The 286369-nt window shown below is 49.5% G+C and overlaps 2 protein-coding genes, 2 long non-coding RNA genes, 1 other non-coding gene and 1 pseudogene across 8 annotated transcripts; 2 read left to right on the top strand and 4 right to left on the bottom strand.

Moving 5' to 3' along the window:
* Positions 1 to 10808: 10808 nt before the first annotated feature.
* LOC118532472 (cytochrome c oxidase subunit NDUFA4 pseudogene) lies at positions 10809 to 11043 on the bottom strand (annotated as a pseudogene).
* A 48955-nt stretch (positions 11044 to 59998) lies between these two features.
* Positions 59999 to 185228, top strand: CORO2B (coronin 2B). 2 transcript variants are annotated; one of them, XM_078079162.1, is made up of 13 exons: positions 59999 to 60325; positions 99432 to 99500; positions 124469 to 124669; positions 163761 to 163877; positions 171320 to 171469; positions 172142 to 172306; positions 174129 to 174245; positions 174382 to 174486; positions 175010 to 175106; positions 178723 to 178835; positions 179192 to 179282; positions 179494 to 179633; positions 183253 to 185228. In XM_078079162.1, the coding sequence occupies exons 3-13, from the start codon at positions 124469 to 124471 to the stop codon at positions 183382 to 183384; spliced, it is 1428 nt and encodes a 475-aa protein (XP_077935288.1). In that variant the 5' UTR covers positions 59999 to 60325; positions 99432 to 99500; the 3' UTR covers positions 183385 to 185228. The 2 variants fall into 2 exon arrangements, with proteins under 2 accessions (XP_077935288.1, XP_077935289.1); XM_078079163.1 differs by lacking the exon at positions 99432 to 99500 and having other exon boundaries at positions 60010 to 60325.
* A 36056-nt stretch (positions 185229 to 221284) lies between these two features.
* Positions 221285 to 258340, bottom strand: ANP32A (acidic nuclear phosphoprotein 32 family member A). 3 transcript variants are annotated; one of them, XM_036122758.2, is made up of 7 exons: positions 258209 to 258340; positions 228483 to 228632; positions 228188 to 228310; positions 226083 to 226281; positions 224796 to 224893; positions 222801 to 222864; positions 221285 to 222532 (listed from the first exon to the last, which is right to left on the bottom strand). In XM_036122758.2, the coding sequence occupies exons 1-7, from the start codon at positions 258260 to 258262 to the stop codon at positions 222471 to 222473; spliced, it is 750 nt and encodes a 249-aa protein (XP_035978651.1). In that variant the 5' UTR covers positions 258263 to 258340; the 3' UTR covers positions 221285 to 222470. The 3 variants fall into 3 exon arrangements, with proteins under 3 accessions (XP_035978651.1, XP_035978653.1, XP_077935287.1); XM_036122760.2 differs by lacking the exon at positions 258209 to 258340 and adding an exon at positions 246425 to 246442; XM_078079161.1 differs by lacking the exons at positions 221285 to 222532; positions 222801 to 222864; positions 224796 to 224893; ... (1 more) ...; positions 228188 to 228310; positions 258209 to 258340 and adding an exon at positions 254833 to 255715.
* Positions 255693 to 259162, top strand: LOC118554894 (uncharacterized). Its single transcript, XR_004926705.2, has 2 exons — positions 255693 to 255828; positions 258285 to 259162. It is a non-coding gene; the product is annotated as an uncharacterized LOC118554894 (long non-coding RNA).
* Positions 259163 to 266930: 7768 nt separating this feature from the next.
* Positions 266931 to 277784, bottom strand: LOC118554891 (uncharacterized). The gene is made up of 3 exons (XR_004926704.2): positions 277443 to 277784; positions 276130 to 276235; positions 266931 to 271259 (listed from the first exon to the last, which is right to left on the bottom strand). It is a non-coding gene; the product is annotated as an uncharacterized LOC118554891 (long non-coding RNA).
* Positions 277785 to 279699: 1915 nt separating this feature from the next.
* On the bottom strand, positions 279700 to 279806 carry LOC118554897 (U6 spliceosomal RNA). The gene has a single exon (XR_004926707.1). It is a non-coding gene; the product is annotated as a U6 spliceosomal RNA (small nuclear RNA).
* Between the last annotated feature and the right edge of the window lie 6563 nt (positions 279807 to 286369).

Below are 286369 nucleotides of genomic sequence, written 5' to 3'. Positions count from 1 at the left end.
TTCTCCCATTTCCAGCTCTCGGTTGCCAGGGTGAGGTTCCAGCTTCGCGGGATGAATCCGAAATCTAGGCGGGGGTCAGAGCCTCGCAGACTCAGGGCAGTCTCAAGCACTCGAGAGCCCTGTGCCTGAAATCCCACCCTTAGGGCTCCTCCCTGGCAGTGATTGTAGGCTCCGTCTCAGGCAAAGTGCAAATCCTCTTTAGCCAACATTTGGAAAGTGCAAGCTGCCATGACTGCCATGACCTAGGGACAAGCTCCTCTCCTCCCCTGTCCCTCTCCTCTCTGTCCTCTTTTGCACCCCCTCTGCTTCTCCCTCTCCAGGCCCCACTCCCTCCCCTCTGTCTTTCCCATCCCACCCTCTTTCCGGCTCCCTCCCAATTTCCTTGTCTCCTCTCTCCCATGGAGGGGATGGGATGGGGGCGAGGTGGGGGCTCTCCTCTCTTCTTCCCAGGAAGCAGCCTCTAGACCCTCTCTTCCCTGCAGTCTTGCTGCTGGAGTCGGAATCATCGGCGCATGCCCTTCAGCTGCAGCTGGAGAAACACACTACGGACTGGTCTCCACCCTAGGGCTTCTCAGGGGCTCCCTGGTAACCCCGTGATGACCTCTCCTGCTCCTTTCAGATGGAGCCAGGGGAGGCGGAGGTGGGGGCCGGCTGGAGGGAAAAACAGGTCTTCTCTTTATGGCTGTAAACACTGAGAGGTCAAGGGGCCTTAAAAGACATGAAGTAAGCCAGATGGGCTTTGTCCCTCGGACCCTGGGTCTTCAGACCCTTACTTCAGCGCCCTGGAATGACCTCCAGTCTAGGAGGAGGAACTTGGGCCAGGCCTGGGCTCTCTAGTCACTTATTCCAGACAGCATGCCCCAGCTGTCCAGCTCCAGACCCAAACCTGCATATATAGGGGCAAAGACAGAGCATGCAGGGTCTCGGGGAGCCACTCCCACTTGGGGATGCCCACAGCTTGGCATCACACACGTGTGCATGAGGGATGCCGCTGCGTGGTGGCACCCACCACCGCCCCACCCCCGGGGCAGAAGGATCCTGCAGAGGACTCCTCGGGAGCAACCAGGTACCAGTAACCTGCGGAGAATGTGGCCAGGACAGACAAGGCCCAAGGAGATCTGACTTCAGAAAGGTGTACAAACACATAAGAAGCAATATCCACAAGCATGTGCGATTGGAGTCTCAGGAGAAAAATTAGGAAATGGGGCAAAAGCCATATTGGAAAAGACAATGGCCAAGAATTTTCCAAAACTGTCAGGCAGGTTAATTCTCCATTGTTAACTCTATATGGATAATTCTATTCTATTTCACCTTTGTCCAGATTTATTGAGACATAATTGACATAGGACACAGTGTAAGTTTCAGGTGTACACCGTGCTGATTTGACACAATGTATTGCAAAACGGTTACCGCTCGAGTGTCAGCTATAATGACCATTGCTTTTCTGTGATGAGAACATTTACGATCTACTTTCAAGTGTATAATACAGGATTATTATCTATAGTCACCATGCTATACCTTCCATCCCCAGAACTTATCCATCTTATAACTGGAAGTTTGTAACCTAGACCAACATCTCCCCTTTTCCCCCACCCCTCAAGCCCCTGGTAACCACCATTCTAGATTCTAGTCTCTGTTTCTGTGAATTCCATTTTTTTGCATTCCACAAATAAGTGATATCTTACAGTATTTGTCTTTCTCTGACTTATTGAACTTAGCATAATGCTGTCAAATTTCATCCTTGTTGTTGCAAACAACAGGATGTCCTTTCTATTGGCTGGAGAATATTCTAATGTGTGTGTGTGTGTGTGTGCGTGTGTGGACATCACATCTTTACCCATTCATCCACTGATGGACAGTTTCCTTGTCTTGGCTATCATGAATAATATTAATTCTATTTTAAATCCAAAAGACCTAGACATTCTGGTTTTAGAAGCTCTACTCTTACCTACTCTGCTTATGACCTGTATAAATGCAGTGTGAATATTTTGTCATCCCTTATATTGGCAATTTGTACCCTCTCCTTTTGTTCTAGATTAGTCTTTCTAGAGGCTTATCAATTTCATTAGTCTTGCAAAGAACCAACTTTTGGCTTTCTTGATTTTCTTTAGTATCTATGTTCTATTTCATGAAATATCTGCTCTTATATCTACTATTTCCTTCCTACTATTTTCCTTGGGTATACTTTGCTATTTTTCTAACTATTTGAGGTGGATACTTACATAACTGATTTTCAGCCTTTTTTTCGCTTATGAATTTAAGGTTATACATTTCTCTCTAAGCATAGCTTCAGCTGTATCTTTAGGTGAATATTAGATAAATTGATTGGAGCCTTTTTTCTTTTCTGATACAGGCATTTAAGGTTATAAATTTTCCTCTGAGCACAGCTTTAGCTTCATAAGTTTTGATATGTCGCATTTGCCATATCATTCAGTTCTAATTTCTCTTGTGGTTTTTTTTGATCTGTATGAAGCAGCGTTAATTTTCAAACATCCAGGAATTTTCTAGTTATCTTTGTCTTACTGATTTTTAGATTGAGTACATTGTGGTTAAAGAACCTATTTTTGAATCATTCCTACCATTTGAAATTTGTTGAGATTTGCTTATGGGTTAGTACATGGTCAATGTTGATAAATGTTTCATGCATGCTTGAAATGAATCTGTTTCCCACTGATATGAAGTGCAGGTCGCGCATATGCCAATTAGGTGAATTTTGTCAACCGTGTTGCTCTGATTTCTCTCCTTACACATTTTTGTTGCTTGTTTCATCAGTTACTGAAAGAGATATATTAGAGTCTCTCCTTATACTTGTGATTTTGCCTCTTTCTCCTGTTAACCTTGTTTATTTTTACTTTATATTTATTTTTATGGACATTAGTCAGTTCAAGTTAATGTCTGACAACCCTAACATCTAGGTGCTTGTGGGCTTGTCTTCCCTGTCTGTTTTTCTTGTCTGTTTTTTGTTTCCTCTTGGTCCTAACTTGGTACACCTAGTTTTTCTGATTGAATGCTAGAGGGCTTACATGAAAATGTGTGGAGGCTTTGGATGGCATCATCTCCTTCTGTAGGGGATTCACCCTAGCCTCTGGCAAGCAGTGAGAATAGGGGCTGGCTGTCTGCCTCAATTCAGTCAAGGACTGAACAGACCTGAGGCCTGGTTTCAGGCTTTTTAAGACTTGGTCTTCCTCTGGATGGCCTTTCCTCCCAGACCATAACCCTCCTGTGGTCCCAGCTGAGAACCTAGGGTCATTCTTGTGTCCTTTATCTTTGGCAAATCCTAAATTTAAATTTTGCTTGACTTCTTACCCTGCATAGCTAAGAATTGGCAAATATCTCAAGGATAAAAATGCCAACTGCCAGGATCACTCTTCTGTGTCTCCACTGTCTCTTGGATCTTGACCCCTTGAGTCCTGGCTGTCTTGGAAGCCCAGAACGGTGCTTTGTGTTTCTCTGCTCTGTGAGATAATCCAAAGCTCTGCTGGCTTCTCTGCCTCCTCGTGGGTGACCTTGGCCAGGCCTTTGGCCTCTCACCCTACACCACATGTCCCAAGGGGAAAAGTGAGGACCAGATGTCCCTATCTTTCAAGGAGCTTTCTTTTTTTCTCCAAAATCGTTGCCCCTTGAACTGTGGCTACCTTGGGAGTCCTACAACTCTACCAAGAAATTTAAATAAATATTTTATCCAGCTTTCTCAGTCAATCTCAATGAAAACTTTCTCTTTTTTTAAAGATTTTATTTATTTATTTATTTATTTATTTATTTATTTGTCAGAGAGAGATAGAGAGAGAGAAAGAGAGCACAAGGAGGGGGAGTAGCAAGCAAAGGGAGAAGCAGGCTCCCCGCGGAGCAAGGATCCTGATGCGGGGCTCCATCCCAGGACCCTGGGATCATTCCCTGAGCCGAAGGCAGACGCTTAACTGACTGAGGCACCCAGGCGTCCCTCAGTGAAAACTTTCATTTGATATAGGCTTCTCCATCATAGCCCAGAGCAGAATTATACCTTATTATTCTTTAAAATCTCACTTTAATGATTTTTGAGTCAATCAAAACTATTTCCCCCCAGCCCATTTTTGCTGTTCTATGAGGACATACTCAAATAAGGCATATATACTTTCATATGCTTTTCACTGAGTCGCCTTAGGCTTATCTCCCCAATCATATTCTTTTTTTTTCCCCCCAATCATATTCTAATAAATGAACTTTACAACTTTATTGCATGTGGAGTTTATAAACTGGCATCCTCAGCATGATCTCTTTGAACTTCAGCTTAATCCGGTCGAGTACATAGGGATACAATTTCCCATTTTGAAAATCATGATGCCGTAGCTCACAAGATTCATTTAGCAGAGAAGTTAAGGAGCATTCTTGAACGAAGGCTACTGAGTAAGTGGAGAAACTCTAACTAAATCTTAGTTATTTTAGCTCCAAGTGCAGCCACCATTCATGCTTCTTTTTTTATTGTGGGCTCCCTGAAGCCAGAACCTTCTTCTGCATGTTCCATCAGGCTCACCAAGGGTCGGAGTACACCCTTGTACTCTGAGCAACAGATGCTCTAGGGATGCTTGCTGAAGTGATTTATATTGTGTTGCAGCAGCTGATCAGAAGGGGAGGCTCCCAGCCTGACACTGGTTCTAACTATTGCATCAGATTTTTATTTAAAAGGAACTGAGAATAATAAATTAATTTCTGGTGCCAAAAAAAACCCACAGGAATTTATGAGAAATACAACAAACTCACTAACATTCCTACTCAGTATTTTTTCTTCTCTGTCTTATATTTAGGCACATCTGGGGATAACTAAATCAGATAAATCTGCCCCTCTCAGGCAGGCAGCTTAACCCAGCAAAAACCCCCACTAAACCACCCCGAATAAAGCAAACTGACATCATTTAACCATTAATGGGGCCTGTTATGGTCTAAAATGACAGGCATAGAAATTGAAGCCATTTCTGAAACAAGTCATTCAGAATTCCAGGGGTGGAGAGAATACAACCTTTAGTTTCAACATAAATTCTGAAGCATTTTGAAAAGAAAAGAAGAGCTGTCCATGGCACATTGCCGAACAAGTCAGGAAATATAACAGATGTCTTCAAGCAGATAACCGGTCAGCTTGTCCAAATGTGGGAAAAGATCGTGTCCCCTCAGTCTGGGTCATGGGATTCAACCAGGCTTTATGAGTTACCAAGTGGAGACTAACTCAACTCTTGACAGAAGCTTTTATAGGGCTTGGGGAAAATATTCTTCATTTGTTAAAAAGTAGAAATGCCATTTCTGTTATTTGCTCACTCAATGAACATCTCTAAGCTCCTGTCTCAGATTCAGCCTAATTTACATCTGTCCCCAGCGCAGAAACTGCAATCCACGAAAGAGGTCAAAATTGTCAGCACTGTTTTGAGAAAGGGCTGCTGGGCAGAGAGTCAAGCTCGGTTTGCTGGATTTTTGAAAATGTTTTAATCAATTTTATTGAGGAATTATTTATATGTATGTGCCTACATGCACACATGTGTGTCTATGTGTCTATACACTAAAATGAACCTATTTAAAGTATGTAGCACCAAGAGTTTCAACAAATGTATACATTCAGGTAAACAACATCAAAATCAAAACGAAGACCTTTCCTCACCCCCCCAAAAGTGTGCTTGTGCTCTCCCAGTCCATCAGAGCGATTGACAACCAGCCCTAGGCAACCACTGATCAGCTTTTTGTCACTATAGCCAAGATCTGTCGTTTCTAGAGTTTCTAGCATTTCAAATGAACCGAATTCTGAGTATGTGCTCTTTTATAGCTGACTTCTTTCACACAGCATAATTATGTTGAGATCCATCCATCTGGTTGTATGTGATTCCTTTTTATTGCTGATTAATAGTCCATAATATGCATGAACTACAATTTATTTATCCACTCACTAGTTTATGGACATTTTGGTTATTTTTAGTTTGGGGCTCTTATTAAGTGGCTAATAAACATTTATGGGTGAGTTTTTCATGGACTCATGTCTTCATATCTCTTGGGAAATGCCTAGAAGTAGAATTGCTGGGTCATATGCTAAATGCATGCTCAACTTTATAAAAACTGCCAAAATTTTCTGAAGAAGCTATACCATTTACATCAGCCCCACTATTCCCAAGCTCCACATCCTTCCAATTCCTGAAATTGTCAGGTTTTTTGTATTAACCACTGTGATGGCTGTGTAGTTATAACTCATGGTGGTTTTTAATTTTCCCGTCCCTGATGACAAAGGATGTCAGGCATCTTTCTCGTGCTTATTGGCTACTTCTACATCGCCTTTTATAAAATGTCTCTCCCAATCCATTGAGCATTTTTAGTTGAATTTTCTGTTATTGTTGCATCCTGATAGTTCTTCATATATTCAGGATATAAGTCCTTTGTCAGATACATGATAGCGAAAGTGAATATTTTCTCCCAGCCTGTGGCTTGTCTTTTTATTTAAGATGTTTTTCAAAGAGCAGAAATGTTTAGTTTTGATAAAGACTGTTATGAACCGAACTCTATTTCCCCTAAAATTCACAGGTGGAAGCCCTAAGCACCAAGCGAAGCCCCACACCCCCATATTTGGAGATAAGGCCTTTAAGATGGTATTCGAGGTTAAATGAGGTCAGGAGACTGAGGCTCTATTTTGATAGAACTCGTCTCTTAGAAAGAGAGAAAGAGACACCAGGGATGCAGGTGCACAAAGAAAAGGCGACCAACCTGCTGGCACCTTGATCTTGGACTTCCAGCTTCCAGAACCCTGAGAAAATACATTTCTGTTCCTTCAGCGCCCCCAGCCTGCAGGGGAAGCCCTCGCCGACTAATACACGAACCGAGGGATCCATTTTTTCTGTCGTGATTTGTGCTTTTTATTTTCTAGCTAAGAAATCTTAGCCTACGCCAAAGCTGCAAAAATTGTCTCCTAGTTTATTTCCTGTAAGTTTTACAATTTTACCTTGAGGTCTCTTACCTATTTTGAGTTCATTTTTATGTGTGGTGCTCAGTAGGGATTGAGGTTCATTTATCATCCCCACCCCTTGTGGACATCTAGTTACTCCAGGGCCATGTGTTAGTGGCTGCCCTTCCCTTGATTGGAATATGCCAAAAATCAATGGAGTGTGTATCTGAGTTATTTACACTCTTTATTCTGTTCCACTGATCTGTGACTATTTTGGTGCCAGCACCACAATTCTCTTGGGTTTTAGAGTAAGCACTGAAATCAGGTAATCTGAGTCCTCCAACTTTTTTTTTCAAACTTGTGTCCTCTAGCCTAAGTCTTTTGTATATTTCGCATACATTCCATACATTTCATGTATATTCCATATCCATTCTAGAATAAGTTTGTCAATTTTTTAAAAAGAAGGGGGGGGGCCTGCTGGGATTTCATTGGGGTTGCTTTGAATCTATTGGTCAATATGGGGTGGATTAATATTTTTACAGTATTCCAATCCACAAACCGAATATAGTTCTCTGCTTATTTGCGTTGTCTTTGATTTCTCTCAGTGATTATTTGTAGTTTTTAGAATACAGGTCTTGCATATATTTTGTTACATTTATCCCTAAGTATTTCCCATTATTTGATAATACTATAAATGTTATTTTGTTAAATTGCGTTCTCTAGTTGTCATTGCTAGGGAAAGATAGTTGATTTTTGCATAATGGCCTTGCATCCCCTCACCTTGCTAAAGTCACTCAGTAGTTCTAGCAGCCTTTCTTAAAAAGATTCCTTAGGATTTTCTATGTACACAATCCTGCTGTCTATGAATGAAGAGGTTTAACTCCTTCCTTTCTAATTCAGGTGATCTTTGTTTCTGTCTCTTGAATTATTGCACCAGGTAGGATCTCTAGGACAATGTTGAATAGAGGTGGTAAAAGCAGACATTTGTCTTATTTCTCACATTATAAGGAAAGCACACAGACTTTTATCATTAACTGATCCTCTTGATCAAAATAGAAAGTTCCTTTCTATTCCTAGTTTATTGAGAATTTTTATCACAAATTACTGTTGAATTTTCTCAAATACTTTCTCTGCATTTATTGAGATGGTTATACAATTTTTATTCTTCATTCTATTACAGTGGTGAATTACATTGATTGATTTTTTTTTTAAGATTTTATTTATTTGACAGAGAGAGATAGTGAGAGCAGGAACACAAGCAGGGAGAGTGGGAGAGGGAGAAGCAAGCTTCCCGCTGAGCAGGGAGCCCGACGCGGGGCTCGATCCCAGGACCCCGGGATCATGACCTGAGCCGAAGGCAGGCGCTTAACGACTGAGCCACCCAGGAGCCCCACACTGATTGATTTTAATGTTAAAATATTTCAGTTAATGATTGCATTCCTGAGATAAACTCTACTTTTGCCTTGTGTATTATCCCTTAAGATATCACTAGTTCTACTTTTTAAAGATTTATTTGGATTTATTTAAGGATTAATAATTTATTTTTGTAAGTTCCATTTTCTTTATCTTTTGTAAGGATTTTTGAGTTGTATGTTCATGAGAGATACTGGTCTGTATTTTTTTTTTAAAACAATGTCTTTATGTAGTTCTAGTATCAGGATATGATGATCTCATAAAGAGTTGGGACATGTTCTCTCTTCCTTTTTCTGAAAGAAGTCATTTAAAATTGGTATTATCTCTTTCTTAAATGTTTGCTGGAATTCACTAGTGAAGCCATCTGGATCTGGAATATTTTGTTTTGTTTTGGGAGGAAGCTTTTAAACTATTAATCCAATTTTTTAAATGAATTATGTGTTGTGCTTGAGTTTCCAATTTCAGTTTCAATTCCAACATTACTCAGATTTTAACAAAAACTATATGCAGAAGCCGAACTAAGAAACCCCCAAGTGACTTAATTAAACATTATATATTCAAACAATTATTTCTTTTAAAAGATAAATGGCAAAAGCAAACTTAAAAGGTGTAATGGGATAGACTATCTGAATCCCTGAATCAGTCTTTTTCTCTCCCTAAATCAAGATCAGGTGTCCTTTGATCTCTGACATTCCAGTGTCTCTTGGAGAGACACGGACAGCCAAGCACATGGGTTGCTCAAGGCAAGTGGCTTGATGATGGTGTGACCAACTGGCATCTTATTCCCCGGCTCTCCCCGGTCAGGAGTTACAGTATTTTTCATCAGCATGCTTCCATAATTAGTGTCTTGGTAAGCATAACTCTATTTGCTGCTTTTTGCTCTATTTGTGCCTGTCAATTTAGAAAGGAAATAGCCAAATCCTCATGTTCTTTCACATGATACCAGTCATATTAGTCAAAGCAGGCCATCATAGGTAACACAAATAGCTCTAAGGATGAGAGATATCGCTCACAAAGCTCAAGACACATTCATAACACATATCAGGCTATTGTGAGTTTTTTTTTTTCTTGAGTAAGTTGTGTCTTTAAGCAATTGGTCATTTCATCCAATTTGTTGATTTTATTGGCATGAAGTTGTTCATCACACTCCCTTACTATGCTGTTATTTATTGTCTCTAGAGTCTGTGGTTAGCTCTTCTCTTTCATTCATTATGTTAGTAATTTGTCTCTCTCTCTCTCTCTCATTCTCTGATGAATCTTGCCCCAAGTTTTTCAATGTATTGGTCTTTTTGGAAAACTGCTTTTGGTTTTGTTGAAGCTCTCGATTATTTGTCCGTTTTCTATTTCTGCTCCTTATTATTTCTTTCCATTTACTTTGGGTGTCATTTGCTCTTCTTTTCCTAGTTTTTTTTTTTTTTTTTTTCAGAATGAAACTAGAAATGTTGATTAAATACCTTTGTAAAATAAACATTTAAAGACAAAAATTTTTCATCGAGCAGTATCCCACAAATCTTATGGTGAGTTTTCATAATCACCTATTAAGGTATCTTCATAAATATCTCGTGATATACTTTTTGAATCAAGGCTTTTGAATCAAGAAGTGTGTTGTTTGGGGTGCCTTGGTGGATCAGTCGGTTGAGCATCTGACTCTTGATTTCAACTCAGGTCATGATCTCAGGTTGTGAGATAGAATCACACATAGGGCTCTGTGCTCAGCAGGGAGTCTGCTTGAGATTCTCTCCCTCACCCCCTCCCTCTGCTCCTCCCCCAGCTTGCTCACTCTTTCTCTCTCTCTCTCTAAAATAAATAAATAAATAAATCTTTAAAAAAAAAAAAGAAGTGTGTTGCTTAATTTCTACATATTTGGGGGTTTTAGATATCTTTCTGTTACTGATTTTTGGTTTAATTCCATTTTGTTGGGATTAAACAAACTTTGTTTTCAGTCCTTCAGATATACTGAGATTTGTTTTTATGGCATCTTGATACATATTCTATTTGCACTTTAAAAAATTGTGCATACTATCGTTAAATTGATGCTCAATAAATGTCAGTTAGGGTCAAATTGGCTTAAAGGTTGTTCAGGTGTTTTTTATCTTTACTGATTTTTTGATTTTTGTTCTATCAGTAATTGAGAGAAACATATTGAAATCTCCAACAATTGTGGATCCATCTATTTATCTTTGCAGTTCTATGAATTTTGCTTCACGCACTTTGAAATTATCTTAGTAAAAGTATACACATTTAGGATTTTGTGTCTCTTGATGAATTGTGTTTTATTATAATTAAATATTCATTTTTATCTCTGATTGTATTTCTTTGCCCAATACCACTTTTTCTTTTCTTTTTTAAGTTTCAGATATTTATTAATCAGTGTAAAATAAACCCCAACACAATACACCATCATGATTTCATGCATTTAGAGGGGAAATATTTCCTGCATAAGTGGAAAACTGTGCAGATGTCTTCTGGGAGACCTTCATTCTAAGCAGTGTTATAGTGAAACATTTCACTTAGAAGTCTGGATTTTCTTCAGTTTGCTGTAATCTACACTCACTGAGCAGAACTTGTATTGATCATTGGGACCCAGTTTGTTCCAGGGTTCTAGGTTATTCTTCCTGGCCCAACTGACATCGGGATTGAACAATGCCAGGCACAAGACATACAGGGCTGCTTCAATAACACAGGAAGATGCAGATCAGACTCGGATGCTTCTTGGCCTGACCCAGGATCTGGTGTAACATCGCTGTGGCAGAGGCCTCCCGTCCAGAAGGAGAAAATATCAAATCTGCCAGGCCCAGCACTAAGTAGTCCTACACTAACGATGAACGGATGTCCAAAGTCACCCAGCTACTTTTTCTGATAATAATACAGTCACACATGTCTTCTTATCATTATTCTTTTCATGGTGTATCTGATTCCATCCTTTTACTTGCAAACTATCTGTGCCTTTATGTTTAAAGTGGGTTCCTTGTAGACAGCATATAGTTGGATCTGCCTTTTTAGTCTATCTGATAGAATCTGATTTTTAAATTGGGGTGTTTAGACCATTTATATTTAATGTAATTTTTGGTATGAATTTTCCAACTTGTTTCTTGTTTCCGATTTGTCCCATCTGTTCTTTGCTCCTTTTTCCTTCTTTCCCTGCCTTCCTTTGGGTTAATTAAGTTTCCTTTTCATTCCATTCAATCTCCACTATTGACTAATTAGGTACACTTCTTTATTTTTTTTTAGTGGTTTCTCCACAGCTTACAATAGATATCTTTAGCTCATTACAGTTCCCCTTTAAGTAAAATTATATCCTTTCATGTGCAGTTTTTGACCTTTACAACACTATACATTCATTTCTGCCTCCTATCCTTCATAGTATTATCATCATACATTTATTCAATTATCTTTTAAAGAACTTAAAAAATGAGAACTAAAACCATTTACTAACATATTTATACTATTTTTGACACTCTTTGCTTCTTTGAGTAGATCCAAGTTTACAGCTGATATCATTTTTTTCTTCCTGAAGAATTTCCTTTAATCTTGTTGTGTGGTTCTGCCAGTAATGAAATCTATCAGCTTTTGTTACCAGGAAAAGTTTGTTTTCATTTTTAAAGAATATTTTCTCTGACTATAGAATTCTATATTGACAGAGTGTCCTTTTTTCCTTTCAGCACCTCAAAGGTGTCTTTTCTTGTTTTCTGGTTTGCACAGCTTGTGACAAAAAGTCTGTGGTACTGTTATCTTTCATCCTCTGACATAGAGTGCCTTTTTCCTTTAGACACTTTTAATAGTTTCATTATTGGTTTTCAACAATTTGATCATGATGTGCCTTTGTCTTTTATTTTTGTTCTGCTTGGGATTTACTGAGGTTCTTTGGTCTATGAGTTTACATTTTTCATCAAATATGGAAAAGTGTTGCCAATAGTACTTTAAATATTTTTCTGTCCTTTTTCTCTCCTCTGGGACTTTAGCAACATATGCATTATATTGTTTATGCTGTCTATTTATTGTTCAGCTTTTAAAAAATTTTCTGTGCTTGAGTTTAGACAGTTTCTATTGCTATGTCTTTAAATTCACTGATGCTTTAAGTTTCTTCTAATCTACTCTTAACCAGTGTTAAGGTTAAGTGACTTTTTCATTTCACATATTGTATTTTTGCCTCTAAAAATTCTATGTAGTTCTCTTCTCAAGGATTTTTGTATCTTCTATTTTACATCATTATATTAATATTTTTCTTTAGGACCTTGTACATACAGAGCATATTTTTTTAAGTTTATTTATTTATTTTTTTAGTAATCTCTACATCCAATCTGGGGCTTGAACTCATGACTGCAAGACCAAGAGTCATACACGCATGCTACTGACTGAGCCAGCCAGGCACCTCTTGAGCATATTTATAATAGCCTTTTTAAAGAACTTGTTTGCTAATTCTGTCATTTCTGTTTCTGCTTCAACTGATTTTTCTCCTCATTTTGAGTCACATTATCCTGTTTCTTGGTGTGTCTAGCAATTTTTAGTTAAATTTTTATTTCACTGTAAATATTACGCTGTCAACTATTTTGTTGTCTTCCAGTAGAGAGTGTTGGAATTTTTATATCAGGAGATTAAATTGCCAAGGATTAGCTTACCTCTTTCAAGGTTTGTTTAAACCTTTGTTAGGGCAGGTCTGGAACTGAATGCCCCGGATGATCAATACGAAATTTCCACTCTGTCTGGTTATAGACTAAACATCTCCTCACCTGTATGAACCTTGGGAACTGTGCAACTGACAAATCTTTGCCTGAAGTCATGGTGTTTCAGTCTTCACATGCGGGACTTATAATTCAACAAGCATTCCAGGGGACCCCTGTGCAATTTGGGGGATTTCTTCTTCTGCATAGATCCTTCTCTCCAGAGCTCTAGCTATCCTTCCAACTACTTTGGCGTCCCTGGACATTGAGCTCCATCTCCTCAACTCGGTGAGGCCTCTGTGCTCTGCTTGAAATTTCTTCTGTGTATCACAGTCCAGAATGTGCCTCTAGACACAAATCCATAGAGATCACTGGGCTCATCTTATTTGTTTCCCTTCTCTCAGGGATCATACTCCCAGGTAGCATGTTAACCAATGTCTGAAAGCAGTTGTTTAATATATTCTGATCACTTTCCTAGTTTGTTATGGTGGGAAAGTAAATCCGAACTCTGCTACTCTAGCATGGTCAGAAATGGAAATCCTCTGTGCTGAATTTTAATTCAGAAACTCTCAGCCGGGCTGGGGAAAGCAGAGGTGGGTTAACAGGTTTGCAGATTAAACAGACATATAATATGTATGCAAAACATATTGGTGCAGTATGATGAAATAGACAGAAAAACCTGACCAAGAGGGACCTGGGATAGACTCGCCAACAGAGTAGGTAGACTGGAGCTGGAACCAGTGGGGCTGGATCATCTGGTGCCCACCGATTAGTGATAACTGCCCCTCCCGGTGATAAGAGGAGGGAATCAAACCTGGGATGGGCCTTCCCTGGGCAGGGGCCATAAAAGGATGCAGTCAAGGAGATGAGTAGCCACAGCTCCCCAAGCACCGTCTCAAAGACTAGTGTCTTTTCAACATTTTCAAAGGTTACATTTGACATGACAGTCACTAAAATAGTAATAAAAATTTGTTAATGTAAGCAATATGAAATACTCCATTGAAATATCTGTGCCTCAGATATGAGAGCCTGGAGAAAGTAATCAAAGAGTAGGGACCTTTCTACAGCCATTGGTAGGTCCCAACAAGGCCCAGTCTGGCCCTAATCTCCCCACTCCTTAAGCTTCCTACCATGAACTCTATGTCCAAGGCAGGCAGAGTTCCTCACGGTTCCCCATGCACATGGGTGCCCTTTCCCCCAAGAACCTGTGCATCTGGTGGGTCCTCTAGATGGGAAGGCTTCCCACCACTTCTGCCAGTTCCACCCCATCTAGCTGACTTCTTCTTTCTCGTCCTTATAGATCCAGCCCACCATGTCCATCTCCATGAAATCTTTTCCCTTCACCTCTCTGTGCATGAGTGTGGGCTCCTTCACTTATATTTGATCTTTGTTCACCTCTTCCTCCTATTAAAGTGGAACTTCTTAAAGACAAAGATTTTGCCTTATACATTTTTATAGTATTTTATCTCTAGACCAAGGAACATGGTAGAAGTTCAGCAAATGATGCTAAATGATACACTCACTTCCACCTTAGGAATTTATCTGCCAAATGGACCAGAATACTAATGTCAGCCAATCCAAGCATCCCTTTTTCTCCACTCACTGCTGATTAAAGACTGCTAATTTACCCTGTGAAAACTCACTGATGGCTACAGCCCCTTTGCCAATACATCTGTTCTTTCTGTGTGTACCAGCACAGCGAGTCTGGTGTCATGGTTCTTAGTCATGTGGGCATGCAGTCAAGGCTTCACCCTGGTCACCTTATATAGATTTATGCTTCCTCAAGTCTTCTTGATTCCTCACTTTCTACCCACTCCCAGGAAGGATCATTTCTATATATGGCTCCTTTTATCATCTTCCTGTTGAAATTTAATAGTTTTGATCTCAGGGACTGGGTGCTGTTTTACTGGGCTCTGCCCTAAAGCTGGAGGCATCTCCCTATACCCCTGGAACCAACAACCAGCCCTACAATTTTGAATCCATTTCATAGTTGTGTGACTTTAGATGAGTTACTTCACTGAGTTTGATCATCTACAAAATGAGGATATTGATGATAATTAATGATGTTAGTCATAGTGATAATTCAATCACAGGTTGCTGGGACGATGAAATGAAATCAAATATGTCAAGAACTAGTATGATGCACATAGTAGGCATTCAGTAAATATTGTTGTTCTTATTATTATTAGCGCTTCATACACAGATGATGCCACCTCTCACTCCAGCCCTCCTGCCTCTCACAAATATATAAATACTTCTAGGATCTGTTATGGGTTATGCAACGGTGGGAGGAGACTAGCAAGAAGAAGAGTGTCTGCCACTCGCATCAGAGGGGGTGATGTTATTTAAATGCTAACTTGAGAGCAGACACAATTTCAAAAGCCAGTTCAGGGGAGACTTAGGAAGCAGAGACCCAGAATGTCATCTACAAGCATTGTGTGGGATTCCAGAACACAAAGAACCCTGTATGATTCTGGAAATTTGGTCTGAGAATTGTATGGGTTTATGGAACATCAGATTCTAGGAATGCTATGTGACTCTAGATCAAATGGCTTAAAAGAACTTTGGTTGATTCTGAAGCATTAACCTGAAAGAATGTTATATGATTTACAATTTTTGGTTATGATAATGTTATGCCATTTCATAACCTTGTGTGAAACATGACCTGCAATAAACTTACATGATTCTGAAAATTTCGTTTATTAAAACATTATGTAATTCTCAAAACTTGGCCTGAAAGAATTAGTATGCTTGATTCCAGAATCCTGGCTGTGACAAGATTACTGTAATAATACAGTGTTATTGCTGAAACTTGCTATACAAGAATATGTGATTTGGAAGCTTGGTCTATAAGAAATTAAGTGTAAATCTGGAATCTTGGTCTCCATGTACCTTAGTTTATAGGACTCTTGCATGCCTCTAAAAGCTTGTTTTGTAGGAATCTCAGATAATTCTGAATGCTCGATCAAGAGAATTTCATGTGATTTGGAAGGTTGGTTTCTTGGATTTTGTTTCTGAATCCTGGTTTGTAAGAATTTTAGGTGAATCTGGAATTTTAGCCTGAGCGAATTTTATCTAATTCTAGAATCTCGGCTAATGAAAATTTTACGTGATTCAGAATCCTGGCATATAATAGCACAGCAGGTCAACACTTTCGCCAGTAAGAATGTGGTACAAGTAATCTGGCCCATAGTAACACAGTTTCTCGTTTCAGAAACTTCATCTTTATGAAGTGTGATTATGGAAGCTTGGTATATCAAAGATCGCTAGTTGTCCCTTAATACTGGTTTTTCCTTTCTTCCTTGGTTACAAGTCACCCGACTTTTAGCTGGGGACATGGCCACCTGAAATAAAAATTAAACTTCTCATCCTCTCTTGCAGGTTTATGTTGTCCTTGTAACCAAACTCTGGTCAATGACAGGTGAACAGAAGAAGCATACATACTTTCTAGGAAAGGAGCCTGAGCTCCTGACACTGGGGAGTACTATCCCAACCCTACAAAACATGAAAGAGAATTCAACTGCCTCACTTAAGCAAGCTGAATTCACTATTTTAATTCAAAGAACAATAGATGATTCTAAAGACTCGTTTTCCGTCATTCTGGCACCATGGCCTACAAATTTTCTGTGATTCAATACGTTGGTGTGCTGAATTATCTGTCGCCAACCAAACACACTGCCACCCTTTTGAAGAGGAGAAGCCAAGAACGTTTCCCAGAATTCCCTTCAGAGTGGTTCTGGATTAGTTTGCCTAGGAGAGGCCTTCATGTGAGATTTAGAAGGGAGAAGAAGAGAGACCCTTAGTCTCCAAAGACAGTGATAGGCAACATCATGGGCAGACTCTGGCTGCAACACCTTAGAACAGAAGTTAACAAACTATAGCCCACAGGCGAAGCTAACATATTGCATGTTTTTTGTTGATAAAGTTTTATTGAAACACGGTTATGTTTACCTTTGTCTATGTTCGCTTTCACACTACAACAGCAAAGCTGAGTAGTTGCTATAGGGACTATATGTAGCCTACAAAGACTTAAATACTCACTACCTGACCCAGCACAGAAAAAGCTTGCCCATTCCTTCTGTAGAATACATGGTCAGGGTTCCGTAACTTCAATTTAATAAGTATGTACCAAGTATCAGATGTCTGCCATGGGGGAAGGGGAGAGTCTTGTTCATAGGGTGGGTACCATTTAATGGGGCAAGCTAAAGTATATCCAGGTAAGAGGGTCTCAAACTTGCTTATGCCATCTTCAGATGTTCAGAGAAATATATAATTTTATTTTTCTTTCCCAATAATTGATCTGATCTCCTTCTAGTCACTATCCATTGGGTAACAGAGGCAAGAAAAGTTACAATTGAATCTACCCCAGTAATTTTAAAGTGCATAAAATAATTTAGTCTTTTTAAAGCAATGCTTGGTTTCCTTAGGTAAAAACATACAGGGTGTGGCAGCTGGGAGAAAGATGGGTCTTTGGATTCTTGCAGTGTCCCCTAAATGCTAAGTCCAGCTGCAGAGGGGCAGGTCTTGAGAGCTCCTTGGGCTGGTGACCGTGGGGAGGTCCTGGGGGTGTGCCTGGCATCTGCTGCTGGAGTCCGTGGTTGCTATAACTCACAGATTGCACTCCCCCTTCCTCTGCATGGCCAGATCACCCCAACTGATTTGGCCCCACTTCGGTTCTGGCTGTTATTTTGATTGAAGTCTGGTCTTCAAGTTCACTCTAAGCAAATAGATACTTCCCTAGAGAAAAGTAGCTCACAATGCTGTGAATACAACAATAACAAAAAGTCAGCTTCATTGTCATCTCCCAACCTCCTTAGACCCAGTGGGAGAAAAAAGAGGATTCCTGGACCCATCGGGACTTCTTGCACTCTGGGCAAGGCACTGGGACCCCTGAGGAGGGAACCAGGTGTTATTACATCAGCCTGCAAGTTCTCACAGACCTGAGTCTCACTTTGTCCCGTCAGAGAAGGACACATAGTCGGGGGTCCTTATTTCTGTTAGGCGAGCTCACTAAGGTCCTGAGGCATTGATGGTCAAGAAAACTATTAATTTTTTAAATTATTATATCACAGAATGGCAATCACACCCTTTTTTAATACATATTTTATTTATTTATCTATCTATTTAATTATTTATTTATTTGAGAGAGAGAGAGAGAGCACATGCATAAGCAGGGGGAGGAGCAGAGGGAGGGGGGAGAGAGAATCATTAGCAGGCTCCACGCCCAGCACGGAGCCCCATGTGGGGCTTGATCTCGCGACCCTGAGATCCTGACCTGAGCCGAAATCAAGAGTCGACACTAAACCAACTGCGATACCCAGGCGCCCCATGGCAATCCCACTCTTCTGTTTCAGTTTTTGTGCCTGAATTCAAGCATTTGCATTACATTTGAATTTCATTATGCTACTTAACATCCGTAGGCTGCTCCAGCATAAGGGATAGTTCAGGGACCAAGAGCAAATGTAGTCACAGAGCAACAGAATCAGGCAAGGCAGGAGCCCAAGCTGCAGGAGAGCGCACTGAACCAGAAAGGAAAGCCCGGTGCTCCCGCAATGTCTCTGGCTCCCTCTACTGGCAAAGCTTAGCCTTGTGCTGGCTGGCAAAGAAAAAAAGTATTTAAAGGGCTCGGCTCCATTTTTGCAGAGTTGGCAGTGAAGGATGAATTTAGAACTGAGAGTCAATAAATTGATAACTGGCACATATGGGCCTATATCTATCTGTAATTCCCTTCTAGAAAAAGGGAGAAATGTTTGTAATATGGATTTATTTTAAAATAACAACGATCAACATAATGCATTTTAAGAAAATAACTATATTTTCCAAACAAAATTAGTGAAAAGAGTGGCATTATTTGAAATTTTTGGAACACTCTTTGACATTTGACTTAATGAAAGACAGCTAGACTCTTGTATCTGCTTCTGCAGTCAATTTATTTTGATATGTTTTTTGGTTGAAGTAGCTGAAGAAAATCTGCTTCTACCACACACACACACACACGCTATGGTAACTATGTAAGTGATAGATACGTTAGATTGTGGTGATCTTTCCACAATGAATATGTATATCAAAACATCCAGGGGTGCCTGGGTGGCTCAGTGGGTTAAACATCTGCCTTTGGCTCAGGTCATGATCTCAGGGTCCTGGGATCGAGCCCCGCATCGGGCTCCCTGCTCAGTGGGGAGCCTGCTTCTCCCTCTGCCCCTTCCCCCTCCTTGTGCGCACTCTCTCTCTCTGGGTCAAATGAATAAATAAAATCTTTTTTAAAAAATTTAAAAAATAAAAAAACAACAAAAAACATCCAGTTGTGCACCTTAAATATATACAATTTTTATATGTCAGTGATATTTCAATAAAGCTGTTTTTAAAAGCTTTTTTTTTTTTTAAAGAAAATCTGGCTTCACATAAAAGTGTAGCTGGAAAAGGGAGGAGTATTTTAAGTTTTTAAGATGACTGTGAATATTCTGCTTTACCAGTGCAGCAAAGCTCAGCAAGTGGTAGCTTCTTAAAGGATAGTTACAATGAAGGGCACCTGGTTGGCTCAGTCAGTAGAGCGTGAGAATTCAGGGTCATGAGTTTGAGCCCCACATTGCGTCTAGAGCTTGCTTAAAAAAAAAAAAAATCAGCCTAGTTGCAGTGAGGAATCTGAAATCATATCAGTGAACTTTTCATACTCTGTTTCATTAAAATCTACTTGTCAACCTTGCACTTTAAATGCATCTTTTGCTTGTGCCTGGTCTTAAAACATCAAGCACCAAGCATTTGGAAAATATCGGTTCATTGAGTTATTTAGATCTTCCAAATGTTGATACATTTCATTATACAATATAAAAAAATAACATTCCTTAATATTATGACCAATCCCACTGTATTGGGAAGCTGTCAATCTCACAGTGGCAAATACAAATTTTCCAAAATTCTGATTTGCGCTTGAAAGCTTGAATTTTATAATTGGCAACAATTAATGTCAATTTCTTTTCCTTGAGGTGGTGGACTTATTTCATTCATTTTCAAGATTGTGTCTGCCAAATACACAAGTCTGGGTAACTATACTTTATCTGTCTTTCAAGTAAAAATGGTGTTGCATGAAAAAGCGTCTAAGTTCGGCTCACAATTCAATCAATCACACGAGTCCTTGTCCTCTAGATAACCCTCATGCTTTTGTATGCAGCAGAAGTGTTCTATGCATTTTTCCCATTTTGTCACACAGAACCAGAATATTAAAAAGGCATGTCCTCAAGGTTCAATATTTAATCAAATGAATAATTTTTACTGCTTCATCAAGGACATTCTTAAACCCAACTGACTTCTTTGTTTTCCAGTGCAAGTGTGGGGGGCGAAAACCAACACCGATGACCGCGAGCACTGCCCGGTGCTATTACACCAGTTTATGCTAAAACACCAGTAGTGTTACCCACCTTTGCTTTTGCTCCATCTGTGCAAGTTCCAACCCAGTAAAAGGAAAATAATGTCTTCGTATTATTATGAGAACAGTTTTTGACTTTGTAGAGCCCCTGAGAGTTCTCAGGAACCTCCACGGTGGCCGACACCTTGAAAATCATGGATCTATTTAAACATTTGATAACTAAGTATCATCATGTACTTTTAGGGCCCTAATTTTCATTTGAATTGAGAGTCCTGTTGGCACCACGTAGTACTATTTTATTTTCAAGGACTCCGAGGCTAGGAAGAGACATAGCATAAAGGCGACAGGTTTATACCAAGTGATGGCAGGCTGCGTGAACAAAGGGTTTCGAGTAGTTTGGATAGAGGGGAAAAGTGGCAGAAGAGTTGGATCATTACACAAAATCATAATATGCCAAACCCAGAGGAATCTATATCTCTGTAGTCAGTACCATAGTCATAGTGCCAGTGGTGATTTTATTTTATCAAAATAACACCTTTTAGAGCTAACGATCCCCGACTACTGAAGCAAGACCCTGCTGAGTGCTTTGCCCAGTGCCCTGTGTATTACGGGATTGTTCGGTCTGGCTGGAGAACAGGCATTCTTCCTGGCCCTGGGGGAGTTCCGCTGTTTCCTCTAATCCTACCAGGTGGCTCTTCCCTGGTCCCCATGTCGTTTCCTCCATGCATGGGCTTCTCAGTGCTCTGTGAAGACTTAACGGACCCTCTGTGGATCTCTGGAGTTCTTCCTCTCTGTGGCTTTCTTATCTGTCATCTGCGCCCTGTGAATTCTGCCTGCCTTGGGCTCCCTAAATTCAATTCTGTCTTCTCTACTCAGGGAGTCTGCTGGGATCTGTCTGTGTTTCTTCAGCCTGCACTGTGGTCTGGAAACTCTCTCGGGGCAGCAAGATGAGGCAATCTCAAGACTTGTCTCATTTGTTTCTTGGGGCTTGGGGATCATTGTTCTGTGTTGCTTGAGGTCCGGTGTCTTGAAATCCACTGGTTCATATTTTTAGTTTCATGTGGGCTGGTAAATCCAGTCCCTTAACCCTTCTTGGCTGGAATTGGAAGACCCCAAGTGTTCCACATCTCACCTTCCCGTCAACACCCATGTATTAACCTGACCCATCCTTAACCATGTAATTTCTGAGCTCATCACTTTTGCAGCCAACACTAAGAAGATCACACTATTAACGTTCTGTCTTCAAACTTCTTTCCCTAGACTACATTCCAAGGGACCACAGGTAATAGTTTTACCAAATGCTTCTCCACTGCCAGGATAGCCAGCCTCCAACATCAGTTTTTTCACTGCTCGCCACTGACCCTCTAAGAGAATGCCACATCTTGAATGCAAGCGGGTGCAGCCAACTCTGGAAAACAGTATGGAGGCTCCTCAAAAAGTTGAAAATAGAGCTACCCTACGACCCAGCAATTGCACTACTGGGTATTTACCCCAAAGATACAAATGTAGGGATCCGAAGGGGTACGTGCACCCCGATATTTATAACAGCAATGTCCACAATAGCCAAACTGTGGAAAGAGCCAAGATGTCCATCGACAGATGAATGGATAAAGAAGATGTGGTATATACATACAATGGAATATTATGCAGCCATCAAAAGGAATGAGATCTTGCCATTTGCAATGACATGGATGGAACTGGAGGGTGTTATGCTGAGCGAAATAAGTCAATCAGAGAAAGACATGTATCATATGATCTCACTGATATGAGGAATTCTTAATCTCAGGAAATAAACTGAGGGTTGCTGGAGTGGGGAGTGGGGTGGGAGGGATGGGGTGGCTGGGTGATAGACGTTGGGGAGGATATGTGCTATGGTGAGTGCTGTGAATTGTGCAAGACTGTTGAATCACAGATCTGTACCTCTGAAACAAATAATACATTATATGTTGAAAAAAAGAAGAAGATAGGAAGGGTAAAATGAAGGGGGGGAAATCGGAGGAGGAGACGAACCATGAGAGACTATGGACTCTGAGAAACAAACTGAGGGTTCTAGAGGGGAGGGGGATGGGGGCATGCATTAGCCTGGTGATGGGTATTAAAGAGGGCACGTTCTGCATGGAGCACTGGGTGTTATGCACAAACAATGAATCATGGAACACTACATCAAAAACTAATGATGTAATGTATGGTGATTAACATAACATAAAAAAAAGAAAAGAACGCCACATCTTTTCATTTTGTGTTGGTTTCAATACCAATGCACTTCCAAGTACAAATGTCTGTGTCAGTCGGAATGGGCTAGTCTGCACTGTGCTAGCAACTGCCCCCAAATGAACAAGAGTTTACTTCTGGCTCACACTACACGTCCAGGGGGGGCCAGAAGGGAAGGGCCTTCCTCAGGGTCATCACTCAGCAACCCGGCCCATCTATCTCAACACCTGCTCTCACGGTTGCCAAGCAGGAAGAACACCTGGCCGAAATTGTGCCCTCGCTCGTAAAGACTTCCAGAAGCGTCCTAGTCACTCTGTTCACATTTCGTAGGCCAGGGCAAGATATGTGGCTTCCCTTAACTTCCAAAGAGAACAGAGACGTGCAATCCTGCCTACCATATGCCATGAAGGAAGGAAATGGGACTACCGTTGACCGATCCTAATGCCTGCTCATGAATTGCGTCTGCTCCCTCTTCGATAATCAGTGGTCAGTATGTGATGTGTTAAGTAACGCTTCACCCCCTGGCGTATTTAACAAGAAAGAGCTTGTCACAGACTTCTGTTGGGTTGTCAGAATTTATTGTAGAACGAGGGAAACGCCTAACTTCCAAGGAAGTGCAAATCCAGAAAGCAGCCCGTTGGACTGGGAGGTAACTCAGGCAGCTTCCAGCGGGGGGAGAGGCTTTGTGACCCAGAAACGGCCACAAGCATGGTGGCGCTGGGCTTAGGTCCTGCGGAGGCACTTCCAACACTGGCTCTGCTGCCTTGACCTATGTGACCTTGAACAAGTCCTGTCCCCTCTGGAGCCCTCAGCTTTCTCCCCTCTAAAAGGAGGATAATGTGAGTGGAAATTTCTAGAACAGTGGCTGGCTTGTTCCCTTCCCGCTGGCTGGGAAACGTCTCTGTCCTGGACCGGAGCCTGGGGCTGATTCACAGGCCCTATCAGCATCATTCTCAGCCTGGGCCAGGTCAACGAGCTGTTTATCTTGGGGTCTAAGACCATCCCTGACATCGCAGAGACACAGAGACTGAAAGCACCCAAGGGCTGGTGCTGGTGGATCCCCACCCACCTTTCCACCCCAGGGGCTTGTGGGAGTGACTAAAATGCAACCAGAAGGTCAGCAAGGCCAATCTCCCAGAGGTGGAGTCCATGGTTCCCATGGAGACTTTCCGCCCTGCTTCCAAGGAGCCTTCCCTTGTACTGAGTCTTGACTCTCTGCCTTCTTTCCAGCCCCGGTGCCGGTCTCTGAGCTCAGGAAGTCCATCCCTCCTCCCCGGGACAACTGCAGGCTCTCCCCTCAATCCTGCCCGGGCCTCTCCCCAGCCCTCCGCAGCCATCCTGCTTGTACTTCCAACCCGGGGTTGCCAGGTCCGCCTTTGCGGTCTCCTGCCCAGGGGCTCCAGCGGCCGTCCAGGTGAGGGGACGAAGCGTCACTGCAACTCTGGACCCCGTCAGCCTGCTGGACGAGTCAGCTGCTCTCCCCCTGGAGTATGCTCCCCATCCCTTTCTCTGACTGTCTGCGGGCTCCCCAGACCCCACCCCACTGACCACGCCAGCCCGGCCAGGCGCTTGCAGCCCCCGCTGTAGGCAGCCAACTGTGGAGGGAAGCGGTTAAGAGCAGAGGTGGGGTCCACACCCTGGCTCTACCCCTCCTGAGCAAGTGGCTGGACCACTCTGTGGCTCAGTTTCCCCATCTGTAGAGGATAGGTAATGATGGTACCCTCCTCAGAGGATTATTGCGAAATAACGTGTAACAATGTGCAGTGTGTGCATGTGTCGCTTGTGAGCCACGCACTAGTCATCATTTAATCCATCGATTGACCCATCTCCTTGGCACTCATGCACTGAACCCCTCATGTTTGCCAGGCTCTGAGCTCATTGCTGGGGACACACAGATGCCCAGGACTCAGGCCATGCCCCTCGAGGAGCCGTCTTTCAAGTAGGGGAGGGAACCAGGTAGATAAATTACTAGACACGGCGTGATGTTCGTGTGCAGAACTGTGTCCAGGCTTTGGGAACAGAGAGCATCAGATCTGGGCTCTCCAGCTAGACATGGCGGAGGGCACCACACCCCAACTGGACCCTAACCGCTTAGAGGATGGGGATGACATGGGAGACATCTTCGGGCTCCCTCTGGTGCCTGGCACAGGCCCCCGGCGCCTCAGGCATTGCACAATATTCGTGAAGGTGATGAAGCTCAGACAGCTGGAATCATCTACCAGCTCTGTAGCCCTCCGGTGACTCATTTTCTGCCTCTGTGAGGTGGTGGTAATCATAGTCCCACCTTCGTGGGGTGGTGTGAGGATCGAAGGAGTCCTGATAAATCGAAGTTACGATGCCTAGCACATAAGGGGTATTCAGTCAGGGAGGAAGGCACAAAGAAGTGAAAACCTTGCCTCGAAGCCTTCACGGGTTCCCCCCAACTTTTCAATCTGGGGGGTCAATTCACTTGTTTCCGCTTTTTCATTGTTTTGATATGGAAAAGCGTTTGCAGCTGAAAGTGTTAGGTCTCAGGTTTGCCCGACTCCCAAGTTTGTGGCCTTCCTACCCTCCCCACCTGAGCCCCTGGCACACATTAGGTGGTAAATTCAGTCCTTTGAATTGAATTGTGACTACAATCTGAACAGGATAGGAGTGCATGCTGGTGTGGGGATGGCTACTCTCTGCATTTTAAAGTTCTTGAGATGGGGCGCCTGGGTGGCTCAGTCGGTTCAGCGTCTGACTCTTGATTTCAGCTCAGGTCATGATCTCGGGGTCCTGGGATTGAGCCCCGCATCCAGATCCCTGCTCAGCTGGGACTCTGTCTCCCTCTCCCTCTGCCCCTCCCCCTGCTCATGCTTTCTCTCTCCCTTTCATAAATAAATAAATCTCTAAAAAAATAATAAAATAAAATAAAATAAATAAAGTTCTTGAAATAGAGGATGGGGTTTCCCACTGGCCTTTCCCACCATCCCCAAAGTTCCCTGAGATGAAGACTTAGTGCTCCCGACCAGGCTCGTGCCCTCCTCCCTTTGGAGCCTGCTGGAACAGGGCAAGGAGGTGGTGATACTGGGGGAGGGGAACAGAGCCACAGCCAGGACCGCATTTGAAAGAGCCAGAGAGGCTTCCCCGTCCTTAGGCCCTGGCCAAAACATTCGTTTCTCAGGAGAGAAACATCCCCTGGTCCAGTTCAGTAGGGTAAAGAGCCAGGGTAAATGAGGTCTGTCTGGGAGGCTGTGGACATCCCATGGGGGTGGCAGGAGCTGAGGTCACCTCCCAAGCTTGGTTCCAGACGTCCCCGGGCCCAGCCCTAAGGCCGTGGTTAGGAGAGTGCTGCCTGGCTATTCCGGGGCCCAGAAAGGCTGCCAGGGTCAGTGGCCACCCGGAGACTTGGCATCTCCTCCAACAAGGTCTCACTTCCTCAGCACAGGGTCTCCCACACCCCTGACCTCAGCCCACGCGCTCTCCCCTTTTCTGCCAACTCATGTCACTCATTTTCCAGTGCACAATGCCAACAGCGAATTGTGCGTGCCGCCCTCCATTTCCCCGGGTAGAACATGGACTTGAGGCTCTTTTCTGAATACAGAGCCATTCTCTTGTTGATTGTTCCTTATTTTCCAGTCCTCTCCCCTCTCCGTGTTTCCTGCCAGGAGGTTGGCTGCACAAGAAACTGTGGCGTTCATCTTGCAGATGAAGAAACCCATCTCAGAGACATTGAGCCTTTTGCTCCAAGACCTCCCAGGACTTGGCTTTGAGATTCTGCCATCCAATTGCGATTTTCCCCATTTCCTCCTTTGTCTGATACCCTGCACCACGGAAGGAGTTTGCGTAGATCGCATCCTGGCTCAGCTCCCCCAAGGACTTCCCGGGTTTCCGGGGACCTGTCAAGATGAGAACAAACAATCGGCCATCCCCAGCCCAGATCCTCTGGCTGCTCTGTGGTGGTTTCCCAAGCTGGGTTTTGCTAATTCTAGAGCCTGGGGTATCTAGATGGGCCACCAGGATCTGTTACTGGCGCCCCCCTCCTCCCCAACCACCGCCCGGCCTGCCTTCACTGCCTGGGGTGTGCATTTTCTTTCTCCCCTGCAGACTGCCTGCTTCTGATCCTGGTACTTAATAGCTATTGAATGAACGACTGAATGAGTGAACAAATGGATGTTGCCTTGTTTTGTCCTTGATCTAGACTTGTTCCTGCCCCTCTCCACTGACCTTGGCTTTGACCTCAGCTACTGTATGTCCTCTGTCCACTCCATCACCCAGTCCTTTATGCCAGGGCAAAAAAAAGCTACAAATATGAGCTAATATCTCCAGCAACCACTCAGGATACCTTCTTCCTCTCTTGTTGGATCGCATCTTCTTTATCTGATGGATTTGAAAAAGAAATTGATTTATAACCTGCCTCATTCCAAAAAAGACTCAAATCACTTTATAAGTTTAAATACAATACAAAATGAAGTAAATTACAAAACAGATGCCAAACTTACAGCAAAGGGAAAGTGATGGTTTAAAAAAAAAGAAGAAAAAGATAAAGTTAAAAATGAGATATGGTTGAACTAGATTTTTTGTTGCTTTTTTTTTAGTTTAAATAAATTGAATTTTAAAAATATCAAATTGTCTCCATGTAACTTCCTAGGACAAAGCCTAAGCACATCTACAGTCGTACAAAAATATCCAGCACCCAACAAGGTAAAATTCACAATATCTGGCATTCAATAAAAAATTACCAGGCATACAAAGAAGCAGGAAAATATGACCCATAATGAGAAGAAAGATCAGTCAATAGAAACAGATCCAGAAATGATAAGGGTGATAAACTTAGCAGACAAGGACAGTAGAACAGTTATTATATATGTATTTCACATGTTCAAGATGGCAAAGAAAAAATCAAGTATGTTAAGTAGAGACATGGAAGATACAAAAAGGGACAAACCAAACTTCTTTTCTTAAAAAGATTTTATTTGTTTATTTATTTATTTATTGAGAGAGAGAAACAGAGGGAGAGGGAGAGAGAGAATCCCAAGCAGACTCCACGCTCAGCGGGGAGCCTGAAGCGGAGCTTGATCTCACAACACTGAGATCATGACCTGAGCCGAAATCAAAGAGTCAGCCGCTTAACCTACTGAGCCAGCCAGGAGCCCCAGGGACAAACCAAACTTCTGTCTAAGATGAAAAATATACTCAATGGGATTAACAGCAGACTAGATACTGCAGAAGAAAAGGACTTGTGAATTTAAAAGCATAATAATAGAAACTGAATGAACGGAGAATAAAAGGAAAAAAAATGAACAGAGCCTCAGTGATCTGTGAGGTGGCCCCAGCAGCCTTCTGTACATATAACTGGAGTCCCTGAAAGACTCCTCCCATAGACATATGTCCCGTGCATAATATCGATTATTGTTTTTAATCTCCAGAGCCGTATCCTACTGAACATTTCATTCAGTCACCTGTTGTTTTCAGCTTAACCATATGTGTTTGAGATCAGTCCATGTTCATAACATAAATCTGATTTTTTTCACTTCTGTACATTATTCCATAGGATAAGTATACTACATTTTATTTATCTATTCTTCTGTTAATGGACATGTAAAGTAGCCAATGTTTTTTCTATTGAAATCAAAGCTGCAAAGAACATATTTGTGGTGGCGTGTTGGTAAATGTTTAACCATCAGCTCTCAAAAAAAAAAAAGAACCCTGCTTTGTAGTGTTTGTTAATTTCCACATTGTAAATACTCTGGCCGCCACCGAATATTCAGGCTACTGACATGATGTCACCAAATGCAGAGTTGGGGAGAATTGGACATCCTGGGGTCCTGTGAGCTGGTACGAGTTGACTCCTGCACACCACTGCATACACACCTCCCTGTGCGTATATGTGAACGTTTCTCTGGCGATATATCTCAAAATGAAGCTGCGGTGGGCACTCTCAAATTTACCCCTGACTGCCCAATTGCTGTCCAAAGTGGCCTTCCTAACTGATACCTTTTCCAGCAGCCAGTGAGAGTATTCATGTCTCCCCATCGTCCCCAGGACTCAGTACATTCAGACTTGAATTTCTGCCACTGTGATGAATGAGAAACGTTTCAACCAGTGAGCCTGAACACCTTTTCATGTGTTTATTGATGACTTGGATGTCCTCATCTGCAAAATGCCTCTCGTATTTACTTAGCCCATTTTTATCTTGGATTATTTACCCTTTTCTTAATGATTGCCAAGAGTTCTTCCTATAGCATATCCTAATCCCTTGTTTATTATATGAATAGCAAATACTTTTAGTCTGACTTACTAATCTTTTTTTTATTGGTTTATGCTTTTTGTAGTTTGTTAAAGAAATTCCTCTCCTTCAAATCATAAAGACATTCTCCTCTATGCTTCCTTTTTACAAATCGTTTTTTTTTTTTTGTCCTGTTACATGAGCAATACAAATTCTTTGCAGAAAAATTAGAAAATACATAAAATCCAGGAGAAGAAAAATCACTTACAATCCTGCTACCCAGAAATAAGCACTTTCAGTATGTTGGTCTGGGATATATATATACACCAGACATATATATAGCTCTGTCCCTGGAAGTGGGTCTGTGATGTCACCCTACCGAGGGCACCTTGCTCTGTGCAGTGTGCAGCCCCCTGAGAGTTTGGTTGCACTTTTTAATCTGTCAATCTTCCTTTCTAGCATTTTTTAAATCTGGACTGCCCATGCTTGGTTTTTGGTCTTTTTTAATAGGTTTGTTGATAGGTTAGCAGGTTGTTTTAATGCGTCTGCTTTTGTGGCACCAAAACCTCCTGCTGTCTTGGGCAAGGACTTCCAGTTCCTCCCCTTCTGTTCCCATTCTGGCCCTTGGCCAGCCTCCAGCTGAGCCAGCTGGGGCCTTATTGGGGTGCGGGTGGGGTTTCAGGGCAAAGGGGTCCCTGGGAAGAGGGAATTCGAAAAGCCCTGAGCTGGAAATTGGGCCACTACTGTGGAACTTCTGGTGACAAGCAAGTCACTTAGCCTCTCTCAGTCTTGCTCAGCTCCTTGATCACTGCTTCCTGGGGGGGGGGGGCGCAGACTACACTTGTTAGGTTTTCCGCACCTGAGAGCAGGTAGAGTCGGCCAGGAGATGGATAGGAGAGCTGCCAGGCCCCAGGTGTGCTTGGAGCTGGGAGTTCTCCATGAAGAACACTGCTTGCCTGATGTAGATTTGAAGCTGTTTCTTTCTTGCCAGCATGCAAATGCAGAGTCGCTCAGACAAGCCCCAAATAAGCTTGGAGGAGCCCCGTAGGATGGAATGCTCCTTCTTATTGATTTACGTTCCTTCCCAACTTGTCACTGACTTGCCCGGTGGTTTGGCAAGTCACTCAGCCTGGGCCTAGGACCCCTTCTGGAAACTCCCCTTCGGGGGAGGTAGGTAGTGATGTGAGGGGCTATAGAACCAGACGGCAGCAGTGAATTTCATCCCCGCCCCCGACCAACTTACGCAACTTATTTAACCTTTCTGAAGCTCAGTTTCATAATCCATAAAATTGGAACCTGATAGCACCTATCTTGAATAATTTATTGATGCGGGCAAAGTAAGGCTCAACAGGTACATTTTAATATAAAGACAGAGTTCTAGGATTCCAGGGTCGCCTGAGAAGGGATGGGCGTCATACCCAGAATGGCCAGCAGGTGGTGCTGTCTCAGAGCAAATCTCCCAGCGGCTGGTGGAAAGGTTTCCTCCAGCAGGCGGGGAGGGGGGGGGGGTCCCTTTGCAGCCAGAGTACCCTGAGATTGAAGGGGTTCTGGAGAGTCCAGCTCCCTCATTTTCCAGAGGCGGGCTCTGAGGCTAAAGAGGGCATGCCGCTGTAGTCATGACAACCAGAGCTCCACCCCAGGGCCCATGCCCCAGAGGGAGCCGCCTTATTTTCCCCACACCTCCAGTCTCCCTGCCACCAGCAGGCCACCCCCGCGCCATCCCCGCCCCACCCCTGCAGAGGTGTGGCAGGACCTGCTGGAGAGGTTGGGATGACCGGCTTCCCCAAGCCTTGTTGGATGTGTGTCTGGGTGGGGAAGTGGTGCCTGAGGAGGACGCAGGCTGCCCACCCCTTGGATGACCCTGCACAGAGTTCCGCACTCAGCCTTTCTCAAGGGTCATTGGCCAATGGTGGGTGGGGAGGGGTGCAGTTGGGAGAAACTAAGGCATGACCTGAAAGAGGCAGCTCAAAGGGCACAGAGCCGGGATGCCCTCTGCCCTCCAGGGACCCATTCCATGTGAGTGCCTGATCCTCAGCCCAAGCAACCAAGTACCTCACTCTCAGGGTTTGGGAGCTGAGAGACCCGGCAAATGACCCCCAGGGGCTTCCTGGCAGGCTCAAGGCACAACCTGGCACTAAAGGTGGCTCATCTCCCTTTGGAGACCCTTAGCCTCAGGTCCCCACATGGGCTGTGCACACAGCCTGCTATCCCCGGCTCTTATTTCCAGCTCTAGGAGCAGAGTGAGCAGAGATAGGCCCTCCCCCAGCTCTGCCTCCCTAGTCTCTTTTTCTCCTCAATGGTAGCCCCCACTCCACCCCCCAACAGACCTGGGCCTTGACCAGCCACTTCACTCCCTCTGAGGGTCCTGCGTCATTTCCAGGCAGCCCAGACCCCAGAGCCCCTGAGAGGGATGCTGAGGGGCTGAGCCCCTGGAGCCAGGGACGCAGGGCCCTCACAGGGGGAATGGAGGCCTGGGCCACTTCCATTTCTTCAGACCATGGTCTGTTTGAAAAATGAAGAGTGGCGATGAGAGTTACAAAGACGGCAGCTTATTTTAAATACTTACGATTCCAGATTAACAGTTTCCACTTATAAAACATGACAGTGACTATAACTTCTCTGGTATGACATCTAAAGTCTAGATTTGGGGCCCTTTGTGAATGTAAGGCCCAGAGCCAAGTGGCTCTCCTTCCTTCTCCCTACCATAGACCAAGACCGGCTGCTGTGGACTTGGGCGGATCAGGGGAGGGGACAGCGGTGCAGAGACCTGGCTGGAATATGGGGCCTGGGGTCTGCTCCGTCTTTGCCCCTGAGGTTCTGGAATCATAGAATGTCAGGCCCACAAAGAGCCTTGGGGATCTACTGGCTTAAACCTTCCTCTTAAAGGTGGAGAAACAGAACCAAGGAGAAGTCCTTTGCTCAAAACACTCAGCAAGTGAGAGGCAGATCTAGGCCATGACACCAGGTCTCCTGACTCCCAGGCTGGTGTTCTCCTTGCTTCGTTTTAATAAAAATGGAAACAGAAAAACACCCAGAAAAGACTGAGGCTGAAATGCCCCCTGTTCCCCTCTCCTCCCCTAGGCAGACTCAGCCCACCTTTCTCCCGATGCCAAATCCACGACCCCGAGCACACCAATCACAAAACCAGCCCCTTTCCTTTCCTACCCTTGGGATTTGGCCACAGAGGGAATCTGGTTCCATCTCAACACTGGAGCAATCTAGAAAGGGCACAAAGCTCCCAAGGGGGCAGAAATGGCCATAAGAGGGATGAGGGAGGTGGGCCTCGTTGCTGGGCAACCAGCTTCATCTGTTGCCTCGGTGACAGCCCCATCAGAGGGAGGCTGCGTGCGAGTGTGGGCCTGTGAGTCTCCAGCCTTCTCAACACCAGCTGGCTGGAACCACGTCCTCCCCCATGGCAGACTGCCTCCTGTACATATTCGAGCCCCCCCCAACATGAATAAGACCTTGTCCTGCCTCATTTCCTGCCTGCTCCCCACTGCTCATCACAGTCTCCTGCTTCAGCCATCCCAAACTGGCAGCCTCACCAATTACCACAACATCCTTGATCTTGCTTCCAGACCTTAGCTCAAGCACTTCTCCCAACCTAGTGGCTCGCTGGGCCGCTGCCTCGTGGGGGTAGTGGGGGCTGGGGAAGAGGGATGCTTGCAGAGGCTGCCTGAGGCTGGGCCCCCTGCTGTCGGCCTTTGGGTGACTGAAGAAGCCAGACAGGTAGCCGTTCATACACTTAACAAACATCCAGTGAGCGCTGCCTGCAGGCCAGGCACTGTGCCAGGCCCGGGGACCCAGGGGCTCATCGGACAGCCCAGCCCCTGCAGCTCAGCCTCGCAAGGGAGACAGACAAGGAAACAGAGTTATACAGGCCAGTGGGCCTATAAAGAGGAGATCTCGGGGAACTGTGTTGGCACAAAGGAAGGCCTCTCATCCACAGCTGCGGGAGAGGGGGGTGTGGTAGGCTGAATCAGCCCCCCCCAAAGACGTCCATGTTCTAAATCCCAGAACCTGCGAATGTTCCCTGATGTTGCAGATGTTTACGGATGTGGTTGAATTAAGAATCGTGCGATGGGGAGATTATCCTGGATTATCTGGGTGGCCCCAATGTAATCACGATAGTCCTTAGGGGAGGGAGGCAGGAGCGTCAGAGAGGCTGGAGTGATTGGAAGCAGGGCCAGGAAGCAAGGACTGCAGGCGGTCTCAGAAGCCAAAGAAGGCAAAGATCAGATTCACCGCTGAGTCCTCGGGAAGGAATGTAGCCTGCCGACACCTTGATTTTAGTCCCTGAGACTCATGTTGGACTTCTGACCTCCAGAGCTAGAAGAGAGTAAGGACTGGGAGCAAGTGGGTGGACTCCTGAGCACAATCTCATCTGGGCTCTGCTGAGCACTTCACGCAAAGCCAAGCCCTCGGGAGGCCTGGAGATGCCTACCTGGAGGCCTGGGACTCCCACCTGGAGACGCTGCGGCTGCCAGAGCCTGAACAGACCTTGCCTCCTCCCTCAGGCAGCCCTCCAGCCCAGGCCTCTTCCTCCTCAAAGACCTAGCAGAATCATATCAGTTCTAAGACCCTACGACTGCCATTGCTTGGGCTGGGGCATTTGGCTCGGTTCCTGGCCTTTCGCCCCCTTCATTCCAAATTCCCTGATAAACCACAGACAGAGTCAGCCCTGGTCTCAGCGGGGCGTGAGCTGTGGCATTGTTGAGGTCCCCCGCTGTCAACGAGAGTTGGGGGCTACCGTATCCCCTTCATACCCTGCGTGACCTCGTCTTGGGTGAGGGCTTATGAAGCCTCCATCCGCAAATGACTAGGAAACAGATGGAAACAGTCGCTCACCTTTATGAGAAATCCAAGAAATGGCTACTCAACTGGAGAACATTCTCAGAGCGCCCGGTGGCCAGGTTGGTGGAGTCACTGGGGGAGTGACGTGGTGTGTCTGGAGAGCGACCTTGGAAGCTGGAGCTTGAAAAATGCTCGTTTGCTTTTACTCAGTAATTTCCCTTCTGGGAATGGGGCCTAAGGAAATAAGCAGAAACGTGGGGGAAAAGATTTATGTACAGAGCTGTATCTCATGGCCGTGTTGTCATGGGGGAAATGAAAACAATCTAATGAACAACAGGGCGATGGTTATGGAATTCAGGGTCCCTGGTAGGAAGATTATGAGGCCTTAAAAAGAGATGTTTGGGGGAAAAAAAACCTTAATGATGTGGGAAAATATGCGTAATATAAAATACTTATATCATGCACAACTGTCTTAATGGTATAAACAACTCCACCAAGAAAATTGCAAAGAAAGAAATTTGAAAGCAACGTGCTGAAGTGAAAACTTGATTAGCTATGAATCTGGTACTTTGGGGGTTTTGTTTTGTTTTGTTTTTGTGATTTTTTTTCTTGCTTCTCTATGATTTTCTGCATTTTCTACATTTTCTACAATAAATAGATACTACTTCCACAAAAAGAAAAAAATAATAGGGGCACCTGGGTGGCTCAGTTGGTTAAGTGTCCGACTCTTTTTTTTTTTTTTAAGATTTTATTTATTTATTCATTTGTCAGAGAGAGAGAGAGAGAGCACAAGTAAGGGGAGTGGCAGGCAGAGGGAGAAGGAGAAGCGGGCTCGATCCCAGGCCCCCTGGATCATGACCTGAGCGGAAGGCAACCACTTAACCTACTGGGCCACCCAGGCGTCCCAAGCATCCGACTCTTGATTTCGGCTCAGGTCATGATCTCAGGGTGGTGAGATCAAGCTCTCCGTCAAGCTCTGTGCTCCGTGTAGAGCCTGCTTGAGCTTCTCTCTCCTTCTCCCTGTGCCCCTCCCCCTGCTCGCACTCTTTGTCTAAATAAATAAGTAAAATCTTTTTTAAAAAATGGTAAAAAGAAAATAATAATAATAAAAAACCGAAAAGTCTATTGGAAATCAGGAGCTGGTCTGCTTCCAAAGCCCGGGGCTCCCCTAGAACAGATCAGAGTCTAGCCCTCACCCCACTGCCCCCCCGAGACTCAAAAGGCAGTGAGCCACTTGGGTGCTCCTGGCTCTGACCCGAAGTCACCTGGTGCCCCAAAAGAAGAGAGCAGAGGCCTCATTCTCCTCGTCTGTGGAGTATGGGGCTCCAACCCTGCCCACTCCCCATGTGCCCGATGCAGCCCCCAGTGCTTTGCCTGCCCCCTTTGGCTCAACCTTCTCATCCACCCTGTGCAAAGGGTGTTCTCACACTGGAGATCAGGAACCTGGGGCTCAGACAGGCTGAGGAAGCTGACAGGGAAATTGCTCCAAGTCCCACAGCCGGGCAGGGTGGCGCCATGGTTCAACGCCAAATACCCCAGCTTTGGGGCCAAAGTCAGACGAGGCCACCCTGACAGCTAGTACCTGGCAGAGCTGGGATGGGACCCCAGGCCTGTCTGATACCCGCGGGGTACACAGGGGGGTGAAAGGAGTGGATCGGACAGCATGGTGCTTTCCACCCCTAGGTGCACATTCGAGTCACCTGGGCAGATGCTGGGGCACCTGGGTGACTCAGTCGGTTAAGCGTCTGCCTTCAGCTCAAGTCATGATCCCGGGGTCCTGGTTTCGAGCCCCACATCCGCTTAGCACCCGGCTCCTTGCTCAGCAGGGAATCTGCTTCTCCCTCTCCCTCTGCCCCTCCCCCCTGCTTGTTTTACTCACTCTGCTCTCTCTCTCTCTCAAATAAATAAATAAATAATCTTAAAAAAAAAAATACAAATGCTGATGGGGCACCTGGCTGGCTCGGGAGGTAGAGCACGAGGGTTGTGCGTTCAACCCCATGTTGTGGATAGAGTTTACTTTAAAAAATTAATTGAAATCATTTTTAAATAATAAAGAAGGCTTCTGCTTTTCCGAGGCCTTCCTCCTGGGCCTGGGGCCCAGCCCACCGCACGCCCCACCCTGCTCCACAGTGGGCCCCCGGGGCGTGGTCCTCCCAGGCTGTCCCCCACTGATGCCCCAACAAGCCTTGCTCCTCACTTCCGGCTCCCTATCCCGGGCCAGCTGCTTGACCCCTAAGCCCCTGAGTCCACGGCATGCGAAGCTGGGTCCTCTGACCAGCCCTGCCTCCCCCTGGGCTGCTGAGAGGGTCAGAGTGCATGACACCCAGTGACATGGCCTCCACGCTGGGTGACTTCAGACACCCAGGAGTATTAACTCCTTGGGCCCAGGTGGCCAGGAAGTCAGGGCCGGTGGGGGTTGGGCCCTCCCATCTGGAACCACACCAGGTGGCTTTCCACAAACAGCTTTTTCCCCTCCCCCCAAAACTGGAGCAGGTTCTAGGCCAGGCCCCCTTTTTGCAAATGAGCAAACAGAGGGACTGGGTGAACAAACAAGCTGCCTGCTCGAGGTGACCCAACCCACTTCTGTCAGAACTCACAGCCCTACCTCCCCAGTCAGTGCTCCCCCAACTGTGGGCCCGGGGGGGTGGGGGTGCTGGCCTGCAGAGAGGGCGGGCGGTGGCAGCCCGGGGCGCCGGGACTCACCCACCTCTTACCCGGGTTGCCCTCCCATGTTTGAGCTCAGGAATCTGTGTGCATTATGTCGGGAGAGGGGCTCAGGATCACCGGTCGTGGTGGTAGGTTCTTGTTTTACATCTTGATGAAATTTGTATGATATTCCATCGTCACGGATGAGAAGAGAAGGACTTTGCTCCGAGCTGATGGGTTCCCCAACTCTGTGAAGTCAAGCAGGGGGGGACATGGCCCCTTCCTCTCTCCAATGCTCTTCTGATGATGCGTGGCAGAGCCTGGAAGGAGGGGAGCAGGGGCTGGGTTCCCTCATGAGAATCTGTGCTGAAGGCCAGGGGTCAAGGCCCATCCATCATGTCAGTCTCAAGGTCACAGACCGTCATCTGGCCCTCCCTCCATGACCCGGGCGTGTTAGTACTGGAAGGGGTAAAGGCTGGCACGGAGAAGGGCAGGTTCCGAAGAGGGAAGAAGAGAAGGCCCACCTCCCCCTGTGCCCCTGGGAGCTCCTGGCTGGGGCCCCTAGGGATGAGAGGAGGTTCAGGGGCCAAAAAGGAGAAAAGTTCTGAAGAAGGGAAACCCACTCGTTTTTACCATCTTCCCACAATGCCTACTGATAATAGGGATGCATGGCAGGAAGAAAGATGGGGTGATAAGAGCTGAGACCCCCAGGGAAAGAGCAGAGCTCTTGCCTCCTGAGTGCCCCAGGGAACCAGGCTGGCAGGGCTCACCCAGGCTTGCGGTCGGCGGTGGGGGGTCATCACTGGGAGGCACATCTCCCCTTTCCCAGACTAAGCGCTGCATCCCCTCCCCCCCCAACCCCCGCCACGCCCTTCCACACTCAGTCAGCTGTCACCTTTTGTGATGTAAGTATGAGTATAGAAGGGTGTTGGCCTCACATCTAGAAGGCCACCCTGCTCACAGAGTCCACAAATGGAAGGTTTAGAAAGCCCAGACCTACATGGCTCAGGCCAGAGATGTTGAGGTCAAACGGACCCCCGAGTGCCACCCCCAAGAGCCAAAGTGCTTTGTGTGTGGAGCACGGCGAGTTGCTCTTTGTTGCCATAAGATCGTGTTCATTTTGCAGAGAGCTCATCCCACCAGGTTGGGGAGAAGTCCATTTGGTTATTATTAGGGGTCTTATCCTTCACCCAGAATTGCACCAGAACGGGCTGCCCACTTGCCCACCGTCCAAGCCCACGTGATCCTTGGCTCGAGCCACCTCACAGAGTCCTGACCGCTTCCTGGAGCCCACTTGTGGGACCCGTGGGCCTCTTCCCCGCCTCTCCGGATCAGTCCCCTACAGACCTCTCTCAGGGACTCTTGGCATCCAAGTCAGGTGTCCAGCTTTTGGAAGCTCTTGGAAACAAACAAATGGCTCTTGTTGGCTGTGAATGTCCCCGGGAAAGGGAAACACAAAACCTAGCTCCCTCATGGAAAGGAGACGACAGGGACACGGGCCTCCACACAGGACCTGTCCCACATACTGCTCACCAGGGCTCTGAAGGGGACACACAGAGAATTACAATATGGAGTTCGATCCTCAATGGAAGCCTGGGAGGGCTGCAGATGAGGAAGCTGAGCCTCAGGGCGGATCCATCTAAGGTCGTACATCTGGAAAATGGCAGGGCAGGGAGGGAAACCCAGACCTGGGCTTTGCACGCCCAGCTTTTCGGAAATAAGGCAACCTCACACCCATAATAGCATCTTCTCCGAGGGCTTACTAGAAGCCAGCCACTGGTCTAAGCGCTTCACATGTGACCCTGGGAGGTAGACACCATTGTTTTCATGATCACTTGGGAGCACAGAGAGGTTAAGTGAATGTCCAAGGTCACAGAGCTAGTGGGTGGCAAAGCTGAGACTTGACCCTGGGCCGTCTGCCCTCCGAGTCTGCCCTGCTAACCAGGCCCGGGGTGCAGGGAACGATGGCTGAGACAGGTGCCTGGCATCACACTTACCCACCTCCCAGGCAATGTCTTTCCTCTGCTCAGTTAGACTGAGCTTGCTTCTGGAAGGCCCCAAAGACACACTTCGAGCGGTGGGCAGTTGGGCACTGTGATAGGCCTTTGGTCCTCCCCACTGGGAGGAAGGGGGTCCTGGCAGCTTGTCCCGGGAAGGCAGGGCAGCCTGACAGGTCCTTGCGGGCACCTCCCAGATGCGGATGGCAGGGAGGGGAGGGGAGGCACAGGGCCTGCGGGAGCAGGCACCAGTGAGTGCCCTGGGGCTGTCAAGAGCCTAGGGGAGGGCAGGAGGGGAGAAGCTGACAGGTGAGGCTGGCTCCTGACCCGCTTTGGGGATCCACCCAGGGGGCTGGCGGTGGGGGGGACACCCCATGCATAATGCATCTCTCTGCTAAGCCCAGCCTCTCTGGAAGCTGGCTCCTTCTGCCAGGGGTTCTGCTGGAGCGCCAGATGGCTGGGAAGGTGGGGGTGAGGAGGGGAAAGCAACCGTTTCCCCTGGACTCCAGACAGGATGTGGTCTGCAAGAAAAAAGGAGGAGGAGGCTATGGGGCCCCCAGCCCCCCTGCTAGCTCCTTGCTGGGGGCTGCAGGAGAGGCAGGTGCGAGGAGCTGGACAGATCTCTGGGCAAATCCCAGCCCTGCTTTGACTTGCTGTGTGACATTGGGCCAGTTTACTCCCTTCTCTGAGTCTCAAGTCCCTCAGCTCCAGGTCCTGTGGGGAATAAAACGAGATAAGGATGAGGAAGTGGCCCAGGCGGGCCACGGAGTGAGCGTGTTTATCTTTCGCTGCCGTATCACCTTCATCTCAGGAAATATTTCCTGAGCACGTTCCGTGCCGGACACTCTCAGGCGCGCTAGGAAGAAGGGGTGGGTAGGCAGATGTGTGTGACACATGGCCCTGCTTTACCAGAAGAGCAGAACACCTGGGGGGCAAGGAACATTATGATTCAGTGGCATCCCTGCTGGTTCAGAGTGGCAGGGTGTTTTATTCATGCTCTAATGTAGAAATTATCCTGTGCTTTGTTTTGCCAGGAGCAGTTGCCTAAGAAAAAATAATAACTGGGCAAATTTTCCCTGCCCACCGGCAGGGGGAGCAACAGCCTTTGGGGAAGTCTGGGGCTCCCTGGCCCAGGGCAGGGGCTGGGAACTGAAGGCCTTCAATGAACTTCCACCCGTGCGTTCATCTCAGAGGTTGGGCCCATCTTTCTCAGGGTGTGGTCAGAAGAGCCCCTGAATCTGAATGACTCCGAGCACGTACTGCAGCGGATTCCTGGGCCCTGCTGGTCCTCTGCTGCGGCAGCATCTCTGGTGACCGGGCCCAGGAGTCTGCGTTGTAGCAAGCTGCCCACACGACTCGGGGCAAGCGGAGGTCTGAGAAATCCTGCTCGGCCACCGGCAGGACAGGCTGGGGGCACAAAGTGCAGGATTGTGTGGTGGGCGTGGAAGGCTGGAGTGGGAAGCAGGGGAGGTCAGAGGCCAGGCCACACAGGACCCCTGAGGAGCCAGGGTCTCGGAGGGACGGCCTCGGTGAGCCCTGGGGGACAAGCCACGAGCAGGGAGGCCTTGCAGCCCTGGGGGTGGTGGGGGTGGTGGGGGTGGGAGGGTCCCTGCAGTGGGACAACGCTGGGAGGATGTCTCTGCTCCCTGCCCCCTGCAGCCCCGCTCTCCGCCGGTGTCCGCAGGGACGTGGGGGCAGCACCAAACAGGGCCCTCATGCCCTGCAGTTGTTCTCGGAGCATAACTTGAAACTAAGACCGTTCCCATCTCGTGTTAAACAGAGACCAAGAAAAAAATGACTCAGTGACTTGCTCCAGGAATGGTAAGACTGTGAACTAATGGAAGTGTCTACTAGGAACCAGGTCCAGACTCCCCTCAAGGCCCTGCGGTCCCCATTGCCCCCCAGCGCAAAACTCTGCCCACTTTCCTCAGTCCCAGCCAGTTCCCTGCTGGCTGCAAGCAAGCTCGGGCCCTAAAATCCTATCAGTACTCTTCCCCCATCTCCCCAGTTGGGACGCTGCTGAGAGCCTGTCAGGTGGACTCTCCCTTTCTGCAAGAGGTCTGAGAAACGTAGCTTCACGTCATCAGCGGATGTCTGGTGTCTTTGGGGGAAGTCCGTGGTCAGCTTCTGGCCAAAAACTGTGGTTGGTGCCTGTGATGTAAAAAGAAATAGATATGACCTTTGTCCCCTGACTCTGGCACAGAGCCCTTAAGACCCTTGGAATTTCCCAAGTGTTAGGAGTGTCATTCATTAGGAGTCCCTTCTGAGCACACCTGAATGTAGGCTAATGGGGTGACTCAGGATGGGGCCCCTAGATTGCCTCAGGATGGGGCTGGCCACCAGAAAGCCTGAGTGATTAAACAGTGGGAACATTCAGACCCAGACACTGACCTCCTGGAAATGGGAAGGGGGCGTGGTGGTCACAGATTAAGCTCTATAGAGATTGTCAAACAGCAGGAGTGGATGAGCTTCCGGGTTGGTGACCACAGGGAGATTCAAGGAGGGGGCGTGCTTGGAGGGCATGGAAGCTCCAAGCCCATTCCCCCACACCTTGCCCAATGCATCTCTTCCACTTGGCTATTCCTGAGTTTTATCCCTTATAATAAACTGGTAAATGTAAGTCAACGCTTCTCTGAGTTCTGTGAACCACTTTAGCAAATCGATCACACCCAAGGAGGGGGTCGTGGGAACCTCTGATCCATAGCCAGTGGGTCGGAAGCCCAGGGGACAACGTGGGACTTGGGACTGGAGAGGCGGGTAATCTTGTAGGACTGAGCCCTTACCCTGTGGGATCTGACGCTATCTCCAGATACAGGGTGTCAGAATTGAGTTAAATCTGTGGGACACCTGGTCAGTGTCCATGGACAATTGCAGAACTGTTTGGTGGTACGAGAAAAAAAATATACACTGGAGGTCAGTGTGGCTTAGGAGAATAAAGACCCATCCCGCTTCTTACACTCTGAAAGCACGGATTGAACCTTGCCTCCTGAGTAGTGGCCTGACTACGTCGGCGGAATGCTGAGCCTCCGGAAGCAACCAGTCCTGCTGACACCTTGACTTTAGCCCAGGGAGGCTAATTTTGGACTTCTGACTTGCTGCAAGAGAACACCCAGGTGTTGTGAAGCCATGAGGCTTGGGGTAATGTGTTACTGCCACAATGAAGGACTGTTACACCTGCCATATGGGATAAAGGCTCTGAGATGGGCCATGGGTGCTGGGCGCTCAGTCCACCCGCGCCTGGGCTGGGGGGTGGGGACTTCTGCAGTTCTCAGGTGCTCGGTGACAGTTGGGGGAGGGTGTGAGGCCACAGGGCAGAGGGCCTCAGAAGCCGGGGTGCCACTGTAGCCTTGTTTCAGGAAGATCGCTCTGGCTGCAGAGAGGTGGATATAGACCATGGGGACCTCTGGGGGGCAGTCACCGTGGTTCGGGGAGCAGGACTGAAGGACAGTGTAAGGAAGGATGCATGTGGGGCGCCTGGGTGGCTCAGTTGATAAAGTGTCTGCTTTCAGCTCAGGTCATGATCCCGGGGTCCTGGGATCGAGCCCCACGTCAGGCTCCATGCTCAGCAGGGAGCTTGCTTGTGCTCTCTCTCTCTCTCTCAAATAAATAAATAAAATCTTAAAAAAAAAAAAAAAAGAAAAGATGCATGTGTGGGATAGGCTACCAAAGGAGGAAGAGGGCACCGTTGACAGAACCCAAGCCAGCGCCCATAAAAAGAGGGGAAGGGACAAGATGGGGGCAAGGGGGTAGAGGAAACAGGTTTGGTGGTGGCAAGATGTTGTCAGCCCCGGGGCCTTTTCTGTCTTTAATCCTTTCCCTCTCTGGGCCTCAGTTTCCCCGTTGGTAAAGTGATCCCTCACGGTGTCACAGCAGTCAGTGAACCTGAGGCCGCAGGGAGACCATTGCGGGCTTCCCACCTGTCTCCCCTCCGGGAGGTGTAGTTCCCGAGGGTGTCCACCAGAGGGCGGGGCGGCCCACAGCCTTCTTTACTCCTGGGCTTCAAGACCGCCCCGTGTTTCCACATGCGTGTGCGTGCACGACTGTGGCTCTCGGCCTCTGTGTCACTTTGGGTCCTATGGTAGGAGTTAGGGGTGCAGGAGGTTTGTCAAGGCTTACCCTTGGGGCAGACAGGGAAGGAAGAAGCGGGATTGGCCGGGAGGGCGGCAGCCTCACAAAGCCCCCGCCAGCCCCCACCCAGCAGGGACCCCCCAGGGCCCAGACTGTCAGTCTGAGGGGTCCTCCGCGGTCGCACAGGCGGGCCCCTGAAACTCGCTGTGCTCACACTGGCTGAGGGCTGCTTGGCGAGATAGGCCTTGTCTTAGCTAATGGAAGGTTCTGGAGGCTGCCACGGGGCCGCACCCCTGGAGGGGGGGTCTGCAAGTTCTTTCTTGCAGGGGGACAGGGACTGCTGCAGCCTCCCCTCTCTCACAGCACGGTGCTCCACAAACAGCCCGCTCCCCCCGTCAGCCCTTGCCAGTCGGTCCCCTCCGGCTGCCCACGGGAGGCCCTCCCTTTCGCGGACGGCGTTCAGGGCCTTGCGGCCAGTCTGCCGGGCCTTCGGACTCACGCACTCGGGGTGAGGGCAGAGCCAGGACAAGCTGAGGCGCCCGCCCAGAGGAACCAGAGCCGAGGCCCCCTCACCGTGTTGTGAGGTCTGCACAGATCAGCACCCACCCTTCGGGTTTCATACAGCACAATCAGGCTAATCTTCCCCACCAGCCCCCAGGGAGAGGATCCAAAACGGGAGTGCAGGAGGGGCCGCACGTTCCCCCAAGGGCATGGCACACAAAGGGCTCAAGAGCCCCGATGGCTTGAAGGGGCTTGTGCGCTCCGCACACACACTCCCGCACAGCTCCACCTCTCGGTGCTGGTGGGGTCCCAGGAAAGGGAGCGCTGAAAGGGGTTTTTCCGGAATCCGTGAGGCCTGAGGGTGCCCAGGGAGGTAAGGTTGTGGAGGAGGACTGGGCCGCAGATACTCTGCTGGGCTGTCTCCTCCCCTTGCCTCTCAGGCGCCATGATGCCCATCTGCCATTATGGAGTCCTCCGCCGGTGCCGGCAGCTCCCCTCTCTTGGGTCCAGATGGTCATCCCGTGCCTTCCTCCCCCACTCTCCCCACTGCCCTCGTCCCCCAGCCCCACTCAGAGCCCAGGCCTGGGCAAAAGCCAGCACTGCTTCCCAGCACCTTCTCCTTCCCAGGTGGAGGGTCCTTGGTTGCCATGGAGACCAGGCCTGCCCACCCTCCCTCAGCCTTCCCTGCGGGGAGGGAGAAAACGGCTGGGGTGGGGGAGCGGAAGTTGGACAGATATCCAGATAGAGATAGCAGGAGAAAATCCACCCCCTACACACACACACACACACACACGCGCGCGCGCACACACACACACACACACACACACACACGAGAGCCTGAGAAAGGACAAGCGGAGTATATGAGGTTTGTTGTGACTGATCCATTATTAGGTACAGGGTGGACAGAGTGTAAACACGTATGCAAATGTGTGCAGGGCCAGTGTCTGTGTGAGCCCAAGGCGTTTCGGGGGGCCTGAGCAGGCGAGAACATGTTTCTGTGGGGGTGTGCTGGGCGGTCCTGTGTGTATAGTGCATGGGAAGGTGTATCTAGTACCCGAGTGCCGGTGAGCACGTACATGAGAGGTGGTGAGTGTGAGCACATGTCTAGGAGGATGCATGCGTTGTGGGGGTTGTGAGTGCCCTGGTCTCCCACATGTCTTGTCCCCCAAAAGCAGGCTGGCTGGGACTCCCCTGATCCTACCCACTGGGTGAAAAGGTGGACTTTGGGTGCTGGGCACTGGGTGGACGATGAAGTATGGCTGGGGGAAGCTTGGAAGAACCAAGAAGGAGCAGGGACCGCGGTGCCAAGGCCTGATTAGCCCCCCCTTGCCTTCACGGGAAGATCGAGCTGCCTCCCCACTTCCTCATCTCCCTCCGATTGTAAGCCCCCTGGGGCAAGGATTGTGTTCCCTCCTTGAAGTGGATGCCTGTCCAAGCTAGGTCCTGATTTTTCCCCTTAAATCAGAAGTTTCCAGAGTGTAGGGCTGTGTCTTTATATTCTTATTTGAATAAGGTTCTCAGATAAAATACAGAATACTCAGTTAAATTTGAATTTCAGATAAAGAGTGAATAATTTTTTTAGTATAAATGCATCCCAAAGAGTACATGGAATATACTTATACTAAAAGAATTACTCATTGTGTCTCGAAATTCAAATTTAACTGGATGTCCTATATTTTTATTTGCTAAATCTGGCAACCCTATATTGGAAGCCCCCCAAAGACACAAATAGGTTGGAATGAAAGGATGGAAAAAGATATTCTATGCAAAGAGAGACCAAAATAGAGCAGAGCGGCTATACATACTAATATCAGACAAAAGAGATTTTAACTCAAAAATTGTTACCAGAGACAAGGATATTGTATATTCATAAAAGGGTCAATCCAACGAGAAGACATAAGGATATAAACAAATGTGTGTTTAACAACAGAGTCCCAAAATACATGAAGCTAACATTGACAGAATTGAAAAGAGAAATACACAGTTCTACCATAATAATAGAAGATTTTAATACCCCACTTTCAATAATGCATAGAACAACTAGGAAAAAGTTCAATAAGGAAATAAAGGACTCGAACAGAGTTATAAACCAAGTAGACCTGAAAGGCATATACAGAACATTCCGTCCAACAACAGCAGAATACACATTCTTCTCCAGTGCACATGGAAGTTTATCTAGGATAGACGCTATGGTAGGTCACAAAACAAGTCTCAATGAATCTTGGAAATTTGAATCATCCAAACTATCTTTTGCAACCACAATAGGATGAAACTGGACACCAACAAAGAAGGAAAGCTGGAAAATTCACAAGTATGTGGAATTAAACAACACAGTCTTAAGTAACCAACGGGTCAGAGAAGAAATCACAAGGGAAATGAGAAAATTAGAAAATATTTTGATACAATAAAAACAAAAACACAACGTACCAGAACTTCTAAGATTCAGGGAAAGCAGTGCTGGGAGGGAAATTTGTAGCTGTAAATGCCTACATTATAAAAGGAGAAAATTCTCAAGTCAGTAGCATAACTTTACACCTTAAGAAACCACAGAAAAGAGAGGTGCTTGGCCGGCTCGTTGATGGAGCGTGTGACTCTTGATTTCAGGGTTGTGAGTTCCCCCACATTGGGCGTAGAGCTTACTTAAAAATAAATTCTTAAAAAAAAAAAAAAGAAATTAGTAAAAAGAGCAATCAGAACCCAAACCAAGCAGAAGGAAGGGCATAATAACAATTAGAACAGAGATAAACAAAATAGAGAATAGAAAAGTAGAGAAAGCCAATGAAACCAAACGTTGTTTCTTTGGGAAGTTTACAAAATTGACATAACATTAGCTAGACTGACTAAGGAAAGAGATAAGACTCAAGTAACTAAGGTTAGAAATGAAACTGGAGGCATTACTACCAACTCTACAGAAATTTTAAAAGGTTATGAGAATATGAACAACTAACTGAATGCCGAAAAACTGGATGACCTGGATGAAATGAACAAATTCTTAGAAAGACGCAAACTACCAAACTTGACTCTGGCAGAAAATGAAAATCTGAACAGAACTATAAGAAGTAAAGATATTGAGTCAATAATGAAAAATCTCCCAACGAAGCAAAGCCTAGAACCGGATGGCCTCCCGGGTGAATTCTACCAACCATTTAAAGAAAAATCAACGCCCATCTTTCCTAAATTCTTCCAAAAAAACAGAAGAGGAGGGAACACTTCTCAGTCATTCTGGGAGGCCAGCATTACCCTCATACCAAACCCAGACGAAGCTGTTACAAGACAGCTACGGGCCAATATTCCTTGAGAACATTAGATGGTCTAAGCTCTAAATAACTGCTGTATTTAGTGTGTGTGTGTGTGTGTGTGTGTGTGTGTGTGTGTGTGTGTATGTGTGTAGGGGGGTGTATTGTAAATTAGTGTTTCTTACTTACTTACCCTTTAATAAACCGTGTTTTCAACATGTGAGCCAATTCAGAGAACTTACAATCATACAGTGGGCCTCAACACACCTAAACTAAGCTTCTACATGGGATTGTTTGGAGAACACTTTAATTACAGCCAGTTCTTTCAAGCCTTTGGGCATTGTTTATGTCTCCGTAGATTCAAAATCATCAGTGACTACAGAATCACTCTAAAAATGAAGAAACAGAACATGAGTCAGTCAGTTACTGTCATATTCTAAAGCAATGGGTCAAAATCATGTCAACAGTCTCTTTCAGCCCTTTTCTCTGACTTTTGGAGAAGAAAAACTTTAGGTTTTACCAAATAGAGTGATAATTTTCTGGCGAAGATATTTTACTAGAAATTACTGTTAATTGGTGGGAACACTTGAGAACCACTGTAATCAATACTAAAGAAACAAAGATATAAACGCATCGCAATTTCTAGATTTTCCGTGAAATCATCTCGACCAAATTTATCCTTATATTTCAGACTTTTCTTATTTCTGTATCTGTTGCTCCATGTGGAGGAAAGTTTTCAAGGTTAAAATTAATAATTGTTCTTTCATGAATTAGGAGCAAAGTTGGATGGGCAAGTATGGCTTTAGTGTCATGAATTGAATGTGATTTGGGAAGATTAATTTGGATGTATTTACATATTTGCAGAAGCTGTAATGTGGTTATTTGCTACCTTAACAGACTAATAAAGAGATAAAAGTTGTTCTCTATTTTTAAAAACATGTTAATGTAACTAAAAAGTATTAAACATTGCTATTTTCATTTTTATGTACTTTTATTTTTAAATTTTTTATTGACATGAATATATATAAAGTTCATATATTATGAATTTATAAAGTTTGTGTATTATTATGCACAATTGTGTATTATATTTTGATTATTTCTTTCATTGCAAGTAAGTAAAAAATACTTACAATACACCCTCGTCCCCCCCCCATACACACACACATAAAACATTTTCACTGTCTGCATTTCTTTTCCAGCCATTTTGATTATTTCTTTCATTGCAAGATCATAGCTACACGTAAGTTCGTTGTATAGGGGAAGGGATGGCCCCCACTCCAGGTGTCAGATGCACTAGAAAGGGTCCTTGCCCGGGAGCGTATTTGTCTATGGCCCTGAGACCAGGCCTGCCTGATACTCCATGCCCGCCTCACCCCTTTCTGGAACCTTCCTGCCCAACAAGGAATAATACCTGCTGGGGCACCCAGCCTTAGCTGATGGTTCCACAACATCCCTCTCACCCCTCCCCGCCGGGCCTGGCGGCTTCCTCTGCCATGTGGTTCTAGGCCCCGAGCCAGCAGGGAAGCAGACCAGGGTGAGAGCAGAAGGGAGCCTCACGGTGTTAATTGGTGCTAACGAATTCCCCGCAGCCCTGTCTTTCCTCCACCACTGTGGGGAGGCAGCGGAACCCACCGCTAGCTTTGCACTTTGCATCCTGAAGTCAAGCAGCCCCTCCCCCTTGCCCTAGGTGCCCTGCACACGTGAGAAGGAGTAGGAGGAAAGAGATGTTAATATTAAAAATAGTCTGTGCCTTCTCTGTGCCGGGATCCTTCCGAAGCACTTTTCATGTATGTTACTCCCTTAACCTTCATGACAAGGCAGATATTAATCAGGAGTCCCAATATACAGCTGATAAGCAAATGTATTGAGTCCTTACTCTGTCCAGTCCCGGTCCCAGGCCAGGTACAGACTTTGCCCCGGTAGATGGCTGCTGTCAGTCATTATCCCCATTTGATAGAGGAAGAAACTGGGGCCCAGAGAGGCTAAGTAATTCAACCAAGGCCACACAGCCAGCAAGTAGCAGAGACAGGATTTGGACTCAGATGGGGCTGATTCTCAAGTCTTACGTTCCTGATCCACAACAAAACATCCTCTCTGAGGGGCTCCCACTGAAAATCCTGTCTCCACCCTGTGGATAGGAGAGGTACCTGTAGGGGCACCGGTCCCTCCCCTCCAGCCTTGGGTCACGCCTGCAGGGAGTCAGCACACTGCAGGACTGGCTTCTGGCCCCAGATGCCCGGCTTCCCTGGGCAACCGCCTGCCCCTTCCCTGCATGGTGACCCACCCCTGCTCCATGGGCCTCCTCCGTGTTTAAAGGGCAAATGAGGCCCCACTGCTCCTGGCTTTCCTTTCCTGGCCTGGCGTGTGGGGACAGAAGTCACGTGGGGAAGAAGCCCGTACCGCCAGGGGGTCCTGGGGCGAATACAGCGGGAGCCAAGGCTCTGGAGGCCCAGGTTTGGCCTCTCTTGGCTCTTGATTCGGTGGGTCCCAAAAGGAAGGACACAGCACAGTGCATCACACACACACACACACACACACACACACTCACTTGCTCATGCATGCCTGACTCAACTGACCTTGCCACAGCTCAGGGACCTGAGGGGGTTGGTGCCAAATGTCCAATGAAAAACTCGGACCGGCTGATCCGCACACTCCTCCTTGGGTCTGACAGTTTCCGCTCTTTGACATCTATGTTTCAATTTTCTCACCTTCACGTGGGCATAAAATCAGTAGCTATTCCACAGAGTTATTGTAAGAAATCACAGAAACATGCTTAAGGAGGGTCCTGGCTCACAGTAAGGCTGTGAGCCATCACTTGTCATTATGAAGCCAGTCCCCAGTGATCAGGCAGTGGGGCCAACCCCTGGGGCGCCCTCCAGGGTCAGCCTGGAAGGCATGGGGGTAAAACGAGAGGTTGAATACAAGCATTGGGCCTTCCAGAACCTTCTTGGCCACTGACCGGCCGGGTGACCCAGGGCACGTTGCCCGTTCCCCACCCCACCTGCTGCTCCCCTTCCTACCCTAATCCCATGCTTCTGTTTCTCATCTATGAAATCAGGATGGTTGTAGGGATTAAATGAAATCATGTGTATAGAGTGCTTAACACAGGGCCTAGACATAAATGGTGCCTATTATCATCATTATCCCTACTCATTCTCTGAAGGGTTGTCATGGGGATGGGAACAAAGAACAAGTCTTTTTCTCTTGGTTTATAATGAAGGATACTGGGACCCAAAAAGTCAAAATGACCGACCTGAACTCCACGGCTGATTTCTGGCGCAGCTGGGATTTAAAAACACATCTACCAATCTTTCATACCAATAAGCCAACTTGCTGTCTACAAACTGTCTCCGTGGGCACAAGCTTGTTTATCCTAGCTTGAGACCTGGGTCATTTTGCTTCTGTTTTTTAAAAATAGATTTTTATGTTTTAGGGCAGTTTTAGGTTCAAAGCAAAATAGAGCAGAAAATACAGAATTCTCACATACCCCTCCCCCCCAGACATAGCCTCTGTCTCTATCAAGATCCCGCACACACCGAGTGGGACATTTGTTACAGATCCACAAACCTGCATTGACACGTCATTGTCACCCAAAGTCCATAGGTCACACCAGGGTTCCTGCTTGGTGTCGTCCAGTCTACGGGTTTTGACAAATGTGTGATGTCCTGTGTCCACCATTTACAGGAGCATACAGAATGGTTTCGCTGCTCTAAAATCCTCTGGGTTCTACCTATTCATCCCTTCTCCCCCTTACCCCCTGGCAAGCACTGATCCCGTTACTGTCTCCATAGTTCTGCCTTTTCCAGAAGGTCCCATAGTTGGAACCATACAGTACGTAGCCTTTTCAGATCAGTTTCTTTCACTCAGCAATATGCATTTAAGCTTCCTCCGTGTCTTTTCATAGCCTCAAAGCTCATGTCTTTTTAGTGCTGATACTAGTCCATTGTTTATCCGTCTATCTGCTGAAGGTCATGGTTGCTTCCAAGTTTGGGCAGTTATGAATAAGGCTGCTTACTGCTATAAACACCGTGTGTAGGTTTTGTGTAGATGTAAGGGTTTTTTAAATATTTTATTTATTTATTTGATAGAGAGCACGAGGGGTGGGGGCGGGGGGAGAGGGGCAGAGGGAGAGGGAGAAGCAGGGTCCCTGCTGAGCAGGGAGACCGATGTGGGACTCGATCCCAGGACGCTGGGATCATAACCTGAGCTGAAAACAGATGCTTAACCAACTGAGCCACCCAGGTGCCCAGTGTAGATGTCAGTTTTCCACTCTTTGGGGTAAACGCTAAGGAGTACAACTGCTGGATGGTATGGTACGAGTAAGTTTAGTTCTGTAAGAACCAGCCAAACTGTCTTCCAAAGTGACTGTGCATCTTGTGTTCCCACCAGCAATGAACGTGAGGCCCCGTCGTGCCACATCCTCACCAGTGTTTGCTGTTGTCAGTGTTTGGGAGCTTTGCCCCATTTTGCAGGCGGGAGGACTGAGGTGCAGAGAGGTAAAGGCTTCGCCCCGGCGGTGACAGATCGTCCTCCCACTCCACCTTCGCCCTGTGCACCCAGCTCTCACAGCGTGTAGGCTATGGAGTCATTTTCCAGCGGGCCCAGTGCCCTTCCCAGCAGGGAGGAGCTTCTCTGGCTGAGTCCCCTGAGCAAGCATCCCTGCAGAGGTGATTCTGGCGCAAAGGGCAAACCCGCGGGGTGGCTGTTCTCTTCCCCTCTGTGGATGGCTGGCTGGTGCTGTCGGAAGGGCCGTCTTGCTTATAGTTGGACAAGAGTCTGTATCCCAGTTCTGCCGCTCGCTAGCTGTGCAGCTGCGTCCAAGTCACCTACCCTCCAAGACTTAGTTTTCCCACCTGAAAAATGAGGGCCACTCCCTGGGGTTGTTGGCAGGATCAGAGAGGACTCTGCATATGTAAAGTGCCTGCAGGTAACACGGCGATTACTCAGACCTTAGACCATCTATATTCATAAGGGATATTGTTCTAGAGTCTTCTTTTCTTGTGATGTCTTTGTCTGGATTTGGTGTCAGGGTAATTCTGGCCTCATAGAATGAGTTAGGGGCTATTGAGGGTCTTGATCATGAAATCATACGACGTTGGAAGGAACTTCTGGGTGGTGACTCATAAGCCTGTGTCCTCACACTGAGAAGAGACCAGGAGCTAAGATAATCGGGAACAAGCCAAGCGCCCGCAAATGTACACTGGTCTGAGAGCCTGGGAACCCCAAGTATGAAAGTAGGGGTGCTTCCGTGCTCTCCTTTTGTTCTTCCCTGGGGTTCAGTGGAGACTGAGGAAGAAGCCGTGCCTGTCCCAGCAAAGCAGCAGGGAGCATAAGGAAGGATCCATGTCCAAAAATGCAGAGATCCATGTGGTGCAGCAGAAAGAGCCCCGGGGTGGAGCCGGGCTGACCCAGGGGTGACTCTTGTCTCCATCACTGCCTCTTAGATCGACCTTGGGCTCCAACTCACTGAACCTCCATTTCTTCATCTGCAAAATGCACATAAATCCCCTCTAGGACTGTGGTAAAGACAGATTGAGACAATGGGCCTTAAGCAACCCAGCACAAGGAAGGCTCCTGGGACTGGGCACCTTTGGATTCTTGATCTTGTGCTCCCCATGTCTGATGATGGCAGAAAACATGAATCTTCCCGCCTCCAGGAGTCCCCTGGCAGGATTCTGTCCTTTTGGAAGGAAGTCTGGAGGAAGAGGAAGAAGTAATAGATGGTGCACCTGGCTGTGGGCGTCTACAAGGCATGCCCCAGGGGGCGCCTGGGTGGCTCAGTCCACCGAGTGTCCGACTGTGGGTTTCAGCTCGGGTTGTAATCTCGGGGTTGTGAGATCGAGCCCCGTGTCGGGCTCTGCGCTGGGCATGCAGCCTGCTTGGAATTCTCTCTCTCCCTCTCCCTCTGCCCCTCCCCCCACATCCCTCTCTCAAATAAATAAATAAATAAAATCCATGCCCACGCTTGTGTGGCTCAGTCAGTTAAGTGTCTGACTTTGGCTCAGGTCATGATCTCAGGGTCCTGGGATCGAGCCCCACGCTGGGCTCTGTGTTCAGCCAGGAGCCTGCTTCTCCCTCTCTCTCTGCTCCTCCTCCCGCTTGTGCTCTCTTTCTCGAATAAATAAAATCATTAAAAAAAAAAAAGGGAAGAAGAAGAAGAAGCCATGCCCCAGGCTGTGGAAGAGTTTGGGGATAGAGATCTGATGGCAAACATCTCTCTAAAGAACTGCCCAAGAACGCGGGCACTGGCTTCTCTGTCGGCTCCTGGAGGATCGCTCCACCCCAGCGCAGGATCCTTCGCTCCCTCCATCCAGCCCCGTGGGCCGCCACACCAGGGTCTGCAGCCTCACCCCGCCCTCTGCCTGGGCTTCTCATGCCCAGACACCCGCTGGACTCCCGTCCCGCTCTCCTTGGGGCTCTGCCCAAGTGTTGCTGAATTCCTTAGGTCTCCCCCCAACCCCACTCCTTACTCCTTACCTTGCATCACACCCTTCACCCCCTGCCATGTATTTACCTGGCCATTTGCTCATTGTCTGTATCCCTCGCCCCACACCCACAGAACAAAAGCTTATGGGGGGCAAGGACCTTGGCTTTGGTCCCACCCCCATCCTCAGCCCCCGGCACAGCAGATGGCATGGAGTAGGTTCCTGCTAAATATTGCCAAATGAATTATCAAATTAATACTGCTTTCCTGATGGGAGAAGCAGTCATGGAATGGAGACAGCCCTGAGGGGGAGGTAAGATTTGGGGGAAAGGAGCCTGGGCCACACGGAACCCAGGGTGCAGACACCAGGCCCCCTCCATAAGAGGTGCTCCCAGAGCTGACCGTGGGGGTGGCCTCTTCCACAAACACACAGGGCTACTGTAAGCGACGAGGCTCAGGTCCCCTGACCCACAGCCCAGCATCCTCCCCTCTAACCAAGTCACCTTCACTGGTCTCTTTGAAAGCTCCCTGCTCAGTGGGAAGTCTGCTTGTCCCTCTGCCTCTGCCTTCCCGCTACTCTGCTCTCTCTCTCTCAAATAAATAAATAAATAAAATCTTAAAAAAAAAAAAAAGAAAACATGGGTCTTGGATTCTACAAAGAATCTTCATATGCCTTGATTGAACAATAAACAAGTTAGTTTCCTTTCTCTACATATTATTATAAATCTTCATTGATAAATCACAACACCCCATATGGGCCAAGAATTTTGTAGTACATTTTAAAATCAAATTGTTTATATAGACATGCCCCCCCCTACATACACACACACAAATTTCCACAAGGCCCTGCACACACTAAGAGCAGCCCTAATGAGGGGGAGATAAGCCTTATTCTTGTGAACCAGAGTCAGAGCATCTTGCAGCAGGCAGAGACCTTAGTAACCATCTGGTCCAAAGCCTGCTCTTTGCAGATGATGGGGGGACTGAAATGCAACAGTGACACCCCGGGGTATTTAACAGTGACAAGCTGGTGAGTGCTAGGGGCTCCGTGGAGGGAGAGGACAGAGTGTCTGGGTGACCGGGGGGATCCTCAGAATGCAAGGACTTTCTGCTGAGCCAGCCTGGAGGAGAATGGCACGGAGCATTCCTGGGGTGGCAGTGGGGGATCCAGGCACCGAGGGGCAGAGGGAGCAGGACCTGGGAAGCAGGGCACTTTCAGGGACTGGTGGGGCTGAAGGGCACCTGGGAAGGGCAGTGGGGTTGTAAGTGTATCTCTGAGACCTTTCTCCAAGTCTCTGAGGCCCCACCCCTGCCCTCCAACTTGAGAAGCTTCTCTCCCACGAGGCAATCAGGATATCGGCCATTCCCACTCCTGGGGGTGTTCAGGATCGGCCTCGGAGAGCCGGCGGGGGCGAACCCTTGGCAGTAGCTGGAGCCACTGAGTCTGCACATGATTTCAGGCTAAAGCACGAACATCCAGAGCCATGGCCCCTCTCTAGAGCTGCTGCAGACCCACTCCCCTCACCCTGCCATGCCTGTAATCTCCTCGTCTTTGGTGGAACGATCTTAAAAGCCTCCAGCTACGATTTTGAAGCCCAGGCTAAAGTTCAGCGCGGCTGAGAGACGGGAGGGGAAGCAGCCCCTTCCTCCTGGTTCTGTGTGGTTTGTAAAGCACCCATACCCACTGAGAAGTCAGCCGCTGGGCCACAGGGTGCTCACCGTACTCTGTGCTGACCATCAGTGCTTCTCAGAATCCCACGAGGACTTACTTAAACACACCGCTGGACCCACCTCCAGAGTTCCTGCGCCGGTAAACCAGGTGTGGGGCCCAAGAAGCTGCGTTTAGAGCAAGCCCCCAGGTGGAGCTGCCGCTGCTCTGGGACCCATGCTTTGAGAACCACTGATGGAGGTGTTACTGAAGTTGAGATGTAAAAGGAGCTCCGGGCTGGGAATCTGGTTCCCGGGTCCCTGGTGGCGGGATACCAGGGACCGCTCGCGCCCTCTCTTGGTCGTTGGCGGCATGGCAGGCTTTTCTTCCCCTCCTTTTTTTTGTCTTTCAAATATTTTTCATCGTTAATACATGTGTGTCAATTGATAGCACTAGAGTCGATGGGTTTCTGTCATCTCATTCTATAAAGGGGTAAACCATGGCCTGGCTAGGCTATGGGGCTTTGGGAAACCACATGCTCACGGATGGTAAAGCTTGAGCTCTGTAGAACTCAGATCTCCTGATTCCCTTCCCTCTACCCTGGACGAGTCCGAATCCACAAGCTCGTTGGGCAGATACACGGCCCGCAGTGCTCTCTCACTGAGAGTGGTATTACCTCCACGTTGGAGAAGAGGAGACGGGTACAAGGGTACAAGGAGGTCAAACACCTGACCTGATCACACAGACAGTGTGGGAGAGCCAGGATTTGAGCCCACGCATTATGGCTCCAGAGCACCACACTGAAGCCTTGCACTCTACAAGAGAGGCCAGGGTTTCCGGAGCAGCACTGTCTCTGGGCTGCACCTGCGGTGTCTGCCGTCTTCCCTGCCTGTGGCTGAAAGTGCCTGTTTGCTTCCATGGCCCCAGAGAGAGCTGGGAGAGCAGACAAGGGTGGGGGGAACTGACCCCCAGCTTCCCTCACTGAGCCCCATTCTGCAGCTCCTCCTCTGTCATCCATTTCCGTACATCCCACAAATACACAGCACGCATACGGGCACACACCCCATACCCACTCACACACCCCCATACCCACTCACACAAGCTCACAGAGTCAGAGTGGGTCACAGATGAAGAGCCTGTGGCCCAGGTGAGGGCATCCCCAGCCAAGGACGCAGATGTGTCTCCTTTCAGGAGGCTCAGCGATCATCACCCCTCTGATATGGGGTGAAGGATGACACTCCAGAACAGGGCCCCCCTCCCAAAGTCAGCATTATGTGTGTTGTATAGGGGCCACGGAGAAAGGGGGTGAGGGACCAGGAGAGAGAGAGTGGGTGAGAGAGGGAACGAGGCAGGGACAGGAACACAGAGACAAAATCAGACACAGAGAGATGAGGGGACAGGTGGGTGGAGCTGGAGGAGAGACAGGAGGAAGAGAGAGAGCTTGAACGTCCAGCAGAGGGGAGGAGAGAGGACAGGCCCTACCCAGGCATGAAGAGTAGTAGAAGGAGTGGGGAGGTGGAGGGCAGAGTAGGAAAAACAGGAATGAGGGGTGTCTGTAGGTGAAGAGGTGTGGGTAGGACACAGACATGCAGATTCGAAGCATGGGGAGGTGGGGGCAACAGAGACGGGGGAGGAGAGAACCCGGGAACTGAGGCATGTAGTCAGGGAGAGAGATCGAGAAAACAATGAAAAAGAGACTGGAAGGGAGAAATGGAAACCATGAGAATTGTATAGAGGGAAGGGGACGAAGCAATGTGCTAAGATTGCTGTGTGCTGGAATCGCCAAGAAAAGAAGCAGTTCTTGTCTTCAAGCAGCTTGTCCTACAGCAGGTTGCCAAAAACACAAACAGGAAATGACAAAACAATACACAAGCACAGAAGGAAACTCAGGGAGTATGGAAAGTAGTACAGAGGCCGGGCGGCTAAGCCATCCTGGTCATAGTCCAGGCAGGCTTCCTGGAGGAGGCGACATCTGAGGAAAAAATGAGGAAGACTCTGATAGGTACTGAGGGGAAGAGATGGGTAAGAGTATGACGAGACAGGAAGCCTGAAGATTAAAGGGGCTAGGGCAGGTCTTGGAGGACCCTGTTTGGGCTTCATCCTGAAGACATCGGGGAGCCCCTGATAAGTTTCAAGGAGGCAGATCTGTGTGTGTTTGCTCAGGAGTGCACAAGCTGCTGGGTAGAGAATGGATGGGTGGGCACAAGATAGGAGGCAGGAGGACCAGTTGGGGTGACCCAAGCAAAAGAAAATGCTGCATGAAGGCAGTAATAGTGGAGACAGTGATGAGGGGAAGGATTTGAGGAGCAGTGAGGTGTGCAGGGCCTGCCGACTGAGTACCTGGGGGCAGGTGGAGCGTGTGTGTGTCCTGGGATGGCATGAATGAGGAGCACCTCCCTCCTCTGGGGCTCCATGGCTTTGGCAACTTCCCTCTGCTCCCTGCTACAGGGCAGCACCCACCCATGGTCTCGGATGTGTCCCCACGTCGGTGGGCGAGGACCAAGTCCTTTCCACTCGGTACAGTGGCACCCAGCATGGTGCCTGGGCGAATGAACACACTAAGCAGGGCAGCGCCTGAAGTTGAGAGACCCGACGCCTCACTCAGGGGTGCTGGGACTGGAGCCAAGGGGTCACTAAGGCTGAAGCTAAAGGTGTTGTCTCATTGGCTTGGTTGAACAGTTACCAAACATCTATGTGTCAGCTACTCCTTGTGATTAAAAAGAGAGAACACATGGTCATAGCCCATCCGAAGAGACAGGACAAGTCTATTTTAGTTATGATCATGATCATACAGTTCGAATCAGGTCCCCGTGGAGGTGGTGTCAGGAGGGCCACATAGAGGAGGTGCCATTTGAGCTGGGCTTTGAAGGACGAATAGGAGTTTGTTGTGCAGAGAAAGAGGGGTAGAGGCATCCAAGGCCAAGGAGGGAGCATAATCTAAGCATCGAGGTGTGAAAGTGTCTAGGGCAGGCCAGAGCTGCTACTGCACATTCTCATTTCCTCCACGATTTGTAGCACCTTCCCTCAGTTTCCCTCGGCTTGCCTCCCCAAGAGCTCAGACTTGAGCTGACAGCATTCCTCCTCAAGGAAGTGTGTGTGGGGGGTGACTTTCCACTTTCTGACCCCGGGCGTTCTCCAACCTGAAGCGATCCCCTCCATGGCAGCCTTCGACCAGTGAAGAAAAGGAACCTGTCCATAAATGCCCGCTGACTGACTGACTCCTGGCAAGCAATGCAGGACACATCCCAGAGGTCCCTGGGGAAACGGGGCCCCCTGGCCCCCAGCAGTGACCTCGAGAACACACAATATAAAACCAATCTTATATTGGTGTTTCCTCCTTCCCAGACTCACTACCCACCCCCGCCCCACCATCCCACTCCTACTTCCTGGGATCACCTTCCAATTAAACCACCTGCATCCAGCTCCTTTTCTCAGGCTCTGCTTTGGGGAGAACGCAAAGTAAGACGGGCCGCGTTGCTGGAACCCAGGGCAGGAGTATCTTCTATGGGCCAGACCTTGGTTTGACAAGGGGATGCAGAGTTCTTTGAGACGGTCCTCCCTCTCCCAGACCTCCATCCTGATGGGGAGATGAGACGAGAGGGGTGAGCCACCAGCAAGTGAGTGAAAGTTTTCTGTCTGCCTTCGGAGCGTGTAACGTGGGTTGTGGGCAGCAGATTGATGTTCCTAATTACATTTGGCTCAAGCTGATATTAAGTATTTGTCTCACTCCCAGAGCCCACAATGCCCGCGGATGGTGGGGAAGGTGCCAAGAGGCATGCTGGCTAGCTGAGGCTAACAATCTGGGATTTTAAATATCCATGAGAGATAAAAGTGGACGAGTCACAGCCATGGGGGAAGGGTGACTGGTGTTCTTGAGTTGTCCTTCAGTGTCTTCCAAGAAGGGCTGGAGGGGCCCCGGAAAGGTCTTGAGGTCCATCCTCCTGTCTTGAAGGCTGATCTTACCCAAGACAAATCCAGACAGGGAATTTGACCCACCTCTGATGCAGGACTGAGGGGAAATGCTTTTGTGGGTCTCATTTAAATTTCTTCTGTTGCACCTCAAAGGTTTATTTTGCTTGATTCATTGTTAATGGCATTAAATCTTCACTGAGCACCTACTGTTTGCCCAGGGGTACACAACAAGAGAAGTCATGCCCTTGTGCTCAGGATACTTGTCAGCTCACCGTCTGGACTGACGGGAAGCTCATGAAAACAACACCAGGCACGCAGACCCAAATGCAACAGGGGGAGCATGGGGGCTGGAGTCGGGTGCACCAAGGAGGTAGGGCTGGGAGACGTGGGGCGTGTTTGGATTAGTGCATAAAAATGAGGAGGGCATTCCTGGCACAGGAGCAATGTGGTCAAAGGCGTGAGGTCCAACCTGGGAACAGGAAGGGTGTGCACAGAGAGATGCAGCAACATGGGCTCCCCAAGAGAATTAGTAAGTCATTCGAACATGTGGAAGCGGGACTAGTGGCTGTCCCTCTACCTTCCAGGACAAGTGTGAAGCTCACATAAGGCAGCAGGTGTGAGTGCCCCCTGGGATCTGCAGAGCCAAGGCACGATGCTGTGAATGCTATGCTCCATTCAAAAAGACTTCTGTTCAAGTCCTGGCTCTGTCACTGTGTGATCTTGGGCAGGTCCCTTCCCCTCTCTGAGTGTGCTCACTCATCAGCAAAATGAAGATGGTAATTCCTTCCTCATACTCTTGCATGTAGGGTTACAGGGAAAAAATTAAAATAAAAATAGCAGACTGATCCCCGGAGCGCTCTGCAGATGCTGATTACTCTACTATTGTAGTCTACTCAGTGAGCTCCTTGAAGGCAGGTATCTGATCCCCCCTCTTCCTCCAGCACCTTCCACAGAGCAGGCGCCCAGACACCACCCGGTCCACTTGGTCTAGTTAATTGCTTTGTATAGTCGCGCGGGAGCAGGAAGCCAGCACTTCCGGGCTTGCAGGCGGGCGGTGGGGCGCGAAGATCTTTCCGCCTCCGTCTCCACTGACCCCTCCTCTTCTGAGTCTCAGCGGTTCAGTAACTGCCGAAACCGGTTCTGCTCAGGTGCTCGGGAAGGAGGAGACCTGCCGGGTCACCTTCAGGTGGTGATCCCTCAAGTCCGTCAGCAGCTCCAGGATATGGTGTGACCCGGGTCAGGATCAGTGCACCACACAGGTCGCACCTATGTTCCTGCAGAGCAGCGCGGCACCCAAGCGTAGTGTAGACACACCTAGAGCAGGGATCGTCCAATCTCGAGAAGACAGCTTTTATAACAAGGGGTTCCGTAGAGAGCTTGTGGCGACGTGGAAAGAGCGGGCGCCAGGACGACCGCCTGGAGCCAAGGATGGCTGTGTGCCCTTGTCTAAGTCACTTCCCACTCTGGTCCTCAGTTTCCTTCTCTGTGAAATTGGTTACAATGCCCGCTGGGCTAGCCAATCGCTGTGGGAATTAGATTCAAAGGACTGCTCCAACAGCCCCCTCCCGCGACCCTGTGCCGGGTCCGACGAGGCAGGGCCTGCGGCCGCCACGCCCCTCTCCGCGGCCGCGCGGCACTCTAGGCCCGGGACGGACGTCGCCAACCTCCAGGGGGCGAGCCCGGCGGGCTTCTCGGCCCACGCGGCGTCTCGGCCGTCTAGCGTGACTTCAGCAGCGTCCCCGGGCCAACGGGGGCCCCCCGAGGGCCGGAGTGGCCGCGCGCGCCCGCAGCCAGCAGGTGCCAGGTCCCGGCCTCGCCCGGACGCGTGGCGTCCGCGGGCGCGAAGGGGTTAAGGCCGCGGGCCCGGGCGCCTGGCCGGGGCTCCGGGAGCGGCGGTGTCCGGCGGCGGGCTAGCGAGCCCCAGGCGCAGGGCAGGGCAGCGGGCGGGCGTGCGCTTCCTCCTCCTCCTCCTCCTCCCTCCGCCTCCTCCTTTGTAGCGAGTTCCCGGCCCCTCTTCCTCCCCCCGCCCCCCAGCCTGGGCCCTCTCCCCCTCTCCCTTTCTTCCTGCCTCGCCTTCCTGCGGCGAAGGAGGCTCATCTATTATAAATGCACATTCGGGGCTGACATCAGCGGCGAGCTGCGGGCGAGCGCCGACGAGCGGTCCCTGCGCGCTGCCCGCCCGGAGCGCGGCCCCAGGCTCAGCAGAGCCGCCTGCGGGGCGCGGGGAGCGGGGAGCGCGCCCAGAGCTGCCCGCGCCGCGCCCGACCGCTTCCCGCCAACGCTGGGGCCCGCGGTGGACCCCGGCCGCCGCCCCCGCACGCCGCGCCCGCGCCCCCGCACCGCCCCGGAGTTTCTGCATGACTGTCACAAAGGTAAGCGCCGCTCGCCCGCCGCGCCCGGGACCCGCCGGCGCCTGCAGCCCCCGGCCTCGGCTGCGGGGGGCGCGGGGGTGTGGGCATGGGGAGGGGGCACTGGTGCCGGGAAGGTGCGGCGCGCGCCTCCTCTGCTCCCCCGGGTCCCTCCAGTCGCTCCGGCCCCCAGGGACTGCGGAGGGAAGGGGGAGGATGCCGCTTTGGCAGCCGCGGTGGTTTGGACACCATCCCTCCCGCACCGGCCCGCCCCGCGACTGCATTTTTAACCCTTGTTTAGGATGCTGCATTTTTAACCCCTGGGGAGCAGTGTTGGGCAGCTGCGTGGTGTCTCCCATTGGAGCGCGGCGCGGGGAGCGTCGCTGGCAGGACAGTGGGTGTGGGAATGGGCTTGTCGCCCTGGGGAGGCCGTCCGAGGGGCAAGTCCACCCCACCTGCCGGCCTCTGTCGCCCATCCCCTGAACTCTGGCCCCACTCCGGAGCTACTCAGTGGACAAGGCACTCCTCCAGCCTGAGGAGTTGCTACCAGGGATAGGACAGGTTCCCTGGTGACTCGCTTGAAGATGCGGGGAGGGAATGTGATAGGGAAGGGAGAGATGCGCATTCTGGCAGTCCCCATATTGGAAGAGAGTTCTTGGACTCTGGTCCAGGGGCCCAGGTTTATTGGAGAGACTTTGGGGCCCTCCCGGTTATGGAAAGCAGGCCAAGGTAGTTGCGGGAAGTGTCCAGGATTAGGAGATCAGAGGAGACCTGAGTTCACTCCCCAGCCCTACCCCAAACCCCACGGATGACCTTGGTTGGGCCCTTCTGCTTTGGGCCTCAGTTTCCTCTTGTGGAATATGAGGATGATACTGTGGATCCTGGGGATGGTGACAAACAGTTGAAGAACCAGTAAGAAGATCAAAGGTGTGAACCCACACTTTTCAGAAGGCTCTGTGAGGGTAAGGAGCTCACAGCCCGGCCTTGGCCTTAGGTTCGGCAGTCCGTGCACCCAAGGCCAGATTCCAGCAGCTGCCCACCTGGCTCTCAGAATTGGGGAGCTGGAGGCCAGCGTGGAGAGGGCAGCTTACTTGGGGTCAGAGCAGTGGACCAGATGGAGGGTCAGCTGTGGGGGTGATGGGAGGGGTGCTTCTGGCTCCTTCTGATAAGCCAGGGGCTACCAGTGCCCCCAGGAGATCTGCCTGCCATAAGACAGCTTGTCTGTTCAGGGTCTTTGGGCTCAGTGCCAAAATTGGGACTTAGAACCATTGTGGGGAAATGTGCCTGGGGGCTGAGAGTCTGCCTCAGTTTTGACTACTCCTGGCAGGGCTGCTGTGGCCCACAGTGGGTAGGATGCTTCGTGTTTTGAAATGATGCAAATGCTGTTTGGCTGGGAAGGATTATTATCATTAAGGTTATTAATGTCAAAGACACAAGCAGGCCGAGGCAGAAGAGTAATGGATGGGCCTGGATGAGAGCTAAAGCATATGAGATTTGTAATAATAGCACTGAGATTTGACTCAGTGCCTCCCCTGCGTCTCTTTATGTACATGAGCTCAGGCAGGCTTCCTTCCCAGGAGGCCTGCAAGAAAGATGTGTTCAGCCCCCTTAAAAGAGGAAGAAGCCAAGGTTCAGAGAGGTAAAGGGACTTGCTTAAGGTCACACAGCAAGGAAGTAGCAGAGCTGGGGTTTACCCTCAGATCTGTCTCAAGCTATGGCCTGTGATCTTTGCCTTCTTCTGCACTGTTGAGTACAGGGAGATTGGGTTATTCCCACAAAAGGCGGTCGCTACTTGGAGGCTCAGGCCCTGGGGTGGAGAGTCTAAAAAGGTGGGTACTTGTTGGCTAAACTCATTGACAAGCCTAGCCTCTTAGTATCTAGTGATTATTCGCTAATGCCCTCCCCTTTCCCCCATCCCCCACCAAACCCTCCTGGATGTCCCTCCTGCCCTCACCACCGTGGCATCAGTTTAAGCCAGCTCAGAGGATTAAATAAAATCCCCACCTTAATCCTAGCTTCTCTCCCCTTGCCAGCCCTTCACAGACCAGCAGTGTTCACATGGGGAGGCCTAGAAGAACAAAAGAAATGCAGGAGAGGGCCTGGGGACCCTCCTGCTGCCTGAAAACCAGCTGGAGGAGGCTTCTCCATGAGTTCTAGAAGAACCACACTGCTCTGGGAGTCTGAAGGCCTGGCCTCTGGTCCTTAGTCAGCCATGATGACCTCGGGCTAGTTACTTCCGTATCTACGCCTCTGTTTTCCCATCTGTGAGGTGCAGTAATTGGTTTCTTGGGTGTCTTGGGTCCCTTGCATTGGGCCTTGGCACAGCTTCTGCAAGGAAGTTGGCTCTGATGGAGACTGGGGGAGATCTCTGTTCTGGGGGGGGCCAGGGGTTAGTCTAGTTATAAGACAGATATGAAGAGGAACCCTGAAGAGGGTCTGGGAGGTGGGGTCACTGCTTACCAACTGGAGTGACAGACAGGGGAGGACTGGGTTAGAGCGTGAGACCCCAGCCCTGGCTGCTCCTTCTCAAGGCAAAGGTCACCCCCTTCTGGCGAGCCCCAGCTGCCTGCCCCTTGGAGTCCTCTGGGCCAGGGGTAGGTGTGGATTGCGGAGGAGATCTCTTTAGCTTAGAGGGCCTGGAAAGTGTAGAAGAGGAAACCGATGACAAGCTGCTAGATCTTCAGTAGCACTTCCTGAGAAGAGATGGGCCTCCAGTTTCCATTTACCATCCACCCTCTCACACGTACCCCAGCCCCCTTCCTTGTGAGGTGCAACTGTTAATGTTGCACCTAAAGCCCGGGCAGTTTGGAGGGACCCCTGCCCCAAATAGCACTAAAGATAAAGAGCTGCGCAGGTCTCTGGAGTGTGACCTTCCAGCCTGATGGCATGATTCCTGGTTATGACGTTTTAAACTCTTGTTTTATCGTGTGTAATTTCATAAGCTGTCTTAGTTTCTTTATGTAACGATGAGGAGAAGGAAGAAAAAAAGAAGGGATGCAGCTTCCCAGACCATAAACATCCTCAGGAGGTTAAGGCCCCACCTCCTCCCAGTTCAGTCCAGTATCCGTCCAGAGGGCAGGTGAGGGCTGAGGGAGCCAAGGCTGCTTTCCTAGTAACAGGAAGATTTTATTCTTTGAGCTCTCTGTCTGCTCTCTGTACGTCTCCTATCTCTATGCCATTTCAGTCATATGCCAGCCTAACAGCGCTTCTCTGGTTCTCAATATGTTTCTAAACTGCCATCAGTTGGAAAAACAGAACAAAATACATTAGAGTTGTGTGTAGAGTACAAGTCAATAGGCTATAAGAAAAGTCCACCAGCTATATAACGTAGGACTTTGCAACTCCTTTTGCTGCTTTGAGGTCCTTGGGAGTGATTTCCTGGCTTTTGTCCGGAGGTGACCAGAGGTGGGGCTTGTAGGTAAGGAAGGCGATGGCTTACAGTGACCGGGCTTCCTTGTTCCCGGGTGTGGCTTGTTACCTGAGATGTCAGGGCACTCAGCGCTTTCCTTGTTCCCACGGCCAGCGCCGGGGCTCAGCAGTCCAAGAACAGAGTACCCCGAGCAGCTGTAATGCCTGCTAAACCTCAGAAGGTCTTAGGAGAAGGAGTGTGGGCCAAGAGAATCCTCTAGATGCCAGCATCCCCCTGTGAACAGCCAGGTCCAGGTTCACAAGTGACATCATCGCTCATGCCCTGGTCCCTCATTCTGCAAGTCAACCTTTTCCCTCCTGCCCCTGTCCCAGCAGAGCCCAGCTCACGGATGGGAGCCCCTGGCTCCTGCTGAATGTGATGGGACGGAGGACAGTGTTGCCCTGTCCAGGGAGTTACTAGCAGGCCTTCGTTTGGCCAGGTCATGTGTCTCTAGGGCCCCTGAAGAGCGGCCTCAGAGAATAGGATGTTTGAGTCAAACCGTCCAAATCTCTCCCCTGACAAATAAGGGAACGGAGACCCAGGGAATGAATCCTAAGTTGCCTGAAGTCACTCAGCAAGTTTGACTGGAGGAGCCAGAACCTGGGTGCTCCTAACTCCTGGTCGGTGCTCCTTCCACCTGACTGCCCTGCGAGGGGGGCCTCAGGGAGGGACAGGGCTTTGGGCCCCACTCCCGGGACCCCATGCACCACCCCAGCCTGGACCGCTCGGGTCGGAGTCTCCCTCTGCCAGGGCAGCCTCTTCTCTAGTTGCAAATCTGGGGTCACGGTAGAGGGGAGCCCTTGCAACACCCAGGGTCGGGACAGGGAGGAAGGGGTACGAAGACCTTCTGCCTCCAGCTCCCAGACCAGGGTCTAGCCCGCCAGGGAGATGCCTGGACTCCCAGACATTCCACTTCCCAGCACCTCTTTCCTGTCTGGCTCTTACTGGGAGGAGAGAGGAGACAGCAGGCCTGTGACAGAGCCAGTTCGAGGGCGGAGATGTTCCCCGTTCCCCACAGAGACCCAGCTCCCAGAAACCTGGGGGGAGGGCTTCTGCCTTCCTGCCCCGGGCGCCCATCGTACCTCCTCCCTCCCCTCAGTTCTTCTTCCAGATATCTGGCATTCTCACGCAGAAGGTATGTGGCCAGCTAGCATTCACTCGTTCGCAGGGCCAGCACCCTCCGAGCTCCTAGTCTGGGCCAGGCCGTGTGTTAGGCATTAGGGTCACAGAACACCGAAGCCACGGCCCCTGCTGTCCAGGACCTCTGAGGAGATGGATGTGGAAGGAGTGGCCCGAAGCCCTGAGCTAGGAGTCTCAAGGTCCGGTGGGCACAAGCCAGGACAGGTCTGTCTCCTGCAGACTGTAAGTGCTCAAAACCTCAGCGTTTCTCCTTCCTTCCATGCTGTCTCTCCCTCCAGAGCTCTGATGAGTTAACTTTCTTCCCACCCGTGCCCCGATACCCTGTGTTCTCTGGCCCCGGGGCCATTGCTACCTTAGCCCTTGTGACAGCACGCAGAGGCATCTGGGAAGGATGGTGAGGCGCCCCGGGGCCCCCAGCAGCCCCACAGCGAGCCGGCCCTGTGGAATCGGCACAGACTTGAGCTCGGCGGGTTTGGGAGTGTGGACACTGGCTAGACCAACGGCCTGGCAGCGTCCGTCCCTGGCAGCTCAGAGATGGGGTGAGTTTTTCCATTTCTCTCCCAGCTTGGCCAGCCTGGAGCAGACATGGCCTCAGCCACTGCTGGCTCCTGGCACCCGGGGCAGATTCTGATTTGGATATGCTAGCCACAGAATTTGTCTGGTGTCCAGGAGATGAGAGAATGTGCAAATTCCCTCTGTGCCCTGCCCCCCCCTCCCCTTCCCTCTTCTCCTGATCAGCTTGTTCTGTTCCATTCCTTTGCCTGCCTGTGGCCGCTGCAGGCCCGGGCCCGGGGCGGCCTGTAGCCTGGGAAGCTTGGAGAGGCTGGTACGGAACAGGGCCTGCCAGGCAAGGACAGATGCAAATCCAGTGGCTTCCACACGAAAAGAAGCTGTTGAGAATGAGGCGCTCCTTTGTGGGCCTGGAGTGTGGGACCAGCTGCCGAGGAGGAGCCAGGCGGTGGGTTAGGGACAATGGAGGAGGAGCTACGGCCCGCCCTTACTTGCCCACCCCCGCCCCTCCCCCAAGAGGCCCCTAGAGGGACCTCCTAATTGGTTTCTGGCTGGCACCCTCCTTCCAATTAATTAACACAGCCAGGGGAGGCACCCAGCTCTGCTCAGGACAGTCCCTTTTACAGAAAACAAACACGAATCCCTTGGAGGGTCCCATGGTGAGGAGAGATCCCCCTATTTACTGATGAATAAACAGAGTCTCTGAGTGAAAATATGGCCACACCCTAATCCCAGAGCTAATATGGGTCAGAGCTGGGATGCACACCCAGACCTTCTGACTTGGAGCCAGAACCTTCCCAATCCAATCGCTAATGGTCCACATCCGGGGAAGATTAATCACCATCCTCTTAAGAATGACAGTCATGAAGCAGGCATTGGGCACACACGATGGCATTGACTCTGTGAGCCTGATTCTGTTAGCACACAGTCCCATCTTCCAGAGGCTCAGTGAGGGTAAGTGACCCGCTCTGGGTCGCAGCTTTAGTGGATGGGGGAGTGGGTGGGGATCCGTCCCCGCGCCGTCAGACTCCAGAGCGCACGGTCGTCTCATTTCCAGGACTCTATTCTGACCACCTGCCCCCGGCAAGGCAGAGGGCTCTTGTCTGTGGGTCTGGGGCCCAGGCGCCAAGGTGTGCTTGACAAATGCTGCTTGCCTTGAGGGTGACACCCGTGGCCGTGTTCTGCTTGGGCTTCTGGTGGCCTTTGCTGGAGCTGGGAGCCACGTAAATAATTTGGGAAAAAATGTGAGCTGAGTGAGTGAGGAGAAGGGCACCCTGCACGTGGTGTCTGAGCTCAGCCAGGCCTCTGAGGCAGGGTGGCCAGCCCAGGGGGCGAACAAGTGTCACACCTTCTCCGTTTCCACGAAGCTAGCTTTGTGTAGGGAACACGGGTCTGTGGTCCAGGCCTGCAGCCCTCGCCCTCTTGAATGTGCAAATTCCCTCTCTGCCCAGGGTGGGTGGCCCCCTCGAGATGGCCCCTGATTACGAGGGGGGTGCTGGTGGCTAAGAATGCCAGCTTTAGAGCCAGACAGATGGCACTGTATCATTTACTTGCTGTTTGTTCTCGGGCAAGTTGCCTAACCTCTCTGAACATCTGTTTCCCCATCCATTAATTGGGATTGATAATAGTAGCACTTAAAAGGATTATTATAAAGATTAAATGAGCTGATTCGTGTGAAGCACTTACCACATGCCTGAGTGTTCGCCATTCACGTCGGGAAGACAGAAAATTAAACAAATGCTTACAATGAGTGTCCTGGGGTTCATGAAATGAGAAGTACGGGGGAACTCTGGGAATAACAGCAGAGAGCCTGACCTAGTCAGAGGGGTGGGGAGGTGACTTTTAAGCTGATTCGAGAAGGATGAGTAGGAGGTAGCAGGTGAAAGGAGAGGAGCTGAGGAGAGGGTAAGAGGTGGAGGGAACAGCACAGGAAGATGCCCGGAGTCAGAAACCGTTCATCAGGAATGCTTCCTGCACCCGGCGTCTGAGAGCTCAGCACGTGTATAAGCTCGTTTTATGCTCCGACGGACTTTATGGTGCTCTCCCCACTTCAGGAATGAGGAAGCGGGCACAGAGAGGCCAAGTAAGCTGCAAAAAGTTGCCCAGCGAGGCAGATTAGAGGCTGGTCCAGACCCAGGCTTCCTGACTCTGGCACTCTCCTCCTCCTCCTCTCTGCAGCTTCCTGATCAGGGGAGGATGGCTTTTCTGTGGGCCATTCTTAGACTTGACCTGGGCAAGATGAGTATGGAGGTGCCATGTTCCGTTGTCCAGCCCCTGCTGCCCCTCACAGAGCCTCCCAGGGCTGTATTTGGAGGGCAGGGCCCCTCCTGGCTTGCAGGCAGCTCCGGGGAGGGGTCATTTATTTTTCCAAAAGGAAATTTTGCTCTGGCAGGGAAATTTCCACCTTATATTTTTACCGGGCCCAATTATAACCATTTTTAGTCTTTAAATCTTTCTGATTATCTGGATTGGGCTGCGGTCTTTAAAGTAAAACTGTAGGACGTCTGGGTGGCTCAGTGGGTTAAGCGTCTGCCTTTGGCTCAGGTCGTGATCTCAGGGCCCTGGGATGGAGCCCAAGTTGGGGGCTCCCTGCTCAGTGGGGAGCCTGCTTCTCCCTCTCCCTCTGTTGCTCTCCCTGCTTGTGCTCTCTTTCTGTCAAATGAATAAAATCTTTAAAATAAAATAAAACTATAGGGATATATAGAGTGAACTTGCCCCCGTGTGAGACCGAGGAGACCGTGGAGGCTCCAGTTGCGCAGACAAGGGGATGTGGGGAGGCTCTCCCTGGGTGGGTGCTCACACTCATTCCTGGGAAGAAGCCCCACGCTCAGGGTTCGACTCCAGAGCTGTCTGAGGTCATGTGATCCAGCCCCCTGCCTCCGTGGCACCCCACAATTTCTAGGAACTCAAGAATGACTCCTAATCTGAATTTAGATCCATTTAATAAATACTAGTTTGTTAGGAGGCCGATCCTAGCCTTTCACCAGGCGTTAGGTCCCTGCTTTCAGGAAGCTGACCGTGAAATGAACAGTACCAACAGAAGGAGCCGACCTTTCTAGAGTGCTTCTATACCAGGCTCACAGAAAGTGTTTCGTACGTATTTCCTAACTCAGTCTTCATGTACCCTTACTGCTCCCCTTCCACTAGGTGCAGAAACAGAGGCCCAGAGAGGGAAGGGAGGTCACTTACCAAGGTCACAAAGCTGGTGAGTGGCTGAGCCTGCCTTCCAGGCCTTTCTTGCCACTCAGTCGGGCTGATAGGAATGACCCTGAGACCTGTGGCCAGAGCAGGGGATCTGGAGACAAAAAGACTCAGGCTTTGCTCTTGCCTCTGCTCCGCCCTGTGTGACCTTGGGCTAGTCCCTCGATGTCTCTGAGCCTCTGTTTTCTCATCTGTGAAAAGGGAGTTAGCGCTCTGCCTCACTAGGGCCCTGGGATCTCTAGTGAGGTTCTCTGTAGATGTCACACGGGGGCGGGGGGAGGGTGCCGTTTAGTGTCTGTAATTCACACCCCTCCCGCCCCCTCCTACCACCAGTGTCCCGCGGCCTTGGGAGTTAGACAGTCCATCCAGCAGCTAACCCCCTTCTCCCCTGCTGTGGTCCCGACCGCAGCACTGTTTCACACCGTGTCGGCAGAAGACACCAGCTCATCTCTCCCAAACACCCTTTATCTGTTTGTACTCTGTCAGCCCAGTTTGGGGCAGATGAAAAGTTGCTTTTCCCTCTTCCTGTTCTATTTCGGCTGTTTTAATATGCTTGGGACAAATAATCTGGCTATAAGAATTGGGTGTCCTGCTTTCGTTTGAAAAGTGAGACACATAAAGCCTCTAAACCTTGATGTGTATCATCCTGCATCCCCGCAGGCCCGAGCTCCCTGTGGGAGGTGGGGGGGCAGTTGGTCTCAAAGCATAGTCTTGCCCAAGTCTCTGGGCAGAGAGACCCAACCCCTACCGGCAAATGACCTTGGCCTTTCCTCCAGATACATCCTGGTGCCCCTGAAGCTCAGACCCACTTTTCCTTGGAGTTTATGGAAAGGAATATCCTCTGCTAGCTTGAGGGATTTGCAGCAGACCGTTTAAACACCTGAGCATGACTTCAGAACTAACGGGCATGATGATCTGGGATCTGGGGGAGTTTCCAGGACATGAACAGCTGATGGAAAAGGAAGGTGTTGGGGGGAGGGGACAAGAGGATTTAATTCCTGCAGTTTTGGTGTAGCTTCATGAGGAAAATGCTATTCACAGCTGCCCTGCTGACCTCCTGGTGAGAGATCCCTTTGCAGGAATGCCTGGGGGAAATTCGGGATTCTGAGAAGTTTGGAATTCTGGGAAAGGGGATTTCTGTGTACCTGAGGGTCCATCTGATAACTTTTTATTATCACAAATGTGTCCTCCAAAGACCCCAGGGCTGCTTTCCTGCCATCCTCATTATAGCGTGTGAGAACAAACTCAGGTTGTTACGGACTGAGGTTATTTCAGGGTCCGAATTGTCCTGTTAAATTGGCCTTTTAGGGTTCGGATCCAGGTTAATTCCCCCGTTCTCAGAGCTCCCGTCCTGCCCAGCCTCCGCTACACCAGCCGCAGGTAAAGGCCCAACGAGTTATGTAGCTATGGGGATTGACCTTGCCTCCTTGACTTGACTGTGAGCTCGCTGAGGCCAGGGATGATGTCTGATTTTGGGGGTGTCTTTCACAGTACTCGTCAAAGGCGTGGTGTAGACTTTGGGGTACCTGGTGTGAAATACAAGGTTGGGTGGGATTTTGAGGAAGCTGAAGCTATTCCCTATATGTTGCTGCTGCCTGGGCTAAATCCTTACTCCTGTACATCGTGGACCCCTAGAGCTGGAAGGAACTCTGAAGAGATGTAATGGGATCCCCTGTTTTGCAAAGGAGAAAATCAAGGCCCCAGAAGGTTTACTGAAGGGGGCGCAAGCAGCCGAGCAGGAAGTGGGGCTCCCTCTGGTTGATGGCAGGTTCAGGCTGGGTGAATTTCAGTTCAGTGGGTTTTTCTCGGCTTCCGGTAGAAATCAGGCCAAGGACTGATTCAGAAGTTGGTGGTGGGGGAAAGTTCTAGAAAGGAACCTTGAAGAGCTTTGCCTAGCTGGCAGGGAGCACCCGAACGGAGAGGCTCAGCTCCCCAGGTAACCAGCCAGGAGCACCCCGCCTAGTCGTGGCCGTGGCCGTGGTCATGGCAGAGGCAGGAGGAATGCGTTCTGAGGCTCCTTCTGCTTGGCCACGGGGCTGTGATCCCCGAGATCTGGCCGCCAGGTACCCAGTGTACCAGGCTGTCACCCTGGCCGCTGCAGAGGCCCACGACCCCCACTCTCCCTCCTGGAAGCCAGCCCTCCTGGCACGCTGGGCTGCAGCCAATCTCTCCCTCCTTTGTTTCTCTGAAACCATTAGAAGGGCCTCTGGGTTGGGAGCCTGGGTTGCTAAGAGCTTTCCTCTGGCCAGACCTTATCACGGCTTGAGAAGTCTCCCAGCAAAGTTTTCCCTGGAACTCTGGCTTGGAGGGAGGGAGGGAGGGAGGGAGAGTGGGTGGAGGGAGGGAAGAGAGGGGGCCCAGGAGCGGCAAACAAAGCCACCCCTCTGCGGGCCCCTGGGGAACCAGTGGGCCTTTGCTTTCAAAGAGCAACAGGAATGATGCTCTCCCCCGAGCCTGCCCCCCATACCAAGTGTGTCACATCTGGGATGGGCCCCACGACTCGAGCATTACCCCACTTCACGGAGGGGGAGAGCCAGCCCCAGAGAGGGCGGCACTCGCCCTGGGTGCCACAGTGGGGGAGGGTGGACCCCCAACCTGCCCCAGTGTGTCTGACTTGCTCCACCCCGTGGGCCCCTGGCCGGACAATGGGGGCCGATTGTGCTGTGTGATTGCTTTTTTAAGATCACCCTCCCAGCACCATGCCCAGGATTCAGTTCCTCTGGGCCTTGGATGAATTCCCCCAGGAGGGGTAATACCTTACTTAAGTAGCTGTCACGGACTGGACCCGGCCTGCCATAGCAAGACCGGAGAATAATGAGACTCTACTCGGGAGAGGTTCCTGAGGAGGAAAGTGAGGCAGGAGGTGGGGGGGCCAGGGAGCCGGATTTGCCAGGGGAACGGGAGTCGTGCGGATGGCCGTGGTTCTGTGTACCTCTCCACCCTGGCTGCCTTGCTCTCCTGACCACTGACCACCCCCCTCCCCTCGCCCCTAAATCAAATGAGGCCCTAGATAAGTTCGAGCGCTTGTGTGCTAGGCCCGAAGCACAGGCGCCAGGCATGCAGGGATGCACTCAGGCCGTCCTCTTGTCAGGGGGACCCCCGTCCAGTGGGGGGAGACAGGCTGCCCGGCAGGACACGCGCTGCAGGGATGTGGCAAAGGAGGGGCTGGTGAGCAGCGGTGTGGGAGGGCAGGGATGCGTGCACCGAGCTCTGAAGCCATGGGGACAGACTGGGGAGGCCAGGCAAGGTGTCCAGAGGAAGAAATCGTAGCTCAGTCTCCAAGGACGAGTAGGCAGAGACACCTGAAGAGGAGGGAAGGGCATTCCGGGGAGAGGGGGAGGCATGAACAAAGTCATAGAAGGGGGACACGGGTTTGGCTTATTCTAGGAGAGGCAAGAGTTGGGTGTGGCTGGGTGGAAAGGGTAGGGTAAGGAGTGGTGAAACAAAGCTGGAGGGGCAGGGGGAGCAAGGGGGGGCTTGGTGGAGGCGCGAGGTGCCCGGGCAGGGTTGTAACAGGAGTGACATGATCCGACTTGCCCTTTAGGTGGTCTGCTCTGACCCAACCCCAGAGGCAGAGAGTGAGTGGACAGTCCCAAAACCTGGGTCCCAGCCAGGTGGGGGCAAGGGGTTTCGGGCCCCCAGCCCGGATCCCCTGCAGGTATCTCTCTATGCCTGGGAGTGAGCACTTCCCGTGCCCCTCTCCCCCTCCCAAGGAGATACCCCTGGCGGGACCACTCCATGGTACTGGCCTTTCCCATCTGCTGCCTGGGGCTACCAGGAAGGTTGGCTCTGGGAGTTGAGAAAACAGAAGGAGGGGGCAGAGGGCCATAACTCTCCTGCTGGGAAGACGAGAGAAGACCATTGCAGCTCCTGCCCAAACCCCAGCTCGGATGCTGTGTGACCTTGGGTCAGTCACTTCCCCCCACTCTGGTTGGGACTCAGTTTCCTAGCTATCTAGGGTAACATCACCTGGTCCAAGGCTGGGTGCAGGAGGGAGCTTACGGATGTACTTACTCCCTGTAGCTGCCCAGCCCCAGGCCCTGCCCCATCTTCCTCCCTCTGAGCCACGTCCTCTAGTGCATGCACACACACGCACACACACACTCCAGACTGCCAAAGTCGTGAACAGCTAACAAACTTGGGCATTGATGGGACACCTGGGTGGCTCAATCGGTTAAGCATCTGTCTACGACTCAAATCATGATCCCAGAGTCCTGGGATCGAGCTCCGCATCGGGCTCCCTGCTCAGCGGGGAGTCTGCTTCTCCCTCTCCCTCTGCTGCTTCCCCGGCTTGCGTTCTCTCCCTCACTCTCTCTCTCTCTCTCTCAAACAAATAAATAAAATCTTAAAAAACAAACAAACGTGGGGGTTGAGGATCAGAGTTTAAGTCCTGGCTCTGCCACAGCTTTGCCCTGTGACTTTGAGCAAGTCGCTGAGCCGTTCCGAAACTTTGTGCTTCTTCCCTGCCATTTGGTGTAAACCTCAGCCCTTCCCGCACCAGGGAATTCTATGAGTTGGCCTTCTCCACGTTGCTTCCATGTACCCACCTGTGCTGACTCTGCCTCCCTCAGCCCGAGAGCTCTTCCTTGATGAAAATTCTATCCACTTTTTACTGGTGACCGGGGGTGGGGTGGGGTGTAGTATTTATTAACTGGGACAGGGCGCAAGAGAACCTTCTGGAGTGATGGTCGTCAGGTGAATGTATGCATGGGTAGAAATTCTTCAAGCTGAACACTTAAGATTTGTGCACTATGGGCACGTTGGATATATTCTAATATATGAATATTTTATTTTCTTAGACGAAATAATTATTGACTTATTATATTTACTTGTTAATAATCCAAAATTAATATTTAATATATTTGCATTTGATTTGTAAAGCAAGTGGAAAAAAGATCCTTCCCGGCTCTCTGGCTCAAGCTTCATTCCTCTCCATCCGCTCATAGATTCATTGCCTCTACAGATGTTTGTGCTCCGGGCAGCCCAGGCGTGCAGAGGTGCGTGTCCTGCATGGGAGCTCAAGGGTGCAGAACCTTCAGTGGCCCCACATTGTCAGGAGCGGTGGTTCTCCACGCTGGCTGCACGTCCCCTGGGGACATTTAAATGCTTGCCCCCAGGGCCGGCTTTGCAGAATTGTGACCTGTGCGACGCTTGGTTTAATGTTCTGCTGATACTGTCTTGAAACTCTTTATGCTTTTTGATCAAGTCGCTGGTCCTTTCTGCACCCCCCACCCTTTGCCCAGAACAATAGAATCAAAATCGCTGGGAGGTAGGGCGCAGGCATGAAGATGTCTTTAAAGCTGAATTTCCTTCCAGAGTAATATCCAGAGGCAGCCCTCATCCTCAGACACCTGGCTCTCTAGACGCTTGTAACTGACTTGGGACGCTAAGACCTCACACGTGAGGGTGTCCCAGGAGCAGTTTCCAGGTGGCAGCAATCCACGAGGAAGCTCGGGGAGGCGAGGGGGATCGTTGCGGCGGGGTGGGATGGTCAAGGAAGGCTTCAAGGAGGAGGTGGCTCACTCGCCATCCTGCAAATGGGAGAGGAGAAAAGGCAAAGGCAGGTAGCAAGAAGGAAAGGGAAGGACTCATCTAGGGGAAGGGAGCAAGCAGGCTCACTGCGGTGTGACTTGAGTGGAGGGAGGTGTAGTTGGGAAGCTGTGGGGCGGGATTGGGAAGCATGGGAAATGACAGTCTGAGAAGTCAGAATCCTGTCGGCAATGGGGAGCCGCTGAATGTTCTCTGCCCAAGAATAATGTGCTCCATGAACAACTGAAGGAATAAACAAAAGGAGGGTGTGGGGGAGCCCTAGGGGGGCTGGCCCGCTAAATTGTGGAGGTGGCCAGCCAGAGCTCTGGTCCACCTGTTCTTGGAGGCTCTGTACCCCTGCCCCATGGATGGTGCCTGTCTGAGCAGGAACCTCGTGTCCCCTGCGCTGTGATCCGGGCAGCAGCGACTGAAGCGTCCCCAAGAATAACAGATGCTGAGCAGACTATGTTCTCCCATTTCTAGGGACAGCAAGTGGTAGGTGGGTGGGGGGGGGCACTTCTGGTGAAAAACGGCGCTGTGCTCTCCCGCTCCCACCAGGTTCCCCAACCCAGGTGGGTACCCTGTGCAGGAAGGTGGCTGTCCCTGCCATCCTGTATTTCCCATGGCCCCTGGGGGACACTGCAGGGGTGTGTGGGGGGGTGAGGGTCCTTCCTGAGTCAGAGGAGCCCCCATTTCTGAGTGGCCTGCAGCAGAGCAAATACAGATCTGTTTGTTTCTCAGCCTCCTGAAATATTTACGCAGGAAGATGAGAAAGGGGTTCTGTTTATTGAATGTATCCTCCAGGGAAGAAGCCACAGGGAACGGGCTGCTTCCCGTGTCTCAGAGCCAATGAGCAGAGAAGGAATTTCTTTGGGTTTGAAGCCAGACAGAGCCTGTGTGCTTGCAGAAGGAAGGAGCTGGGGGGATTTCTGGAGGGGACAGAAAGCCCTCTCAACCTCCTGCCTCCGGTCCCAGGAAAGCCGTTCAGCACATGCTTTCCTGGTGACTCCAAATAATAACAACTGAAATCTCAGCCTAGTTTCTATCCTGGGCTCTGCCTCTACCATGCTGTGTGACCTTGGGCAAGTTGCTTAACCTCTCTGGGTCTTTGTTTCCAGCTCTGAAAAGAGAGAGGTATCAATCCAGTTCTGTCTGTCTCTTGTCAGTGTTTGGAGAGTCAGATGAGCTGTGGAATGGGTAGGAAGGAATGGAGGGAGCATTTTACCCTGCAAAAGTCCCAGCTATGCAGTGTTCAAGGCCAGAGAACGGACAGGAGGCAGGACTGATCAGCCAGCCCGGCCGGCAGCCTCAGCTGTGGCCTGTGGGATCAGGCCAGAGGGAATGCTCCCAGGACCAAGGCCCACCCTGGGACCCCTTCCCTCCTTCCTCCTCCAGCTGAGTCCCGCGGCATGTGTCCCTGAGAACTCTGGCAGGATTTCCTCCCAGGAAGGGGACACGGCTGTCCGGTTTCTATCCCCTGGGAGTTTCAGGCACCAAGGAGCAAGGCTGCACTTCTCCCTGACAATGGGACTGGCCTTGTCTTCAGCCATGAAAGTCTGCATGCAGCTCTGCACCTCGGGCTTCGTGGCAGGCCCCAGGTCATCTGCTGTCCTCACTCCAGAGACCAGGAGCCCTGTCCCCACTTTGGCCCCTGGGGCAGGGCTTCAGAGGCTTCTCCCAGGGCCGGGGTTCTGTTCCCAGCTTCATTACTGGCTTGTTGTTCCTGTGTCCCATGGGGGGCCTTATAAGAGGTCATAGTCCATAACAGCGTTAGGATTAGAACATTCTGAATCCGAACACACAGGACCATCCAGTAAGCACCGGCTGCGTGCCAGGTGACAGCACACAGCAACACCAGGGAACGAAAGAGAAAAGGGCCCTGCCCTCAGGGGACTGGCCCTGGAGGCTCTGGAGACAGGACAGAAAAGAAATATATAAATATTAGGATGTCAGGGGGTGGTAAACGCTAATAAGAAAAGTGCTTTGGGCCCAGGGGCAGAGCAGTGGGCGGAGCTCTTGTAAATAGGGTGGCTCTGAAAAGGGGATGTGGGGGCCCAGAGAGGAAGGAGGGGAGGGATGGAGCCACGTCAATCTGGGAAGACCTTTCTGGCTGAGAGCAGCAAGCTCAAGGCTCCGAGGAGAAGGCCGCCTATCACTGAAGGCACAGCCAGAGGCCCTCGTCCGGGGCAGTGTGAGGGGCGAGGGTCAGAAAGGAGGCTGAGGCTGGGTCTGGGTCACACTGAGTCCTCCTCCCTCCCACAGGCTGGCACATGCTTCCTGCTCGCTAATGTTTGTTGACTGACTGCTTGAGAATGACCGCTCAGGGGAGGCAGGAGAGGAGGCGGGCAAGGCTGGAGGTCGAGAGCCCAGCAGCCTCGTTGAGCTGTTGAGGGTCTGAGCCAGGGCAGAGGCAGGGGCACGGGGACGAGGACTCCCCAGGCTTGGTGACCGGGTGGGAGGAGAGGCAGATGTCCGCCAGCTATTCCCGCAGCTGCTTGGAGGAGAGCAGGCTCCACACTTCATGGGGCATGACCACAGGGGGCTCCCACTCCCCCTGCCACGACGGGTCCCCTGAGCCAGCCCAGCCCCTGGTCTGGGGCCCGTGGAGCAAAACCAGAGCCTCACATCCCGCCTGCCCTCTTGAGGATGCTCCAAGCTGGGCTGCGTCCTCCCGCAGGGCCGGCTGGGCTCGCGGACGTCCTCGGGGGCGGCCTCCCCTACCAGCCTCACCTGGCGTCCAACCTCATTAGTATTTTGAGCAGAAGCATATTTATTTTTTCCCGCGGGGAATTGGTGCCCTGCTCATTTCAAATGGAGTAAAACCAAAGAGCAATTAAGAGGCTCAGCCGTCTCGGGTCAAGGAGAAGGGAGGAGCGAAGTGAGGTGGCTGCCTTGTGGGCTGCCGGGCACCTCTGTTCCGGGTTGGCCAGGGTTTGGGTGGCAAGGAGGGAGGTGCTATAGGATTTGAACTCACCAGTAACAAAGTACTAATGATCAGTGTTTACTTGGTGCTGAGCATGTGCCAGGGACTATGCTAACTGCTCTACGTGCATCTCGTAGCCTTCTTTAAACAGCCCGTGAGGCAAGGCGGGTGGCCATGGGGTGCTGTTATGTCCATTTTATGGATGAGAAAACTGAGGCTCAGAGAGTTATGTAGCGTGTTCCAGGTCACACAGCTGGTAAGCTGATGGAGCCAGGGTTCTAACCCATCCCCGATGCACTGGCCCTTTAGCTGCCTGGCCGTTTTGTCCCTCAGAAATAGTGCATTTAACCCACGGCTTCTCCCTGATTTCTGTTTCCCTCCCATCAAGGAAGAAAAAGGACGAAACAAACAAAAAGCTCTGGGTTGTGGCCAACCCTGCCCCTCTCCCAGGGGCCTACAGTTACACCCATTGCTCTGGGTGGGCCTGGGGGCAGCAGACCTGTCGGAGGGCCATCGTGGTGGTCCGGGCAGGAGGCCTGAGCCGGCCAGGTGGTAACGGTGAGGGCCGGAGAGGAGACAGGACATGGGGTGACGATTTGGAGGTGGAGGCGGGTAAGAGGTGGAAGTCAGTGGGGCACTGGGGTTCCTGGGAGGAGCCAGCTCCGGTCAATGGCCATGTCCCAGATCCAGCACCCCCAGCTGGACCAGCTACCTGTTCCACAGACTTGGCCCTGAGAGCATTTCCAGTTTCAGAAACTCAGAGCCCCCAAGGCTGAAGCTCCGGAGGAAGGGGACAGTCAGCTGGAATTGGGGTGTCCTGGCTCCCGGGGAACTGAGCTGGGTTCCTGGCCAGAGAGAGGGATGGGGGAGGGGGCTGGGAGGGAGAGAGAGAGAGAACAAACAGGAAGTTTTGCCTTCTCTGCTTCTCTATCTTGCAGGGTCAGTGATTTTGCTAATAGCAACCTCCTGGATAAAACTGATCCAATTTTCTCAGGATAGGAGGCCTGCTTTAAAAAAAAAAAAAAAAAAAAAGCCTGGACTTTAGAGAAGCCAGGTGGAGGCAAGTCCCTGGCAAGCGTCCCTCCCTGGAGCCTACCAGGCCCGGGGGCCTCTCTGCTGTCTCTCCCCAAGTCCTGCAGCAAACCCTCCCCTCTCCCTTCCCCTCTTTATGTGGGGCTCCTTGCTGGGCACCCAGGGGCTCATCTGTCACCTGGTCTGTGCCTAGAGCGCTGGGGGTTTTGTGCAGGAGCCTTGCTAGGAGTAAGCTCCCATTCTGCCTGGAACTTCTGGAAGCTTTGGAAAGGTGACGCTGCTTGAGGGATGCTGGGGGACGGGAGCTAGGGCGGCCCTGCTCTGAGCCTGTCCTGGCTTTAGGCCTAAGCTGGCCTGGGCTGCCCCAGATCAGGGGAGGGGGGAAGGAAGGAAGTCCTACGAGCCTGTACTCCTGGAGTCCGTGGTCCACCTGGGTGGCAGGATTCTTTGGCTTCCCACTGCCCAGGCCGCTCAGCTGGGTGTTCAAAGCCTTCCCTCTCTGACCACGTTGACCTCCTTGGCTCCTGCCCAGACCCTGCCCTCTAGCCACATTGGTGTGCTTGCTGCCCCCAAATTCAACTTGTGCTTTTCTGCTTCCTGTACCCTGAAGGCCTCCTGATCCCCGCTTTCAAGGCCCAGCCAAAATGCCAACACCTCCTCCACGGAGCCTTCTCTGATCTCTCGTCAACTCCAAACTCTGTCCTTCTCCTGTCACGGCTGTGCTGAGAGTGTGATAGTTGAAGATGCCCTTCCCCCGCTGCCAGAGGGCAAGCCCCCCTTGTCCTGAGTGGGAGGGAGCGTGCGATGCCACGGATCCCATGACGCGTTTCTTGTGCCTGGCCCCGGATATGTTTGAGTAGAGATTTTTGAATGACATATTTGAACTTTGCACAGAGAGAAGAATCTATTCTGTGCATGCAGCAAGACTTCAGCCACGTGAGATGCATTTGTTGGCAAATCTATCAAAGGGTGCAGAATAAAGCTTCCCAACCCTGACCCCGGAAGGGCCTGGGACAGATAGAGGGAGCTTATTCTTCTTTTTTCTCCCATCCCCCCCTCCACACACACACTGCTAGCAGCTTGTGCTGCCCTTGATGAATTCTAAAGGGTGGAAGTGCTCCCCAGGGCCTCCCAGACCTCCCGCCCAAGAGAGGCGGTGGCCTGGTGACCTCCTAACAGCAGCGTGCTCTCCCAGGGGCTCTGCCGTCCCCTGGGAGGCTGCCATATGCTTTCCGGACATCCGGGTCTCATTATGCTCCGACTCAAAAATTCATCTTGTCTAATTGTGCTCGAGGCCTGAGTGAATTCAGGAACTCTTACCCAGGCTCTGTGGGCCAGGAGTTTCCATGGCAACAAGGGATGCGTTCTAATGAGCTGCGTCCTTGGAGACTGGCTAGGGGGTCTCCGCCTGTCCCTCCATGTAGACTGCTGCTGTCCCTGCTGCTTGGCGGAGGCCCCCTCCACCCGGGACCCAGGGCTTGGGGGAGGGGATGGAGGCAACCTCTGCAGACCCCTGGGATGGAATCCACAATCCCCTGCCCGAGCCACTGGGGGCGCAGGGATAAAAGACACTCAGATGATTTCAATCTCAGCCTCATTGCAGGTCAGGGGGGTTTTCCTTCCTCCACAAATAAACACCCCTTCATCTAACACACACACGTATGTACCCCAAATTCCATTGCTTTGAATGCCGTCTGTTTTGCAAACTTTCTAAAATGTGGAAGTTGCACTCCTTGAAGGCCCGGCTCAAAGGCCGCCTCCTCCAGGAAGCCTTCCTGGAAGCTGTCTCCCAGCCCCCTTTGCCACCGTGCTTGGTCTGTGCCTCATGCATGTTTTTTAGCACAGTTGCCCAGGAATGGACTTGGCCCAGTATACACCAGGTTCACTTCATACCAGGTGACAAGCTCCTCCAACTCAGGCCACCCCCTGCCTTCCGCTCCGGAGCTTCAGATGTGGCGCCCCCAGGGGGCTCAGACGGAGAAGGGGGTCTTTGCTACAGCCTCTCTCTGCCCTCAGTCCCACCCTAAGGCCCACGCCTGGGAGCTTCTCTGCTGACGTAGCCCCCAGGGCCTTTGGAGACCCTCCTGTCTCCCATGACTATAGTGACGGCCAGGGGACAGCCCCCTGCCTTTCCCACCTGAGGAAGAAGGGATGCCCGGGCCTTCTGGGAAAGAGTGGGAGCGAAAAGGAGACTAGAAGAAATGAAGATGGCGAGCAGGGGACAGCCCTGGCCCCACGCCCAGCCTCCTGGCTGCTGGTCCCCCACAAGGGAAGGTTAGTGTGGGAGGAGGGCTGGGGGGCAGAGATGCAAACCCAGCGATTTCTCCACATCCACCGCTCTTGCTTCTCGTCTGTCCTGCTGACTCCCGGTTTCCAGAAGCGACCTGGAGACAGAGGAATGAGAGGAGAGGAGGCCACCCGTCCGCCTTTTAATTAAAAGGGCCAGGACACCTCTCAGCCAGCCTTTCGGGCTGTGACACTCTGTGATGTGTGGGTCTCCCTCGAGGGATGGGGCAGTGGGCAAGTCTCTGGGTGTGTGAATGGCTGACAGATAGTAGAGATTTAGAAATCTATCCCGAAAGCGGAGTCTTCTGCTTGCTCCTCCATACCCACTCCCCTGAAGGCTGAGCTGTCCTGGAGCTCCTGCTGTGTGCCAAGCCCTGGGCCAGGCCCTAGGGATGCAGCGATGGATGAGGAGCTTCCCTGGCCGGCCTCCAGGGCTGCGGGGAGGGTGGTGGGGCCTGCCTGTCCCTGGGCCTTCCTTCAGCCAACATCCCCAGAGCGCTGTCTGTGTGCTGTGCCTTTGGGTGAGTACCGAGGATAAAGCAGTGAACGTGGCAGGGGACAGTCAGGGGCAGTGGGGGGGGGGCGGGCGGTGAGGAGCGCAGGGTCTGACCCTCACAGCCCTGGGTGCGGAACGTAGGCTGAGGGAAGCACGAGGGGCCCAGAGGAGAGCCGCTGACACAGTCGAGGGGGATCGGAAGGCTGGCCCGAGGAAGTGGCTCTGGAGCAGACACCCCAAAGGAGGAGGAGGATTTGGCCCAGTGATCAGTTGGGCATTGGGACCGACCAAGGGAGAGGAAATCAGCACGTGCAAAGGCCCGGAGAAGAGAAACAGAGGCCCCTCGGAACAGGAAGGAACTGAGTGCATCCGGGGCCTAGATGTGCCATGCTGGGGGCCCAGGCCAAGGAGGACCCCCATAATCCAATTCGCGAGGACCACAGACTTGATCCTGAGGGCAGAGGAGGGGAATGACACTGGATTTAGGCTTCAAAGGGCCACTCTGGCATATATTCCTTTATGATTAAAAAATAAAAAAGATCCCCAGTTTTTCACATCAGGTCACTCTCTGTGCTGTGAGGGGAAACCAGCGAGAGGCAAGGAGGGTATCGCAGCGATGGGATCTGTGGCCCACGTTAGGCTCTGACGGCGGACGCACGCACGCTCCAGCTGGATGTTTCCATACAGACATTTCAGGCCACTCGAGAGATGAGCATAAGGGCTCTCACCGCCCTTTAGAATATGTGCCTTGAACTCCTGTCCGTCCTGTCTGTCCCAAGTTAAGCAGGCTCCAGCTGTCCTCTCCATGGTTCCCAGGGCTCTTACTGCCCTGGTGGGTGGGGGTCCTGTGGTTTGCCTGCTCTGGGGTGTCTCCTCCTTTTATTGCCCCTTGTGGGGGAAGGATGGTAACTTTGGTTTTTACAGCTCTCCACTTCAGTGAAGGGAGGTTCAGGGAGATAAGCAATGCCCACCTTCTTCCTCTCCAAGAACACAAAGAAGCAATTCCTTTCTGTTTTCTAGGAGAAATATTTCATGGAAGCAGACCTGTTTCTTGTACGAATCTTGCACACACATAGTTATTTCTCTTGTTGGGACGTGTGTAATTTTATTTGGGGGAGGGGGCACAGAGTTTTGCAATCCCTTGCTTAGAAACACCTGCCCCATTGGATTAACACCCGTTTCCCTTGAGCAGGAGGGCACTAGAGAGCCCCCTGCCCAGGGTGGGTTTGGGATGGAAGGTGACAGATGGCAGGTGGCCCGGGCTTAGGGACAGAGGAGGCACGTCAGCCGCTTTAGGATGCAGAATTGTCGCTCCCTCCTGTGCATTGGTGCACCATCAAAGTCCCAGGGCCAACGAGTGCCCGGCTTCTAGCAGGTGATGCGTTACTAAACTAGCTGCCTGGTGGCTCAGGGGCTGACCAAAGGAATGAATGAGCTGAATGAATGAATGAATGGGAGGATAGCACAGAGTGGTGAATGTTGGCCTGGAGCCTCCAGATAATCATAATCCAGTTATAGAAAAGCATGCTTGTGGAGGATGCTAATGTGAGGCAGGATTGGATGAGCCACGGGGACAGTGCAGGGTCACCCAGATGTCAGCAGTCTACATCTCCCAGAGCAGAGCCAGGTGCACATAGTGTATTGAAGTGATTATCCCCGCCCCCCCATTCATATGTGGAAACCCTAACCCCCAATGTGACTGTATTTGGAGATGGGACCTTTAAGGAGATGATTAAGGTTGAAGCAGGTGAGAAGTATGGGGCCCTAATCCTGTAGGACTGACGTCCTCCTAAGAGAAGGAAGGAGTATGCGGCGCACAGAGGAAAAGCCGCATTCCCTGCCAAGAAGAGCGGTCTCACCAGAAACCAACCCTGCTGGCACCTTGACCTCGGACTCCAGCGTCCAGAACCAGCCGGCCTGTGGCACTCCGTTAGGGCAGCGCTAGCAGATGAGCACGCATGGGGACGCGGGAACTCAGCTGGGAGGTCAAGGTGGACAGAGCATAGGGGGAGGAATTCAGAAGGGCCGCTGGTCTCCTGCGGAGGCTCACATGAGAACATGTGCACCCTGGACATTCAGGACAAGGGGCAGGCTGTGAGGTCAGACTGCTGGGGTCCAAATCCTGGCCCCTCCCACCCTCCAGCTGTGAGATCCAGGACAGGTTTTTAACCCTCAGTTTCCCCATCTGTGAATGGGGATAGTAACAGTAGTCACTATGGTTAACCCCTTGTACAAGTAGCATTGTGAGCATTGAGTTTTTTTATGTACTAAAGCAGTTAGCACAGAGCCTGGTGCATAGTAAGTCCCCTGCAAACATAGCTGCCCCCTTCATCCTTACTGTGTCTGCTTGTCAGGGATGTCACTTGGGTGTCCCCTCATGTCACACGGATTCCAGGAGATCCAGCCATTGTTCAGAATGTATGGGACCTACCTGGGAGCAGTTTTCAGGACCAGCTTCTAAGGTCAGGAAATCATTTGGAGCTTCATGGCCAGCCACCCCCTACCTCCCCCCTCAAACCCTCTTTCCCACCTTGAAAGGACCAAGCTTGTGTCCGAATGACTCTGATTGTGGCTAAGGAGAGGACCCTATTAATGAGGGGCAAAGTTATGCCCTCACTGAGGCTATCCCTAGCCAGTCCTAAGTGGGATTTCATTCCAGGAATTTAAAAAGTGATTTTTTTTTGTTGTTTCTTTAAAAAAGTGGTGATTTGCTCTCAACGATGTGGTTAGAATATGTGCTGTCCTTCCCAGGGGGCTACTTCCAGAAGGTCAGCACTCTCTGTGTGTATAAGCCTTGACTTAAAACCACCATTTCACTTCTCTGTAAATTCAGGGAGTTCCTTGTGCTAGCATTCCGACAGTCAGAGGTCCTGAGAACCTACACAAAAGTGGGATTGTGGGTGCTTTTGTTCTATTTGGTTATATGTCTCTGTTTGCCTTTCTATACTGTATATTTTTTAATTTATTTTAAGATTATATTTACGAGAGAGTGAGAGCACAAGCAGGGTGGAGGGGTAGAGGGAGAAGCAGATTCCCCGCCAAGCAGGGAGCCCGATGTGGGGCTCCATCCCAGGACCCCGGGATCATGACCTGAGCCGAAGGCAGACGCCTAACCAACTGAGCCACCCAGGCGCCCTGTACTGTATATTTATTATTTTGATAGTTCGGAGAAAATTAAGCAAGCTTTTAAGAAATCTTCTAAAAAAGAGACAAACTCCAAACTTCCAGCTGCCCTGGGTTGTCCTAGGTCCTGTGGCAGTGTCTTCCAATGCTGTAGAAGCCATTATCAAAGACATGAAAGTAAAGGGGTACCAGCTTTTTGAAAAGCAGTTTGGCAACATGCATCACAAGCCATAAAAATGTCCATATCCTGTGACCTAGTAATCCCACTTCTGGGAATCTGTCCAAAAGAAATAATCCAAAGGCGGGGAAAGGTTCTATGCATCAAAATGCTCATCATGGCTTTATTTATAACAACAAAAGATTGGAAACAAAATAAAGACTTCACAATATGAGACTGGCTAAGTAAATTAGGCAGCATTTATTCAACAGAACATTTTGCAGCCGTTAAAAATTATAATACCAAAATGATATGGCAATGTGGAAAAATGTTCATGCGAAGTGAAAAGGGAAGGATGTAGAGTTTTTCCGCACACCATGATCATCGCTGCGTAACACCAAAGAGAGCGAGAGTGGACAGGACCTAGAGGTGGGCTGGGGGAGAAGGGGGGCGGGGGACTCAGAGATGCTCTGAGGTTTGTGGGCTGATCCGCTGGGTGGATGGAAGTCATGGTGGGAGCAGAGGAGCGGATAGAGGTGGGGAGAAGATCCATAGTTTGTCCCCATGTGTTGGGTTGAGCATGCCTGGGAGAATCCGAATGGATGGGTCAAAAGCTCAGGAATGAGGCCCAGGCCTGGGATAGAAATTGCAGAGCCATCAGCTTGTAGATGATATGAAATCCCCAAGTGTGGATGACCTGAGGCAGGGCAGTGGGTCTCACCCAGGACACTGTGAGCGTCAGCCGAGGTCCCTCCTGGCAAGTGAATCAGAATCTCTGGTTCTGGAATCCCAGCAGCGTTTGTTCAGAGCTCCCAGGTAATCCAGTGGAGGGGGGGCAGCTGGGTCAAGGTGAAAGAGGAGTGGCTGGGTTTGAACCTTGCTGAGACTCAGGACAGGAAAAGCCCCCAGAGGTGCCTGAGAAGGTGGGGCCAAGGGAAGGTCAAGGAGGGGGAATGGTCATTTGTGCCAACTGCCACCCAGAGGGCTAAATGTGGAGGCCCTGGCCTCTGGATTTAGCTGTGTGGATGAGGCCCTTCCGGCACTGGGGTTCCTGATTCTAGAAGCGCATCGATGGCCCTGCAGTGCCCAGCACAGGGCTTAACATGCAGGCGGCAGGCTTAGACGTCCGCCCTGTTGAACTGAATAGAAGAGTTGTTGGTCTGTCACTTTCCTTAAAGTAAACATTTTCCATACCCCAAATTCTGGCACACAGTCTGCAAGATTTTTGAGCTGCTTCTGGGTGGAAGAGGCCATGTAGAAAATGCAGTTTGGCTATAGAAACATTGAAATGCTGGGGATGTTTTGCTAGCTCATGGGTACAGCAGGGCAGAATATTTGAAACTGGGACAGACAGAAAAATCTGGAGCATAACTTAAGGCGGAGTTACATACCCCACTATCTCTGGTTAGCCTCTCCCAGAAAGAGGGTGGTTTCTTGAGCGGAGAGGTGGGCATGGGAGACATTTTTGGCACCCCCCCGAGCTGCTGGCTCACAGCAGACACTTTTTAGGTGTTCAGTACATCCTTCATTAACTGTGCACGATTCAGAGCCCTGGAAAGGGTGTCCCAAACTGGAGGGCACTACAAAAAGGAGCCTTTTCCCATGTTCTGAATGTCTCCTGGCTTTCTCTCTGGCTCACCAGGGTAAAGATAGGTATCAGGGTGGGTTTTTTTGAGTCAATGGAAGAGTTAGCAAGGAGTCTCATGGACTCTGTGGGTCAGGCTTTCAGAGAAAATAGCTTGGATCTGTTCCACAATGTCTAGGGTCCCAGGATAGTGCAAATGACGAGGGGTGACTTGAACATCTCAGGCGCTGGAATCATCTGGAAGTTTCTTCACTCTCATGTCTGGCCCACACACCAGGCCAGTAGGAATGGGCTTCCATCTCTCTCCTGGCGGGGTCTGTGTTTAAGGGGGCCCTGGCTGTGTGAGCTCTGGGACAGGGGATCCGTTTGTGGCCCATATGGAGCATCTAGTAGGTGGTAACAAGGGTCTGAACCAGAGGAGGGTCAATGGAGAGGAAAAGTCAATGTGGGGTCAGGGAGTATCCAAGTCTCCAGCTTCTCTTTGCTGCTGGCCTCCAGCTCCTTCCCGTGCTGGCCCTTGGCTTCCTCACTACCGTTCCTTACCCAGAGCGTCCTGTGTGACTTCACCAAAGGCCTAAGAGCTACTGATGGAAGGCAGCTTCCCAGGCTGCCCAGGGGTGAGCTGGGGTCAGCCGGTGAGGACATGGGACTGAGAGCTGCTTTTCACTGTACACGGTGTGGATGGGCCTTCTGGGCCTCATCCCCTGGCTGTGATGGCAGACAGGATGGAATGGGGTGGGGAAGTGTGAAGAGGTCCCATTCAGTACACTGGCTTGACCTGGAATCTGCATGAATCATCCACATTGGGCCCCTAGCCCATCCCCAAGGGACCCCATAATTGTGCAACCAGCTTCTCCCCTCCACCCCCCAGTTTTCTTAGTGGAAACCCTGCCAGAGACTCAGGCACTGAAAGAAAACGGATGGGGTGATTATTTCATTTGTTATTCAAAACTAACGAGGTGAATATTTATTGAGCCCCTCCTACAAGGTGAACATTGGAGATCTGTCAGAAAGGGACTTTGTCTTCAGGGAGCCAGCAGCCCTCAGTAAATGTGAATGGGTGCGGCCCAGAAGAGGAGCCAGGGCCCCGCAGGAAAGCATGGGGTCTCCAGTGCCTGGTTTATGAAGCAAGCAGTGAGCCACTCCCTGACCCCATGGGGGATGGGCTGGTGGCAGGCTTAGGTCCTGGGTGCACCCCTTCACTGCCTCCCTAGATTTGACATCCAAGACCCCTCGATGCCTGGCCCCACCCATCTTCCCGGGCTGGTCTCCTGCCCTGATCTCCAGACCCCCTGTTCCAGCAACAACAGGCTCCCTGCTCTTTCCCAAAAGGCCCATGAACTTTACCCTCTGTCCACTCATGCTTTTGTGCTCTTTCCTCTACCCACAATGTCAAGGCTGCCCCTCCCTCCCTTGCCCCTGGTTCTGCACTCCGAATCTGGAATCTGAGTTAAGCTTCGGGCGGATTCCCATGCTAGCTTTTCCTCGACTCCTTCCCCATCTTTCTGTCGGAATCAATCAGGCATTGTCCTGCTTCCTGCCCAGCATTGCGGTTAGCTGTCTAACTCAGGCACTTACTGGAATTTGAGTTTGTTGAAGGCAAAAGTAGTGCTTTTCTTCTTAGAGGGAAGATGAGACATAGTGGGTTAACTGGGGTTAGGCTCTCAACTCAACTACTTACAATTCTGTGACCTTGGGCGGATGACCTAATAGGTCTGAGCCTTGGTTTTGCTGTCTGTAGAATAGGGAAAATAATACCTGCCTCCTAGGATTGTCACTAATGATCAGGGCAGCTCAGTGTCTGACAAGTATTGTATGTTCTGTGAGTGTGTAACCACCCTCCACCCCCGCCCCATTCTGCTTTGCAGTCCTATGGTCCTAATGCTGTGCCTCACACAGATAATATGTCCAGTGACTGATAAATAAAATGAGTGGCTCGAGCCCAGAAATGAACCCAAAGCATATACAATCAGCTAATTTTTGATAAGGACGCCAAGAATGTATACAATGGGAAAGATAGTCTCTTCAGCGGTGTTGGGAAAACTGGATATCCACATGCCAAACAATGCAATTGGACCCTTATCTTAAAGCACACATAAAAATCAACTCAAGGGGCGCCTGGCTGGCTCAGTCGTTGGGCGTCTGCCTTCGGCTCAGGTCATGATCCCGGGGTCCTGGGATCGAGCCCCACATCGGGCTCCCTGCTCAATGGGGAGCCTGCTTCTCCCTCTCCCACTCCCCCTGCTTGTGTTCCCTCTCTCTCGCTGTGTCTCTGTCAAAATACATAAATAAATAAAACAGCCCCGCGTTTAAAAAAAAAACAACTCAAAATGAATTAAAGACTTAAATGTAAGACATGAAACTGTAAACATTCTGGAAAAAAAACATAGGGAAAAAGCTCCTTTACATTGGCCTTGACAATGATTTTTTGGATAAGACACCAACGCTCAGGCAACCAAAGCAAAAATAAACAAGTGAGACTACATCAAACTAAAAAGTTATGCACAGCAAAGGAAACCATATACAAAATGAAAAGACAGCCTATGGATTGGGAGGAAATATTTTCCAACCATATATCTGATAAGAGGTTAATATCCAAAATATATAAGGAACTCACACAACTCAATGGCAAAAAGACAAACAACCTCATTTTTAAAAGCGAACAAAGAATTTGAATAGACATTTTCCCCAAGAACAGCATACAAAGGGCCAACAGACATGAAAAGGTGTTTACTATCACTCATCATCAGAGAAATGCAAATCAGAACCGTACCTGTTCGGATGGCTAGTGTTAAATAATAGAAGATAACAAGTATTGACTTGGATGTAGAGAAGAGGAAACCCTCAGGCACTATTGGTGGGAATGTAAATGGGTGCAGCCACTATGAAAAAAAAAGTGTGGAAGTGCCTGAAAAAACTAAAAATAGAAATCCCATATGATCCAGCAATTCCTCCTCTGGATACCCAGCCAAAGGAAATGAAGTCAGTACCTTGAATAGATATCTGCAACCCCTATGTTCACAGCATTATATACGGTAGCCAACATACGGAAGCAACCTAAGTGTCCACCGAGGTGAACGGATACAGAAATTGTGATATGTGTGTGATATGTGTGTGTACATGTGGAATGGAGAGTGACTCAGCCTTATAGAAGGAGATCCTGCCATTTGTGACGATGTGGATGAACCTGAAGGGCATTACTCGAGGTGAAATGAGCCAGGCACAGGAAGAAAAAAAAATGCATGATCACACTTACATGTAGAGTCTAAAAGAACCAAATTCACAAAAGCAGAGAGCAGAATAGTGGTTACCAGGGCTGGGGAGGGGGGAGGAAAGGGGGGGATGTTGGTCAAAGGGTACAAAGTGACAGTTCTGTAGGATGAATAAGTCTAAAGACAGTATGGTGAGTATAGTTAATCATATTGTATCGAATACTGGAAATTTGCTAAGAGAGTAGATTTCGGGTGCTCTCATACACACGCACACACACACACACACACACAAGGTAATAGTAGAAAGATGGAAATGTTAATTAGCTTGGCTATAGTGATCACTTCACTACATATATGTATATCAAATCATGTTATACACCTTAAAAAGATACAATTATTATTTAAAAATAAAATAATTTTTTTAAAGATTTTATTTATTTGACAGAGAAAGACAGTGAGAGAGGGAACACAAGCGGGGGGAGTGGGAGAGGGAGAAACAGGCTCCCTGCCGAGCAGGGAGCCTGATGCGGGGCTCGATAGTAGGACCCTGAGATCATGACCTGAGCGGAAGGCAGACGCTTAACGACTGAGCCACCCAGGTGCCCCCAAAATAAAATAATTTTTTAACTGAGCTAGTTGATTGAGTTGCATCTGTTTTGGAACCATAAGATGTTCAAATCAGACTTGGTTTATGCCCTCTGTTTCATATTTCCTGAAATTGCCACTGGAGAGCATATGATGCACTGAAGGTCACTTGAAAGCGTCATGATGCGAATCTCAGTCTTCTGGTCCTAGTCCAAGGCTCTGACCAGTCCTGACATGTTGGTTCGTCCCTTGGGGCCACTGGGCATGGGCACAACCAGGAGACATTCTGACACGGAAGTAGATCCTTTGTGACAATCCTGCATCTTCACACTCCTCTGCTCTCCCCACCCCACCCTTTTGTCCTACTCATCCAAATACCTGTAGGAGGTTTGGCACAGCATGCAAAGATGGCAGGGACCTGGCATTTCCCTGGTTGTGCAAGGTTGCGGGCATTAGCTCTAGTTTGCTGAGTCCCCTGGAGAAGTTTGTCTCCCATCCCTTTCTTGTGCCCTTTATTTTGGTCTCACATCCCTTCTGCATTTTCCCTCATGTCCCCTCCTCTCATACATACCCCCTACTTTCCCATTCCTCCCCACCCCCTCCCCCCTCCCCACAAGCACCTGTGCCTTTAAGTTCTGTTGATAGAAACCTGGTCTCGGGCTAGATCCTATGTCCATCTTCTATACCTGAGGGTATGTCGCTCCCAGGGTCCCATCTGTCAAGGAACTGATGTTTTCATTTTCCTTATTCAAGTGGCTTATCACCTTGCAGAGTACGATACTCTACTCCCCAGTAGAAGAATTCCAGCTTCTGTGAGGCAGGTTTGGGAGGCCAACATGGCATCAGGCTAGTCCAGAATGTTCACATCTAGAAACAGAGCGTCAGAGTGAAAATGGACCTTAGAAGAACCATCCTGTCCCTTGACTGCAACTCCGAGATGCCAGCCAACACCCAGACATGTCGGGTAGCACCTTTCATTCAACACCCTAGAAGGGGCCAAGGAAGGGACCCAAGACGGAGAACAAAAAAAGCACTTTGCACAAAGCTTTATTTGTGTTAGCAAAAAATTGGGAAACATTCCATGTACATTCCATGAACATTTCATGTAAAACAACTAAGCTAAACTAACTGCCGTTCTTCAACACGAGGATATGCGCCCAGCTGCTGAGCATGACTCGTGGGAATGGCTCTCTATATAGACGTGTTCCGTTGTATTCATTTTTATATTTATTTTTTAAATTACAATATCTGTCTTAGATTATAAAAGCAATACATGCTCATTCTGGAAATTTGGACAATCAGAACACTGTAAAAATGGAAATAAAATATCACCCTTTGTCCTACCCTCTCAAGATACTACCCTTTGCATTTTAATACTTCTTTTATTTAGATTGTCTTTTTCCTATGAGTGTATATGAGTATATCCTACCCTGTGCGTTTACTATTATAACATTATATCAGGAGAATTTCTCCGTGGTATTATTTACACCATATTTCATTGATTATAATATTTTACATTTTGTGATCCCTGAAATTGCAATGTATTTTTAATTGATAGCATGTTATAGTTAATTACTTCATTTTTTTTTTCTCTGAGGAACATAAAGTAATGGTCAGTCCTAGAAGTGGTTGAACTGGATTTGATGAAATACGGTATATGCTTTGAAAGCATGGTTTTTATGCTTACATAACAGTCTATGCTATAAATGTGAACATACTTGATTTTTTAAAGATTTTTTTATTTATTCATTTGAGAGAGAGTGCATGAGCAAGGGGGAGGGTCAGAGGGAGAGGGAGGAGCAGACTCCCCGCTGAGCAGGGAGCCCAATGTGGGGCTCCATCCCAAGACCCTGGGACCATGACCTGAGCCAAAGGCAGATGCTTAACCAACTGAGCCACCCAGGTGCCCCAACATACTTGATTTTATCAGCCTTTTATTATTGGACATTTAGGTGTGTCCAACTTTCTACTTTTAAGAAACATCCACTATGTGAAATGTGTCAACATTGCTCATTGTTTATTGGGGTGGATTCTTAAGAATAGATACAAGGAGGGGCGCCTGGATGGCTCAGTCATTAAGCATCTGCCTTTGGCTCAGGTCATGATCCCAGGGTCCTGGGATCGAGCCCCGCATCGGGCTCCCTGCTCAGCGGGAAGCCTGCTTCTCCCTCTCCCACTCCCCCTGCTTGTGTTCCCTCTCTCGCTGTGTCTCTCTCTGTCGAATAAATAAATAAAATCTTTAAAAAAAAAAAAAGAGTAGATACAAGGAGACAAAATGAATGAAGGTTTTAAAGGCTCTCAATGCCTTTTCCATGTAGATGTTGACAAGGACCAAAAGTGAATATTGAGGGATGAAGATGGGCATTGCATTTAGCGAGTTCTCTATGCAGTTCTTTGTGTGTAGACATCAAAATGATAATCATAAGGACAAATCAGCAGTGAGTGACTCCATTTATTTATGGGGGGCGGTGTGCAGAGAAGAGGGAGAGAGAATGGGAGAGAATAGGAGACTGAGAAATGCCCAGCACTGCAGGGGAGCCCTCAAATACTGGAATGGATGATGTAGGAGTGAGTGCTCTGGTCTGAGGTCTGGGGTGGGTTGGGAGAGCTGTTGGGGTGAAGGGAGGTCATTTAGTCAGATTTTGCATACTCCTAAGTTCCTGGGAGCTGGGCTGTTCCTCCAGTTGGTACAACATCTAGAAAGTGCATTGAACAGGGTGGGGCCAGGAGACCTGGGTTCCAACCTTGGGCTGCTGGTAACTTGCTCTCTAGCTGACCTTGAACACATGACCTGCCGCCCCCCCCGTACCTCAGTTTCCCCCTCTGTAAATGAGGGAGTGGGATTGGATGATCTTTGGGAAACCTCCAGTGTGCAGATCTATAGTTTGGGCGTGCCCAACATGAGGGGAGACACAGATGGCAGTGGCTGGTTTCTAACACCTCAGCCCTCCCCACCCCTAGAACAAGTTTCTTGGCATCCCTTACCCAGGCAGAACGTTAGAGCCATAAACCTGGGACTGCACAGGGACTTGGTATGGCCAGGCTTAGCACGACGTTGGACTCCCCTCCCTCCCTGCACCAAAACTGATGACTCCTCAGAGAAACCCACTGTCTTCTCCCCTTGCCTGGAAGTTCCAGGAGAGGCCGTGGGAGTGATGGAAGCCTTTAGTCCTGGCTGGTGTGCCTTATCTTCACTGGCCTCTCTGAGTCACAAGTCAGACCCTCCTCTCCTCCCCGGGGTCATGAAAGAGTGAGAAATGGGAGTTAGAAACAGGATTTTGGTTAGCGTTGCTCTTTAACGACCCAAAGTGGCATAAACAAAATTGAAGTTTATTTTTCTCTCACATCGCATCTAGATAGAAGTATCTGGGCTGTTGAGGCAGCTTTCCTTTTCAAAGTGGTTAGGAGCCCAGGTTCCTTCTCTCTTTTAGCTGTCATCTAAGGTGGCTTAAAGATGGCTCTCCCCATGTTTTTACCTAGGGGAAGGGGGAAGAGGAGGACTCCCCCTTCCTTTACAGGACAGGACCTGGAGTTGCCACATGGTACTACTGCTCACATCCTATTGGCCAGAACTTCATCACATGATTACATGCTTAGCTGCAAAGGTGGCTGGGAAATGTAGTCTTTTTCCCTGCTAAAAATTGAGACTCTATTACTATACGAAAAGGACAGAATCGGAGGTGTGGGGGGTGGCCGTGTTGATGAGCAATTTCTGCAAAAAACAAAAACAAAAAAAACAGAACAAAACAAAACACCCAGATTTAAAGCCCAGAGCTTCAGGGCTCCAAATACCTGCATGATGGCGGCAGCAGCTTATTACAATGGCTTACCAAATTGAGATTTATCAAAATAGATTGAACCTGGCTCTTCCCCTTCTCAACCCCCACATGCCTTCCCTCCTTTCTCTCTATGCAGCAAATCTTGGAGGACTAGTCCACTGGTGAGGGTCAAGGCTGTCCCTGAAGGGTTGGGAACATATTCGGAATTGTCAGCTTTTCCTTGGATTCTTAAGAGCCAGTGATGCCCAATTCCACAGATTTTTATTTTAATGTGCAACCAAATATTCTCCTATTTAAACAAGGGTGATCAAACCGTGGTATTTGTAAACCCAGGTTATTACATTTGGAGAGTTTCCTGGGGCCTTGAAATCAGTGTTCTACCAAGAGTGGTGCCTTTGCAAGTCTTTGCCAAAGCTCCTACTGTGTGCACCTGTGCAGCTAGCTGGAACTCCCAGAATTCTCAGTAAGGTCAGTGAGCTTCAGTGTCCTCTTTGAGCTGGCTCCAATGTCCAATTACTGCTTTCACTGCATTTTGATGATGAATGGCTGTGAGTTTATCTCCATGGCTATTGGTTTAATTTGCAGTGGGTTTAGTCAACCGCCAGTGAGTGGTACTTATTTGCATACTTGAAACCTAGAATTTTTCATTGACCACTGCGTCTTAAAATGTCATCTGTGGACCACCTACATTGGAATCGCTTAGGTACATGTTAAAATGCAGATTCCTGGGCTCTCACCCAGACCTCCTGAATCAGAATCTCTGGGAGCAGGCCCCAGAATGAACATCTCTATGCCAGGGAGAACCTCTGAACACATTTTTAACGCGTTTGCCTGGTGGTTCAACAACGAATCTCACGGACCCTTGTTGCTAAAGCATCTGTACGTGTTATTGTGCAATTCTGCTTATCTGAGTTGGGCTGTGTGTAGATTTATCAACTTAAATACTCTGCAAGAGAAAGGGTGCTGTTTTATCACATAAAAGTGTGCATAGCTTCTTTTAAGTACGTCATAGTTGATTCATAATGTCCCTCTCTTAGTCTCTCTTATCCCCACGTTGCTCTTCCACTGATAATGTGGGCATGGGTACGTGAGGGGCCTCTGTGCCAGGAAAAATCAGAAACCATTGCCCAAGACCCCAAGGAGCACACTAGACCCTGATGGGTGGTAACACCTGATGGAGAAACTCTTTTAAAAGAAGGAACATGAGGACCAAGACAAGGAGGGGTCCTAGATGACTCTTCATAGGTCACAAGGGAGAAGCAGCTAAGCCTGTGAGTCAGGGATGTGGCTGGAGGCTGCACTTGGAAGGCGGTTGGGAGGATTTCAGGACTCCCGGCTCAGTCTGGGGACTGCTTCCTCTCCACCCTTGCACTGTGTGTTGGGGAGGGACCGATTCCAGGGCCCCAGCAGGCCCTTTATCCACTGCCCTCAGCTCTGACTGGAGCATTGTGTCCTGGCTGTGTCCCTCACAGCCTCTTAGTGACGCGCCTGTTGTCCAAGATGGGCCCGCGGCTGGTCCGGGCCTTTGCCCATGTATTATGCATCAACAGCTCAGACAAAGCTCCTGTGTGTGGGAGCCCGATAGCGTGGGGGCTTGGCCCCCCACAGAGTTCTGTTTACCAGGCACTGGGTGTCCAGAGGGTGGGATGGTGGCGGGTGCTGTGGACAGGAGGTGGGATTTGCAGTCTCTGCAAATGGCTGATGAGAGGAGAGAGGTGGATGGCAATACGGGCCTTCCTGGCTGAAACAGGAGGGATGGCCTACTTCAAGTTCAGGGCAGCCAGGGAAACAGTCCCTCCACCTCCCAGGGCTCCCAGGCCTGCTCTGAATACACTGTTGGGTCATTAACAGAGGCTGTCTGGCTAACCCAGGCCCCAGCAAGCCAATAATTTCCTGGAGCACCTGTGGGGTGGCCTGAGGGCCTCAGGGACGAAGGAGACATGACTAGTGCCAACCTTCCTAATCCGAATGGATAGAGAATCAGTCATTTCCCCTGGGCGGGGAGCCTCTTGAGGAGTGCAGGCAGGTTTTGATCCTCTCTGTACCATCAAACTTGGGGGCCCGGTGCATGGCAACCACACAGTAGATGTTTGTGGAATGAGAAAGGGTTTTTGAGCCTTCGTGGTGGACCCAAAGGCTCAGGCTCAGGCTCAAAGGAGAAGCAGAAAGAAGATACATAGCCCTCCCTCTTATGCTTACCACCTGATGGAAGACATAAACTTCACGTAGATGAGGAGGGAGATGAGACTGGCATTTTATTTATTTCTTTTTAAAGATTTGTTAATTTATTTGAGAGGGCGGGACAGGGCAGAGGGAGAGAGAGTCTTAAGCAGACTCCACACTGAACCCAGAGCATGACCCTGAGATCAAGAGCTGAGCTGAAACCGAGAGGCAGACGCTTCACCGACTGCACCACCCAGGCGCCCCAAGAGACTGGCATTTTAGAGCCCCCACTGAGGGCCAGACCTGCGGGGGGGGTTAACACGCAGGGTTCACTCCCTCCGTCAGCAGCCCTGTCCAAAGAGACCTTTCCTCCATTCTGTGCTGGAGGAACCCCTTATCCACTGCGCACAACCCTGACTGGAACGCATGGCGTTATGCCGCAGACTGGTTCAGCTTAGCTTGGTTAAGCACCGTCCCCTGGCTGAGACAGCCCAAGGGCGACGCCATGGCGTGTGCTTTGGTAGTGAGCGGTGTAATGAGGGGCGTACCTGGGTTGCTGTGGGGTCCATGACTAATCAGAATTATCTCAGAAGCCTTTTCAAAATAATACGCATGCCTCTTCTCTACCACCCAGATGCTGATGTACATTTATAAGGGGGAGGAGGGCTACGAATCTTGGGCGGGATGTATGGAGCTCGAAAAAGCTTCCCCGTTGTCCTAGTTCCTTCCCAGACAGGTATGTAGCCTTATTTCTAGTCTTATTTATAGATTTGAGAATTTTACTGTGACTCCAACAAAAGAACAAGGCTTTGCTCAAGGTCACCCAACCCCCAAGGGGGGGGAGCTCGCTGCCTGGTCTGCCGGCCTCTCTGCTGTGCCTCGCTCCCTTAGAAGCAGGTGGCTGCCCTCAATCCAGACTCAAACCCCCAGTTGGAAGCTGTGGGCAACTGGGTGAGTGTCCCAGGCCGTGGCTGGGAGGATTCCGACTAGCTGTGCTCAGGGCCGTGGCAGCACACGGGCCTGGACACGCGCAGGGAATCCCATGCTGCAGCCCTCTGTGGGGTTCCCACCCAGGGCCTGAGTCTGGGGCTCGTCTCCCGAGCACCGGCGGTGGGGTCGTGGAAAGATTAGTGTGCTGAGGTGCCCCGGTTCTGGAACCAAACACGCAGCCGGACTCGTTCCAAAGGCACGGAGCCGGGAAGGCTTTCAGAATGGGGGTTCTGAAAGGAGGATGTGGGAAAGGCCAGCGTGAGGGGAGAGCGCTGTGTGTGTGCATGTGAGTGTGTGTGTGTGTGTATGTGTGTTCATTCCCAGCAAATTCTGTGATCCCGGGTGACAGGTGACTGGCCCATCTTGTTGATGGACAAAGGACTGAAGAGAGAAAAAAATAGGATCGAATCCTTGAAGGATTTGAGTGTTGGGCTGGGGAGTGTGGACGTTATTCTCCTAGTGGAGGGGTGTTGAAAGTGTTAGAGCAAAAGACATGGTCAGAGGTGTTTTTGTTTTTACTTGGAAGAAATCTTGGAGGATGAAATAAAGGGTTTCAGGGAGAGGGGAAGGCAAGGGAGGAACGTATGCACACACTTACTTACCTTCCCGCTCCCTCCTCCCAACAGCCCCAGGGCGTGGAGAGCTGTAACCATGGTTACCAGATGAGGCTCCAGGGCTCTGAGGGGTTAAGAAAAAGGCCCAGGAATTGTTGGGACTGAGTCACAGCTGGCCTGTGCTTTCCCACGACATCAGCTCCCTCCCGCTCTGCAAAGCAGGACAGGTCTCTGTCCCAGCACACGTGGCCCTGGGGAACTGGCATCAGAAATGGGTAGGACCCTGGAGGCAGAGGGGGAGGAGAGGCAGGTGGGCCACTGTGACCTCTTGTGTCTGGAGGTCCCAGAGCTGGGCCCGGCACCACTTCTCAGTCTTGAAAGGGACTTTCGTGCCTTTCCAGGCACTCTTCTGTCTAATGCACTATTTGTCCTGTCTTCTCTCTTGGTCTGAAAATCAAGAGACTTGGTTCTAGTCCCAATTCTGCCACTTGCCTGCTGGGTGACCTTGAGTAAGTCACTTGCCCTCACTGGGCCTCCACGTTCCCATCTCTGAAATGAAGAGCAGGGTGCGCGCATGTCTGTGAGTCCGTGTGCAGGTGCGTGAGCATGTCTTCGTGTATATGGGTGTCAGTGTGGGCCTGCGTGTTCGTTCTCAGCCGACCAGATGGACTCGAGGCCTCTCTTTACTGTGTTCCCTCCCCATGGGGTGGACGATGCTGACATCATCACTCCCACCGTCTGGAAGATGAAAGTGGAGTCTTGGGAGAGGGTCCTCAGTAAGTGGGGACTAAGCCGTATCGTTCTTTTCCACCCACACCCGACAGCCTCAATTCTGAAATCCATCCTGGGTGGCCACCATCCTGCTGGGTGGGTCCTGTGGCTGAACCCGGGGGTTTATAGTTGAATCTCGGGCACCCGGGATGCCCTGGTAAATGAGCTATTCTGAATTACTGGATTTTTAGTTCACTTCAATAATGTTTACTGAAAAACAAAAACAAAAATAATAATGTTTATTGAGTATCTACTCTGTGCCAGGCTCTGTGCTAAGTACTGGGGACACAGAAGGGAACCTGACCTAGTCCCTGCCCTCCAGGAACCCACAGTTAGTTCTGTAGCATTCAGATATTTTTTTGGCTATGACTCCTAGACGGAAAATCACTTTATGTTGTGACCACGAGCACGCACACGCACACGCAAATATATATTATATATACAAAACCAAATCACAAGGCAGGCCATGCACTCTGATATTTTTTAGTCTTTTCTACTCTGTCTCATTTTTTTTTTTTTCCAGTGCTGGTAGCATCCTACCACTCTGATTTCATAACCTGCTGGTAGGAGGTGACCCTCCAGTCTGAGAAACATGGGTTGAGTGTTGCGTATAGTGTGTATATGGAATTGCATATAAATTATGTGCTGTGGGAAAAGAGAACAAGGAATGCGTTCTTGTGATTGGGACAATCAGGGAAGGCCCCCAGTTCGAATGGCACTTGAGCGGATGAATGATAGGATTTCAGTCTACTGAGCCAGGGGAGCCAGACCGAAGCCAGTCAACAGAACAAGAGCCAGCAAGACCAAAGCAACAGCACGAGCACAGACGGGGAGACAGGAGTGCACCGGGGTGGAGGGCAGAATGCACAGTGATGCACCTGGCAAGCGCTTTGCCTGGCTTACCACACTCAGTTCCCATAATAATTCTAGGAGACAAGAACTCTTTACACCTTCATGTCGTGGATGAGGAAACTGAGGCTCAGAGAAGTTATAGAACTTGCAGAGGACCACATAGCTACTAAGCGGTAGAGCCCAGATCTGAACTCAGGCAGTTCCATGGAGATCTAAATATGAAGTTCCTAGAGATGTGACCCTAAAGATATTTGGGGGCCACTTCATGGGGATGCTTGAATACAAGCCTGAGAATGTTTAATTTCATTCTGGAGGTGAGAGAAAAAAGGTTACACATTTCTCAAAAGGGAAAATGACAAGATCGCAGCTTTATTTGGGGGAAGGTCATCAGCATAGGAGATGGGCTCAAAGAAAGACAGGGACACCTGTCAGGAGATGGGAGCAGCATCTTTCTGCTCAGGTCAGTGGCCCCAGAGACCATTATATCATATTTATCTCAATGCAGTTAAGGACATGGCTCATATATCATATGAAAGTAGAATAAATCATGTTTCCCTTTTTATCTTGGCTATTAGGAAGCTCAGATTTCCAATCCATGGTACTTTTCCATGGAGCATTCAAGGGCTCCAGTGAGCCTTTTATGTACTCATTTTGCCTTGCCTTAATTCTCCTACCCTCACTTTCCTTTAAACTGGATTTCATCACTACTTGATTTTTCACTCCACTATAATGTGGGCATTTTGGTATGCCTCCGAGCAGGCTTTAAATGAAATACAAGGGAAACACACTGAAGCAACTGGAGAGCATTTTTTTTTTTTTTTTTTTTTTTGCAGGCAAGACTGGAAGCTCCTGGAGAGTAGGGATTGGCTTACCATCTCCTGGATCCCAGGGCTGGGTGCCAGGTGAGTGCATCATGTTGATGTACACTCTGAGCTATCAGAGCTGAGAAGGGCCCGAAGGCGCCCTACTCCTTCTGTTTCTCAAAGAACTGACATGAACCACCAGTGATGTACAAGATGTTTTCCCTGGGGCCTGGAGGAATATGGTTTGGTTTAATTGTCACATATTTATTTAATTTAGTAGAAAAAAATGTAGCTAACACATTGAACCAGTTCTGTCATGGATAAAATTCCTTAGAATGAGTCTCAGGCAGATATTTAAATTTTAGAAAGGGTCAATTTAAACAATATTCTTTAAAAAAATTTTTTTTTTATTTTTAAGTAATCTCTACACCCAACATGGGGCTTGAACACACAACCCCGAGATCAAGACTGAGCTACCCAGGTGTGCCCTTACTTATTCCTTTTCCAGTCCTACAGGGCAGACAGAGCAGGAGTTATTGTTTCTCCCATTTTGTGGATGGACAAACTGAGCCCCAGAGCGGGGACGGGCCTGCCATCACTCAGCCAGCTATGGAGGGACCAGGGTTAGAACAGTTCCAGGCCTTCCCACTGTGCGTCAGGCAGGGTCGGGTGGGGAGCCAGTTTCTGTGTTGAAATCCCCCAAACAATGGTAGAAGGTCGGCTGGGTGAAATCAAGCAGTCCGATGGCCTGTCTCCACTCAGGAGCAGCCTGAGCCGGACATCGCTGCCGGGTCCCCCGCTGCCCCACCTCTGCTCCTCTTCCGGGAAGGGACTGCTTTCCGAAGGAGCGCAGATGTTCCCGCCTGCGTACCGATGGGCTTGGTGCTCCGCTCCATGTGGACGGATGACATCAGCCGTGAACGGACTCAGCTCTGGCCGCCGCGCACCTGCGAGAGCCCCATGTGGGACCCTCCTGGCCATGAGTAATGAGACCACAGCATTTATTGGGCATCTTTTTCATGCCAGGCCCTGTTCGTACAGTTGGACGCTCACATTGAATGAGACACTGCCCTGGGCCCTGGGGACTCACGGTCTAGTGAGGGAGGCAGACACACACACAACTAGGCAGAGAACAATGCAGAAAGTGCTAGAACGGAGGAATGGACCCAGTATTAGGGAGGGAGGGACTGGCTCTGCCTCGCAGGGATCAGAGAGGTTTCAAGGAGCAGGAGACATCCGAACTGAACTGGAATAGGGTTTGCCAGGAGAAGAGGAGAAGGAGAAGAGAAGGCATTCCTGACGAGGGGCCAGCCCGAGCAAAGGCCCAGAGGTGACCGGAAAGGGTCCTGTTTGACTGGGATCCCAGCTGAGTGAGGCCGCCGTGGAGATAAGCTACAAAGGTGGGTTGGAACCAGGAGCCCGCTGCTGGCCAGTGTCCCACACTCGAGTGGACCTGGAGCCCAGCACGAGTGCAGTTGAGGGGAGAATGTGCCAAGGTCAGGGTGACGGCTGGGCTGGAAGCAGCCTTTCGAGGACTTGTTGGGCTCACTTTGGTTTGGTTGTTGGTTTGTGTTAGGGACGCAGTGTGGCTCACGAGGCCGGGATTTGGAGACCAGAAAGAACTAGGTTCAAAGCCCAGCTTCGCTCCTGCCAACCATGTGACCTTGAACAAGTCGTTTTACCTTCTGAGCCTTGGTTTTCCATCTTTAAAATGGGGATAGAGAGCCCTTCCTCTTAGGAGAATTCAATGAGACCGAGAGGAGGACTTAGCCCAAAGCCTGGTTTGTAGTGAGCGCTCAGTATGTTAAGTACTACTGTTGTCGGTGATGATGGTGGCAACTGCTCAGCGGGTGGCTGTGTGTGTAAGGTGGACTCGAGTGTGTGCAAGTGTGGACTTGAATGTGTTTTTGAGAACATCCGTCTGGGTGGAGCATATGACCACAGCGTGAGGAGGCAAGGGCTGGTTTTACACGCACTTGAGTGTGAGTCGACTAGACAACCTTTGGCTGAGGGCTGCTGGGGGCTGGAAGGATGGGATGAGTGAGCCTGTCATTCGCTCTGAATTGGAAAGGACACTTGAGGTGTCATCCAGTTCAACCTGAACCTGATGTGGGAGCCTCATCTCTGACACCTGTGCCAAAGGACCTTCCAATTTCATTAATTGCCTCCAGTGATGGGGAACTCACCACTTGCAAATAATCCATTCTGTCGTTGGACATCTCTGGCTACTCATTAGAAATAAAACTGTCACCCCTATAGAGTGCCTGTGGAGTCACAAGATACATCCCCATCCCTTCTTCTCTCCTTCGTTCCCTCCTTCCTTCCTTTTTTCATAGATATTTGCTGAGCCCCTATTATTTCCAGGCACTATTCTCAATCCTGGGAGGGCATCAGGGGATCAAAGCAAACACAGGCTCTATCCTCATGAAATTTGCAGTTTTGTTTACCTTATCTCACAACATCCCTGGGAGGTAGACATGGTGGGATTAGAACTGTACCCATTTAACAGACTGGGAAACTGAGGATGGTGGTAACGATGGTGACAGCAAAGATTTATAGAGGTCTGGAATGTGTCAGGTGCTTTACATACTGTATGATCTCTAATCTTCACATCAGCCATACGGGGTAGGCACTATTAATATCATCCTCATTTTATATCTGAGGAAACAGGCTCAAAGAAACTGAGGCTGGAAGCTCCCTGCCCCGGGGTCACACAGCAAGGAAGTGGCCCACCCCTACTGCCTGTGGGATTAAGGCCCTGACACTTGCCAGAGCAGCAGAGCTGAGGCCCCAACTGAAGCAGCTGGACTGAGACCCCGGGCCCTTTGCACACCATTGGAGGGTCATTCGGGGACCCTGGCAGTGTCCGGCGTGTGCAAGCTGACATGAGTGAGCTCCCCACCCATAGCCGTGTTCGCTCTTCCTCCTCAGCCCTGTCCTGCTTCATGCCAAGAGGACAGAAGCGGGTGAGGTTAGCCTCTCCCAGCAGTGATGTGCACTGAGGCTGTCCCTGACGATGTCCAGGAGTCATCGAGGTGGGGGACGCCAAGGGTAGCCTGCAGATTCCTTTGCTCCCGAAATCCCATTGGGCTTCTCCATCCTGGGCTCCAGGAGCCTGGAGCGCAGATTTCAGCAGCCCTCTGCAGCTGGGCACGGGCAGCGCAAATGGGCTTCTCAGTGGCTGGATGGAGAGGAAACCCTCCCTCTGTGCCCACCCCCTCCTCAGCTCGGCCTCCAGTGAGAAGGAGAATTCTAAGCCCTAGTGGAGGGGTGGTGGAAAGCAGGAGAGATGGACCCAAGGACCAGGTCTCAGGTCCTGCCCCTGTCCCATCCTGGCAGGTGACCTCACCTCGCTCTCTGACTCTCTTATCTCATCCGATAAATGGGGATTAAGGAAGCCAGCTGCCTTGTTTAGACGAGGTAATCCATATCCTGGTGCCCTACCAAGGTTAGACAGAAGCAGCAATGAACGCAACCACCAACACGAATAGTAATGGCCCCGCACGGATCATCAGAATCTTCGAAAGGTGCCATTCACAGGCTTTTCCCCAGCCCGAACTCGTATTAGGAACCACTGTCTCCAGAGCCCAGAGCCAATATACCGCATGTCTCAAATATTAGTGTTACATTGGAATCACCCGAGGGGCTTTTTAAACATCAGCCTGGCAGGTTCCTGGGTCTGCCCCTGGAATTCTAGTTCAGTGGATGTGGGGTGGAGCTGGGGGTCTCTGGTTCTCCTCCAGCATTAGTGGCTGAAGGCCACACCTGCCCAGAGCGGGGGACACCACAGGACAGGTGGCAGGGTGCCCGGGGATGCTTCCTCTGTGCTACATGAACCAAGGCTGCCTGCGCTGGGTGTCCAGAGCATGCCACCGTGTGGGGAAAGGGACCCCGGTCTCCTCAGTGCACTGCATAGGACTTAGGAGTCCCTGAACTTGAAGCGTTTTCGTTGTTTCTTGTATGCAACTTTCTGTGTTGAGGACCAGGACAAACATTTCTTCGAGTAATTTGTTTTAAAAGTCCGGTTTATTGAGGTATGATATTATAATATATACTATTGAGGCAATAAAAATCATTCGTCACCGAGTACAGTTCCATGTGTTTTAACAATGACGCAACTGTGTAGCCGCTGTTAGTTATGCTCTAGAACATTTCCATCACCCCCTCCCCGAAATTCCCTCCAGCTGCTTTGTAGTCAACCTCTCTTCCCACTTGCCACCGCTCTGTGGTCTATCTTTATCGTTTTGTCTTTTCCAGAATATCGTATAAATGCAGAGTTTGTGTCTGGCATGCCCGGTTCAGCATACCGTATTTGAGATTCGTCCATGGCATGTGCGGGCATCAGTCGTTTGTCCCTTCTTATGGCCCGAGTAGGATTCCATTGTATGGAGGGATGCACCACGGTTCACCTTCCTGGGGTAACTTCATTGTCCCCAGCTTTCGTCCAGAAGTGCGATCTAGCAAGAAATGCGATGTGTGGGGTTCCCATGCAGGTCTTTCTGCTCTGGCTGCTTCAAAAGTCAGAGTAGACTCATTCTTCAGCAGTGTTTTTTAAATTAGCTACTACATGCCTCTACCAGGGCACATGGTTCGAGTGTGTACAGGAGTTTTAAGAACCATAATGAGGAAGGGAAGACACCACTTCCCTTCTGAAGGAGCAGCGGTGGGAATGTGGACCCAGAGTGGGCCAGATCTTCTGGTTTCTGGTTTTTCCAGAAAAGGAAGGAGTCTGGATTTTTATTTGCAGTGTCCTGATTTTTTTAAATGTTGGCAAGTAATTCAGAACGATTTTAATCACTGTGCTGGTCCTTAAGCCCCACATCTGCAGGCCAGATTGAGTCTGTGGGTCTCTGTCTCATGGGCTGGGGCTTTTGGTGTGCTAAGTGCTAAGGATGCAAAGAGAAAGGATTCTTGCCCCCGAGTTGATCACACACCAATGGGAGAAACCGGGCTTGTAGAGCAGTGATTACCCACTGGGGTAAGGGTCCCAGGAGCCATGTAAAAAGATATTTTGAGAAGACAGTATTGTACCTCGTACCCAGCACTGTCCCGAAAGGCTCCCCAGGTGAGGTGACTTTGAGGTGAGCCTTGATGAAGGAGTAGGAGTTTGCCCATAGCAGGGACGTGTCATTCGGAAGGATTAACCTGGGCAAGGACTGTGGGCACGGAAGAGGCTGCCCTCCCTCCCTGAGAGAATGGTGGGTCAGCAGGTGTGAGTGAGCCCTTTGGGCACAGAGGTGGATTTACTATAAATTTCCTTCATGGATTTGACCCTGAAATGCTGGTTTTTCAAATCAGGAAGTCAGCATGACCCAGATTGTTTTGCTCTTACAACATATTCCACCAAAGACCTAACTGTCCATCGTACTGGAAGTCTTGCCATGTCCTTCGGTGGACACGTTGTGGTGCTATGTCCAGCAGCTCGCCCCTTTGCCTGGGAGGCCCGGGGCTCTGGGGCTTTCTGGCCCTTTCTATCAGATGTACTTGGAGGACCAAAGCCAGCTCCCAGGGGAGACTGAAGACCAAATTGCACAAACATGTAAATAGCTGAAAGACGGCACCAGTGGCCAGGGAGTTGGAACGATGTCATTAAGCCTTAAGGTTGGAAACACCGCGGGGAGGGGTGAAGGGGGTGTTCAGTGTCCTGGAGGAAGTGAAAAAACCTCAAGATGAGTCCAGACTCACATTCTAAAGCCTTTAGACTGGTGGCTTGTCCTTCTCACTGAGCAGGGCTTTTAAAAATGCAGATGCCCAGGCCCTGGGACCAGCCGCCTGGGTTAACTCCCAGTCTCACCACTAACTGCAGGAGCTTTGCTCAGGGCTGCAGAAGGAAGAGGGGCCCCGGGCATGCGGCAGCCCCCCTCCGGGTGAGGCAGAGCCGCCATCATGGGGGGAAGGGGTGGCAGTGTCCCCCTTCGCCCCCACACCCAGCTGGGTCCGCATGTGGCTCGCCTTCCACCAGCTCTGGCATCTCAGAGGTTGTTCTGCAATGGGGAGGTCACAGAAAAGAGAGGTCCGAGCGGGCCGGAGCTGTGTCCCATTCACTCACTTACTCACTCAGCAAGTGTCTGCTAAGCCTCCACCGTAAGGCCCCACAGGGGATGCCACCATTACAGCTCTGGTCCTTGTGCTCCAGAAGCCTCCAGTCTGAGACATTGGCCTCACCGTGCTGTGACTCTCACACAAGGTTGGCATAACATGGGCGGGGCGGCACTAGAAATATAAAGTGTTTTGACAGCCCAGGGAAGGAAGGCGTTGATCTGCCTGGGAGATCTAGGAAGGCTTCCTGGAGGAAGCAGCCTAGGGGATTCTATTAGACAACTCAGTTATTATTTGCTGAGTTGAACCTTGCGGGGGCAGCCTGTTCCCTTCATCTGCTTGCCTAGCCCTGTTTACTTCCAGCCTCTCTGTATTGGAGCCAACTTGATTTGCTATGTGTCCTCAAGTTCCAGGGGGCTCTGTGCTGGGGGGCTTTATTCACCCTCCCCTTGATACCCGCCATCTTCTCTCCTGGCCCCTAAACTGGAAACCCAGCAGGAGACCTTGTACAAAGAGTGCCAAGGCTCCTGCCCACCGCCACCAAAATGCGCTGCAGGGAGGGAAAAAGGGCGAGAAGGGGTAGCTTGATTTCGGTGGGTGCTTTGTACATTTGAGTAATACCAATCATAAATGTTCAACAATAACAATACACTAACATAATGACCAACACTGAGTGCCTTCTCTGTGCGCAGCACGTTGGGTGCATTATGTCGTTTAATTCCCACACTAGCCACCAAGAAGTGCTATGGCCTGCTTGTTGAGCAATACACCCAGTGGAGCTGGAAGGTTTGGGTTCAAATCTCTCCTCCACCTCTTCTATATGGGACCCTGGGCAAGTTACTGAACCTCTGTGCCTCAGTTTCTTCCCCTGTAATTAGGGGAATATAATAGCACCTAGTATAGCTCTGAATCGCTACGAGGATTAAGTTAATGTTGGCAAAATGCTCAGAATAGTACCTGACACGTAGCAAGTACAATGCTGTGTCAGATACATTACACATGCATTATATGGCTTCATCCAGGTTAAAACAAAATCGGGAACAGCTGAGTCTCACTTAATCCCCACATCAAGCCACCTCCTGTGGTTTGAGGAAGCACCACTAATAGCCCTGATTGGTCTGACAACTTGTGACAGTAGCCAGTTAGTGGTAGAGAAAGACCTTCAACCCGGGCGGGATGAGAACACGGGAGGGTAGGACCCCCCTTGTCTCCCGGGATAGCTGTGTGGTTCACATCCAGACGGGGCAGGGAGGAATGAATTGGAATTGGGGGTGATAGAGGTGCAATGGCATTAATTAGCGTGAGCAGAGAAGAGCCCAGGGACTGAGACCTACCGGAAGGTGCTGGGTGAACCACGGGATTGTGCTGGGGAGTACTAAGTAGGTCTTGGTGTTTTGTGAAGTTGTTGCCCCCTGAGCTGGTCTGCCCCACATTGGAAGTTCTGGAGTAGTCAATGTCTGAGAATAGCATTTAGGTCAGAAACACAGGAGGGTAATTAGAAAGGCTCCATGAATGGCTGCCATGTACAGTTGTGCAGGTTGTGCCCTGCACAAGGGCACCTGGCGGAGAAGCAAGTCCAGCTCACGTTTCACTCACCAAGCTGTGGGCTCTGATCTGGGTCTACATCTGCCTAAAGGAAGGGGCACCATTTTTTATTTTCACAGAAGTGCCCTACAGACATGGGGTGGTCTTGACTCCAGGGGAGGGGGGATTAGAGAGACTTTATCTGTAGAGATGAGTCTGCAGAGGTCAGATGTTGCCAGTGGGCTGGCACCTGGGGAATCATGGCTTTGGTTTCCATAGTGACCTGGAGGCCCTGAAGCAAAGAACGCAGCCTGGGATCTTGTCGATGGAAGACTGAGCAACTTCTGGGGCTTCCTAATGTGCTCACAAAGTGGATGGGGACCAGCAGAAGTGTCCGTGACAGGAGCAGCCCCTGTGGGGATCAGATCAGGAAGGTTTGGATGGGGCTGAAGAAGATGCTAACCCTGTGGAGTCAGGGAGGTTAGGCTCTTGAGCCAGCAGTGTGTGTGTGTGTGTGTGTGTGTGTGTGTGTGTGTGTGTGTGTGACTACCGTGAGGGAAAGGAGAAAGGGTACCTCAAAAAGCACGACTCCCGACGGACAGTGGGAGGGTATCCTGCCCAAGGCACTGCCGCCCTTTTGGAGGTGCCCGGTGCCCACGTTTTGTCACCCGCTTTGCTGCCATGTTGGAAGGGGGGAGGAAGGGTGCTGGTGTGTGTTTGCTCATCGCCCACCAGGCCCGGGCCAGATGTTTTACACACATGACCTCATTTTCCCCTCCACGCCTCTTCCTCCTCCTTTCTGTAGCAATGACAGCTTTCAGTAGAATAAAAAAAGGGGGGGTGGGGGGATCTCCTTTCAAGTCTCCACAGCGTTGCTGGGCCCGGGATGTGCTGTGTGGGGTTACTGTGTAGCAATAGGCACTATGAATCTGATTCTCGCTCCCCGCTGACCCCCCGGATCCATGTGACTTTTCCAGCAAGCACACAGGAAGAAGAGGCAGCTGCCTCAGCCCACCCCAAGGAGCTCTGCTGGGAGAGGAGAGAAAACCTGGGAGGGCAAGGGAGGGGGTCCTGGTTTTCTTCGTCCTCTGGCAGAGGCCTGGGCTGGGTAGTGTCTGGGCCTCCTCGCCATCTCTCGGGTTTTGACTGTGGGGGTGACACAGAGACCTCACAGAGACCTGCCATGGGCAGTGTCCAAAGACTCAGACATCCATTACCCCCTGCCCTTTCTTCTATCAGCTGCGATGCTTTGGGCTACAAGTAGCAAAAAAAGGTCAACCAAGAAAGACTCAAGCTGTAGGCATGTTTCTGTTTTATCGAACAAGAGGTCTCTGGGAAGGAGGACTACGGGCCAAGTGGGGGCTGCATCCAGGAAGTGCTCCAGGTGCTCAGGGAGGGTGAGTCCCCGGGGACAAGGTGGTCAGGGACCCACTGGGGCCAATTCACTATCGTCTTGGAGCCAGCACCCCACACTGGAGAAAGTCTTGACATGCCCGCACGAGGAGAGCCCCTTCTCTTGAACTGCCAAAGATGATTGGTGTCCCTCCGCATTGCTGCAGTGGGTTCTCTGTTGGTTCTAGAAGCGGACCCTGTTATCGTTACTAATAGGAGGCAAGAGAGTGAGCGGCAGGCAGGCCTCGCAGGCTCCCAGGGGCAGCCACATGACCAGGCATCGGAAGCCAGGAATGACGTTTCAGATCTGCAAGTGCCCAGGATCCCGGGGGTTATCTTGTCTGCTCAAGCCTGGCCTCGGGGATACTGATGAGATCTCTCTTACTCTGCCTCTTGCCTCTGCAGCCTCTTCCTCTTTGTGAAAGGACTGGCAGCACCCTCCCCCACACGAACCCGCGCTCTGTAACCCCAGGGGGCGCTATTCACAAAGTCAAGTGTGCAGTGCACGGCCTTCCCGGCCTTACCTGGCGGCCCCGACACTTGGACGCGCAGAGAAGATAGAGATTCTTTATTTTCTCCAAAGCTGATGTGCTCTCATTCAGAAGCCCCACTTCACAGAGTCACGGTGATAAAACACATTCAGCCCAGTCCAGCGGAGTCAGTTTGATTCAGTCATTTAAATAGTCTTGTGAGGTAAAGGCTCAGCCCCTTCGGGGTTATTTGGCTTCTGCTTGAATGATTCCAAAGGGCTTATCTTTCAGAGCTCCTCCTCCTCTGGCTCTTTTTCAAAATGACATCTGTGGATATAGATGGCTGAGGCTTATGTGACCTCGGGTGTCAGGGGAAGGGGGCCTCTGGTTCTGTGCTGGTCCTTACACGTGTCCTGGCTGATGTCCACTAAGGTGTGGCTGGTCTGCCCTATCCCAGAGCATTCTTTGGGCACCTACCACTGAACTCTGCAACTGACAGACTCATGGTCCATTTCCTCTTGGCCCTAATGACAGGGTCCGTTCCCAGCTGGGCCTTTGTCTCATATCCATCTTGCCCCTGGCCTCTGATGCAGTTGGCTTGCCCCTCACAATAGCAACTTCTTGGTGGCATGTGGCTCTTAGACCTTCCCTGTCCTCCCTCAGAGGTGTACTTGCTGGGTTCTCTCCACCAGCCAGGAGCTGAAGGGAGCTCAGGCTTGTCCACCCAGCCCCCTCTGTTTGGCCATTCCCCTTGGCCATCTTAATCCTGGGAGGCCACATCTTGTTTGAATAGTGATCTCCTTCCAGAATCCTTTTTTTCTTTTGTAAAGTAGGCTCCATGCCCAGCGTGGAGCCCAGTGTGGGGCTAGAACTCATGACCATGTGATCAAGACCTGAGCTGAGATCAAGAGTCGGACACTCAACTGACTGAGCCACCCAGATGCCCCTCTTTCCAGAATCCTAACCAAGAAGTTGGAGGGAAACCTCTCCATCTACCAAGCACATTGCCCCTGAGATTTTGACCCGAGGTATGGAAAATCAGGACACACACCTGAACATGAACTTCAGTTCTGATTTCCCTTCACATTCTCCATCTCCATCTGCGAGGAGTGGGCTTTCCCTTTCCTGTGGTGTCTCACCAGAGTCAGCCAAGGGAGACTCTTCATTTGCTAACAGGGGAAGATGGGAGTCCAGAAAAGCCTCTTAGGTCTGGCTCTTAAGACTGTCGTGTAGCTGCAAAATCCTATTTTGGATGTCAGAACCTGCATTTTTTTTTATTCCTGCTTTAACCATCCTAAGCCTTTCTGGATAAATGGATGCCGACAAGAGGAAGGAGAAGGTCACAGTTAGCCAATGCAAAGGAGTAAAAGATGCTTACATATCTAAAAAGTAAAATTGACCCTCTTTATGCTTCTCTGTGTCAAGATGCCTGGGTGGCTCAGTCGTTAAGCGTCTGCCTTCAGCTCAGGTCATGATCCCAAGATCCTGGGATTGAGCCCCGCATTGAGCCTGCTTCTCCCTCTGCCTCTGCCTCTCTCTCGGTCTCTCATGAATAAATAAATAAAATCTTTATGCTTCTCCATGTCCTCTTCTCCATCCCCCTTCTCTGGGCTTGTGGCTCCTTCCTCTGCCACCAACTGCTGGCTCCCCGTAGCTCACATGTAAACCCTCCAAGGAAGGAGCTGAGTGGTTGAACTAATCACCACTGAGTGTGGGTCTCCCCTACTGCGCAGAGCTCTGAAGCTAGGCTAGAGGCCCCTGTGGGACACAACACGGCCGCCTCGATGAGGCCGCGTCCCTCGAGAGTTTGGGCAGCAGTGGCTGTCATAAGGGAATCGTTGGCCAAAGATCCAAGAAGATTCCCCTGTCTTTGCCAGGTCTTAAATTAATTAGTAGGTTCTTTTTATAAGGCAATGAGTGAGTGAAAGGTAGAGAACATCATGAGACAGTCATCAGTCAGATGGTTTTTTAAACAAAAACCTTTTTATTTTCTCAGTGACATTAAGTTACATCAAAAAGTTTCCACTCTAGTTTCTAGACCTCCAGCTGATGAAGTTTTTCCAGTGTCTTGGAGGAAATGGCGACTCCTACCACACACACACACACCCCCCACACACTCGCACACACACATCCCTAGGGGGGATAGTGGAGGGCGAGCAACAGAAAGAGTTTATCTCCAAATCAGCTGTGTGCATGTGGCCTGGTGTCTGCTTCTCTGTGGGCAAGCTGATGGCCCACCTTGTCCGTGCCCAAGATGATTACATGAAGGTCTTCAGCTTTCGGGGTGCCTGAGTGGCTCCCTTGGTTAAGCATCACACTTCAGCTCAGGTCAGGATCTCAGCGATCTTGGGATCGAGCCCCACGTCAGGCTCTGTGCTCAGCGGGGAGTCCGCTTCTCCCTCTCCCTCTGCCCCATCCCCTGCTCGTGCTCGTGCAAGCATGCTCTCTCTCTCTCCCCCAAATGAATTAAATCTTCAAAAAAATAAAAAGGTCTTCAGCTTTCCCATTCTCACTTGGGACACTGAGAGATGGGTCGGCCTCCTCTGTTCTCTAATGGACTCTACTATGTAGCATGCAGACCGTCCTCCTTGTCTGTGGCCGCCCCGGATTGCAATCTAGGCAAATTATCTCTCGGGAAGGAGGAGGCCCAGGCCCGGTGACCACATTACCCCCCCCCCCAACCTGCAACAGTTAATCAGCCTGTCTTTGCACTGCCAGGTGACAGGGAGCCAAGGTCTTGTTCTGTGAGGTAGGTGGTCCTAGGACCCCTGGCCACAGGGACCAACATGTGGAAGGGCTCCTTGGCAGGCCCCGAGGAAAGCTCGTGGGACTCTGCCCCACAAGTGGCTCTGAATGCCCCCTTCCCGGCAAGCACACCTGACACATTGTTTCAGGAGTTTTCCGTGACAGGAGCAGCATCGGCCATGCGAGGTCTGACCACACATGTCTGAGCCCTGAAGTGCGCTGGCTTGGGGACGCCTGGGTGGCGGATCCCGCCACGGGGAAGGAGCCCTGCGATGAGGGGCTGGACCAGGCGCCCTGCACGTGGGATCCCCAATCATCCTAAGCATCAGGCAGGGCATTTTACAGGTGAAGAGCCTGGAGGGTCTCCCCAGCCCAGCCTTTAGCCTCAACTTCCAAACAACCTTTAAAAAAAAAAAAGTTGCTCAGCCTTACCTAGCAAGAGACCAGAGGGCCACGGAGGAGGGTGTGAGAAGTCGAGATTGTGGGGAAAAGAGAATCAGGCTGAGAACCAGAAGTCTTGGGTGGAATGCCACCAGCCCTTATTAAGCACTTACTGCATGCTCGGCCTTGCAGCTCCGCAGTCTAGGAATGCAGAGTAAAGCCCTCGAGGAACAGTTAGGCCAGCTCTTTGATTGACTCGCCCTACCGCAGGATAGCTGTCAAGGGCAAATGAGATCACCTCAAGTACTTTTTAAGGAACAAATGGATTTATATAATAACTTTCGTATAGTAGTTCACACAACGCTCCCCACATGTCACTATTTCACGGGGACCTCACAACTATCCTAGGGAGAAGGTATGAATTCTATCCATTTCACAGATGCAGAAACTGAGACTCAGCAAAGCAAAGGGATTTATGAGAGGTCACAGAACTAGGGCTTCAAAGGGCACAGTGCTTTCTACACCACAGCTCAAGGACTTACGTCCCCCCAGATCACCTGACAGCTTGTTAGAAATGCAGAGTCTTGCCCCCACCCCCCACCCTGGACTTCTTGAATCAGACCCTCTGGAGGTGGGGCCCAGTGGTCTGTGCTTTAGCAAGCCCTCACTCAGGTTTGGGAAGCGCTGAACTAAAGCACTGTTTCTCAACTTTGACATCTCTGCAGATCACCTGGGATCTTGCAAAACTGGATTCTGCTTCAGCCCTGAGTGGGGCCTGGGATTCCGCATTTCTGCTCAGCCCCCAGAGAGTGCCAGGGCTGTTGGCCCACGGATAGTACACTGAGGAGCAGGAACCACCTGGGGAGCTCGGTTCAAATGCAGATTCCCTGGTCCACTCCCAGAGAGCGTGATCCTACAAGCCGGAATTTCCACAGATACCTCCGGTGACTCTGAGACAGGTGGCCTGGGGCTCACCTTCTGAGGATCCCTTCTCTGGAGTTCAGGCTTGCAGACATCCACCCCAGCCTCATTTTCAAAGGTTTGCCTCCTCCACGCCCCATCTCCACTGGCCTTGAACCACCCATCTGATCCCCTGCCAAACTGTGGGTTAAGGGGTGTGAGTGGGAGGCCATCCGTGAGCCAGTGGGGCCCTCAGTTCCTCAAAATAGGTCAGAAGTCTGGCACAGACGAGGCTCAGTGGCTGCAAATAGAAACCATCTGTTGGGCCTGTGCTTTGAGCTCCCCTGCTCTCCTCCCTCACTGGGCAGAGGAATATAGAACTCAGAACCCCAGTGGTGGGTGGGCGCTTCTCTGAGCAGGGCCTGCCCACCCCAGACCCTCCCACTGGGCCTGCCTGTTGAGGAAACAAGCAACCCCGTGTTGCACACAACCCTATCCTCTCACCCCGCCTCACCCCCCACCAACAGGAGTCTTGCAGATGTGCATCACATAACCTTGCTGTGTGACCTTGGACAAATCACTTTCCCTTTCTGGGCCTTCGTCTATAAAATGAGAGGCTGGATTTTCATGGACCCAAGGGTGCTTTTCTGCTCTGACAGCCTATGGAAAAAGCCTTTCAATGTCAGCACCTACATGTAGGAGAAGTCGGGCCCCTAGAGAAGCAGACATTTCCTTCTCCTGGCTTTCTGCCCAGGTCGGATCTTACAAGTTGGCTGTTGATCCTGCAGATTTCCAGAAGGGGATGGGCAAGGTTTGTGATCTGGGAGTGCCAAGGGGGCTTTTGGAGGCTTTGAGGGGAAGTGATGTGGTCCCTCTTCCTTATTCCTGTCATCCCTTCACTCGTTCATGCATTTACTAAACATGTAGCAATACTGTATTCAGCCTAATGATAAGCCCTGGACAAATGAGGGAGAATGAGACCTAGTCCCTGCCCTCCATCCCATCCAGCGTGATTGGGGAGCAAAGATGTAATGTAGAGCCCAGGTGTCAGACCTGAGTTCAGACCCAGCGCCTCCATTTATGTGGCCTTAGAAGCCCAGGTGCATCTGTCCTTGAGAATTATTATTGTATCTTTTCCTAGGGTTATTATCAGGATTACAGGATGTAATGAACATAAAATACTTGGCTCACAGCAAGCACTTAAACATTGGCTATTGTTATGGTGTGCTGAGCCAGGAAAAGGAGAGCACAGGACAGAGCCTGGGGTCTTCGGGAAAGACTTCCCCACTCGGCAGCCATCTTGAGGGAGGTGGGAAACTCTCCTGAAAAGCTCGGAGCAGTGCAGGCCAGCAGCCTTCTCCTCACGTGTCCAGTCCTGCTCAGCAGAACAGGAAAGACTGCAGGGATTCAGGGCAGAAGCCTGCTCCAGGAATAGACTTCATGTCTGGCTGGACTTGCATTGGGTGATGGGCAGTGGGCAGCATCCTTGGGAGCTGGAGCTGGATCCTCCCATCTGCAGGCTGTTGAGAAGGTGCCATCCCAACCACGTTCGTTCCCACTTTGATCTGCTCTGAGAGCATAAGGGAGACAGGACAGAGCTGGGAGGGATCCCTTTTCATGGCCGAGAAAGGCTTGCACAAGAGGCTCTGGGAATCCATGGGGGCGCTGGCCTGGAACCCAGGCATTCCACGTTTGCTGGGGGTGGAGAAAAAGTCATTGGGGTGACTCCGGATCATGGTCTTCTTTAATCCCCCTGCGTCCTGGCTGGGAACTACTGGGTATGGAGGTTCAGTTTGATTAGTCTCTGCTAGGATGTGAGTTTGGGGGGCTAATCAATGTTCTACCAGTGCTGTCCAATAGAATTTTTTGCAGGGATGAAAACACTCTGTAATCTGTACTGTTCAATATGGTAGCCCCTAACCACATATGGCTAGTGAGCACTCAAAATGTGGTTAGTCTAACTGAGGAACTGAATTTTTAATTGGATTTTATTTTAATTAATCAGTCACATGTAGCTAGCTAGCTACCACATGGGACGGTGTCGCTTGGCCTACTCCTAGGTAGAGGGGCTAGAGCAGATATCCTCAAAAGCTGCCGTCCACGGATCCGCGCCTTCGTAACACGCCCCTCAGATGATTCCCGTGTGCAGTCAGGGTAGGGAAGCACAGGACCAGGGATCTGAGAGACACTGTACTGAGGGAAGTGGTTAACATCCCATAGCGTACGGAGTCTCGCACCATCTGTCCATCGGTCTGTCTGCCTTGCGGCCTCTACCTCTTTTTCCGTCATCTGATTTCCACTGCTGTTTAATCCCGGACCAGCTACACATCCAGTGATGCTACAGTCATGGTGAGAGCATTTACACCACGGAAACTGGTAAATACTACCAACCAGGGCACCCCCTTCCTCAGCGAGCTGGCTGGTAACCATTTACCAGCACACCCCTGCCCTAGACCAACTGGCAGGTACATTCTTTGAGTCTTTGCCATGTACCGAGCATAGTTTTAGGCATTGCTGATGCCGCAGTGAGCAGGGAAGACAGAAATGCCTGCCCTCCTGGAGCTGACATCCTACCGGAGAAGGGCACAACCAGATGTGTCAGATGCGTCGTGTGGTTGATAATGACACGTGCCTGGGGAGGGTCTCACTGAGAGATCGCCTCTGAGAAAAGACCTGCAGGAAGTGAGCAAAGCATTGCAAGGAGGGGGAGCAGCATCCTCCTGAGCAGGTCACGTCACAGACAAAAGGAACAGGGTCTCACACGGGTTCGGGGCCTCATGCCAGGTTGGTGTCGAGCCAGAGTACAAACATGGGTCACCTGACCACGGCCGTGCTGTGGAGCTGTGAGCTCCGGCCTAACGGTGGAGCAGGGTCCGTGAGCCAGCTTCCTGCCTCCCGGGTCCTTGCTGACACTGGGTGTGCCGTGGGGAGCGGAGGATTCCGGGGCAGGCCCTACGGAACTCTCTGGAAGCCCAAACCCAGCAAATCCAGCAGTCAGAGTGCGGGTCAGAGAGAACACAAGCGGTCCAGCATCTCTGTGCTGGTAGTTGCTCAAATGGCCACAGCATCTTCTCAGGAGTCCTGAAAGCCAGTGAGAACTTGGTGTCCTGGGCTAGACCACAAAATGGCGGAGCTGTGTGGTGAGCCATTTGGCCCAAACACCTCCTGTGGCAGAAGGAGGGATTGGTAGAAGGTCCCCAGCAAGTGAGGGGTTGCGCCAGCTGGAATGCAGGTTTCTGGCATTTTCCTCATACCAGAAGTTCTCAAATTGGGCTCCACAGGGGCCCAGGGTTCCACAGTGTGGTCGCAGACCACTGCATGAAGGTGCTCCCAGGTTCCTTCTCGAGTTGAACACAAGCATCTCCACCTTTACCTGTGTGCACTTTGGAGGTCTGAGTGATGCTCTGTTGAGAGAAAGGGTAGCCCCGCTGAAAGGAAAGACCGTAGCCCTCAATCTCACAGAGAAGGAAACGGTCAGTACGACCGCCCGGCCTGGTGCGCTTCTCAGGACCCCGAGCAACAGTCACTTCTGCTCCCTCCAGTCTGGGAACATGCGCTGGGTCCCTCCCGTGTGTCCAGCCCTGGGCTCAGAGACGGAGGAGGGCCGGTGACCAGCTGTCGCTCAGGGACCCCGATCCTTGTGGTCAAATGAGAGGAGAATAGTGATACTAGACCTGCCCCTTGTTATAGTCGCGTGCCATTTGCAAAGCACGTCCCCCTGTGCTCTCCTGTCCCATCCTCACAGAGATTCGGGACAGGGGTGCGGTTGACGCCCACATTGCACCGAGGAGGACTCTGAGCCGGGGGAAGGAGGGTGGCTTGACCCACGTCATGCGGCTAGTGATCCCCACAACATGGAAGAGGTCAGCCTTCCTCTGGCAGCTCGTGGACAGAAAGTGGCTCTCCCACGGATCCCGATGGGCTGCCACAGGGCTCCTGGGCTCCCTGGCTGACAGCCCTCCCCCGGGGATGTAGCCACGAGCTTCCCCCCTCACCTGAGTAAGAGACAAGGGAAAAAAAAAAAAAAAACTGCCCTGGTACATTTTTGTGTTCCAGTTAAAGGACTGAATTTTAGTCATCATCATCTAGAAAATGCACCCGCTGGCCACAATAAATCATTTTTAGGATCGGAGGACAGGATACAATTTGCTTCCACGTGGAGTGTACATAGTGATTATCTCAAAGGAGAAAAAAGACAGTCTCCATTTCTTAAGAGGCTATAAGGGCCATTCAGCTGCGAAATGAATGCTTCTTCCTTCCCGGCCCTCCCCCCTCAGAGGGAGACCAGCATGGCGCTGGGCCCAGGGAAGGGCCGCCAGGGAGCCGGCCCAGCAGCTGTGCACATCTGGAGGCCAGAGCCTCTCCCTCCCTCCTCCTGACCCTCAGCCCAGCCCAGCCCCCTCCTGCTCCTGGCAGATCCTGGCCTCCCCAAGTAAACACTTAACTGAGGTCAGAGCCTCTCCCAGCAGGCCAAGGGGAGAGGTTGGAACTAGTGTTTGGCACGTGCCCAGCCTGTGCCTGAGACCTGGCGGGGTACTTTGGATTTGGTCACTTCACTGCATCCGGTGAGCCGGGTGACATTATTTGTGTTTTATGGGTAGATAAACTAATGCCCAGAGAGGTTGAGTAACTAGTCTAAAGTCACACAGCTAACAAATTACAAGACAGTGACCTCTGGATTCTTTCTGACTCCCAAACGCTGCCTACTCGATAGTTTCTTGACACTTCTGTAACGTGCCCTGTGTTATATGGAGCCGGCGTGAAGGGATACAAGTTGAGGGAGAGGCCAAAGGGAGAGAAGATGTGTATTATCTTGGAAAGAACAGTAGACTAAGTCAAAAGGTCTTGGCTGGTCTTGGCTCTGGCACGTTCATAGCTTGGGACTTCGGGCTAGTCTCGTAACACCTCTGAGCCTCGAAGTCATCACATCTGCGCCATATTTGCAATGAGGTTATAGTATCCGCCCAGCTCTGCGCATTGGTCAGCTGGGGTGGAGGGAGGTGAACGAGGTGCTGTCTAGACTGGGTCATGGCTATGACATGGGTGGGCTTCTTGGGGCCGTTCTGCAGGCACTGGTCCCCTTGCAGATACTGTGCCGTCCGCAGCAAGGAGAGCTGTACTGAATTCAGGGGCCTTGGCCTCCCGGCGACAAGGGGCCCAGGGCACATGCGGGCTGCATGACTGCTAGGACAAACACTGCAAGGAAGGGCATGGACCCAGAAGCTCTAGTGGGGGAGGGTAAGGACCAGACCCTCATCCTATGGGCAGGAGTGGGACATCAGCTTGAGAAGGCAACTCGAAACTTCAGGAAGCTGAAGTCACAGCCCTGGGGTGAGGTTCCTGAGGGAGACTCCAGCCTGTCCCATCCGGGGAGCTGGGCAGCTGCGCCTGACCTCGGCTCGCGCCCTGCCACCATACTGAGAGTTTATTCAACCGGCGTCACTGTGAGGGTCCTGCTAGACAGGAGTCCAGGACCAGGCCTGGGGTGGGGTGCACAGAAGGGGTTGGATGATCAGGTAACCCCTAAGCTAGTAACAGGAGAGAGAAAACACACACCTAAAGCTTAGAATAAGTAGCACTAATCAGCCCTTGGGACACCCTAGGGGGAGATGGCAGTTGCCATGAGAGTGGTTGTCATTCAGGGTCACCACCGCCCAGCTGCCACGGTATCAGGCTCCCTGCCCTGGCCAGGGTGACAGAACTAGGACCCTCGCTGGGCACTCTGGCCCCCACGCCCCTTTCTATGACAACACAATGCCTTTCATAGAGGAGCTCTGTGATCTCATCTTGGGGCCAGAAGATGGGCTGGTCCCATCCATTATTCCACGCCACCCTGATCAGAGGTCATCTACCAGAATCTCGAACCCCTCCAGGGATGAGAAGCTCATTACCTCTCAAGGCAGCTTCCTTTACCACCTCAAGCAGCAGTAACCATTAAGAAAGTCCTCCCTTGTAGGGAGCTAAATGTGTCTCAGTCTGTGCTGATTGTTCCTGAAAGGTTCAGAGAGAGAGAGAGAGAGTATGTGTCCCGCCCTCACTAGAATTAGCTGGGACAACCCACCAGGATCAAGGCTGTGCTTGGGGCACGGGGTAAAAGGCAAAGGGCCAGGTTCTAGGTCATCTCTTGGCTGCCACACTGACTTCGCTTTGAAGTCTGGGCATCCGCTGCATCCCGGCCTCGGCATGGCCTCCTCCTCTGGCAGAGGGCGGAGTGCTTTCTGTTCCCTGCCCCCACACGCAGCCAGCTGATCTCAGAGTGAAGTCAGCCCCTTGGGAACTGCGGGTGGAAAGGTCAGCCCTCTGGGCCTGCGGTCGCCCTGCTTGGGTCCACAGTGCGTGTTGGTGCCTGATCCGGCCTCCCAGGCCTTCCAGCCTTCTGTCCACCGCCCTCCAGACCCTCAGTGCACCCAGCCCATCCCTCCCTGCCACCAGTCGGACCAGGTGCATGTGACTCGTTCTCTCTGCCTTCTCCTCTCCATCCTCGCCCCCACCAAAGCCGAGCGATGAATAACAGGGTCCTCTTTCACCTGAATCGAATAAAAAGCTTTACACCTGACTCCTGAAGTTTACAGGGAATACGGGAATGACTTTGAAGGTGTCACAAAGCAACACGAGACAGGTCGCTGGGACGTTTTATTACACAGCTGACTTGGTGTCTTCAAAAAGTCAATACCACAAAAAAGAAAAAAAGAAAGAAAGAAAACAACAACAAAAAAACCCCAAAAAAAGGTGATGGGAATGTTCTAGATTGAAAGGAGGCAAAAGAGAGATCACCACCAAATGAAACCCATGGGACTAACCCGTGGCTCCCCGTCCTGGTTGTTCACGATATGGAATAGCTGTAAAAGGCATTTTGGAGCATTTTGTGTATGGATTGGGTCTTCGATGGGATTGAGGAATTGTTAATTTTCTTAGACGTGATAATAGTAATGTAGGAAATTGTCCTCCTTTGTAGGAAATGCATGCAGGTGTAGTAGGAGACAAGAGTCATGTGTGCAACCTCCTTTCAAATGATTCCACAAAAGAAAAAAGAGACAGGCATGCACATGTGCGCGTGCGCGTGCGCTCAAACACGCGGAGAGAAAAAGAAACGTGGCAAAATGTTAATGACGATTAACCTAGGTGCTGGGTGGTTATTTTACCATTCCCCCAACTATTTTTATGTATTCAAATCTTTCATAATAAAAGGTTTGAGAAAACCTGATCTGGGCTGCAGAGTCAGAAAGACCAGGTTCAAGTCGCCCCTGTGCTCGCCAACTATCTGAAGTTGGGCTGGGTGTTTCCCACACTGTACAAGGACAGCCGGAGCTCCCCACGGGGATTGTGTGCAGCCCCGTGCTCTCTGGGTGCCTGGTACAGGCGGACGGCCCCCACCCCCATGAAGCCCACCCTGATCCCCCGCTTCCCTGACCTCCCATCCCCATAGCACTTCTGTTCCGCAGTCTGTTTGCCACCAAGCGACTGTCCGACCACCATGAACGTGTCAGGTACGGGCTTTATCTTCTCCGTATTTGAAAGCACAATATGTGCCCGTGCTCTCCTGGGCCCCCTCAATGGCCTGGGCCCACGGGAACAGCGGTGGCATCGTGAATGGGACTTGCCCCTACGTTATCTCATTTTGATTCCTCAAACAACCACATAAAATCAGAAATTATGGATCTCATTTTAGAAATGGAGCACCTGATGCTCAGAGAGGCAAAGCGTCTTTTCCAAGGTTAGCAGGAGTCCGAGTGGGGAGTGGAAACCCGGGGTCCAGCACTCTGCCGTGCACTTGCTGTGGGCCCGTGCGGGGTGGGGCTGCAGGCCCAGTGATGAGGACCACGATCGGCAAGGGCCCTTCCGAAGGCCCAGCTAAGAGATCCAGCCCCAGCCTACCCACCAGTGGGAAGACACCAGCAGCGAGCTTGCTGAGAACAAAGCCCTTGGAAAAACTCTCCTCCTAGGAAGCGGGCTGGCATCGTCGAGGGCCTGCTGGGGCCCAAGCTCAGGATGTAGGCTCACTGGAAGAACAGGCCTGCTGAGTGCAGGCCCCACGCCCCAGGGCTGGGCTCAGGCCCCCCAGGATGCTGGGCTGTGAGGGGCACCAATGGGTTATGTTCAAGGAGAATACAGGTGCGCCTACTAGGAGCCTTGACCACAAATGCTTCTTTGTGTACCTACGCTCTGGGGAATGGGGCAGTGGGGAGATGGGGTGGGGGGAAGAAAGGGCAAAGAGGGGGGACAATGCAGGAAGGGTGGGGGGAGAGAGTAGGGAAAGAGTGGAGGAGAGATGGAGGAGGAAGAGGTGAAGTCAGATGGGAAGATTGATCCAGGTATATCCAGCGCCAGTGGGCTCCACCCAGGGAAATATGGGTGTTGTAGGGAGGGTTCCGGAGAGCCTGTCAGGTCAGCTGGTCTCAATGTTACCGGAGCTCTGGAACTAGGCATTTCTCCGGAGGCCCGTGTGGATCCCCCCACCCATGGCAGACCCAGGCTAGAAGCCCTGAGGACCTGGGCACAGGCCCCACCCCTGAACCTGCAGGCCTCTGGGGGATTCAGAATAAGCAGGGAGTAGAGATTGGGGGGCTGCACAAAGCCCAGCCCTTCCTCTCCTGCCTCATATTCCGCTCTGTTAAGTGAGCATCCAGAGGGGTGCCAGGCCTGTGCTATGCATGTCACGGCATCTTGGCATTGACTCCTCCACACTCTTGGAGGTAGTGGGGATTATTAGCCTCCTTTATGTAAGAGCAGATGGAGGTAGCTCAGAGAGGTTAAGTGGTTTGCCCAAGTCACACAGCTAGGCAGCAGCAAGGATGGCCCTGCATCTGCGGCCACATGGCTCCCAGTCTGGTTCTTGTTACCCTTCCCCTCACAGCACCCATGAGACCCTACAGTGAAGCCTGCACTGGGGAGGAGTGTAGTGCTGGGCCATTATCGACAGGCCTGGCTCAGCCCATCCCAGTGCCAGGCCAGGGGCTGTGCTTGCAGTGGAAAGAGAAACTGTCGTCCGGCTCACCGGATGTGGGCTAGGAAGTGGCTCCCCGAGCCTTGTGTGCTGGGGGAGGCTGAACCACACCAGCTGTCTCCCCCTGGGTCGGGGGGCTCCCTTTGGAGAGGGGCTGGACCTGTCAGGGGCTGGGTGCCCAGCAGGTCTCCCCATGGCATCTGGGACTCATGTGGGCTGCCCAGGAAGAGCAGAGACCAGTCTGCAGTCCAGCTCAGAGGTCCTGGGGTCACCACCTGCCGTCATGGAGCTGAGACTGTCTTCCTGGGAAGAGAGAGACGGGAACACAGTGGAGACTAGTCCCTGAGGGAGAGGTGCTGGCTGTCCAGGGGCTCTGAGGAGTCTGGGGCTGTGGAGTCGAGTTGAGTTGGGCCCTCAAGGCTAAGGGTGGGCTGGGCAGGGAAGAGGCGTAAAGGCTTTCCGGGCTGGGAATGCACCAACAAAGAATAGGAGGTAGAATTTCTCTTTCTTTCTCTTTCGTGGGAACTGTGGAATCTAGAATGTTGTACCTGGAAGGAACAGAGCAATTCCTAACACTCCCATATCAGATTGAATTTTTGCCAGGTCTATACTATATTTTTCATACTGTATTTTTTGTATTTGATTATTTTTTAATTTAGCCTTATTAGCAGTAATATCTATGAAATCATGGATTTGGCATGCAAGTTTTATTATTTCTAATGCAAATTAAAATAAACACCTAACTACTAAAATTAAACACTTCATCTCTGTGCCGTGTAAGGGGATCGCGAGTGAGCACGTGGGACCCCACCCTGGGCATCGCTGATGTAATCCTGATGTGGAGTTGATGCCCTGAATGTGCACGGGGCTCACGTGAGGTCATGCAGCCAGCAGTGCTGACCGGGCTCCCGTCCATGTCCAGCAGGACTTTGTCCTGAATAGTCCTGGCAGACCTGGGCGGGGACCAGAGCAGGCAGATTGGAGTGGGTGGCGGTGTGGGCCGAGGCGGGGAGGGAGGGAGGAGTGGCGAGCAGGGAAAGCAGGGAGAAGTCCCCTGGCAGGGTGCACAGTGACCCCGGGCAGTGGAGAAGGTGGGGGTGGGGGACCCCCGGGGGGCTGGTGGGAAGAGGATTTGTCTGCAGGTGAGAAATCCCCCCCCCCACTCCAAGAACCTCCTTATTGGATCTGAACTCCTTCCTTCAATGAAGAGAACTTTGCAGCTGGGCTTCTGGCTTTATTTAAATCAAATGCAAAGTTTTGTTTTCAAATTCTCAGAGTTGGTGTCTTGATTCCGTAGTGGTGCTTCCTTTTGTTTTTCCTTCCCGTGGAAATTTCCTGTAGGGAAATCACCCCTGCCTCGTTCTGTCCCGAGATGCAGTAGGAGACAACAGGAGAGTTGGCAGGAAGGGGAAGGCATTGGTCATGGCAAAGTTGGGCCAGCAGCATATTCATTTGCAAAGTGCTGTTGAGCTCTAGCTGTATGCTAGGCCCTGGCTGGGTCCTGGCGGGTGGCCTGTCGCACTTGGAGACACGTCTACCCGGACAACACCTACTCGGGTTCCGTCTGTGAAGGTGACCATTTGTAGGGCTTCCCTTTAGGAGGCGCCATCCTGTAGCAAAGCTGGACTCCATCGTGGGCTGCCCACGCGGTCCTCCAGTCCCCCTCGTGCACATCTCTGTTCTCGGCTGCATGGCATGGGACACGCATGCAGTAGGGGCCAACTGGTTGCTTGGTTGGAACCTGTGTTATCGATGGCGGGTAGAGAGGGGGTTGGGCTCTCAAACTTCAATGCACTTCTGTTTCACTGGGCATTTCCTGCAGGTGGGAGAAAAGCAGAATTAAAATGTTAGTTTCTGGCCCCACCCCCCAGATACTGGGTTCAGTAGATCTGGACCGGGACCCAGGGATCAGCATTTGTCACAAACAACATGCAAGGCTCGGATGATGTTGACACAGGTGATCCTTAGACCACACACTGAGAAACCTTGCTCCAAAGGGTATTCTGACACAGGAAAGAGTCTCAGATTTCCAGCAGGAGACCTGTGTTCAGGGCTCTACTTATGAGCTGTGTGGCCTTGGACAAGTGACTTAACCTCTCTGTGCCTGATGATGATGATGATGATGATGATATATAGGACTAAGAGATTTCTGAGGGTGCATTTGTGGATTAGAAGCTCTAGAGAGAATCAGAGGAGGGATGATAATGGATGGTTGTTTGTCTCTGCACAGAAAGGGGGACATCCCCCCATCCTCACCAACAGCAGTGTTCTTTGTCTTTGTGGCCTCCCAGCCTCCTCTGTCTGTACCTCCCATACTGAACTGAGCACAGTCTTTGATATGCAGGAGGCTTCCCATACGTGTTGTTGGGGGGGTGGTCTGCTCTGTCACATGCCATGTCCCTAGCAAGTGAAAGGACCTTCCATGTTTTCTGGAAGTGCGATGGGAGTGTGCACCAAAGGCAGGAAATGTATGAGTGCCCTCATGCCAGTCTTCACTCTTGTAGGACTTTATTAAGAGAGTTAAGTCCTCTAGCACAGGGCCGGGCCCACAGAGGGCTTGGCATTCTTGGAGGCTTCCTCCCCTCTCTCCACTTCCTTCCCCCCAGTGCCCAGCCCAGGCCCTTCCGGAAGCAGTGACCTGCCTGACCCTTGTCTCTCCTGGTCCCTCACAGATGTCCTGGCGTCCACAGTACCGCAGCTCCAAGTTCCGGAACGTCTACGGGAAGGTGGCCAACCGGGAGCACTGCTTCGATGGTATCCCCATCACGAAAAATGTGCACGATAACCACTTCTGTGCTGTCAACGCCCGCTTCCTGGCCATTGTCACCGAGAGCGCGGGAGGTGGCTCCTTCCTGGTCATCCCCCTGGAGCAGGTAGGACCCGCACCTCCCTAGCCCCGGCAGCTGTCCAGAGCAGGGAGAAGCCCTCCTTGGTCACTGTTGGGATTATAGCCTCCGTTTCTCTCTGTGCCCCCCCCACCCTTTTACTGTCTCATCATGTGTCCGGTGGCTGTGCCCTCCCCAGTGTTTTCCTGAGATTCTCCAGAACAAGCGCAGGCCAGGATCCAACAGACCTGAGATCTGTTCCCAAAACTTCCCCAAAGATTGCAGTTGGACAAGTCACTTCCCTTCAGATACATGGGGCTCCCATTAACACTCGGGATTGGAACATCTGATCTCCAGGTGATCTCCAAGACCGGGTCCCGCTCCGCAATTCTGTGTCCTGGGTTGTCCTTTTTGGTGCGGAGCTGGAAGGGATGAGGACCCAGCCATAGGCACACGGGGCATCTGCAGAAATTACACACTCATTAAAAAAACATAACGAGTTCCCCACTGAGAGGCTGGAAATAATTTACCTTCCCTCTCATCCCCACTTCCTAGATAAAGGTTTTCCCCCTCCTGTGGCTGCCTTTGTGAATATAGCAAATTAAATCTGCAAAGCCTAGATCATGAAATTTTGAAGCTCTGCATTCAGGCAGAGTCCCTGGAGGCCCGTGGGAGGTCACGCGCCTCAGGGAAAGTGCTCGCTGTCAGTCTCGCTTGTTTATGGCTGAGCTCTCCCTTCCCAGCCTGACTCATCTCCACTCCCACCCTCCGTCAAACCGCTCAGGGGAGGAGGAGGTACATGCGGAAGGAAGCCTTAGTTCTCGAAATCTACCGTCAGCTGGTGGTGGAGGATGGATTTTTCCAGTCTCTCCTACCCACAGTGGGAGAACACAGATTTGAGAAAGCCTTAGGCCATAGCCTCCCTCCCACCAAAGGGGGCACAGCCGCAGTGACACCAAGAAGTCTGAGGACAGAGCCCGATGGACAGAGAGGTCTGAGGAGCCATGGCCTTGGTGGCAGGAGATCTGGGTTCTAGTTGGCTCTGCCACTTGCCAGCCATCTGATCTTAGGCGTGTCACTTACCCTCTCTGCACCTTATCTTCCTGTAATAGTAAAACGAGGATGCTGAATCCTCCGTCTGCATGCGTGATATTGGTATGGAGTGGGATGGTAGACATGGAAGCTCCTCGTGAACCACATAGCATGTTAAAGATGTTTGGGTATTTTCCTGGGAAAATCTATTAGCTCTGCTCATGGCCTTGGCCTATAAATGCCCACAGCAGCTCTAACACATTCGGAAGGATTCTGAAATGTAGCTTGTCTCCCCTCTCAAACCAGATGGGCTCAGATACCTATCTACCTTGGGGACCAGCTAAGCCCCAGCCACAGCAGGTCCCCACCCACGTGTGGGTTGGTCCATACAGGGGCTCAAGTCCATTGCTGCCCTGTGATACTCCACTGTGTGGCTTACAAAGGTCAATAGCCAGTACCTCACGCTGTAACGATTAATTCCAGATGTGTTACAGGTCTAAACATTAAAAGAAAAGAGAAAGAAGAAAAAAGGAGAGAAGAAAAGAAAAAGAAAAGCTACAAGTATATTATAGGAAAAGAGAGTATTTTTTAAATCATGCAATGAGGAAAGGCTTTCTAAACAAGACAAGAATCCCAGGACCATAAAGGAAATGATTAATAGATTAGAACAAATTTTTTAAAAAGGTAAAATTTCTATACTACAGTAAGACAAGTAAGGAAACTTAAAAGCAAACCCCATAACTGATACAGACAAAAAGATCCATGTCCAAAATAGATAAGCGTTCCAGAAAAATCAATAAGCAAAAGAACCCTGTAAAAAAAAAAAAACAACAACAGGCAAAGGATATGAATAAGCAGTTCACAAAAGATGAAAATATGTGTTTTAACCTACTAAAATAGGAAAAGATTTAAAAGAGTATCTTTGGTATCGCTGAGTGTGTGAGAGAGCAGGTGCCCAAATACATTCTTGGTGTATTTGGTGTATTTACATCAAATTTACAGGTAACCTGGCACTATTAACATGTAAATGCACATGTCCCCTGGCTTAGCAATTCCACTTCTAGAAATCTATCCAACAGAAATATTCTCAAGTATACCCAAAATGTTTGTAACATTTTTTAGTACTCCATTTTTTTTTTTTTTTTTACAATTTATTTTCTACAGAGATAAAGTTTCTCTCTCAAATTGCTTAAAAGTTTTGAAACTCTTCTCAGTTTCTGTAATGGTATCAAAGAGTTTTATATTATCAGTGGCACTAGTCTAGAATATGATCAGATTTTGTAAACATTTCAGGGACAGCAGGGAAAAAGGTACTCTACAGAGTGTGAGACTCTGCATAGAGATAAACAGTGTATTTGAACACATGCATATATGGCCAATGTGTACGGAGCTTTTCAACTTTATTTGTTCACATTTTGTGATACATTGTGTTTAATTTGAGTGCTAGGGACCGGGGTGATAGCTCACTCTAGCAGTTGGTTTCTGTTGTTTTCTCTGAATCCAATAGATTTTCACTTTACATAAGTGCGTGATGGTTCGTGCAGCACTTTTATAATAATGCAAATTGGAAGCAACCTGCAGGTCTATCAATAAGGAAATGTGTGAAAGAATTAGGGGACGTCCACATAAAGGGATGCTAAGCAGTCATCAAAATTGATGATGTAGAACAGTTGTTCCCAAGTGCTCAGCTCAGAATCATTTTACACGTTTTAAAAGTATTGAGGATGCCAAAGAGCTTTTACTTAGATGGGTTCTATATCAATATTTGGCATAATCAAAATTTAAAAAAAGGATTTTAAAAAATATCTATTTGTTAATTCATTTAAAATAACATCAGGGGCGCCTGGGTGGCTCAGTCGGTTGAGCATCCCACTCCTGACTTTGGCTCCGGTCATGATCTTGGGGTTGTGGGATCTGGCCCCACTTTGGGCTCCGCACTTAGCACCGAGCCTGCTTGAGATTCTCTCCCTCTCCCCGTGCCCCTCCCACCTCACACATGTGTGCAAGCGCTCTCTCTGTCTCTCTCAAATAAATAAATAAATAAAATCTTTAAAAAAAATAACTTTAACGAACCCATTTCATGTTCTCCCAAAAAACATTTTTATGAAAAATAACTATTTTCCAAAACACAAAAAATTAATGAGAAGAAAGGCATTGTTTTACCCTTTTGCAAATCTCTTTAAGTTAGTCTGGCTTAATAGGAGATTGGCATGTTATATATGTATATATAAGAAGACTTGCGTGTTTACTTTTGCATTCAGCCTTTTTTAATACCATGCACGCAGCCTCTGGAAACTCCACTCTACGCTCCTAAGAGAATGGCAGTGAAAAGGCAAATAACGTCCTAGTATTATTAGGAATATTGTTTCAGCCCAACAGAATCCCTGAAAGTCTTGGGAACCCCCAGGGACCCCCAAACACACTTTGAGAACCACTGATGCAGGGGAATATTTCATGAGAGAAAATTTTATGACATACTGTTAAGGTAAAAAGGTAAAATATAATAAAATATAATTAATCCCATTAGAAAATTTCTACGTGGGGCGCCTGGGTGGCTCAGTCGGTTAAGTGTCAGACTCTTGGTTTCAGCTCAGGTCATGAGCTCGGAGTCATGAGGTCGAGCCCTGTGTTGGGCTCCATGCTCAGCTGGGAGTCCGCCTAAGATTCTTTTCCTCTGCCCCTCCCCTGCTCGCATGTGCTCTCTCTCCCCTGCCCCCCCCTCAAATAAATAAATAAATCTTTTAAAAAGAAAATTTCTATCTATCATCCAGAAAAGACTGGGCGAACATACACCTAAGGATAATAATGGTTATTTCCGAGTATTGGGATCATGAAGTTTCTTTCATTTTCTTCTTTTTCCATAGCTATAGCTTCTTAATTTTTTTTAGGTGAACACTTAATGTTTTGTATTTCAGAAAAAAAAACAGTAAAAGCAATTTGTTGACGTAAAGAGGGAGCCCCTGAGGTTTGAGAGGCTATAGAGAGGAGCTCAGTTCAGCCCTCCATTATGTTTGTTGCAAATGTTTTCTCCCAGAGTTACACACGCTTAAGAGCTTGCTGGTGAAAAGGCTAACAAGACAGTGAGGGCAAGGGGTGGCAGTGGGGTGGGTGGGTGAGGCAACTCTTTGATCCGGGGGATTCACTTAGTTTGGGTGTCTGAGACCATGTGGAGCAAGGTTCCACACCCAAAGAGTGGCTCCTTAGGAATCGGGGCAGAGGCCTGCCACGTCCTGCCCACGGTGGCCACGTCGAGCCAACAGGCATAGCCCAGCTGGCCTGGGGACAGGGCTTACCAACCATAAAAGTAATGCCAAATTCAGAACCCGCTTATTATCGGTCAGCAGTAGAGATGAGCTGTTCCACGTTGGCCAGTTTTCTAGGAAGAAGGTTCTATTATTTTAGCGCCAGGTTCTTTTCCCTCAGTTTGATAGAAATCTCTCTACAAAGAGCTTCCTGTGTTTTTCAATACAAACACCGAAAAGATTTTGGCCCTTTCTTAGCGGACCCTAATCATTGCTTTGAGCGTTCATTATGAGCTGTGGACTCCTGGGGATGCACTTTTGTCCCTACACCAAATGACTCCAGGCGATTTTCCCCGAGCCAACCGGAAGCCACAGAACATTGTCTGCTGTTGTTGTTCCTTTCTGAATTTTTCCGTCTGCTATCAGGTGTCCTTCCCATTTCCCTTCTTGCTTCTCTGAGAGGTTCGGGCCAAATGAGAATAGCACTACCCGGGACCCCCCAGATCCCTGCCCTGAGACTGAGCCTTCGGAGGGAGGCTCCAGCTGTCCCTTTGTTCAGGTTCCCTCGAAGCCGGCTTTGCCTAAGATGCCAACATTTGTGATGGAAAAGTTTTCCCCGGGCTGGGAGGCACGTCCACAGAGACTCCAAACGACAGCCGTGCGGATGTTTTGCCTTTGCACAGTGCTCAAATCCAACAAAATCTGACACTCGGTCCTCCTGGGTGGTGGGTTGAGCCATCCGCATTTCACAGGTGGGGAAACCAAGGCTGGGGAGACTGGCCTCCCGTGGGTCAGCGCGGGAGCCGGACCTGAGGCCAGCTTCCTGCTTTCCAAAGGTGCGGCTCTTTGCAGAGCCCCCGACGCTGGGGAACAGAAACGCTCCGGCTGGCTGGCTGGTCTTGAAGAAGTGCACTTGTCTTCCCCGGGGCTCTCGTTCGGGCTGCTCTTGGGAAGGCCGGGGCCTGTTGTTTCCCTAGTTAACATTCAGCCGCTAGCTCTCTCCTCTCTGGAGTGGAATGTTAAGCCGCAGATGGGGGAGCAATCAGCACCCTGATTGCCTGGCACAGCTGGAGGGGCCTTATGAATATTCCAGAGACCAGGCACTGTGCCCAGCAGCCTGATTAACCACTTGGGCCTCCCCAGGTGCACCGCCCCTTTCCTGCCGCACTCCACCCGGGCTGCCTGCCGCCTCCAGATCCGGGCCGCGGGAAGGCCAGAGCTGGGAGCAGAGCCTTGCCCGCCGAAGCTTTAGGCAGCTACCCGGTAGGCCCACTGGCACCTGGTAGAAGAAGAATGAGACCTGGCCTGGACATCAGGAGTCGGGCTTGTCCCCGTGGCCCAGCGGTTCTCAGTCCCGGCTGTGCACTAGAATCAGCAGGACGGATTTTGGGAGTCTAACGTACCTGCTGCTTTTGAATCTCACCTCAAGTCCCAGGATGAAGATATAGTTATTGTCCCCATTTTACAGATGAGGAAACAGAGGCTTGGAGAAGTCAAGTGACTCCTTTGAGATTGCACAGCCCACAAGTGGCAGAATTTAAACCCAGGGCTCTCCCAGCAACGGGCCTGTCCACCTTCCAGAGGATTAGGCAGAGGATGACTGGAGATGTGCCTTTTATCGTTACTGCTGTTGTTTGAAGGTCTCCAAGGACTTCCTTGGACATTAATTCAACCAGTACTTTATGAGCTCCTCTGATATGCCAACACCATTTGTCCGTCCCTGCTGGAAGCCAGGAGAACGGGTATTTCCTAGACTCTGTGGGAAGCTTCTGCTCTGAAGGCCTGAAGCAACAATTTCAGTTGGCAGGAAGAGATGGAGAGAGGTGTCTTGGAGCAGAAGCCAGACAAGATGGCGTCCTCCCCTCAGTCAGCGGACTGAGTCATGGACTGAGCACCCAGCCCCGTACCGGGCACTGGGGACCCAAGTTACATCCGGCCTGGTCTCTGAGAGGCTCAGAGGACACCCATTGGTGGGCCAGGCAGGTGGGAGTTTCCTGAGAGGGTCCTGCCTACATATGTCTTGCTCACAGAACCAACCCCATGGTTGCATGCAGGAAGCTTTTGAACGTGCCCATCTTAACGGCTCCCTGCCAGCCATTCAAAATGTTGGGCATTATTACATTCTCCAGGAACGGGGACCCTGGTTAATTTATGTTCGGATTTAGCTGCCTATTGTGCAAAATAACCTGATTCTGGGATTGGGATGTTACACTTAGTCTCCAGGGGGGAGTCACTTCTAACCCTTGTGCAAGCTGAGTCTTAGTGACCTGGTGGCAGAACATTTCTCCCTTCGACTTGGGTCTGGGGTGCTGTATTCTCGTTCCCCCAACCTAATCAGTGTGTCCTCTCTTGCTTTTTGTCCTGTCTTCGGTGTTCAAGGGTAGGAGGCCTAACGGCGGCTGGGCAGGTGTTCCCCATCACCCCAGCCCTGCAGGGGTGGGTGGTACAAGCGAGCTTGAACAGGAATGGGAGCAAAACTCCGCAAGGCATCTCAGCGAGGAGAGCAGAGCCCTGGAGCAGGACAGCAGCACAGGACAGGGGCTAAGAGATCAGGCTCTAGAAGCCGACAGACCTTGCTTGAATCTCTGCCTTGCCACTTAGTTGCTGTGTGACCTCGGGTGAGTCACTTAACCTTCCTATGCCTTAGTCTTCCCTTCTGCAAAATGATAGGGTTGGGCCACACGCTCTCTCTGGTTCAGTTTAGCTCTGGTGGTCCCTTCCCCTCCCACACCGTTTTGTTCAAATACGTCCTCACGAGTGTGCTGGTAGGCCCTGCGCAGAATACAAGAATGGCTCCTTCTCATCCCTCAAGGCCCAACTCAAACGAGGCCAGCTCCATGAAGCTTTCCCCATCCCAACACCCGCCCAGAGACAGTCTGTGACTGCCGCTATTAGGCTACTTCCTAAATGCTTCATTATGTCCTACGCTGTTGGTGTACCCACCCAGCTACCCACCCACCCACCCACCCATTCGACAGATGTTTATTGAGCACCTACTATACTTCAGTCCCAGTTCCAAGACCAGGGATACAGCGGTAAACTCGACCAAGTGCAAACAAGACCAAAGCTTCAGGAGTTTGTGCTTCAGTGAGTTGCTTTGATTGGCCTGAGAGCCCTGAGGGTGGGGAACGTGTCTGCCTTGTACAAGGCCTGTACACAGTAGGCGCTCAGCAAGTCCTGTGCGGATCCCAGCTGACCTGAGGCCAGGTCCCGAGGCTCCCATGCCCCATCTCTCTGCTTGTCCTGGGAGCCCCTCTCCTGCAGGCCCTAGGGACAGTGCGGTGCCCTGCGGGGGGCTTCCCAGCCTCAAGAGGGGGCTGCACCCTCCCCCCTAAAGCCCTTAGAACAGTATTGCCGGCCCAGCTGCTCTTACTCTGGAATCGACCCCAGAAGTTGGCAGACCCATTAGCTCCATGACTCACAGTATGTTTGAGGCCTGATCATAAAAGAAGGACCAGAAATGAGTGCCTAGCTCAGTGCTGAAGACTGTAGTAAAAATCAGACTTTCTGCTCCCCTGAAGCCTTTGCTTCCATTCCAGATTTCTGGAACACTCCCTCTCCCTATCACTGCCTGCCTCAGCACTGAGTTCCTCAATCCTGCTGGCTCCCATGGAAAAGCCCCAAATCTCCATCCCTGCTCCCCTCTGCAGACAGGTCTCCCCCTCTCTGGGGGGAATTCAAAGAGTCTTTTCCAAATCCATTTTTCAGATCTTTCCTCAATCGTTCTTTGTTCTTCAAGCTGCCTTCCGCTTGGTGCAATTTGCATCTCAAAGCCTGTGACAGCCTGAATGTACAGTAAGTGACTTTGGGAAAAGGGGGGGAGAATTGTGCTCTGAGAGAGAAGTCACAACTTCGTTCCATTTGTCTGAGGGCCGAGATTGACAGCCTTGCTTTGTGTTTTTCCCTTTTTTGGAAGAATGACTGCTTATTTTTGAGAAAAGTGAAGGCATGCTCTTAAGCAGACATGGAAGTGTTGCTCCCTTATTTTAGTTCACGGTTATGGGATGGGACCCTCTGGATTTGAGGTACAGGGGTCAGGGGAGGCAGCCTGACTGGTAAATATCCTGAGAGGTCAAATAATCCATCCCTCTGCCTTGGGTCAGGGCCGCTGTGGAGCTGTCTCCCTGGCTTCATTCTGAGCACAGCCAGTGAGGCTGTGAACTTGGGCCATGGGCCTAACCCACTCCCCCCACCCCACCCCACCCCACCCCACCCCACCCCACCCCACCCCGAGGCACCAGCCTGGACGCCAGACCAATTTGCCAGATAGCTGGATCTGCTCTCTGTGTTCCTTCTCAGGCCTGGAGCCTCCCACGTCTTTAGAAATCCTAACTCCATCCCTTGGCTGTGACCCCCCGGGGCACATACACTCACCGTGCCTCGCTTTCTCCATTTGTGAAATAAGATTCTCGTTGCTCAGGGGGCCGCAATGGTTAAACAAGCACTCAGCCCATTGCCGGGCACACAGTGTGTGTTCAGGAAGCAGGGGCTTGGTGGGGACAAGGGCTTTTGCCCACTCCTTCCTCTTCCTTGGTCCACCCAGGCCCAGAAATAGCCCGTGGGCTCCCCAGCCTGCAGCCAGCAAGGAGGAGGCTTGTCTCTGGCCTTCTTAGAACTGTCTCGCTTGCTACAATCACTGAGCACTGTAGAGGGGAAGGCACTCACAGCCCCGTCATTTGTGCCCCAAAGGGCCTGGGGATGGCGATGCAGGGGCACACGGATGGGACTGATGGGAATGCCTGCGGGAGGGGGAATTTGGGGGGGAGTCTGGGCACATTTTGGTGGCTGATCGTGCACCTCTTAGCCTGCTGCTTACCTGGAGTCCCCCTGTCTGCCAGGGTTAAACGAGATAAGGCATGGAAAGGTTTACTGTGGTGTCTCGTATACGGCAGGGGCTCAATAAACAGCTCTCATAACTGCTATAATCCCCTTCTATCATAACTTGCAGTTCTATCAGAACTGCTATCCTACGCTTCACATCACGGGGAGAAGAGGTGCTGGGGATCGGGATCGGGACAGGGGCTCTCTGGAGTCTAGCCGGCTCGGATCCGAGCACAGGACCGCTGGGTGGGTGCGAGTTTGAGATTCTGTGCTCTGAGCCTGCCTGAGGCCTCGCAGTCCCCATAGCCCTTCCCCCCCCCGCCCACCTCCCCAGTGCCCCAGTTCCAGCCTTGAGTTGACACGATGCCAGAGTCGGAGGACCCTCCAGTGATCACATGGTCTCAGCACCAAGTTGTACCCCTGAGAAATCCTGGCCCCAAAGAGAAGCATCTTACCAAGGCTGCAGGGAGCCCCCAGATGCCCTTGGGGCCCTTTCCCAGGGGTCCTTGCCAGAGTCTCATATCAGACCTACCGAGGAATTGGTGGCCACAGTGGCTTCCCTTCATCAAGGGAATTTGCCTCTGGTTAAGGTTAGGGCGAGATTTAAGGAGACCAAAGCCTTGAGACCCAAAGGAATGTGTGGCTGGTAGGAGGATTTCAGCCCGGAGATCGGTTTACCCAGGACAGCCGTCCCCAAGCCCTGGAGAGGAACATGCCTGTTCTCTGAGGTCTGGGGCAGTGAGGGCACAGCTCCTGGAGCTCCCTCCTCCAGTGTCCATGGACTCCCGACACTTCAGGGAGCAAAAGTGATAAAGGGCCGGGGTAGGGAATGGAACTAAGGTGGCCTGGCTTGAAACAGGGCATCTCCCCAGGGGGCCAATGGGACCCTGAGGCCTTGGCCAAGACCCCTCCTAACTGGTCCTTCTCATGGCAGCTTCTGGAACAATGAGTGTGTTTTTGCCTTGCCTGAGAAACTCCAAGCCCGATTTAGTTTTCGGCTAAGGGAAGGGAAGTTTTCTTTTTAGGGTGGCCTTCCTAAAGTCCCTGCCCCCAGCTCCATCCCAAGGCTCTTAAAGGGCCAGGTCACCTTAAGGTGCAGGGATAGGTCACAGCACTCAGACTCTTAAAACGCAAGATAGGGATACCTGGGTGGCTCAGTCGGTTAAGTGTCTGCCTTCAGCTCAGGTCATGATCTCAGGGTGCTGGGATCAAGTCCCTTGTCGGGCTTCCTGATCAGTGGGGAGCCTGCTTCTCCCTCTCCCTCTGTCCCTCCTCCCGCTCATTCTCTCTCTCTCTCTTTCTCTCTCAAATAAATAAAATCTTAAAAAAAAAAACAAAAACCCAAAACACCAAGAGATGGCTTTGTGGCATCAGCATCACATGGTGCTAGCCCATCCTCCCCCCTTTCTATTCCACTCAGCCAAGACCTTGATTTCAGTTGCTAGGCAACCCATGCCTAAGTTTCCAAGTGGGTCATCTGAACACGGGAGGGGGCAGGTAGGGACGACCGTGCTTGGAACCCTGCGTTTTATAGATGGAGACACTGAGGCCCAGAGAGGGCTAGGGACTTGGTCAAGGCTGCACAGCTAGTTGGTGCCCTATGTGTCAGAGGATCAGCTCGGGCCGCAAAACCTTCAGAATCTCATTTCCCCACGCACCTCCCCCCCAACCAAGAGAAGCAACCAGGCAGCAGCAACACCTTGGGGACTTTCTGTGAGAAGCTTCCATCTACCCGGACAGGGAGGCAGATGCCCAGTGATGAGGCAGGAAGGCTCTGGCATCTTGTGCCTGGATTCCAATCCCGGCTCCACCATTCACTAGCCATGTGCTTTGAGCTAATACCTAATATTCTGTGCCTCAGTTTCCTCAGCTGCAAAATGGAAGAAATGCTAAGTCTCAACCCCAAGGCCATTGTGAGGATTCAGTGAGGTGTCACATAAAGCTTGAAAGGGCACCTGGTACAGGGCATGCCCATGGACTCCCCACCCGGGGCACCAGCCCCCAACCCTCCAGCTTACTCCTTTGTCTCCGGTGACTTCAGCCCCAATCTTTGTTTTCTGATGTAACAGATATGGCACAAAATTTGTCAAACTTTGGTTTTTAACACTGGTACATTTTGTCCAAATAAAAAAGTTCTTCATTTTTTTTTTTTTAAGATTTATTTATTTATTTGAGAGAGAGAGAGTGGGAGGAGGGGCAGAGGGAGAGGGAGAGAAGCAGACTCCTCTCTGAGTGCAGAGCCCGATGCGGGGCTCGATCTCACAACCCATGAGATCATGACCTGAGCTGAAACCAAGAGCTGGATACTTAACCGACGGAGCCACCCAAGCACCCCAAGTAAAGCAGGTTCTTAACTGTTAAGGGGGGGCAATCTGGATAAGCCCATGGACCCCTTCAGAGAATAACAATTTTAATCACACAAAATAAGATAAACAGGATTAGAAAAGAAACCAATTATGTTGAAATATAGTTACCAAAATGTATACAGAATTGTGATATAGTATTATCTGTGCTTTTATATTAACGCATTAAGTAACATGATCAAAGTGGAGGGCCTAGTGAGTATGGTAATTTCAAAACAGTGCTGAGTATAAACCTTATTTCTGGGCAGCAATAACAAAATAATGTGATCTGAAAATATCTGTGATTATTGATGAAAAAGTCCCAGGTTCGGCTAATCTTACTGGGTTTGTTGCCTACATTTATAAACAAAAGAAATATTAAATTTCAGTCAGAAGCTAGTGAAATTTCTCTCCTATCCAAGCTCACAGACCTAAAAAGTCTGTAGACCCAGATAAAGACCCCTGAAATAAAGTCACAAGTAGACGATCAGTGTATAAAATCAGGATGAGTAGAACTGCTCTGCGGGAAGCTTGGTCTGGAGGACCAATGGAATCTGCCTGAGCACCCCTCCCCGCTAAATCCTACGCTTTGCTGGCAGTGAGGAAACCTGACTTCCCTGCCTGGTTCTATGTGGGCTTGGACAAGTCCCTTTGCCTTCCTGGGCCTCAGTTTCCCCGTCTGTAAAAGGAGACATTGGACCCGTCGTCCTCTAAGATCTTGTCCAGCTCCGACGTCCTGGGAGTCATGCTTCTCCCCTCCCCCCCACTGGGCCCCCCAGAGACAAAGGCCTCAGAAGTGTGGGTCTGCAGGAGCCCTGGACCAGAGAGAGGGAACAGCTGGGGCCAGGCTGGCCAGCTCCCAATTGTTCAAGGCAGGAGGAGGAGGAGATGCATGGTGCTCTCCAAAGCGACAGCTGGGTGAGCCTGGCTGGGGGCCTCGTCCTCGCCTACCATCTGTGCCTCCTTCCTGCAGTCCGCCAGCGGGGCGGGGGGGTGGGGGGGTGTGCGGATGGGGCCCGAGGCCAGGCAGCAACCTGGGTGAGAGGGGGAGGGGCTGCCTGAGAAAGAGCCAGGGAAGAGCACGGTGGCTTACTGTTGGGTGCTTAACTCTTTCCACCCTCCCTTTTTCCACCCTGGTCTTAGAGTTCTGGAGAGGGGAAGATACGCAGCCCTGGGTCCAGTTAGATTACTTCATGGCTGTGTGACCTCTGACAAGTTCCTTGACCTCTCTGAGCTGCACTCTCCTCCTTTGTCCGACAGACATCATTCCTAAAACTGCCCCTTGGGATCTGAATGAGGTTTAAGTGAAATGGGATAGGTGAAGTGCCCCGAAACAGCGCCGACAGAGATAGGACTGTGGGCTCAGTGCTGGAGACCATCCCGAGAGGGCTTGCAGCCCCTGGGAGCTATAGCAATAGCTCCTTCACACCTTCACTCTGGCTCCTTCCCCCTCCGGACTGCCCTTACTCACCAGTATCTGCAGACAGAAAGTCTTACCCATTTAGAATAACATCTATCTGTACATAAGTACTTATTTTCAGTTAGTAAAACCTTCACATAGTTTAAACTTCAAAAACAATCAAAGGACATACAGTGAAGAGTCTGCCTCTCACACCTAGCTTCCAGTTTTCTTTCTTTCTTTTTTTTTAAGATTTATTTATTTATTTGAGAGAGGGTGTGTGTGCACTGGAGCAGGGAGGGGACGGAGAGAGAATGTCACGCAGACTCCCTGCTGAGTGACTGGAGCCTGACAACGCGACGCTCGATCCCATGACCCTGAGATCATGACCTAGAACCAAGATCAAGAGTCAGATGAGTAACCGACTGAGCCACCCAGGCACCCCCTAGCTTCCAGTTTTTGGTGTTTTTACCGGGAGGCAACTAGTGTAACAGTTCCTCGGGTGTCTTTCCTGAATAAATGCCCAGAAATTGAATTGATGGTTCAAGAGGTTTGTGATTTCTCCCAAGAAACACACACACACACACACACATACAGACGCACACGCACACACAAGCACGAGAATTTCTTCCTGACATTGTAGTAGGCAGAGGTTGCTTAACAGGGCACAGAAAGCAATAATTATAAAAACCACTGACCATCTGGACTTTATCAAAATTAAAAACTTTTGCTCATCAAAAGATACCATTAAGAAAGCGAAAAGGGGGCTCCTGGGTGGCTCAGACGGTTAAGCATCTGCCTTCGGCTCAGGTCGTGGTCCCAGGGTCCTGGGATCAAGCCCCGCATCGGACTCCCTGCTCAGCGGGAAGCCTGCTTCTCCCTCTCCCACTCCCCCCGCTTGTGTTCCCTCTCTCGCTGTGTCTCTCTCTGTCAAATAAATAAATAAAATCTTAAAAAAAAAAGAAAAAGAAAGTATGTTTCTAAGAAAGCGAAAAGGCAGACCACAGACATGGGGGCAATATGTTCAGTGCATATTCCTGGCAGAGGACCGGTGTCCATAGTATATGATGGGTGAAAATAAAGAGGCAAGCCTTAGATGAGCATTGTGTAAAAGTGGATATCCAAAAAGCCGATCAGCCTACGGAGAGGTGCTACTTTCTCGGGGTAGTTTTGATTTAGCATTTTTATTAAGACTGAGGCTGAAAATCTCTTTACGTGTTTAGACCTATTTGCACTTCATGGGGTCATTACTCACTAGGAAAATGCAAATTAAAATAGGCGTTAGTACCATACACTCACTAGAACGGTCAAAATTTAAAAGACTCACAACTTCAAGTGTTGATGAGGATGCGGAGCCACTGGAACTGTCCTGCTTTGCTGGTGGGAATGTAAAATGTTACAGCCACTTTAGAAAACTGTTCTGAGTCTCTAATACAGTGAAACAAATGTCTACCCAAGCAATCCCACTCATAGATTTAAACCCAAGAAAAATGACTATGTATATCCACAAGAAAAGATTCGTAAAAGAACATTCTTAGTGGGGTGCCTGGGTGGCTCAGTCGTTAAGCGTCTGCCTTCGGCTCAGGTCATGGTCCCAGGGTCCTGGGATTGAGCCCCGCATCGGGCTCCCTGCTCAGCAGGAAGCCTGCTTCTCCCTCTCCCGCTCCCCCGCTTGTGTTCCCTCTCTCGCTGTGTCTCTCTCTGTCAAATAAATAAATAAAATCTTTAAAAATAATAATAATAATAAATAAAACACATTAAGCCAAAGAAGCCAGACACAAAATCATGCACATTGTATGATTCTGCTTATTGGAAGTTCAAGAACAGGCGAAGTGATGTATGATGATGGAAGTGAGAATAGTGGTTGCATTGTGGGTTGGCATGAAAAACCTTTAGGATGATGGAAATGTTCTAGATCTTGATTGTGGTGGTAGTTGCATGAGTGTATACATATGTAGAAATTTGATGAGTAGTATAGCTAAGATTTCTGTATTTTATTGGGTTTAAATATTCCTTATTTAAAATTTACAAATTAGGAGGAAGGTTATGTGCTTTTGAAATTTCTATAGATATTGACCCAATTGTCTCCCATTGAGACTGTAACAATGTACATTCTCACCAGCAAAGTATAAGTGTGCCTATTTTCTTGCCCCCTTAAAAATGGAGTCTTGGGGATGCCTAGGTGGCTCAGTCATTAAGCGTCTGCCTTCAGCTCAGGTCATGATCCCAGGGTCCTGGGATCCAGCCCCATATCGGGCTCCCTGCTCCGTGGGAAGCCTGCTTCTCCCTCTCCCACTCCCCCTGCTTGTGTTCCCTCTCTCTCTGTGTCTCTCTCTGTCAAATAAATAAATAAAATCTTTAAAAAAAATGGAGTCTTGGCATACTTTTAATTTTTTTGCTAAGATGATGTGTGGGAAACTTTCTCAGAGCGGCTTCAAGTAGCATTTCTATTAAAAATGAAGTTGGAATATCTTCATATGTTTAAAGTCTATCTGCACTTCCGTTTTGTGTGAATTGTCTGTCCATTTCCTTCATCTGTTTTTCTCCAGTCATTGATTCTTTTACTGATTGCGTAAGTTCTTTATATATTAGGGAAATTGGCCCTTTATTTGGGATATGAGTTGCAACTGTACTTTTCAAATGGTGTTTTTTGCAATGCAGATTCCTTCTTTTAAATCTCAAGAAGTCTAATTTACCAGTCTCTCCCTCTGGATCGTGAGCCATGGTTAGAAAAGCCTTCCGTTCTCCGATGTTATGCAGTAGTTTTCTCACTATGCCTCCCAGTACTTTTATAATTTCATTTTTATATTCAAATCTTTGATACATTTAAATTTCCTTTGACATAAAGTATGATGTATAGATTCATCTTACTTGTTTTTCTACATGGCCCTCTAGTTGTCTTAGTACGACTTAGTGAGCCCTCCGTCTTTCAGATCATCTGATTTGAGATGCAGTCTTTGCTACATTCAGCATTTCTGGATGTATTTGGGTTTATTTATGGACCGTCCAATCTTTTCTACTGATCTCTCTATTCATATACTAGTACGACAATGCTGTGTTACTAAGGCTTTATAATGTGTTTTTTGTTTTTTTTTAAAGATTTTATTTATAGCAAGAGCAGGAACACAAGCAGGGGGAGTGGGAGAGGGAGAAGCAGGCTTCCAGCTGAGCAGGGAGCCCGATGTGGGGCTCGATCCCAGGATCCTGGGATCATGACCTGAGCCGAAGGCAGACGCTTAACGACTGAGCCACCCAGGCGCCCTGTAATGTGTTTTAATATCTATACGGCTGGTCATCATTCATCATTTTCTCAAACACTGGCTGCCTCTTCTTGTTTGTTATTTTAGTATTTAATTTTAGAATCTGTTTATATAGATACAAAACGAGACTCTCTTTATTTTATTGGGATTATGTTCAATGCCTAGGAAAAACTAAAGAGAGTAGACAATCCTATGATGTTGAGTTTATGATTGCAGTTGACTTGTTCTGGTCTTTTGTGTCCTTTTGTAGTAAGTTAAAAATTTTCTCCATACAGATCTTATGCATTTCTTGTTATCTGCATTTACTGCTTTGCTGTGGGTATTGTATACAGGGCCCTTTTCCCATTATATCTGTGAATTGGCGACTGTCTATTGGAAAGCCATTGGTTGTCCTATGTTAATTTTTTATCTCACCATGTTACTGAATTCACTAATTGTTGATAGTACTTTTTCAGTGTTTTCTGTTAGGTGTTCTGGGGATACTGTCTTATCATTTGCAAGTTTCACCTCTTTACTTACAATTTTCTGGTATACCTTTTCTTTTCTGATTGCATTAGATAGCACCTCCAGGAAAGTGTTAAGCAATAGTGGTGTCTTTTTTTTTTTTTAAGATTTTATTTATTTATTTATTTGACAGAGACAGACACAGCGAGAAAGGGAACACAAGCAGGGGAAGGGGTAGAGGGAGAAGCAGACGCCCCACTGAGCCGGGAACCCGATGTGGGGCTTGATCCCAGGATCCTGGGATCATGACCTGAGCCGAAGACAGACACTTAATGACTGAGGCACCCAGGCGCTCCCAATAGTGGTGTCTTATTCCTAACTTTGATGACCCTACATCACATGTTTACCCAGTATATACTTGGAGTTGAGAAAGATAGCTTTCTTCCACCAACATTTTGTTATGAAACTTTGCAAACATTCCTTAAAGTTTAACTAGTTTTGCAGAGACCATCACCCAGATTCTACTATCAATAGCATACTCTACTTGCCAACGCTGGGTGCCCTATTTGAGGCAGGGAAGGGGCTTCAGACAGAGAATTCCTTAGAGACATTCTGTGCCACGTCCTGTGCCATCACATGATGCTCAGATGTACAAATACTGAGAATGAGGCCCCAGGCCACTTAGTGCCCTGCCCAAGGTGTCACACGGGCCTTAGAAGTAGAGGGGAGGGCCGCCTGGGTGGCTCATTCGGTTAAGCATCTGACTCTTGGTTCTGGCTCAGGTCATGATCTCAGGACTATGGGATCAAGCCCTGCGTCGTCGGGCTCCACACTCAGCAGGAGTCTGCTTGAGATTCTCTCCCCTCCCTCTACCTCTGCCCCTCCCAGTGCTCTCTCTCTCTCTCTCAAATAAATAAATAAATCTTTAAAAAAAAAAAAGGAAGAAGAAGAAGTAGAGGGGAACCTAGATGTCAGGACATGAAGTGGGTGAGGTGGTGCTCAGGTGAAAGAAGACAAAGGATGACAGCCTCCCTCAACCCTCCCCCCCCGCCGGCATTCTGAGCTTCTCCCCAACCCCCAGCGCTCTGAGCTTCTACAGGACCCGGGAAGCGCAGCAGCATTTCCAAGAGATACCCTCTTTCCTGACAGCTGGTGGGGATTTCCTTTCTTCCGTCCTTTCTCTGTCTCCTGCTCCTGCCTAGCTGACCCTTCCTAGCAGAGCCCCAGACAAAGAAAGGGAAGTGAGCTGAGAAGGGACTTCCCTGGGATGCCTGGGTGGCTCAGTCAATTAAGTGTCTGCCTTCGGCTCAGGTCATGTTCTCAGGGTCCCGGGATCGAGTCCTGCGTCGGGCTCCTTGCTCAGCGGGGAACCTGCTTCTCCCTCTCCTCCCTCTGCTTGTACTCTCTCTCTCCGTCAAATAAATAGAGAAATAAAATCTTTAAAAACAAAAAAAGAGAGAAGGGACTTCCCTCCTTCTCTGAATGACCTCTTCCTGGACAGCTGGAGTGGGCAGCAAGGTGGAGGGCTGGGGCTGGGGAAATGGTAAGGAAGGGGTCGAGGGAGTTTTGTGCTGGCCCAGAGTGGTAGACAGGGGGCTTCTGCATTGTCAATTTTATTGATAATATTGCAGTCCCCTCCTTGAGCTTAAATAAGTAAATAAATAAAAATTTTTATGTATACATTTATGATTTTTGTATGTAATTTATATGTATATAAATATACACATACATATATATACACAGGTGTCTAGTCCGATAGACTTGAGTTCAAATCTTGGACTGGAAGATTTGTCAGGTGAAACTGCCAGAAACTAGCTGTGTGACCTCGGGAGAGTTATGATTCTCGCTCCTCTTCAGGACGGTGAGAGGACCTGCAGTCCTAGGGGAAGGGCTAGTCTGCACCTGCCAGAGGGAGGCCGTTGGCAAATGGGCACTGGGTGTCCCTCTCCCCAGCCTTGCCCCTCCCGACTCTCTCCCACTTGCATGGGGCCGTCTCCCACTCTGAAAGTTCCCCAGGCCTCCCCTCCCTTTCCCGGTGAAGCCCACACCCGTCCTGGCTCCACAGAATCTCGCCCACCCTCCACATCCAACCCCCATCCCACTCCAGAGCTGGTCCTGGTCTTTCCTACCCCGTGCCCTTCTCCCTCCTTCCCACACAGCTTCAGGGTACTACCTAGGGGAAGCTCCCCAGAGCCACCATGCGGCCACCAGACTGCTCACACCCGTGCCTGCCACGTGGCTGACCTCATTCTGTGTTCACACCTGTTGCTGTTATACCCGCTGGGCTCCTCAGGGCCAGGGACAATGCCCCCTCATCCTTCTATTCCCAACACCCAGGGTTCTGCCAGGATACTGGACCAGGATCTTTGGGGACCAGGAAACATTTTGAGGCTCAAGATGGTGACAAGTCTTGGCCAAAGCCCAATGTCTGCTGGACTATGAGCTTTGAATGTAAGGCCCTGGCAGAGGGGCGTGATGAGTGAGGCCCTGGGGACAAGACAGAGGCTTCTGGAAGATCCCAGCTCAGCCCCCTGCAGCCATTCCCCCGCATGAAGGAGCAGCCTGAATGGGTGTCTGGAAGCAGTACCCAGTGACCTTGGCATCATGAAACCGGGTTTGCCCTGGGCTTCTCTGCTCACCCACATGCCCCTTCTCAGCCTCAGTTTGCCCCATCCGTGAGATGGGAGAGCACACTGGAGACTGTGGTAGTGTGGGCGCTGCCTCATGCTGGAGGAACACAGAAAAAGCTAGTCCTGTATGTGTTAGGATGCAGTTGCTGGGAAAGGGGAGAGAATTCAGACCAGTTAGTTCCGTCTCTGTAAAAAGAATTGGAATATGTGGCCATGAAGTCATGGGCTTTGGGGCTTAGAATCCTGACTCAGCTACTTCCTAGCTAAGCTATTAGACCCTAAAGCCTTGGTTTTCTTATTTATAAACTAGAGGTAATAAATCCTATCTGAAAAGGTTGTTATAAGAACAATTTCTTACACCTGTTGAGCCCATCCAGTGGGCCAGGGACTGTTCCATGTCTTAATGGAATGCCCACTGCAACCCTATGAAACAGGGGCTGTCCCGGGCTACAGAGGAGGAAACTGAATCACAGGACAGGTAGGTAACTTACCCAAAGCCACACAACTGGAAAGTGATAGAACCAAAAGAAACCTGGATGATGTGGGTCAAAAGGTCAGCAATCACTGACATATGCTAAGCCTCGGTCAGCAACATGGTCTGGGTCATCTGCCCCACTGAATACCCTGACTTGGCAATCTGCAGCGGGCAGGGAGGAACAGCAGCAAAGGGAGCTACTGGAGGTCAGAGAACCTTCTGGATCACTCAAACAGTACAGACAGATATGCAGACAAGGTTCCTGTTCTCAGGAGCTGTGTGGGCCAGTCGGGGAGACCAACAATAAACAAGGGAACGAAGTAGTCATTAAGATTATTTCAGACAGTGAGTGCTGTGGAAAAAAAAAAAGCCCAGCTCAGTGATGTGATAGAGACTTGGGAGGGCTATATTAGATCAGATGTTTAAGAAAGACCTCTCTGAAAACTTGATGGGAAGGAGCCAGTTATGTAAAGACCACAGGGAAGAATGTCTTTGCAAGAGGGAACAGCATGTGTTAAGGCCTGAGGCAGCAAAGAAGACCAATGTAGGGCATCGTGGGTGAGCAGGAGAGAAGAGATGCAGGAGAGATGGACAGTTAGGCAGGGGCTAGATGACCCAGAACCTGGAGATCATACGAAGGAGTGTGAGTTTTTACCTAGGTGCAGTGGAGGCCATTCAAGCTCAAGGTTGCCTCTTACTTGAGCTAAGCCAAGAAATACACATGATAACACATCCCTTAGAAAACCTGAGACAGGATTTGACCTTGAGAAGCAGGGTATCTTGTCCACATTTGGACCATGGCTCATTTGCTGGCATATTTGCTTATCTGCAAATGGGCCTCTCTCTGGTCAGGGCAAAGTGGGGGTGGCTGTGAAGAGTGTGGTAGATTTGTTTCATGCAGTGAGGGGGATGTGTTCTCTGAAAGAAATTGCAGCACTTTGCATAAAGGCGGGAGTGGGCCAGAGCCAGGAGCACTAACAAGAAACGCAGTCCTGTGGTTGCCCCTACTTTTGGTATACCACTGGGTGGCCCCACTTCCTTTGAGAAAAAAGAGCAAGGTTATCTCTGAGCTAGCTATGATTTGATGCCCCTGGGCCAGAAACAAATATGAACTCACTGGAGAGATCGTTCCAAGGTGGTTGGAGGGGTCAATAAAGAAATCCCTGACAGTTTTCCTGCTAATAAAAAGGTGGTGTTTATTACAGATAACCATTATAGGGAACTGGATAGGGACCAAGAAGGTAAAGTAAAAACGTTTAGAATCATTAGTTTTTGTATTCGTTTTCTACTGTTGCTTAAGAAATTACCCCAAAACTTAGCTGGGGAGATCTGGCTCAGGATCTCTCAGGAGGTTGCTCAGAGGCTTTCAGCTGGGCTGCAGTCATCTGAAGGCTCAACTGGGGCACATAGGTTTCCAAGCTCACTCACATAGCTGTTGGCTGGAGGCCCTAAATCCTTGCCACCCGGGTCCCTCCATAGACTAAATGTCCTCACTCATGGCAGCTGGCTTCCCCTGAGTGGCGATCCAAGAGAGGAAGGGCCCCAGGCAGAGACCACAAGCTTTTACAGCTCTCACCACATCCCATTAGCATCACAGAGCAAAACCCTGGTAAAACTTGGGAGGGGACTACATAAGGTGTGTCTGCCAGGAGGTGGAGATTGCAGGGGGCCACCTTGGAGGCTGCCTCACACACATCTCAGAGTTAAAGTGCTTTACAGTGATAGGTAGTGTTCTGAGGGGGAACGGGGACAGGGCAGGCGGATGATGCTCACTCACAGAATTCTGACTATGCCTGACTTTTTCAGAAGCCCAGGAATGTGTGATGGGGGATCCACAGGGATAGCAAATAGGGAGGGATGAAAGGACCCTACTCCACTTAGTCACTGAGTGCACCTTGGGGAAGACTTAAACGAAAAATAGTAAGATTATCTCCGGGGAAAACAGAACAACTTGGTAATTTGGAGCTGGGGTGTGTGTGTGTGTGTGTGTGTGTTGTGTATACTTTTTGGAAGTCTTCAAGTTGTCTTCTTTGAGTATGTATAATCATCTGACTCTTAAGAGAAGCCGCAAATGGTGCAGTGACTCAGCTTTGGAAGTGAGAAGGAAAGGCACCACTAGAACCAGAAAGAATGCTGGTCCAGAAAGAACAGTGGCCCGGGGAGAGGTGCAAAGGGAATAAGATCGATCAAGGCAACAAACCAGGTTCTGAGGTGGGGACCTGCCACCCATGAACCCGTCCTCCCTGCTCCCCACCGAGTGGCCAGGCATTCTGGGACCACAGGTGGAATGTGAGCTCAGTGACCTGTGGCTTGAGTCAGATGCACTTAGTGGAAGGTGTCGGGGTCGCCTGATTGACGATGAGCTCAGGTAGAGGTGGGTGAGGAGCAGCTAGGAGAACCCAAACTCCAAAGGAAAGGGACTAAGAACAGGCTGTGGTGTGGAGGGTGGTGAAGGAGTACCCGGGAGCCATTGTGAATGCTGGAAACCCAAGCCAAGAAGTTGAGGGTGCGGTGTCCCCTCTCCTGCCCTTCCGCAGTAACCATGAACGGGACGTTATTGGGAAGGTCAGAACTGGAAGGAGCCTTGGGATTTATCAGGGTCCATTCCCTTGTCTTATAGGTAAGGAATAAAGACCCAGAGAAGGAAAGTGTCTTGCCCAAAGTCACACAGCACTGTGGATGGCCAACTCGGACAGAGACTCCAACTCCCAAGAGCTGGCAAATAAAAAAGTGGTTGACTTTGTGTGGCTCCAGAAGCAGAGCTAGGCACTTACGGCAAGACACACAAGGAGGTGAATTTTCATCTCAATATAAAGAAGTATTTTCTAGCGAATTGAGCACAATAGTGAGCTACAGTTGACTGGGAGCATTCGAGTCAGCTGGAATGTGAGTCGGGAACCCCAGCCTTAGGAAGAGCTGGTCTGTGGAATTTCCTCCCACACTCTACCGAGTTCTGGGTGCGGCTGAGAGCAGTGCAGCCACCGCCCTCTGCTGGTGGAATCGCAGTAGCACAGCTTCCCCTGCTTGGCCACTACACTGTCCTCGGCCCCGCAAGGCTTTCCAGATGGGAAGCAACCCTTTGCGATCTGAGAGCTCCCTGCTGGAGCTTCCAGAGACGAAGTGGGGGGTATCCCCTGCACATATGTGCCAGAAGGCAGGAGAGGTAGGCAGAATGCCCCACCGGTGTCTGTAAGCTGGGAATGAACCCCGTGAACCATCCTCAGGTGACCCCTTACTGCCCCCTTCCCACAAGCTAGAGCCTCCAGAACTGACGGCGGGGGCGGGGGGAGGGGGGTACTGGGCACTGAACCTGAGTGTCTGCAGACCTGGGTGTGGCCCTGGGCATAGCCGTTGTTCACGGACTCACAGGGTGACTTGAGCAAGTGCCCTCCCTTCTCTGGGTTTCATACTGATGGTGGGGTGGAGGGGCAGGGACTCTCGCCACCAGAGAGGCTCATCGGTAGGAGCTCTTCTGGGGGACACAGCATGAAGATCACTAAACTCGGGGATGGTCAATGACCTCATCAGCCAAAGTCTGAGGTTAAGAGTTTGCATTGACCCCGGCCACTTCATTCATTCTCATCTCCCCTTCTCCACACTTCCAACCAGTATGCTTAGTTCTTTCCCCTCAGATCTGCCTCAAGGAAAGTTCCCAAAGCGCACTCAGATGAGTTGTCAGTGACCAACAACATCTCCCACCACTATGCACTCCTCAGTAGTATTTATATGTTAAAAGCAGCAAGGTGTAGTACCAAAGGAATGAATCCCTAATGGTGGAGTTTCAGGTATGAGTCAACTTAAGAGTCAGTGATCTTTTTATAAACCGGCAAGATTTTAGAGTTAAGAAAGCTTCCCCCTTCCTTTTGTGCTGGTCAGACCACAGGCTGGAAGTACAGTATTGTTCTCCGCTCTATGAGCCATACTTTAATTGGGAAATAGAGCAGAAGGTAATCTGAAGAAGGCAGCCATGATGGCAGAAATACTTCTGATCCAGCAGGAACTGGACTGTTTGTACCCCCCACCTTCCATGTGCTCTGGATTCCCCTTCCAATGTCTGCCTTCTGCTTCACTGTCATTCCTTTATGAGGCTTTCACAGTACCTGGGGGAAAACAAGCTTGTGTTAATTCTCTTTCTTCAGCCCATCCAGCCTCTGCTTGGGCCTGCAAATCTGTCCCTTCCTCGAGCTGATTTTCCCAGGGAAAGAGTACATTTCTGAGGGCAGGAATAGCACTTTCTAGACACAGGAGAGATGCCTTGGTGTCTGAAAAGAGGTGGGGCTCAGGGGAAGGTGTGAAGTCCGAGGTCCTGCTTTCAGCTCTGCTACTTTTTTGCTTTGTGACCTTGAACAAGTCAATGAAACTTTCTAGGCCTCCGTTCTCTCATCTCTAAAATTAGGAAACTAGTACCTCCCCCAGGGGAGAGGGGAGAACTCAGGTACCATGTTTATAAATGTGTTTGCAAACCATAAAACCAATATCACTAATAGAATAATACACTTAGATCCATCCAGCTCCTGCAAGACAGCTTTGAATCCTGCCTCCCATGTCACCTTAGACAAGTCATTTATAAAAGGGAAATAACAAGTTAACACATACTTAAAGTACTTAGAAAACACAAACTCAGTAGGTGCTCATTAAATGTGAGTTATGACTACATCTCCTGGAAGAGAGAATTCATTCAGTCAACCAATTTTTGCTGAGCACCTACTATGTGCTGGGTACTGTTGGAAGAACTAGGGACCCAACAGGAAACAAAACAGATAAAAATCCTGGCCTTCCTGGGGCCCATGTTCCAGTGCAGGAGACAGACAATAGAGTAGGTTGTTGAGTATAATAGAAGGTAATGCTAGGAAAAAAATTAGAGAAAGGGACAGGAATGGGAGAGGGTGAAGTGGTAGTAACAACTTTCAATGCAGTGGTCAGGTACTCTGATTGGCTCAGCTTTAATTAATGTTCATTCTGATCCAATCAGCTGTGTGTGTGTGTCTGTCTGTCTGTCTGTCTGGGGAGTGGCTAACGTGGCTGCAAGCCTCCCCATCTATGGATAAGGGCCATAATTAGGGAGTCACTGTGAGCTGCACAGACACTCCAAGGGAGGACCCCTGAATTCAAGCAGTACGTTCTTCTCTTCCTGGCCTGCCTTGGCTTTCGACTTCCTAGGGCCAATCTAGCTGAAGGTCTTTTTCTTCAGCTGTCAGGATTAGGGAGACAGAGGTTAAGGGGACCACTTGAATAGCAAGGATAAATGCCCCCTTGTACCCCAGGTGCCGCTGTCCCTTTCTGACTGAGGCTTACTGTGTACGTGACCTCCCCAGGAGAGCTGCTTAGCATGCATGCTGCTGGCTGCTAGCTCATCCTGCAGCCCTGGGTAGGTTAGAGCCCCCTTCCCACCCAGGCTGAGCCAGGCATGGCCTCGGGCTCCGCGGTACAGGGTGTGGGCTCTGGCGGACGAGAAAGCCCCAATTTCTGTGCTGATGGGAGCCCTCTCTTCCTTCTCTCGCCCACAGCCCCCAGAAGGTGGCCTTGGGGGCCAGGGGACAACCAACGGATGGGGTCCCAGGGATTGGCAGGTGGGCAGCCAGGACCGAGCTCAGAGGAGCTGCCCACACTGTGTCCTACGGGGGTCCCCAGACGAGCAGGCACTGCGCTCCCAACCCCCAGCCTTCACGGCTACATCTGTTGCTGTTCAACATAGACCAGGCCTCATGTCCCATTTATTGTTTGAGAATTAGAGTAGCCCCAGGTCACGGGAAAGATAATGGATCTGGCTGGAGGCCCGGTAGCAGGCCTACCAGGGGATGTGCTCCCCGCCCCACCCCCTCTGGCAACCCAGCTCTGCTCCTCGTCGTAAGAGCCAGTCCCTGCCCGGGCCCTATGCGCGGATAAGGGAGGGTATGGATCTTTTGCAAAAGGTTACCTGCTTCGCACTCATACATCCATTCAATAAAAACTTATTGAGAGTGTATCCTATTCTCAGCACTGTGCTAGGTAGCCGTGACCAAAACAGAATGTCATGGAGCTCACATTCAGAGGGTTGGGGGGGGTGGATTTCCTTTCTAGGCGGCCGGTGCCAAGCCCAGGGAGGGTCCCTGTCTGTGTTGGATGAGCAAATGGGTGGAGGTTCAGTTTATAACCACAGTCAGTCAGAGCTGGAAGGGCCCCGATGTCTCAGCTCCGTCCCACAGACACTTCTGAGCACGTGTGCAGGGGCCGTGCTGGGCTGGGTTTGCAGCTTGGGTTAGGCGCCTGCCCCACCCGATGGACTGAAGAGGGGCAGCCCAGAGGCACTGAGCACAGTGGGGGGGGGACGGTGGTCCTGGGTGCAGAACACAGGGGCAGGGTGGGGACACGGACCCCTATTTTGTAGATAATAATGATAAGTGAGGTTTATTGAGTGCGTATTTGGTGCCAGGGCTGTGCGGAGGGGCTTTTACGTTTATTGTCTCCTGAAGGAAACTGAAGTCCCGGGAGGAAGGGACTTGCTCACTCATTGGTGTGCACAGAGCCAGAGCCGGATACTGGCTCCAGGAGCTCGGAGGGCATGCGGTACGTCCCTTCACCCACCACCCAGCCGCCGAGGACCACCCAGCTTCAGCAGATACAGTGAGAGAAGGCTTGAGATGGGGTGGGGGGGGGGGCATCTAAGAAGTGAGTTGCTCACCTTCCATTTAAAGGGGGCTTTCAAGGCCATTGATGTCCCAGGGTCATTGCCTCCGAGGTGGCACAGCCTCTTAGATATCCCTGATGGCCTCTTAGATATCCCTGATGGACCGAGGCCAAGGGGTGAGCCACAGGTCCCCCGCCCTGCCTTCGGGTTCCGCAGCTTCCATGTGGGCAGTGCCAGCCCGGGGCTGAGACTTGGCCATGAAGATGTCAGGCATTGGGTCCCTGCAGAGTCTGCATGCTCTTGATGGATGGTGGGCTCTCTCGGGGGAAAATTCCAAAGAGACGAAGCAGAGGAGTGGCCCAGCTCTGGGGAGTGTGAATAGTGCCCTACAATCCCCTCCCACTGCTAACAAAAGCAGCATCTGGGCAACTGGCAGCATGTGGTTGGGGGATTATTTGATCCTGAATATAGACTGACATTGTGTTTAGGGCCAGAGGGCATAAGAAGCATGTTTTATACTTCGTAGGTTTCCCTGGGTCCCATACTCCGCTGAGAACCCTCCATGATTATCTCATCTAAGATGAAGGTGCTGATGGTGCGCCTGGCTGGCTCAGTTGGTTGAGCATCCAACACTTCATCTCAGGTCTTGATCTCGGGGTCGTGAGTTCAAGCCCTGTGTTGGGCTCCATGCTGAGTGTGGAGCCTATATTAAAAAAAAAAACAAACCAATGAGGGTGCTGATAATCTCTTGGGGAAGACAACCAACATCCATGAAAGAAAGCAAACAATACAAGGTAATGCTAAATTGAGAAGCAGGGCAGCATCGAGGTTAGAGAACCACAGAAGACTATACACCTTGTGAACGGTACCTCCTTTGAGTTGTGCAGTGCACAACCCATGCAACTATACAGGGGATCTGATTTGGCCCAGAGTTTGTAACATTATTCTCACTCAGACAGTTTATAGCACTCAGTAAAAATTTACTGAGATCCTGCCATCGGTCGGGCACAATTGCAGGCATTCAGGTTACAGCAGAGACCAAGATCAAGCACCAGGCCTTGCGTAACTTACATCCTAATTCAGAAGTCACGCAGACTGAGGCTTGAGTCCTGGCCTTGCCACTGTATTAATTAATCTCTCTGAGCTTTGGTTTCCTCATCTGTAAAATGGCCACAATGATGATATGTACTTCGTAAGGTTCTTGTGATAATTAATTGAAATAACACTTGGTTTCAGGTGTGACACTTGGAAGGCCCTCAGGAAATGGCAGCCAACATTATCACCAGTGGTGGTTCATGGGGGGACAGGCTTGTGAAGCTGATGGAAGGGGACAGTCACAAGATGTGGAAGAGTCAAACAAGATGTCTCAGCAGGAACAGGAGTCAAGGTGGCTCCTGAAGGATAGTAGGGCTTACAGAGGGTCCAGAACAGATTCTTCTAAGGATGGGTGTCCTGAGGAATGTGGGGATGGGCAGTGAGGCAGTCATGGGCCAGTGGGGAGTCCTCTGATTTGGGGACCATATTTTCCCCAACCAAGGGTCAGGACACCCATGATCCAGCAAAGAAGTTCTGTGTTTCTTCCAGATGTGAGAAGCAGTCTGAGATAAGGTGTGGTCATCAAAATTCTGGGATTTCAGGAGATTTCTGTGTTTTATTAGAACCTGAGACATAACGTTTAACATAGGGCCTGTCTCTTGACAGATCTGAGAAGTATGACCCCAATAGAGCTGGACAAACTGGTGGGTAAGGTTAGGGGAGGGCAGGTGGATCAGGATGTGGGCCCCCAAAAGCCAAGCAGATAAGCTTGAGGAGGTAGGGACAAGGCAGATGCCTCAGTCAGGATTCCTGGTTACTAACAACGGAGGTCACCCTGGTCCTCGTAAGCAGACAGGGATTGGGGGCCTTCACGGATTCAAGGGGCTGGGGGCGGTGAAGGGCCAGACTTGGAACACAGAGAAGCACTAAGTCAGCCCTGAGGGCCCAGAGCAGGAAGTTAAGTCAGTCGTTGGCCATCCTGGGTGGGAAGTATTGGCCATGTCCAGTCAGGCGTCCCTCCTTGGTCCCCAGAGAACTCTGGGTTGGAGGAGCCCCACTTCAGCTCTTGTGATGCAAGGTGAGGAGCTGCATCCCATCAGTCCCCCAAATCAGGAAAGGAACCTGGATATCCAACTGCCCAAATTCCTACAAATGGTTATACCCATGGAAGGTTCCGGAGGGGCTGTACAATGAGAGTGATAATTATGGAATGCCGACCTCACACTGGGGTTGCAGAGGAACCAAGCACCCAGGAGACCAATTGGAAGGCTGCTGGAGCACCTGGGGGGGTAGGGGGGTGTGGGCACAGTGGGTCTGGAAGGGGCAGATGTGAAGGCATTTGTGGGGATTAACTTACCAGAGGCCTCAGGCGTCCTCTCTGAGTGCTGAGAGCTGCCCCGCATCTCTGGGGCTTGGCGAACAGCTGTCAGGGCTCTAGAGGGTCACGTGGCCCTGGGCAGACATTCAGACGTCCTCTTGCTGATCGCCAAGAAGGAGTGCGGGGCTCAGGCAGGAGGCAGTGAGCCATTAGCAAAGGCTGCTGTAGAGGCAGGAGCCCCGGGGTGACAGGTGTACCACGGGTTTGTTATCTGGGGCCCTCCAGAATGCCCCCACTGTTCTGAAGGAGAGACTGAGGCCCAGAGAGGCGGGAACTTGTCCCAGGCCACCAGCCAGTGAGCAGCAGGGCTGACATAAGTCCAAGGGCGCTGACCCCCAGGCTACTGGCCTTCTAACTGGGATGGAGGTTCAGTGGTGTCCCCCGGACCCTGGGGGGACTGGGCAAAAACAGTAACCCCGAAGGAGCTTCCTTTCAAGCTGCAGGAGACATACGCAGGGGTGTCTCAGTAAGAGCCTCAGGCCAGAGGGGGTCCCTTTCTCTCTCCTTCTGTGGCCCAGGCAGCAAGTGCAAGTGATTTTTATATTCTCGGCAATATCCCTGGAAAACACAAGAAGGCCTGGGGGATGGGGGTCTCTGTTGAGATGGCCCTTGGTGTATCAGGTGTTCAGGCCTCTGGGCCAGAAAGCAGAGGGCTGACCCGGGAGCTGCTCCTGACCTTGACTAGGTTGCCCCTCAGGCCCATCCAGGCCTCCATCCCTCCCCAGGCTGCTCCCATTTGAGGTGGGTTTCCATTAGGGCCCTCTCTGTGGCAGGGCCCCTGGGGAGAGGCACCAACCAGGCTCTGGAAGGTGCACGCAGGATGAGGCCTGTTTGGGGCCAAGAAGTGGGGAGACACAGCAGAGCCTGTGGCCGACCCCACGGTGGCCCAGGCCATGTGTCCCCCAGGCTCCCCACCTGCCGGGAAAGCCAGGCTCTGTGGCAGGGGGGCGGGAGGGAGGGCTTGGTGCTCCCCTTGATCTTGAGAGCGTGTGTGAGCACGCTTTTTCTTTCGATTTTCTGCCTGGACTAGAAATTGCTTTTCTATTCATTGTAAAACAAAATTAAGTCTTTCCCAATTTGCATAGATGCTGTCTTGTATTTTGTATTTTTGTATGTTTTATATTTTTGTCGTGTGTAATTTTTTTTGTATTTTTGCCAATTCTTTCACGGTCCCAACAGGTTACATTTAGGGGTTTCTGCCCACACACCCCTTCTCTATTGTGGGACACTGGGAAGTGATGGGGGGCCTGGGATGCTGGAGAATCTCCTTCCCTCTGCGGTCTCTCCCCACACCCTGTCCCCCAACACACTTAAGGCCTGGGATACCAGGAAACATGTTCCCTGGGCTGGGGGTCCCTCTCCCAGCCCCTCAGCTCCCTGAGTATATATAACATAGTTCTTGCTCTGCAGGAATTGCTGGGCACACCTGGGTCCGCCTGCAGCCCATTCTCCTGCATTAAACCATCAAAGGCTCCCATTGCCATGGGGTAGAGTCCAGATTCCTTCTCAAGACCAGCAACTTCCTCAACTGTGTGTCTAGGCCTTCCTCTGTGGCCTTGTCTCTCTCCACTTACTTCGCTTTCCAGATATACCCGGGCCTTTGCAGGCGCTGGTCTTTCTGTGTCTTAAGCATCTCCTATGCTATCTCTGGCTGTGTATTATCATTCCTTTGGATCTTTGACACCTCCTCTGGGAAGGCCTTCCTAATTTCAGAGTCTCCAGTACTTTCCCTCCTCTGTGCTCCCATAACCTCCCCTTTCCCCACATTTGCCCCACCAAAGCACAGCCCACCAATTGTCTGTTTCCCCCAGTAGAATAGTAGCAACCAAGGGCACAAACCCCCCCCCAGGACATCCCATCAGATTTGTCAGTTTGGAGTTTTCTTATCTTCTTTATGTATTTTAGCATAGGGTTTTATAAAAGGGGCCAGTAATCAGGAAACTGCAGAGACAGGCATGAACTCTGAGGTCCCAGGAAGCCCCCTCCCCAATACACACACACACGCACACACCCTCACTGTCACTCAACATCTTCCTATCCCAGACCCAGGGAGCTTCTTCTCTCTTCTCATGGGGTCTGCAAAAGGATACTGCCTAGGACCGTGGACAAAGGTGGCCCCATCACCTGTTCTTCCTGGAGCCTGGAAGGAGTGAGTGTGTCTCCCAGAGCTGAAATACCCGAAGAAACAGGATTCCTCACAGCTGTTCCCCAAACAACACCTTCTCTCCACCCCCACAACCCTCCCACCCCCGCTGAGCCTTTTCCTACTCCCTCTGCCCATGCACACATACACACATACAAATACACCAGGGATCTTAACTGGAAAAGTCAGCAAACCCTTTTCATCTTGAAAAACACAAAGATGAAAGAATGAGGGGAAAATCACAGCAGGAAGTCGTGGGGTTAGGAGGCTTTCTGAGGTCCCGCCATGTGCTGGTCTCCGTCCGGATGTTTAACTTGAGAGCATTCACAGCCCCTTTCCCACACTCTGCCCTCTGACTCCGCATCAACCCCTGAAGCTCAGCCCCAGATGTAGTTTCTCAAGGTCACAACAGAGATTCCAGAATTATCTCCCAGCATAGGGATGGGAGAGAGCATTTGTCTAGTCTTTGGATGATATTTTCTAGGTGTTAAGGATGGGAAGGGGAGTCCAGGCTAAGGGAACAGCATGAGCAAAGGCCCAGAGGTGGGAAATTGGGTGGCAGTCATTCACCTAGCTTGAGCTCCTGCTACGAGCTGGGCCCTGAACGAGGTCCCAGCCATGCCTTTATCAAGGTCACTGACCTCATGGTGCTCACAGCCTTGTGGCAGGGATGAACCAGGAACAAAATCATCTAGGTAGCAGGAGCATTGGAGGCGGGGGCACGGAGGTGTGTGCAAAGCCATGGTGTGGCATCAGCAGTGGGGTGAGGGATTCTGTCGAAGCAGGACCAAGCTGGACTACAACGGCTCTGATGTCTGAATAAGGAGTTCAGCTTTTCAAATCTAAGCAATAGGGAGCCATTGAATCTTATGGAGCGGGGGAGTTACTGCAGCAGAGGTGGACTCTAGGTGACAGTACGGAAGATGAATCGGGGAAAGAATTGAAGAGGGCGGACACTAGAGGCAAACGGACAAATCGGGGACCCACTTCAGGAAACCCGCAGAACAATCCTGCAAGCTCTAGCATGAGTAAAGCCCTCCATCCAAAATAGATCTCCTCCCAGACTGCCTGAGAGTCTGAAAACCCAGGAGAGTTACCTGGGGGCCAGAAGGCTCTCTAAAGGCTCCTGTCGGTAACCGCATAGATGAACTTCAAGCAGGAACAGACTGACCCGTTATCCCCCAGTGTCCTCCTTAGAAGGCTTTTGTTTATTGGATTAACTGGCCAAAGAGATCAGGGCCCGAACTATGGGACATGAGACCGGTGCATTCTGATCGGGATGGAGGGAGGGAAGGAGCAGAGTCAGAGGCCTGGACACAAATGGCCATGTGGGTCGTGTGTGCACATGTGTATAAATGTCTATGCACGAGCAAGTGTGTTGGGGACTGTCACTGGCAAATCGGGTATACTCTGGGGGGGTTCCCACACTTTGGGTGAGGGGCACACCGAGTTTAGGAGTTTTACCCGCGCTGAGAAGGCCATCGTGGCGCCCAGGGCCCCGAACCTGCACAGACTTGTCCTGGCTATCATTTCAGGTGTGGTGACCAGGAACGACTGTCCTCCTTTGTCCAGTCGCACCTTCCCAGGGCGATGCTCATTGAGTACACGTACGTGGAAGTGCTTTGTGGAGTGTCAAGGGCTGTGAGTTGAGGGCCAGGCTTCCTTCAGGCCCAGGGCCGTGACACAGGGGCCTTGAGGAGAAGGACTACGCTTCCCATTTTATGATGACCCTCTCTCTGTTAGTATCATCTTCCATCTGGAGGAGAGAGAACAGAGAAGACTGCAAGCAGCCGAATGGGGTGGTCTGGGAGGCATGGGACAGCGCAGAGCACGAGCGTGATGACCGGGTGGCCAAAAATGGCTCCCCCCACCAAAGCTCGGAATGCCACCGTTAGAACTCCCAAACTTCGTTGCCCATTGGAATACTTGGGGATCTTGAAAAAATACTGATGTCTGTCTGGCTCCCCGGTCCCAGTCATGGCGATTAAATCAAGAGGGGCGCAACCAGGGCATTGGGATTTTTTTAAAATTCCCAGGTGATTCTAAAATGTAGCCAAGTTTGAGAATCACCAGGGAGAAGGGAGAGACTGTGTGAGGGAACGGGGTTCTCCGAGAGCAAGTTCAAGGGGCTTCACAACAGAGTTGCCAGCCAGCCAGTCCTGAGAAGCTCACGAGAACTTCTGAGGTCCTACTTGTGATCGATGACCACTTTTCTCCCTCATTAGCAAGTGTCTCACCTCCAGTGGGAGACAGGAAGTGGCAGAGCAGAGGGGCCTCCAGCCTCCCAGCTCCTCACCTTCAGCATGGCAGCCCAGGAGCTCAGTCTTCTTATCCCTAAAATGGATTGGTCCTGGAGGGTTAGAAGCATTTCGTGAAGCTTTGTAGGGTTGTTAACAAGATTTAAATAAAATAACGTACATAAATTGCTCAGCACGAGGCTTGGGGGCTTGTGAGCACTTGTCCACTGATCTGTTCTTGCCATCTTTGTCATCGTCATTGTCATCAGGAGTATGGCCATCCCGCGTCTTTCCGATCACTGTCTTGATGTGACTCTGCACATTCTGTCCTGGTACCAGAGGCAAGGGGCTCTGGCTGCAGCCCAGCCTGGCTTCATACGGTTAAAAGGGCAGCCACGAAGAAGCAGGAAAGGTGATAGCCCAGGGTGTAGGAATCTGGGAAGCCCCGAGAGACCAGGGGCCATGTTCAAGGTCACTCGGCCGCTGAGGTGAGTTCCGGCCTGGCAACCCTCCCTCCAGCTCAGAGTCTGTCCTTGCAGCCCTGAGCTGATACCCCAGGTAAGAAATGTTTTGCTTCTGTGTACAAAATTCAGCTTTGCCACAGCGGGAAATTCTAAGAGGCTGAAGCTGCAGTGCGGGTTGTTTTGAAACCCTCTGGTCCTCAGTCAGTTCACTGGGTTCAGATAGAGCCTGGACGGAGGCCCAGGGCACCCGCCGCTCCCCTGGGCCGCCTTTCCCAGGGAGCCTGGCCTTGGCACACTCAGAAACCTGCTTGCAGTCAATTATACAATTTTATTCCATTTCAGGGAGCTTGTTTTCCCCCAAACCATTCGTGGGGTAACAAGGGAGTAGAGAAGCTGTGTGAGCAAACATACTTATGTTCCCCCCCGCAAAGCTCTGAAACCTATACATCTGGTGGACACCAGTCTGCCCCTCACTTCTTTAGGACCTCCTTGACCAGAGCCAGAGAGGAATATCTTTCAGTCAGAGCTGCAGAATGGGTATGTGTGTATTTTTAATAACATCTATCTTTGGGGGCGCCTGGGTGGCTCAGTCATTAGGCGTCTGCCTTCGGCTCAGGTCATGATCCCAGGGTCCTGGGATCGAGTCCCGCATCGGGCTCCTTGCTCAGCGGGAAGCCTGCTTCTCCCTCTCCCACTCCCCCTGCTTGTGTTCCCTCTATTGCTGTCTCTCTGTGTCTGTCAAATAAATAAATTTTTAAAAAAACATCTATCTTTGGGATACAAATTGTAAATGTTCATCGTGGAAGAATTGGAAACCGTGAAAATCCAACTAGCCGGAGATCACCGCTCTTAACGTTTTGACGTATTTTCTCACAGACTATGTGTTTTTTTAATAGATAGGGATCATTTTATGTGCATAGCTTGCTTCTGACTATTTCACTAAACATTAGCTCTTGAGCAATTCTCGAGTCATTAAGTATTCTTTGGAAATACAATTTTCAGTGACCTCATAATATTCTGTAATATGGGTATACCATAATTCATTTTGGCGCTGTCCCCTTGTTGGGCATTTATTATATTGTTCTCTATTATAAATAACACAGCAGTGAATGTCTTCCCGTGCTTCTCTGTGTATCGCCCTGGGATAAGTTCCCCAAGTGGAATTATTGGCCAAAGGCTAAGAACCTTTTAAAAGTCCTTGAGAAACTAGATCAAATGCACTTGCAGGAAGGTCCAGAGAGGCCAGTGTCCCAACCTCTACCAACGTTGCCTTCCGGTAGACAAGGTATTTTTGAGATATGACCGGACCCCCAGCACCGGGCTTCTCCTTGAGAAGGCTCAGGGTATGAAACAGCGGCTCCCCAACATTTGATGTTGAAGGTCTGTCTCACTGAAGGGGGTTTGGATTTATCCTTTGAGGCCTCCAGGCTAAGGCCCACACCAACAGCACGAAGATTTCTGTCGGGATTCTAGGATTCTAGACACCAAGGAACGGGCTTCCCCACCCCACCCCAGGCAGCAGGATCTCTGCCCCAGCTCTGTTGAGGCTGAAGCTGTCTTTGAGGTTCAAGGACCAGATGGCAGGATAGACCCCAGGACCCCTGACACCCTACCACTGGGGCACTGTGAACTGACCGTCTCCGCAGTGATCCTAACCTTATGAAACACTGACAAACCTTGACTCTGCTCCTTGGACACGTTCTACACCTCTGCTCCCTCGGCAGTAAGATGAAGCCGTTATGAGGATGAAGTCTGATTACATTAATGATGGCTGTTAGTGTCGCTGTGCGAATTAGGAGGAGAGTGAGTGAGAGAAGGCGGTGTTGCGTAGAAGTTACGGACCAGATCCGGATTTGGTCTCAAGTCACACCCCCATACAGAAAATGGAATAGAAAACAGAGGTATTTGGGGGTCTGGGGAAAGGATTGTTCATATTTTTTTTTAAATACAGAACAGGCTTCCTTTAGAACATCTGGCACCTGCATTTTATTTCTTTGTTCTTTAATTTTTATGCCTCTCAAAGCAGTAATGGTCCAGAGCTCACACTGCCTAGTGATGCTACAAGGCCTACAGCCTAAGTGATGCGCTGCAGTCTGCTCGTACCGGCTCAGGAGAGCCTGCCGCTACATTCTTAGGACTTCTGCAAGCCGACTGGTACACATTATTAATTATTGGTACACAGTATTAATTATTAAAAATTAGTTATGCAAACTTGCAATTAAATAAATTACATCAAAAACAAAGGTACTAAATGTTAACAATTCGTCACTCCCTAGTTACTTGACTACTCTCTGTGCTCCCCAGGTGACTGGTGTCTATGATATCCATGGTAGAAATCTCACATGACTGTGGACTGTTCTGAGTCTCTTCTGACTCTACTGTTGGTGACAGCAACCTGGTAGATCAAAGTTAGCATGGTGGGAACATTTACATCACTGAAATTGGCAAATGCTCCAAATGGGGCCTTTTTTTCCTGGAAAACCAGTTAAACAGTTACCAGTCCACCACTGCCTGTAACTTTAGTCCCTCCCCCACTTCCCTATAATCCCCAAAGGGAGCTCTGTTCATGGATTTTAGCTGTTTCCTATTGCACTTATCCCCATATTTCTTAATTACATGCTTTCACCGCCATGTCTAGATTTTTAAAATCTTAGACATTGTATGTTGACTTCCTATTATGGAAGATGAGGATCTGGCTCTCTTCCAGCTCAGTCTCCCCTCTTACTACACACACACACACACACTTTCCCTACCTCTGTGCTCCCAGTATGTTTTAGTATAACTCTTGTTTCAATAAATATTCAAGGTTTACATTATTACAGCTATGTAAATATTGTACATATATCATTATCACTATGATTTACATTAGCTTTCTTACACAACCTTTTTCCTGGAGTTAATAATTACATTTTTTTATTTACTTGATTTCTCCATAGAACAGTGGTTTTCAGATGTTTTTTCTTAGTAGTGGAACTTGTCTTTCAAACAAAATGTTATGTGAAACCTTTCCGTATAAAATAGGAAAAACAGAGTTGCCAGGTCGAAAGGGAGTTCTTCCCTTGAGGGCTGCCATGTACAGCTAAGTAGGTTGTGCACTGCACAACTACAGAGGTCATCGTTCACAGAAGCAACAGTGTGATTTAGTCACGACAATCGTAATTCCCCACCCTACTGGGGAATGCATCCATTGTGTAAGGCAAGGTCCGCCTGGGAGTATACATTACATCAGGATCATTCTCGGCTTTAAAAAGACTTATTCCCTTCCCAATGCAGGGCTCTGACCTCACTCCATTCTGAATAGGTTCCAGCGATGTTGCTTAACCTGTCCCTCTAGGCTTCGGGCCAGAAGCTGCTCTTAGCTGATGGCCACCTATTGACTGATTCAGTGCCCCTTTGGATATGCCTGGGCTGGGCTGGGTGCCAAAAGCGTAATGCAGACAGCTTTGCTCAGGGATCACTCAGACGCAGCCTGTGGGATCAAATGTAAGGAATGGTGCCGTTAGAGAGTGTGTGAGCTGTGGGAGCAGACAAGGCAGGGCCTATCTGCCCTTGGAAGTCAGGGCTGGAGGAGAAGCGGTGGCCCAAATGAGCAGTGGGATTCAAAAAGCTCAGCCTTGAGGGTCACCCCTAGGCAGGAACCCCTGATTTGCTTTCAGCTGGGTAAACTCGGGCAAGTGGCTTAAGCTTTCTGGGTCTTAAGTTCCTCAGACCTAAATCACAGGATGTGTGAGAGTAAAAGATCATGTGTAACCCTGACAGATGCCATGGTCACATGTGGCTCAGTCTCTGCTTAGAGTCTCATTTAAAGAAACAGTCAAACAGCCCAAAAGTAATTGAAAAGGTATCCCCGTTCTAATTGCATCCCCCATAGAATGGCAAAGGGGACCCCATTCCTAACTGCTGGTGGTGCCCCCCAGATCTCCTTTGCCTCCATTCTGTAATTTTCCCACAATGCACGGTGTCCGTGAAGCTCCCCTTTGTACACCTCCGATAACTTTTTCCCCCCTCTCTCTTTCGCTGCCTCATTTCTCACCCTCTGTACCATTGCCATTTAATCTTGGATCTGTTTCTTCTCTACCCATCTCGGCCACTGCTGTGTCACAAAAAGTCAGAGGATCTGGAAATGAGCTGCTGGACGTGCGGGCGGAAAGTGGGTGGGGAGAGGTTACAGCAGGACACACTCTGAAATCCCTTTTGCCCCATCATGCTGGTGAAGCATAAGGCACATGAAGCAGAGGCTTTGCAAAAATTGATTCTCTTCTTCATTAGTCCGTTGAGGGACCTAAAGGGGGGTGAGGGATGGCCTGCCTGAGGTGCCTCTGATGACCTACCCACTATCAGCCGATGGGAAGTGACTGGGAAAATCTTCCCTATTTCCTCTGATGCCCCCAAAAACCTAGTATTAAAAAGTCCTGGGGATGGAAACACAGCTTCTGCCTGTAATTTTCCTTCCCTTCATTAAACATGGACTTCCCTTCCCTTCCCCTTCCCCCACATTCTTTGTTTCATCTTTTGTGGGATTCATTCCCTTTGAAGGACATCTTTCAGGTCATGTACCTAGCACAGAGCGTGTGCCAGGCTTGTAAGGAGCTGGATAATCAGAGACAAGAGACAGATTCTGTCCTCAGTTGCTTGCAGACAAATAGAAACAGGCTGCAACTGCACATGATGGTGCCTGTAATAGAAGGAAGCCTAGAATGTTACGAGCACCCAGAGGAGGAGCTCTTCACCCATTGAAGGATCAGGGAAGACTTCCTGGAGGAGGTGTTATTGTCTAATCTGTATGATAATAATACTACTAACATATATTGAGCATTCACTGTAATGATAATCTCCACACGAAGCACTTTGCTAAGCGTTAGCTCATTCAATCTTCACCAAAGGCTAAGAGGCAGATGTTATTCTCCTCATTTCAGGAATGAGGAAACTTAAGCTCATAGAACTTCACTGACTTTCCCACGGCCATGTCGCTAAAAGGTAGCGGAGCTGTAATTCAAACACAGGCCTGTGTGCCTCCATAGACTGTGCTTTGAACCACAGGGCACTGTGTACAGGTGTTTAAGATGCTCACTGAACAAGCATCCACATCTGGGAGCCGCACTGTTCACAGCGTAGGCAGAGTGACACGTATGACAGTGTTCAGGTGGACCCAGAGACTCAGGCCTCTTTGCTGACTCCTGGAGCAGCAGGAAGGAGCCTCCTCCCCTGGAGGGCAGCTGCGGGGCGGGGGTGGGCACTGGGGAGAGTACATACGTTCTTGTGTCTGGAGGTGTGGGCTGCTCACTGGGCTTTGGTTGTTCAGGTGAATAAGACCATCCTAACTTTAAACTTTTTTACTTGAGGAAGGGGTACCTTTTCCTAATTTGCACAAAGGCATCATATGGACCAACAGTGGTCCTGCCTTATCGCTCTGCTTTGTGTCCCCTGCCCCATGACCATTTGGTGTCGGGGAGGACACAGCCACGGAACAATTTGGACCAGCCTGAGGCAGGGATGCAAAGGTGAATGAGACAATGGTAGGTCCTCTGGGACCTTCCAGTCCAGTTTAGAAGCCCAGAATAAAGGCTCTCCTTTCAGGGTCACCCTAGGATCATCAAACTAATCCTCTTCTCTCTCTTTCTCCTTGGCAGACTGGCAGGATTGAACCCAACTACCCCAAGGTCTGTGGTCACCAGGGCAACGTGCTGGACATCAAGTGGAACCCATTCATTGACAACATCATTGCCTCATGCTCAGAGGACACATCGGTGAGCAGGAGGGGTGCTCCCCAACGAGGGCGGACCCCCAGGGGGCTCCTCCCTGCTCTCCCCCTGGAGGCCTCCCTTCCTAAACTCCTCTCTTTCTCCCTTCTTTGCCTTTCTTCTGTCTCCTGTTTCATCCTTCCAGCTAGCCCCAGGATGGGGAGGGAGTTAGGAAAAGGACCAAGAGAGCGAATCCATGGAATATTTGGCGGATCTTGCGCCTTTAGTGTGATGTCGTTTGGAAGTGTTGATTTTGTAGGTGAGAATTAAAACACGAAGTTTAGGTATGTGATTCAGCACTTGTGTGTGGTCTCAAGAGAAGACCGTCCTCCCTGTCCTGGACTGGGCAGGATGCGGCTGGAGCTGGGGGGCTGCAGGGCGCAGGGGTCGGTGCGGCGAGCACAGGGGGGCAGCGGGAGAGACAGCAGGTGGAAGAAATGCCCATCCTGCTCTTCAGGGTGCAGGGAACTCAAGGAGGCGTGCCAGCGACCACAGCCAGCTCCGTCTCTGCCTGCTGAGGTGTTGGGTGCCTGTCACCAGCCATGAGGGAGCAGACACGCTCCAACTCGGGGCTGCTTCATACCGAGTGCCATTGGTCCTCACCGCCACGGCCACCTCCACACTGAGGGCCGGGCAAGGTCCCACACTAGGAAGTACAGGAGGGCTGCCGGCCGCCCAGGCCCCGCTCCCCCTGCTCAGCTACGCCTCATCAGGACACCAACCCACACGCTCCGGGCTGGAAGCCTCTGGCCCTCTCCCCAGGGCAGCGGGCTGGGAAGGAGAGGAGCAGTGAGCAGCTTGGTGAGGGGACGGACAGATAAGCCAGGGCTCTCAGAGTCGCTGGCCGCCCTGGCTCCACCTTTGGTCCAAATCTCTGCCAGACTGAGGGCGAGGGCGGGAGGGTCACTGACTGGGGCGGCCCTGCCCGGTTCTAGCTCAGCACCTTACTTCCGCTGGGGGTGAGTCAGGCACCTGTTGCTCCAGGGGCCCGGCTAATAAACCGGGCGTCCACGCTGTGGCTGCGGGAAAAGCCTCCCACCCCACTAGGCGAGCGGCTCTCTTCAGTTCGCACACACGGACCCCCGCACACCGACCGGGATTGAATCTCCGCCTGCCCGCTTGCCAGCTGGGTGACCAAGGGCAGATGACTTGCCCTCTCTGGGCCTCAGTTTTGCTCCTCCGTGTAACAGCAGTGATGAGACAGGCCTTGGGCAGTTGCTGTGAGGAGGAAAAGGGGTCTGTGCCTAGCACTGTGCCCGCTGGTCTCTGTCCTGCCCCGGAAACACCACCGGCAGAAGGGCAGGGACAGGCCACGCACTGAAGTGCCACGCAGAATGAAGTCACTGCGCCAAGGAGGTGGGACAGAGGGCCCTGCGCTCAGGGAGGTGGGATTCATGTTGCCAGAAGGGTAGGGGTAGGGGTGGGAAGAGATTCGAGAAAGCGGGGCCCTGGAGAAGCAGGACTGCTAGCAGAGAAGGGGTGGAAGGAGGCCCGGGGGGAGGGTCTCGGTCCCCAAGCCTCTGTAACAAAATACCAGGCTGGGCGGCTTGTGAAGAGTAGGCATTCATTGCTCCCAGTTCTGGAGGCGGAAGTCCAAGGTCAGGTGCCAGCATGGCTGGGGAGGGCCTCCTTTTTGTCCTATGCCCACGTGGCGGCCGGGGCTGGGGTCTTTCGGGAGGCTCTCTGATAAGGGCACTAATCCCGTTCCTGAGGGTTCCACCCTCATGACCTAGTCACCTCCCAGAGGCCTCACCTCCCAGAGGCCCCACCTCCCAATACTATCAGCTTAGGGGGCAGGATCTCAACATTTGTAGGGGACACTGCGCACCCCGGGGACCAGGGAAGGGGAGTAGCGGGCCAGAGCAGGGGGTCATGGCTGGCTCTGTGGGGGAGGGCCCCACCGCCCCACACCCCGAGTCAAACCAGCCCTGGGATGTGGCTCTGCCAAGAGGAGGGGAACACCCAGGGAGGAGCGAGGCTGCCAGGATTGGGAGACAAAGGGAAAGGACAGCAGGCCTGGGGGCACAGCTGGGAGGGCTGGCCCGGGCCCCCCTCCCCCCACCCCCGCCCCTGCCCAAGCCAGAAAGAAGAAGATTAAGTCTTCGGTCAGAGAGGAACTAAGCTCTCCTTCCGCCCCCACTCAGCCCCTGTCAGGTCTCCATACTCCCGGGGCCTCGGGGCCAGGGAGCTAACAGGCCCCCCAGGCTGGAGCAGCCCCTCCCGGAGAAGGTCCCTGAGGCCCAAGGTCCCACTGGGAGGCGGGGCACAGGGAGGGCCGGCCCCCCTCAGCACCTCACCAAAGGTCCTGGGTTTCCAGGTGAGGGAACTGAGGCACAGAGCCACGCAGGCCTGGCAGTTCGGATCCATCCGACACTCGGTATTGACATCTCTGAGGCTTCTCTGAGCAGGGCCCGGCCCAGACACCCACCGAGGGCACACGGGGGGAGGCATCCTCCGAAGCAGGGCCTGGGAGGAGTGGCACGGAAGGGGAAGGAGCCTGCAGCTCCCCAGCTCAGGTGAGGAGGCCTGTCCGCAGACCCAAGTGCCAGGCACCATGCTCCTCTTGGGGGCTGGGGAGCTGGAGCGTAGCTGTGGAAGCGGGTCTGGCCCAGGTCCCCATGTCTCTGCCCGCCTCTGCTTGGACACTGAAGGGAGCCAGCAAGCCCTCCCTGCTCCCCAGCTCTTTTCCCATATCCCCCACCCCTGAAAAACCTCCAGGGAAATCCAGGCCCCATGCCCAGCCCCTCCCCCAGAGCCGAGGAAGGCCTTAGGAGTCTGACCCCGTCCCTCCAGGGTTCCAGTGGCACATACCCAGGCCCTTTCCCAGTGGGCTCCTGTCCTGTGGGAGAGGTAGGGGCCATAACTCTCCCTGGCATCTGGCAGAATCCAGTTCTTTCCGCCGCTGGGTGATGTCACCTATTGTTGAACGGCTGTGCTTTTTATAGCCTCGGCTGCAGCTAGGGAGGGTGGTTGGCAGGCAGGGAAGGGCTCTACGGGCTTCCAGCCTCATGCTCCTAGCCTTCCCAGAGGGCCAGCAGCTGCAGAGAAAGGGAGAGCTTTCTGACATCTCAAGGAGAGGGGAAAGAGTGGTCCCAGAAGGGAGGGGGAGGCAGGCCCCTCTCCCTGGTAGGCTGAGCTCAGCAGCTTTTCCTCTGCTCCTTTATCCAAAGGCTGCCCTCCCACCCCACCCCCACCTCCCAGAAAGAATGCCCCTCCCCGAGGAGCTGGGAGTGGGATGGGGCAGGATGTCAGCCCAGCAGGGAGCAGCCAGAAGCCACCCACCACCCTGCCCTTCTCATCTACACACACACACACACACACACACACACACACACACACGCGCGCGCGCGCGCACACACACGCACAAGCACACGCACACGCTAGAGAACCGATACCTCTCCGAGCTGGAAGGGAGCACCATGCCCCTTCCAGCGATGGAAGGACAGTAGCCCGAGAGAGGTCGCCGGGCTGACAGAGGCCTCGCCCACAGACCTGGGACTGCAGAGCGAGTGGCAGTGTGGCTCTGTAGCTGGGCTCAGGAGTCTGCAGGCCTATAGGTTCTGCCACTTCCCAGGCCTGTGACCTTGAACCAGTTTCTTTAGCTCTCTGGGCACAAGTCGCCCTCCTGCCAAATGGAGATCGTATTGGACTCAGCATCAGAGCCAAACGAATATACAATGTTTCGTATTTCTTGTCTACTAAGAACTCTAGGGCCCCTGGGGAGTCAGAGAGCTGGAGTTGGAGACCCGGGGCTCTTCCCTCTGCATCTCATTCTTTGCTCTTTGAGCCCCCAGGTAGGCCTACTGTCACTGGTTTCCAAAAAAAGACTAAGCTGAATGGTGAACCTCAAGATCCAAGAGAGAAATTCCCCACCCTTTCCAAACCAGGAGTACAGGGGTGAATCCCAATCTATCCAGCTCACCACCGGCCAGAGTCAAGGCTGGCCGGCTCCCTCCTAGTCGGGGGCTGACTCATTGGTGCTGATGTGATAGCGAGGTTTCTGGGCTTCTAGGATTCTTCCATTGGCTCATGCATTCCAAAGGGATGTGCCAGGCACTGTCCCTTGCACTGAAGGCAAAGGTGGGACTTAGAAGATCCCACCCTGTACGGAGGAGTCAGCCATCCAGGGGGATGGCCTGGCAGGTTGTCGGTGCCCCTAGAAGGGTGATGTCTAGATACCTGGCACTGGGGAGCTGCTCTCTTTTTGGGGATAGATAAGCAGGACAAAGCATGGCCTCTCCAAGGTGTCAAATTCAATCCAGGGGAGAAGGAAGGCTTTGGTCAGCCATGTAAGGTCAGGGCCTGGATTTGAACAGAGCTTGTCAGACTGCAAAGCTCTCACGTTGTTGGCCTACTGCTCCCTCCCCAAGCACAGGGACACTTGGTTTTGTGGTTTTATTAACCATCCTCTGCTGTCTCCCCCACAAAACTGTGAGCTGCCCCGAGTCTAGTATGTGGGACCCAGGCAGAGCATATTTTGCTGGATTGAATGTAACTGACTTAAACAGGGCTCTGACCCAGGGACCTAAAAAGGGGCACAGCTGGCTTGCTAGAGAGAGCATTTTGCCCCAGCTCTCCACCCCTTCCTTCCAGAAATCCGGTTCCTCCGGCCCTATCAGGTTTCCTGTTGAAGCAACCTCTGAGCAGATCCACAATGCTCCTCCCACACCCATCCTTTCTTCGCTTCAAACAAATCCCTTGAATACCAAGGGATTGGAATTCCTTTTTCCAGCTACTTAGGCCCACTATGACCTCCAGCTCCTATGGCGCTTGGGGCCAACTATTTGCCGTAGCAGTAAATCAAGCAAAGCCAGGCTCTCCCTCCTCCCCAGGGATACACTCACTGATGTCAAAAGCAGAGGACTTGGGGAGATTAACTAGTATTGCCTCAATGTGCAGATGAGAACACTGGGAGGGAGGTGGCTGGGATCAAATGAGTTTATTGGAAGGTACCTCTCTCCCTCTCTGCAGGACATTTTTCATTGGGTCCCTCCGGCCCCGCCTGGGACCCTACATCTAACAGTTCTTGGTGAAAACTGCTCTTTGGGCCTCCCCCTGCAGGCCTCGGCTCCCTGGGACTTGGATCCAATCCAGAGGCTGAACCTGGGCACAGACACAACCCGCCCTCCCCATCCCCTCGGCTTAGCCCCTGGGTTCCTAGGCAGAGCTGTCTTCCTAACAAGTCAGCTCATCTGGCTAGAAAGCCTCAGACTCACAAAGACATGAAGCCCAGTTTAGTTTAACCCACATACCTCTTAATGGTGCACATGTCTCTGTTCATCAGCTGGACAAGGAACCTGAGCCTCGGAGAGGTCCCCTGGCTTTCCCAGGTCATCCAGCTAGTGGGTGGGATTAGAGCCTGGGTGGACCCTCACTTCACAGCTCCCCTAATGCCTCTACCTTCGCCTGGCATGGGACATTACCCAGGGATGTGCCTCGGTTAGCTGGATGCTCAGGAATTAGGCTGTTGGGGGAAGGGTCCCCTAATTAGAAACTTTTTCTCGAGCATGTTTGTTAAACTGAGAAGGGTACACCGAAGGGTGACCCCAAACCTTTGATTGAACTTGCCTTTCTCACCCTGAGGCCTCCCATGTCTACATGTGCAGAGCTGGGTCTTCGGGGGACACAACAAGAAGGGAAACTGCCACGGGAAGGGCCTTGGGGGCACCCCCAGTTGCCAGCCCTCCCCCCTGTCCTGAGGACTGCCTTTGGAGTTCCATGTTTATTCATAGGCTTCAGAATTATCATCCACTAGCTAATATCACATAATAACATGACATACTAAATTGTTCCCCTAGTGTCGGTCACTTAGAGTGTTTCTAAATTTTCCGCGTTGCAGTGAACACCTTCATGCATGGAGATTTTTGCTTATATTGGATTTTCAGAGTGAAATTACCAGGTCAAGCAATATGACATAAATGTCTTTATGGTTCCTGCAAAAGATTGCCAGATTGCTTCCAAAAGAGTTACTCAGATTTATAATACTACCAACACCGATTGCATCTACCAGTTCCAGTATATAATCTTGCCAACTTCGGCTCTCCCCCCACCTCCCAGTTGGCTACTTTAGAAGATTATAAATGGTATCTCAAAGCTGTTTTTCCAGTTTTTCTCCTTACTGGCAAGGGTGGAGTTCAGATTTTCAAAAGATTTGCTTTAAAGGTGCCCTAAGTCGTAGAGACGTGTGCTCCTTCTAGTCAGAGCATAATCAATAGCATTCATGTTGACAACGATTATAACAAGGATGAGAATTCCTTAGGTCTTTTGAGCACTTTACAGTTTACAAGCTTGGGCAACCAGCATCTCATTCTATTCTACCAGGAGGCAAGGCAAAGCAAAGAGTTTTTTTCTCCCATTTGTAGATGAAACAGCTGCAACTAGGCAGAGAATGTTTGGCCCGGGAAATGGAAGCCCACCCGGGGCTGTTGTCAGTAATCCGGAGGGTACTCAAAGATGGCGGACAAACTGCGCACTTCCTCTCTCTGGGGCCACGTGTCTCCACTCTCTGCTCCTCTGTATGTCCCATCCTCCTCTTGGCCTATCATCTCTTTCTGCTGCTTTCTTTCTTTCTTTCTTTCTTTTTTTTAAGATTTTATTCATTTTAGAGAGAGAGAGAGCACGAGTGGAGGGGAGAGTCAGAGGAAGGGGCAGACTCCCCATTAAGCACGGAGCCCAACTCAGGGCTCCATCCCAGGACCCGGAGATCATGACCTGAGCTGAAGGCAGACGCTTAACCGGCTGAGCCCCCCAGGCGCCCCTCTTTCTGCTTCTTTACCAGCACCTACAAGACTGAAAATAGCAGCTGCATCCAGGCTCTGCCCGTCCTCCTGGTATAGGCTCCAAACATCTGATCAGTCTCTGCCCCTTGGAGCCTCACCTCTCAGGAGAGACTCTGGGCCTCCCAGCCTCCCAGATGGGTTTTCCTCTGCTCTCGAGTCCACCTTGGTGAGGAGCAGAGTGAGAGACAGGGCCGTGTGAAACCAACAGAGCTGCCGAGGCTGAGGTCAGAGCTCTTAGCAGGGCGTGGGATGGGAAGCAGAGGGAGACATTTTTTTTTTTTTTGAGAGAGAGAGAATGAGAGAGAGAGCACATGAGAGGGGGGAGGGTCAGAGGGAGAAGCAGATTCCCCGCCGAGCAGGGAGCCCAATGCGGGACTCGATCCAGGGACTCCAGAATCGTGACCTGAGCCGAAGGCAGCCGCTTAACCAATGAGCCACCCAGGCGCCCAGCAGAGGGAGACTTTTAATACAACACTTGCCGAGAGCTGCTTACTGTGTGATGTGCACCCTGGAGCCTCCCCCGGGCCTCAGTCAGGCCCTGCCCACCGGACGGGCCAGGGGGTGTCCCGCGGCACAGATCTGGGGAAGCCTGCGGTCTGAGGGAGAGGGCCGGCAGGGGCTTCCCCTGGCCCTGCGCACCCAGCCTCGGCCCTCCACCCCCCTCTGCAGGTGCGGATCTGGGAGATCCCCGAGGGGGGGTTGAAGCGGAACATGACAGAGGCCCTCCTGGAGCTGCACGGGCACAGCCGGCGCGTGGGGCTGGTCGAGTGGCACCCCACTACCAACAACATCCTGTTCAGTGCTGGCTATGACTACAAGGTGAGCAGCCTGACAGCAGCTGTGTCCCAAGCCAGCTCAGTGCTGGGGCGGGGGGAGGGGGGAGGTAGGGGGGACTCTTTAGAAGCCACCTGTAGGAGCACTGTTAATCTCCTGAGGATGGTCACCAACATCGTCCCGTCTGTCTGTTCATTCATTCATTCATTCATTCATTCCACAGGACTGGGCATCTTCGGTGTGCCCTGTCATTCCTGGGGTCCACAGAGGCCGCCTCTCTGGCCTCTCTGGCCCTGACGGTCTAGAAGAGAATGCCCACACTCCATGCCCACTCCCTCTCCGGAGCCACTTCTTAAATCCAGAAGTGACCGTTGCCCTCCTGGTAGGAAAAAGGAACAACCAAAGTTGCTGGAGGGAAGAGAATGGCATGCCCTCAAAAGGGGTGTGCCAGCCATGGGCCCTGGCCAGGAACATTGATCCTTCTTGCTAGTACAAGAACCCGGCGGCTGGGCTCTGCTGAGGGACGGTAGTGGATTTGTGCGACAGGGAGCATCAGCCTTTGATACAGAGTTTCACGCCCCCGTCCTGCCTCCCAGCACACCCCGACCCCACGTGGGGCGTCTCTCCCAGGGCCATCGGGTGCAGACCAGGGACAGACGCCTCATGGCGCAGCCTCAGGGCTGACCTGCCTCCGGCATGCCTACCCTCCCCTCGCAGGTCCTCATCTGGAACCTGGACGTGGGTGAGCCGGTGAAGATGATAGACTGCCACTCGGATGTGATCCTCTGCATGTCCTTCAACACGGACGGCAGCCTGCTCACCACCACGTGCAAGGACAAGAAGCTTCGCGTGATCGAGCCCCGCTCCGGCCGCGTCCTGCAGGTGAAGCCCCACAGTCTTTGAGGGGAAGGGCAGGTGTCAGGATCTGGGTGGTGGTTTTCAGTCAGGCCTAGAGGAAAAGGCTGTACCAGCTCCCCTTCTCCCCCACACCTGGCCTACACCTCCATGGACCAGCCCCTGTGTTCTGGGTTCTTCTCAACTCACAGGGACCCTGCCTTAGTTTGGGTGGGGAGGGACCTTGGTACCCTTTCTCATCCCCACTGTACCCCTCTCCCCAGGTGGGATTCTTCTGGCCTGCTCTGGGAGCAGAACTGGTGACACCCTTCAGCCCACAAATCCCGGGGTGTTCCCTAAGCCCCATCGTGAGCCCAGGAGAGGGGGCTTTGGACTCTCTGCCCAGCCACCTGCATGGGACGAGCCCGAGGGAGATGGCTCAGGGCACCAGCCCCAGGACGGCTCCAAGTGGGGAGGTTGCTGGTGAATTTAGCTCCAGCTTGATCTTTGAGTCTCCTGGGTCTTGACTGTGAAGAAGGAATTAGATGCCATTTGGGAGTAAGAAGTGAACACTTCCTGAGCACCTACTACGTGCCAGTTGAGGGGCTAGGTGGGGCAGAAAATGTGGATGAAATGTGAGGTTTACCTCCTACACAAGAAAGGATTGATGCTCGACCCGGTGCTGTTTATCTCGGAAGAGTCCGAACTTGCAAGAGCAGAAAGTCATCTACTACGACCACTACAGATAATCACACTCAGAGTTATTAGTATCATTAGGATCCAGCAGCCCCGACTCCCAGCTCGCTGTGGGGCTCCACGTCGTGACTCGCTGCATCCTCCTGACAGCCTGCTAAGGTGGGCACGGCTACTCTTCCCGCTTCACACAGGGGAACTGAGGCTTGGAGAGGGTTCGAGATGGGAGCTCAGTTACAGGCGGAGTCAGAATCCAAGCCCAGCCAGTGGCCCCCAGAGCCCCTGCTGAGCAGAAGAGCAGAGACCCCAAGCTCCACCTCACAGACACGACACGGGCCGGCGAGGTGGGACTCCTGGGGGCTACACTCGTTGGGCAGGACCAGAAGTGACGCTGCACCTCCAGCCTCTGGTTTCTGACCTGATGCTGACTCATCCCAGCAAAGAGCTATTCTGTGTTAGGAGGAAGAGGAAGGGTCACAACTCGAGAGGCGGGGGGGGGGGGAGGAAGAGGATGGCCTGCTTAGAAGGAGCCCCGGGTGAAGCAAGGCGCTGAGCAGTGACCCAGGGAGTCCCCTGTGCTCCTGAGCCTCATCCTCATCCTCATCCTCGGAGATTCCCCTGTCATGACTCTTGGAAGAGATGCCTCGCTGAGAGCACCTGGCACAGCTGATGTTAGCCCCCCTTCCCGAGCCCCCCCCCGCCCCCCCTCCCCCCCCGACGGCAGCAAGGCCTGGTTTCCTGGCCCCAGGGCCCCTTTGCTCCCCAGCACCTGCGTTAGTCTCCGCTTGCAGCTGTAAGGAATCTCCACCGTCAGGGGCTTACAGCAACACAAAGCCGGAGGCCAGAAGTGCAAAGTCAAGGCTGCACTCCCTCGGGACGCTCCGGGACAGAACCCTTTCTCGCCTCTTCCAGCTTGTGGCCGCATCCCTCCAATCTCTGCCTCTGGAGTCACATCACCTCCGCTGTGTGTCTGCAGCGCCTCCCTTTTTCTTACCTTTTACAAGGATGCTCGTGATGACCTCTAGGGCCCACTTGGATAATGCAAAGCAGTGAAGGGCTCCATCTCACAGGCTCCAGGGATGAAGGCCTGGACCTATCTTTTGGGGGCCCCATTCAGCCCACTACAGTTCCCTAGTGTCCAGGGCCCTGGCTTACCTGCTCTCTCTGTCCCCGCCAGGAGGCAAACTGCAAAAACCACAGAGTGAACCGGGTGGTGTTCCTGGGAAACATGAAACGGCTTCTCACGACAGGGGTCTCCAGGTGGAACACGAGACAAATCGCCCTCTGGGACCAGGTCAGCCACGGGGAGGCCGGGTGGTAACACAGAAGGGTGGTCGCTCTGGGGGCTTTGCCGGGGTCGGGGAGGGTAAGGTGCCATCCTGCCGAGACACAGGCTGATACCGGTCTTCATCCCCTCCCCCCACCCCAAGGAGGACCTGTCCATGCCCCTGATCGAGGAGGAAATTGATGGGCTGTCAGGTCTCCTGTTTCCCTTCTACGATGCTGACACCCACATGCTCTACTTGGCTGGAAAGGTAGTAGAAGATGGGGGGTGGGAGGCACGGGGCGGCCTGTGGGAGACCCCACCCCCATAGTGCCCCTGCTCCTGCCCTACCCCCTAGGAAGAACCAGGCTAACCTCTCTGGTCTTCCCCTCGGGCTCTCACTTTCTTCCATCAGAGCTGCCCTCGGGTCTGCCACTCATTCCCACTGAAGGGTCAGTGACTGGGAATGACTTCAGAGGTGCACCGGGGTGGGGTTTACACCAGAAGAAGGATCAGAGCCGGAAGTGTAGAGGACAGTGACTCGTCATGGTATTTGAGGCACCTGCCAGGTGCTCTTTGGCAAATATGGCCTTGTGGATCAGAAGCGCTGTCTCCACACCCACGGCGCCCCCACCCCACCACCCCATCAGTGCCCCGTGGCAGCCGGCCCGGGTCTAGAGGCCAGGTCTCCCTGGTCTTTGACCACCCCTGAGGCACACCAGAGGCTTTCTTCAGCAGACCCCCAGGACCACCCCCGGCTTTCCTCACCTCCCTCCCTTTCCCCCTGCCCCCAGGGAGATGGAAACATCCGGTACTACGAGATCAGCACTGAGAAGCCCTTCTTGAGTTACCTCATGGAGTTCCGCTCCCCAGCCCCGCAGAAAGGCCTAGGTAAGGGGGGGTCCAGAGGCTTCCATGGCTGTGATGCTATAGAAAGAGAGGCTGGACGTTTGGCTCATGGGTCACCCCTGCCTTTAAATGAAATAGCAGACTCAGAAGCCCATAGCTCCTGGGCAATGAGACTAGCAGCTACAGCTGCTGGCCCTGAGGTCATCCCGCCCTCTTCAGCCAGCCTGTCAGCACCCACCTGACGGACCGCTAGTCCACAGTGCCTGACGTCCTCCACCATCTCTGGTCATCAGCCCACAGGGGTGTACACCGTGTCTTCACTCCGGTCTGCAGATGGGGAGACTGAAGCCCAAAGTGGTTCTGACCCTGGCGGGAGGTGGGGGCATAACTAAAGGTCAGAGCAAGGTCTAGGCCCAGACCCTTTCCTGAAGCCTTTGGGAACCAGCACACCGTCCCCCCTCCAACCCGGCCCAGTCCTCAGGAGCAGTTCTTTTCTTGCCTGAGAGGACAGGAGGAAGTTCTAGGGGGTCCCCATCACTGCACCCCCAGGCTCCCCAGAGGGCCCGGGATTGACGGAGCGTCATGAGTCAGGGCAGGGATGAGATGTTCTTCACAGCCCACATTCTACCACCACTAAAGTCTTACAGCAAAATGTTCATTCCTGTCAACTAACACTGTCATATCATTCAGCAATTCCCTGTTCGGGGTCAGAATCACCCAGTTGGAAGGAGTTTCTTCCGGGGCTCTGTTCCCTCCTTACCTTGGAGCCCAAATCTGCCTTGTTCCCTCTGGGGATCTGGTGTTATGGATAGGGCCTGCGAGCCAGCTTCCAGGTCATCAGTGCTGTAAGGGCCCAAAAGCCCACCTCAGTGACTGACAGCAAGATGGTGGCCCAGAGATATGCCTGAGGTCCCAATGACCATTCCTTTGACTTCAGACTTCCCCGACTCTGTCATCTCCCCCTCCTCACTGTCACCACTTCATTGAGTAGAATAAAAAGCAGCCTGGACTTCAGAGTCAGACATAGGTTTACGTTTGGACTCAAATGCATACCTCACCCTTCTGAGGCTCAGTTTCTCCATCTGTAAAATAGGGAAAACCAAACCTACCTTTAGGTAGGGCTGTTGTAAAGCTTAGATAGAGCACCTGGAGCACCTGGTGCTTCCAGGTGCTCTTTCACATAGTCATTCAACAAACACTTACTGGGTGGCAGCCCCCAGACTCAGTGGTAAATAATATGTTACCCAGCCTTGCTCTCATGGGGCTCACATTCCACTAAAGGGAGACAGACAAACAAGAAGGAAAATCCTAGATGGTCGTAAGTTCTAGGCAGAGATTCAAATAAGGCAATAGAACAGAGAGTGACTAGGGGCTATTTGGGACTAGATAGTCAGGGAAGGCCTCGCTGTGGAGGTGAACTTTTAAGCCGAGATCTAAAAGGCAGGAAGGGGGAAGAGTAGGGCCAGCAGGAGGAACAGTCGGTGCAAAGTCCCTGTGGCAAGAATGAGCCTGGCATGTTCTAGAAACAGAATGGAGGTTAGTGTGATTAAGTATAGGCTCTGTAACGTAGCAGAAGATGGGGAGGGGGTTGGGATGTGAATCTGGAACCAAGGGCAGGGGCCAGATGCCATGGGATAGATTAGAAGGATGTATTCGTGAAGGGGTGTCCAGAGAAACAGAAAAAAAAAATATATATATATATATGTATATATATGTAATATATATCTCAGGGTCCTGGGATCGAGCCCCACATCAGGCTCCCTGCTCAGCGGGGAGTCTGCTTCTCCCTCTCCCTCTGCCCCTCCCCCTGCTCTCTCTCTCTCTCTCTCTCTCAAATAAATAATAAAATCTTAAAAAAAAAAGTCCCATGATCTGCTGGCTTTCTGGAGACCCAAGTCAGTCCAAGTCTAAAGACCCAAGAACCAAGGAAGTTGATGTGTGAATCCCAGTCTAAGGGCAGGAGAAGGTGGCATGAGCTGTCCTAGTTCAGACAGTGAGGCAAGAAAAAAAGGAGTGACTTCCTCCTTCCTCTGCCTTTTGTTCTGTTCAGACCCTCCTCAGATGGGATGATGCCCATCCACCCTGGGGAGGGTGACCTGCTTTCCTGAGCCCGCAGATGCATACAGTTAACCGTCACACAGGGGAAGGAGTTTGGGTTTTACTGGGAACTCACTGGAGGGTTTTCTTTGTCTTGGGTGGACGGGTGGGAGATGGGACAGCCTGACATGATCTGAAATGTTAGTCTAAGGTTGCTCTGACTTCTGTAGGGAGAACGGATTTGGTTTTCTTCTTTTTTGTTTGGGAGTGGGGGAGAACGGATTTGGAAAGGACAGGAGGGAAGCAGAGAGACCAGTTCGGAGGCCACTGTGGACTTCTAGCCAAGAAAGGGTGGTAACTGGAGAGGTGGCAGGAAGATGGGGCGATGAATCCAGGTGTTTAGGAAGTAGGGTCAGCAGGACTTGAGGAAGAGGGAAGGGGGGAGGGAGGAATCAAGGAGAATTGTTTCTCCTCTCCCCCTCATCTGTGGCCACTGTGGAGCGTCTGCTGTGAGCCAGGCACTTTTCATAGGTTCTGAGTAGCTAAGTAGATCTATGTGACTGGCCGAGTGTGTGTCGGGGGGGTGGGGGGGTGGTCAAGCAGGTCACATAGATCCTAAGTGGCAGAGCCAGAATTCAAAGCCAGGTCTGCTGGCTCTAAATCCCACTTGGGTACCTTTACAGTACTTCTCTCCAGCTCCTAGAATTCCTTTATCTGGAAAAGCAGCCTTCCATTCCAGGCAAGGAGAGCTGGGACCTTAACTCAGGTGCACATCATGGAAAAAGAAACTAACGTTATCTGTGCTCACGATGTTGCCAGGCAGTCAACGAGCATCTTCTCGCTCAGTCCCCTGAGCATCTCACGAAGGGTCAGACTGTCCACCTCTAACCAGCCAGGGAAGCTGAAGCTCAGAGATGCAGTGACTGGCCCCAGACCTCCCAGCCAGGGGGAGGGGCAGAGCCAGGCCTCAGAACCCCGTGTGTCTGAGCCCAGAGCTTGCGCTCCCAACCCCACAGCATGGTTTCCTCAGTAGGTACACAGTAGACGCCGCTGTTAGGAACACGGCTAGCGCACACACGTGCACGACTAGCACACGCACACACTCAGGAACGCGACACACAGGCGCGTCCGGTCGGTCCCAGATGTACGATGGAATGGCAGTCCCAGGCTTGAGGGTGCGTGGAGAAAGGTTTCTCTCTCCTTCGTTCTCTCTGAGGACCAGAAACACAGGGGCTGAGGGAAACTAGTTTATTTTAGAAGGTGACAGGCTCAGGGGCCCCGCCCTAGCCATACTCTGTGACCTGGGGCAAGCCCCCTCCCCTAAACTGGCAGGAGTCTCATCTATCAAAAGAATGGAATAGACTCAAATATTTCAATAGCCCCTTCCAGTTACAAAAGGCCCCAATTCTAAAGCATGCACTTGGTGAGGCACGTCTGGCCCGAGGGGCTTATCTGAGACGTTGCTACCAGAGACAGAGCCTGGCCCCCAGGCCATCTGCTGCCCTGTGCCTAGATCATTGCCTCCTAAGTGCTCAGGGACACTCTTGGCCAAGGACATGAGGGAGGAGAGGCGCTGAGAGGTACCCCGGGATCCCATGGAGCTGCGTGTGCCTGTCCACAGGGGTCATGCCCAAGCATGGGCTGGATGTGTCAGCCTGCGAGGTGTTCCGCTTCTACAAGCTGGTGACTCTCAAGGGCCTGATCGAGCCCATCTCCATGATCGTGCCCCGGAGGGTAAGTGGGGCTGTGCTGGGCTCCAAAGGGACCCCCACACTGAATCCTAGCTAGCTTGCCACAGACTATAAGCCTGAAGAGCCCAGAAGAAGTTCCTGTGGACTGGGGTCTTTGGGCCCAATTTGGGGGTGGCAGGGGGAAGACGGGGGCCATTCTAGGGTGGGGACAGTCTGGCTTGCTGACAAATGCAGGGTGGGGATTCCACGTGGGAGATGCCTGAGTGCTAAGGTTTGGGGGCAGGACAGCGGGAGCACGGTGGGAGGTCAGCCAGGAGGGACTGCTGAAGAGTAGATCTATGTGACTGGCCGAGTGTGTGTCGGCCCCTATCTGTCCACTCTTCTGCTCCCCCCCTGCAGTCGGATTCCTACCAGGAAGACATTTACCCCATGACACCAGGCACGGAGCCAGCTCTGACCCCCGATGAATGGCTGGGGGGCATCAACCGAGGTACTGCACGGGTGGGCTCCCCGGGAGAGGCTTCAAGACTGCAGCTTTCGCCTTCGCTCGGTTCACCCATTGCCCCTCGCGTAGCCTCCTGCTTGACCCCCCACACACACACACACACTCAACCAGCTGTCAAGCATGGTGTGAACAAAAGATGCCATCACTTGACATGCCACCAAATTGTCGGCATGAACGTTTCTCTTGCCTTCTGTAGATCCCGTGCTGATGTCTTTGAAGGAAGGCTATAAGAGGTCCTCAAAAATGGTATTTAAGGCTCCCATCAAAGAAAAGAAGAGCGTTGTGGTCAATGGAATAGATTTATTAGAGAATGTCCCGCCCAGGACAGAGAACGAGGTAAGGAATATAAGTTATTACTTCCACAGGTCCTGGAAGAGCGAGACCTTTACATTTCAATTATGGACTTCAGGCCTTTAAGCTGGCTCCATCTGGGGCATTTTTCTTTCTGTGACAAATACCGTAAGTAGCCTGCTATTGGCTTCCATTGCCTCTGACCCCAATAAATAGAGGCTGGGATCTGGTAGCGATATTGATGCCCCACCCGCACCCCTGGCCCTCACTAGCCAGTCCCGCGTCTCATTTCAGAACGGGGTTGTCATTTGCTCTTACGGGAGTTATAAATTACTGACTAACAGAGGAAAGCCTGGCCTCATGCCTTACAGCACTGCCTTCCTCCCTGGCATCGTGGCAGCGACGGGGTCTGACAGTTCCCTGTTGGGGGGGAAGAGGCTGTGTTTATGAAAGTACTTTGCACCCTTTAGAATGGGAGCAGCTCATTCAGGGGCAACCATAGCTGGGTCTGATCCATGCCCCCCCGCCCTCCGAAGGCTTCTCCTTTGCACTGTACGCCCAGGCCCCGGTGCCAAGACCAGGGGCTGAGTTCAGCTCTGCCAGGGTTCACAGATGCCCACCCTGTGCCAGGCACTTTGCCTGATGCAGCTGAAGTAGAGATAGCTGCATGGACCCACTGCATCTGAATCTGGGCTCTGCTATTTCCCGGCTGTGCCCAAGCAAGTTTCCTGGCCTTTCTCCTGGTAAAGTGGGGATGGGAAATAACGCATAGGAATAGCACAAGATACTTCCTAAGTGTCTAGCACTCTTCCTGGCCCATATGAAGTGCTCGGTGAGGCTCCCTGTATTAGTTATCTATTGCCATGTAAGACATCACCCCAAAACTTAGTGACTTAAACCCGCAAACATTTATTATCTCATAGTATCTCAGAATGGATGCCCGTGGTTCAAGGTCTCTCAGGAGACCTTGTAGTTAAACTGGTGCCTGGGCTGCAGCCACATCTGAAGGCTCAACTGGGGAGGGATCTGCTTCCACATTCACTCACATGGTTGCTGCAAGGACTCGTTTCCTCATGGGTTGCTGGACTGAGGGTCTCGGTTCCTCATGGACTATCAGCCAGAGGCTTCCCTCAGGTGTTTACCGTATGGACCTCTCCGTAGGGCAGCTCACAACATGGTAGCTGGCATCCCTCCAAGTGAGCAAGAGAAGGTGTCCAAGATGGAAGTCATGGTCTTTTTGTAACCTAACCTTGGAAATGACATCCCATCACTTCTGCCATATTCTATTCATCTGAAGCAAGTTTCCAGGTCCAGTCTGCCCTTGAGGGGAGGGGTAACATAGGGGCCATCTTCAAGGTTTCTAGTCACACCAACTTATGATTATCACTATTATTCATAAAAAGACTATTCCTGACCTCAGGGAGCTCACAGTCTTAAAGGGAAATTTGAAAGGTAAACTGATAATTGCTATACAATATATTTAGTACCATTCTAGAGGGATGTTCAGATGTCTAGGATTGGATGGAATCAGGTGATAAATGAGATTTGCTTCAAAATAATCCCTGATAGAGGTGGTGCAGGTGAAGTGGGTAGGAGTAGAGATAAAGCAAGAATGGTCACATGTTCTTTCTTAAAGCCGGTTGATGAGTACTTGGAGGTTCATAGTGCTAATCTTTCCAGTTTTGTATCTATTTGGCATTTTCCATTAAGAAAAAAAAATTTAAGCCCCCTGACAAGGTAGAAGGTACCTGAGTTGCTGGGATAGCCCAGGTGGGCCATAACAAGAGACTGAGCTCAGTTCTAGTACCCAGTGTAGGAGAGGCAGGGTTGAGCAGGAGTGAAATCAAGTAATGTTTTGTTTCAACTTGTTTATATGAACAGAAACTGAGGACCCAGAGGGAAATTTTCAAGGATCTCTGAGCAGGCAACACAGTGCCACAATCTGTCTACACTAAATCTTGTACACCTTTGTTACTGCAAAGAAATCCGCTCAGAGCCTGTTGACTCTGGGTTTATCCACAATTTTAACTATCACAGCCGACTGGGAGCAACCAATTAGAAAATTGGACTGTACAAGGTGGACACATTGGTCTATGTGTGAAGAGAAACTGGTAGCTTGATACAGGGGAGGAGACTTGAATACAACTCTGAATTTTACTACAAATCAGTTAATTGTACACTTAAAATGAGTGGAATTTAGGGTATGTGAATTACACCTCAATAAAACTGTTTTGTTTTTTTAAACAAAAGCTGACCAAAAGATTATGCAAAGGAATTTTGAGAACTTGGAAGCCACGGGAGTGCGTGAAATCATTGAGTGCAGGGGCAAATAGCACATCATCCCTCCAAAGAGATGTAACCAGTACTCATTTGTTGGTTAAAAAAAAAAAAAAAAGTTAGTTAAAGAAAGAATCATAAAAATGATAAAGACATTCTTTAAACCATTTATCTTCATTTAATGCATTACGTAAATAGTGCTCCCTTTGGCAGCACATACACTAACACATTAAAATACATACACACCTACATACATACATCCTACTTTGACTCAGGACCAAGACCCTGCTTTGAGGAGATTCCTGGTTGGGAATCTGCTATGTCATTCACATATAAATCACCCTTTCACTCCAAATTGCAGTTTCGGTTTCTTTGAGGTGGAGCAACTTACCGTGAATCTGAAAACAAAGTCCGAGTTTTTTTCAGAGTTGTCCCCCGTTTTTTCTTGTTTAAGACAGATTTATTGAGGTATAATTTCCCTGTGGTAAAAGTCATCCTATGTAGTGTCCCGTGCCATGAGTTTTGACCACCACATACAACCAGGTCACCACTATGGGACAATCAAGATATAAACTCTTTCTGATCTCTTATGTTTACACCGCCCACCCCCAACTCAGAAGCAACTCTGTTAGCATCCCCTTTATCTAATGCGTTCAACTTAGTTTTCCTGGGAACATTTTCGAACCATTTCATCAGTGTCTATCCTATCTCACTAAAGTAAACAGTTACAAAAATACATGCAGCTCACACCAGGGAATGTGAGGACACCCACAGGTGCGTGTCGGGAACATTCAGTTCAAGAGTGGGGGATCCTCGCGGGGCCCACTGCCTTGCGGGCCTCAGTGTTTTGCGGGCATCTGGCAGTCTGCTTTCCAGTGGAAAGGGCGAGACTGGTTAATCCAGGGGCTTGTCTAAGTGAAGGGCTGTCCGATCCCCCTGCTTTGCCCATGCCCGCCCCACCAGTGAATCCCAGCGCAGTGCGGACCTTGGTGGCCGAGATAGTCCCCCAGGCAGCAGAAAAGTGGGCTTCCATTCTGTATCTGAGCTTCCTTAAGAAAAGAAGGATACAAAACATTTTAGAAAGGTTCCCATTCAGAATGGTAAATAAGAGTATTATGTCTGCACCCCTAAAAGGGTGAGCTCGAGATATTTGGGGAAGGGGGCGGTGTTGGACTCCCAGGGGAAGTAGGAGCGGTGATCTGGGTCTGGAGAAGGGCACACTGCAGGGACAAGAGCCTCTGGGGACACTAAAGCCGGGGCAGGGGGAGAGGGGGTGACAAGAGCGGAGGCAGGGGCGGGGCAGGCGCAACACCCGCTCCCGAGAAATCGCCTTCTCACCTGCTCTCTCCTGCCCCGCCGCCACCCCTCTCTTCTTCGTCCACCGCAGCTCCTCCGAATGTTCTTCCGGCAGCAGGATGAGATCCGGCGATTGAAAGAGGAGCTGGCCCAGAAGGACATCCGCATTCGGCAGCTGCAGCTGGAGCTGAAAAACTTGCGCAACAGCCCCAAGAACTGTTAGCTCCCCGGCGGGGCTGCCTTCTAAGCTGACCTCCGATCTCTCCACGGTGTCTCCGCGCCCCTAACTCCCCCTTCTCCAGCGCCCCCAGAGAAAGAGCGGGGACTGGAGCTGGGGAACAGCCTGACGACCCCCACCTGGCCACCTCGAGGACTGGAAGCTGACCTTTGACCTCTCGACCTCCTGCTGAGAAAGTCCCCAGCCTCTCCTGGAGACCCACCGCTGGAGACCCACCCTTGCCCTGCCTTTGCCTGGGAGGGGTGAAGACCATGGACTTCCTGCAGGGCGCCCTCAATGGACCAGGGAGCAGAGGGCCAAGCCAGGACCCCAGCAGATGGAGAACTTGAAGTTTTCGCCCCCACCAAGGGGCTGCCGGGACATCTCGGCACTCCCTGCCCGGGCTCACAGCATCCCTGCCCTTGGCACAATAAGGGCTGGATTACCGGCCCGGGCTGTCCGGCCTCCCCTCCCTGCAACTCCCTCCCTTCCCTGGCAGCCCGGCAAGCCTGACTCACCTGACAAGGGCTGCAAGCAGCCCAGCTCCTTTCTGTCTCTTGCCCCCTCTCTCTTGTCTTCAGGGAATTAAGAGGATTGCTCACCAAGGCCATAATGACCCCTTGCCTTCCCATGATTCTCTTCAAAGCTCTTGGAACACCCCTTTCCCGTTTAATTTGTGAGGTAGGCAGGGTAGGGAATAGTGTCCCCATTTTACGAAGGACAGAACTGAGGGTTGCAATGGGGAAGTGACTTACGAAGTCCCCCAGAAGGTCAACAGTTGACCCAGGACCAGGACCCAGCGTGTCCAGACTCTGGGCCAGGGCCCTCCCCACCGCATCAAGATGCCAGTCCCACGGGGGCTTCCCCAGCGCCCAGGTCTCTGTGGAGAATGAGAACTGGAAGCCACTTGCTACCATCTGCCCAACACCGTAGTGCCAATGTGTCCCACCGCCCGGTTGAGGCCCCTCCCACTCAGTGCCCCTACCCGCTCCCGGCCCCCACCGTCTGCACTCCCTCCCCAGGGGACTCGCTCAGATGAGGCCCCTTCCTCCTGGAAGCCGAGGCTGAGAAGGGTGGAGCTCGGCCCTGGGGAAGGCAGAGCAGGGGTCTGATCACTTCGAGGGATGCTCCACGCGTGTCTCTCACCACTTCTGTCTCAGCCACTTTCAGCCTTACACTCGTAGAAGGACCACAGCCCCTCCCGTCCGTATAGCACTTTAAAGTTTACATGGTTCTTTGACCCGTAGCATCTCATTTAAGCCTCACATCCGCTCCAAGAGGTGGGGAGCATTACGCAGATGAGGACACAGAAGTGGCCCAAGGTCACAGGATTCTTTGAGATGTCATATTTCATTTGGTCTTCTACACATTTTCTTTTTTGTTTCCTTATTTTCTCCCGTCATTTCCCACTACCCACAGAGTCTATAAACACTGCTGTCAGAAAAGTCACAGTTCGGGGGTGAGATCTGGCCCGGGGGTCAAGAAATGGGTGTCCACTCCTCTCATTAGCTAGGATCTACTAGATGCATTATGCCCCATACCTGCTCTTCCTGTGGCCACCCTGCAGTACATCGCTCAACAGAGGCCGGGGCGCCCTCAGCCCCTCCAGGTCACCTGGGCAGGGAAGGCCCCCAGCCCTCAGGCTTTTCCTCCAAGAACCCTCCACCCTCTCGGCCAGCTAAAGCAGGGTCTGCGGGCCCTCCACCCCCTGCAGCTAGACAGTGTCTGCTCTCATCTCCTCACACTTCTGGACCTTTTTTTTCTTCCCCATTGACCTTTGTGGTCTTCTGTGATTATTTATGCTGCCTCCCAAGGATAGAATTGAAATAAAATGTTTTCAACTTATCAAACGTGGACATGACCCTCTCATTTAACCCCGGTGGCTGCCACTCTTGGTCACCATGGTATCTTGATGGTCAACTTCCCAGCCACAACTCTTGCCTTCCTGGAACAACAAACCATGTCTGTGCCTACAGATATCATTTCACACTTTTGTTCATCGACAGCAAGGCTTCTGAACCAATACCACTGACATTTGGGGCCAGATAAGTCTTTGCTGTGAGGGCTGTAAGATGTTTAGCAATATCCCTGGCCTCTGCCAATCAGACGCCATAGCAGCCCCTACCCAGTTGTGACAAATAAAAATGTTTCCAGGGATCACCCGATGTTCCCTAGGATAGGAAAATCGCCCCCAGTTGAGAACCACGGTTCTTCAGTTATTTGGTAAGCATCTGCTCTTTATCCAGCCCTGGGTTAGGGTCTGGGGGACACCAGTGTTTTACACTGGAGTGACGCTTCGCAGTTTCCATGTACTTGACTCTTTTGATCTTCACAGCAGCTCTAAACGCTATGTTCTAATATGATTTCCATTTTCAAGAAGAGCAGTCAGATCCAGAGCAATGAAGTACTCAAGGTCACTCAGCTGGCGTAGTGGGGAAGACACACAGGGATGTGGATTTTCTGACCCTGGAGCTGGAGGAGGCACATGCTCCCAGTCCCCCCGGCCAGGCTCAGTGCTGGGCAGAGTCTGGTCTGAGAGGAGGGTTGGGGCCCATCATGAGACAAGGGATGGTGGGCAGGGACTGCCGGGCCCAGGAGACACTCCCTCTCTCACCAAGCCAAGGTTGTCATGGAGCAGACTTGTCAGGCTGCAAAGTGGACAGGTGCGTGGCAGGGCGGACACCACAGGAAACTCAGAAGCGCCAGAGGAAAGCAAGGAAAGTCTTAGAAAAGAGGGCTGGAGAGGAAATGGCAAAGGGCGGCAGGGGAGCTTTGGGCAGGACGCCGGAGACCTCAGTTCTGCCTCTGACTGGCTGTGTGACCTTGAGTAGTTCACTACTCCTCTCTGGCCTTCACTTTCTCCTTCTATAAAATGAGGGGATAAGACAATTTTAGGGTCCCTTCCTGATCTAACACTTCAGTTTCCATTACGTGAGCAGTTGAGAGAATGGGACAAATCACCAAGAGCACCCAGTGTCCAGCTCAAGTAGTGCAAACAAGAAATATGTCAGGAGAAGAGAAACAGCGGAACGGTGTCTTGTGGGGTTTGGGTGCAGGAAAGTACTTTTGCCAAACATGAGTTCGAACAAAGACACCTCTAGAGTTTCGGCTCTAGATCATCGCACAAAGTCCTGGGCTTGAAAAAAATGTTGAGGTCATTGAGAGTCGGTTATTGAGAGCTCCTTCTCCTGGCTGAGATGCTGAGGAAGAGGCATTCTACCTTTACTGAGCCATCCTCCTCCCCGGGTCCAGGGGAGCAGGTGAATGGACAAGGAGACCTGTCTCATGTGTGCCTCTGTCCCACCGAATCCCCAATTCTGAGCCCAACTGGCCAGCTCTTTAATCACTACCAAAATAATGGCAAATTATCCAAGGTCAGGGTCGAATGTGATTTCCCCCAAGTAGCCCATTTTCCCAACAGCATTGTTGAATAACCCATCAGTTTCTCATTGGTTGTCTTTAGGTCCTTTAGTTCTCATATGCTAGAAAATATCCCATGCCTGGTCTGTGATGCTGATCCCTCTGCCAGTTATGGCCTAGCCCACCACATTGTTTTGACTGTTGTAACCATGTAGGAAAGCAAGCTGCTTTACTGCTCTTTGAACCGGCTTCTGTAGCCATGTTCCCCAGCTCATACTTGTTCCCTTCTTTTCTCCAGGTGAGGATACGTTAGGCTAAACTCCAGATCCTTCTCTTCTTTGGAGAGGTCCCTCCTGAGCCTAGAACTCCTTGTCCTGCACCCCAGACACCTACCTGAATTTTCAGCAGAGTCCAACACATGCCGAGTAGCTGGATCTACTCAGTACTGGGCTCTGGGAACCCAGAAATGGGAAAGAACCAGGCCTGCCCTTGAAGGGCTCAGCTAGGAGCCCATCTATGGGCATCATGTGGCCCAGTGGGACACAGAACCCCTGGGGACTGGAATGAGCTTTCCTTTCTGCTGGGTTCAGTGTGAGGTAAGTGGTTGTTTTGGGATTTGTTGTCTCCAGGGTTCTCTTCCAGCCAGATTCCTGAGATTCCGAGATGGGCTTGGGGCATTTTTAGACTCTCTGCTGGTGCTGAGCAAAACATCCTAGGTTGCCAGTGGACCATGTGGGATGTGGCTGCTTCTTCACTGTGGGAAATGACTTCATACTGAAAACACCCCCACCACCAGGCCCCCGCTTCCCAGCCTTACTGTTTGGAAGGGCCACGTGCACTCACAGGGGCTGCCCAGAGCAGGAGCCAACACTTACCTCGACCACAGGAAGCATTACCAGATCTCTTTCCTCCCCGGAGGGCATGTGGGGCAGGGAGGGGAGGAGGGCCCTGTCTGGCATGTTGGCAGAAGCTCCTTGTTCTCTGTGCACATGTGTTTCTATTTGGAAACAACCTGCATCCTGTCATTCCTTGGGATTTTAATTCGGTCACAAACACAAATGGGTCAGCCTTACTTGGCGCCAGGTGAGCCTCGACAGGGCCAGGTCTGAGCAGTCCTACGACGCTCCTGGCTTGGAGGCCCTCCCTTGCAGCTGGCTATCACACTGCTAGCTACTTCCCATTAGTACATAGCCCCTTTGGGTTAAGCACTGCCCTTGCCGGAGCCCTCTTCATAGACAGATGCGTCCCTGGGGTTGGGATGCTAGCGTGAGTAGGGTTAACACACCTAGTGAGGAAAACATGGGGCAGTGGAGAGGGGCGTGCCTCAAGTGGGAGGAGGGCAGTGGGGACACTGGACTGAGATCTGGGATTTCAAGGTCACAGTGATTAAGGCAAGATTCAAAGACCAGGAAGGGTTTGCTGGGAGCCTGAATCCAGCCAGCAGGTGGCAGCTGATGGCCTTCCTATCAAGCCCATTTTTCCTGAGCTGGGTCCCTTCTGCCACCTCCATGCCACCCCAGAATTAATGACCCAACCGTAGGCCCCAGGACTTCATGGCAAAGCAGACACACGGAAGAGCCAGGATCTGAAATGCTCCTAGTATAGAAGAAGGGAGGCTCAAAAGGGCAGCCAGGCCCTCTCCCTGCCCCAGCCCAGCTGCCTCCAAGAAGCAGCCAGAGGAGGGCGCTCGCGCCTCCTTCCTCCAAGGCCGCCTGCCCTGAGGAGCTGGAAAGAGGCTAGGTCTGGATTCCTGTCCCGGCTCAGCCCCTGGCCTGCTCTGTGACCTTGAGCAGCTTCCCCCCCGCCCCCCCACCGCCCACCGCGACCCCCTTCCGTTAGGGACAATGACAGGGAGGGCCTGGACAGTCTGCAATTCCAGGAGGCTTGGGCCTGAGGAGGGGACTGAAGGAAGAGCTGGGGACAGGAAGCATGGGGAAGAGAAAAAGGCGGGTGGGAGGAGCAGGGGCCCAGGCCAGACCTCTGCAGCTTGGTGGTCACAGCCCACCCAGCCCTGGGGCTCACCGGCGCCAGCCCTGTGCAGTCCCCAGGAAGTTACTGATGAGAGTGACGGGAGTGGCCTGGGGCACAGGAAGAGGGGTCGTAGCCAGACCATGGAAGCCCTAAATCCCTGCTCTGGGCGGCTGGGCTTCACTCGCCGCACCCGGGAGCCAAGGAAAGAATGGAAGCAGGAATGGACACGTTCTTCCAGTTGCTGTGAGGGGAAAGAATCAGAGAGCAGCCCTGAAGCAGGGAGCCCGGTGGGGGCTGGCGGACCCGTGGTCCAGGGAGGCATTCGGGGGAAGGGGGGACACGGCCACAGTCAGGGCAGCCTTCAGAGTGGATGTCTGTGGTCAAGGGGGTGGGGGCAGGAGGAAGGGGATCAGGGCTAGGGATGGAGACATGTGAGAAGACCCCCCCCAGGAATGGAACCAGAGCTGGGGTGGGAGATGAGCCACCCTCTGCCAACAGACGGGGCCCTCCACAGAGGTGGGCACAGCGCTTCCTACCTCTCTTAAACCAGCACCACCCGACAGGGGACAGAGGATAGCATGGCCGCCGCACCCTGCTTAATAAGTGTCCTTCGGATTTATTCGATTCTTTTTTAATATCTACATTTTTCCACAATAAACAATTTTTTTTTTAATAAAAGAAGAAGTATTTTTTTAAGTTATTTTAAACATGTAAAAGCTTGAGATTTGCCACCAACACCAACTGTCTGCCTTGGGATGAAACCTCAGACTTCAAATGTTCAGTCTACCGGGTATGGGTGCTGGGGCTTTTCCTACTAAATCACCACTGTCCCTGTGGCCCAGGAGAGATCGCCCCTGTGAGTCGTTGGAAGGGGTGAGCATATTTAGGTCTGGCCAGGTGTTACTTCTGTTGGAAGCTTGATGGATAGGGTCCTTCCAGGAGGCTCCCAGCTCCCTGCCCCTGAGATGTACGGCTCACGTGGATGCCTGCAGAAGCAAGGGTGGCGACGGATTTTCCCCGGGGCCTGGCTCAGCCTTCCCTGGATCCTCTTGATGCTGACTGGGACTTTCTTGATCCCTCTAGGTCTGGTGCCACCCACTGACCTCCTCCCACTCGACCCCAAGTGCTCCCGATCCCTAATCTTGCCTGTGGAGGGCAGGCTACACTGGCTCTTCACCCAGCTTCTTCCCCTGTTGTGGCATAAATCCTATGACCCAGCATTGAACCCTTTCTCTTCAAGTCAGAAGTCTTGGCTTTCAAGACTATTTATTTTCTCAGTCATGAATTTTTGAAAATCTGTTTGGAAACCCAAAAGCCCGAGTATTGACTATTTGTTTATTTATGCATTCCGGCTATCAGAATCCTGATCTTCCCTCCGGCAATGAATGCTTCTGGCTGGGGGCGGGGGTAGGGAAGGTACATCAAGTAGAGGCCACTTTTAGGCCACCCGAGTAAGGCAAAGGGCCCAAAGCGACCACTGAGCTGAATGCAAACAGCCTCCTTAAGCGACCCACCTCGAAATAACCATGAGCCCTAACTGACCAATTACAACCAGGCACAGTTTCTAAGATTACAAAAAAAAAAAAAAAAAAGGGAAAATGCCATACATCCCCATACCTCCTTACTCTGCCCTGTAACTATAGCCCCTCACCACCGCCTCATCACAGACAGTTTCCTCTTTGCTGTCCTGCCCATTACTCCCTTGCAGTGCGTTCTACAAACTTCTATCTCTTTTGTTCTGCCTTGGGTGAATTCTTTCACTGCCCGCGCCACCAGCCCCCATCCAATTGGGATACCCCATATTTGGTGGCCCCCCCTCATCTTATCAGAGCGCCCCACACATCAGGGACTACAACATCAACCACTGTTATTTCCAAAACCTACCCTCTCCACCACCTACAACATGCACGTGTGTGTAAACGCACACATATATCACTGGGTCATTAAAATGGCCAGAAAGATTAAGATCATATGGCACTGGGAGAAATTTAATTAATGACATGAAACTGGAGAACAGTGTTTTTTGCTAATTTTCAGTTAACATCTGCTGGACAATGACATTCCATTAGGTGCCAGTGATATAAAACTGAGATACATGTAAGTCGTTGGCCTTGGGTTTATTGAGGGATGAAGACATGGGCACGAGTAATCATAATTCAGTGTAATAACTATGATCTCAGAGCTGTATAGAGGAGCAATCAAAACCTAGAAGACAGACCTCATGGTGATAGGTAATCTGAGTTCGATTTTTTTATTTATGGAGATACGATTTACATATAATATCGTGTGAGTTTAAGGTACACACACCGTAGCGTTTGCTAACACCTCCAACACGTCACAGGATTGTCATTCTTTTTTGTGGTGAGAACATTTAAGATCTAGTCTGTTAGCAGTGTTGAAGTACATAATACAGTATTGTATTACAATGTATTGTGATGCAATATTGTGTACAATTACACTGTATAATACCATGCATTAGATCCCCAGAACTTATTTATCAACTAGTTGCAAGTTTGTACCCTTTTACCAACATCCCCACAGCCCCCTACCTGCCAGCTTCCAGTAACCACCATTCTGCTCTCCATTTCTATGAGTTCAGCATTTTTAGATTCCATACAGAAGTGATATCACATAATATTTGTCTTTCTCTGTCTGGCTTATCTCACTTAGCATAATGCCCTCAAGGTCCACCTATGTTGTCACAAATGGGCAGGATTTCCTTCTTTCTAGTAACCTGAGTTATTGAAGTGAAAGCAGTTTCCACCTGAGAAGGGAAAGAGGCATTCCAGCCAGGGAACAGCATGTGCAAAGTCACAGAAGGGAAAGGGCTGACATCTGGCAGGGGAATTACAAAGGGCCTTGAGTTGCTGAAGCCAAGGAGAAGGCAGGCGGGTGGATAGTCTGCAGAGGGCCTTATACTCAGGCTATTTATTTGAAGTACACTTTTAAGCAATGGAAAGCCTCAGGAGGTTTTTAAGCTTTTTTAAAGAATGATCAGTCAGATGAAATCTGCATTTAAGAAAAAGCAATGGGGAGCGTGGAAGAGAGAGAAAGACTAAAGGCAAGGAGGCTGGTGAGAAGCTTCTGGGAGTTCCCAGTGAGATATGAAGGGGAAGTGAATTTGAGAATCAGGAGCAGTCGGGAGGGAAGTGGGCTGCAGTGTATAATAAAATACCACACTGTGTTGCAGAGAATTAGATTAAAGGAATTATTCTTAGTGGGTCATGACGTCAATTTAGTGGGTTGCAACCAGCATTTTTTAGTAGAATATGATAGAATTAAGTAGAATAGAAAAGAAATATTGGTATGCATCACACAAAATAAGGGTAAGTACATAGGGAACTTTGTCCGGTAGCGTACACGTGTGTACCTCTCTATGTGTGTGTGAGACAGAAGGAGAGGGTGATGTGGCATGTGTACTGAGATGCAAAGCAAAATACGTGTTTTTCTCTGTGGGTCTCAATCAACCACGTTTGCGAGCCACTGATCTAGAACACGCTAATGGTGCAAAGCAGAGAGTAATTGCCAGTGGGATTCCCAAGACAGAGAGATTCAATCCGTGTGTGGCTGCAGGGATGGCTCCCCAGAGGGTGTTCGGGAGTGGGGATTAGGCCTCCAAGGAGAATAGGGGAAGGATGGGGGGAGAGGAGGGAGCATGGTCCATGGTAGAGAGAAGGCCTTGAGAGGTCGGTCCGGAGCAGTCCTGCTGGATCCTTCCCTAGCCTTAACCCCTTCTAACAGCCTCAAGATGGTTATCTTAGGGGGATGACAGCTCAGTCTCAACACAGAAAGGTATCTGCTGACAGCTCATCTTTTCCTCCAGCTCTTCTGCAAGACCTATCTGGCAAATAATCCCTGTCTCTTTTGACCTCCTCCACAGGAGTATCAAGTTCATTCTCAAAACAGCTCACTTGACTAACAAACAAGGGACATTTTCCATTGTCAGGAAAACTCTCAAGGGAGAGAGAATTGAATGAGCTGGGATCTGGGTTCAAGTTCTGGCTCAGAAATGCATTCATCTGGTCAATGACCATTTCTAAACTCCATTTTTGCCCATCATAAAAGGAGCTCATCAGAACCACCCATCCCTTCTCCCAAACCTGTGAGCACCAAATCAAAGGACAATGGGATCAAACCTAAATTACCACCAGTGCAGACCAATTACTTTTCCCATTGGCCAGAAGGCCCAACCTAAGGTCAGATCTCCCAAAGAGTAAACACGATTTGGCAAACTTGTCATTGTTGTAGCAGATAAGAGAAGCTATTACTTTATCAGCTGGCTCCAGAGTTCCTTTTAGGGAAGGAAATGTCTTTGTTTAGGAAAATACCTTGATAGGCCCCTTGGGGGGGCTAGAAGGTGAGGCCCTAAGGACATGGGTGGGGAGGGAAAAGACAAAGAGAGCTAAATAACTCCGCCTAAGCCATGTACAAGAATTTGAGGATGAGGAAGAACAAAGAGAAAAAAAGAAAAACTAAGCAAAATGGTCAAAGACAAAAGAGGAAAGTTGGGGAAGCTTTTTTAAAAAATTTATTTATTTTTGAGAGAGAGAGACAGCATGTGCGCAAGCAGGGGGAGGGGCAGAAGGAGAGGGAGAGAGAATCCTCAAGCAGATTCTCCGGTGAGCATGGAGCCCAACGTGGTGCTCGATCCCAGGACCCTGAGGTCATGACTTGAGTGGAAATCAAGAGTCAGATACCCAACCGACTAAGCCACCCAGGCACCCCTGGGGAAGCTTTTTAAAAAAGAGAAAACTATATATATATAATATATAAATATATATATATATATAAATGTACATTTTTAAATATATATTTAAATATTTATTTATTTATTTATTTATTTTAAAGGGAGAGAGACAGCACAAATGGGAGGGGCAGAGTGAAAGGGAGAGAGAATCTCAAGCAGACTCTATGCTGAGTGCCAAGCCTGACTCGAAGCTCAATTCCAGGAAACCAAGAGTCGGACGCTTAACCAGCTATGACCCCCAGGTGCCCCAATATATATACATATTTTTAAAGAGAGATCTCTGGCTGCAATTCTACAATCCAGCCCTCTCTCCAATGTAATCCATTCCCCAAATCACCAACGAATGTCCATTCCACAAAGCAACCTCGCGGGGGAGCAGAGTTGGGGCTGTCAAAGAGAAGGGGTTGTGTTCAACTCTGAGGACAGTTCTGGGATAGAGATAAAGGTGTGGCCACGATTCATCAAAGAAAGACATTTAGAGTCAGAGGTGACACTGAGAAATCTAAATCCAAGGAATTAACAGAAATCTTGGAGAAGGCCTGGGTTTTCCCTGCCTTGTGAGGTGGGCTTTCAACCAATCACAAGGAGAGTGGAGGTGTTAGGATGAGCGCAGTAGGTAGCTGAAACCATCAACCATCCGATTCTGACCACAAGAACCATTTTTCCAGGCTTCTCTCTGGCTGAAGTCAGTATTATTTGGCTAGTATTGATTGAACTTCAGTCGTAATTTAAGAATCAACCACATGAGAGAGTACGGCGGCTTTTATCTTCTCTTTTCTGACTGCATCCTGACCAATATATGCTCTGGGCAGTATTAATCCAATGCAGGTAAGTGATTCCTTTATGATAATCTACTGCATCTGCATGCTATCTAAAATTCTTCACCATCTTAGCTCATTGAATACCAGGTCTTCAAAATAACCCTATGAAGCAGGAAAGACATGGATTATCAATTTCACGTTAACGATGAGGACACTGAGCCCAAAGAATCAAAAAATTAAAACTGAATTAGGTATGAGAAATAATTCCAGATCTTAAGGAATGTCAGATTGAAAAAATATAAATGCATGAAAAGTCAAATAACAGCATAAAAGAGTAGGAATAAATATAAAAATAAATGTTGTAGGGGTGATTGGTTGGCTCACTAGGTAGAGCATGTGACTCTTGATCTCAGGGTTGTGAGTTCGAGCCCAACAATGAGTGTAGAGATTACTTAAAAAAAAATAAAATCTTAAAAAAAAATTAAAACTAAAAGAAGTTGTAAGGAAGAACACAATTGCTGGAAGAATGGTAGAAGTCATCATGCATCCAGAATCACAGTAGGGCCAGCTCAACCTTCTCATGACCCCACCCACTTCTTTCCACCTTCATGACCTCCCAAGGACATCATTGTCTCCAACAAGATTACCATAATAGCTTTCTCAGTAGTCTCTCTGACTCCAGGCTTTTTTTTTTTTTTTTTTTTTTTAAGAGAGAGAGCATGCAAGGTGGCAGGGAGGGGCAGAGGGAGACAGAGAATCTTAAGCAGGCTCCACACTCATCATGGAGCCCAATGCAGGGCTTGATCTCACAACCCTGAGATCATGACCTGAGCTGAAATCAAGAGTCTGATGATGCTTAACCAACTGAGCCACCCAGGTGCCCCTCCAGGCTTGTTTTTCTAATTAGTTCTCCAAACAGGATGACCTTTATAACATGCAAATATCACCCCTTCCCTCCCCTCCTTGACCCTTTAGTGGCTCCCCACTGCCCTAATCTCAAGTAGAACTCTTCAGCCTCATCTACAAGTCTGTCTTGATCTGGTCCTCTCATCTCCCAGGCCTCCTCTCTTGCCATCTGTTGCCTAAAATCTTCTGCTCCTTAGAGACTGCTGTATTAAAAAAAAAAAAAAAAAAAATCTGGTCTTTGTCTCTTTCTCTGACACAAAGCTCCTAAACATTTGGGATTTCCTGGGTGATAGGAGTGTCTTTTGTTATTCATAAGAAGTCCCTTCCTGTCTCACCTGAGTTTATGCTAATGAAATGACTTGGGGGGGGGTCCCCTCGATTGCCTCAGGATGGGGCTGGTCACCAGAAAGACCCAGTGATTAGAGGGTCAGAACCTCCAGCCCCACCCACAACCTCCTGGGAGTTGGGGAGGGGAGGCTGGAGGAGAGGTTTATAAAAACTTGGACAAGACCCTGAGAGATTTGGTGTTGGGTGAACACACTCAGGTTTTGGGAGGGTGGTGCACTCCAACTTCATTTAGACAGAAGTTCCTATGTTTCTGATGTCTCCCTTGGTACCTCCTCATCTGGCTGTTGATTTGTATCCTTTATAATAAACTATAAAATGTAAGTAAAGTGCTTTCCTCAGTTCTGTGGACTGATGTAGCAAATTATCGAACCCAAGGCCCTGGGAACTTCCAATTTATAGCTAGTCAAAAGTATGGGTGATCTGAGACTTGGTAACTGGCATTGGAACTGGGGGCAGTCTTATGGGACTGGGCCCTTTAGCTGTGGGGTCTGTGCTAACTCTGAGTAGGTAGTTTCAGAATCGACACTCAGCTGGTGTTGGAGAACTGGCTGGTGTCAGAAAACATCCCAGATAGGTATTTGTTTTTGTTTTGCTTTCCCAATTTTCTGAGCTGTGTTTCCAGGCCCTCAGCCTCCTGGCCTTTGTGCACATCATCCCTTCTGCTTGCATCACTCCTGCCCACACTCCTGGTCTGGTGAATTTCATTTCATCCTTCATGTCTTCCTTTGATGCCACCTCCCAAGAGAGGTCCTTCCCACCACTAGCATGTGTTAGCACCTACACCCTGCTTCTTCGTAGCATCTTTGAATTCCCCTTCCTAACAATTACTTATATAATTATCTTCTCCAAGAGCGAAGTCGCTCTGTGACTCACTGACGGATGGGCCATGTCTGTCTGTCTGTCTTGCCCCTCATCATATCCAGCACTTTTCATTGTGCCTAGTGTGTTGTAGATTCTTAAGTATATTGGGTTAAAATGAATGAATGGATGTTGTAGGAATTTAGGAAAAAAAGAAAGCAGTATAGCTTGAGATGGTCAGGAAAGAGGAAGGCTAGGACTTGAATGACAAGTGGAGAAGCTTTGGCAGCCAACCGATACATCAGTGACAAACCATGGCTCCTTCCTCCATCCTGAGAGGCAACTGCGGTGTGGAGGACAGAACGCTGAACTAGAAGACAGTAAAAAGAAAAAAAAAAAATTTAAGTGATAAAAAAGCACTGACAAAATATAGGGATTATTTATTTGGCCCCAAGTGTGTATGCACGCACATGCAATATTCAAAAAAGAGAAGGTGGTTGAAAAATGCAAAGAATAAAACAAGAAAGAATGATATGCTGGCAAATAAACAAAGTCACTTGTCCCTCCAGGGCAAAGGTTGGCCAGGTTTGCTTGCATCTTATACAACGTTGGGTTTATTTATTTTAAAACAGCTCTATTGGGACGCTTGGGTGGCTCAGTCAGTTGAGCGTCTGCCTTTGGCTCAGGTCATGATCCCAGGGTCCTGGGATCGAGTCCCACATCAGGCTCCCTGCTCCGCGGGGAGCCTGCTTCTCCCTCTGCCTCTGTCTCTCTCTCTCTCATGAATAAATAAATAAAATCTTTAAAAATAAATAAATAAATAATAAATAAAACAGCTCTATTAAGGGACGCCTGGGTGGCTCAGTTGGTTAAGCATCTGCCTTCGGCTCAGATCATGATCCCAGGGTCCTGCGATCAAGTCCTGTGTCAGGCTCCTTGTTCAGCAGGGAACTTGCTTTTCCCTCAGCCTGCCGCTCCTCCTGCTTGTTCTCTCTCTCTTCTCTGACAAATAAATAAAATCTTAAAAATAAATAAATAAAACAGCTCTACTGAGGCATAATTGATATCAAAGGATTATACGCATTTAATATGTACAATTTTATGGGTTTGGACATGTGCAAACACTCGTGCTGCAATTGTCACAAACAAGGTAACAGACCTATCCATCGCCTCCCTAAGTTTCTTTATGTCCCTTTGTTTCTTTATGATAAGAACACTTAACACCCTAATAGTGACTAAAAGTCATGAGAGTGACTTCCAAGCAACCTGTAGGTGACAAGGACAAAATCAAATAGGGAAGTTGTTGGTCCCAGGGGCCCAGTGAGGTGCTAGACTCCAGGAAGTGATGTAATCCAGGAAGTCACATATTTCACAGAAAGATGCAATCCAGGAAGTGGTGTTTGAATTCCGGTTGAAAGTGCGGGAGGCGGACATCATTGCTGAGACTCTGCATAGGGATCTACCAAAGCAAAGAGCTCAGGATAAGAGGCAAAGCTTTGCAGGAGATGCAGGGGCTGTGGAGGAAGAAGACAGGGCTGGATGTACCAGCCCTGGGGAAGTGGCAAACTCTGAGCCTGGGACTCTCCATCAACAAGTACATTCATGGGATGACACAGGACCAGGAAGCAGGCTTCTTCCAGGCTCCATATTTGCCCATTTTCATCATGAAGGAAGAACAGCTGAAAAGAACAGACATTCTAAGTACTTCTGTAAAACAATGCTTTAATTAAGTAAGGAAATAAAGAAAAGGAGAGGAAAAAGAAAAAGAAGCACAAACACCAAAGTGCCAATAGCAAATATCCACCAGTGAGGAGGAGCAGTGATGGGAAAGATCTCAAAGAAGATGAAAAATTCTGTCCCTTTTTGCTACAAAGCCCTGGGTGTGACTTCCAGCTTAGGGACCCTGACCAGAGGTCACAGATTCCTCTGACTTCTGGATGCAAAGGGGGTTTATAGATTCAGGAATGGTATCAGTTCAAGAAACCCCCCTCAAGTCACCTACAAGATAGCACGGCAGAAAAATAAACAGGAGACTGAGTTTTAGGGCAGTAAAATGGGGTCCCCAAGATACAGAAAACATCACATTTTAAGATCAACAATAAAGGAAGAGATAGAAGCTTTTACTCCTAAAAAAAAAAAAAATTCCAAATATTCCAGAAAACTCAGGAGAAGAATGAGAGAAAAAAAGAAAAAGCTCAGGAGAGGAAGAAGGCAGGCTGAATGCCCCCAAGAAGCATGAAAAGCGTGATAGAAAGGAGAGGCTTGCAAAATTAGGATCCCCTACCAGGCGCTCCATCCAGAGCCTGAGCTGTGTGAGGTTGAGGGTCAGGTTTACTGAAACATGCTTCCTGCTGAGACATGAGAGCACACTTCTTTATGAGAAGATGAAACTTTACTCCTTCTTTCTCAGCTTTCCTGGTACAGAGCCGATTCCTTAGAAATTCCCTTTACACCATCTATCTCAAATGCTCTTTCTCCAAAAATCAAACCGTCATTTTCCCGCGACTCTCCTCCTTCCTGGAAAGCTCGAGAGCCCATCTCTCTTCCCAGAAGCCTGAGCTGACCATGCACCAGCCTCAGAGAGGTGCCCAGGGGCAAGGCAGGGCTCCTTCACCTGCCATACCGGGCTGTCTTGGAACCAGACCGCCTCCCTCTTAGGCAGCCGCGCCTTGCTCTCCCGATCAGCAATGACTCCCCCCTCACCAGTGTGCACCCAGGCCTCCTCCACCACCTCAGCCAGGACTGCACCTTTCAGAAAAGGGATTCCCTTTAAAAGGATCGCTCATAGACACCTCGCACATCCTGGTGAAAAATATCTTAAACTTTCCTTTAATTGGTAGGTGTTTACAGAGAGTTTCAAATCAGCTTGGGAAGATTCTAAGGAGTAAAAACTTAGAAATGGAGGAAACAGTTCTAAAAATGCTAAAAAGAAAACTAAACTATACGTTAATCATTTAAAGAACATTCGTATTTGGTAAGTGACTTTAGTAGGTGATCATGCCGAATTATCGCCCAGGTAATACGGTCATGTGGCTCGGTGCTATTTATCCCTGAATCTGGGTTAGTTCTTTTTTTTTTTTTTTTTTTTTTTTTAACACACAGGGGCCACATGCCCCTTCACATCCAGTCACTTTGGGTGTTTCTGATGATATTGGTGCGGGGATGAAGTCAAATGTCAGGAATCTGGAATTAAATGTCTTTCTAAACCCATAATTATAAGCTCGGTATAAGAACACACGCATCGTGAAAAAGATTCAAATAATTTGGAAGTGTACAAAGCAAAGTCCCCCTTTCCTCCCACTCTCTCACACCCAGGGGTGTTTGAAGCGAATATCCTTAATTGTTTAATTATCCTTCCAGACCTTTTAATATCTATCTATCTGCCATCTGATCAATACATCGCATTATCACACATATCGAAACATACTTGTGCAGTTCAAACTGCCCAGCAGCCTTCCTTTTAATTGTTTTTAACAAGACAATACATTATGGACATAGGTTGAGGTTGTTATATATAAAGATTTACTTCCTTCATTATCATGGTCACACCGTCTCCCACAGTGTGGGTTGATAACAATATAAACTAACTACTTTGGGAACTCCGGCCTTCTCAAATATGTTTCTACTACTTCAAAATAGCGTATTGGTATGATGCTTAAGAGCACAAGACTTGTACCAGGGTGCCTGGGTCCAGCCCTGTCTCTGCCGCTAGCGTTACCCACTCTGGGTCTCAAGCCTTTGTATCTTTAAAGCTGGGAGAGCAGCCCCCACCTCGCAGCGCTATGCCCATTAGACGCGTTCAGATCTGTAAAGCACTTTGCAGTGCACCTGCCGCATCCCAAGAGCTTGCCATTAGTGTTATATACGCCTTTGCAACCGGTGCTGGTATTTCTGAAAGGTAGCTTTCTAGAGGTCGAATTTAAGAGATTGGCCAAAATGCCTTTCGAGAAGTCTGACCAATCTACACAGCCACCAGGAATGTACAGGAATGTCCTTCCTCCCTTACCTCTGTGGTGACACTCTTCCAATTCCACTCTCGGACTTTTATTTCAGGTCCATCCTTCTCAAACATTCCTGATCCATGATTTCCTTAGTTTGAGTCAGTGTGAACAAGCCTGGAAATTTAAACTTGAGCTTAGAACACCTGCCAAAATTTCAAATACCTATACTCTTTAATCCAGCAGGGCCGATTCTGGGAACTGATCCTACAGACATATGAACAGATTTGCCAAAGGACATGTCTACAGGGTTATTCATTGCGGTATCGTTTGTAACAGCAATAGACGGGAAGCTTAAAGGAGACTGGAATTGATGGCTCATCCACACAATGGATTACTATATAGCCATTTTTTAAAAAAGAGAGACGCTTTGTACCAACACAGAACAACATCCCAGATATATTTTTAGGTGAAAATAAGAGTATAATAGCTAACACTTGGATCCCACATTTCATCAATTCTAAGATGTGCATTTTTTTCACTTTGTTACATTTTTGAAATAAGGATGCGTTATAGTCAAAGGCATGTCATAATTTAATTGGAATGGCTTTTCTTTCCTAGCCCATGAAATAATGATGTCTCAGAATCCATGGCATCTTGGATCTGATGAAATACAGTAGTGCTTACTAAGCCCAAGACATCATCCGTCTCAGCCTCACCACCACCCTGGGAGGATAAGTATTATTCTTTTCCACACTTTACAGGTAAGGAGATGAGATCTGACCTTGGTCCATCTTGCTCCAGAGCCCCGCCCTTAGAATCCTGACCCCACATCTCCCTGTGATGACAGCACCAAGTGTCCCATATACAGGACTCCCTACAAGCCAGGCCCTGCCCTACAGGCTTCCTACCTGTATTTGCTCATCTAATCCTCAGTTACCATATGAGACAGATCCTAGTATGTCTTCATTATACAGAAGAGGAAACTGAGGCACTAAGAGGTTATGAAACTTGCTTAAAGCCACACAGCTAACGGGTGGAGGAACTGGCGTCTGGCTTCAGGAGTCATGCTCTTAGTACTCTTTATGCTGCCTTTTGTATAAAAAGAGGGGGGTTATAATGATATACTCATATTTGCAAAATGGCATCTTAGAAGGAACAAAAGAAGCAATTACAAGTGTATCAGCAGGGTCGTAGATGGGAGCTGAGCAGCTGGGGAGAGGGTAGGAAACAGAACTTCTTATTTATACCTTTTTGTTATTTGATTTTTGACTCCTGTCAGTGTATTACCTATTTAAACCAAACACAATGGGAATTTTAACTTTGCTTTAAATTAATATACCAGTGGTGTGAGGAAGTGGTCCTAAGTATCCGGTTAATAAGATTTCTGTGTCCATCTGCTCTTTTAATATCTATCTTTCAAGCTCCAGAAGGATTTTTGTTTTATTGTTATTAAAGTAGCAATGGAAAACAGATGAAAACCTCCATCGATCCTCCACACAAATACCAGGATTTCAAGGCTTGAGTCCCATCGTAACACGGCATATGTGGCTCTGCCCAACCAGGCCAGTACAAGGATGGGAATACCTAACCCACTCCCGGTCCTGCCCCTCTCTGTGACCACTGTCCTTCCAGTGAGTGAACAGTGGAGAAGCATGAGCATCAGTTGTGCTGTGTATTGATTTCCTAAAGTCTTTTAACTCACTATAATGTTCAATTTATAGAGCCACTGACTCTCCTGACATTTTCCTCCATCATAATTCAGACAATCTGAATCTCTTGAATATCTAGGTTCTCCCCAAAATCCTACCTTGAAGGATGGGGACTTGGATTGCCTTGTATTTATATTACACAGTTGTGGCATCAGCTTTAAAGTGAATTTTATTTTATTTTTTTTTTAAAGATTTTATTTATTTATTTGACAGAGAGAGACACAGCGAGAGAGGGAACACAAGCAGGGGGAGTGGGAGAGGGAGAAGCAGGCTTCCCGCTGAGCAGGGAGCCCAACGCCGTGGGGCTCGATCCCAGGACCCTGGGATCATGATCTGAGCCGAAGGCAGACGCTTAACAACTGAGCCACCCAGGCGCCCCTTTAAAGTGAATTTTAAAACACCTTGGCTTTCCAGCAAAGATCATAAAATGTCTACTTTTAATTCATATTTAGTTTTTGAAGCTCCCCTGCTGTTACTTACATGACAGACATGATGGGGGGGCGCCTGGCTGTCTCAGACAGTAGAACCCCTGACTCTTAATTTCAGGGTCGTGAGTTCAAGTCCCACGTTGTGCATGGAGCCTACTTAAAAAAATAAATAAGGACATGACATGATACGTTTTGGTTTTGTTAAACAGTTGCCTTGAGTTGGTAGCTCAGCACCCCACCCCGGTGCTCCAGGGGGGCTGGGCAGAAAGCAGCCATCCTTCCAATGTTGATCTCTCCACATGCTATTCCAGCTCGAGGGAAAAATACCCGAGGGTTCTGTTTCTTTCTAGATAAAGTCCTAAATAATCAGCTAATATGATTCCAGTATTCCTAGATCAGGGCATACTATACTCAGAGGACTCAGGGCTCACTGTAGATTCCCTAAGCCATCAAAAGAGACCTCAGCAAATGCCTTTTTTTTTTTTTTTTTTTAAGAGCGAGAGAGAGCAAGAACAGGGGGAGCAGAGGTAGAGGGAGAAGCAGGCTCCCCACTGAGCAGGGAGCCCGATGCGGGGCTCAATCCCAGGACCCCGGGATCATGACCTGAACCCAAAGGCAGACGCTTAACTGACTGAGCCACCCAAGCACCCAGCAAATGCCATTTTTTAGGATTCCTGATGAAGCTATAAAATGAAGAAATGCTCAAATGGGGCATAATTATGGCATATTTGAAATATACACATTTTTAAGTCAGTCCTTTGAATATAAAAAAAACCAGAAACAGCAAAATGTATTATATTTGTACTAATTGGAAGATAATTACAGAATTCATAAAAATATTCACTCATAGCACGTGATCAGCAGTGTGGTCCAGGGATGGGCCACAGGTTTAAAGATGCTGGATGAATATCTTTCAGTTTTGTTGGTGTTTTTCTGTGGTTATGTGTATAATCTCATTTGGAAATAAGATTAAAATTCTATATTTACAATGGTCTGTTCTTGTGAGGCCTGGGGGAGTTCAGCGAAATTCTCGAGGCAGGGGAGAATTATTCTTACAAAATAGAAATTAGAAGAATCCTGACAGTACTTCTGCTCTTTGGCATAAGTTCTGCGAGGATTGGTATAAGCCAGCTTTTGAATCAGGCATATCGAAGTTACTAGGATACCTTTCTATTTTTTTGTATTAATTTGTTCACCCACAAGAAGGTATATAGGGAGTAAAGCAAGTGAATTCAGCAATGCCACCTGGTCTTTGCACTTTTAGATTCTTTTCATTATGGATAACTAAGAGTTCACTATATTTTTTTACAAGTATTTAATTAGACTTCTCATCACCCATTTTCCATTTTAAAGAAGCTCTTTAGAAAATATAGCTCCCATGCAATGACTATATGCAAAAGAATGGAACTGGACCACTGGATGACACCATATACAAAGATAAATTCAAAATGGATTAAGGACCTAAATGTGAGACCTGAAACCATAAAAATCCCAGAAGAGAACACAGGCAGTAATTTCTCTGACATTGACATTGGCCATAGCAACTTTTTTCTAGGGAGTTCTCCTGGGGCAAGGGAAACAAAAGCAAAAATAAACTACTGGGACCACATCAAAATAAGAAGCTTCTGCCCAGTGAAAGAAGCAATCAACAAAACTAAAAGACAACCTACTGAATGAGAGAAGATATTTGCAAATGACATCTCTGATAAAGGGTTAGTATCCAAAATATATAAAGAACTTATAAACTCAACACCCCCAAAACAAATAATCCAATTTAAAAAATGGGCAGAAGACATGAACAGACATTTCTCCAAAGAAGAAATACAGATGGTCAACAGACACATGAAAAGATCCTCAACATCACTCAGCATCAGGGAAATGCAAATCATGACTACGATGAGAGATCACCTCACACCTGTCAGAATTGCTAAAATCAAAAACACATGAAACAACAAGTGTTGGAGATGATGTGGAGAAATAGGAACCCTCGTGCCCTGTTGGTGGGAACGCAAGCTGGTGCAGCCACTGTGGAAAACAGTATGGAGGTTCTTCAAAAAGTTAAAAATGCAACTACCCTACTATCCAACAATCGCACTACTGGGTATTTACCCAAAAAATACAAAAATACTAATTCAAAGGGATACATGCTTATAGCAGCATTAAGCACAATAGCCAAATTATGGAAGCAGTCTGTGTCCATTGACTGATGAGTAGATAAAGAAGATATAGTATATGTATACAATGGAATAGTACTCAGCCATAAAAAAATGAAATCTTGCCATTTGAAACAACATGGGTGGACCTAGAGAGTATAATGCTAAGTGAAATAAACCGGGTGGCGAAAGACAAATATATGATTTCACTCATATGTGGAATTTAAGAAACAACACAAATTAACAAAGGCGAAAAAAGAGAGAGAGAGAGAAACCAAGAAACAGACTCCTAACTATAGAAAACAAACAGATGATTAAGAACAGGGAGGTGGGTGGGGGGATGGGTGAAGCAGGTGATGGGGATTAAGGAGGGCACTTGTAATGAGCACTGGGTATTATATGGAATTGTTGAATCACTATATTGTACACCTGAAACTAATATAATACCATATGTTAACTATACTGGAATTAAAATTTAAAACTTAATAAAAAAAAAAAAAGGGCCCTAGGTGGCTTGGTCAGTTAAGCATCTGACTCTTGATTTCAGCTCAGGTCATGATCTCAAGGTCATGAGATCTGCCCTCAGCGGGAGTCTGCTTGAGATTCTCTCTCTCCTTCTGCCCCTCCCACTGCTTGCTCACAGTCTCTCTCTCTCTCTCTCAAATAAATAAATAAATCTTTAAAAAAATCTTAATTTAAAAAAATAAAATATAGCTCCCATGCAAGTATCAATTAAAAAAAAAGCAGGAGTGGCTATATTATTATTATCGGATAAATTGGACTTCAGAGTTAAGAATCTTACCAGGGACGTTACACAATGATAATGGGACCTATCTACCAAGAAAGCATAGCAATCCTTTTTTTTTTTTTTAAGATATTTTTTATTTGTTTATTTGACAGAGAGATAGAGAGCACAAGTAGGCAGAGTGGCAGGCAGAGGGAAAGGTAGAAGCAGGCTCTCCAGGAGCCCGATGCGGGGCTCGATCCCAGGACCCTGGGATCATGACCTGAGCCGAAGGCAGCTGCTTAACCAACTGAGCCACCCAGGCGCCCCAAAGCATAGCAATCCTAAGTGTGTGCACGCCAACAACCATGCTGCAAAATATATGAAGCGAAAACTGATAGAACTAGTGGAGAAATAGACACATTCACACTTAGTGCTGAAGACATCAATACCTCTTTCTCAACAACTGATAGACTGAGACAGCAGATCAGCAAGGATAGAGAAAAACACACCAAGCAGTGGGACCTCACGGAAATTTTTAGAACATTCCGCTCAACAACAGCAGAGCAGACATTCTTTTCAAGCACTCATGAAGCACATATCGAGATATACCAGGATAGGCCACATACTGGGCCGTAAAACAAGCCTCGACAAATCTAAGAATTAAAGGCATTCAGAGTTTTTCTTTGAACACAATGGAATCAAAATAGATAACCAAAAGGTACCGGTGAAATTTTCAAACAATTGGAAACTAAACAACTGACTACTATAAAAATCCATGGGTCAAAGAAGATCGTACAAGAGAGATAAAAAAAAAAATACATTGCACTGAATTCAAATGAAAATAAAACACACTGAAATTTGTGGAATGCAGGTAAAGCGGCGCCGAGAGGGAAATTTTAGCACTCCATGCATACATTTGAAAAGAGGGAAAATCCCAGATGAGCAATCTAAACCCTCACCTCAAGAACCTAGAAAAAGAGCAAAATAAACTCAAAGCAAGAAGAAGGAAATAATAGAGACAAGTAGAGAAATCAATGAAATTGAAAGCAGAAAAACAGTAGAGAAAAATCAGTGAAACAAAGAGCTGGGTCTTTGAAAAGATCAATGAAACTGACAAAACTAGGAAGACAGAAAAAGAAAAGAGAAAGTGAGAGAACACATGAATTACCAATACCAGGAATGAATGTGAGGATCTTACTACAGACCCTGCCGAGATTAAAAAGAAACTAAGGTGACACTTGGCGAGCAACTCTACACACATAAATTTGCCAACTTAGATGGAAAAAACCAATTCCTCAAAAACCACAAACTACCACAATTCACTTACTATGGGATAGATAACTTGAGTAGCCCTATACTACAAGGAAATTGAATTCATATGTCAAAGAATTAGCACCAATTCTATACAATCTTATTCAGAAAATAAGAGAGAAGGGTCTCCTGGGTTGCTCAGTCCGTTAAGTGTCTGCCTTCAGCTCAGGTCATGATCTCAGGGTCCTGGGACCGAGCGCCTTGTCTGGCTCCCTGCTCAGTGGGGAGTCTGCTTTCCCTCTCCCTCTCCCTCCATCCCTCCCTTTGCTCAAGCTCTCCCTCTGCCCCTCCTCCCACTCATTCTCTCTCTCTCTCCTCTCAAATAAATAAAATCTTAAAAAAGAAAATAGGAGAGAATATTTACCAATTTATTTTTTTAAGATTTTATTTATTTATTTTATTTGAGAGAGAGAGAGAAAGCGTGTGAGTGGGGAGAGAGGCAGAGGGAAAGGGAGAGAGAGAATCATCAAGCAAACTCCCCACTGAGCACGGACCCCCGACATGGGGCTTGATCTCACAAGCCGGAGATTGTGACCTGAGCCGAAATCCAGAGTCAGACCACTGACTGAGCCACCCAGGCACCTCCCCCCCAGTTTATTTTATGAAACTAATATCACCCTGATACCAAAACTGAATAAAAATAGTACAAAAAAGAAAACTACAACCCGATATCCATCATGAATATAGATGCGAAAATCCTAAACGAAGTATTAGCCAATAAATCCAGCACTATATAAAAAGAATTATATAGTATGACAAACTGGGTTTCTCCCCAGCCTGCAAGTTTGGCTCAACATTTAAAATCAATTAATGTAATCCACATGAACAGTCTAAAGGAAAAAAACACACACACACACACATGATCATGTGTATCATTGCAGGAAAAGCATTTGACAGAATTTAACAACCATTCCTGATAAAGACTCTTAGAAAAAAGGGAATAGAGAGGAACTTCCTCAATTTGATACAAAAAACCCTACAGGTAGTATTATACTTACCGGAGAAAGACTGGATGCATTCTCCCAAATTTCAGGGACAAGGCAAGAATGTTCACTGTCATCACTCTTACATAGTGCAGGAAGATCTTTCCTGTCAGAGCATTAAGTCAAGAAAAGAAACTAAAGGCATACAGATCAGAAGGAAGAAATGAAACTCCCTATTTGCAGATGATATGATTATCTGCATAGAAAACTTTCTTTCTAGATAGAAAACTCCAAGGAATCTATAAAAAAACCAAAAACCAAAAAACAAAAAGCAAAAAACCTCCTAGGACTAATAAGTGAGTTCAGCAAGGTTGCAAGATACAAGCCCAAATAAGAAAAATCAATTGCTTTTCTATACCCTAGTAACGAACACGTGGACACTGAAATTAAAAATAAAATACCACTTAAAATTGCTTTAAAAACCTGAAATACTTAAGTATAAACCTAACAAAACACGTATAAGACTTGTGTGCGGAAAACTACAAAACACTAAAAAAGAAATTAAAGAATATCTAAATGGAGAGACAGATGGAGTTAAGGGATTGGGACAATCAAAACATAGTAAGGATGTTACTTATCTTGATATACAAATCGATATATAAGTTTAATGCAATTTCTATCAACATTCCATAAAGATTTTTTTGTAAACATAAACAAGGTTTTTCTAAAATTTATATGGAAATGCAAAGGGACTAGAGTAGCTAAAACAATTTTGAATAAGAAGAATAATGTGGGAGGAATAGTCTACCTAATTTCAAGATTTATTAAATAGTTACAGTAATCAAGACTGTGCTGTTGGCGGAGGGATGAACACATAGATCAATAGAATGGAGTACCCAGAAATCTATCATCAATCAATTAATCAATCAATCCACATATGTGCTCATTTGATTTTTTTTTTTTTTTAAAGATTTATTTATTTGACAGAGACACAGCGAGAGAGGGAACACAAGCAGGGGGAGTGGGAGAGGGAGAAGCAGGCTTCCCGCAGAGCAGGGAGCCCGATGCGGGGCTCGATCCCAGGACCCTGGGATCATGACCTGAGCTGAAGGCAGACGCTTAACTGACTGAGCCACCCAGGCACCCCCATTTGATTTTTTTTTAAAAGATTTTATTTTATTTATTTATTTGACAGAGATATGCAGCAAGAGAGGGAACACAAGCAGGGGGAGTGGGAGAGGGAGAAGCAGGCTTCCCGCCGAGCAGGGAGCCCGATGCGGGGCTCGATCCCAGGACCCTGGGATCACTACCTGAGCCGAAGGCAGACGCTTAATGACTGAGCCACCCAGGCGCCCCTGTGCTCATTTGATTTTTGACAAATGTGCAAAATCAATTCAATGGAGGAAAGATAGCCTTTTCAAAATATGGTGCTGGAATGATCGGACACACAGAGTTTTAGACTTAAATGTAAAATGTAAAACTATGAAACTCAGGAAAATACATGGGAGAAAATCTTCCAGATATAGGGCCAAACAAAGCATTCTTAGTCTTGGTCTTGATACCAAAAGCATTATCCATAAAAGGATGAATTGTACTTCATCAAATTAAAAACTTCTGCTTTCCAAAAGACCATGTTAAGAGGATGAAAAGACAAAATACAGACAGCGAAAAAATATTTGTAAACACATATGAAATGAAAGACTAGTAACAAAGAACTCTCAAAATTTAATGGTAAAAAAAAGAAAGAAGCAGGAGCACCTGGGTGGCTCATTTGGTAAAGAGTCTGCCTTCGGCTCAGGTCATGATCCCAAGGTCATGGGATCAAGCCCCGAGTCGGGCTCCCTGCTCAGCGGGGAGTCTGCTTCTCACTCATCTCCCTGCTCATGTTCTCTCTCGCTATCTCTCTTGCTATCTCCGTCTTTCTCTCTCAAATAAATAAATAAAATCTTAAAAAAAAAAAAGAAAGAAGCAATCTAAATAGAAAAGATACTTCACCAAAAGGGATATAGTGATGGCAAACAAGCACCTGAGAAGATGATTAACATCATTAATTATTGGGGGAATGCAAATTAAATCCACCAGGAGATATCTTGTTACACCTATCAGAATTTTCAAAAATAAAAAATAGTGACAAAACCAGGGCGCTTGGCTGGCTCAGTTGGTAGAGCATGTGACTCTTGATCTCCGGGGCCTGAGTTTAAGAAACTGGATTATTTATACATTCCTGGTGGGAATGTAAAATGGTATGGCCGCTCTGGGAAAGAGTTTGGCACTTTCTCTGAAAACTAACCATGCAACTACCAGGCAATCCAGTTATGCACTCTGAGGCATTTATCCCAAAGAAATTAAGACTTATGTCCAATAGAAACCTATATGTGAATGCTTATTGCCGCTTCATTCGTGATAGCCAGAAACTGGAAACAACCCAGATGTCCTAGAACGGGGGGGATGGTGAAGCTGTGATCCATCTGTATCATGGAGCAGTACTTAGCACTAAAAAGGAGCATGTTATGATACAGGCAACAACTGAGACTCAGGATCGCCAGAGAATTACGTTGAGTGAAAAGAGACAATCCCAAACAGTTACGTATTGTAGTATTTCATTCATATAACATTCCTCAAATAACAAAATTATAGAAATGGAGAACAGAATCATGGTCGCCAGGGCTTAAGGAGGGATTGGGGGCAGGAGGGAAGTAGGTGTAGTTATAAAAAAGGTAACATGAGGGATCTTTGTGGCCTGAAGTGTCCTGGAGATTGACTGTCAATGTTAATATCTTGGTGATGATATTGTGCTGTAATTTTGCAAGACCTTGCCATTAGGGGAAGCTGGGTGAAGGGTATGCAGAATTTCTCTGCATTATTTTTTACAACTACATGTGAATCCACAATTATTTCAAAATAAAAAGTTCAATTAAGGGCACCTGGGTGGCTCAGATGGTTGGGCGTCTGCCTTCGGCTCAGGTCATGATCCCAGGGTCCTGGGATTGAGTCCTGCGTCAGGCTCCCTGCTTAGTGGGGAGCCTGCTTCTCCCTCTGCCTCTGCCTCTCTCTCTCTGTCTGTCTCTCATGAATAAATAAATAAAATCTTTTAAAAAAAGGTCAATTAAAAAATACTCAATAACCTGGGAAAAATATCTGTAGCAAACACATAAGGCATGGGATTAATAAACTCACTTTATGAAAAGTTTTAATATCAATATTTTTTAAAAGCTTTAATAAATCAATATAAATATAGTAAGAATCTCCCCAGAACAATAGGGAAAGGATGCAGACATTAATTCAGAGAAGAAATACAAATCACTAATAAAAATTTGGGAAAAGAATTGTTTAATAGTATTCAAAGGAATATAAATTAAAATTATAAGATACAATCTTCCTCCGGTGAAATTGGTAAAAGAAAAAAAACTAAATTCAAAAAAAAATATTCAAAGGTGTTGAAGTTGCAGGGGGAAAAAGCACTCTTACATACTACTTACCCGGGATCAAGCCCCGAGTCGGGCTCCCTGCTCAGTGGAGAGTCTGCTTCTCCCTCTGCTCCCTGCTCATGCTCTCTCTCGCTATCTCTGTTGCTATCTGTCTCTCTCTCTCAAATAAATAAAATCTTAAAAAAAAAAGAAAGAAGTAATCTAAATAGAAAAGATACTTCACCAAAGGGGATAGTGATGGCAAACAAGCACCTGTAAATTGGTATAACCCTTCTGGAATGTGCTAGTATTAAATGTAAAAAATATTCCTAACTTTTGACCTAGTAACCCAGCTGCAAGGAATCCATCCTAAGGAAAAACCAAAATGTGGTCAAAGATGTATGTACCATAACATTTACCCTAGCTTTGTTTGCAGTATAAAAACTTGGAAACAAGCCAACATTTAACAATAGGGAATGATTAACAATTTCCATATAGTACATACATACAATGAAATGTACTACTATCTAAAAATCACGTTTTCAAGAATATTTAATGATAGGGAAATGTTCAAGATATGTTTAGTAAGAAAATACACTAATAAGTTGTTAAGTGATTTTCTATGGGTCATGGGATTACAGATTTAAAAATTTTTGTTTCTATTCTGCATATTCCAAAATTTCTGTAATAAGCTTTTTTTTTTTTTTTTTTACTTTGGCAATACAGAATTATGTTAAAGCATTTTAGTTGAATACAAAATACAAAGTTAATGTTTTAGGTGATTTAAAAAATCATCCATAATGCTAATTCTATAACATATCTTTGTTTTACATGCTATCGTCATATCATTATTTCCATCCTGAATTTTTTCTACATACAGAAAACCTGAAAAAATTGTACATCAAAAACTCATATATTTACCACTTAGCTTCCATAATTAACATTTTTGCTGTATTTACTTCATCACATATCCATCAATCCATCTTATTTTTTTATGCATTTAAAAATAAGTTCCAGAAATCAGTGCCCTTCACTTCTGAAAACTTCAGCATCCATATCATTAGCTAAAGTTCGATATTTACTTATGGTTCTTAATTTTTTTAGTTAAAATTTACACACAGTGAAGTACACCAATCTTATGTTTGATGAACTCTGACAAATGTACACACGTTTGAAACCCACACTCTATCAAGATATAGAATAATCCCATTACCCCAGATAGTTCCTGATGCCCCTTTTCAGTCAATCCCCAGTTCCATGCCCCAGAGGCAAGCCAGTGTTTGACTTCTATCACTATAGATTAGTTTTGCTTGTTATCAAATTTTATGTAAGTGGAATCACACAGTTTGTACTCTTTTGTGTCTGGCTTGGTTTTGGTTAGCATAATATTTTTAATATTCTTCTGAGTTGTTGTGTTTATCAGTAATTCATCGATTTTTATTGGTGGAGAGTATTCCATTATACGGGCATACTGCAATTTGTTTCTTTATTCACCTGCTGGTGGACATTTGAGTTGTTTCCAGTTTTGGGCTATTGCGGACAAAGATGCTGTGAACATTCTTGTACAAGTCTTCTGGTGAGCATGTTTCATTTCTGCTGGATAAGTATCTAGGCATGGAATTGCTGGATTCGAGGGTAGGTAGACAATTATAATTTTTTAAAAATATTTTATTTATTTATTTGAGAGAGAGAGAATGAGATAGAGAGAGAGCATGAGAAGGGGGAGGGTCAGAGGGAGAAGCAGACTCCCCGCTGAGCAGGGACCCCGATGCGGGACTCGATCCCGGGACTCCAGGATCATGTCCTGAGCTGAAGGCAGTTGCTTAACCAACTGAGCCACCCAGGTGTCCTGACAATTATAAAATTAAAACAAGTTGCAGAACTTTTTCCAAGGCGGCTGTACCATTTTATACACCCACCAAACCTGCAGGAGAGTCTGGTCCTGCCACAACCTGACCAACTTTTGTTGTTGTCGATCTTTTTAATTTTAGCCGTTCTGGGGGTGTGTGAGTGATAACTCATTGCCCTGATAGCTAATGATGTTGGGTACTTTTTCATGTGCTTATTGGCTATTTGTATCTTCCTTTGAGAAATGGTCTGTTCAGAGATCTTTATTTTACTCATTTTTTTAACTGGGTTTTTGTACTTACTGAATTACAGAGCACGTTATCTTTTTCATGTGGCAATAAACTTTACATATTTTTCTTATTTGTATGCATATTAATTTGTTTTCTTTTTTTTTTTTTCCCCAAAAGTTTTGTGTGACAAGTATATAACATTTCTCCTTTTTTCCCTCCTGGTCAGCTGGAAACTTGGTCCATTTGTCACAAGTCTTTTTCCACGCTGAGACAGTTTTAAGAATTACCAGTTTGGGTAGCTACTGATCAAATTTGGCAAAATTTAACTTGTCACCACAAAAATCTCAAGGGGCAGTTCAAATTCAGATTGTGCTTCAGTCCGCCCTCTTAAAATCAGGGTGAAGATACACCTCCCTAAACTTTGTAGTCCCACCATCCCACCCAATACCTCCCACGATGGCTGGCATGGTGGTCAATACCTGCTTTTTCTTTCTTTTTTTTAAAGATTTTATTAATTTACTTGACAGAGAGAGACACAGCGAGAGAAGGAACACAAGCAGGGGGAGTGGGAGAGGGAGAAGCAGGCTTCCCGCCAAGCAGGGAGCCCGATGTGGGGCTCGATCCCAGGACCCTGGGATCATGACCTGAGCTGAAGGCAGACGCTTAACGACTGAGCCACCCAGGCGCCCCAATACCTGCTTTTTCAATATTTCCTGTGGTGTGGTCCCTTTCGGGAAATATTGACCTGTGGGAGAGAATTTGGATCCCCAGGACCAACAGAACCATCAGAGGGCCCTGTGTCTGCTCTCCTTTGCCCTCTAAGGAATTGAATGGCACAGCCTGGAAGTGATCAGGAGTAAAAGGACTGTCAGGAACCTAAATTATGGAGATCAAAGAGACTTCCAGGGGCCAATCAATGCAGCCGAGAACTCTCGGAATCTGGATAGGGTTCAAGGAAGTGGGCAAAGGCAGGTACTGCGACAGAGGCCTGCAAACGATCTGGGGTGCACGAAGCATGAGCGACAAAACTCAGAAACTCGATTCCTCTGACAGCTCTTAAAGCTTCAAGGGCTTCACTTGCCCGCAGCCCGTCCTGAGAGAGGGGGCCCAGGCAGCTCTTTCCACACAGTTGGAGCCCCATGGCCAGATGACTGAAGCAGGGCTTGGTGTCCGAGCCAGAACCGGCCCAATAGTGGGGGCTCCCTAGCGCCGGTGACCAGCCCGCTGGGGCAGCACATTTTTGCCTGGGAAGGGAAGGTGTGATGTACAGAGAGCAGCAGAGGCCCCTGAATGGCGAGGCCCCGGAGCTGCCATGATATCTGAGTAACAAAGAAGCCTTTGCTGTGATTCTCAGAAATGTTTGTCATGTCGTCCGCGAGGGGCTAGGACACAGAGGGGCTGGGCTGGGGTGGCTTTTCCGGCTTCCCTCCCTGCCATCGGAATCCCAGCGATGAAGTTTGGAATGCCGGCCCAAGGTGTGTCAGATCTGGCTTAGATATTTGGCCAGTGGATGCTCTATCACCAAGTCTTGCCAGGACTGTTCTGGAAGGGAGTGGGCCTAAGCCCACGGGAAGAGAAGCCAGCAAGTTCCAAAGAGCCTGAGATAGCAAACGGAATGCATGAGCTTCCTCCGTGGACGCCCACAAGCACCAGAATGGAAAAGACCTGGTCCTTTTGCCTGCCCCAGCCTCGGCCACCACCCATGTGAAGATACACGGAAGTGGTATGAGGATGAACAAGGGCTATTCTTCCCCCTTTTCACCTCCCCACACCTCTGCAACTGTGTATGGTCCATCGGTAAACAGCCGATGGACCTCCTCCCTTGTCCTAACTCAAACCCGGTCCGAACCTGCTGACCCCTCGTCCCCTGCAGTCTCCTCACGAGGAGGCTACAAGGGAGGCCGTCCCCCTCCTGCATGGGTCCCAAAGCCTGGAACTGGGGACTTTTTCTCGTGCCCCGTCACGGCTTCCATCTCTCCTTCCTCCTCCTTTAAAAAGTTATGACCATCTCTTTGTTGCTGTTGTTTGCCTCCTCATCAGTGAGGTGGTTCAGCATCTCTTTTCCTCTTAGGATTCCTGTTATCATTCTTTTTTGTTTGTTTTTAAGATTTTATTTATTTGTTTGTCAGAGAGAGATACAAAGAGAGAGAGAGAGCATGAGCAGAGGGAGAAACAAGGTCCCCACTGAGCTGGGAGCCCGACGCGGGGCTGGATCCCAGGACCCTGGGATCATGACCTGAGCCAAAGGCAGACGCTTAATGACTGAGCCACCCAGGCGCCCCTCCTGTTATCATTCTTAGCAATTTCAGTGACCTCGCAGATGAACCCTCCAATGCCTTGGTCTCTCAGTTCGGCCACCTCCTCACCCCCAGTGAAGATCTGCTCTTCCATCTCACTCAGACACCCACCCCCACGGCCCTGTCCTTGACCTTCCCTCCTCCGGCGGCAGCTCACCTGCCTTGGTGGTCCCATCCCAACAGTCCTTCCAGCCTGGGAGTTCTCCAGTCTACAGACCTTCTCCCACTTTCTCACTATCAATCATGACTCACTTCCCTCCTTAGCCAACTTGGAATTCCCGGTCCGTCCTGCCAATCTCCCAAACGCCCCATCTTCCGTGTCCCATGCCTTACGCATTACAATCATCCCACTAGTGAAACCCAGCTGTCTGCCACCCCGACGCCTGCTGGCTGGTCTCCCCTTACAGTCGTGGTCCCCAGCAGCAGGTAAATGGGCACTGGCTCCTCCCAGGCTTTGTCGGGTTGCGGGGGTTGCTTTCCCACTCTCTCGAACAACCGAACAACCATCTCATACCTTCTCATCTCTCTTCAAACCCTCACTCCCATCCTGCCCCTTGGGCCCCCAAACTCCACCGACCAGCTTGCTTCCTATTTCCTTCAAAAGCAGACAGGAACTCTGCCACCTTCCCTCCCCCAAATCTACCCACCTTCCTGCACCCACAGCCTCTCTCTCCCTTCTCACTGGCTACAGATGAGGACGTGGCTTTTCCTCTGCCAAAGGCTAACCAGGATCCCCTGCCTGACTTTCTCCAAGACACTCTCCATTTCATGTACCTCATCAATGCCTCCTTCTCTTCTGGATCATTCCTGTCAACACACACACACACACACACACACACACACGTGCTCTGCACCTCGGGACACTTCCAGGATGGAGGCCGTGCAGAGAGGTGGCCCGTCCCAGGTCACAGGGCCTCCCGGCTCCAGCCCAGGATGGTGTCCCCGGCTGTGCGGCCTCTTTCTAGGTTTTCAAGCAGGGCAAGGAGCTGCTATTGCTCCTTCAGAACATCCAGTGTCCCTCTCTCCAAGGGTAGAGAGCAAGTCTCCTTGTTCCCAGGGTCCAGATCATTTTTGTTGGAGACATCTTTTCCCAGGGACTCTGGGGAGACTGGTTTTGTCACAGACCTAGGAGTCTGGAGAACCGCGGAGCAGAGTGGGAGGACCATGCTGGGCCTGAGAGCTAGATTCCTGAGAAAAGGCTTGAAATCAGTCAAACCAAGATTTGGAGCCCACGAATCTTGCTGCAGTTCTGTGCGGTGGCACGGGGCTGGGTACGGAGGAAACATCTTCAGCCTTCTGACCGGGAAGCCACGGGTTCTCAGACCAGCAGGGGCCTTCCTGGCTGTGTGATCCTGGGCAAGTTCCCTAACATCCCCGAACCTCAGTCTCTTCATCTGGAAAGCGGGGAGACCATGACGCTGTGAGGATGAAGTGAGATCACACATGGCAAGCTCTGGGCACACAGCGAGCCCTCCGCACAGATGGGTTTTCTCCCCACTTCTTGATTGGCTCACCTGGGTCACCCGGGCAACGGTGGGGGTGTATAGACCGGGCTATCTGGCTACACGGGGAGGCCTCAGAAACTCGTTTTGCTAATTCCTCATCAGAGTGCACCTGTCTTAGCAGCAAGGCTGTTTCTCCCACCTTGACCCTTCCTGTCGGCCCCTCCGAGTCTGGGCAGGGAACGCGTTTACCAAGCTTCCGGTTCGGTGGAGGCCTGACTGGGGGCCTCAGGACACGAGGGAAAGACAAGCACAACAAACCATCCACTAAGGCTGTCAGAGGTCACTTACTCTGCACTACTCTTCTTGTAGCTCCTCAAGGCCACGCGCCTGCACTCACCCAGCCAGGGAGGCTCAGAGCAGAGCTAGGACGGGGACCCAGGCCTCCTGACTCCGGAGCCCTGGCCCGGACGCCTGGCACCTCAGAAGGCGGTCAGCAAATTGAGCCTACCCCCGGAGCGCAAATCCATTTCTTTTTACAACTAACATCTTTCATGAACTGTACCCTGACTGTGGCAGTTGGTGCAGAGTGAATTTTATTGTACGTAAATTTTTCGAGGGGGAAGAAAAACCTTCCATGCAGATTATCTTAATTACCAAGCGGCTTTTAGGACTTTGTTTTCTGCTTCTTACAGAAAATATTTGGGTTGCTCGGGCCTCTTTTTCATAAAACTGGCATCTCACTCTCCTTTTCTTTTCTTTTTTTTTAAGTTTCTTTATTTTCTTAATGATCTCTACACCCAACGTGGGGCTTGAACTCAAGAACCCTGACATCAGGAGGCGCATGCTCTTCCGACTGAGCCAGCCAGGTGCCCCTCTCCTTCTCTTCTTAATAGCAGCCTTGGTCTTCTGCTTTGCAACGTTCTTTCCCATCTTTCCCTTCGCCTTACAACCTGTGAGCTACACAGTAGTTAGTATCATCCTCTTTCTGTAACAAGTGTGAAAGTCGTGGAGACCCGGGTTCGAATCCCAGTTCTGTCACTGGCTTGTGGTAGCTTGGCGGGTTACTTAATCTCGCTCTCGAGCCTCACTTTCTCAGCTTTAACTGAGCATGGCCACCCCTTCCTCACTGGGCCAGCATGGGTACTGAGTTTGACGGAGCACTTCCCAAATGTCCCCAGTGATGAGAATCCTCTGGGTACTTGTTAACACACACATTCCCAGGCCTCGATCCAGAGCTACTGAACCAGAATTCCCAGTGGGTGAGGCTGGCCGTCTGACAAGCCCCAGGGGTTCTTATCAGGGACATTCAGGAAAACACCAGCCAGATTTCTAGAAGGCATTTATTGTTGCGTCTGGCACTAAGTAGCTAATATTTATCGAGCATTTATATGTGTTCAGTCTTTGAAATGGGGATAAGAATGACTCTACCAGATGAGAAACAAGCAAAATGACGTACAATGTCCAGCAGACAAGTTTTAAATATATGTTGGTGTCTTCACTCCGTCGTAGTGGTCAGGACTTTTCCAGGCTGAAATGGAATGATCCAGAGGCTCTCTCCAAGGGATGTGTGTGCCTCCACAACTCCAGGCCTCTGACCTCCCAGCCCCAAACCCCCAACAGGAAGTTTCTCATTTTCCAAATTCCAGGGACCAAGCTTCATTTAACCAGCTTGGGTTTCAGGCCCTTCCTTGTACCAGTCACTATGGTCTTAAGTTCAGAATACACTGATTGGCCAGGACTGGGTCATCCCGGGAACCAGAGAGGGTAGTCCCACTTGAACCTCAGGAATGGGAATGAGTGGTCCCATATCCACGTGAGTCCCTCTGGGGGGCCCCAGATTGTTGTTGCCAGACCCAACTCCACAGATGTCCCCTGCATCAGCTTCCTGTCACCGTCAGTCAGCAGGCTACGCATGTCCCATCAGATTGGAGTCTTTCTCGTTTCTTCCCTGCTGATATACTCATGGCCTGCCTGATTTGGCCTGACCTGCCCTCCTCCGTGCCACCACCTCCCTCCCTCTCCTTGGCCCTGCTCACTCACCCCAGGGCCCAGCCTGCCACAGGGGCCTGTCTAAGGGTTGGTCCAGGGACTCAGGGCCACCATTGTGCAAAGCTGCTTATTAGGGACCCACTGTGGGAATCCTTCCAACCATGAACAATGAGTTTCTGAACAAGGATAAAAACAGCCTTTGCAAGTCAGCAAATGAGAAAAACGGAACTGCTCATCCCCCCCTTCCCTCATGCCTGGCTCATTTTAACATAGTGGATAAGAACAAGGTCTGTCGTGTCAGGACGTAAGTTTGAGGCTTAACAGCCACTGACTAGCCAGGCTAGTTGTCTTCTCTTTGAACTTTGATTCTATAAGATCTATGTGAGGATTAAGGGAGGCAATGGATATAAAGCACACGACACAGAGTAGCTCATAATCTAGAATCATCATCATCATTACTCTCTTTCCGGGGACTGGTTCTGCATCAGGAAATGCGCACAGATTCCAGGGATGATCAACGGCAGACACGATGGGGAAGCCAAACCCCCTGTGTATCTTTAAAAACATAGGATGCACTCCAAAGCCACATGGAACACGTGATGTGCGGTGGCGCTTGCTCCATCCTGTCGGCCGAAGGCTTGGCTGTGCTCTTCCTGGGAGACGCTATCCCACTTCCCACAGTAGCCGGCCTCCCTGCAACCACAGGGCCGCTGTGGATATGGGGCAGCCACCCAGGAACGGGAGTCCTGCGTTCCAGGCTGGGCTCTGCCCCTGCCTTGCAACGTGACCTTGGGCACATCACTCATGCCCCCCTGGTTTTGGTTTCCTCTTCGATCCAATGGGACCATTGATGACCGGGTGATTTCTAAGGGTCCTTCCCTCCAAGGGTCCATGCTATGGTATTTGCTAGCACTCAGCAGGGAAAGCTCTGCCCCCAGCAGGGCGAGGGGGAGGAGGCTGTTGGCACCCGGGTGTAAGGACAGAGGCCTGGCTCTGGGACCACACCCCCTGGCTTATCACTGGTGCCGCTGCTTTTCTGGCTGCATGACCTCGGGCTATCCCTCTGAGCCACCTGTAGAACAAGAATGGCGTTTACCTAGGGTGGCTGTGAGGATTCAGTAAGATGAACGAGATGCTGCAAATAAAGCCTGGTACCAGGCACACAGCCAGTTGGATAGATAGGCTTTTACTGCCTCCCCCTTGGGCTGAGCTTCCTCTTCTTCCTTGCCATTCATGACTGAGTTCAGTGAAATGGAAATAGCCCCAACAGACCGGGTTTCATGCTGGCTCCATCGCTTCTTACCCTCCCATCACTTGACCTCAGTTTCCGTCATCTGTAAAATGGGCACAGTAAACCCTTTTCCTCGAGGGTTGATGTGAATGCTTGGTATGATCGATACAGATAGCCTGTTCTTCCCTTAATCCCATCAGCACTAACCTGTTCATCACCATCCATTTTACCTTACATTCTGTAGCATCTATGTCCAGATCTCTATGTGAGTCAGCTAACCCCTAAAGCCTCCACGGAGGGAGTCAGGGCCAGAAAACCCAGGGCCGGGTCCGAGTGTCTCTCGATTTCACCCCATTCCTATGTTCTTTCCCCGGCCCTGGGAGGCAAGAGCATGCCCCCCTGGTTCATCCTCACCACCCGTGTGTAGCACAGCACCTGGCTCTGGGAGGCCTTCTCCTCATCCTACACCTGGAGCCAGAGGATGTTTGTGCCAAAGAAAAGGAGAGCAGGTACCAGGGCACCACCCGGGAGATGGGGTGCCTCAGTCTCTCCCCAAGAAGCACCTCATTCTGCGGGAACTGCACAGAACTAGCCCTCACTGTGGGGTTCAAGGCTGTAGGGCTGAGAATGAACATATGTGTATATGCACTCACTACCACAGTACATGGGTATAAACCTTCTGGAAAACACAGAACCTTGCACGTAAGCCTTAGAAATGTCGACTTTTGGTTCAATGACCCTACTTTGAACCAAAGTTCAAAGTAGTTGAAAAATCCACAAAATGTCTAACAACAGAACACCCACTGTAGTGAGAAGTGGGAAATAACCCAAATGTTTGTCTAACCATGTGGTTAGCATTCAGCAAGTCAGAACAGTTAATGGACTGCTACATCGCCATTGAAGATACATGCTTTTAAACTCTTCAGAGTTAAGAGAAATTACCATAATCATGGTAAGTCAAAAAGGAGTAAGTTTGTTTTATACATTCCTGAGATCTTCAAGCACATATTCTTTCTGCAGAGTCTCAACAAAACTGTGAAAGAGAATTCAAAATAAGGTTCCAAAGTTGGCGTAACAAAATTTTTAGTGATTGTTCTGGTGTTTGAATAACTTTTTCTATCTTTACAACTTTTTAGGTTTTTATGCTGACAACGAAGCTTTCAACGAAGACAGCACACCACACACCACCGAGCTTTGCTTTGAGACCCAAAGCTTCCAAAACGGAGCATCAGGTTACCTGCCCTGAAAAGAAGCTATTTTATCAGATAACCAATGCTAAGTTTCCCTCCCCCCACCCCATCAGCTAGAAGCTTATCTGGAATGCATCTTAGAAAGACTGATGGCCCTGCTGGACTCAAAGAAGCCACCCCCAAAAAAATTGTATAAAAAGATTTATTGAAATTTATCAATGACAAACAGACATAAAACTCAAAAGTTTGGCTCTTCTGAGGGGGGAGGAGAGAAACCGGTGCAGATGTTCTTTTATACAGATGAAACACGGGCTAGGAAATCACACGTCACTTCTAAAGCAATCCAGAAGAGGGACATGAAAGCAAACCTGTACATTCACTAGGAATTTGCAGTCATTTCAGATTTCCACTAGGTAAGAAAATACAATTTTGCGTTAGTTTTTCCGTGCTCGGGCGTATGAAAAACAAACCCAGCCGACATGCAGCAGCGTCTCCTGCACTCAGGTCTGTAAAAATGGTCTCAGCACAGAAGTACACGTGGAGGGATTCTCTTGTCATTTCGTAAAACAAAGCGCTCTAGTATTTTACAGAACAAGATAGGACAGTTTTTTTTGTTTGTTTTGTTTTTTAAATCTTTTAAAGAGGTTGACGTTTGAGGGTCTGCTTCTTCTCTTTTCATTAGAATTACCAACTCCATTTTACTCCTAACTCCTAAGCCTGCTGTTTCCAGCTCTCTGGCTCATAGCTCTGAAGAGGGACCTCAGAGTCTTCTTCGGAGAGCAAAGCCCAACACCATCTGTGAAGGAGGAAAGAAATGAGACGGGGATTGCCCCCCAACCAGTGCCAAAAATCCGCCTTTACGTTGCTATTTACACACCAGGGCGTTGAGTGCCTCTAGCAGGCCCAAGAAATGCAGGAATCACAGGAACCCGAACAAGAGGTAAGATGTGGGCTGGTGCTCAGCCCCTCTGGGGCTTTTGAGAAACCAAGTGGAGGCCAGCCATGACCTTCCAACCAATTCGAGAGACTCGGGATATGCCAGGAAATGTAAGAGCCCTCCAAACCGTGCTCTCTGAGAGTAAGGAACAAACGCTCACTTGGTGTGTAACTCAGCTATCGCGTTTACAGGGACAAAACCAGACACAAAGAAAAAGGAGGGGAAAAAAATAAAGAGTGGCAGTAAAAATAGTACTTTATTCCGCTCCCTCCCGCCCTCCCTCCCCCCACAACCCCCAGGACACTTTTCCCCTCTCGTTCCCACAGCAACGTTACAATCAGAAAAAAATAAGTTTCGGGGGGCGGGATTTCGGGGGGGGGTATGGGTAAAAACAGTCAAATCACAATAGGAATTTTTCAAAATAGGTTATTCCACTTAGTCATCGTCTTCTCCCTCATCTTCAGGTTCTCGTTTTCGCTTCTGACCCCTTTCTTCTTCTGGAAGAGTAAGGAAAAGGCACTGAGGTTAAAACATTGATCCTGCTTCTAACTCAACCCACCTGCTGGGAAACCAGGGGACCACAGGTCTGGGAAGCTTTGCCACCTCTGGCAAATCTGAGACAGGGGGGTCTGCAAAGCCAGGGAGGCCCCGCGGGCCTCGGATGGGCGTGTTCTGCCCTCGGTCGGGTCCCCGGGGCCTGTGCAGTCTACTGCCGACCGAGGGGGCCAGGGCCGCTACCAGCTGAGAGTAAAAATGCTGCCATACCACCACCATCTTCTTCATCTTCCTCATCGTCCACTTCCCCGTCATTATAACCCTCTTCATCCTCCTAGGAGAGAAGATGGACACCAGCCATTAGGGATGCCTCCCGCCCAGGGACATGCTGAGGAAGCCACTTCCCGAGACAGCAGGATCAAAAAAGTGGGGCCGCCCCAGCCTCTCAGAGCCCCACAAGAACCTGCCACCTCAGAATGGATGCAAAGCAGAGGTTCCTTTGCATCAAGGATCCCATTAAGAGTCTGAGAAAGCCTCAAACCCCTTCTCCAGAAAATACCCGCATCACACACAGTGTCTGCCAACGATGTCAGGGGGCTGTTGGGTTCGAACCCAGGCTTAGAATTTCTGAGCTGAAGTCCCTGTAACTCAGGCAAGCTTTCTCGTGTGCGTGCTCTCCGGAGAAAAAGCTCCCCAAGCCGACTCTGTCATGAGAAGCCAGCCAGCCTTCCATTTGGTTTCAAAATAGCTCTGGCTTCAAGGGAAGACCCCAGTTTTAGCAAATCCAGATTCTTGTGGGCAAGTCCATACCCAGTCTGTCTACCACTTTGCACACTTGGATCCCTTGGAAGGGAGGATAAAGGCCCCCTGAGGACATTATTCCCAGCTCCTTGAGATTCAGCAAGGTGTGTGAATTCATTCTCAACACAGGACCGCCACTTAATGCTGTTCCTGAAGTCCCATGCTAGTCGAATCTCTGCACGCCGAACACTGTTCCTAAAGCATCAGGCAACCCGTTGTTTAAAAAGAACTTGGTGATAGACTTCTTCTTGTCAAGGGAAATATCCTTTTATAATGTCACCAAATAGTTCTTTAATCAGTCTGTTTGCTAAGACTTTTTTTTTTGGTCTGTGTATAAGCTCTCCTTCACTGGAAGCTGGAACTCTGCAGATGGTCAATGAGATTACAAAAAAAAAAAAAAAAAAAGGCAAGAAAACAAAAAACAAAAAAGCCCTGCACACTGTGGCTCCCGTGACAGTAAGTGCAAGACAAAAAATCCATTAGCCAACCAGCCCTACCGCCCTGTCCTGGGGGGGACCTGTTTTTCTAAGTCTTTATTTTTAAAATACTCGCAATATTCTTTAGAGCTGAGCCTAGTGGCCCACACCTAGGGAGAAGGGAAACCCAGCAGCTGAATGAGACAGGAACCAGGCTGATCGCACTGGCTTTTTTCTGTTCGCCTTGACCCGACTCTGCCAAGCGTGGGGTGGCCCGGAGATCCTGCCCAAGTGGGTCTGTGTGGCAGGCAGGTGTCTGCACTCTTAACGGAGAGAGACAGGAAATCGGGGGAAGGCAGGTACCTTGTCCATGCTGTTGTCATTTTAAGCCTCTCCAGGTCTAACTTTTGTAATTAGGAAGAGCTGACTTAGAATCCCGAACAAGTCATGGACATGACGGCTACAGAGACACTCCGAACATCCAAACACAAAACCTAGCACACAGAGCCAAGAAACCTGGAACGGTGTAGAAGCCTAAAATAGTAGGTGGTCAAACACTGTCCTCAAATTATTACTTACAAATCATTATATTCTCTTAAGAATTCACTGAGTTGATCCCTATTAACAACCCAGATGCAAAACAATACCTATTTTACAGATGAAGAAATAGGTTCAGAAAAGTTATGGAACTTGTCCAGGGACACACACCCAGCAAGTGGCTGCACCCCCCGCCCCCCAGACTGTGCTGTATTAACCCTCACAGACACGCAGGGGCCTTGTTAAGAAAGTGGGAGCAAGCCAGGGTGTCAGGATAATAGCATTATTCCCACATGTGCTAGGGACCCTAGGCACCCGTCACTCTGATGTGGCGCCCAGCAGTGTCTTATCCTACCACCCACTGGTTCAAAGCAGTCTTTGGTTTTCCCTCAAATGACTCCAAGTGCTCAGTAAATACCTGAATTAACATACGAATGCGAAAAGGCAGCAAGTAAGGGGGAACCCCCCCCCCCGCCCCGAGATAGTGCCCCTGTGCTGCCCAGCCCCTTACCTCCTCTTCTCCACTCACATCCTCCTCTTCTCCTTCCTCCTCTTCCTCTTCATCCTCCTCATCTTCCACTACCTGAGCATCTTCGTCATACTCTTCCTCTGTGCCGCAGAAATGGGGACAAGGGAACTGGTGGTGAGCCGGCCTCCCTCACGGCACAAACCCAGGCTTGTGGGCCTGGCACAAGTGGTACAGTCTTCGGGGGGGCCCAGGACCCGCTCACACCCACCCGGGCCCATAGCCTAGATGCTCCAATGTGACTCAACACATCTGAAAGTAATCCAAAAGACAAGCCCTCCTCCCAAGTTTTACAAAAACAGAGATCCCGTGTGGAGGCTGAGACCACACAGAGAAATTGCTGGATCAAAGGAACAAGTCACAGGGCTTACAAAAGCCAAGACGTTGATTCCCTTGGAAAGAGCATCTAGCCAAACCCTGGCTTTAAAGGTGAAAATCTGAGTCCTTGAGGGAAGTGACTTGTTCAAGGTCACACATCAAGTTAGCCACGGAGGTGGGCCTAGAAACCTGGGCTCAGGATGCCAGTCCTGGGCCTTTCCTGTTGTACCCGAAGACGGGCAAACTAGGGCGAACGCATGTGTATCTTGCAAAACACTCCGACCTAACAAGGAAAGACAAAAAATCCTGTGTCTGAATTAATGGGCCAAATGTCTCCATTCTCACCGTGAGCGTGGCCGTGAAGACTTGCAGGGAAGCCGCACTGTGCTGGCACACGGGAAGGGGACAGCAGGAGGTGGCCCTTTCTTTTCTTCCTTCCTTCCTCCCTGTAGGCCTTGCCGGCTCACCCTCATCCTCACCGCACTACCAGGGTGCCCAGCACGCCACCTGCAAGCCTCTTCCACCCCCCAGGACCCCCCCCCGGGGGGGGCTCCTGCTCCCACACCCTGCAGGTCCTGTGATCCTGTGGTCTGCAGCCACCAGGGGGCTCCACACTCTCTCCAGCTCAAGCCCTCCTCCTCTCCACTACTGGAGACCCACATGAATGGGACCCTCAGGCCACACCCGACCTTCCCCACCGCAGGGGGCGGGATTGGGTCCAGGGTCATACTACAGAGACACTGTAGGACCTCATTCTGGGGGACCTCTGGAAAAAGAGGAAAAACCTGATGGGAGGGTTCAGTTAGATGCTTTTAAGGAGATACCATGCAGTTGGGGAGCCCCCGTGAGAGCGAGAATGATCAGGGACCGCGGTTAACAAAGCAGCCCCTCCCCTCTGCAGCTGTGGGAAGAGGAGACCACCCAGCCCGCCCCTGCCCCCATCCCCACACCCACCATCCTCATCCTCCTCATCGTCATCCAGGCCCTCCACGTAGCCCTCGGCATCCGAGTCAGGGGCCTCCTTGTCGTCCCGGTCGTAGCCATCGAGATACGTGAGCTGCGGGAGGAGCTTGAACACGTTTTCTCGGTAGTCGTTCAGGTTGGTTACCTCACAATTGAAAAGGTCTAAGCTCTTGAGGTTTTCTAACTTTTTCTGCAAGCGGAAAGATGAAGTCAACAGTGAGCGATCTGTGGGAGACGGGAGGGGAGGGGGCGAACAACGCCGGGAAACAGGTGGAGGAAATGGCTTTGCTCTGCCCCATCCCTGGTGGGTGGGCCTCGGTTCCCTCACCTGGAAAACGGAGGATGGACTCTAGGGCCTTTTAAGCCTCATCTAATGGCAACAGAGTTAGTCTGCAAGTACAGCTTTGGCCCTATCAGTGACCGGCTTCAAATTAAGCTGGGGCTCCCCTGGGGCTCCAGCCAAGAGCTTTGCTGCTGCCCCTGGGACTGGGGAGCCAGAGGGGAACGGGAAAGGCCGCACGAACTAACCAAGTCTATTTGTACTGATGGTGAGGAGGACGGTTGGTAGTCACTCAGTGTATCCTCACAACACTGATAAGGCAGAAGAGATTACGAGTTCCACTGCTCTCAAGACCTCAGGAGCGAGAAGTCATTCTCAGCAGGTCAAGGGCAGGGAGGGCGTCTGGGCTGTGGTCTGGGTGGGCGAGCCCAGCACCCTCCCATCCCACAGAGGGGAGCCCAGTGCATCAATCACACTGGTCACCAAGGAGAAGCTACAAAAACACATGTGGTCTGTGCAGGGAGAACAGGGTGCGCGTGTGTCTAGGTCTGACCTTTGATGGTAACCGCATCACAATGATTTATATACACACACACTTGGTCTCCATACCTGTCTCCCAAAATACACATATACAGAACTTCAAAGATTTTCCTATGAAATCATGAAATCAAGGCTTCCAGGTAGATCAAAATAGTTTTGCTTTGCTCTAGGAGGTCGGCGGAAGACCTGAAAAGAAGGTCTATCTACGGGAAGCATATCTTGTGGTTGACTCCATGCCACAGACGGGAGAAGTCTGAGCTTAACGAAGAAGGGCCAGCTTCTGCTTCTGCTGCCCTGGCCCATCAACCCGCCCCTCGAGTGTCCAGAGGGAGCGAGGGGCGCTTTGTGGACAAGAACCTACAAACCCAAACAGGGGGATGCTCCAACCTCTCCTCTATAAACCTAGGCAAGGGAAATGTGGCTAAGTTGGCAAAATATCCTCACTTTATCTTCCCTTGATTCTAAGGTGCATGGCTTGTGGGAGGGTTCTTACGTGTATATTTACAGTTAATGCGATAGTATTTCTCTATTTCAAGAACGCTATTAATGACACAGCTGAAATCAGGGGAACACAATCCTTCAGATCCAGGTAATACAGAAACTGTTGTTTGACCAGGACTTGCCCCCTTTTGGCTAGTAACTCCATGAAGTGTGGGGTGTGTTCAGCTGTATGAAGAGGAGGTCCCAGTCACCATCACACAAAGGACTGGAGACCAGGGGTCAGTCACTCTCTGTGCCTCTTAGGAGAGCAAGGCCAGCATTGAGGCTCTCATCCCATACCATTCCGTGCCATCCAGGGGGCCATCCCACCATTCGGAGGTTCCAGCCTCAGGCCGGACGTCCAAGGAGAAAACAAGTGACCAACTCCAGGGGCAGCTGAATTCCTGGATGGCTCCTCCCTCCCCAACAAGGGACACGGAACCATGCTCTAAGAAATGACAGCTCGGGTTCCCAAAGCTGAGCAGAAACTGTACAAAGAGAAGCACTGAGGCGAGGGTTGGACCCCACCCCTGCCCCCGACTGCCCACTCGGGCTGTGCGACCTTGCTCAAGCCATTGAATATCTCGAGGCTTCCATTTATCTATGGACCAAGCAGAAACTAGCTCTGACTCTACCTCATGGCCCACAACGAGAGTCAAATGAAGTAAGAGAAGTGGAAAAAAAAACAAAAACAGAAAAGAGAAAACAACACTCTACAAAGGTAGAAGTAGTATTCCCTGATACCAAGCCCTCCCACCTCCCGCCCTGTGAAGAGGGAAGGGCCGAAATGACTCACCAGTGGCTCTATTGTGCTGAGGTCTTTAATTTTGTTGCCACTTAAATTTAGATGCGTGAGGTTCGGACACTTTTCTGCCAATACTTCCAGGCCCCCTGAGATTCTGTTATCGCTTAGTTCAAGCTAAACAGGGCAGGGAGGGGAAAAGCAGAAAGAGCTCTTAAAACGAAGGCCGGGGGCCCAGAGCGCCCGGGCCTCGGCAGACAGGCGAGGGGCAGGTCGGCGCACGCGCCCCCCGAGCGCAGACCAACGACCCCCTCCCCGCTGCCCGCACAGACTCCTACACCCTAGTTACCTTCTTAAGTTTGTTTAACTTTGGTAAGTTTGCGACTGAGGTGAGGCCTACGTTGATTGTACTTAAGAACTCCAGTTCCTCAAATTCATCTGTGAGGCCTTCGATTTTGCCTTCGATCGACCGGCAGTTGTCCAGGACGAGCTCTTTCACCTGCAAAGGGAAGGCTCATGTGAACGGAGGCGCGGACTGGGGGCGGAGGCTGGGGCGGGAGGACGGGGGACAGGCCCTTCAGGGTCTGATGGCACCAGCTGCTCGCCTCTCCAGGAGCAGGGCACCGCCAACACCCACCCCGGGCTTCCCCCCCTTAGCCGGACCGAGGGCAGGGAGGGCTGCGGGGGGAACACGCTCCCTCCAGGAGCCTGGGCCAGACCGCAGGTGACACACTCAACAATCCCTGGGGCTCTCCTTCCAGCCCCACTGCCACACCCCCTCCAAAACTCCCATTAAAAAATCAGCTGCCAGCCTCCCGTCAGATCCTTCCACCCCCATGGCCCCCGTGGCCTCAGCCTGACCACCTCCCAAGGCCAGCTACCTTACTTCCCATCCTCAGGCCCCACCATCCTTCCGCCTCTGTGCGCCCGTGACCCCCTGCGTCCGGATGGGTCCCAAGACACACGCGGACGCTTGCTGTCACCGGCTTGCCAGCCAGAGCCCGCCCACCAGGCCTGGTGCCCGTCACCATGGTCACTAGCTCGGCCCGGCCCAGGGTAGGGGCAGCAGACCAGGGAGCCCCCCACTCTCCATTCTAGCCACAGAACTTCCTGCAACAATGGACACCTCCTGCTCTGGCCACGAGAGGAGCCACTGGCCGACTGTGGCCACTGAGCACCTGCAACATGGCTGGTGAGAACCAGGGACTGAGTTTTCATTTTCCTTGATTTAAGTGAAAAAAGACACTTACTACTTACAGTTACCATATTGGATAGAGCTTCTCTAGACCCTCCTCTTGGTAGGGTCCTGAGAGTAGACGTGAAAGGAAAAAATGAAACCCCACAAACTGAGGATGGCCCCACAGTGACACGCCGGGGTCATCAAAGAACAAAAGTTGGTCTTGGAAAGCACCTCTGTGACCCTGTCTGTCCCTTCTTTAAAACTCCCTGGAGGCAATTTTGCCCCTAGAGTTCTTTGATTTTCCTCGTTTCTCTTCTTACCCAAGTTTGGGTCCAAATCCTTTCTTTCTAAGAATGTAGAAAGACTGATAAAAAGCTACTTCTCATTGGGTTGCTAAAAGGTAAATGTGGCTGAAGGTGATTCCCGGCTCCCGTACAGAGGGGAAGGAGACAAGCTGAGGAGAGTAATCAAGTCTCGGGCCTGAAAGACCCTGGGGAGTCAGCAAGGGAGGCCAGGGTGTCCTGCCCTCCAGGCAGATGCCCATGGTTACCCACTCCTGCCCCGGCAGTCCGGCTGCTCCCTGGCCACCCAGGGCTGGCAGGCACCGGAAAGGTGACTCCTCCTGGCTGCACCCAGTGCTTGACACGACATCCCCACCCACCTGCTCCCTGCAGCCTCAAGGAAGCACGCATCGAGCTCACTGGTACGCTGCCTGCCTGGGACATCCACCCACACGTTACTTGTCACGGATGGGTCAGACAGCATCAGACGGTATGGTCTAGTTCTTCTCAACAGCAGTCCCACGTTGTCCAAAAGGTCATTCCAGCCCCTCAGAGCCTTTTCTTTCCCTGGACAAGCAGACTGATTTGCTTAGAACTTCCTGCTGGGCCCAGGACGACCGGTTTGCCGCAGTCCCCAGTGCTTCCTCCTGCTCAGGCATCTTGGGGCCGGGGGAAGCTTGGGGGAACAGAGTCCACAGTGGGCCTGCTGTGCTCCTTCTCAGCCCACCCTCGCCAACAGGCAGGCCAGGGGAGCTCGGGGGCGCGTGTGGGCTGCGAAGCCCCACAGCTGCCCTGCTTTCCGCCTCCCTGGTGGAGAGAGGTGGTGTGCTCAGCCCAGGACAGCGACAGTTTGCCAGGAGGGGCCAAGCCAGGCACGGGAGCTCCTTCCCAGAGCTGACCCGTTCTAGGCCTAGGCACTGGCCGCCGAGGCCCGCCTTTCCCTTGGATCTGGGATGGGAGAAGTTAAATCCTTTTCCACTCCCTCAGTCCCCAGGAGAGGCCAGATGTCCAGGTCAAGCCACCTTCTCAAGGTCACTGGCAAGAGTGCCTGGGAATAAATCTTATGAGGCCTTCTACCCCAGGGCAGGAAATCAGTGTAGAGCCAGGAAGCCAGGCCTTAGGGGAGCAGGGCAAACGCAGGGAGATCCACTGTGTTGGGGGAGGGAAGACCACCTCCTCTGCCTGCACTCAACACTGGAGCCACGGGGCCCATGGTCTTCAGAAGGCGCTGTCCCGGGGATTCTGGAAGCTCCACCAGAGAAAGACAAATATGAGAAGGGATTCCAGCGCAGCCTCAAAGATTTCAGACATGTGGTTTTTCCAGACAGGTCAAGGGCTTCTCCTCTTACGGCCATAAGCTAAGGAAAAGAAGGTCTTAGAGATGGGGGAGGTGGTGCTGGGAGTCGGGGAATTCTTCCGGAGAGGCAGAGTGCTGCCTGGGAATTCTACGGACAGACCCAGGGTCCCAGTCCCAACTCCCAGCACCAACGCCAACGGGGGGCCATTCCTCTTGGGGACAATATGCAAGCTGCTACCACTGATGTTTTCATTAATAGTAACGGTCGGAGCTTTCCTAAGCCTTCACAGGTACTCCTGACATGCTTCACCCGCCCCAGCTTGCCTAATCCTCACTACTGCTCCCGGGGTGGGGGGTGGGGGGTCTCCCACCTCTCGGCCACCTCAGAACCACTGACCCTCAAGTCCCAGGAATGGACTTGCACCAAGCTGCTCAGTGTTGGCTCCTGATGGTTTCTCAGACGTTCCCAAACGTGAGGCACAAGCTCTCTCAGACCCAACTCAACTCTCCAAGCTCCCCTGATGCCCCTCTTCTACGGGTTCCACCAACAGGATGGGGGCCACGCCCAGCGGTCCCCGCCCTGGTTACACTTCCTCGTAACCAAAACAAACCCCAAGCCAGCCCTCATTCAGATGACGCTGTGATTAGGGAGCAAGGATGTGGAGAGGGGCTGGGGGACCTGGGACCCTGCTCCTGCCAAGTAGGAAGAGGCCCCGCCAGCCACTGGGGCAAGCCTGTGCTGTCTGGAGCACCAGCAGGTGGCCCTTACAGGTCAGGTCCGTGGGGCCTCTGGGACCCCCACCGGTTTTTGCATTTCCTTCCTGACAGGGGGTTTCAGCAGCGTTTGGGGCAAGATCAAAGAGGTGAGAGAGGGGCAAGGCTTAGTTAGACCTGGAGGCTGCTGATATCACCAAAAAGCCCAAACCCTGAGGGGGAAACCCATTGCTGCTTTGGGGAGTGACTGTTACTTTGGGGATGGCAGGTAAGCTGCCTGTGAAATGTCTGAAATGGACCAAACAGGAAAAAACACAAACACCAGCCTAACAGGCGGCCTGGAGTCATCCCATGCACCCCCTTGTGTCTCCCTGCGCCCCCCGGACTCCATGGAAGGCCGCCCTTTCCTAGAACTCCGGGACAGGCTCACATGTTTCCAAACTTCCAACCAGCCCCAACGCTCCTCAAATCCACTCCGAGCTCCTGCTCCAATCCCAACCCACTTCCTCCCGTCTGTGGGGTGGCCACCGCTCCAAGCCCTTGCAGGCGGGGAGCATATCCCTTTTACAACCAGGGTGTGTTCTGCTTAAAAAAGAAAAAAAAAAATTAAGGTCCACGTCCCCCCTGCCAAATCCTGGGTGTGAGCTAAGTGCAAAGTTAAAATTAAACTGAAAATTTGTACTTTGGGTTTAGATTCTCTCCCAACTCCACTGGCCCTTTAAAAATATCTGAATGTGGTTACTCTCTCTCCAGCCCAACAACTGGCTTACTCTGCTGGTGTGTCAGAAGCTTTTCAAACACCCGTGGACAGAACTACATGGGACTCTATGCTTCACTCCTCAGGTGTCAGCCCCACGAGGAGGCTGCACATTCATCCTTGGCCCCCACGAGAGGTCAGTGGGGAGGCACTGAAGCTTCCCAAGGAATCAGACTGTCCAGCTCCGGCATTTCCTAAAAAACTTGTCCCCAAAGCAAGGACACAGCAATCATTTCTCACCAATGGGAGCTGAAGCATCCATGATAAACACAAACACATTATTACTCTAAGGAACAACCCGTTGCTTGTTTCAAACTGTGAAATCTTGTCTTCACAGCTCTCTCAAATTTGATCATTTCCTCTCTATTCTCTACACTGCAGTCCTGGTCACGGTCATCTAAGTCACTCCAAGTCTGCTTCTGCCTCCAAATGGGGTCTCTGTGACAGCGGAAAAACTGGACGACTGGAACATTCAAGGAGCGGGCCGGCTGATGCCCCTGACTCGGTCCCCAAGTTCTGAGGCTCTGCCTCTGCGGAAAGGGGAGAATGGTATCTGTTTGACCTATGAAGTGCAAACTCCAGCCTAGAAAACCTGCCTCCTGGCTTCCTGCCGCTTGGGGGGTTGGGGTGGGGATTCCAAGTTCCTTAACTGACCTAAGGAGGCCCTCCACTCGCCACCTCTCCCCACTTCCCCCAATCTCAGGGCTCCGCACGCCTCACCCTTGTGCCACAAACAGCATCCAGGCCCCCCCCCTCCCCAGGAAGCCTTCCCCCACCCAGCTCTGAGCATCCCAGGGCACCAACGGCAGCTGCCACATGAATCATTTAATCGTGTATTAAGCATCCGATCCTCCTAGAGGTCAGGGACTGTCCTTCCCCGTAATCAGCCTAGCGGGGAGCGGACACCAGAGCAACTGCTTAACAAATGTCCTGGTTATCGTGCCAGGCACAGCACTAGTTGCCGGGCATACGGAGTGAGTCAAACCGTCGTGAAACTTACAGTGTAACTGGTCCCACATGACGGGAATGAACCTGACCTCTTATAAACAGTGTGTCCCCCAGGAGGCAGGCCAACTGCGCACACTCCTCTTGACCTGACCCAGGGCTCTGTACACGGACCTCTCGCCTAGAAGCAGCCCCTCCCTCTGTAAAGGGTGTACCCATGACATTGTTATGGGGTAACATGCTGGGGACTCAGAGGCCGCGGTGAGCCACAGCTGGGGTCCTTGCCAGCAAGAGGTGTGGTGGCGGCTGGGAGGAGGCTGCCGGCCGATAAACAGCTGCTGGAGCAGCGTGCCAGGTAGCAGCCGGAGGGGTACCGAGTGCATTCTTCAAATGCCTCCACCCCGGAGAGGACAGGCATGCTCAAGGAAGACAGGAGGGACCCAGAAAAACCGAGAAAGGGGATGCACTATATCAAAGCCAGGACTGGCTATATTTAATGGCAAGGCTTCGTTCAAAATGAAAATGTGAGACCCACTGCTCAAAAATTGTCAAGAATTCCAAAAACAGCGATAGCAGTGCATTAAACCCAAGGGAGGGCCCTTTGAAGCCCAGGGGCCTGTGTGACTGCACGGGTCCCATGCCCGTGATCAGGGGGCCCTGATTTAAATGGACAGCTTGGGCCTAAAACAGCACTCTGAAGGCCAGAACCAGAGAGAAGGAAGCTCGAGTGAGAACAGCTCTTTATTTTTCCAGCACTTCCGGAGGCAACGTGGAGAGGTGGACAGAAGGCAGGCTCTGGAGTCAGACAGACTTGGCTCAAGTCCACATTCTCCACTTGCTAGCTCATCTCACCTCTCCTGAGCTTCCGTTTCCTCCAATGAAAATAGTGCCCATCACCTGAGCTGGATTAAGTGAAATAATGCACTTAGAGCATCCCCAGCTTGGAAAAAGCCACTTGCCTTCTTCCTGATCCACAGCTCCCTTTCCCACTGTGTCCACAGCCACGGCACAAGAATGGGAACAAAGGGGGGCCAGCATATCGGAGCCACCAAAGCTGTGTCTCATGGAATGCATGAAGCTTCTTAACATTTCGGAGAGCTAAGATGTTACGCCCAAAATATACTCCTCTTGACTTTATAGCTACACCTTGTTTTGTTTCTTTCCCCCCCACTAACCTTGAGCCTTGATTTTCTTTTCATTCACCGAGCAAGAATTCAATAAATATTTGTAGCTTTGGTTTCAACCCTGTCAGTCCCTGACCAATTTAGTTTTCAGGTTCCAGTCTTGCACAGAAGAGGAGACTCAAATCAAACTGACCCCGTGTTTTTTTGGTGCTCATGGGTTTTAAATAGGTCAGCTTTTAAATGGGCCATCCCCTGTTGCAGATCCCATTTCTAGCTGGAAGGCCAAACTGTTTGAGTCACCAAGGCTGAGGGGAAATGAGCTTCTTCCCAAAGGTGTTCAAGAGGAGTGACAGATGCTTGTGATTTTATTGTTTTGACCCTAAAATCTCTACTTTTGCTTAATAGTCTGTGGGGCAAAACCTGCAAAAACCAGTCAGGTTCCATGAGGGGAAAGTCAGGCTCTGGGAGAAAATTCAGACATTTCGAAGGCTAGAAAGGCCTTCGGGCTCATCTAGGTCAGTGGCTTTCTGACCACAGCCCACAGTAAAAAATAGATTCATGCCCTGGCTCAGCGTACACACGTTGTATGCACAGGCACACGCACCGAGACAAAACACACCCAATTACAATGACTCTTTCCTATTACATCACAAAAGATTTTTCTTTTTTTAATGTGACCCACAGCCTGTAAAATGCTGGTCTAGTTTAGCCCTCTTTTTGCAGAGGGAAAAAAAGCAAGGTCCAGAGTTGGCCCCGAACCCAGGAACCCCGAGCGGGGTGAGCCTTCTGCCACGCCACCCCACACCATTGCTCTGGTCAGAAATCACCATCCCCAGTGGAAGACTGGGGCATCATCCACAGAGCTCTCGAATTTCTGCTAACAGGAGGGTATTCTGCAGCCGCCTGGTAGCTAAGACTCTGGTCTCTGCACCTTAAAGATCTTTTAAAATCTTAACGAAGGGGCAGGGTCCCCACATTACCTTAAAACCAAAAAAATCTCTCCAAGAAAAAAAGCATCTGAGTGTCTGGATTTTGTTTGTTTCCTACAATAGAGCTCAGAAGGCACGGGTGGGAGCACATGGCCGCGGGAAGTCGGTGACGCCATCCTTATTATTTTAGGGAACCGTGGAACGCAAGCTGGGGCGCGCTGCAGCGTAATTAAGCTGTCGGCCAGGGCCCGGGTAATAGGCTAAGCGCCGGCGGGGGGAGGGCCCGCATTAGCATAAACCCTGTGACTGGCTCCTGAGCTGCCCGGAACCGGCTTCCTACCTCCTCCAGCGGGTGTGGGGAGGTCTTGGTTTCTGCCTCGCCAAACAGAGGAGCTGGTTCCACTGCGGATGCTTCCTCCAGCCAGAAGGACAGACTCGTAACTGGAGGCCGGCCGCGTGGCTGTAGGACGTGGGCTTTGGGCTGGTCCAATGGGCCTGTTTGGCTACTGAACCCCGAGCAGAGCTGGGGCCCCTCCTTGATATCAGGCCCTTGCTTTCCTCCCCCTTGCTATCTCATTCCTCCCTTCTGGATCAGTCTAGAGTCTACTCCACTTGCAGACCTTGTCCGTTCCACCTCCTGGAGGAAGGCTTCCCTGATTACCCAGACCCTGCCCTAGCCCTGCCTGCTTTAAGCATATGTGAAGGAAAGAAAGTATTCCCAGAGCAGCAGAAAATAGGTCCAGAAGGCTGTCTAGGCCTAGAAAGTGGAGAGGAATTGTCTTGGTCTGACTTTGCTACGGGAAGCGGGTGGAGTGGGAACAGGGAGAGATGAGGTTTTGGAACTGGTGAAGGACAGGATCAACTGGCAATCTAGCAGGTTACCTCTTCTCCGTGGCTGTTCCTTCCCACCTTTAGTCCTGGAGGGTGTGATGAAGCAGGAGTTTGAAGCGGAGTCCAGTGAAGACACTGGTCCTAGCAGGTGGTATCTAAATGGGGACCAGGAGAAGGAAAGGGGGACAAGAAGCGTGGAGGTACAGTGCAAAGGATGCTCATCAGGCAGTCTGATGACCTGGATGGACCCTGGTTACTTTGCCAGTAACTTGACGTGTGCCTTGGGGGAAGTCACATCTTTCTCTGGGTTTCTGCCAGTCCCTTACTTCACACACTGGACAATGGAGCCTGAGCACGGAGAGGAGACCCCCTTCTGTGGGTCCATATACTTTAAGTCCCACCTCACATCCAAACTCAGCCTCTATTCCCCAAAAGGAGTGGGAGATTTCATGGACCAAAAGAGCCCAGGCTTCATCACTGAGGGATGCCAGAAAGGAAATTTGGGGCCCCAGGCAATTAATGAAACACAAAAATCAATCGTGTAGTCTCTTAAAACACACCAGGGTCACAAAAACAGCCCCCAGAGGCCCAGGGTGTTGGGTTCCAAATGCAAGAGTCTGGCATCGTCCCATCTGATGTCTACCATCTCCCAGGGCAGCACGGAGCAGGCAGCTCAGCTCATGGGGTCCTAGGCCCTGCTCGACAATGCTGTGCTTCATACAAAAACCACACTGTCCATGATGATCTTATAAAGAGCCACAGCACTGGCCCCTGCAACAGAAAAGCCATGAGGAGACGGAAAAGGAAGGCCCGGAGAGCAGAGGGGCTAATCCTGGCCCATCTTCCTAAAACACTGCTTTGATCATGTCCTGTCATGTCCCGTCACTCCTGGTCCACAGCCTTTTTTTTTTTTTTTTTTTTTTTTTTAAAGATTTTATTTATTTATTTGACAGACAGAGACACAGCGAGAGAGGGAACACAAGCAGGGGGAGTGGGAGAGGGAGAAGCAGGCTTCCCGCGGAGCAGGGAGCCCGATGCGGGGCTCGATCCCAGGACTCTGGGATCATGACCTGAGCCGAAGGCAGACGCTTAACGACTGAGCCACCCAGGCGCCCCGGTCCACAGCCTTTAACGGCCACGGGGATTGCAAAGCCAGAGGAGGATTCACAGCCTCCCAGCTGCCAGTGCTCCAGGACCAAGAGCCCTGTGCCTCTTCCCAAGGCAGTTTGTCCCCGCCTCACCTCTCTGCCCTGCAGCCAACACGGTGACACCACCTGGCATTTCTTTCCCACGTGACAGTTGACCAAGTGCTTCACCAGACATGACTTCGTTGAATCCACAGACAACTGGAATTCTACCCATCCTATCCCTCTCCTGGGGAAACGGCCCCTGTCCACCAGGGCCCTCCGAGAGCTGCTGCTTGGCCACAGGGCACCCGGCAGCCCTTCTTTCTGCAGTCTCTCCTCTAAACACTGCCTTACCAAGGTCTGAGGTCTCAGTGTTCCCCGCTGGTGCTCTGCCCGGTGGGGCTGGCCTTCAGCAAACACTTGCTAAGTGGTCAAACTGGACTGGGTCACTCAAGCCAGAGCCAAGAATGGAGTGGGGGTGGGCAATGGCTCTGAAGAATCTTCTAGATTCTAAAAGGCTAACTAACCCCTTATTCACTTTCCGAAGCCAAGCATCCCCCTAATTCCACTCTTAGGCAAATCCACAAATATGGCTTCCTGGACCCCCTGAAATCAGATGCTGGATCTTTAGCCCAGCTGGGATCACCTGTGGACAGCAGGGGCTGTGTGCTGTGGAAATGTCACTGGAGTCAAGTCAGCACGGTCTGAAAAGATGGCACAGGGTCTCTGCCATGGGTCCCATGTGGACCTTGACAGCTACCCAGTCCCCGTGGCCCCCGATGTGGAACAACAGCCCGTGAAACATAAGTTAATTCATTGGCTTCCTCAGTTTCACTCCTCGGGGATCCATGAGCTGGCAGGTCAAGCCTCTGCCCAGCCCGGCCCAGCAGCTTAGTCCATCTGAGAAGACTCCACACTACCCAGACTCAGAGGCCAGGCCGCTTCCCATAGCCCCTGGATGTGCCTCGGCCGGAATTTCTAGCTGGCTGTTCAAAAACGCTTCAGAGAAGCCAAGGACCCCATCATCACCACCTCTAGGGAGCCACTGGATCCAATCCAGCTCCTCTGGCAACTGATGAAGCTCAGTGGACACCAACCCAGTGACTCACCCAAGGTCACACAGGTAGCCCATTATGGAATCAGTCCTTGGGCTGTTCTCCATTCTCCCAATTTAGGGCCCACACCCCAAAGTCACGGGCCTCTCCGGGGTGAACTCCTTGAAGCAAGAGGAAACAAAGGAGGAGAGGGAAAACAGCTGTGAGGAAAAGAGCCCCAGGCCTGATCCTGGTCCTCCTCCCTCCCTCCCACATCGGCACACACGCCAGCAGGGCTGGAGGGGCAGAAGGGGCAGAGAAAGGCTCAGTGGCCTCCTTCCCTGCCACCTCTACCCAAGACGACAGTGGCAGTGGCAATGACAGAAGCAAACAGTGTGCCACCGAAGCCCTCCCGTCCAACCACCCATCAGAAGCCACCAAGGTGGGCAGACACGGGAACCAATCTGGCACAAGAGCCTAAAGCTGGGGGCCGAAGTTTCTTCTATCCAGGGCCACAAAACAAATCAGCCAAGGGTCACACATACGAAGCAATTTAATGTCCGTTCTTTCTCCTTGAGAGAGATGTGACACATGCAACTTGCCTAAGTCTGTAAACCAAAGGCTTAGGGTCAAAGTATTAGCAAGGGACCCAAGCAAACGGTTCCGTATGTCTGCAGACTGGCAGAGCGGGGAGGGGGAGCAGTGGCAGGAGGGCAACGAAGGAACGGGGAAGCGAGGGGCTGCGGGGAGGAAGGAACACGGAAGGCAGAGGGACAGACAGACCCTAAAAAAAGCCACAGGCAGTGAAAAAGAGGGAAGAAGCGATACAGCTAAAGGCTCGGCACATTTTGCTTGACTTCCAGAGTTCTACCCTCTTCTCGGGGATTCTGGAGACAGAACTCGACCCGTATTTACTATCTTTTAAAATAGAGTCCGGGTCGGGTTCCTTGTTCTTCACCGACCTACTACAGCTGCTATAATCTCAAAATGCTAAAAGCCAAAACCAAAGACCTTACAACCTTTATGATTCTGGAAGAGTCAGAGAGGGGCCCAACCACTCAAGAGACAGCGTGAAGAAGAACCTACTGAGTTCTGTCTTCATCAGTCGAGGCCATCCCAGGCTGTGTGGACAAAGACACGTCAACAAGGGCCAAGGTTCCTCGGTCAGGGTCCCAAAACACTGCTCCGACGGGACTAAACCTTAAATTCTGAACCTCGAAGCCGAACGAAGTTGAGGAAGGCACCGAGAATGGGAAGGCCCCTAGGAGCCGCGGGCACTTGGAAGGACAGTCAAGGACCCGGCAGTGATCCGGCCGGGGAGTGGGGTGCCTTGCGATAAGCCATCTTTCTCCAACTGTTTGAAGGAGCGTATGCGCACGCGGAAGTCCGTTTCTTCTGTGCTCTCCGAGAATGGAGATCAGTGTGCGGGAATTACAGAGAGGCAGTTTTTGGCCCCATGTAAACTGTAAGGGTGTTTAAAATCATTACGACTGTCCCACAAAAGAATGGGCTGCACTGAAAACCCCGTGCGCTGTCCCCCTACGCATACAAATCAGAGGCTGCTAAGTGACCGTCTGCAGAGGCCTCTACACAGACACAGTGCCGAACGATTATTAAATAAATTAATGTTATATGATGAAGCTCTGCAAAGAGAGAAGCCTTGGGTAGTTTTCACCTCTTAAAAAGATGCTATGATTTGCTTCCTTCCTCCTTAAAGAAGTGTGACATGGTTAGGCCACAGGGCGATTTACTCATTCCACAATATTTAGAGTTATCAATGAGGTGCTGGGCACCTGTGCTAGGCTGGTGTTAGAGATCCAGTTACAGACAGGGCTAAGCGAAACTAGCCAGGCTCCATGAGTTTACATGCTCGCGGGGAGTGAGAAGATAAACCAGTACACATAAGCTATATGTAATATATACAAATACCAGCCAGGAAAGACCCAGGGAGGATACAGCAACAGTGGGAAGGGATACCACTCTAGAATGGGCGGCCAGGGAAGACCTGGGCTCTGAGCGACTGAGGCCAAGTGAAGTCCGAGGGAAGAACCTTCCAGGTACAGGGAACAGCCAGGGAGGGCAGAGACCCTAAGCGGGGGGGCATGGGCGGCTCTTCTGGGAAACAGCTAGGATGACAGGTGGCAGCAACAGAATTTGTGGAAGAAGGGAAGGAAAGGAAGTGGTGGCATGAGGATGGGCTGGGAAGAAAGCTGCTGTCTGTCACATCCACCCTTACGCACAGATGGGACATTCTGCACCTAACTGGTGGTAAGGTGGTGAGCTTCCCAGGCAGCGGAGGGCAGAACTGTTGGGACCACAGCAAAGGGGGATAAGGTTCAACATGCACCCATAAGCCTGAGATTTCCACGGCCCTTCCATAAAGGAAACCGGTGAAGGAGGTTTATCGAGGGCTGTGCTCACCCGGTATTTCCAGGCAGAAATGGGCCTAAGACACACACCTCCGGGAAATATCCTCTGGCAGAATATTCTGATTAGAAGTGTTGGGGCTCATGAAAAGCAGATAAATTCTGGTTTGGTTTCCGGCTTTACCACTTGGGAACTGTGTGGCTTTGGGAAAGCCTTCACTGAGACTCCATTTCCTTGTCTGTGAAATGGGGAGAATTCCTACCAATCCCACAGATGAGGTAAACTGTGCAGTCCTGGGGGGTATGAGGAGGGATTTTACACTGAAGTTTCTCACTTCGCACCCCGGAGAGCAGAGACAAGGTGTTATGTAGCTCTCACTCCCCCACACTGCCTTGCACTTAAGCTCTCAATTAATGTTTGCTGAACTGAAAAGCATTAAAAATAACCTGGGAAAACATTCTGCCATTTTTCTTCCTATTAAACTGCAGCACTTTGCCAGAATGCTCCAGAACAGTCTCTCTTCACTGTAATCCTCCTGGTTTGGGGGAAGAACCAACTGAGTCACACCAGGGCAGGGTGTTCAGAGGACAAACTGCCAGGAATGGGGACAGGAACAAGGCCCACCCCTCTGCAGAAGGCCGCTTGCTCTCGGCATCACCCCAGCCTTTCTCAAACAGCCTGAGCCCATCCAGGTCCAGGCCACCAACAGAAGGGACTGCAGACCACCCTAGGACAGGGTCAGCATCTCTGGAAAAGTCCACAAAAGCCAGAGACACACCCAATACATATAACATTCCCCTCCACATGAAGCCTTGTTCTAATCCAATCACCTCATTGTTCAGATGGGGAGATTGAAGCCCAGATAGATAGAATAGCGGGTCCAAAGTCACTTCCATTATTTTTTTTTCTTTTTAATTTTTTGAATAAGTATCATTCATTCTCATGGCTTCCAAACCAAAAAGCATAAGATACACAGTTAATTCTCCCCCCCATCCTGCCCTGTTAACCATCCCACCCGTTAAGTATCCTTCCAGAGTTTGTTGACAGATATACAAGCAAATTCAAAATCTTATTTTTTTCCCTTTTATGCCAAACTCACATATTATATACTGATCTTTCCTTTTTTTCATGAAGTTCGTGTAATACAGTACATGAAAACCTTCCTCGTTTCTTATTTCCATCATGTCCCATTGTGTGGATGTACCATCATTTTTCTTAACCAGTTCCTTATTGATGAGTATTTGGGTTGCTTCCAATCTTTTGCTATAGTAATGTTGCAATTTAGATAAGCGGCCACATACGTCATTTTGCGTTCACCCAACTTATTAACCATTAAGAGCTGGAATCAGATCCTACTTCTGACCCACAGAGCAGCTGTCCCAGAGCCTTGGGGCCCTACAATTTAATGGGTTCACCACTATACCTACTGTGGACAAGTTACGTCACCTCTATTCCTTCAGTAAATGCTTAGAATCTACTCAATGCCAGGCACCTCACCAGGCACTGGGGACCCAATGATAAAGGCATCCTTGCCTTCTGCCCCGGAATTGTCCAGTCTGGAGGGACAAGCAGAAGGGACTCAGAGGGGCAGCTCCGTGTGCCCCGAGGGCCAGTCTCCTTATCTGGTAATAGATGGCCATATGTATACTTTAGGGGTGTTCTAGAGGATCAAAAAGAAAAAAAGTATCGTTTGCCAAATACTTCATATGATCCAAGGCTTGCAGCAGGTGCCCAGGAAGGGGGAGGCCTGACTCTCGTCCTAGGAGGGGTCCAGGAGGGGTCCTGCCGACCGCAAGGCAGGCAAAACGCATGGCCACGCCCCTCCCACAGCCACCACTACGGTCTTCTTACTAAGGCTGGAATGCACTGCTACTTAAGTTTTTGGGGCAGCACCTAAGCCCCTAATTGTCTTAGCCTACTTTTACTGGAAAAGGATTTGGTCTTCTCCCACTTTTCAGACCCTCTGCAGTCCTCTGAGGCTCCCCAGGTATGCCTCTCCTCTGCGTGCCTAAGCTCGCGTGTTTGAAGTTACATCAGAGCCACGAGGGAAAGTGCAGACAAGTAAGACCCTGGCACAGAAAGGCAAGGGAAGGTACACGGAGGGTTGACCTTGCTGGGATTTCCCTGACAATGTAAAATGATTTTTTTGGGGGGGGGGGAATCCAAAGGAGAAAAATCTATTGAACCTCACATTTATTTCCTTTACTTTAATGTGTTTTATGACACAATAAAATACGTTTTAAAATCAGAAATGCTGGTATCCTATGTTCACCCTTCTAGGGAAAAACAAATGCAGATTTTATAGAGAAGAGAAAGAAATAAAGTCAGGAATCTAGAACATTTTCATATTATCAGCAGCCCCAAAATGGCTGGGAAGATGGGGGAAGTCACAGGTAAGATTCGAGGTGGCTCTGACATCAATGACCCGGCTTTGTACCCAAGGAGAGCTCCTCGGTAGCATGTGACCTTGAGCTAGTTCCTTAACTAGCTGTCTGAACCTCAGTTCCCTCATCTGTTAAAGTGGGAGTAATCCCACTTACAGCATTTCTGTACAGATTAAATAAGAATAAATATGGTATCTGGCACATAGATACTCAACACTTAGAAACAAACAAAATGCTTGCAGAAGATACTACATTTTTCTCAGTATTTAGTACAAGGATGAAAATCTAGTGCCTTCCCTTCAGAAGCCCAAAGGAGAACAGTGGTCATCAAATTTATCCAGCCCCCATAATAATGGGAAGCCATTTCCCTAACAGGCTAATTAATGAAGTCTTACTTCACCAGAAGCTCTTTTCAACTTCATGCAGGACACCTTCTTCTAGATGAAAACTTTCAGCCAATTAAGGCTAGTCCTTGGGAGAAGAGGGGGGTCAGGGCTGATGCTGTGATCTGATTTTACTGTGTGTTTCTCCCTGAAAATAAGCCCCTGGGGCCCTCTGGGTCCTACCTCACCAGCTTTGGTCAGAGGCATCAGTAGGGTCTCCCTAGCCCACCCAGAGGCACCTGGACCCTCGAACCAGGCTAGGAGGGCCAGATGGAATCCCAAAAGTCCCAATGGGATCCTCTGAGAAATTCAGCTCTTTCAGAAAGAACCGTGGAGATCCCTCGGAGATGGGCAGCAGGAGCCTGTGGTCACCCAAACTGGGCCACATCTCTGCCTCGGCAGGGAGAGACCCACACCAGGTGGTGAGCCCTTGCCTGGAGCACTGACTGGTGGACGCAAGATGTGCTTCAACTTTCTGCCCCCCACCCCCCAACTCACACAGCCATAAACGAGACAGTAAGTCTGCTATTGTTAACAAATACAAATTTGCAAGTACAGATATTTACCGATCTTTCAAAGCTTGAGTCCTGACAGGATAATAAAAGCCATTCCGGGATGAAAAGGCAGAGGGTCAGCCAGCCCGGGGAAATGCCCAATGATGGTGTGAGCAGAGTACTGGCCAGTTATGTCTTGTCCCCCTCTTCTATCACATCATCTTTCCTATTTATCGCCTCATGAATCTGCATCTTAACCTCGCTGGGCCTCAGCTTGCTCATCAGCAAGGTGACTCGTAGGTACTTCAAGATCAGACATTCTAAGGTTCTGGCTTGCCGGGACCAGATGTCCAGTGTAGGTTATTCGAGTGACTGCAGAAATGCCACCTCCTCAGAGAGGCCTTCCTGGCTCACACATTCCCTTTAACACAGCTTTGTCTTCTTGGCACTTAGCACAGCAGCAGTCTTTAGTTTACTGACCATCTCCCTCAGCGGAACAGGGGTCCCATGTGGGCAGCATGGAGGATGAGCTGTCCAGTCCACTGCTGTATCCAGGATGCCCAGAGAAGACCCAGCGCACCACGGTCATTCAATCCATATGTGAAGATGAATGACCCCTCCACAGCATCTTCTTTTTTTTTTTTTTAAGATTTTTATTTATTTATTTAACAGAGAGAGCGCAAGTAGGCAGAGCAGCAGACAGAGGGAGAGGGAGAAGCAGGCTCTCCGCTGAGCAGGGAGCCCGATGCGGGGCTCGATCCCAGGACCCTGGGATCATGACCTGAGCCGAAGGCAGACGCTTAACAGCTGAGCCACCCAGGCGCCCCTCCACAGCATTTTCTATCTAAAAAAAATCACCCTCCTAACTCTGGTTAACATCAGACACTAGCTGGCCAAGTGCTGCTTAGCATCTGTGGCCTTCATAAGCCTCCCGGGGTTAGCAAAGCATTTGCCCGACACAAGTCTGCTTTCCCAGGACAGTGGGCACCGTGCAGACCAGGATCCAGACCTTGTCGGAGTCTATGGCCACTGGTCAAACGCAGAAGTGTATTTTCACTTCCACATCAGATCCTCCCCTGTGGCCACTCATGGCAGTGACCACATTGGCCACTGGAACTGAGGGAAGGCTCCCAAGTGCCTACGGAGGCCAAATGCCTGCCCTGAACCACGTACTCCTTCACTTTAGGAGGACAGCATTCCATTTCTGCTCCCATAACCACAGTGCCTCTACCTCCACCCAAATCAGCAGCCCCGGAGGGCCCTACTCTAGAAGCCTCCCCAGACTCACAGACCACACCTCAATGTACAGACACGCCAGCGCTCTTGACCAAGACACACAGAGCCGTATCTGCAACAGAGCCGCAAACAGGGGCTAGGAGGAGCACAACCATTCATTATGGCGGCAGGCCAACCTCTGCAGACAGGATTCTTCAAGCCTCCAGACACAGCTGGGGAGCCGTACCAGAGTGCACGCCTGCCCACCCCCCCAGGCCACGCCCGGGCTGCACCCAAATCTCCAGGGGGAAAAGGAGACATGCAGAAGTGGCAGGAACACCCTGGGTGACTGAGATGGCCAATTCCTGGCCGTCCATATGGAATAGGCCCCGGTGCCAGAACAGACAGATCCTTCCCACAGGCAGCTAGGCGGGAGGCTGGAGACGCATGACGTCACCACACAGGCTTCCTGATGCACCCAGCTGCAGGGGAGCTGCGCCTGTCCCTGCAAACCCTTACCAGCACCCTCCGGCAGGCGGATATGGAAACACTGACCTGACCCCACGGAGAGCTGAGCCACCACGCACACCCCAGGGAGGTGCCGCCGGAATGAGCTCTGGGGAGAGCACAGCTGCGAGTCCCGGGGACCTCCACCTCTTGATGTCACCTGGGAGGGGCGCAAATCGCACCCTTTCTTCCAGTGAGTGGAGGAAGACTTCCTGGAGGAGACCTCTCAGGAGCTGTGTGAATGACAGAGGCCCAAGTGGGGCAGACCTGGAGTTCTGAGAGGCAGGAGGGAACAAGTGCTCCAGAAAAAACAAGCCAGGCAGAGAGCCCCTTCCCCCTGACGCCGCGGGGAGAGGGAGGCCCTGGGGCAGGGGATGTCTGCAGCTCCAACAGCCCCACCAGCCCCGCCTCCACAGAAACGCGGGGCTGACTCCTGCCTGGGCACGCCCCCCGCCCCCTCCCCCCTGTGAGAGCAGCTCCGGGGGGCCCTCCTTCTGGGGCAGGCAAAGACAGCTCTCCTTAAAGCTGCTCCCACCACACACAGGCCCAGCTGCTGAGCAAGGGCCTTCTTCAGACAGGCCGCCCCCTCCCCAACTTTGTTCAAACAGCTCCTTCCAGCCCGGGCTGGTTAGAGTCCCCTAGCCTCACGACACGCACCTGGCACAAACATTTCCTTCAGCCCTGACCACAACCCCTGGGAACCAGGCATTACTGCTAGTCACCATTTTGCAGACCAGGCAGCCGAGGCTCACAGAAGACCGGCCGGGCGTCCTCCACCAGTGGGGCACAGCAGCTCGGGCACTGCCCCCTCCGCCTGCCTGCTTGGCTCTGGGTCCCCTCCTTCTTACACAAGGCCCCCTGGCCTCTCAGTCCGCCGGCGACGGAGGAAGGGCCAACTCCGGGCTTGCTCAAGAGATGCCACTGGGCGCTCCAGTAGCAGCCCCGTGAGAGACTGGGACGGGTCCAGGGTACAGGTGTGAGGAGCCGGAATGTGCGTGCGTGAGGGGGGCCAGGCCAAGGCCCGGAGCCGGGCACCCCAGCGGCTGGAATTCCACACCCCTCTTTCCTCTTTTCCTTCTTCCATTTTCCTCTTCTCTGACATCCACTCAGTTGACTTCTTCCTACCTGCTGTGAAGTTCTGCACCCTGCCTCAACGTGGCGGTTCCCAACTGCGCTTTAGAGCCCCCTTTAGAGCAGTCTAAAAATACACGGACTGGGCACCACGCTCGGAAGCCGATTCTGTAGCTGGGTAGAGCCTGGGAATTTCTTAAAATGCTCCCCTGGTGGCTCGGATACACAGCTGGGGCTGAAATCTGCCTTCCGAGCCGCATCCCTTCTTTCTCCAGTGTGTGCTCTGTCTCCCCAGCCCCACCACAGAGACCTCACTCCATCCGTCTGTAAGCCACTCCCCACCCAGAACCAGGAACTGGGTTCAGGGCATTCAAGCTGCTCCCCAGGTCCTTAAGCAGCACTCCCGGAACTCCCTGCATCGTTCTGGATGCGGGGCATACAGGCCGTGTCCGTGAAGTGGGCTCCCCGCACCCTCCCTCCCTTCAGAGCCACACCGTTTGGGCCTGCTGCTGAGGCCAGCAGCTACAAAGTTGGTTACATAATGGGGGATGAGTGCCTCCCTGGGATACGTGCCCCTGAAGAAACCTGTAAGGAATCCCTTTAATTTACGACTACAGGTTCTTGCCTCAACCCCACCACCCCCCTAGGCACACAGACACACAGACACACACACACTCTCTCTCCCTCTCTCATGACTTCTGAGGGAGGCAGCAGAATTCAGCGATGGAGACCTTCTGGACACTTCTGACTGCAGAGTCTCAGCACGACGCTGTGCACCCAGACACGCCACAGGCCCTTCTCCTCCAGACTTCACTCTGGCTCTCCACTCCTGTCCTTCCAGCTTGCAGCACACCCGGCTTTTCCCTTATTCCCTCCCAGCCTGAGGACAAGTAGGAGAGTCTCCTCTCCCCCACTCTGACTGGCCTCCGTCTGCTGCTCATCAAGCCCTCACCTCCGACACTTGTGAGCCTCACAAGACATCTGCAGACCCGGCACAGGGGTTTGCCGGACCCTCAGGGACGGCCTGAGGGGGCTTTGGTGGGTGTGTGCACCAAGCCGAAGCAGGCAGCAGGCACTCCCCTTGCTGGGCATCTCTGGCAGACCGCTGCATTTCCCCTGCTTGTCACGGAAGGGTTAAGAATGCTCTCCACCCCTAACCCATCACACACACCAAAGTTGGGAAGTTCTGCGTAAGGACAGAGTGCTGGGTAACGTACAGGCACGTCTTACACAGCACGGACCTTCATGACCAAATTAAAAATAAAACCAGCCACAGATTAGAAGAGTAGTCTCCTGAGTGGACCAGCCAACACAATCCACTGACCTGCAGGAAGAAAATATTAGGACTTCTAAATATTTTTGATGTCTGCTTCTGAGGTTTAATTTTTTTGGTGTTGTGTTTTATAATGTACACATGTACACATGGTGTATGTGGACAATCTGTTAACTAAAAGGTAGACAAACTCGGGCCGAGGTTCAAATTCTTTACGCTAGGGATGTAAGAACCAGAAAAATTTGAGGAGCACAGGGTACTAAGAAAGCGTGAATCACCATCCCAGAGGCAGAAGCTCACTCACCCAGGGGAGAGCAGGGCGGGGGTGGGGGGCGGTAAACAAACCCTACATTGTTTCCGATGCTTTGTTTCAGGGGCTTGTGCTTGGCTTTCCAGACAGAAGGTGATGACAATGACAAGAACATGCAAGCACCCTGGTCTCTTCATTCAACCAACATTTCTAGAATGCCCACCATGTGCCAAGGGCAGTGCTGTGCTGAGGGTACACGGTGACGCGTACCAAAAACGGGGCCTTTAAATCATGCGGCTACACAGGGGGACAGAAATGCTCACGCAAACACTCACATTCAAGAATGTATAATTACCAACTGAAGCTCTGTGAAGGAAATTTCTCTAAGAGTTTCATAACAAAAGAACCAGACCCAGAGCCGAGGAGGGTGGAGGGTGAGGGAGCTGGTGGAGACAATTAGATGCTAAGTCGGTGACAGCGATAGCGGTTATGGCCCAGAGTAGTTCTGCAGGAATAAAGGTGGTGAGGGAAAGGATGAGAGCACGCCGTGGCCAGTCCACGCAGGACCTGAGGAAGGTCTCGGTAAGGCTCTTGGACGGTCTCCTAAGAACACTATGTATCCGAAGCACGGCGGCACAATTACATCTGTGTTTTGGTGAGAGCATGCTGGCTGAAGTCTGAAGCATGGCTCAAGGGGGCTGTTGATGCGGAGACATCGGCTGGCAGGCAGGAGAGGACAGTATTTCGAATAGACAGGACCTTGTGACAGACAGAAGATCACGGGTGCATCTGCGGGAGGATGGAGGTGACAGAGGCCTGGGGTTCTTTCTGGACACTCTGGTGGAGACATCGGGTGGGTCCTGAGCTGAGCCAGGAGTTCGGGGCTGGGAGGCCCACATCAGATCGCAGACAGCGCCCGGTCCCTTCCGCGGTCAGGGTGGGAGAATGCAGAATGAGAGGGCCCAAGGCCCAGGCCCGCCCAGGCACAATACTTCATGGCCACCCAGAGGAGGGCAAAGGACCCCAGAAACAAGGAGTGGCCAGAGCTGTAGGAGACGTACTGGAGAAAGGGAGAACAAGAGGGAACGGCTCTAGGAAGGTCAAGGGTGCAGACACTGCTGAGGAAGGTCAGGAAGACCGTGAGGTGGTCCTTCTGGAGCTGTTTAGGAAGCCAACCAGAGGGGGAGGGCTGAGGTGTGAGAGAAGAGAGGGCACGGAGAAGGTGGTTCTAGACAATTCAGGAAGTCTGACTGTAAAAGGGAAGAGAGAGCTAGGCAGCAGCTACGGTGACACGGAAGAATCAAGCCAGGTTTTCTGTTTGCTTTGAGATGGGAGAAACATCCAAGCTTGAGAGGGACCAAAGGATCAGAGTGGCTCAGGGGCCCAGGAAACAAAAGGGACCTGAGCAGCAGGAGTGGACTGGACCCCGAGGACGGCGGAGCTGGGCACGGATTCCGGCTAGGCATTTCTTCAGAAGCCAGGTGTGGATTTTCTGTGAGAGGTGAGGGGGTGGCCGGAGGGCAAGGGGGCAGGGTTGGAGCGCAGTTTCGGGAGGGGGTCCGATGCAGCTGCCCTGGGCAGTGAGCAAGGGCACAGCCAGGGAGAGGGCGGGCGGTGACCTTACCCTCTTTAGCAACCGCCTGGGGTCCGGTGCTGGGGCAGCTCCACGGGCCGGTGATGCTACAGCTATACTCACATCTACAAACAACACGTTTGCTATTGAACTGCTTGTGGGGAAAAAGACTTCTGCCAAGTTAGACTCTCTAGCTTCTAACCTCTTTTCTCACTGAAACAAATGTGACTTTTTAATATAACGTGTCTGTTGTTAGTGTGTGTGTGTTTTAAGTGAATGCCGACAATGGTGCTCCAGCGGAACCGACCATGATACCAATAACGGTTACCGTTCACTGGGCGCTTACTATGCACTAGATACTGTTCTAGCATCACTTTGCAGAGAGACAAGAAGTGCCGTGGCTGGAAGTGGGGAAGACAGGATGCACCACCCAGGTAGTCTGCGTGGAAGCAGGAGCCAAAGGCACTCTCCTCTCTCCCCAACAGTCTCTCCTCCGCGCTGGAAAACGCGGGAGCCCGCGGGCAACCTGCACAGTGTGTGGCACACGGAGGATGGAGGGAGCCCGGTGGTTGAGTGTGCAGAGAAGGGGGGCATGTTTGGCTGGGGGCTCCCGGCATAACCAGGAATCTTGGAAGGCATCCACCTGGGGTAGGAATTTAGGGTAAGGATTCCTTAACGCCATGAGGTTTGGGGTGGGAAAGAGCTAGAACAAAACCAAAGGGGTGCAGTTTGAGAACATGGGGACCCAGGGACGAGCTGGCTTAAAAGCAGGAGAAATCGCTATTGACCTGGAGGGATTTCACAGAGTTACCAACGGCATTCTCTCATTCTCCCAAATCAAACCGCAAGATGTTTGAGTGTGAAGGAATCTTAATATTCATCTTTTAATGTCTCAAATAATCACAAGCAATGTGATCAATTTGTGGGTCAAAGCCAGTACACTATTTTTTTTTTTTTTTTAAATGAACAGAAGTGTTTTCCATGGAGTAAGGAAGCACCTTGTCATTGTTTTGTGTAACCTGTCAGTATATACACACTGGGTAGCTGAGTGGAACATATTTTTATGTTAGGATCAGGAAGTTTGAAAGCCACCAATCTAATTCAATACTCCCATTTTAGAGCAGAGGAAACAGAGGCCCCGAGAAACCCAGCAGCTTGTCCAAGTTAGTTAGTAGCAAAACTGAGAACAGCACACAAGTCTCTAATAGTCCTCTGCTAACTTCCTCACCAAACCAGAATCTCCAAACACAAACATCTTTGGGAAAGACAGCTTTGACTTTAATCCACATTAGGGTAAGTGACTGTGGAGCAAGTAAGCTGATCTTTTAGATCTGCTGCCTAGAGCAAGTTCTGGTAAAGAAGATAGATGAGCACACCAGGGCAGCTGTGGGGCTAAAACAAAATAAATCTGAGTGGAAACATGGGGGTTGCAGGGTGTGGCCCAGTGGGCACAAGACAGGGCCTGGTGTGGCAGAACAAAGATATTTTATCTTGTTTACAGACTTTGTATTAACAAATATCATCAGGACAACTGGCTCTATATAAGGAGGCTGTTTCCATGTCCGAGCAGGTGGCCCAGGGCCATGGGTGCTTTGCTCATCTTGTTTCAACAAATTTTATTAAATGACAAGTTCTGAATAACAGATGCCTTCACAATTCTCCATCCCTGCCAGACTCCATCTCTTTAATGAAAACACCATTGTTGGGTATTTATCATTTGTACGATTGTATTTCAATGTAACATAAGATTATAAGATTCAAAGTCAGGTCCCTGTTTCCCTGTATTTGTGGGAAGAATGTAGTGGTGATGGGGGACTGATGGTGTGTATTTCCTGGGAGACTAGACAACTAGCGTGAGCAGGGGGTGGGCAGGTCAAAACGGGGTGGGGAGGTATGGTAGCACCCATCTTGGAAGGGAGGGGCCCCCTCTGGACACCAGAGTAATGAGCCTCCTCTTCATGTCAGAATTCAGGCCAAACAACTGGGCCAAGTTCATTCGACCAGGGTTCATCACCACTCAGCAACAAGCTCTGAGCTCCTCTCCCAAGCGACTACACCAAGGTAGTGGGGCAGGTCTGTGGAGTATCCTATATACAATACCCATAAAGGGTCACCCACAGCCCCAAGTTTCTTATTTCAATGTGGTATCATTAATTTGGACTGAAGCTCTGGGATGTTCAGCCCCCAAAGCTAAGGTAGGTGCCTGTATTACAAATAAGAAGGACTGTGTTAAGTCTAGAGGGAGTCACCTTGAAAGGCTGGGGGTGCACATGCGGCCAAGACAGGGAACTGGGTCTTCGGCCTGCTGTCCTTAAAGTACATGCCAAACTTATGGGAACTGGAATTCTTCCCCTTGAATTTATCTCCTCCTCCCCTCGGTCTGGCCAATCTTATTTCTATTCCCTCTGCTCATTAGCTCAAGCACGAAAGGCTACAGGCAGAAAGAAGCTGAAACTCAAAGCCACTTTGTTGCTGGTATGTTCCCCAGGAAACATGCATGGTGGGAGAGCAGCAGGGCAGAACCAGAGATTGCAGGATTATCTGTGGCTTTCAATGATCTGTGTTCTGAGGGTCTGATGTCAGCCATGGAGGACACAGCTGCTGCACCTTCTGCAGGCCCCAAAGCCCTAAGAAGACATCTGAAATGTAAGGGTAACTATTTAACTACAAGGTATGCAAAAACCTTTTGAAAAACTCCAGAGAAATTTTAGTTGGTTATACAGAAGAACTTCTAGACGGAAGGGACACTCAATTCTAAACTGGTAACGAGGATGATTTCCACTAGGCATCAACTAGTTAAAGGGCACACAAAAAAAACCTTGGAAAGACTCCTAAAGCACCACCCAAATGAATGGCTTGCCATATGTTTAATAAAAAATTTAAAAATAATTAAAAAAAACACCCAGATCCCGATCCCACCGGCCCCCAAACAAGGATCACCAAGCTTTCTCTGTAAAAGGCCAGACAATAAACTTTATCTAGAGACAATACTACACAGGCACTTTTATAATGACAGAAAACAAATTTCCACAATTCTTTTATTGACAAAATTCAAGATCTATAATGAATACAATTTGGGGGATGGAAGGGTTATAACCAGCTAACAAGACAAGTGGAATTCTTTTGGGGGGATGACATTTCACTTAATGGAGATTCAAAGTTAAGTGTTCCACATCATCACATTGATTGCAACGTTTCTGTGTCCAGATTATTCTTAGCTCATGATACTGAAACAGGCAGCTCACCCTGAATTTCACGACCCTTGTGGGATCTGCATTTTACACGCTCCCCAGATGATTCTGATGAGGGGCCATGTTTGGGACCTAATGGACTACACAACTCTCAGAGTCCCTACTGTCCAACTAAAGGGGCCCCTGGCTTAACGGTGGGACAAGAACTCAACTCTGTTGTATAAAGTGACCACCCTCGCAACATGGAGGATGTCACACTGCTTTGCCTAACCTTGACGAGTCGTTAAGGAGAACTACGGGAGATGATCCCTGAGTTGTTATTAGTATACTACATCTTAGGTACAGAGGCCATGCCAATTTTCTTCAGCTTTCTGGCTGTAGATGGTGACAAAAATGGAAAATGCATTACATGCAAAATCCCATACAAACCACTGCCTGAGAGTCTTCTCATTACCCAAAATGTATACTCCAACACCTAAAAGGACAGACTCATTTCAGCCTAAACAGATGTGATGTTCTAAACCAAACTCAGAAAGTGTACAGTTTCCCTGTATCAGAGCCCCTGGTCCTGACCGTCCACCTCAGTATCTCCAACCAGGAGGCCATCCCGGGTTCATGTCGGTACCTTCAATGACAGGAAACTCAATCCCTCATAAGGTGGCACTGTTTTAAAGCCAGAGAAGAAAAAACTCTTCCCCTCGGTGTCTGACAAGAAAGGGTGCTTCAGGGGAGGGAACAGAGACTAAGAAGCTGAGTATGCAGACTGACTGTGGTAAGTTCTCTCTGCCTCAATTTCCCTGTGTGTAATACGAGAATAATAACAGTACCTACCTCACAGTGCTGCTGTGGGGACTAGTTTAATTCATCTGTCTAATCCACTTAGAACTGTGCCAGGCACAGGGTGGGGCTGTGTGAGCATTCACTATTATTGTTGTTGTTGTTGTCCAGAACCAGAGAGAAGCTCAAAGTTGTGCCTCATGGTGCCGCAGTTCTCTCTCCAATAACACTATCACATACTGAGCACCTGAGGGCCAGATCCAGATCGAGCCACTTTTGTCACTTACTCATTAAACCAGATCACCACCCCCCTTTTACAGGTGAGGAAACTAAAGTTCAAAGAGGAGGTTAACTTATCCTACCTCTTTGTAGCAGTCAGAATTCAAACTCAGGTCCGTGGGGGCTCCAAAACCCAGCTTCACGATGGAGCCCCCAGACTCGAAACTAACAGCAGCAGCAGCAATCCATTAACAAAACATAACCGACCATGACCAAACCGAGCTGGAGCTCAGTTTTCTGCCTGGGGATCCTTGGTTGGCTTGCATAAACTGGAGTTAATATCAGGCTACATGAACCCAATTAGGCAGTAAGTCAGCCTGGAAAACATCATGCGACGTATTCCAAAGGTCAAAGTTAAAACCTGGCTTCCCGGGCAGCCTCTGCCGGGCACTGCCATCAAAGCTAGTCTCATGCAGACACCAGACTTTAACCAGTGAGGTGCTTAACCAGCACTGACATCGGCTTTTAAAAAGTCCCGGAGAGAAGCCAGAGACGTGACGCAGAAAGGCGGTCGGCAGAAAGACATCACTTACTTTTTTAAAAAGCAAGCCTTATTCCCTTCTCTTTTCGGTTTAGGGTGACGTTTACTACCGTAAACTGCCTTCCCCAAGGCAAAAAATAAAAGGGGGAGGGGCAGAGGAAGATGGGGGGAGGGGGCTCCCCTAGCAGACTGCAGGGCGCTGCAACACCCACCTGAAACCCGGAGCGCGACCTACCTTCCCGGAGAGCCCAGCCCCGGAGGGCGTTTCCCCAACACATCGACAACTCGTCCCTCCCGGGTAAGCGGCTGCTGTCCTTGGCTCCAGTCAGGGCCGCTAGAGTCGCGCGCGCGCCCCCCTCCCGAAAAAGAAACCTCATGTTTAATTTTCCCCCCAACCCTCCTATCAGTTCCTCCGAAAAAGCAAACTCCGGGGCGACCAGTACGTCTTCAGGGCCACATTTAACTACGTCTAAAACGCCAGCGGGAGGAAGGGCGAAACACTGGCGAGAAGAGGGGCGGGGGAGATAGGGAGCGCGATGGGGGGTGGGGGGGAGCACTTGCTGGGAGGATCGCCGCCCTCCCAGGGCGACCGCCGCCGCGACGCTCCAGCAGAGCCTCAGGCCGTTGTCGCGGGGAGGAAACGCCCCCTCGGGGCCCACAGCACAACCCGGGGTCCCCGGAGCCGGCTTCCCCTGCTGCCTCCACGTCCGGGGCCGTCGGGGCGATGGCGCAAGACTCTGCACCCCCCCCCACAGCGACAACAGCCACGGTGACAAAATGGCACCCCGGCGCCCGGCAGTCGTGCCACAGGCGAGCAGGGCCCCGGCGGCCGCCCCTGCCCCCCAATAACGCCTCGGCGCCCTTCGGGCTCGGCCTCCGGCGGGCCTGGCCTTCACGAAAATAATAATAACAAAACACCTCGAGCTCCGAAGCAGCTGGGAAGCCAGGAGGCCCGCCAGGGGCCGGCCCGGCGCGCCCGCGCCCGGCCCGCGCCCGGCCCGCGCGCACGAGGCCCGGCCGCCCCGGCGCCAGCCCGCCCGCCCGCCGGCCCGCGCCCCGCGCCGCATGGAGCCCGGCGCCCGCACTCGCAGCCCCGCGCTCGGCGCCGGCCGCGCCATGGGGGAGGGGCGGGGCGGGCCGCGCGAGACCCGGGAAACATGGCTGCTCGTCCTATTTCGGCGTCGCGGCGTGGCCACCAGCCCCCGGATCCGAGTTGGGAGAGGCTCCGAAGGTGGGTGTGAGGGGGCCCCGGGGGGGAGCGCGGCGGGGAGGGGCGCAGGGGGCGCTCTCCGAGAGCTATTTGTCTTAAGAACGGTTAAAAAAAATAGTTCCTCCTCCCCCACCCCTTTTGTCCCTCATTAGCTAGCTTTCTCTCTCCCCCTCCTCCCCAAATGTGCCGAAAGTGCCCCCTCCATCCCCTCCCGCGCCCCACCCCGCCTCGAGGCAGGGGGCAGGCGAGTGGGCTGGGAGACTCGGAGGCGAGGGGGCGAAGCGTGAGAAATCGCTCCCAGTTCGGCGCGGCGCGCTCCCCTCCCCCAGCACATACTCGGGGAAGTTTAAAGAGCCGGTTCGACCCGCTTTCGATCTCGCTCCCAGTTGGCCAGCCGTGTGGCTGGGGCTGCCGGGCGAACCGCGCCTCCACACCCACCCGCCACGACCCCGGCCCCCTACAGTGCGCCCTTCCCCCTCCGCACGGGGGGCTTCCGGAAAGTACGCGGGAAGACCGCGGCTCCGGCCCCCTCCCCCATCACCACACCCAGCCCCCAAATCCTCCGGCTCGGGGTCTAAGCCGGGATGAAACCGGCCAGAGAAAGACAAACCGCCGGCAGATTGTTCGCGGAAACTCCTGCCTTCTCGGCGGGCACCCCCTCCCCTCCCTCCGCCACCCCCTCCCCGCCCTGCGCGCCATAAGGCATTGCACGTCTACAGTCCACAGCTGCGTTATGATGGGGGGGCACAAAAAGGATCTTGTTTTCAAAAGTCTCACTCAGGTTTGGGGGAGGAACTAGAGAAAAAGAGGAAGCAAGGCCTGCCTTCGCCAGGGATTCGGGTTTGAACGGGCTGGAGGGGCGGCAGGTCAGCGCACAGTGCTCCCCAAACTCCCAACTCTGTGGAACCCTGGCCACCGAGGCTGGAGGAAGGGTCCTTCCGCCCGCGCCGCCCTGGTCTCCGGAGGGGTCGGAAGAGGAGCCGGCCAGGGTCTCCGCCCCAGAGCCGGGGTCTCCTCCGCTGAGCCGCCAACTCACATAAAACACTGTTTGAAAGCGAGAGGGAGACAGAAATACAAACGAGCGTTCGAGTAACCCACCCTCACCTTCCCCCTCCTTGGGGGTGGGCTTTCGCCCGAGCCTCCCGGTTCCCATCCGTGTAAGTTTCCTCCGGCCGTACTCCCGCCGCTGCCCAATCAATAACGGCGACCAGAAGGCAAACTCCCATCCCGGAGCTGCGTGTTTCCTATGCCCGCATAAATCTGGACCCAGCCAATACCCACCACGGGCACCAGGTCTGGGCAGCTCCGTCCTGACAAAGTTTCCCGTGCCCGTGTATTAACCAGGCGCCGAATGGCTGCCGAGGAGCCCACCCCGGAGAAAGACTGGCCGGGGGGCGCGAGGGCTCAAAGGCTGGCATCTTAGCGAGGCCGGAAGGAGCAGGGGCGAGGGGGGACCGGGACGTAGCCTTCGGGTAACTTGCAATAGCGATCGCTCGAGGTGGGGAGGCGCGGGGATTATCTGTGCCTTTGCACGTTCGAAAATCCCTCCCCCCTTCCAATTTATCCTCCCTTCGGAAGGAAAGGAAGAAACATCAGCATCTGGCCCGAAGGTGGGGTGGAAAGAGTGAGGGAGAAAGAGGAGGAGAGGAAGGGAGTCAGAGAAAGGGAGGGAGGGAGAGAAAGGGCGCGTTCACGAACACTACAAAGTTACAAATATGGCTCCCCCGTCTCTCGCCTCATCACTGCAAAGAAATGAAGACGCACTTTAAACTCGAGCCATTCCCAACTCCACTGCAGCCCCCTCCCCACGCGCTCTCCCCGGGGGCCTCGGCCCACATTTATCAGAAACTAAACCGGACTCGCGAAGCCCAAAACTTATTGTGTGTGTGCGAGCGAGAGAGAGAGAGAGAGAGAAAGGGAGGGGGAAGGCGCGGGAGGGGGGCGGAAGGGGGGATTCATTTATAAAATATAAAACCCCCTTTTTTTTGTTGTTAAATCCAGGAGGCAGCCCCCCTCCTCCTCCTCCCTCGTTAATCTTCCCCCCAGACGGAGTCAAGGGAGCAGCGAGCTCAGAGGGTTATTTTGCCTCATTCTCTCCGACCCAAACGCGTGCGCCCGCTGGCCCCCGGTGGGTGCACACTCGCACGCACACTCTCGCACCCACACTCGCACACGCGGGAGCACACGCACAGGTAGTCACACACCAAGGGCAGCGGCGGCGGCAGCCGGAACATGCTCGGATGGCATTGCAACCCCCCAACCTTGCAATTCATTTGCAGTCCGACCCCCAAACCCACACCTCCCGGGCGCCCCCCCTCAAAAAAAAGTGCCTCCCCCCAACGCACACACACACACAAAGTAGGAGAATGGACCGACAGAGATATTTTTGGCAAATGCTCACATCAGAGGGCGTCCTGTTCCGCAGCTCTAAATGAATCCGTTTGTCCATGTCCATCTCTCGCGCTCTCTCTCTGCAGAGGCTCCCGCGCCGGCGGAATTCAATCAATAAACCCCGAACCCACGGCCGCGCGTTTTAGGACTTTGAAGGCTCAACCAGCTCCGCTCGGTTCTCGAGCCCCCAGCACCCGCGGCGCACACTAACCTGATCACGGTGGAGGCGGGACCTGCGGTTCGGCGGATGAGCGGCAACAGCTGGAGCCAATCGCTGCCGAGGGTGTCCGGGCAACAGCCAATGGTGGCGGCGGCGGGGGGGAAGGGACCAATGGGCGGGCTGCGCAGCCGGCCAGGGAGGCTCAGCCATTTGGTTGTGGTGCCGGAGACGGACCCCTTTAGATTTCGGGGAGGCTGAAGATCGCGGCGGCTGCTTGGTGGCTGAGCTAGGGGGGTGGGCAGAATGGCGGGGGAAGGGAAGGTGACTGCGCCTGGAGGGCCGAGCCGCTCGGCCTCGCCAGCCTGCCGCCGCCTCAGCGTTTGGCCGGGGGCGGGGCCGCAGGTGCGTTACTCGAGGGGGAGGGGCGCGGCCGGAGGGGTCGGGGTCGGGGTCCTCGCCCGGCCGAGGGCTTCGCAGGGCCGTCCTGGGCCTGTCCGCGTCGCTGGACCGGGTTGGCTAAAGAGGCGGGCGGCGCGAGATCTGGGGGCCCCGGGGCTGCCCGGCGGGCGAGCGGGCGGATGAAAGGCCTGGAAAGAGGGGGAGGGGTCAAGGGTGCAGTGGGGGGAGGGGCTGGTCACTTTCTGGGTCCGGCGGGCCGAGCTGGTAGAGCGTGGCTGCTGCCTTCCTCTTCCTCCGCGGGTACCCACCCCGGGGCTGCGGCTCACGGCCCGCGCGCCCCTTCGCCTCGTCCTCGTCCAGCCGCGGCCATCGCCGCCCCTCTAATAAACAAGTAAATGAAAGCAAGATGCGTCCACCTTTGGATGACTTTCCTCGCGGTCTTGACCCTCTCCACGGAGGGGCATTTCAGTTTGCTGTCATATAAGGTCAGCCTGGAAGGAGCGATCACCAGGAGGCACCCAGGATCTTGTTCAGTCAATAAATGAATGAAGACCATGGATTAAGGATTGTTGCTGAATATATTGAATATTAAAAAGTGAAAAAGGAAGGTGCTAATAACTCCTGGTGTTCTGGACCAAACATAATTTATGGGCTTTATAGACCTAGTGAAAGAAAACGGCGCACAGTTTATTCTAATCGCCCACCTGAATCATTTGGTTCAATTTGAGTTGCCAAAGAGGCTCTATTTGGAGGACTTTTCTCCAGGTTTTACGGTTTGCTTGCTTTGGTTTTGGTTTTTTTTTTTTTTTTTTTTCCTTCTTTTTTTGAATCACATTAGTTGTAAGACCTAAAAGCCTTCACTTCCACTGGGTTACCCACTTCTTATGGCCAGGCCTTGGACCTTGTCATTTACTAAGTTGGCTGCCTGTGGCTAATAAATCGTGGGGATTGTTGTCAACAAGGACAGATACATCTTTACCCTTCCACACAACTGTTTTTCAGTGCTTGTACTTCTACAGGTCTATACTCGTCCTTACACACTCCAAGGTGGTGTTTTGGGGGGATACATTGTGTTTATTTTTCAGGCACATGGGTTCAAGGGAGAGAGAAACCAGTATGTATGTTGCAAATTTGAAGTACTGTTACATAACATCAATACAGTTTCTTTCTTGAGCATATAAAGTTTAGGAGGAAATAGAAAGTGACAGAATGTAAATAAAACGCACATACAGAATGCTCACACTGGGGAAGAAACTAACTAGTAACTTTATTGTAACCTGATGGATTGTAAATATAAAATCCTACAGCTAAGCATTTTACTCAGTAAATTTTTCTTTCAGATAAAACGATCAGTGGAATTTGAAAAGTGATAATGTTTACTCTGAGTAACTGGGAAAGGCAAAATAAAAATGGAAAGTCATTGTTTTATTTCATCTGGGTATAAATAGTATAATGTATTTGACTTGTTGACTTAGCTGACATTTGTCTTCCTCAGTTTTGTTCATCTTACTGAACTCAATTTGTGTAGTTGTAATTCATTTATTTTTAAATTGTATTGGCTTTGTTAAAGAACATACAGGGACCCCAAATTACCTCTCTTTGCCGGAGTCAGTTGTTATTTCTGGATATAGCATTTAAGGTTGTTTTGAAACAGCTCTTCATCACACACACATTAGGTCAATATGATGTATAGAAGCTATGTAACAGCGGAGTACTGAAGTTTACATTCTCTTTGATGGTAAATACTCGTCTTCAATTTGAATTTTTAACCACAATTAAGTCCACACTGCTAGCAATGTGATACAGAACAGTGGCTTTCCAGAGGAGTAATCCTTTAAAAGCCAGCCAATCAAATGCAGAGATGTTCCTGATCCAGCTCTGCTAAACAGAAGCAAGTAGCTCACCTTATCATACAAAGATTGAAGAGGATGACTTGAAAGCCCAAAGCCCCGTTAAAGAGAGTGTACAGGAACAAATTAAAGTTGGAATTGGAAAAAATTATGGCTTGATCACTAAGTCAAAAACAGTAAACTTAACAGTTGTTTTTAGAAGCATCTTTTATACATTTTGATAACAGATTTTGTATATGGTCTTAGAAAATTGAAAGAAGGCTTCACTAGATTCCAATCTTACAGAAGTTGAAATATCCAAAAAGTATATATAACCAGTTGAATACTTAACTTTCCATCTTTCCAAAATGCTTTAAAAGAACAGATTTCCTTACTTTTACAAATAGATTTGTTTGTAGTTTATTTCTAAGAAATGTTTATTTATTTTGACTTTTTCTTATCAAAAGAAGTGGGAATTTAACTCAGCTAAAGCTTTGCCCCATGCTACTGGACCAAACGTTTAAAAAAAAAGACCAAATTGCTCTTATATTCCTTGTTTTGCAGAGTTGTTTCTTAAATTCCATTTCATTGCATATTATAGTAGTAAATAAATGCTCTGAATGGTTCTGAGTATCAGAAGATAGAGTAAGAAAAGAAGCCCATTTGATAATGGGAGTTAGGTTATAAAAGTATTTGCAGTCTGTAACTTCTAGAGCTGGACTGGATTCACACTGAGAAGAATAAATGAGATACAATTCACAGGCTTGAGCCCATAGGGAGAAAGATGGCCTTCAAGTAAGGAAAGTTCTCTTCCTGCCTTCCAGAATATTTTCCTTCAAGAACCATTCCAGACAAATGAGCATCCTCTTTTGTTCTCTAAGAGGTATGAGCAATGGGTGTCTTAGCTTCTTGATATGTGTTGCAAAGTACTGTTTTATAAATAACCCGCAGTGATGCTGCTACCATTTAAGCTCTTTGCCCTTGTTTGGTCTCCAAAGATGGAGACCCTCTGGTTAGCATTCACTTTTTGAGCTGAGCTAATGTATTCACAGTTCAAGTTTTTGTTCTTCAGCTTGAATCAGATACATTGGAACCTGGCCATAGTACTTTTTCACCTACATCATGCTTCTGCTGCCTGGACCCCAAAAGACAATGCTATGGAAAGACTCCAGCTTAATTATGTTCTCTTTTGTCTTTCTATATAAATAGCTTTAGAAATGTAGATTATTCTTTTGAAATCCATGGTAACAAATGTGAAGACTACTGCATTTTGATTTGAATAGCAAAGGAATGTTGAGGTCCAGGATCCAAAAAGTTAACTATTAATTCATTTGCTTAATAAAGCACTGAGTGGTTTTAATTTTTTTAATTATTGAAGTTACCTTTTCAATGGGTTGCACATGGAGAAAAAGCACTGTTACATGAAAGCAGTCATTTTATGTGATTTTTAAAACTAATAGTAAAAATCTTAAAACCACCTTAGAGATGGTTTATTTTGAAAAGGGAAAAAACAACAACTATCACCTGCACACTAGTTTGAAAATCACTGGAGATTTTTTGAGTCCAATTCTTAAATATATTAAAGCTAATTCGGGGGTAGCAATAAGAGAAAGTTTGATTACCGTTCACCAAGAAGAAAACCAGAGCTAGAAGAAAACAGATGCCTTCAAGGCAAATACTGGAATGAGGAGCCATTAGAACAAGACTGTGGCTAAAGGCAAGCTAGGCTGGAAATACTGAAATGCAATTAATTTAGAACCTACTCCTTTTTTAAATCTACCTGCTGTTGAAGTTTGCCTCTGAAAAAAAAGTACTAAAGTCTATTAAGATATAAGAGGTAGAGAACAGACTTTCTAAGAACTTTTCATATATTTACTATTTGCAAGTAGTATTTCTAATTTTAAGCATACATAGCAAAACTGCCCTCTCTGATTATTTACTTTGTGGCAGCAGTTATGATTTGTACATGTAAGTAATGATTTTAAAATATAAATCCTACAACTCTTCTTGAATTAGAGATCAATTTCATGCATTCTGAGAAATTAGTAGTTTTTAAGTGAATTTCTAGTTGAAATAGTGGTCCTCGGGAGAGTATACCTATATCCTAAATTTTCTCTGGAAATCCTGAATCCTAGCTTGAATATAAAAATGATGCCTTCGTTTGCACATGACCAAACAAAGAGGGCCATGTTAGGTGTCTGAGGACTTTTACCCAGGAGAGGAACACTGGCTTCCCTCTGCTGGATTAGTTCTGTCCCGAGGATGTACCTGAAATCATTTTATATGCCTTCACTTCTACATATATTTACTCAAAGGAAACTTGAGTAAGTGTGACAAATATTTTTCCCTAGGCTGGACGAACTCATCATGTCTGTGTTTATGTTCATATGGAGAAGCAATGCTACAGATGAGGCTGAATAGCAGGTGAATAACAAGCATGTTGATCGCAATGTGGTAGCACTTTTTATAATAGCTAAAGAAACAATATATTCATATGCCCAGGAAAAAGTTGGAGAGACTATGCACCAGAAAATGTTTCTTTAAAAAATATTTATTTATTTATTTATTTATTTATTTATTTATTTATTTGTCAGAGAGAGAGAGAGAGCGTGCGCGCACAAGTAGGGGGAGCGGCAGGCAGAGGGAGAAGCAGGCTCCCCGATGAGCAGGGAGCCCGAAGTGGGACTCGATCAGGGATCATGACCTGAGTGGAAGGCAGACGCTTAACCAGCTGAGCCACCCAGGCGTCCCTGCACCAGAAAGTGTTTCAAAATTTTTTTACAAAGTTGCTCTGTGGTGATGGGGTTACGGTGTTTTTTGTTTATATTTTCTAAGTTTTTCAGTTGATAATTTTTGCAATAAGATAAAGTTTTAATGGAAATATAAGTATAGCAGATTTGGGGGATGTTTGTGCTAGCTGGAATTCTTGGTTGCAGACTACAAATTTTCCCCGACCAATGCAAGCAGAAAGCAATTTCATAGAAGGCTATCACAGAACGTAAGAATAAGGTCCAGGAAAAGAGCAGGAGAGAGGGGAAGCTGGGCAGTGTTCCAGTATAGTCTGAAGAGGAACCCCCGCAAACCACAGAAGTCACCTCTAAACTGTGGACTGCACTCTGCCATTGCTGCAAGTGATCTCTCAGGAGCCTCCATTTTTGTGTCGCTCCTTCAAGGTTCAAAGCCCTTGGCAGGAACATTTGCAGATGCCCCAGCTGTCAGGGAAAAAGATTATCTGCCCTCTTTAGTTTCTACAGTGGGATGTGTGACCCTGCCTCCTATCTATTTTAGGATTCTGCCCAAACAGTATTCTGATGCTAGGGGACCAAAAGTAAAATCCACTAAAGTGTTCTGATTGAACAATACTGTGAAGGTTTCCTAATGATCCAAATTACCCCCACCTTAGCTCCTCTCTGGCTCCCTACTACTTACCAGGAAGAGACTCCCTATGGTCTGAATGTTTGCACCCCCCACCCCAAATTCACATGTTGAAATCCTAATCCCCAAGGTGATGGTACTAGGAGGAGGGTACTCCTAATAGGAGGTGACTAGGTCATGAGGCTGGACCCTCAGGATAGAGATTCGTGTCTTCATTAAGGAGGACCCACAGAGCTCCCTAGTCCTTCTACCATGTGAGGATAGAGCAAAAGTACAACTCAGAAGAGGGTGGCACCTGATCTCAGACTTTTAGCCTCCAGAACTCTGAAAAATAAATGTTCTGTTTTGTTTATAAACCACCCAATCTGGTATTTTGTCAGAGCAGTCCTATCAGACAAGACTGCATCATCTACCTAGGATCAACCTAAAACAGAGCTAATGTCTGAAATCCTTAATTTCCTTCCAAATGCTTCCCTCTCCAAATCCTAGGCCATAATAAACAATATATTATTGTTCATGTCAATGCAATACTTAACAGAACTGATAATAACTTTAAGACTTCGAGAAGAAGGCTCTCCAGTAGAGAGATTTGATTTTAAGTCACAAGGAATTTAGTCCTGAGGGATACACTAAAGATAGGAATAATCTATTATCTAATAGTCTTATATTGCAGTGATCTCTGGATATCAAGCAATAGAAGATCTTGAGTAGTGATGTATTTATTACTGCTGATGGGTTTCCATCTGCCACTCTGAGCACACGTTCAGGCTCAAGTGCAGGACGAAGCTGAAGTGGATGAGATTTGTTGTAAAAATTTATTGGGAGTAGGAAAGTGGTTACAGGCTAAGTAAGGGATCATAAAAGGATGCAGTCACTTTAAGGACAATTTTGGAGAAAAAGTGCTGATGGTGAAAGAAATGTCAAAACCACAAACACATCAAAGAGGCCCATATTCCTGGGAACAGAGAGGAAGGTCGTAAAGGATCTGCTTGTAGAAAACATATTAATCCTGGGGTACTGTCCTCTTTCCTCTTGCCCCCCATCATCTCAGGTCACTTAGCTCCTATTGCTTTTCAGCTAGAAAAAGCAAATGATATCCTCGCGAGGACTCTGAACAATGTTATAGGAATTCAACTGTTTTTAAGTTTGGTTCTTATAACTACTAAAGCATAGCTTAACTGTTACATGAATATAAGTTCCTCACAAATGGCAATCACTTCTCTCCAGAAATGCAGTGCTAAAGATTCTGTTCATGCACACACAACAGGCAGGCTCCTCATGACCACCTGTTTTTATTTATTTATTTATTTATTTATTTATTTGAGAGAGAGCGTGCAAGCAGGAGGAGGGGCAGAGGGAGAAGCAGACTCCCCACCGAGCAGTGAGCCCGATGTTGGGCTCAATCCCAGGATCCCAGGACCAGGACCGGAGCCAAAGGCAGATGCCCAACTGACTGAGCCACCCAGGCACCCCTGTTTTAGTTATTTAAATTCACTTTTACTCACGTTATTTAATGCAAGTCATGGCTGACTACTAATTATTCAACAAAATCTATTTCCTCTTCTTCCTGGACGCAAAGCTGGACTGAGCTTCCCAGCTGCCCTTGTAGTTAGATCCGGCCATATGACTGAGTTTTAGGCCACGAAGTGTTCCTAGAAGTGACGTTCGCCACTTTGAGGCCTTAAATTTCCAATGCATCGGCCGACTGAGATGAGGGGGACAGAGGACCTTAGAAGCTGCGTGCTGTTCTCGAGGGTGGAACCTGCCTCAGCTTGGGTCTCTAAGGAGAACCCAGCTACCAAGCTATTCACTTGCTAATCTAGAGATAAACTGTGACCAAGATAGAGACTTGGATGGTGCTGTGCTATTACCTTTTTGATCTACTTATTACCACAGCCTATGCCAACTAATACACCAATAAAGTTGTTTTCTCGGTCTTAGTTTTCTATCCATTTATGATTTTGTAGATGAATTGTAAATTTCAAATATTTATTATTGTATTTGCAGTATATCTTTGAATTACAGGTTCTCAGAAGCACCATAAAACAGACATAAAAGAATTATATTAAGTAACAAGGACTTAATGAAGAAAAGATAATTGTAAGAGAGTCTATATAAATGACACGCAAATATCTCTCTTTCCCCCACATTTAGTGCTTGATTCATAGTAGGTGTAAAATAAATGTCTGTCGTCTCAATAAATGAGCCTCCCTCCCGAGCTCCAGACTGACATTTCCATTGCCCATGAGACGGTTGCAAACAGCTCTCCTCAGGAGCATCCACAGAACATTCCCCAAACTAACCTTCCCTGTCAGCCTCTGCCTGTTCTGCCTCCACCAAAATACCATCGTGCTCCTCACTCTCCTGTCCCTTGGCATTGTCCTCTGTTGACTCACAGCCAAACAGTTGCCTCACCTTCCAAGTTTTATTTCCCAAATATCTCTGCTCCTTTCAGCCCCCTTCCTCTGCTCTAAGAGTGCACCAATCTCCCTCATGTCCACATTGACCCAATGTGACAGTAGTTCTCAGGCTTCTGTTTTTCTCACCAATAACATTTCGAAAAAAGTGTTTTAAGGACCAACATGGGATCACCAATTTTTGCTTTTGCCAGATAATACATAATATACATGATATATTGAGATATATCACATTTTCTTCATCCATTCACCATTGATGGACACTTAAGTTGTTTCCATGTCTTGGCTAATGTAAAGAATGATGCAATGAACGTGGGCATTTATTATTTATTTATTTATAGACTATTTTAAAAATGGTAATGTAGGGGCACCTGGGTGGCTCAGTCGGTTAAGTGTCTGACTTTGGCTCAGGTCATGACCTCAGGGTCCTGGGATCAAGCCCCATGTTGGGCTCCCCGCTCAGTTGAGAGTCTGTTTGTCCATCTCCCTCTGCCCCTCTCCCTGCTCATGCTCGTTCTCTCTCTCTCTCAAATAAATAAAATCTTTAAAAAAAAATGGTAATGTAGTGAGGACTCAAATTCAGAATATAGGAGAGTCATTTACATTACATATATTTAATTTTATGCAAACTCACTACAGTGTCCAAGATTTTCTACTCAAGTAGTTGGAAACTCTTCTGTGTACCAGCACTTGCCTAGAGGTCCTGATATCCTCTTGTGGCCAGATGAATGTTTCTGAGTGAGCTCCAGTCACAGTGCTCCTATGATCAATAACAGCCTCTCAGTTCCTGGTGGCCTACACCCCCCAGCCTGGCATTAAAACTCCCAGCAAGGAGACCCCCACACTACCTTTCCATTGCTATCTCTAATTTCCAGAAATTGGAACTTTCTCTCTTCCCTTTTCTTTGACTATAGTTTCTCCCAGCTTATGTGTTCTTTTCTTTTTTTTCCCCACCAGTCAAAATTCTTACCCAAAATTTAAGACCAAATTTGATGCCACTGCTTTCATGAAACCTTTTATGATCCACCCAAACAAACAAGATCTTTCCTCTCCTTGAACTTCCATAACACTATAAAGGGTAACAGGGGGCCAATGTTTCCAGGTGCTGTTTTTTATCCCTCCCACAATAAATCCTTGAAGATAAGAATAATGTTTAACATGTTTTTGTTACCCCCGCCATATTTAAACATTAAATATTCAATATATATATTTAATGACTAAATAATTGTTTTGAACATAGTGGGCACTCTATTTTTAAAAGGTCCCTTTCACACATTGAAATAACTTTTTTTTTTTTTTAAAGATTTTATTTATTTATTTGAGAGAGGATGAGAGGAGAGAGAGAGAGAGCACATGAGAGGGGGGAGGGTCAGAGGGAGAAGCAGACTCCCTGCTGAGCAGGGAGCCCGATGCGGGACTCGATCCCGGGACTCCAGGATCATGACCTGAGCCGAAGGCAGTCGCTTAACCAACTGAGCCACCCAGGCGCCCCACACATTGAAATAACTTTAATCTTCAATGTCAAGTAAATAGCAATAGGGTATTGGGGAAACAGGGATTGCTAAGTAACTTCTTTGTTCTTTCCAACATGAGGGAAACAAAAATAAATCCTTGTTTCTATGACCATAACACAGAAGCTTTCCTACTATAAAAATTTTATGCTAGACTTCTACCCCGGAATTGTCTTGTCCTTTATTTTAGGTTCCTACCCAGGATTGAATTGTCCTACAGGCAATTTGTAAGAAAGATGGGAATTACAGAGCTCACTAACTCTAATTTTGTGTCTATGCCAATTTTAGAGAGGGTACACAACTTTTGTTCCTTTGGGTTTTGTATTCATCAAAAAGGAAGAAGGAATGAGATGACAAAGTTCAAAGACCTGAAACCATAAAACTCCTAGAAGAAAACACAGGGCGTAAACTCCTTGACATTGGTCTTGGCAATGATTTTTTGGATTTGACACCAAAAGCAAAGGCAACAAAAGCAAAAATAAACAAGTGGGACTACATCAAACTAAAAAGCTTCTGCGCAGCAAAGGAAACCATCAACAAAATGAAAAGGCACCTACAAAATGGGAGAAAATATTTGTAAATCATATATCTGAGAAGGGGATAATATCCAAAATATATAAAGAACGCATACAACTCAATAACAAACAATCCAGTGAAAAAATGCAGAGTGGGGTGCCTGGCTGGCTCGGTTGGTGGAGCATGTGACTCTTGATCCAGGGTTGGAGGTTCAAGCCCCACGTTGGGTGCAGAGATTACTTAAAAATAAAATCTTTAAAACAAAAACAAACAAAATAGGCAGAAGATCTGAATAGACATTTTCCAAAGAGGACACACAAAAGGGCAATAGGTACATGAAAAGGTACTCAGCATCACTAACCGTCAGGGAAGTGCAAATCAAAACGACAAGGAGATATCACCCCACACCTGTTAGAATGGCTGCCATCAAAAAGGCAAGAGATAACAAGTGTTGGTGAGGATGTGGCGGAAAGGGAACCCTTGTGCACTGTTGGAAATGTAAATTGGTGCAGCCACTATGAAAAACAGTATGGAGTTTCCTCAAAAAATTAAAAATGGAGGCTTTCTACTTCTGGAATATGTCTGAACGAAATGAAATCACTATCTTGAAAAGGTATCTGTACCCGCATGTTCATTGCAGCATTATTTATGATAGCCAAGCCATGGAAACAACCTAAGTATGGCAGTGGATGAATGGATAGAGAAAAATGGGAGATCGAGCTGTTTATCTATGACTCAGTCATAAAAAAGTAGGAAATGCGGCCATTTGCAACAACATAAAACTTGAGGATATGCTAGCTTATGCTAAATGAAACAAGTCAGACAGAGAAAGAAATATTGTATGATCTTGCTTATATGTGGAATCTTAAAAAATCAAATTCATAGGTACCAAGGTTGTCAGAGGCAGGGGGGTAGGGGGCTGGACAAAATGTGTGAAGGTCATATCGTACAAACTTCCAGTTAGAAGATAAGTAAGTGCTGGGGATTTAATATGCACCATGGTGACTATAGTTATTACTGTATCCTATATTTTAAAGTTGCTAAGAGAGTCGATCTTGAAAGTTCTGATCACACATACACATAAATTATAACTATTTGTGGTGATGGATGCTAACTAAACTTACTGTGGTAGTCATGTACATATATCAAATCATCATGTTACTAAAACTAATACAATGTTATATGTTAATTATATCTCATTACAACTGGAAAAATTTTTAGATTTCTTATTTTTTTTTAATTTTTAAAAAAGATTTATTTATTTTAGAGAGAGAGAGAACATGTGCATGTAAGTGTGAGCTGAGGGGGAGAGGGCAGAGGGAGGGAAACTTCAAGCAGACTCCCCGCTGAGTACCCCCCTTTTTTGAGCACCCCTATTTTTTTAGATTTTTTTTTTTTAAAAAGGAATGAGGGGCGCCTGGGTGGCTTAGTCGGTTAAGCATGAGACTCTTGATTTTGGCTTAGGTCATGATCTCGGGGTCATAGGATCAAGCCCCAGCTTCCACGCTCAGCAGGGAGTCTGCTTGAGATTCTCTCTCTCCCTCTCCCGCCACCCGCCCCCCCCGCTCATGTGCTCTCTCTATCCCTAAAATAAATAAATAAATCTTTTAAAAAAATAAATAAAAATAAAAGGAAGGAATGAGATAAAAAAGCTCATCAATTTCACTCTCCTTTAACAACTGAAGGAAATCTGAGCACTTGTACTTCCATGTTCTATCTTTGACCAAAGAAATCTAACTTTGCCTCTAATGGTCTATAAAAATCAATATGTAAATGTTTTAGGTTTCCTCTGATTATATGAATAGGAAATTTAGCAAAGATTGGGATGAATATATTTAATTAAGCTTTTCACTGTTTTATGGAAGGTGTGAAAAGAAAAGACAGAACCCTATAAAAATATGGGGCTTTCAGTTTGGGATTTGAATTTGACCAGGAGTATTTGGTAAGAGGCTCTTTATATTTAGCCTTGCACTAGAGCTAGAGATGAGAAAAATATAATGGTTCTTTAAATTAATTTCTTTTAAAAGATGAACCTCTTGACTTCCAGCTCTAGTTAAGATTGAGTGCCTGACACTGGACTCACCTTCCTGCTGTAAACAACAATAAAAGCTAGACAAATACAGGCATTTGAACACACAACAATTGCAGGCATTGAACAGAAACCAAGGCAGGGTTATTACCCTTCAGAAAAGAGAAGCACATGAGGTCAGCCTTGCATTCATCACAGGGCTATGGAGCCCAAGCAGAGGGCAGCAATGTCTCTGGGCAGAGGAAACAGAGCTCAGAGCATAGGCCTGCTAACACAGCTGGGTTTGGAGGGCAAGGTGCCTTAGAGGAGGCAGCTGCAGAGAAGGAACCCTCTAAAATTGCATAAAAACTTCCCTTGGGTACCTAGCCCACTGTTAAGATGTGCATGAGCAGGGCAAGACCCCAGGAGATTCCACAAGGAAGTTTCTGGAAAGCTGAGAGCTGAACAGATTTCAGAGGTTGCACAATCATGGAAGACATGAGAGGTTAGGCCCAGCCTAATGTAGAATGTATAAACATTCATAGATACGGAGGCATAAATAGAGACCCCAGAAAGGTCACATCCTGGGATTGAGGACCATGGAATACCAACGTTAACAGGAGTTTGGAAGAAGTAGATTCCAGTCCACACGGAGGACTTTGATGCATTCCAGACTTGAGTGGAGGAAGTCACTGCAGATGTGGTGGAAATAGCAAGAGAACTGGAATTAGAAATGGAGTCTGAAGATGGGACCGAACTGCTACAGTCTCATGATAAGACTTGAGCAGATGAGGAGTTGCTTCTCATGGATGAGCAAAGAAGGTGGTGAAGATGCTGTGCAGATTGCTGAAATGACAACAGAGGATTTAGAATATGACATAAAGTTAGTTGATAGAGCAGCAGCAGAGTTGGAGAGGACTGACTCCAGTTTTGAAGGACTATGGGGAAAATGCTATCAAGCAGCACTGCATGCGACAGAGACATAATTCGTGAGAGGAAGAGTCCATCCATGCAGCAAACTTCATTGTTGTCTTATTTTAAGAAATTGCCACAGCCACCCCAAGCTTCAGCACCCACCACCCAGATCTGCCAGCAGCCAGCAACAGCAAACAAGACCCTCCACCAGCAAAAAGATGATGACTCGCTAAAAGCTCAGATGATGATTAGCATTTTTTAGCAATATTTTTTTTACTTAAGACATGTACACTGTTTTTTAGACATAATGCTGTTGCACACTTAATAGACTATTGTGTAAGTGTAAGTTTTCTATGCACTGGGGAACCAAAAAATTCATTTGACTCTTTATTGTTTTATTCACTTTATTGTGGTGGTCTGGAATGAAACCCGTAATATTTCTGGTGTGCCTATATACTGCAAACGATAAACATTGTGAAAAATTTTAGGAAAGACCTAAATAAATGAAAATATATAATGTTCATTTAATAAAAAACCCAATATTATTAAGATGGCAACTTTCCCTAATCAAATTCCAAGGCAGCATTTTTTGTAGCTAATCAACAAGCTGATTCTAAAATTTGTATGGAAACCCAAAGGATCTAGCAGAAACAATCTTGAAAAAGAAGAACAAAAGTGGAGGACTTTTGGGGCATCTGGGTGGCTCAGTTGGTTAAGTGTCTGTCTTCAGCTCAGGTCATGATCCCAGGGTCCTGGGATCGAGCCCCATGTCGGGCTCCCCGCTCAGCAGGAAACTGCTTCTCCCTCTCCCTCTTCCTGCCACTCCACCTCTCTCTCTCTCTGTCAAATAAATAAATAAAATCTTAAAAAAAAAAAAAAAGTGGAGGACTTATACTACCTGATTATGATGGTACAATAATCAAGTACAGTGGGGGTATCAGTGTATTAGTAGACTACAGATCACTGTAATGGTATAGAAAATACAGAAATAAATCCACATGTACGCAATAATTGATTTTTGACAAAAGATCCAAGGTCATTCATCAGAAAATGAAAATCTTTTTTTAACAAAAAGTATTGGTACAACTGGATATCTGCATGGAAAAAAATAACCTTGGACTTGGGTCTCACGGTGTAAACAAAAATTAATTTTAGATGGATCAGAGACCTAACCATAAAGTCTAAAATTTAAAGCTTTTAAAAGAAAACACAGAAGAAGATCTTCATGAATTTGGAGTAGGCAGATATTTCAGATGGAACACAAAAACACTAACCATAAAATTAAAATTCATAAGTTGGACTTCATAAAAAGTAAAAACTTCACCATTAAGATAATAAAAAGGCAAGCCACAGAGTGGTTAAATACATTCTCAATATATACATTTAAAAAAGACTTGAATCCAGAATATGTGAAGAATTCTTACAAATCAATAAGGCAGAAGGGAAAAAAAAAACCCTCAAGTAGACACTTGACAAAAAGATGTACAAATGGCCAATAAGCACATAAAAGAAGCTCTACATCATTATTCATCAAAGATACATACTCTAAAAACATAATGAGACATTATGTCATACCCTTTAGAATAACTAAAATTTAAAGGAATTACAATAGGTCCATACCCCTTCCTATTTCCCTTTGCTTCCCAAACGATTCAGTCCTAAAGCCATCATGTGGAGCAGAGCCAAGTAAGTGCCACATAATGGAGATTTGGGGGAAGAGGCAGCCACAATGGGTTAGAACAGTGTATCAGAACTCTAGCAGAGTGAGGGGAGCAAGCATGTTTAGGGACAGTTCAATATAGCATATTAGAGCATAAGCAAGGTAAGACAGGTGCTCACACAGAGAGAAGCCCAGTGTTAGATGTCAGAGCATGAATAGAAAGAGCAGAGAGTCCATATGGGAGATAGCCCAACATGGGGAGTTAGAGCCTGAGCTGAGTGAGAAGGTGTCCATGTGAGGGTGGCCCAAAGAGTCAGAGCCTAAGTGGTCTAAGGGGGTCATCCATTTGAACAGGAGGCCCAAAGCAGGACCTCAGAACCTGAGCAAGGAGAGGAGGGTATCCTGGTAGAAGAGTAATCTGGAGTGGAGTATCAGAGTAAATATAGTGAGGAGGGTGACCACATTGGGAGGAGATAGCAGTGGACATGGTAGATTAGATACATTCAGTGTACCGATCAAATAAATATAATAAGGATAACACATGTCAGAGAAAAGAGTTACAAATACGTAAAGTGGGAAAACTAAAGTGAACCATATGAGTTGGGTTGGAATTGGAAGTATTGGTGTAGACTTAGGTTTTCAATAAATGTAAAGAGGTATAGAAATAAGCATAGATGGGGCGCCTGGGTGGCTCAGTAGGTTGAGAGTCTGACTCTTGATTTTGGCCCAAATCACAATCTCAGGATTGTGGAACCTGCTTAAGATTCTCTCTCTCTCTCCTCTCTCTCTGCCCCTCCCCCCACCTCACCCCTGTGAGCATGTGTACTTCTTCTCTCTCTCAAAAAAAGGAAAGAAATAAACATAGATGTAAATGTGTGCACTTGGTGTGTGTGTGTGTGTGTATCCATTCACATATTCCCTAGTTTTCTCCTGAGATAGGCACTAGGAGCAGTGATATGCTAATAACAATGAGCACAACAAGTGCCTGAATCTTGGTTTCTAAATACCAGCCTCCATTAAAAGAAACTAAGTCTCCTTGGAGAATGGCTCATTCTCAGTTCAAGACAATAGTGAATGTTCTTGTGCCAGAAAGCAGAGAATTGTTCAAAGAATGATAGGGGTATTTCAAAAGGACAGAGAAGCCAGCTTATAGGGCCAAATATGGTACAATTTGAGTATCAAAATAAATGATAGTAATAGATTATTGCCCACTGAAGAACACAGGAAACCACAAGTCCATACAGATATAAATTAATAAATGAACAAACTAAAAGTTTTGAAAGCAATTAAATAGTTACCTAATATCAGAGTATTTCCCTACAAAAATATTAATCACAAAGAGAAAAAAGTAACTTTCTATTGGAGAAACCATGCAGACATCACCTTATTCAAATGATCAAAGTGAATATTATCAGTAAGGGGACAAATTAAAGTCATGTACCTGCTATGATAATCTTGCCAAATATGTGTAACATGGATACAATTATGAAGAAACATCAAATGTCCCCAAATTTTGAGGCCATTCTATAATATAATTGGCTTGGAAACTTTAAAAAAAGGCAACTTGTTGGGGCACCTGGCTGGCTCAGTCAGTTGAGCATCCGACTCTGGGTTTTGGCTCAGGTCATGATCTTAGGGTCGTGAGATGGAGCCCACATTGGGCTCTGCACTCAACATGGAGCCTGCTTAGTATTCTTTCTCTCCTCCCTCAGCCCCTTCCTGCTCACACTTTCTCTCTCAAGAAATAAAAATAAATAAGTAAATAATAAATAAATAAATAAATAAATAAATAAATAATTTTAAAAATAAAAAAGGCAACCCGAGGAAAGTTCCAGTTTGATGGAGACTAAAGAAATTTGACAACTAAATGCAACATAGACTTTTTGAACAGGATCCTCTTACTAGAAAAAACATTATTAGGACAATTGTTAAATTGAATAGTGAATAGTGTCTGAGGATTAGATGTTTTTTGTGCACTAAGATTAACTTCCTAATTTTGATCATTATGTAGGAGAATGTCCTTGATTGTGTAAAATACACAATGGGGAATGGAGCATCAGGTTGGCAACTTATTCTAAAATGGTGAAGGAAAATGTTCTCTGTATTGTACTTGCAACTTGTGTGACTGTGCTAAAATTTTAACAAAATATATTAAAAATAGAATCACACGCAAAAGATAATATCAAGTTTTGGTGAGAATGTGAAGCAGCTGTTCCACACTGCTGGTGGATGGTTAAACGGTACAACCACTTTGAAAAACCGTATGTCCGTTTCTTATAAAATTTAAGTTACACCTACCCTATGCCCCAGGAATTCCACTCTGGAAATGTTTACAGAAAGTCTTGAACTAGAATGTTCTTAGCAGATTTATTTGACATAGCCTCAAACTGGAAAGGACTCCTATGTCCATCAATAAGTGAATGGATAAACAAACTGTGACTTATCCATGCACTGGAAAACTATTCAGCAATAAATAGAAGTGCTAATACACAGATTAACATAGATAACTCTCAAAAGAATTATGTTGAGTGAAAGAAGCCAGACATAAATGAGTTTATACTTATGATTCCATTTATATGAAGTTTAAGAACAGTCAAAACAAGACCAAAGAGATTGAAATTGGAATAGTTGTTGCTTTGGGAAAATGGGGATTGACTGGAAAGGGGCAAGAGAGAACTTTTTGGGTGCAAAAATGTTTTGTATCTTGATTGGCTGATGGTTATATAGGCATATATATTTGTCAAAACTCATCAAACTGTACATTTAAAATCTATGCATATTATTTTTATAAACCATACCTCAATTTAAAAAGCTAAATTTTAGGGGCGCCTGGGTGGCTCGGTGGGTTAAGTGCCGGACCCTTGATTTCGGCTCAAGTCATGGTCTCAGGGTCCTGGGATCCAGCCCAGCGTGGGGCTCCAAGCTCAGTGCTCAGTGAGGAGTCTGCTTGAGCTTCTCTCTCTCCCTCTCCCTCTGCCCCTCTCCACCATGCTTGGACGTGCAAGCATACGCATGCTCTCACTCTCTCTCTCTGTCTCTCAGTCTCTCAAATAATAAATAAATAAATCTTTAAAAAATAAATAAAATGAAAAATAAAAAGCTAAATTTTAAAAAATTCACTAAATCATCAGCAGTGGTTACCTTTAAGGGGTGGGATTCTTTCATTTTCCACATTATGTATTTCTGAGGTGTTTGAACTTTCTTCAACATGCATGTCTTAATTATTTAAAACAGCCACATTTAGAATCTGAAAATATAATTACGTAAAGGTAGGATTTGTCCAAAGGGTGCTCAAGCAACTAGTTGCTTCAGGGAAAAATTAAGTTAGATCTTCTTCTTTTCATATATGCCCCACCCCCACGCCCCAAAAAAGTTCAGGTAAAGTGAAAGAGGTAATGTATAAAATCAAGCCATAATTTTAAATCAAGCCATAAATAACAGAAAATAGAGGGTAGTATTTATCTTATTTCCAAATGGCAAATAAACTAATATTGAAAGCAATGTTAGAAATTCTAAAGGAATAGATTTTTGCTACATAAAAACTATTAAGATATATAATAAAATTATATGCAAACAAAATTAAATGCAACAGGAAGTTGGGGGAATTTATAAAAACATGGTATTTGACAGATTTATAGGCAAAGCATGTGAATTCTAGAAAGGAAGGAAGAATAGAGGGAAAGAAGGAGGGAGGGAAAGAGAATAAAGGAAGGGAAGAAAGAAAAAAGAGGGAAAGGAAAAGAAGAGAGGAGAGGAGAAGGGAGGGAAGAGGAAGAGAAGGAAGGGGAAAGGGAGAAAGGGGGAGGGGAGGGACGGAAGTGAGGAAGGGAGGGAAGAGAGAGAGAGAACACAATCTTGGCTAATCAACAAGTGAATAAAAATTAAACCTGAAATTTTACCTAGCAAATTAGCAAACATTACTGTTATATTCTAGTATTTGATGGCAGTCATAGGCGTCCTGACAGGCAAGACAAATTCTTGGTCACTACTTGTAGGAGTGCAAATTGCTACATTTCTGGAAATCAATCTAGCAGTGTGTATTCATAATCTTTAATATGTTTATATTCTTTGAACCAGAAATAACCACTTTTTGGAATCTGTCTAAAGAAAGTAATCATAAGAATCGCTCTTCTCAAGATTATTCATAATTGCCAAAACAATTTTAAACAATAGCCTAAATGCCAACATTTTGGGACTAGTTCGTTAAATCACAAGATATCTGTTTGATGGATTATTATTCTACCATTAAATGGAGCTTAGAATGAGTTTTTAACGACACTTTTTAATGCTTTTTTGTTGTTGTTTAATGCTCATGATAAATTAAGACTGGCAAGGCTGACTCCAGTTTGCCTCCGAAACAAATTTCCCATAGGGGCAAAACACTGTCTCTAGACACATCACATTCCCCGCACCCGCCCCATTGTATTTTAAATATATCAAACGTTAAATGGTACCTCTGCCCCATATACACATGTATGATTCAGGGTTTGTTCAGGACAACACAAGCCGCTCTACGTCTTCGGGGTCTAGGGTCTAATCCCGCAGGAGGGGCTTCCACGGTCGTTGGACGAGCAGGGAGGGAGCCGAGCTGGGGCGGCGGCTGCGAAGGCACGAGCGGACGCGGACGGTCTCGGCCCGAAGCGGGGGCTCGGGACGGCTCGCCGGGCAGCCTGGGCGACTCTCACATCCGCTCGGCATCCGGCCGTCACCGCCTCTGGAGACGAACAGCGTCCCTTTCGCGTCTACCTTCCAAATTTCCCCCCGAATTCCTTTCGGGCCAACTCCAACCTCCCGGCGGGGGCATTCTGGGAAATGTAGTTCGCCGCCGCTCTGCATTGCGGAAAAGGGGTGGACAGGAGGCTGAGGGCTCAGCAAGCCCTCTCCGGCGGGACTGGCCACGTCGGGGACTCGTCCTCGTACTTACCTGTCCGGGTCGGCCAAATAGTCCGGAGGCCACAGGTGTTAGGGTCGGATAGAAAAATTTTCTGGATTAGAGATAACAGAGGCTGTACTATATATTTTATGATGAAAATAGCTCATTTTTTCTCACATGGGAGGCATTCCCAGCATATTTTATTACAAATTTGCAAAGCAAAACAAAGCACAGAGCTGTATGATTTAAGCCAATTTATAGATCCTTTTTAGAAAGATTAGAAAATGACTTTAATAAAGCTATTCAAAAAAACTATTGGAAACCCTCATACACTGGTACGAAGGTAAAATGCTGCAGGCGCTGGGGAAAACAGTCTGGTAGTTCCTCGAAAAGTGAAGCATGCTACTTAAAAAAATTTAATTTTCTTTTATTAAATAAAGGGGTACCTGGCTGGTTCAGTCGGTAGAGCACATGGCTCTTGATCTCAGGGTTGTAAGTTTGAGTCCCACTTTGGGTGTAGCAATTACTTAAAAATGAAAGTTAAAGCCTTAAAAAAAAGTTAAGCACAGAGAGACCATATAACCCAGCAATTCCCCTCCAAGTATATATCCAAAGAAAAATATGCTCACACAAAAACTTGTACACTAAAGTTCACGGCAGCATTATTCTTAAAGCCCCAAATGGAAACAATCCAAATATCCACCAACTAACCAATGAATAAACAAATGTGATATATCCATACAACGGAATATTATTTGGCCATGAAAAGAAATGAAATACTCGTACATATTACAACATGAATGAATTTTGAAAATATTATGCTAAGTGACAGACACAAAGGCCGCATACTTTATAATTTCATTCATATAAAATGTCCAGAATAGGCAAATGTATAGAGATTGAAAGTAGATTTGGGGCTGAGGAGAAACGGGCACTAGGAAGTGATTGCTGGCAGTAATTGCTAGTAATTGCTAATACCAGGTTTCTTGCAGGAATGATAAGAATGTTCCAGAATTAGAAGTGATGATGGCTCTATGACTCTGTGAACACAATAAAAATCATTGAATTTTAAAAACTTGTGGTAAAATATACATAACATAAAATTTATCATTTTAAGAATATTTAAGTGTGTGGTTCAGTGGCGTTAAGTACATTCACATTGTTGAGCAACCATCGCTACCATCCGTTTCCAGAACTCTTTTCATTCTGCAAAACTGAAACTCCATGTTCCATTAAATAATAACTCTCTATTCCCTCTTCTCCCAGTTCTGAATTTGACTTCTCTAGGCTCCTCATGTAAATGGACTTATACTGTCTTTATCTTTTTGTGACTGGTTTATTTCACTGAGGATAATGTCCTCAAGTTCCATCCATGCTGGAGCATGTGCAAAATTTCCTTCCTTTTTCAGGCAAGATAATAGTATATAGATATATATACTATATACATATATAAATATACAGATATAAGTTCTATATCTTTATCACATGTTGTTTATCCATTCATCTGTTGACAAACAGGTTTCTTCCACTTTTTGGCTATTGTGAATTATGCTGCTATGAACATGGGTGTTCAAATACCTTTTTTTTGAGACCCTGCTTTCAGTGCTTTGGGGCATATACCTAGAATGGAATTGCTGGGTCATATGGAAATTTCATTTTGAATTTTTGAGGAACTGCCATGCTGTTTTCCATACTGGCTACACCATTTTACCTTCCCACCAGCAGTGCACAAGGTTCTGGTTTTTCCACATCCTCACCTACATTTGTTATTCTCTGTTTAAATTACTTTTCTTATGATAGCCATCTTAATGTTTGTGAAATGGTATCTCCTTGTGGATTTTTTTTTTTTACACTTCACAAATTTGCATGTCATCCTTGTGCAGAGGCCATACTAATCTTCTCTGTATTGTTCCAATTTCAGTATAAATGCTGCTGAAGTGAGCACTCATTGTGCTTCCTTCCTTCCTTCCTTCCTTCCTTCCTTCCTTCCTTCCTTCCTTTCTTTTTAAAGATTTTACTTATTTATTTGAGAGAGAGTGAAAGCGATCACAGAGGCAGAGGGAGAAGCAGACTAGCCGCTGAGCTGAGAGCCTGATGCGGGGCTTGATCCCAGGGCCCTGAGATCATGACCTGAGCCAAAGGCAGAAACTTAACTGACTGAGCCACCCAGGCGCCCCCTCATTGTGGTTTCTATTTGCATTTTGAATTATTACTTTTAAAGGGTGACTTTTATAGTATGTGAATTATATCCCAATTTTAAAAACTGTTCATTGAGAGACCCTTGTGCACTGAGCATACCTAATGTCCAGATCTTGGCTTCTAAGTAGCCTTCTTCACTAAAAGAAACCCAATTTGGGGTAAAGAAAGTACAAGGTGAGCCTGGGACATTTCATTGTACCAGAAAGCAAAGAAGTGCTCAAACAATGATGGGGTATGTCTAAAGGACATTGGCCAAATTTGGGACACATTGAGCATCAAAAAAATGATGCTATACTTGATTGTAAATTATTGTATAAATAACAATCCATGAATTCATGGTAATAAAGAGAGAAAGAGAGAAAACAATGATTCTTTATAGAAGAGTGCCAGCTAATAGATGTAAAAGGAACTGGAGAATTTAGAAATCACCATTTTGCAACTCCTAATGAAATTTGTTCAAGCAAGGATTTGGTAATAGATGCTACAACCATTAAGTGAACAGTTATTACAAAACTGGTATCATCTCCCAGATTACTTTTAATTGCAAATGGAAACATATACCTTTGCAATGGAGAAATCTGGCAATGGGGGCGCCTGGGTGGCTCAGTCTTTAAGCGTCTGCCTTCAGCTCAGGTCATGATCCCAGGGTCCTGGGATCGAGCTGGATCAAGCCAGATCGAGTTGGCGTCAGGGCTCCCTGCTCAGCAGGAAGCCTGCTTCTCCCTCTCCCACTCCCCCTGCGTGTGTTCCCTCTCCCGCTGTCTCTCTGTCAGATAAATAAATAAAATCTTAAAAAAAAAAAAGAAATCTGGCAATGACTACTTTTTAAAAATTAATTAGTTAATTAATTTGAATAGTCTCTGCACTCAACACAGGGCTCAAACTCACAACTGCGAGATCAAGAGTCGCTCGCTCCACCGACTGAGCCAGCCAGGTGTCCCTGGCAATTGCTACTTTAAACACGTGATCAGTTTAACATCACGAATTGTAGAAAAACTTGAGGCATGTGCTTCCTAATATGATGCAATAGTAAGTACACAACATCAACTATTATTCTTACTAAAATGTGTGGCCTGAACGTAATCAGGCTTCTCTAGACCCGATCTTCATTTTCCAGGAATTCAGGGGAGTGTGGGACAAGTTAAAGGATACCATGTAGAATATTCTACAAGGCACTTGACTTCAAATCTTTAAAAAGTCAAGGCCACAGAAAAAGGGAAACAAGCAACTGCAGCAAGGGACTGCTGTGGATTAAAAGACACTTAAGAGACCTAATTAAACAACAGCAACGAGAACAAAACATCACACCTGTTCAGTAAGGGTCTACTGCTGGCTGCGTGTAGATTTTGTAAACTGGTGCTAAAATTATGCAGGCACATTATTTATCATGCTTTAGTGATAACCTAAAATATTATTAAAACTTGTTAACAGGGGCGCCTGGGTGGCTCAGTCGTTAAGCGTCTGCCTTCGGCTCAGGTCATGATCCCAGGGTCCTGGGATCGAGTCCCACATCGGGCTCCCTGCTCGGCGGGAAGCCTGCTTCTCCCTCTCCCACTCCCTCTGCTTGTGTTCCTGCTCTCGCTGTGTCTCTCTCTGTCAAATAAAATAAATAAAATCTTTAAAAAAAAAATAAAATAAAATAAAACTTGTTAACAAATGGAAATTTTTATTGCAAACCTCTTTCGTATCCCCTCCCCTATGGGAAAAGAAATCATAATCACAGAAATGGCTGTCCTTGAAAGCATATAATATAGCATGTGCTTCAAGATAGTTGTGTGATTTATCACTAAATCACAGATTCAGCCTGGAAGAAAATAGAAATGTATGGAACAATTTTTCATTTCACAGGGCATGCAAACCCCTTCCACCTGTTAATGTCATTAACTGCAGTATGGGCCACTCCACAACACAATATTTCTAGACGAATGAAGCTTTTAAAATAGCACTGCCCAATAGAAATATAATGTGAGCCACAAATGTGAACCCATATATAATTTTACATTTTTTAATAGTCATGTTAAAAAAGTGAAAAGAAATAGGTAAAATCAATTTTAACAATATATTTTATTTAACACAATATATTAAATCATTTCAATAAATCGTTAATATAAAAATTATTAAAAAGGCATTTTACATTCTTTTATTTGTACTGTTTTGAAATCTGGTATATAATTTACACTTCTAGTACATTTCACTTTGGACTAGCCACATTTAATATACTTACTAGTGGCTTATATGCTGGACCGTGCAGGTCTAAAGTAATAAATACTGAAATACTGAATCTAAATAGAATTGGTTTTAAGTGCTACAAACGAATGGTATCAAATACAAAATTTTCAAAAAATGAACTTTCCTCGTATCTACGTTTGATTTGCTTTTGCGCTAGAATTTTTTTCAGGCAGAAAAAAATAAGCCGAAAAGAATTCGGTTTCCCTACCACGTGACCAACATTTTTGCATTTAGGGTAAAAGAGTGGAAATAACAGTTGGGGTAAAAAGAACCTCCAATTTTACACATATACATTCAAAATCATGAAACACTAAGTTAGCTTATAATGCAGTTTGCCATGAGTGTCTGAATGCAAGGGACATAAATGTTCCACATTCTCCCTTCAGACCAGCCTAAGCTTTTTTCCTTTTAGGCTCCTGCTACCCAGGCTTTAACGCACCCGCGTGCGGGCTGATAGAGGTTTCTCCCCGTTTCTTCTGCTCCGGAAGTTGTTGCAGCCCTCACAGACCTGTAGGTGCAGCTCCTCCCCTCCCATTGGGTCCCAGGCATCCTGGATGGAAGGTTTCTATTATCTGGCTTAACCCTGTCTTTCCACCTTGAATGCCATCTGCCTTCCCTCAGTGACACAGGCTCGCCCCTGATGGTGCACTTTCTATCATGTCGTTTCCCTCCGGGAAGACCTTCTCCCCTTCCTCTACCTGGCTAGGTAAGTGCTAGCCACCTTTCCCTGCCTCGTATAAATTTCATGTCTTCCAAGGAAGCTTCGCTATCTTGACTGTCAGCAAGCTACTCTCACCCCTTGTGCCCACACTGAGTCGCTGTCCACTGCCATTCGCTGTCTCGTGATTGTCCCTGTGTGTATCTCACCTTGCTTGTGAGCCTACAGGCCCAGATCACTGAGTCCTGCAGATTGCTGCCTCACACTCCCCTCAACACCCTGTGTGTGGGGCTGCACTGGGCACTCAGGTGTAGAACTGCCTTCCCGAGGCTTCTCCACAGTGTACAGATGCCTACAAAGTCCAAAGACATGCCTACGTCTTACACTTAAGACAAGTATGTGTGACACTGCAGCTCTTCCTACCAGGAGGGAGTCCCCATTTCCCCAGCCTTGAACCTGGGCTGGCCGGCTGACTTGCCTTGGCCATTAGAATGAGGCAGAAGAGACAAAGTGCCAGTGAGGACCCGAGGCCCCCAAGTAACCATAATCACTGTGGACACAGTGGGAGGAGAGAGGAGTCGGGTGTCTGGGCCCCCACATGGCAGTCTGGCTCTGCCTGTCATCAGGGAGGATACCTAGGGCAAGGCCTTTCACCTCCTGGGCCTCGGTTTCCTCCTCTACAAAATGAAGAGATCCAACCAGGATAATGCTAAAGAGTCTTCTAGATCTTTATCATTTCATGCTCATGAAAACTATTTACACATATGTATTACGTACAGCCGTTCTCACCCAACTGGATTACTGAGTTAAATTTTTGCCAACCATTGTGGAAGCGGAGAGTATCCTGTACGTGGAGCAGAGAATCGAGAGGTTGTGTTCACACAGGCTTAGCAACCACTGAAGTCCTAAACCATCTTAAACCATCTTTGGAAATAGTCTCTAAAATTCGTCACTACTCTTTGCCAAGCGCTTGCATGTACCATTATCTCATCTCATTCTTGCAACCCTGCAAGATGGATATCAGTTTCTTGTGACTTGGGGGGAAACAACCCCGTATAAGTTAAACAACTAGTGGTGGGTGAAGCTGCGATTTAGATCCCAGTCCTACCCAGAGTCCATGCCCTGCCCGCCAGGCTGCACTGTCTTGGCTCAAAATGAGACACAGAAGCTAATGTAACTACGTTCATGCATTCTGGTGTGAAGACAATCTAGTAAAACACTCTGTATTTTAACTGCATTTAAAGATTTTATGGATGTATGTATGTATTTGAAAGAGCGCACATACGCATGTGTGCATGCGTCGGGGGAGGGGGAGAGGGAGCAAGAACCCCAAGCTGACTCTGAGCTAAGCAGAGGGGCCCAACAGGGAACTCGATTCCACCCCCCGAGATCATGACCTGAGCCAAAATCAAGAGTTGGATGCTTAACAGGCTCCCCAGGTGCCCCCAATCTAGTAAAACACTTTTAAAGCTAGTAGTTTTTTTTTAATATATACTTTCATCCTTTTTCTTTCAGTGTTTGTGCCTAGGGGCAAGTCCACAGTTAGGTCCACAGTTAGGCCTTTCTGCTTAACCTCCATTTCTCTGGGACAGTTCTCCCAGCCAGAGCCCGTCATGGTCAGGGACTCCCGTTTCCCGGAACAGCATTCACATTTAGAATGTGGACGTTATGTCGCACTGAGATCATATCTCTACTTACAAGGTACACTGACAAGAATGGAGGAAAAGTTGTTTTTGTTACAATTTTAAACTTGCGGCCCTTTACTGGGCACCGGCGCTGATAGTGCATTGTTAATTAATAGCCTTACAATTCTTCTAGTTGTCTAATAAATAACAAAATGTAAACAATGGCATGTTTTGTATTTTTAAAAGGTCATATTCGTTACCCATGAACATTTAAAATATGCTCTAATTTTTGTAACTCTAGTTTGAAATTTCTGTATTTTATAATACAGACTTGATAAAAGGAAGAAATGGGCTATCTACTGAGAACAACAGTTTCCACTCACATGTGAACCCTTCAGGGTACAGAGAACCCTAATCTGATAGGATGGCTGGTTTCATGTTCTTTCTAGAGAGGAACAGAACACACCTAATTTCCTCTAGCACCTAAATAGGCAATTACTCTAGAAGGATGGTGGTCTACACACACCCCAATCTTCCCCCCTCCCCTGAAATCACACAGGGAACCTCTTGACTTCCCAACTCAAAGCAACAGTTAACAAAAAGGAAAAACAAAAAACTATAAAGGTAGACATCTGCTTCTAGCTGGGACAGAGTAGGTGGTATGAGATTTATTCTCCTGCTAAGAACCACTATGCAAACTAGATTTTATTTTATTTTTTAAAAATATTTTATTTATTTATTTGAGGGGGAGAGAGAGCGCAAGCATGACTAAGGGGCTAAAAAGCTAAGCAGAGATTTTGGCAATCTCACATGTATGTGGGAACAAATTGGGAGTTTAAAATCCACCAAGGTAAAAGGCCCTCCCACTGAGACTCATGGATGGGCATTGCTCTAGGGGGAAAGGCAAACTGGACATAGACCAGCTTCCGCTCAGCCAAGATGATCTGTCTTAATCTGTCTGCCAGCATGAGGAGGGCATCCATGCGGGACGGTGGCCCAAGGCACAGGGCAGGAGCCAGAACACCATAAGAAGGGTATTGCGTAGCAGAGATGCCCAGCGCAGGGTGAGAAGGATACCCATGTGGCAGAGGAGGAGCAGGCTGGAATAGCAAGTGCATTCAGAAGTGGGGATGGCCCAGGCTGGGGACTCAAAGCCCAAGCAAGGTGAGGAGGTTATCCCTGTAGAGAGGGAGAGAAGGTCCTAGCAAGGGCTGTTGTGGGGTGTCAGATCCTGAGCAGGATGGAGAAGGCATTCACGTGGAGGTGCTGGGCAGGCCCTGAGGAGGGGTTTCAGAGCCGTTCAGGGGAAAAGAGGGCATCCATCTAGAAGGCCAGCCTGGCATTGGATGTTGGATCCCAAGCTGGGTTAGGAGGGGTGCTTATGCAGCGGGCTGGTCCAATGTGAGAAGTTGAAACCCGAATGGGAATTTTGCATGAGTGAGGGGTTGGTGGCAGTGATGCAAAATTCGTTATATACTAAATAACTAAACACATTAAGGATGATTGGAGCCATGTTTCTCACCACCAGAGAAGAGAGTTACAAATATGGAACAGGATAAAACTTGATTGAACCCTGTGATGTTAGGCTGGAATTCAAGGTATTGGTGTGAGCTTATAGCCTTCTATTAATAGATGATAGATAGATAGATAGATAGATAGATAGATAGATAGATAGATAGATAGAGATCGAGATAAATATGGGGAGGGGCGCCTGGGTGGCTCAGTTGGTTAAGTGTTTGACTTTGGCTCAGGTCATGATCTCAGGGTCTTGGGATTGAGCCCTGCATCGGGCTCCCT

This window comes from Halichoerus grypus, chromosome 8 (assembly GCF_964656455.1).
Source record: "Halichoerus grypus chromosome 8, mHalGry1.hap1.1, whole genome shotgun sequence".
NCBI classification, from domain to species: domain Eukaryota; kingdom Metazoa; phylum Chordata; class Mammalia; order Carnivora; family Phocidae; genus Halichoerus; species Halichoerus grypus.
Note: the sequence above shows the minus strand (reverse complement) of the source record. Positions and strands in the feature narration are given on the sequence as shown.

Bases quoted from the DNA above. Each gene is read 5' to 3' on its own strand.
- CORO2B (XM_078079163.1), top strand. The intron at 174,487-175,009 runs GTAGTAGAAGAT...CCCTGCCCCCAG, and splicing joins TGCTCTACTTGGCTGGAAAG to GGAGATGGAAACATCCGGTA. The intron at 178,836-179,191 runs GTAAGTGGGGCT...CCCCCCCTGCAG, and splicing joins CCATGATCGTGCCCCGGAGG to TCGGATTCCTACCAGGAAGA.
- ANP32A (XM_078079161.1), bottom strand. From the start codon at position 255,715: ATGGCGCGGCCGGCGCCGAGCGCGGGGCTGCGAGTGCGGGCGCCGGGC. The intron at 228,633-254,832 runs GTAGGTCGCGCT...TTCCCTTTGCAG, and splicing joins GGGCTGGGCTCTCCGGGAAG to GTGAAAGAGCTCGTCCTGGA.